A 288,358-nucleotide genomic window follows, 5' to 3' on the forward strand; every position below is an offset into this window, starting at 1 on the left:
TGGCCAGTCTTTGTTTTTAGTTTTTAGTTTCTTCTAGAAGATGATGCTGCCTATGTCAGCAATTAAGTCAGTAGCTTACACTAGAGCAACTAACAACTCAGTGTGTGTGTGTATATATATATATATATATATATATATAGGTGTGTGTAGCATTGCTGTAGGGCTTAATAACGTACTCCCAAAACTGAATAGGATTTGCAGCACAACTCATCCTCTTGAATGTCCCTATACTGTTTTTGTAATTCACTCTTTTTTTCATACATAACCTCAAATTGCTTAATAATTATTTTTCCTACTTATGGCTAAAAGCTAAAGAACACTACTTTTAAAGCATTATTCTAAGTGCTATCCATTATATAGATAATAAAAGACAGCAGAGAAATATATGGGTTATGTATTCAGCCAAAGCCTCGGGGGAAAGCGAGGAACAGTGGTACGTGAGAGTAGCACATGCCTGGAGTTGACCCATCGTGATAAAGTCAGTATCTCTCTACCTTATAATGGCAGGTGCTGAGTAGCAACTAAGTTTGTTTGGTCTCTGCCTCTGTGAGTATATTCTGACTGAACATTTGTTCAGTTTTGAATCCTTAAACTTTTTTTTTGCTGTATCCATCCAAGCTTGCTGGTAATACGTCAGTAGAATAATGGCAAAATTTAGATCACATTGCTTCGTGTTCTTTAGTGGTAAGGACACCATTTTAGCTTCAATGTCATTCTCAAGTTGTGAGCGGATAATTTTTGGAGCAATCGAGTTTACTCAGCAAATTGAATAGTGCCATAACACTTGTGCTGCACACAAGCTGGTCGTATGCAAAGTAGACGGTTATTGATGCTGGTCCTCATGCAATGCTGATTTGGTGTCAGCTTTGCCAAACTGAGCTGTGATGATCCAGCCAGTGTTATGCATTAATCATCTTGCCATTTTGAGGGTGAGAAGCACTCCACCACTGGCCATGCTATTTAAAAGGGTTCTTAATTGCTTCCAAAATTGTTGGTACTGTTGCTGTCATTTCTTTGGAAAGAAATAACTGTGTGCATATTCATTGCATTAGAGATGTATTATGGCATCACTCCAGAAAAGTTCCTGTTGCTCGGATTGAGTGTGGGGTCTTGTGTTATCATTCTAGCGTTTGCCTTCAGCTGGCGTGGCAGAATGCATTTGTGGTTCCAGCACTGGAGGGAGAAGGAGAAGGTAGTCAAGGAAAATAGTGGATCAGGAAAATCTGTCAAACAATTGGAGCACTAGTGAGAGACAACACTAATACAGAACTTCAACAACAACCAATCTGACTGTGACTGAGGATGATCATTCTGGGCTGGTGGGCACATCAGCAAAACTCACTGCCTTAGGAGCAGGAGTTAAATTTAATTCTTGAGCAGTCACTGGGTTCCTATCACTGTCCTTAGGACTACACTTCAGATCCTACAATGGTATCAGAACTGCAAAACATTTTAATCCCTGAAATATCAAAGATTTCAAAATTGTTTCATGCCATTTCCAATACACAAGTGTAAACAAATGAAATAATTGTTACTCCAGACCTATTACTGCACACAAGAAAACACACTAAGATAAATAAGACTGTAGTTGTTGGAGTTTAGAAAAATCAGTGGGCATCTCATTGAAGCCGATTGAAAATTGAAAGGACAAGATAGAGTGGATGTGGAGAGGATGTTTCCTATAGTGGATGAGTCTAGGACCAGAGGTTACAGGCTCAGAATAGAGAAACAACCATTTGGAACAGAGATAAGGAGGAATTTCCTTGGACAAAAGGTGGTGAATGGGGAATTCATTGCCACAGATGACTGTGGAGGCCAAGTCATTGAGTATATTTAAAGTGGAGGTTGATAGGTTCTTGATTAGTCAGGAATTGAAGGGTTTGGGGAGAAGGAAGGAGAATGGGGTGGAGAGAGATAATAAATTAGCCATGATGGATTAGCGGAGTAGACTTAATGGGCCAAGTGGCCTAATTCTGTTCTGATATCTTATGGAATTAACAGAAAAATAATAAAAAAACACAATAACTATACAAAGTTTGTAAATACATAAGATAGCTTATATACATAGACTGATTGTACGTCCATAAAGTGATACTAGGCATAGGTGTGTCTGTACATAAGGTGACTGACAGGAAATGATGAAGTAGTGGTGGTTGGGGTTATGGAGGACAAGTTAGTGGGTGGAGGTTTTGATCAACCTTACTGCTTGGGGAAAGTAACTATTTTTGAGTCTGGTGGTCCTGGCATGGGTGCTATATTGCCTCCTCCTTGATGTCAATGAGAGAAGCAGTTCATGAGCAGAGTGGGTGAGATCCTTCATGATGTTACTGGCCCTTAACCAGGGCCTTTCTGTATATATGTCCTTGATGGCAGGTAGGCTGGTGCTGGTGATGCTTTGGACAATTTTAACTAACCCTTATAGAGCCTTCCTATCAGCAGCAGTGCAGTATCTATACCATACAGTGATGCAGCTTGTTAGGATGCCCTCTATTGGCATCTGTAGAATGACAAGAGTATGGATGTGCAAAGTCCAGCTTTCTTCAGGTTTCTCAGAAAGTAGAGACATTAATAAGCTTTCCTGATAATGTAGGATGTGCTCAGGGATCGTGAGAGGTTGTGAAGATGTGCAATCCCAAGAGTTTGAAACAGCTTGCAGTTTCTACCGTTGTGCTGCCGATGTAAAGAGGGGTGTCAGTGGTGCGAGTTCTCCTGAAGTCAATAATCATCTCCTTTGTCTTGTTGATTATGTATAAGAGGGTGTTTGTTTGGCATCAGGACTTGATCTCTTTCACCTCCTCTCTGTAGGCTGTCTCATCATTATTGGTGATGAGCTCCACCATGACCATGTCATTGGTGAACTTAACAATATGATTACTCAGGTGTTTGGCTGTGCACTCATGTGTGAGAAAAATGTGCAGCAGTGGCTCAGCACACAGCCCTGGGGGGTACCCTTGTTGACAATGATGGGGAGGGAGGTGCATTCTGACTATCCGAGTCCAACACCCCGTTGCACAATGGTGTATTTACACTGAGGAGTAGGAGTTTGTTCACCAAGGTCTGTGTTGAATGCGGAAATGAAATTCAGAAACAGCATTCAGACATAAGTGTCCTGTCTTCCAGGTGCATGACAAGTGCTTTGGCGTCTGTCATGTAGCGGGTTTGTCCATAAGCATATTGGTGTCCGATGTGGCAGGAATGGATGTTTTGATATGTACCATTACCAGTCATTCAAAGCACTTCATGATGAGTGGTGTCAGTGCCAAGTGTTGTTTAGTTCTGAAGGTGTAGAATTCTTTGATACAGAGCTGATGGTGGCTGATTTGAGGCATGTGGGGATAGCAGCCTGGATGGGTGAAATGTTGAAGATGCTTGTGAAGACGTCAGTGAGCTGGTGTGCGCACTCCCTGAGTACTCAGCCTGGGTTGCTGCCTGGCCTGGCCGCCATATGGGGGCTGACTCACATAGCTGGTATTATGCTGCATGCCGCGAAGCACGCATACATTTTTTTAGAGCATCAGGGAAAGAGGTATCACTGGTACAATCGATGCTATTTTTCCTTATGTAATCAGTAACGCTAAGTATTCCAGAGGTATTAGACAGGTGGTGTTAAAGTTTTTGGAGTGCAAGTAGTCTTGCCCTCTTGATGTCTAGGTTGAGGTTCTATCTTGTGGTTCTGTTACCAGTCTTAAAGGCAGCATCCTGACCTTTGCAGAGGTGATATATTGGTGGAATTTAGGTAAAATGTCCTGCAGGTTAACATGATTAAAGTCTCCTGCAATTATGAAAAGACCATCCAGATACTTATTTTCTAGAGAGCTTTTGTGCTTGGTGTTCACACTCTGGGGGACATGGACACCTGAGATGAACATAATAGTAAACTTCCTGAGCAGATAATATGGCCAGCATTTCATTGTAAGAAGTTCAATTGCCCCAGACTGTGACTACTAACTACAGATGAAATTGTGCACCAAGTTATGATCTGCACAGAACAGAGTCATGTTGTCAAGCTGAAATGCCAAGTCAGGCATAATGTTTAGACATGTTTTGGTGAAAACTAGAATGCAGCAGTTTCTCATCTCTTTCTGTGTGTTCATTCATGTCTCGGTGAGTCCATATTAAATTCTAGTGAGTGGACATTGGCCAGAAAAAGTCATGGTTCCGCTGGGTTGGTTGAGTTAGCTTTCAGCCTAACTGGTCTTCTGACTCTTTTGCCACATTTCTGCTTTCTCTAGCACCACTGCATCTTCTGCTAACTCATCTGAAATACTAGGCCAGGTCACTGGTGACCATAGAATCCCTAGTCTGTTAGACACCACTATTAACTCTGCTGCTGGCAGATTAAAAGTAATTTTGTCTAAGAATTCAGAGGTGGTGTATTCACTGAGCATTGGCTGACTGAAATCCCTGACTAGAAACTTTGAAGTACAATCTAAGAATTTAAAACTAGCACCATCTTTGGGAACTGGAGAAGTCACTGTAACTCTATGTGCTGCCATTTTCCAAATAAATAGTGATCACATGCATAAAATCCTATGGTCAATTTCATAGTCCACTATATTTTTCATTACTCTATCTGTGTGTCTGTAGTCTCCGTTGTTTTCCAGATATATCAATGGATGTTTTCTAAGTGACAGGAGCAATATTCTGGGTATTTGGTGCCAATGAGGGCTCCAGATTCAAAACAGAATGCTCTTCCAAGGACAGATACATACTCCTCTGTAATAAGGCCAGCGTCAGCATTGGTATGCAAAAGAAATAATTCTGATGTCCAGATTAATCATGAAGTGCTGTCCAGGATTGTCCAAAGAGCATCTTTATTTTATGATACAACCCTCACAACTTACCTCACCATTTATGCAAATTCAGACCTTGCAAGAGATTGTATTGCTGGTGGAGGTGAAGGAAGATGTAGGAAAATGAGATGCAAGAATAGGAGGAGGGAGAGGGATGGAAAAACTGATAATGAAGACATTTTCTTGTCATGCTATAAGGCAGTGATTCATCCTCTGATAAAAGAACATAGTACAAAGCAGAAACAGGACCTCTAGCCCACAATACCTTTAATCCAGGCAGCACCTTGGTGAACATTTTCTGCACTGAAAACTCCACATTGTTCCTGTACTATCGTGACCAGAACTGGACACAATACTCCAAACATGGCCACGTTTTCCTATTTCCTTTTTCTTACAGTCTGCACTACAACTGATGAAGGAAAGCAGGCCATAAACTTTATTGACCAGCCTACTGACTTGTGTTGCCACTTGCAACGAACAATGGACTTGGACCCAAGATCAAGCGAGAAGTCTGAGGCAGAACAAGTGTTCAGGTGATTAGGGAGTCTATGTCACATTCACAGCAGGACAATATCTGGACTTGGGCTGATACATTACCAGTGACATTTTTGCTACAGAATTGCCAGACAAAGACAATCTTCAACAAAATAAAACCCAGCTGTTTACCCTGGATATTCTGTGGTAATGGCATTGTCAAATCGCTCATTATCAACATTACAGAGCATGCAAAGATGGTCAAGAGGTTCAGTTGTTGTTTAGACCAAACATCAGAAAGGGAAGGAAATGTGATTTTTGACCATAGAATGAGTGTTGGTGCCAGAGGGGGTGGTTTGAGTATCTCAGAAACTGCTGATCTCCTCAGATTTTCATGCATGGCATTCTCTAGTGTTTACAGAGAATGGTGTGAGAAACAAAAATACAACCAGAATACAGTAGTTCTGTGGAAAACACCTTGTGAATGAGAAAGGACAGAGAAGAATGACTGGGTTAGTTCAAGCTGACAGGAAGGTGACAGTAACTCAAATAAATATGTGTTACAAGAGTGGTGTGCAGAAGAACATCTCTGAGCACACAGCACATTCAGCCTTGAAGTGGATGGACTATAGCAGCAGAAGACCACAAACAGGAGGTATCTAATAAAGTGATCATTGAGTATAGGTCAAATACATAATACGTCAGCCTACAGGAAAATACTGAAGATCATGTATTCTACATTGCAAGACATCTGCAGCCTCCCTATAGGATGCATCCCTAGTAGGATGCGCAAATTGGAAGTTCGTTTGAATACTGTCCTTTGGTTTGTGAAAATTCATTTGCAACAACATTCAAGATGTTTAATATTAGTTAAGATCTAGCAACCTAGTTGATTGGCATCCAGTACCCCATGCTGAATGTTCCCTCTCTACCATTGCCACACCATGGCTGTAGCATGTACTGTATGCCAAATGTACAGCTACAACTCAGCAAGACTTTATGACAGCACCAACCAAAAAGCACTACCTCTGTCACCTAGAGAGAGAGAGAGAAGAAATTGACTGGGAATACCGCCACCTACAAGTCTGTCTCTGTGACACACTCCATACTGCCTTTGAAGTATATCTGCACACTTCCACTGTTACCTGTGTGAAAATCCTGGACCTTTCTCCTAACAGCACTGTCAGAAATATAGTTCCTTGCCACTCTTCAAAAGAAGTTAGGAGGCACATTCACTGTTAGTCTGCTGTGATACAAAACCTATCCCAAGGTTCAGGAACACTTATTACCCTACAACATTCAAGCTCCTGAACCAGCAGGAACAACATGAATCACCACAACTCTGAACTGATTCAATGACCGACAGGTTCACTTTCAACAATGTTTTCCATGAAACTCTATTGTATTTCTTCTCTGTATTGTAATTAACTATAAAATTATTCTTTCTTCGCATTCAACATGGATTACTACAATCCATAAATATTTGTGTCCCAGGTGATGCTAAAAGCTATTGATTTACTAAATGCTGCTATGCTCAAACCTGACTGAATTCAGTCAGGTTTGTTTCAAAATACCCTCACAAACTCTCCCATCACATTGTCAGAGAGTCAAGCAAACAACTTTTTTTCATCCTTAGCGTTGACTCAATGTTACATTGCAGATCCAGAAAGTGAAAAGTCCATCTATGTCCAGTCCAAAAGACTTTTTATAAATCTGCAATTTTGATTAGAAATATATTAAAAACATATTTTAAACCTTTTCTTTCCATCAGTTCAATATTTTTGTTTAGCTGTTCATTCGTGTAAAACTTCCTCTTGTTTTCACACCATGGTTTTTCCCCTCCCTCCTACTAGAAAAATACCTGGCCTGCACACATAGCTGCTCTGACAGCTCAGTTGAGATCAGGAACTCGCCATGTGGGAAATCACAGGCGTGAAGCCACATCCCACCATTCAGCTGTGCAGGCAAGAGTAAGCCAATGTGTTGTGGCACTGGTCCACCCTGAAACTGTATATGTATTTTATTTAAACATAATCACAGTGCAGCAGAGTCCTACTATAACCTAGAAGCTAAATGGCCTTTTATACACTTGTGCAACCTATTCTTGTTTCCATCTTTAAATTAAAATGTGTTTTTCCCTATCTTGCCACATTGACACACTACAGATCCTAGAACTAATTCAGTCACATTACTATAAGGAAATGCACAGGAGTGGTCCACAGTGACTGCTTCCCCAATTGCCAACCTTTTCCTGATTTCCACTAAATGTCATTACCTCATAACTGAAGTTAGTAGTTCACACAAGAGGAGTCTATGTCACAGCATTTTCCACTTTATGAAAACTTCAATGAAATGCCTAAGCTTCCCCCACATTCTTATTCTGGATTCTTTCCCCTTCCTTTACAGTCCAGTTGAGGGGTTTCAGCCTGAAATATCGGCTCATCATTCCTCTCCATAGATGCTGCTTGCCCTGCTGAGCTTCTCCAGCATTTTGTGCATGTTATTCCAGGTATTTGATGTACCATTTCCTAAGCTATCTTTACCAAAATGTTTGCGTTCAAAAATTTATACTATTCCAATTAGAACTCCACTTGCACAGGCAGAAGATATTAAACCCAAAGATTATTTCTTGCCTGAATAATTGTGTTTATGGTACAGCCTGTCCGTGATTAGTTGATGATGGCAATTCTCTCACTAGAGTTCCTGTGCTTTATTGTTTTACAGAGTGCTCAGTACAAAGTAAAGAGTAAAGACATAAAAGTTTTCATACTTAGTCAAACTGATATATATATATATATATATACACACACAGACATACATACACTGATTTGATTTGAAACATACATTTAATTGAGGCATTCACCATCATGCTTGAGACATGTAAATTGTTTACTTAAAAAATTTGAATTGTTTTATTGTTTCAGAGGTTATTTGAAAATTACATGCTACTTCAAATGAATTTATTGGGTATATACTATTGCAAATTGTGTAGTACATTTTTGTACCTTTCTTAATAAGGAAGCTGTTTACCATAACATAAATTACAGCAGCACAGATTTTTGTAATTCATTATATTTATATATGATTCATCTGAATGTTTTGATAATTTAAAGAAGATTAAGTGGAGAGCAATAGAGAAACTGGATGAAGGGGTCAAAGGTAAGTTTGAAGTACAGTGGATTTGGTTAATTGACCATCAGTTAATTGGGCCTGTAGATAATTGGCCATCCAGTAATTTGGCCTTCGGTTAACTGGGCCATCAGTTAATCGAAGCAGCCGCTTATTTGGGACTACAATAAAATAGCTGGAATTCCCTTTGTTTATGTGGAACACTGTATTGTCACTTGTGTATGTGTTCAAAAAGCAGATATTTTTGTCGATGATAGTTGGTGTGTAACATGCAGTAAGATAAATAAGAACTTTTTTGCTCAATCCGTATTCCAAACCTTCCCTGGTAGTGCTCCCCAAATCTTTCTATGCAACATTGATGACTGCATTGATGCTGTTTCATGTGCCCGTGCTGAGTTCATCAATTTCATCAACTTTGCTTCCAACTTCCAACCTGCCCTTAAATTCAATTGGTTCATTTTAACATCACTCTTCCCTTTATCGATCTCTCTGCTCTATCACCATCACTGGAGATGAACTATCTACCAATATCTTTTATTATCCCACCATTTTCTGTAGCTATCATGACTATACCTCTTCCCATTCGGTCTCCTGTAAAAATGCCATTCTATGTTCTCACTTCATTCGTTTCCACTGCATCTGTTCCCAGGATGAGGCTTCCCTTTCCAGAACATAGGAGATATCCTCCTCCTTCAAAGAATGGGGTTTCACTTCCTCCACCAGTGATGCTGCCCTCACCCGCCTCTCCTCCACTTCCCGAACATCCATGCTCACTCAATTTTCGCACCGTCATAACTAGGATAGAGTTCCTCTTGTCCTTATCTACAACCCCAAGAGCCTTTGCATTAAACACATCATTCAGGGACCTCTGAAACACATGAAACACATCTTTCCATCCCCCACCCACTCTCTGCTTTCTGCAGGCACCTCAGAGATCTCCTCGCCTAATTGTCCCTCCCCACTAATCTACCTCCTGGCACGTTTTATTTCCTCTTGTCCTCACCTATTGTCACCTCATGAGCCTCCACATCCAAAAGGCTATTTCTGCAATATCTGCTGTCTTCAACAGGATCCTATCAGCAAACACATCTTTACCTGAACCCCACTCTCCACTTTCCACAGAGATCGTTCCCTCAGGGATTCCCTTGACCATTAGTCGCTCCCCACTAATCTCCCACCTGGTACTTGCCCCTGCAAACAACAGAAATGCTACACCTGCCCATTCACCTCCTCCCTCACCCCATTCAGGGCCCCCAACAGTCCTCCCAGATGAGGCAATACTTCACCTGTGAATCTGTTGAGGTCATTGTATCCAGTACTCCCAATGCAGCCTTTTCTGTAGTGGTGCGACCTGACATAAATTAGGGACCGCTTTGTCAAGCACCTCCACGCTATCTGCAAAGGCAGAAGTTTCTGATGGCCAATCATTTTAATTTCTGTTCTGTAATGTTGGTCTGTGGCCACAAAGAGTCTACTCTCAGGGTGGAGGAGCAACACCTCTTATTTTGTTCGGGTAGCCTCCAACCTGATGCCACGGACATTAATTTCTCCTTCCAGTATTATTTCCCACTTTCCCTTTTCTTTGATTCCCCACTCTTGCCTCCTACCTCTAATCCTCACCTACTTATTATCTCCAGCTTGTGCCCCTCCTTCTTCCCTTTTCTCCATGGTCCACTTTTCTCTCCCATCATATTTCTTCTTCTCCAGTCATTTACCTTTCCCACTCACCTTTATCACCTTTTAGCTTGTTTCCCTTACCCTCCTCCCTACTTTTATTCTGGCACCCTCCTCCTTCCTTTCCAGTTCTGAAGAAGGATCTCGTCCTGAAATGTCAACAGTTTATTCAGTTTGTAGATGCTGCAGGACCTGCTGAGATCCTCCAGCTTTTTATGTGCTGCTCTGGATTTCTAGCATCCGTAGAATCTCTTGTGTTCACCTATCACCTTCTAGCTTGTCCTTTTTCCACTGCTTCCAGATGCCAGAAATGGCTAGGAGTGAAAATCAAACTACTTCACTACTTCAGCTAGTTAGAAATTACAAAGAATTTGAAGGTTAAGTCTTGAATGTTGGAATGAAAATGAAGATTTGGAGGATGCAATTGTCAAAGGCAGTGTGTAAAGGTAGTCCATTATCTGCACTAGGTGTCTGTGCCAATCTTGTTCACTTACAGTCAATCAAAGAGAATGCAGCAATGTACACTGGATGAATTCCTCCCTTGATTAGGAACTAATGTATAGTATTATCGCACTATAGTAGAAGATTTATCGTATTGTAGTAGTAGTAATAGTGTTCTAATTTGTCCTGTATTTCATTTAAATACATGGTTTGTTAATCTCTCAGGGTAATACATGTATGCACTTTAATAATAAATTTATTTTGACCCTTTGGGAGTGAGGACCAAGGAGGTATGGACAAGAGAGGCACAGGAGCGCTTACAGGACTGCTTTGAATTGGTGGACTGGACTGTATTCAGGGATTCATCTTCGAGCCTGAATGAGCATGCCATAGCTGTTACTGACTCCATTAAAACCTGTGTGGAAGAGTGTGTACTGATGAGAATTTACTGTACGTACCCAGATCAAAAACCGTGGATGATCTAAGAGGCTCATAGTCTGCTGAGGGCTAGATCTTTGGCATTCAAGTCTGGCATCCCAGGTCTGTACAAGAAAACCACCTACAACTTTCAGGGGACTACCTCATGAGCAAAGAAACAATTCTGGAGGCAGAATAAAATGCCCCTCAACTCTGGCAGGGTTTGTGGGCCATTACTTCCTACAAAGCAAAATCTAACGTCGTGAATGGCAGTGAAGCTTCACTCCTAGATGAGCTCAATGCCTTTTAGGCACACTTTGAAAGGGAGAATAAAACTACAGCAATGAGGATCCGTGCCGCACCCAGTAACCCCGTGGTCTCTGTCTCGGAGGCCAACATCAAGCTTTCTTTCAAGAGGGTGAACCCTTGCAAGGTGACAGGCCCTGATAGAGTACCTGTTTGGGCACTGAAAACCAACTGGCAGGGGTGTTCAAAGACATTTTCAGTCTCTCATCGCTACAGTCGAAAGCTCCCACCTGCTTAAACCAGGCAACAAGAAGAGCAAGGTGAGCTGCCTGAATGACTATCACCCAACAGCACTCAGATCTACAGTGTTGAAGTGCTTTGAGAGGTTGGATATGGCTACAATTAACTCCTGCCTCAGCAAGGACCTGGACTCACTGCAATTTGCTTCTCACCATAATAGATCTACAGTGGATGTGATCTCATTGGCTCTTCACATGACCTTGGATCACCTGGACAATACAAATGCCTATGCCAGGATGCTGTTTATCGACTACAACTCAGTGTTTAACGCAATCATTCCTAGAGTTCTGATTGGAAAGCTCCAGAACCTGGGCGTCTGTACCTCCCCAGCAACTGGATCCTCGACTTCCTAACTAGCTGAGCACCATCTGTGCAGATCAGAAACAACAGCCTCCACCTCACTGACAATCAACACTGGACGCACCTCAGGGATGTGTGCTTAGTCCACTGTTCTACTCTCTCTACACCCATGACTGTGTGGCTAGGCAAAGCTTAAAGGTTAACTATAAATTTGTTGACAATACAACTACTGTTAGCAGAATTTCAGATGGCAATGTGAGGGCGTGCAGGAGCGAGATATACCAGCTAGTTGAGTGGTGTTGCAGCAACAACCTTGCACTCAACGTCAGTAAGACCAAAGAACTGATTGTGGACTTCAGAAAGGATAAGATGAGGGAAAACACACCAGTCCTCATGGAAGGATCAGAAGTGGAAAGAGTGAGCAATTTCAATTTGCTGTGTGTCAGTACCTCTGAGGATCTACCCTGGGCCCAAAATATTAACTGCAGCTATATCTCATTGGGAGTTTGAAGAGATTTGGTATGTCACCAAAGACACTCGCAAATTTCTGCAGATGTACCATGGCGAGCATTATAACTAGCTGCATCACCATCTGGTATAGGGGGACTAATGCACTGGATTGAAATAAGCTGCAGAGAGTTGTAAACTTAGCCCCATCGTGGGCACTAGCCTCAAAAGTATCCAGGACATCAACAAGGAACGATACCTCAAAAAGGTGACAATCATCATTAAGCACACCCACCACTCAGGACATGCCTTGTTCTCATTGAAGGAGGTGCAGAATTAAAAGGCACATACTTAATGATTTAGGATCAGATTCTTCCCCTCTGCTATCCAATTTCTGAATGGATGTTGAATCCATGAACACTACCCTCACTACGTTTTTATTTTTATTTTTGCACTACTTATTTAATTTGACTGTTTTACTATATACTGTATACTTACTATAATTCAGTTTTTTTACTCTATTATTATGTGTACTGCTGCCACAAAGACAATGAATTTCACAACCTATGCCAGTGATATTAAAACTGATTCTGATTCTCATTTAAGTAGTAGTTTGCCTATTTGAACTTTTTTAACTATTTCAATGAAACTTATGCTAATTGGGGCAGTCACTTAATTGGGCCAAAAAGTACTGGTCCCGATATATCCCAATTAATCAGAATCTGCATTATTTAACTTCTGTTTTATATTTCAAAAATAAACTTCATGCCTAATAAAAATATATACATATGAAGCAGTGACACACACCAAAGGCTGGAGGGAATCAGCAGCCCAGGCAGCATCTATGGAAAATAGTACAGTGAATTTTTTGGGCCAAGACTCTTCAATCTGGCCTGCTGAGATCCTCCAGCATTTTCTGCGTGTTGCTTGGATTTCCAGCATCTGCAGATAAGACCATAAGACCAAAAGATATAGGAGCAGAGGTAGGCCATTTGGCCCATGGAGTCTGTTCCACCATACAAACATGGGCTGATCCAATTCTTCCAGTCATCCCCACTCCCCTGCCTTCTTCATGTACCCTTTGATGCCCTGGCTAATCAAGAACCTATCTATTTCTGTCTTAAATAAACCCAATGACTTGGCCTCCATAGCCACTCGTGGCAACAAATTCCACAGATTTACCACTCTCTGACAACAGCAATTTATCCACATCTCTGTTCTAAATGGACGTCCTTCAATCCTGATTCGTGCCCTCTTGTCCTAGGTTCCCCTACCATGGGAAATAACTTTGCCATATAGAAACATAGAAAATAGGTGCAGGAGTAGGCCATTCAGCCCTTTGAGCCTGCACTGCCATTCAGTATGATCATGGCTGATCATCCAATTCAGAACATTGTACCTGCTTTCTCTCCATACCCCCGATCCCTTTAGTCACATCTAACTTCCTCTTAAATATAAGCCAATGAATCAGCCTCAACTGTTTCCTGTGGCAGAGAATTCCACAGATTCATCACTCTCTGTGTGAAGAAGTGTTTCCTCATCTCGGTCCTAAAAAGCTTCCCCTTTATCCTTAAACTGTGACCCTTCATTCTGGACTTCCCCAACATCAGAAACAATCTTCCTGCATCTAGCCTGTCCAATCCCTTTAGAATTTTATACATTTCAATAAGATCCCCCCTTCAATCTTCTAAATTCCAGTGAGTATTATCCTAGCCGATCCAGTCTTTCTTCATATGAAAGTCCTGCCATCCCAGGAATCAATCTGGTGAACCTTCTCTGTACTCCCTCTATGGCAAGAATGTCTTTCCTCAGATTAGGGGACCAAAACTGCACACAATACTCTGGGTGCGGTCTCACCAAGGCCTTGTACAACTGCAGTAGAACCTCCCTGCTCCTGTACTCAAATCCTTTTGCTATGAATGCCAACATACCATTTGCCTTTTTCACCGCCTGCTGTACCTGCATGCCCACCTTCAATGACTGGTGTACAATGACACCCAGGTCTCGTTGCACTTCCCCTTTTCCTAATCGGCCACCATTCAGATAATAATCTGTTTTCCTGTTCTTGCCACCTAAGTGGATAACCTCACATTTATCCACATTAAATTGCATCTGCCATGAATTTGCCTACTCACCTAACCTATCCAAGTCACTCTGCATTCTCTTAGCATCCTCTTCACAGCTAACACCGCCGCCCAGCTTCGTGTCATTCGCAAACTTGGAGATGCTGCATTTAATTCCCTCGTCTAAATCATTAATATATATTGTAAACAACTGGGGTCCCAGCACTGAGCCTTGCGGTACCCCACTAGTCACTGCCTGCCATTCTGAAAAGGTCCCGTTTACTCCCACTCTTTGCTTCCTGTCTGCCAACCAATTCTCTATCCACATCAATACCATACCCCAATACCATGTGCTTTAAGTTTGCACACTAATCTCCTGTGTGGGACCTTGTCAAAAGCCTTTTGAAAATCCAAATATACCACATCCACTGGCTCTCCCCTATCCACTCTACTAGTTACATCTTCAAAAAATTCTATAAGATTCGTCAGACATGATTTTCCATGATATCTAAGCTGTTCAGGCCTTTTAACATTTGGAATGTTTCTATGAGAATCCCCCTGATTCTCCTGAACTCCAGGGAACACAGCCCCAGAGCTGCCAAACGTTCCTCATATGGTAACCATTTCATTCCTGAAATCATTCTCATGATTCTTCTCTGAACCCTCTCCAATGTTAATCTGTCCTTTCTAAAATAAGGAGCCCAAAACTGCACACAATACTCCAAGTGTGGTCTCACAAGTGCCTTATAGAGCCTCAACATCACATCCCAGTCTTATATTCTACACCTCTAGAAATGAATGCCAACATTGCATTTGCCTTCTTCACCACCAACTCAACCTGGAGGTTAACCTTTAGAGTATCCTGCACAAGGACTCCCAAATCCCTTTGCATTTCTGCACTTTGAATTCTCTCCCCATCTAAATAATAGTCTGCCTGTTTATTTCTTCCACTAAAGTGCATCACCATACCCTTTCCAACATTGTATTTAATTTGCCACTTCTTTGCCCATTCCCCTAAACTAACCAAGGCTCTCTGTTTCCTCAACACTACCCGCTCCTCCACCTATCTTTGTATCATTGGTAAATTGAGCCACAAATCCATTAATCACATAATCCAAATTATTGACATATATTGTGAAAAGCAGTGGTCCCAACACTGACCACTGTGAGACTCCACTGGTAACTGGCAGCCAGCCAGAATAGGATCCCTTTATTCCCACTCTCTGTTTTCTGCAAACCAGCCAATGCTCCACCCACGCTTGTAACTTCCCTGTAATTCCATGTGCTCTCATCTTGCTAAGCAGCCTCATGTGCAGCACCTTGTCAAAGACCTTCTGAAAGTCCAAGTACACCACATCACCTGCATCTCCTTTGTCTACCCTTCTTGCAATTTCCTCAAAGAATTGCAGAAGGTAGGTCAGGCAGGATTTTCCTTTCAGGAAACCATGCTGGCTTTGGCCTATTTTGTCATGTGCCTCCAGGTACTCCATAATCTCTTCCCTAACAATCGATACCAACAACTTCCCAACCACTGGTGACAGGCTAACAGGACTATAGTTTCCTTTCTGCTGCCTCCCATCCTTCTTAAATAACAGAGTAACATTTGCAGTTTTCCAGTCATCTGGTGCAATGCCATAATCTATCGATTCTTGAAAGATCATTGTTAATGCCTCCACAATACCTCCAGCTACTTCCTTCAGAACCCGAGGGTGCATTCTATCAGGTCCAGGAGATTTATCCATCCTCAGACCATTAAGCTTCCTGAGCACCTTCTCAGTCGTAATTTTCACTGCAGATTTGTCACTTCCCTGACAATCTTGAATGTCTGGTATACTGCAGATGTCTTCCACTGTGAAGACTGATGCAAAATACGCATTCAGTTCCTCTGCCATCTCTGCATCTCTCATTACCGTATCTCCAGTTTCATTTTCTATTGGTCCTATATCTACTCTCAACTTTCTTTTACCCTTTATATACTTAAAAATCTTTTTGTATCTTATTTGATATTAGTCGCCAGGTTCCTTTCATAATTCATTTTTTCCTTCCTAATGACATTCTTAGTTTCCTTCTGCAATTTTTTGAAAGCTTCTCAATCCTCTATCTTCCCAATAGCTTTGGCTTCCTTGTATGACCTCTCTTTTATTTTTACTTTGGCTCTGACTTCACTTCTCAGCCACAGTAGAGTCCTTCCATTCAAAAATTTCTTCTTATTTAGAATATATCTGTCTTGCACCTCCCTCATTTTTCACAGAAACTCCATCCATTGCTGCCCTGCTGTCCTTCCTGCTAATATCCCTTTCCAGTCAACCTTGGCCAGTTCCCCTCTCATGCCATTGTAATTTCCTTTATTCCACTGAAATTCCGATACATTGGAATTTAGTTTCTCCTTCTCAAATTTCAAAGTGAACTTGATCATATTGTGATCACTGTTCCCTGTGGATTCCTTAACCTGAAGCTCTCTTATCACCTCCGGATCATTGCACAACACCCAATCCAGCACAGCCAATCCCTAGTAGGCTCAACAAGTTGTTCTAAAAAGCCGTCCCTTAGACATTCTACAAATTCTCTTGTTTTTGATATGAAGTAATGGCATCTCTCAACATCCATGGTCATTATTTTTAAAAAAAAAACATTTATCCATTGCCCTTTCATTGTTTAAGAGGATTCTCCACCCAACTTGGTGCCTGTGTGTGTGCAGCAGTCAAAAGAATATTGTCTTTCCCCACAGAGCCTTTGCATTGGCCACGCCAAGTTTTATTACATCCCTCAGCATGTAGACTACATCATGGATGTGCCCATTAGCGACATTCCCCTAAAGGCATCTCACTGTAGTAAAAGACCAACAGTTTCGATCAGACTAAAGGGCATCTGTCACTGAGATGATGACCATTTGATATCTGTCTCGGTGTGTGCCTCTGAGACAGTCTACAGATCAAAGAGCTCTCTGTTATACAACTGCTTAGGATGAACCAAGACAAGGACTCTTGCATCTTTCTTCATGCCCTTTGAGCAAATACAGTCTGCAAAGAGGTTGGTGGCTGTCTCATCCCCACCACAACTATTCCAAAAGTTGCATTCACTGGGGATGGTATTTTAGCTTTACAGGAAGGATCTAACTGTCACTAACACCCAAGTGAGCTCTTGGTGCTTGTTGGTGAGTTCTGGTGATGAGGCATTCTGTCAGATGGTTTGCGGTTGACTATGATTGACTCTGTCCCCTGATGCCAACTCAAACTGTTACATGGATGCTGATCAATTTGTGAACTATTTGTGGAACAAAGCAGAAGATGGTGACATTGCCCGTGTACAGAGAGATTTTTACCTAGGTGCTTCAATTGCCTGGCAATATCACCCCTTTTGCATTCTCATTCTTCTTGTTGGATTTAACAAAGAGTTCAATACAACACATAAATGAGACAAGAGAGTGGATAGCGCTGCCTAATCCAGATTTGATGGGGGTACTATCAATCTTCCACCAATTTGAACTGCACTACAGTATTAGTGCAGAGCAGTTGAAGCCAATATCTGATTTCCCCACAAAACCCACCTTAGAGAGCATGTGTGTGACAACCTGTTGAAGGCCTTTCCGTGGCCCACACAGAGTAAACCAGCACTAGAATAGCAGCAGCTATCAGCTGAGTTGAAAGGATTGTTTAAGATCTGAATGAAGCAAAGTCTTGAGGAGTTTGAAATTTAAGGTAGAGACTTCAAAATCTATGTGCCAGAGAGCAGGAAACCAATGAGCTAGATCAACATTTACCTTGCTGAGGCCCAGTGCCAACTCTCAGACACCTCTCCCACTGACCCCTCTTGAAAAGGACCCTGTTAAGGAACACCAGGTCATCGTCTTCCACACAATCAACAACCTTATTGATCTCTGGGAATCTCCCATCCACTGCCACCAACCTCATAGTCCCCACATCCCACATCTTCCATTTCTACTTCCTACCCAAGATCCACCAACCTGCTTGCCCAGGTAGACCCATTGTTTCAGCTTCTTCCGGCCCCACCGAACTCATATCTACAAACCTCAACTCTGTTTTATCCCCCCTAGTTCAATCCCTTCGCATCTACTTCTGTGACACTTCATATGCTCTGGATCTTATCAATGATATCAGATTCCTTGTGCTCCATCATTTTATTTTTACCATGCATGTCCAGACTTATACACCTCCATCCCCACCAGGAAGGTCTCAAAGTTCTCTTTTTTTTTCTGGACATCAAACCGAACCAGTTCCCCTCCGCTACCACTCTCCTCCACCTGGCAGAATTTGTCCTCACTCTAAATAATTTCTCCATGGCTCCTCCCACTTCCTTCAAACAAATGGTGTAGCCATGAGCACTCACGTGAGTCCCAGCTGTGCTAGCCTGTTGGTCAACTGCGTGGAACAGTCCATGTTCCAAGGTTCCAAGCCTGCACTTTTCCTATGCTACACTGCCGACTGTATTGGAGCTGCTTCCTACACCCATTCTGAACTCGTTGACTTCATCCACTTTGCCTCCAGCTTCCACCCTGCCCTCAAATTTACCTGGTCCATTTCCAGCACCTCCCTCCCCTTTCTCAATCTCACTGTCTCTATCTATGGAGACAGCTTATTCACTGATAACTATTATAAACTTATGGACTCTCACAGCTACCTGGACAATACCTCTTACCACCATGCAATTTGTAAAAACGCCATCCCCTTCTCTCAATTACTCTGTCTCCAGTGTATTTGCTCTCAGGATGAGGCTTTTCATTCTAGGAGATGTCCTCCTTTTTCAAAGAAAGGGACTTCCCTTTCTCCACCATCAATGCTGCCCTCAACCACATTTATCCCATTTCACGCATGTCTGCTCTTACCCCATCTTCCTGCCACCCTCCCAGGGATAGGGTTCTTCTCCTCACCTGCCACCCCTCCAGCCTTCACGTCCAGCATGTAATTCTCCGAAACTGCCACCATTTCCCATGGGAACCCACCACCAGGCACATCTTTTCCTTCCTCCCTTTTTCTGCTTTCTGCAGGGATCGTTCCCTACACGACTCACTTTCATCCCTCCTCACTGATCTCCCTCCTGGCACTTATCCTTGCAAGCGGAACAAGTGTGACAACTGCTCCTACTCCTCCTCCCTCATTACCATTCAGGGCCCTAAACAGTCCTTCCAGGTGAGGTGACACTTCACCTGTCAGTCTGTTGGGGTCATATACTGTGCCCAGTGATCTCGGTGTGGCCTCTTGTATACCGGTGAGACCCTACGTAGATTGGGAGACCGCTTCGCTGAGCACCTACACTCCGTGCGCCAGAAAAAGCAGGATCTCCCAGTGGCCACCCATTTTAATTCCACTTCCCATTCCCATTCCGACATGTCAGTCCATGGCCTCCTGCACTATCATGATGAGGCCACACTTTGGTTGGAGGAACAACACCTTATATTCCATATGGGTAGCCTCCAACCTTATGGTATGAACATCAATTTCTCGAACTTCCGGTAATGCCCCCACCCACCCACCCCTTCACCAGTTCCCAATCCCTTTTCCCTCTCTCACCTTACCTCCTTGCCCACCCATTGCCTTCTTCTGGTGCTCCTCCCCCCTTTTCTTTCTTCCTTGGCCTTCTGTCTCTTTCACCAATCAACTTCCTAGCTCTTTACTTCATCCCCTCCAGGTTTCACTTACCACCTTGTGTTTTTCTCTCCATTCCCCCCACCTTTTAAATCTACTCCTCAGCTTTTTTTTTGTCCAGTCCTGCTGAAGAATTTTGGTCCAAAACGTCAACTGTACCTTTTTCATTTTTTGCAATGTTTATTGAGTGCGTCAGAAATCTGATGGCAGAGGGGAAGAAGCTGTCCTTCAGGTTCCTGTACAACCTTTCCAAATGTAGCATTGAGAAGAGGCATATCCTGGATGGTAAAGGTCCTTAGTGATGGATGCCACACTGTTGAGGCACTGCCTTTCCAAAGTGTTCTCGATGGTGGGGAGGCTATGATGGAGTTGGGTGAGTCTACAGTCCTCTGCACCATTTATCAATCCTATACATTGGAGCCTCCATACTTGTCAGTAATGCAATCAGTCAGAAGGATCTCCACAGTGCATCTGTAGAAATTTGCTGGAGTCTTTGGTGGCATATCAGATCCCCTCTAGCTCTTAATGAAGTAAAGACACTGACATTGGCATATCGCCAAGAGCCCATTTTGCCGTGTCTAATAAATTAATAAATATATCAATAGTCAAAACTGATTTTGAAAGTATCTTAAAAATTAAAAATTCCATCTTAGAAGTTAAAAATAGATTTACATCATATACAGTAGACTACTCATAATTAATCAAAACATAAATATGCAACTTAATAAACAAAACAAAAAAAATTATCTTAAGTTATCCTTTAAGTAAAGATGGACAACTTTAGTTGTTAGAAACACCAAATGTGATTGGCTTTAAACTAGGGAATTGGGCATGAAGTGCTTTTGACTCCATGTTTCATTAACTTATGCAAAGCCCTTAGTTCACTGGGTCAAGGGTGGAAAGAGCAGTCAGGTGCATCCGCGTGACCCACAGAATTCCAAAATGGCCGATATGTCCTTGCTGCAGTCCACAGGCATGAAATTGTGGAATGCATTGATGCTCACACTCCAGCAGACTGATGCTTCCTCACAAAACCATTGGCTAGTCATCAGCATGATCTGGCCGATTTCTATACGTTCAGGGAACATATAGAAACAGAAGTGTAGGACAAAGGATAAGAGATACGCTGCAGTAATCAATGGAGTCAATTTGGTGAAGTACATTTACAAAGGTAGGAGCTACGGTTTTCATCTGTGGAGTTTCGGTCAGGTTTGGGTGATGAGATAAGTAGCTCATGTACCAAAATGACAATGAAAGTTATTTACAAGAGATGGATATAGTTTAGCTTGCTACTCAGCTGGCTTTCTAATAATGCATCTGAACTGTTGACATGGAAAATGAAATAAGATTATAAGAGACAGGAGCAGAATCAGGCCATTTGGCCCATTGAGACTGCACCGCTAATTCATCATTGTTAATCCATTTCCCTCTCAACCCTATTCTCCTGCCTTCTCCATGTAACCTTACACAACTTGCAAATCAAGAATCTAACAATCTCCGCCTTAAATGCAGTCAATGACCTGGCCTCCACAGCTGCCTTTGGCAATGAATTCCACAGATTCAACTCCCTCTGGCTGAAGAAATTCCTACTCCTGACCGTTCTAAATGGGCATTTCTCTATTCTGAGGCTGTGCCCTCTAATCCTATACCCCCACACTATACAATAGGAAACATCCTTTCTACTTTATCTAGGCCTTTCAACATTTAATAGACAATAGACAATAGGTGCAGAAGTAGACCATTCGGCCCATCGAGCCTGCACCGCCATTCTGAGATCATGGCTGATCATCTACTATCAATACCCGGTTCCTGCCTTGTCCCCATATCACTTGATTCCCCTATCCATAAGATACCTATCTAGCTCCTTCTTGAAAGCATCCAGAAAATTGGCCTCCACTGCCTTCTGAGGCAGTGCATTCCAAACCCCCACAACTCTCTGGGAGAAGAAGTTTTTCCTTAACTCTGTCCTAAATGACCTACCCCTTATTCTCAAACCATGCCCTCTGGTACTGTACTCTCCCAGCATCTGGAACATATTTCCTGCCTCTATCTTGTCCAATCCCTTAATAATCTTATATGTTACAATCAGATCCCCTCTCAATCTCCTAAATTACAGTGTGTACAAGCCCAGTCTCTAACCTCTCTGTGTAAGACAGTCCGGACATTCCAGGAATTAACCTTGTGAATCTCCGCTGCACTTCTTCTACAGCCAGGATGTCCTTCCTTAACCCTGGAGACCAAAATTGTACACAATACTCCAGGTGTGGTCTCACCAGGGCCCTGTACAAATGCAAAAGGATTTTCTTGCTCTTGTACTCAATTGCCTTTGTAATAAAGGCCAACATTCCATTAGCCTTCTTCACTGCCTGCTGCACTTGCTCATTCACCTTCAGTGACTGATGAACAAGGACTCCTAGATCTCTTTGTATTTCTCCCTTACCCAACTCTACACCGTTCAGATAATAATCTGCCTTCCTGTTCTTACTCCCAAAGTGGATAACCTCACACTTATTCACATTAAATGTTATCTGCCAAGTATCTGCCCACTCACCCAGCCTATCCAAGTCACCCTGAATTCTCCTAACATCCTCATCACATGTCACACTGCCACCCAGCTTAGTATCATCAGCAAACTTGCTGATGTTATTCTCAATGCCTTCATCTAAATTGTTGATGTAAATTGTAAACAGCTGTGGTCCCAATACCGAGCCCTGTGGCACCCCAGTAGTCACCACCTGCCATTCCGAGAAACACCCATTCACCGTTACCCTTTGCTTTCTATCTGCCAACCAGTTTTCTATCCATGTCAATGTCTTCCCCCCAATGCCATGAGCTCTGATTTTACCCACCAATCTCCTATGTGGGACCTTATCAAATGCCTTCTGAAAATCAAGGTACACTACATCCACTGGATCTCCCTTGTCTAACTTCCTGGTTACATCCTCGAAAAACTCCAATAGATTAGTCAAGCATGATTTGCCCTTGGTAAATCCATGCTGGCTCGGCCCAATCCTATCACCTTCTATCTAGATATGCCACTATTTCATCTTTAATAATGGACTCTATCATCTTCCCCACTACTGATGTTAGGATGACAGGTCGATAGTTCTCTGTTTTCTCCCTCCCTCCTTTCTTAAAAAGTGGGATAACATTAGCCAATCTCCAATCCTCAGGAACTGATCCTGAATCTAAGGAACATTGGAAAATGATTATCAATGCATCCGCAATTTCCGGGGCCAACTCCTTTAGTACCCTAGGATGCAGACCATCTGGACCGGGGAATTTGTCAGCCTTCAGTCCCATCAGTCTACTCATCACCGTTTCCTTCCTAATGTCAATCTGTTTCATTTCCTCTGTTACCCTATGTCCTTGGCCCATCCATACATCTGGGAGATTGCTTGTGTCTTCCCTGGTGAAGACAGATCTAAAGTACTTATTAAATTCTTCTGCCATTTCTGTTTCCCATAACAATTTCACCCAATTTATTCTTCAAGGACCCCCAACATTGTTCTTAACTATCTTCTTTCTCTTCACATACCTAAAAAAGCTTTTGCTATCCTCCTTTATATTCCTGGCTAGCTTGCGTTCGTACCTCATTTTTTCTCCCCGTATTGCCTTTTTAGTTAAGTTCTGTTGTTCCTTAAAAATTTCCCAATCATCTGTCTTCCCACTCACCTTAGCTCTATCATACTTTTTTTTTAATGCTATGCAATCTCTGACTTCCTTTGTCAACCACTGTGGCCCCTTTCCCCCCTTTGAATCCTTCCTTCTCCAGGGGATGAACTGATTTTGCACCTTGTGCATTATTCCCAAGAATACCTGCCATTGCTGTTCCACTGTCTTTTCTGCTTGGATAAATCTCCGGGTTCTGACAGGATATTCCCCAGGACCTTGAGGGAAGTTTGTGTAGAGATAGCAGGAGCTCTGACGGAGATCTTTCAGATGTCATTAGAAACGGGGATTGTGCCGGAGGATTGGCGTATTGCTCATATGGTTCCATTGTTTAAAAAGGGTTCTAGAAGTAAGCCTAGCAATTATAGACCTGTCAGTTTGACATCAGTGGTGGGTAAATTAATGGAAAGTATTCTTAGAGATAGTATTTATAATTATCTGGATAGACAGGATCTGATTAGGAGTAGCCAGCATGGATTTGTGCGTGGAAGGTCATGTTTGACAAACCTTTTTGAATTTTTTGAAGAAGTTACGAGGAATGTTGACGAGGGTAAGGCAGTGGATGTAGTCTATATGGACTTCAGCAAGGCCTTTGACAAAGTTCCACATGGAAGGTTAGTTAAGAAGGTTCAGGCATTAGGTATTAATGCTGGAGTAATAAAATGGATTCAACAGTGGCTAGATGGGAGATGCCAGAGAATAGTGGTGGATAATTGTTTATCGGGATGGATGCCGGTGACTAGCGGGGTGCCTCAGGGATCTGTTTTGGGCCCAATGTTGTTTGTAATATACATAAATGATCTGGATGATGGGGTGGTAAATTGGATTAGTAAGTATGCCGATGATTCTAAGGTAGGAGGTGTTGTGGATAATAAGGTGGGTTTTCAAAGCTTGCAGGGAGATTTATGCCGGTTAGAAGAAAGGGCTGAACGTTGGCTGATGGAGTTTAATGCTGAGAAGTGTGAGGTTCTACATTTTGGCAGGAATAATCCAAATAGAACATACTGGGTAAATGGTAGGGCATTGAGGAATGCAGTGGAACAGAGAGATCTAGGAATAACAGTGCATAGTTCCCTGAAGGTGGAGTCTCATGTAGATAGGGTGGTGAAGAAGGCTTTTGGAATGCTGGCCTTTATAAATCAGAGCATTGAGTACAGAAGTTGGGATGTAATGTTAAAATTGTACAAGGCATTGGTAAGGCCAAATTTGGAATATTGTGTACAGTTCTGGTCACCGAATTATAGGAAAGATATCAATAAATTAGAGAGAGTGCAGAGACGATTTACTAGGATGTTACCCGAGTTTCAGCACTTAAGTTACAGAGAAAGGTTGAACAAGTTAGGTCTCTATTCATTGGAGCGTAGAAGGTTGAGGGGGGATTTGATCAAGGTATTTAAAATGTTGAGAGGGATAGATAGAGTTGACGTGAATAGGCTGTTTCCATTGAGAGTAGGGGAGATTCAAACGAGAGGACATGATTTGAGAGTTAGGGGGCAAAAGTTTAAGGGAAACACGAGGGGGTATTTCTTTACTCAGAGAGTGATAGCTGTGTGGAATGAGCTTCCTGTAGAAGTAGTAGAGGCCAGTTCAGTTGTGTCATTTAAGGTAAAATTGGATAGGTATATGGACAGGAAAGGAGTGGAGGGTTATGGGCTGAGTGCGGGTAGGTGGGACTAGGTGAGATTAAGAGTTCGGCACGGACTAGGAGGGTCAAGATGGCCTGTTTCCGTGCTGTGATTGTTATATGGTTATATATGATATCCGTCCATTTAACTTTGGCCAGCTCCTCCCTCATGGCTCCATAGTCTCCTTTGTTCAACTGCAACACTGACACCTCCGATCTGCCCTTATCCTTCTCAAATTGCAGATAAAAACTTATCATATTATGGTCACTACCTCCTAATGGCTCCTTTACTGCGAGATCGCTTATCAAATCCTGTTCATTACACAACACTAAATCCAGAATAGCCTTGTCCCTGGTCGGCTCTTGTACAAGCTGTTCCAAGAATGCATCCTGTAGGCACTCTACAAACTCCCTATCCTGGGGTCCAGCACCAACTTGATTCTCCCAGTTCACCTGCATGTTGAAATCCCCCATAACTACTGTGACATTACCTTTGCCACATGCCAATGTTAACTCCCTATTCAACTTGCATCCAATATCCATGCTACTGTTTGGTGGCATTAGGGTCTTTTTGCCCTTACTGTTCCTCAGTTCTATCCACACAGACTCCTCCTGATCCTATGTCTGAATCAAAGGACTGAATCTCATTCCTCACCAACGGGGCCACCCCACCCCCTCTGCCCACATTTCTGTCCCTACGATAGCACGTATACCCTTGTACATTCATTTCCCAGCTCTGATCTCCCTGCAGCCATGTCTCCGTTATCCCAACAACATCATAGTTACCCATTCGCACCCGAGCTTCAAGCTCATCCGCCTTATTTCTGACACTTTGTGCATTCAGATATAGAATTTTTAGCCCATTTCTCCTCTCTCTGTTTAAATCACTGCCTATTGTGCTTAACTCAGCTCCCTGAACTCCCATCGGGCTATACGCCCCTTGAATTTTGTTGTCCTTCCTAAATTTACTTATTCTTTCTGCACATTTAACTCCATGTTCCGTCAGACCATTGAAATAGGTTTCAATGAGTCCCTCCTTCAATGAAATTCCAGTGTGTATAGGCCCAGAGCCACCAAACACTCCTCATACAATAAACCTTTCATTCCCAACATCATTTTCATGAACTTCCTCTGAATCCTCTCCAATGCTGGCACATACTTTCTTCAAAAAAGGGGTCCAAAACTGCTCATAATACTTTAAGTGAGGCCTCACCAGTGCCTTATAAAACTTAAAAATTTAATTCTTGCTTTTATATTCTAGTCCTCTCAAAATGAATGCTAACATTGCATTTGCCTTCCTCAACCTACAAGTTCCCCTTTAGGGAATCCCACACAAAGGCTCCCAAGTCCCTTTGCACAATGGATTTTTGAATTATCTGACTGTTTAGAAAATAGTAAACACTTTTGTTACTTCTACCAAAGTTCATGACCATACACTTCCAGACAGCATTCCATCTACACTTTGTCTGTTCTGTTACTCTAAGTCATTAGATAGCTTACCTGGCTCCTCAAAACTACCTGCCCCTCCACCTATCTTCATATCATCTGCAAACTTGGCCACAAAGCCTTCCTTAATATCACCCAAATCATTGACGTTAAACATAAAAAGAATCAGTCCCAACACCGATCCCTGCAGAACACCACTCGTCACTGGCAGCCAACCAGAAAGGGCTCCCTTTATTCTCACTCTTTGCCTCCTGTCATTCAGCCAATCTTCTGTCCATGCTAGTATCTTCCTTGTAACGGCATGGGCTTTTATCTTGCTAAGCAGCCTCGTGTAAAACACTTTGTCAAAGTCCTTCTGAAAATCCATGTTCACAAAATCCATCAAATCTCTTTTGTCTATTCTATTTGTTATTTCATTAAATAATTCCAACACATTTGTCAGGCAAGATTTTCCTTATGGAAACTGTGCTGACTTTGGCCTATCTTATCATGGACCTCCAAGTATGCTGAGACCTTATCCTTAATAATCAGCTCCAACAACATCTTCCTAAAGTTTGAGGTTTGGCTAACTGGCATATAATTTCCTTTCTTCTGCCTCCTTCATTTCTTGAAGAGTGGAATTTGCAATTTTTCAGTCCTCTAGAACCATGCCAGATTCTAGTGATTCTTGAAAGATAAGTACCAATGCCTCCACTATCTCCCCAGCCACCTCTTTCAGAACTGTGGGGTGTTGTCCATCTGGTCCAGGTGACTTAATCTACCTTTCAGCTTCCCAAGCTGCTTCTCTCTAGTAATAGCAACTACACTCATCTCATCAGCTGACACTCTTAAACTTCTGGCATATTGCTCATGTCTTCCACAGTGAATACTTACTTAGTTCATCTGCCATTTCCTTGTCCCCCAATACTACCTCTTCAGAATCATTTTCCAATTATCCGATATCTACTCCTGCCTCTCTTTTACTCTTTAAGTATCTGAAAAAAATGATATTTTCTTTGATATCATTAGCTAGCCTACCTTTATATTTCATCCTTTCCCTCCTTATGGCTTTTCTTTTATTAGCTTCTATTGTTTTTTAAAGGCTTCCTAATTGTCTAACTTCCCATACTTGTTGCTCAATTTTATGCTCTTTCTTTTGCTTTTATGTTGGTTTTGATTTCCTTTGTCAGCCTCAATCGCATCATCGTGCATTTAGAATAACTCTTCTTCTTTGGGATGTATCTATCCTGCGCCTCCTGAATTGGTTCTGGAAATTCCAGCCATTGCTGTTCTGCCGTCATCTCTGCCATCATCCCTTCCAATCAACTTTATCCTGCTCCTCTCTGTAGTTCCCTTTACTCAACTCTAATACTGATACATCTGACTTTAGCTTCTCTCTCTCAAATCAGAAGCCAAGTAAGTTAGTGCAACTTGAATAGGTCAGCTTGTCATTTGGTGTAACATTTTGGCCTGGGTAGTGATAGAATTTGGAAGATATAGGGATGTTCTATATAGACTAAGTTTGAAAGAGACATTGTGGTGAAAGCCACTATTTTCAAGAAAATGAGTTTGAATTATAAGAAAGAAAGTCATTCATTGCTGTATTGCCTCTGATGATGAGGTGTTGGCTCAATGGGTGTGGAAATAATTGAAGAGATTTTTGATCTGATGAACAAAAGAACAGAAGATCATTTGAATTAGGTAATATCCTGCCACATTATTGATCACAATAAGAAGACAGCAAAATTCTATGAATGTATCCCAGCACTTGGCCACAACAGTTCTCTTGACCACCAGAGAAAGATATTTAGACCTGATTTCTCAGGCTGTTTCAAACCTGGCGTCAGCATGGGACAGTAGCTACAGGACAACTGCCGCAATAGTAAATCAGCTCATTGCTACACTTTATAATTTTCAATGTGCTTATTTTACTGACTGGACAGTTCCAACTCTCCAGTCATAGAACTAAGCAAACAAATGTTTGATGGGTTAAGGGGAAATTCTGAGTTGAGGATGAAAAAAAATCCCTGAAAACCAAAGCATAGTTTTAAAAAGTTTAAAGATTCAAAGGTTCATTTTATTATCAAAGTATGTATGCAAAATATCTTGAAGATTTGTCTTCTCCAGATAGCCATAAAATACAGAAACCATAGAATCAGTTGAAAGGAAAACACACAAACCCCAAACAATCGGCAAGAAATCTAATTGAGCATGGACCATCATCTCGTCTCTGAACTTCTCCACATGATAGCTCATGCTCATATTTTTCTTCTGGAGTTTTCATGGGGACAGCAGAGTGCTAGCTCACTTGATTAAACTACAGATTCAAAAATAAAGTTAAGAGAAAAATATTAAGTAGAAAATGTAGAAAAACTGAAATAATCACCCGATGACTCGTTGTTTGCTGGCTTCATCTAGACCATAACTAGTTTTGGAAGAAAAAGCAGTTTAGAAGATTTAATAAAATGGCCATTGGAAGCAGAAATAAACTTTGGAAACTGTCAAAGTATTTTTCCCAGGTTGCTTGATTGTTTAAAATAGGTTGAGGGTAAATTCTTTCTACATAGTTGTGAAGTAAATAATCATTGTGATGAAATGCCCACATAGAATCATGGTGATAATTGAAGTTCTGAGCCCAACCATCTTTCAGTTGAAAACAGGTTCCTGAATTCTTTTCCTTTTTGAAAATGCAGATCTGAAATGGGGCTCAGTTTACAGAAGTAACCGTTTAAAATATTGCTTTAAGAGGTAATTATATTACTCTTGCGTTCAGAAATGGAACCTAAGAAATTCAGAGTTTGCTTTAAGACACTTGGGGAATGACTCTTGAACTTGTAGAGGGGCCTGCACATACTTATTCATGGCTTGCAAGGATGGGATGGATAAATTTGAATAATCTTATTTTGCTCTCCACTCCGGAAGGAGAATAATCAGAGTGTGCGTGGATATAAATCAGGAAAATTGGACTCGATTCTTTTCTTGTTTCAGTGCTTACTACCATGCGCTGAAAATTGAGCTCTAAATCACATCAGTTGCCTAAATCAAAAATGAATAAGGTCTCTGGTTTTGTGCTGAGGCTAATGGAGAGTTCTACTTAGTATTCTGCATCTGCTTAGGCTACTCAATTAAAATGAATCGTACCAGCATTTAGAAAGGTCTCTAACTCAGCCTCTTGTTATTTGTTTCTAGTGCCCACAAAATAAAAATGATTCAGGCATTTTTAAAATCTTTTATCCTGACTTTTATACTGTGATTCATAGATCAGGTAGGTGGGTGCAACTGAGTGGTTGTTGTGACTACTTTTCAGGCAAATGACTCTTGAGAGTTTTAATCCACTGCTGTACTATCTATTATTCCTAAATTCATCGATTTAGCCATTTCAGGTTCCAATGATAAACATTTGCTCAGTGTTTCCATATTTTATCCACCCAATGTTCCTATACCCAAGAATAAAACAAAGAACCAGGCCACGAATTAGATAGTGTGCTGTTTAATAAGTTCCATGCTGGATGTGGTTCTGTGTTTTTAAAATCATGCTGAGAAAATTAGTTTTTTTTAACCACGTGAAGTTTAAGGATTAAATTATTTCCAGTTTTACTAATCAGTAACAATCCTGACCACCTCCAAACATTTCTTCTGTTTTGTCCCTTTTCCGGATTGGGGTAGCAGTAGAGAATGAGGAGAAAGGCACATTTATACAGTTATCCCTCTCCTTTATTTTGACGCTTTATTACCACCAGCCCGTTGATCAGCCAAGAATACAGAATATTCTGGCACTTGGGCATGTCCATTGATATTGCTCGTCACTGGCTAACATGGGATCCACTACAGGCATTTTGAAAAACATGTTTAATGCAGATATTTAGCACTGAAAAGGTTAAAAACTTGTCATGGACTTGGTGTGCACATTAATCTCCAGGGAGGAAGCTTGTAACCCGGAGACAAGCTTGTACTGGTGTCCCACAGTGACAGCTGGTAATGGAAATACTTGCTGCTCCAGAAAGGCCATTAAGTGTGCCACTCATTCAGAGCCTTGTGCTTCAAAAGCTTCAGCTCCACCCATAAGTGTGTGGCAGGCTTTGTCATTCTAATTGACCCGTGTATGTGGAGTGCTGCCATTATTTACTTTTGGCTGGGGGCTTATGTTTACACAGCATGTTGGATTCCTGATGCCATATCACAAGTGTGTGCAAGTTCTGTAGCAATGTCTTCAGGCACTTTTCTTTTCAATGTCTAATCTAGGTCTGTCAAATACATGTGCTTCTAGACTCAGAGCACAGAAGGGATATAAGGCCTACAGGGAGGAATTACTCCTAATTTCTCAAATAATTGCGAGGCTGTTGCCTTGTTAGTCACTGGAAATAATATCCTAGTCCCTGGCTTTTATAGATAGTCTTCTAGGGACATTAGCTGGCAGCACCTTTTTAACTGAGCCCATTCACTCACAAAATCAGAATACTAGAGTCAACAAAATTAATCAACACAGCTTCCATTATATATATATTTTAGATTGTTGTTGCCGTGGCAATAAAGTCAGGGACATTGAATCTCCCCTCTTCAGCCATTGTTATCTTCCCTGGCCATCTGCTGTAGAGGAGTAATATTCTATCTCATTTGCATGATGACTGATATATGGGAAGCTTGGAAGGACATATGCTGCAGCAATCATGTGATGAAAATTAAAGTGAAAGTTTTGGGCCCAGAGCCGCAATCTGTGTGTGAGGCTGTTGATGTGCAAATGTAGAATATTGAGGGCTATGAATAGGGATGTATGACGTAGAAATCCACACAAATGCAGGTGCTTATCTCTATGCAGTCAAAGGCACTGGATATCGCAACTTGGGGACTGCTACAGCTTCAGTACAAGCAGATGAAAAAGTAAGAGGTGTGAAGCATGTGCTGGGTTTAGATTAAACTTTGATTTTGTATTGGTTCGGAGTGAAAATACTAACATGTATACTTTGATTTAATTTTATCAGGAGAAAATAACATTTGTAAAAATTATATTTGCATATATGTGAGAGCAAAGAGGACATACAATTTTACAAATTTAATTTTAAGCCTAGCACATTAATTGTCAGTAATTTACTAGATCTGAGTAGAATGAAAGCTTTGTGAAATGCAGTTGGTAAAACATACTACTCTCATTACTTTAATCGGGTATTAGAAAAAGGAAATGTGAAATTATTGCAACTTTTTTTAAACACTGTTCATTTAGTACTTATGAGCAAACACTGGAATTTTTGATGGTTCTTTTCAGTTATGTTTAAACATTGAGAAAACCTTTGTTTCTCAAGTCAGACTCTGTTTCTGTTGTTGGAAGAGGGGAAATCATACCACAGAATGTTTTTGACTAAGTACTGCATCAATGGATGACCTATTTAGTACATTTCTGAATAGACTTATATGGCTTATCACAGCACCACAATAATGTGAATAAAAAACTAGCCTTAGGTCAAAGAGTAAAAGGAAGAAAAATATACTCTGAAGAAATGCAGCTAAAATTCAGTTGTCTGATTGTCTTTTGGTCAGTAGGGAATCAGTGATTATCATTATTATTAGACAGGAAGTTTGTTTAGTTAACAAATGCTGTAATTCCAACTGTTTGGCTTTAATATATGGCACAGTTTTTCTGAATTTCAAAGTATAGTTCATATTGCTATAAGGTGCATCATATGTACTATATGTTGCAAATGCAGTCTTTTCAAACTTAATGTCCCATTATATGCATGTTTTTCAAAAGATATGAAACATTTAAAATTTTTTATCAAAACACCACAGATTTTAAAAAATAAAATTAAAGCTAATTGGCACAGTTTGTAAATAATGGTATGATAATGTTCAAACTCATTATTTTATGGTTACAAATATAACTCCTATCTAACTAGTCTGAAGAATGGCGAAGTGAAACCAGCTCATACATGAAGAATACATGTTTAGTGACTTAAACTAAAAAAAATTTAATTTTTATATATAGCTGATGAAATCTTTTTTTAATACAAGTTAACCTATAACTCATTGTACCCGAATAAGTTGAATTCACTACTCGTAGTTTTTGCAATGTACGGAGCTTTTGTATTATTTACCATGTAAATGTAAACATTGTTTTGCATTCCATATGGATGCAACATAATTGGTGATTATTTCTTCTTCAACATTTGAATTAAAGATTACATTTCATTTAGCCAGTAAAATAATTTAGACGAAAGTGCAACATTGAACCCCCAGTCAAAGTATACATCTAGTTCTTGTCCTTTTAACATACAAAAGTTCTTGATTATTTAAACATTATACACTGAACTAAAGGATTATACAGGAAAAATAAAACTGGTTTCATGGAAGGCATGTTTTTGAAAGCATTGTAGGTGTTTGAACTTTAAGGGAACTGTCCTTGGTGCCAGTCTTCTGCTTACTGATTGGAAGAGTTTATTAGTTTGTACTCACTGTAACTTCTAATTTGTCTCTTTATATTAGACACAAACTACAATATGTAACAGTCATAACCTTATCCCAAATACATGAAGTAGCGTGATGCACGAAAACACTTTACCTTTGAAGATTTCTTTTTGAATATCAGACGATACAAATTCACTAAATGCTGATTTATTTCTGAGTTTGTGACATCTACTCTCACAACTAAAAGTTAATTCATTGAATGCTTGGCTATTTGTAAAATAAAAATATAATTCCAAATATAAAATTTACCAAAAGAGTTGAACAGAAAATCAAAAAGTTTGGAAGATTATAGAGACAATCTTGTTAGCAGGACAGCTTTACTCAAAATACAAATCCTCTGCCTAAATATATCAGATTTTATCCATAACTTAACAGTAATGATTCTCATATTTGCTGCTGCAAATGTGAATGTATTAGATTGTTAACTTGCATTGGCTCATATTGTTTTACAAAGTTATTGATCTGTTGTTCAATCAAAGATATGGAGAGAATTCTTTGAATTCAGTAGTCACAAGACAAGGAATTACAAAGTGCAAGTTGAAAGATAAAGGGCTGGTCAATACTGTGAATGCAATTTTTCTTTACAATATTAGATTAAACACTTGATCAGTACTGTTTCCTGGAGAAAGATGTCTCTATCCACTTTTACATGTTACAGAGTAAGATTTTATGGAATAAGATGTCTTTTGTGGCTGTTGGCCACACTATTGCATCTAAATCAAAATGCATGGAGTTCTCATCCCTCTCTCATGATTTGTACCTGGGAATCAAGGCTGGCCCATTGAGCATTGTTGGGCGAGAACAGTACTGTTGCATGTATTTCATCTCAAATTGATGCTAAACCAAGACCTTTTCATCACTTTCATCTGGGTGTTAATGGTCCTATAATTTGTTATTTTAAAGATGAGTAGAAATTTTATATCCAGTATCCCAACAAATAATTATCCCCTCAAATGAAATCGTTAATAAAGTAAACTATAAGATTATTTTTCCTTTGCTGTTTGTGAGAGCTTTGTTGCTATATGTAAGTTGATTGAAATGTTTCTTACATTACAGCAAAGATTTCAACAAATTCTTCAATGGTTGTAAAGTGTTTCGGGACAACTTGAGGTTCGCAAAGCTGATACACAATAATAGTGTATCTACATTTCTTTCCCTTTTATTTAAATTATTTCCATAGAACCAAGAACCCTTGACAATCCTCAGTTTCTTGGACCAGCTATTGCACAACTGGTCATTATGCTGCCTAAGATATTGGTCAGAGGCCTCACTGGTGATGTTAACCTGCTGAACAGCTGAGTGCTGAACACACCATAACACGTTGTCAGGGACTATACTATTTGGGTTAATTACCTTCAGTTGAGTTTTATATATAGCTTTCAGTCAAGCAGTACATTAGATTAACAATCCAAATTGATACAGCAAAACAAATCTAACCCACCCCCACCCCCACCCTCGCTCTAGAAGATAGATAAACTCTGTATGTATTGAATCTGGACTAACTTGCTTTCTGTAATATAGATTCTATGCCGGCTTTCATAAGAAGCATCCTGATGCCATAATGCATGAACTATTGCAAATGCACTACATCAATTGCTAAATTTTGATCACACAAAGTAGAAATAGATCTGTTTGGAGAGAGGTCCAGTTGCTTCCATTCCATTGAACATAGGAACATATATTTCATGTAGAGTGTGTGATATAATTTATAATAAACATTTTCATTTTAAAGAAGGATACTTCTGGCTGCATCATGTCCTTCCACAGTAGTAGTGCTAGTTTTAATATTCCTCTGACATTGTTAGTGGGCTCAGTGAGGGTAATCAAAGATTGCCAACTGTCTAGCACATTAGAAGGTATCTTGTGACTGAAAATGGAGCCCTTCATGTAGCAGATGGTGATGTGATCCTTTAGAATGTATTTTGTAATATGTGCATTAATGTATCCACATAAATCAATATAATTTTTTTTAATAATGTGAGAAAAGAGTACATTTCTGATACGATCTTTTCCTACTAAAAATTGTGAATAAGCTAATACTAGATATATTAAGTACATGCTGACCTTATTACAGATATGGAAACTGAACAGTCTGCTAACGCTGATACACAAGAAGTTTAATCTTTATTTGTATATCAAGTGGTGACGAAGAGCACCCTTATGCATGACGTCATGTCTATTTAGTATCGAGTGCCTCCTATGCACCTAAAAGGTATATTAGTTTTCTGAAAAGAATCAAATACCAGAGAACAGTGTTATGGGAGAGGCTGACTTCTATTATAAGAGTTGATAGCACTCTGAGGGACTCAAATGGCTGGTCATATTAAAGTTTCCAACCAAAATCCTTGAATTAAACATCCCAACTTGTGTCCTATTAAGCATTTTATTCATAACCTCTTCCAATTACTTCAAATAGGGTGCCACAGTAGCATAGCAGTTAGTGTGATGTCATTACAGCTTGGGGCATTCTCAGCTTTGCAGTTCAATTCCAGCGCTGTCTAAAAGGAGTATGTATGTTCTCCCTGTGAACACATGGGCTTCCTCCAAGTGCTCCGGTTTCCTCCTACAGTCCAAAGACGTACCGGTTAGTTGGCTAATTGGTCATTGTAAATTTTCCTTTGATTAGGCTAGGGTTAAATAGATGTGTTGCTGGGCAGCATGGCTTATTGGTCCGGAAGGACCTGTTCTAATCTGTATCTCGAAGTAAAATAAATAAGTAAACGGACATCCATTGTTCAGTCTCACCGGAGTCCAAAATAAATAAATTAATAGGAATTAAGGAATTTCTCTGTGTTCTTCTGGAAAAAAGTAGTTGGAAATATTGATTTTTAGTGGCCATAGTGATTGATTAACAAATACTTCCACTTGTATATGTCTTTAAAATATTTACAATCTATTTGTGTTTGTGTTTGTTTAATGTCACTGAAAAGATTTTTCCATGGAAGTATATGATGAGCCAGGTCACATTTTGATATGATACAGAATCTCTGTGTAATGTCGTGTTACTTTAAATCCAATGCTGTCCTTTAACAGTAAATGAAACTTTGGATGGATAATCCTGCAAAAATGAGTTTTATGGATTGAGTTCAACAAGGCTTCAAAATGGATCCATCTGCTGCACAACAGCTGGTGTAGGGATAAATTTAATTCATTAAATCATTTTAAGGGAATAGCCTTTCAAAGAATTCATTGTTTAAAAATTCTCATTTTCTAAATTTGATAAAATTTTGACAGTGCAATAATTGAACGTTCTTTATGGTACATTTTTAGCTCCGCTTTCTTGCAATTTATCTGCTTAATAATAGAAATAAGTTTAAAAACTATCCTCTGTACTACATAAATAAATACAATGAAATGATGATAAATCTGGAGTTATGGTAGTTTGGCTTGTTATTAATACTTGTGAAACTTGGAACATTTAAATAGTATTATGCACATAAAACTGATTTGTTCTTTTTCTAAAAAATTTTGGCTGCACTGAACTTGGTAATGAAAGTGCCTGCCTCTGCTGCATTTTATGGATATCAGAATACATTTTCCACTAGTCTGTTTCTTTCTAATGAGTTGGCTTTAAAAAATCAGGGTTTATGAATTAACCTGTTCTGTTTCATTGTTTGCACAGCTTGGGCTTTTTATCCCTTTTCTTTTGCCTTTGAGGTTGTGGCACAGTGTCAGCTGTTGGCTGATTGTAAAAGAAAGCCATAGTTATGTGAAAGAAAGAGAAATGGTGGTTGGTAAACAGAGATAAGGCCTGAATGGAGTCCAGGCAAGAGGAGATAGTTCTGCAAGAGCCCAGATTGTGCACAGTCTGTTAACGTGATTCAAGCAAACTCTGCCCTTTCACACACCATCGTTGACAGAGAAATCTCCAATGACCAATTGAAACAAACCCCTACCCAACCAGGGGTGATTAGAACAATGAAATTTGCATTTTTCTTATATTATATATATATTACACATTAGGACAGCTGTCAAATTTGGAGTTTCTGACAGTATTTTATTTTATTTAACATTATGAAGTCTTTACATTACTTTTCTTGGAATTACATGAATAGGTCTACTATATTCCTATTAAATTCTTTTTTTGTATCAGAGCCAGTTCCCATCTTATCCAGTCTTTTATGTTTATTAAGAGGATCAAGCCCAAAATGTGAAGTTTGTTTTTTTCCACATTTATAATATTTAATAATCTATTATAATTATTATTTATTACATTTATTTCTTTATTATAATTGTCACATCTATTATATTTTTCCAAAAAAACAATGTTTAAACTGATCATGAACTGGTAAAACAGCACTTAAACTTCAGTTCCTTAAAGTGTTGTCCAGTTCAATTAACACAATGTAAGTCTCCCTCATGGAGAACAAACAGAAAACACAGTTAATGCTCAGTGGAGTTAAGAACTACTATATTTCTGGTTTGTGATTGATCAATTGAAGGTGTGTATGATACAAAAAAAGTGTACGTTTTTTTCCTTTTATCTACTTTACTCATAAAGCAAGAGATCCAGTTATAGCTAAATATGAGACTTGAAGTAAGAAATCAGTTTTACAAGATATTTTGTCTATTTAATGTTGTGAGTAATGTTCTTAAGTATAATCAGCTGCTGTTAGGAAAAAGAGCATTTCATAAATGTGGCAGAAAAGCAAAATCTTTCACCCAAAATTAAATGGATGATTTTAACTGTGTCTCACCCAAAGAGAATGCAGATGGTGGGTGCTTATAATTGCAGTTATTTGCTTTGTTTGACATTTCTGATGCAGCACCACTTTCTGCAATTTTCCTAGACCCATATAAAGGTTACAACACAGAAGAAGGCTATTTGGCCCATTATGTCTGTGCCAGTCAAAATGAGTTAACATACTTTATAAAAGGAGTTACCCTATGATGAGTTACCCTCATCAAACAGATATCCAAGTAGAGTTTAATGTTATGAGTACTTTGACTCTCCCACACATCTAGACATTCTTTGGATGTTTCCTTATCTCCCCTTTGCTCTTCATTCCATTTATTTTAGATATATGGCCCTTAGTTTTTAATCCTCTGCTCTGGGAAATAGATCCTTCCTATTTATCCCATCTATTTTCATGAGGTTCTTGAGTCGTACCGCATGGAAACAAACCGTTGAGCCCAACAGGTCCATGCTGACCAGAGGGCAGTCAACTGTTTTAATCCTATTTTCTCTAACTATTCCATTAAGTGACTGGGCATTCTGCAGGGGAGCTGCAGATAAGTGGGAGCATAATTAGTATTGTGTCTCAGAGTCCTTTGCAGGGATGATGATGCTGGCAATGTTTTTAGTTGAGTAACTTGTGTGTAAATGTGAAATAGGCAGCAATATTATAGAAGTCAGAAAAGTGCTCTACCAACACTAGTATTATTTATATGGACACGTTGTTGAATCTTTCTCCCCACAGATGCTGCCTGACCTGCTGAATATTTCAGAACTTTCTTTTTCTTATTAGACACAGGAATCATTCCTCACCTGTCGGTTTACCACTTATCCTTTCCCAGGAATGATCAACTGGGTCTCTTGTGAGAGTCCCCAGTAATCCAAAATTTTGCTTTTAATCAATTGGCAAAGCAACAATTCCCCATTTATATGAACAGGAGCTCATTTATCACATTCAAATAAGGAGTTAAAATCTCTCTAGGCTGGCCACTAAATCATCATGTTAGCTCATGTTTTGCCCCATCCTCCATGAAATCAAAGACTTAAATATCTGAATTTAGTAACAGCCCATCAGTTGATTTTTCTTTCAGTCACATTTCCAAAGAATGTTGACTTGCTGGTTTTGAAGTCATTTCTACAAAATAATTTGGAGCTGATTTGCTCCCATCTCTAATCCAACTTACTATTGTAGAATGTATTCTCTGGTCATATTTTAGAATTAATTGGTGGACTCCTCAGAGATATTTATAAATCAATCTCTTCCACATTCAGCAAAATATAAACTACAAAATATGAATATGAATATTAATTAGTCTCTTTACTTGAATCAGTTAAAGAAGGAAAATAAATGTGAATCTCACCTAAATACATTGCTGAAGAGACTATGTTTATTTGTGAGTATAGAATATGAGCAAAACCATGACTGTTATAGGCATAAAGTTCACACATAGCAAAAGGAACAGGTTACCAACATAATTCTTTTTGCAGGTATGGAACTTCTTTGGAGTTTGGAGTATAAAACTGCCTTTGAGGAATGAAGTGAAACTGTTTTCTAAGATTTTACTCAGTACATACATATAAATTTATGTTGATTCAATGCAATTCATATTTCCAATGCAGAATTTCTGACTTTGCTTTTGAAGTAGGAAAGATTACTCAATAATTGTTGAAAGCTTTTTGCTGCTTTATTGATTAAAGGGATTTACGCACTGTCACTTTGATGTGTATCTAGAGTTGATATCATCGAATGCTATGCACATTCATAGTCTAGGAAAGCCATGAAATTGCACACACCTCTTGTAACTTAAGCATTTCTTTTTTATTTTACGCTACTCCTCTTTGCCAGATCATCAGAGGCTGGATTTATATGCTATCTTTCAATAACTTTGAAAGATTTGGTTATGTGTCATTTTATTTTAAATTGGTGATGGTTTTTGTTAGAGGAATTGATCAATATATTTTGAATTATTTTGTCAGTTTGAGTAGATACCTAAAGATTTGCATGGTCTCAGTAATTTACAGTAAATATTCATCTCTGAGCAGAGTAAGTACAACCTCAAAGGCCACTGGGTACTGTATTTACAAAGAAAATGCATCGGCCCATTGTACGGAGCAGCTAATGAGATTGGTCGTTAAGTAAATGACACAAAGCCTACAAAAAGCTTAGCAGCTCATTGGAGTATCACAGAGAGTCCCCATACGTTGCACGCGACACATTGGAGTAACCTGGCCCACCCCTGTTTGTACTTCATCATTGGTTCCCTGGTGTCAGTTTTAGAAGCAGAACAAAGGCTAAAAGGGAAATGGTAAGTCAGTCTAACAATTGTACCCTGGAGAACAGAAGAGCAAATCCGCTTTCCCTTTAACTGCAGCTGATACGAGAGCATTGAGGAAAAGTAATAATTTGTCACATGAAGGCAAAGTTACTTTATTCTACAAAAGAACTTAGACTTCAGAAAGAAAAAGAACAATTTCTAATTATCCATAATGCTCTATATGTGCTCTGTCAAGTATTCTTTCAAAAGTGAAATTTTTGACCATTTTATTTTATATATTTATTGATCTATTCTAAATTTATATCTTTTTATTAATGATTAATGTCGCAAGTACTTTCACGTTGCAATTGAAAATGGGAACAAATACTCAGCTCACACTTACAGAATTGAAGTTTTATTTCAAGAAACATTTTATTGTTTCTGAAAGCATCAAAAGAAGTGTCTGCAAAGATTCTGATTTTATTTGGATCTTGCAGTTCTGAATTCCAGACAAATACTATCTTGGTTTTGTATTAGTTGCTTGCTATTCCTTTTAAACTAACCTCCTTTCACATCCCCAGAGTTGTATTCCCTGATTTTTTAATCAATACAAAATATAATTAAATTGCTGAAATGTGTGATATGGTAATTATGGACAAGAAGTAATATTTTAGGTCCTCCCTCTGTGATTGTTGTTAAAATCATAACTTATTAACATCAATAAAACACCTAAGGTTCTAACAGTTAATGAACAAAGTGATGTGTTGACAGGACATTGCACAGATGGCTCTGTTTGCATTACTATGAGTATGTTTCTTTCTCTCCGCTGTAGTTCCACACAGTAGGATGGTGTTTAAACATTGGTTTGGATGGCCTTAGTGGAGAAGAAAAAAATCTATCATTTATTGCTGATAGTAAATATTAACTGGTTGTTATAGATTGTATAATAGAAAAAGAGTTTCAAAATGAAGGTCTGTGATGGTTTAGAGTTTTAGCTAATCTTTAATATGTTGATAATATGAAGTAGATATGTACTTAGTCATTGGTTTTAAAGCAAGGCTTTGATAGACTGTCAGTACACCTTTGTGAGCTAGCTAAGTGTAGTCAGATAGCACTTCTGACAATAATTTGATTCACAATTTTAATGAACTTGTTTTACTAATTGCAACGCAGAAGCACATTTGTTTTATTTATCACTTAGCAAACTGCTCATGATGAATTCTCTGATACATTACTACATCATATTTTCATAATGATAGCAGTGTTATTGTTAGCAAATATGGTCAGCAAAGTAACTCCCACAAGTCTGTTCGTACATTTTAAATAACAGCCTTCAATAAGCTGAGGTTTTACGTTACACACTTTCCCGCTGAATCACTTGTTCTTATCGATTCAGAACAAATTCACATTTTGCACAGCTTATGCATTAGAGTGTTGTTTTTTTTATGCACATAATTATAATCATGAGCCATCTGGTGATTTGGCAGGCTTTTCTAAATTGCAATGGAAAAAAAATCCCAAACTAACCCTTACTGGCAAAATATCAATATTTCTTTCTAATTCTGATGTAGAAATTACTGTCTGCTGCTAGGCAATTTATTTTTCTGGGTTATGTTGCCCAAAAAAAACATTACTTGTTGCCCTTGATTTGAAAGTCTACATTTTCCCAGTCTCCATTTTTACATCTGCCCTGTGCGCTGTCTATTTTTTGTGGTTATGTCAAATACAAGTACATGAATATTATATCTGAAAATTAAAAGCTAAAAATGTTATAAACCCACTGTAGGTCCATCAACACCAGCAAAGAGAAATGGTGATGGTTTAGTGGAAACTTGGTTGTATATTTGTTGATCCCACAGGCAATCCTTCTCTCAGATCTTAAGTCTTGCATATTCCTGGAAAAAAAACCTTTGACTCAACTCTAACTATTTATAAAAGGAATGAAGGAATGTTATAATTTAAAACAACTAATGAAGATTATTATTCTATACATTGCTTTGCAACAATTATAATAGTTGAAAAAAATCACATGGGCCTTTAAAAATTAATTACTCATATTTAGACAAATGCCAGATTCTTACTTAGTCTATGTCAATTATTCTGTCCTTTTTGTCACAAAAATCTTTCCTCACCTTGCGTTTGAAAGTCTGGCAATATTAAAAACAACGTGAAAAATGAAATCTCGTAACTTCTCTTTATCTCTCCATTCCCTTTTTTTGCAAGCCACAATCGCTTGGAGCCACAATATCCCATTGCAGTGGGGAAACAACTTTGTCCAGTAACAGAAAAGGCAGATTAGCTCTCCTTTAATAGAGAAACTAAGGATAAAGTTACAAAATTTTTTGAAATACTGAAGAAGAAAAATGTTTTATGTATGCTTTTGCTATATTTTCAAGGAGCATTAAACTAGTAAATGTGGTTTTCGATTAAGTGTGTAGTTGTCTTTGTTCATGCCTAATATCAGTGCGCAGTGGCCAGAGCCACAGATGAACAAAGTGAAGTTGTGTAATGACTGGAACAGCTGACTCATTAGGAGAGAGCAGCAAAAGGTAATTAACCCTGGGAAAAGTACAGCTGCCATGCGAGCTTCCCGTTTTTGTGAGACCTGATTAGGAATTAGTGTTAAATCAGTGATTCTTCTCCAAAATGGCATTGGTAATTCAGTCTTACCATCAGGTGCACACAGAAAAAAAAAGTAGACTGGTTACATTTACATACAGATCATTACTACTGTACTGATGGGAATTTAGCACTTAAAACCAACCTGTTTCATGTTTCTTTTCATCAAAGTCTTTTTGGGTGTCAACAAACTGCAGTAGTCAACTGTAATAGTGATACGCTGAACAAATGCCATTTTCATTTTATCAGGCGGCTGCACAATTCCATGATATGGTATGCAGTATACTTTATGCATGTAAAACTTGCAAAAGACAAGAAATTCACTGTAGATCTCCAGTACAAAATGTGTCTAAAAATATCTGGTTATGTTCACCATTGCCAAGTTTCATTGAGTCCCAATGGAAAAAATACAGAATAACTTGGAGTTTGGATCTGAACCATTAAATTTATTAATGCAATTTCTAACTCAGTGACAAGAAAAAGTTTGATGCAGCTCCAGATTTCCATTTTGAAAAAAAAATTAATGCATGCAGTAATTTGAAAGCAAAAAAGCTGCAGGTGTTTGAAAAATTTAAAAGTAATTGCAGGAGATAGTCAGGATGTCAGGGGTTGGAATCAGAGTTAAAATCTCAGGTTAATGACCTTTCATTAGAATTGGTAGGGGGACTGCCACTGCCACAGAATATAACCTTCCCTTAGATTCATCTTGGACCATCAAACATGTAGAGTGGCGTTGATTCCTAAGCAAAAGTTGGGGATAAAAGAATTTATATAATATAGTACAGAAATTGTGACCAAGTGCACATTGTCATGACAAACTGTAAAGGATAGCAGATGAAAAATATATGTTGAAATGGCGATGTGTGATATTAACAAGTAAAATATTAGTACCTTCACTGTGTTCTATTTATAATGTTTGAAACTAATAAATATCTCAATTAAAGCAGCAGACAATATAATTCAATGTAACAGATCTGCTATGAACACAATGCAATTTCGCTATTTTTAATAAAATAGAAATAAATTGATAGCATTCATAAGCAAAAATGAACCTCATTCTCAATACTCCACTCCAACATGGTGAAATAAGTATGCTGTTGCTGGTAACAAATGGAAAGTACACTAACAGACTTCTTCAGCAGAATTACAAAATGTTTCTGCTGTTATTACGCCTTACAAAAGTCTTTAGATAAATAGATGCAAACTTGCAAGATATATGGAGGTGAGTGAACAATTGATTCTCGGAAGATTGGAAAATAAGGAAGGCCACAGTTTTGTGGTCATAGAAATATTCACAGCACAAGACTATACAGTGTGGTTTGGTTTCAATGAAGAAACATCGTATTAAATTGAAGAAAATCAAAGGGGTGCTGCCCATTTGGTAAAAAGAGTCAAGGATTTGTCTTGAATAATTAGAGGCTTTAGATTGGAAATTTAGATTGAGGGATGAAGAAGTAGTCTCCCATATGCTTTTTTCACAATGCATGAATTAGTTGAGGAAACTGATTGAAAAGCAAAGTATTTCAAAGACTGTCAACATTCTAAGGTCTTAGACAAATCTGAAAAAGGTTTTGAATCAAGAACTGTGACCCAAAATTCTCAGATCGGTTTGCAGTGTTATGGTACTCAATTATTGTGCATAAATAGTAATATTCTCTGTGTTTTCAAGTAACTTCACAATTTATGGGGTTTTATTCCAAAATATTGATATACATCAATTTCTTTAAAGTTTGCATCACATCCAATTCAGTGGAATGAAATACCTTGTTGCACAGACCCAAAGTTACCAAGATCAGTGTAACTGTAATTTCTGGAACTTGACAGTGATCCTTTTCCTATTTCTAAACTTAACTTTTCTCCCCACTGAACCATGTATTATACTGAACTGAAATGCATACATTCTCAATATAACTAGACTTCTTCTGACCTTGACTCATTCGTAGGAGCCAACTTTCCCAATGTGATTAAACTTCTTTTGTGTAATGACGTAAAAGAAGACCAGAAACAAGAAAAGGAAATGTTCCGATAAACAGAAGCCCACTGATTATTCTGACATTGATGGTGTGATTTTGTTTTAAGCCAGCCTTTATGTTTCAGCAAAGAAAATGAGTTCCACAGGAAGTGCTGGCAAAGTTCCCATTGACAAGTTTGATGTTGAATTAGGAAATTTCAGAATCATATTTAAATATTTCTAGCCATTCCAGACAGGATGTCACATATGTAGAGTTTCTATTTACTTACAATGGTTAAAAGGTGCTATTGGTGTTTAGTCAGCAATAAACCCTGCTGCTTTGTTGCTAGTATTAGCAAATTCTCTACTTGTGAGTTGAAATTATCTTCCAGCTTAAGGGTGCTAGGGTTTATGAACAATTACCTTTTCATAATTAGGTTTATTATCACTGATATATGTTGTGAAATTTATTGTTTTGTGGCAATAGTATAGTGAAAGACATGAAATTACAATGTAATGAAGATAAATGAATAGTATGAAATAGGTCGTGTTCATGGACTGTTCAGAAATCTGATGATGAAGGGGAAGAAGGTGTTTGTGAAACATTAAGTGTGGGTCTTCAGGCTCCTGTACCTCCTCTCCATTGGTGGTAATGAGAAGAGGGTATGTCTTTGACTTTGATCATTCTTAATGATGGATGCTACCTTCTCAAGACAAAACCCCTTGAAGATGTCCTCATTTGCAGGGAGGGCTTTGTCCATGATGGAACTGGACGAGTCTACAAGTCTCTGCACCCTCTTTTGATCCTGTGTATTGGAGCCTCCATACCAGGCAGTGATGCAGTCATAATACTCTCCACCAAGAATCTTTGATGACATACAGAACATTTTTGAACTTCTGTGTGTTAGGCTTCTGTTGATGCCTGGGAACATGAAACTGCTCACCCTTTCCTTTCTTTTAAGTCTTGTTGCACAGAGCCCACACCGATCCCCCTCACCTCCCAAGACCTAAAGTTTCATTATTTGTTTTATGAAAACTACAGTTCAGATTCAGATTCAGATTCAGAACAAATACAATGCAGTTAAAAATGAGACAACATTCTCCGGAATGATATCACAAAAAAGCACAAAACAGACCACACAAAAAAAACCACATTACGTTTGGTAATCCCCAATCCAGAGTCCGGAGAGGCTGCTGCGTATCGATATCGCACTACCGTCTTAGCACGTTCCCCGGAAAGGAAATACAAACCCATCAGACAAAACTAAAGCTACAAGACCTACACAAAACCACATAGTTACATATAGTTATAGTTAACATATAGTTTCAACAGTGCAGACAATACCATAATTGATAAAAGACTAACTGACAAAAGACCACATAATTATAACAGATAGTTTCAACAGTGCAAATCAATATCGTAATCTGATAAAGAGCAGTCCATGGCACGGTTTAAAAGAGAGTCTCAAAGTTCCGACAGCCCATCATCTCACGCAGACAGTAGAAGGAAGAAAAACTCTTCCTGCCATAATATTTCAAGATTTGGAAAGACTTCTGAGTGGTTTCATAATTTGATACAGTTCTGTCAAGGGAAATTTTGAAGATGCAGCCACACACAAGATCAAATATACAGGTTTTAAGAAAACTTATGAAAATATTAACAGCACAGCAAAGTCTTGGGTGACTTGGAAAAATAATTTCCAAAATATGGACAAGATATCAGATATCCTGCTGTTGATAATAGAGTGAAAGAGGAGGAGACAACAATGTAAGTAAAATATATAGAAAAGATAACTGTAGGGTGGGGATACAAGGGAGCATAGGTGCTGGAATCTGGAGCAATGAACAATGTGCTGGAAGAACTGAGTGGTTCAAGAAGCACCTGTGAGAGGAAAGGAATTGCCGATATTTCAGTTCACTTTGAAACTTGATGCAATATGCTTGATATTTAAAATGTCTAATTTAGTAGTGACAGATGAAATTGAATGGTGGTAGAAAAGCAAAGTTATTTATTGTTAAAATGAATGTTAACTCCATAGTAAGATAATGTTAGGAGACATTCACATTTTGGAGTATATTTGAAAATGCAGCAATTGCAGTGAAATAATGAAAAATGGAAACTCACATGAGCAGCAGGGGAGATAGACGAGAGATGAGGAAAAGAATAGCACTGTTGGATGTTCAGAATACTGAGAAAGTACACCATATTGCAATCTCTAGTGAGATTGATGGGAAACAGTTTGAGATACAGATTGAAAAAATATGAGCGATAAAAGCTACTGCAACAAGCAAGAGGTACAAGACAGTGAAGATTGTTTCTCAGTTGGAGAGCTCAATGGTATCAAAAAGGTGCTTTTGTCTAAACTTTGTGGTCAACCATTTTGAAAGGGGTCTGCACAAGAAATAGGCCATTCGTTGCCTCAAATTAACTCCATCTTTACAACAAAGGCATGGTTGATTTTCCACATTATCATTATTTTCCTCTAAAACACAAAAATCTATTCATCTCATTTTTGAATGTAATCAAAGCAACTTCTCAAGATAAAGCATTATATACTTGATACAGCCTTAAAAAAATTCCATTAGATTTCAACACAATTGCTCTTTCACAACCCAATGTTGTCCTTATTTAATCTTACTATCATGTTCCAGGAACATATAGTAGGTGGCATATTCTTGTTTTGAATTCCATTATTTTCCTCACTGCTACATCAGACTAACAGGTAAGTAGAGTCCTCGATGTCTTTATTCTTTTCTGAGGTGATGGATGACATGAAGGTTACTGGATTTGTTGATGGTGAGAATTGATATCTCTTGGCCTTAGGCTGCCAAGAGATATTCATGTGTTGGTGAAATGGACAGAAAAATGGTAGATGGAGTTTAATCCAGACACACATGAAGAGACACATTTTTGTGAGTACTGATTGTGATGGTATTAGGTTTGCTGACTGCGAAGCTCTAAACTCAGACAAAGATCTTAAGCACTATCAAATATAGATAGCTATGGTTACGCTCATAATAGGAGGCCATACTGTAGGCACCTTTTCTTCAAAAGCTGGATCACTTCCTGTTTAGCCTCCGCAGTGAGTTCAGCTGGCAATGCCAATTATTTGAGTGGTTTTCCCCCTCCCTACCAAGTAGGAGATACTTCCAGATAACAGAGTAGTTTAAACACAGTTCATTTACTTATAGTGATACACATTTCAATTTAGGTAAACTTCTTAAAACACATTTAAAACTCACAAAAGATTTCCAAGCTCCAAGTGATTACTAAAACATAAAGGAATTCTAAACCACAAGTACAATTCCTAAAGATAAAAAGATGTACCAACAAGTTGCGGATGAATAAATCATCCATTGCAGAAACTGAAGGCAGAGGGGAAAAAAAGCCTGACTGCTCTCTTACATTTATACTCTATTTTTCTGCTACTTGACTGACTTCACACACATCTGATTTTTTTTTTTTTACATACCTTTTCACACAGACAGTCTAAAAGCTTCTGGGGATTGAGTTTCCAGATACCCACAATTAATGCTGTGAGAGGTGATCCTTTGAGTACACAATCCAACTATTAATAGACCAGCTATTTGATGCACTAAATGATAGTATCTGTCTGATTTGTGAGCTTCCTTGAACTAAATAACTTAGCCAAGTTTGTCTGGTATGAAGCAGGCCAATTAACACAACCCCATTCTCTTACACTGAATATCTTGAACAGGTGGGCCAGCAGTCTGTGCTCTACAGATAGTGCTGTTGGTTTGCAAAGCTGTCCTTTTAGCTTTGGACTGATTATTGCTTGCCATTTACTACAAAGTGAAGCCTAACATCATGAATGGCTCTGATGCTTCACTTCCAGGTGAGCTCAACACGTTTTACGCATGCTTTAAAAGGAAGAATAAAACTGCACCTGTGTAAATCCCTGCAGCATCTGGTGACCCTGTGATCTCTGTGTTGGAGACCGACATCAGAGCTACTTTCAAGAAGGTGAACCCTCACAAGTCGTCAGGCCCTGATGGTATATTTGGTGGAGCGCTGAAAACCTGTGCCAATCAAAAGGTCGGAGTGTTCAAAGACATGTTCCGTCTCTCACTACTGCAGTTGGAGGGTCCCATCTGCTTCAAAAGGGCAACAATCATAGCAGTGCCCAAGAAGAGCGGGGTGAGCTGCTTCAATGACTATTGCCCTGTGGACCTCACATTTACGGTGATGAAGAGCTTTGAGAGGTTGGTCATGGCTAGAATCAACTCCTGGTTAAGCAAGGATCTTGACCAACTGCAATTTGCCCAACACCACAATAGGTCTACAGCAGCTGAAATCTCACTGGCTCCCCACTCAGCCTTGGATCACCTATGTGAAATTGCTTCTTATTGACAGCTCTGCGTTCAACACAATCATGCCCTCAGTTCTAATCAACAAACTCCAAATCCTGGGCCTCTGTACCTCCCTCTAGATCCTTGACTACCTCACTGAGAGAACACAGTCTGTGTGGATTGTAAATAATATCTCCTCCTTGCTGACAATCAACGCTACTGCAGCTCAAGGATGTATGCTTAGCCGATGACACAACTGTTGTTGGCAGAATTTCAGATGATGATGAGGAGTCATACAGGAGCGAGATAGATCAGCTGTTTGAGTGGTGTTGCAGCAACAACTTTACACTCAACTTCAGTAAGACCAAATAATTGATTGTTTACTTCAGGAAGGGGAAGTCGAGGGAAGCCTCAAGGGATCAGAGTCCTCAATGAGGGATCAGAAGTGGAAAGGGTGAGCAGTTTCAGGTTCCTGGATGTCAACATCTCTGAAGATCTAGACTCAGTCCAACATATTGATACAATTGAGGCATAACAGAAGCTATATTTTTTACAAGGAGTCTGAGGAGAATTAGTATATCACCAAAGACTTGCAGATTTCTACAGATGTACCCTGAAGAGTATTCTAGCTGGTTGCATTTGGAGGAGCAACTGCATAGGATTGGAAAACCCTACAGACAACTACAGTAAACTCTACAGTAACCTGACTTACAGTAACCCTACAGTAAACTCTGCCAACACCATCATGGACACCAACCTCCCCAGCATCCAGGACACCTTCAAATGGCAACAACTCAAAAAGGCGGCATCCATCATTAAGAACCCCCATCATCCAGGACATGCCCCTTCTCATTCCTACTGTCAAGAAGGAGGAACACACACAAAATGCTGGAGGACCTCAGCAGGCCAGGCAGCATATATGGAAAAGAGTGCAGTCGACATTTTGGGCCAAGACCCTTCATCAGGACTGGAGAAAAAAAGGTGATTAGATGAAACATCAACTGTACTATTTTCCATAGATGCTGCCTGGCCTGCTGAGTTCCTCCAGCATTTCAGTGTGTTGCTTGGATTTCCAGCATCTGCAGATTTTCTTTTGTTTGTGATCAAGGAGGAGGTTCAGCAGCCTGAAGACACACAATCAATGCTTCAGGAACAGCTTCTTCTGCAATCAGATTTCTAATGGACAATGAACCCATGAACACTACCTCAGTATTATTTTCCTCTCTTTTTGAACTACTTATTTAATTTAATTTTCTTTTTTATATATACTTCTTGTCATTTATAGTTTTTATTATTATGTATTGCAGTGAACTTCTGCCACAAAACAAGAAATTTCACAACAATGCTAGTGATGTTAAACCCGATTCTGATTCTAATAAGAACTGAAGACTAGTTGCTATTTACAACAAGTTAGACAACAAATATCGATTGGAAAGTTAACTTACTCAAATATAATCTTTGATTTCCAGAAGTTTCAGCTGCTGTGTTAGAAAGCTGAGCTTGGCAAAAAAAGAAGGCCCCCCCCCCCCCCCCATAACAGTGAATATCCATGATATGATGAGAGTGGGATGTATATCATGAATGGTTGAGAATATTGAGGAGTAGAAGGACTTTGGATTACAGATCCATAAATCCTTGAAGGTCGCAACACAAGTAGATACTAAAGTTAGGAATATAGATTATATGGGATTCTGGCCTATAATAGTAGGGATTATAGAATAGAGAAGTTTACTCCAACTTCATAAAACCCTGGTTGGACCTAACTGGAGTACTAATCTAGTTAGTATAAATCTGCTAATTAAATTTGCTGATGTTACTACATTGATTGGCCTTATCTCAAATAATAATGAGACAGCCTACAGAGAAGTCATCGCCCTGACACAGTGGTGTCAAGAAGACAACCTCTCCCTCAGAGTCGGGAGAACAAAGGACTTGGTTGTGGGCTACAGGACAAATAGAGACAGACTAACCCATACTGCCATCAATGGATCTGGGGTTGTGAGAGGGAATAGCTTTAAGTTCCTCAGCATACACATCAATGAGGACCTCACTTGGTCTTTACATACCAGCTGTGCGGTGAAAGTGGCACAACAGCCCCTCTTTCACCTCAGACAATTGAAGAAGTTTGGTATGTGTCCTGAAATCCTGAAGACTTTCTACAGTGGCACAGTTGACAGCATCCTGACTGGCTGCATCATTGCCTGATATAGGAACTGTACTTCCCTCAATCACAAGACTCTGCAGAGAGTGGTGTGGACAGCCCAACGCATCTGTAGATGTGAACTTCCCACTATTCAGGACATTTACAGAGAGAGGGGGACCCGAGTCACCCCAACCACAAACTGGTCCAACTGCTACCATCTGGAAAATGGTACCGCAGCATAAAAGCCAGGACCAACAGGCTCCAGGACAGCTTCTTCCACCAGGCCATCAGACTGATACAATTGTATTTCCATGCTACATTGACTGTTGTACAAACTATTTATTACAAGTTACTATGATTGCACATTGCACACTTCGACAGAGACGTAATGTAAAGATTTTCACTCCTCGTGTATGTGAAGGGTATAAGTAATAAAGTCAATTCAATCAGTAAGCAGTGGTATTGGAAGCAGATGAGGTTAAGAGGGTCATGTTGGAGGTATACAAAATTGAGTGGTACAGATAAGGTAGAGCAGCGGAAATGTTTCCTAAATCAGGTAAATAAAACTAGAGGACTTAGATTTACGGTAAGAGGAAAAAGATTTAGAAGTAATACAAGATGCACCTTTCACACACAGAGGGTGGTATGCACCCAAAATGCACTACCTGAGAAAGTGGTTGAAGTTGAATTGCTGATAGCATTTACCTTTGACACTTGAATTAGTTAAGCGCAGAGGGCTATGGACCAATTGCTGAGAGATGGAATTAATACTTACAGTGCCCATTAGCTGCATAGACAAGTTGGACTGAATGTTGTACAACTGTATGACTTCAATGCATGACATTAGAGAATCTTCAGAATTTTGGACCATGACAATCATAGATTATCTCTGTAGCCACTTCTTTCACAACTCTGAGAACAGTTACAGTGACATAAAATATTGAGTTGAAGAAGAAGCTTAAGGGTTCAGGAGCTAAGTCCCATTTCTTGTCAGAGCATGGAGTAGAGTTTACATTAGAGAATTGCTGAATGAGTGCTGAATGGTGAAAATGGGTCAAATCTGTAGTATTCCATAGTTAGATCAAAGTTAATGAAAAACTGAAAGAATGCCCTTATTTTTGGAAATAGAAATAACAACAAGCTCCTTGCAACTAATTCTGGATATGAAAATCAAGAGGTGAAGTAGAACACAAAAAAACTTCAACATTTACTTGAACCTCAGTGAGGAAAGAATGAATTTGAACATAAAATTTCTGATTGTAGTCTGAACTACATAGGATTATTATATCAGTCTTCCATTTAATGAGTGCATTGGTAGTTTACCAACATTTGTTGCCTAACCCTGCTTGTCCTTGAGAAACTGCAAATGAGTAATTCTCATAAAATTTTTCTAGTGAAGATGCACCCACAATGCATTTTAGCAACTGAATCTGGAATTTAGACCTAACAATACTAAAGAACTGGCTGTATAGCTTCAGACCAAAATGTTGGGCAACTTGGAGGGAATCTCTGTTCTCATTCACATGTTGCCTTGTCCTCCCTGTTTCTGGAAGTTTTGGATTTGACAGATGCAGTTGGTGTCACCGAAGGTAGTTAAGATGCATTGCTGACAGAGGGAATAAATGTTTATGTTGATGGTTTGCTTGCCAATCAAGTGGACTCCTTTGTCCTGGCTTTACAATTATGAAAGATCTGCAGAAGGATGAATCTGCATTATTCCATTATTTCTAGTTATGCAACATCACAATGCTGTCACAGAACTCGCATTTATATAACATTATTTATAATCTCAAGCTGTCACAAGTACTTCATTTTCAATCAAATACTGTTGAAGTTAGTCAATGTTATAACGGAGAGGAAGGTAACCCATGTTAAAATATTGCTTATGCTTGCTCACAGCATTGCAATGCAAGTTAGAACACTATTTAGTGAAGCTGTAAAACTTCAGGGCCTGCAACACTGCCACAATTTTAAAATATACAAACATATCTTGTTAATGTTACTTCACTCAGTGAATCATATGAATAATACAAATGCACGGACAACTTAAAGGAACATTCACCTTATCATTGTTACTAAAAATGATATTAATGCCTGTAATTTAAAGTTTGGAATTAGTTAATGAGGAAACTGCCTGGGCTCTGTTCTTTCATCTTAAATCATAAGAGTTGTACTGAATTTTCATCTGAACACTCAACTATTTGCTCAGCAGAATGAAGGAGATTTTTGGAATAGTACTAACAAAATAAATAAACAATAATATGCAACATGAGCAACTCTCCTCTTTTAATATAGCTCAGACCACATTATTTTTGTCATTTGTTGTCATTTGAATCAAAGTACTTGCAAGCATTTATTTATTTTTATTGACCTAACAGAAAAGATCAAGCACTGAAATACAAATTTTGCTATTTTGTGTAATTTCATTTTTATGCAAACTACTTGCCTACTTTTGTAAGAAGGCACCAGGGTGGTTCCTAAATGTGATTTTCTGATCTGTGTGTAGTCTTTGTAGTTCATGCACACAATCATCACTGAATATACTTAACACAAATATTAAATCCAAAAACTAGTTCCGTACAATGAAGACATATTCACAACAAACAGTGATATTTCACTGCTTTGATTTGAACTAGTGCATGTGATGCTAATTCTATTTATTGGAACACAAATACAATAGTGAATTTCTTATCCTCTTTCCTGATCTGTCCCCAATTACTGGCAGGGCAGGATTTGCCACTGTTCCCCTACGGTGAAGCAGGATAGGTAATCTCTCCTTTAATGGAGTGTATCAAATAACTGTTTTTCCTCTCATTTGAGTTCAGCAAAAACAATAAAATATTCTTGGAAGATACTAACACAATACTGCTGTTGCTCTTGTCTTATAATCCTGTTTATTTTCTCAGAAAACTTTACAGGGACCTCTGCCCTACATTGTGCCAGAGTTCCAAACAGCATTCATAGCTCCTTCATTCCAATTATTATATATGATTGCTCATTCTGCACAATAATGCCAGGCATGGCACAGAAACATAGCAGATTTTAAAATTAGGATTTAAATATTAATTCTATGCCATACAATTCTGTATTGTATTATGGAATGAAATATGTCTTTGGCACCATAGATCTAAAAACCATTAGCAAAGTCACCAATGACTTGCATAAGAATGACATTTTGCCAATAGAATTATGAATCATTGTAAATATAATATTTCTAGTAATAACTCATGACTCAAACTTTCCACATTTGTCTTTTCAAAATGTTTCTTGCATTTGCACTGATAAAGTGAACATTGTGCCATAGGGCCTGAGATTATTTAGCTCAGAGAATTATAAGCTAATTGATCTTTACAATACAAAACTGCATTATCATTTACAAATAACTTATAAATCATTTCTGTTTACATGAATTTCCTATTTCTCTTATCCCACTGCAGATGCAGAGCATTGATTGTGCTAATGAGAGTATCTATTTGTTTGATAGACTAAAGGTTAACTCTTGTAAAGTATGCTTACATTACTGCTGTTGTGTAAACTATCCATGACTTTGGACAGTTAATAAAATGAAGTCTACTGAGTAGTGGATCTTTGACTTTTGGTCACATGTTAGTAATGTTGCAACAGACACATAAATTAAGCATTCACTCTGTTTCCGCGTGTGGATTGAACTGTAGCGGAAAGTATGTCACACTGGAGTCATTGCATTTCATTCAACTTACAGATGGTCACTGATGTATTCATTACTATGTAGTGTTGAGATAGATTGTGGCATCTTCTGTTTATTGTTTATTCTATTTGTGTGGAAAACATACAGAATATGAAATGAATATAAAAATTATGCCGGGTATAAACATGTGCAGATTTCCCACTCTTTTTCGTACTCTTTCTTACCTTATGGATCAGAGTGTAATTGTCAGTAATCAGGCCTGTTTGCTGCTGATAAAAAACACTCTGAATGCTAGCAGGCTTCTTTGTGTGATGACTCAATTATGCCAGAAGTGCCTCATCAAATCTCTTCTATCAGCTGGGCTAATAAATGAGGGGACAACTGGCCTGAAGCTTATCATAAATCCATTTGCATTAACCATTGGAGTTCTGAATATCCTTTAGAGCTTGCAAAATGCAAGACATTGTCTGACAAATGCAAAAAATTATATCATTTAAAAACAAATAGATTGCCAAACAGATACATGGCAGCCTGAAATGGATGTCTTTGTTACAACTAATATATGATGCATAGGGAGCAAGGCTGTGGCTCTGGTTGCCTTGAGTTTTGAAGGATAAATAACAAAAAAATACTTATTTTATTTAACATGTTTGTTCTTAAAAGGGCAATAAAATATTAATGAGTTGTTACCTGTAGGAGATTTCTTTACTGGCTTCTGGATTAATTGAAGATCAAACAATGAATTCCTATTATTTATATCTTGATACTCTTTTTGAAGTAATATTTAAAAAGTGACCAAGCAGGAACAAATAAGAATAGTGAAAATAATAAAATTTGCAGAACTTGACAATAAAAATAGAAAGATAAACTGGAAGCAATTAATGGGTCAGAAAACAGAAGCAGAGCTAAGGTTTGAGGTCGAAGTCCCTGTTTGTCAGAAATGGGAAAGTGATATAATAGGTTGTTTTATATTGCAGTGAAAGTGGGCTGGAGAGATTGATAGGATAGAGGGAATATCTGTGATTGCATGAGACTGCAGATGCCATGGGATAAGTTGTAGGACTTATCTGGTCAAATGGGTTAATGGGAGCAGTTAGAAGGTGATAACAGAGACAAAGGAGCATGATATGTTATAAATAGCAGAACAATGGAAAATGCCCAGTAGGTTAGGTTGCATTAATCAAGAGAGAAAAACCGAGGCAATATCAGAGATGGATGACTAACAGCATAAGAAATCTGTTATTATGGCCCTTCTGCTGTTCTGACACTTTCTCTGAAAGTGACTTGCATGAATCTGTGTGTTTACAAGAAGACTACAACATACACAGACGACTGTTGTTCCTCAAACTTGCATTTGGGCATAATTGTGACACTGCAGACAGATCAGAGAGATAGAGGAATGGTGAATCAAAGCAATAGACAACATGAAGTTCAAGAACATTCCTGTTGACTGAAAGGAGGTGCTTCATGAAGAAGTCATCCTATTTGCATTTGGTTTTCCCAATACATTGAAGATTACATTTGTTTTGTCCAGTATAGAAAAGGTCACGGTTTGAACACTGAGTATCTTCCACTGGATTGGAAGTAGTACAAGTAAATTGCAGTTTCTTCAAAATGTAGGAAGAGAAGAGGTAAGAGGACAAGTATTGCCATCTCCTGCATTTGCATGGAAAACTGCCACATGATTTTGGTGCCAATCGAAGAGCAAAACGTGTATTCACTTCAAAAAATTCTGAAAGGGAAAAGGAGGGGAGTATGTGTCAAATAGTGGAATCATGTTGGGTTTCAGGGAAATTGTGAAAGGCAATCTGTTGAATGTGGAGGCCTGGTTAGATGGAGGATATGAATCAAAGAATATCTGTCCAGGTTTGAAATCTGTCTAGGAGGAGAGGGAGTTTGAGCAGGGATGTGGAAAACATCCAGGATGCAATTGAGAACTCCCACAGCCCACGATGTCACTATGATTTCAGTCTGCAAGGTCAATCTGAGAGCATCCTTCAGGAGGGTGCACCCATGGAAGGCATCCGGCCCAGACAGGATACTTGGCCAATTGCAAGACCTGCACTGATCAACTGACTGGAGTGTTCACTAATATCTTTAATGTTGCACTTCAGTAGTCTGAGGTAGCAACCTGCTTAAAACAGGTTTCAATTCAGTCTATGGCCTCTTCTTGTGCCAATATGAGGCCACCTTCATAGTGGCCTATGAGGGTGGAGCAACATCTTATGTTCCGTATGGGTAGCCTTCAACCTGATGGCATGAATATCGATTTCTCCCACTGGTAAAATAATTCCCTCCTGCCTCCCCTTTTCTTCTATTCCCTCCAGTCTCTTAGCCCTTCTCACCTGCCTATCACCTCCCCCTGGGTCCCCCTCCCCTTCCCCTTCTCCTATGGTCCACTCTCCTCTCCTATCCGATCCTTTTCTTCCAGCCCTTTATTTTTCCTACCCGCCTGGCTTTGCCTATCACCTTCCCCCCACATCCCCACCTTTTTATTGTGGTATCTTTCTTCTCCCTTTCCAGTCCTGAAGAAGGCCCTTTGTCCAAAATGTCAACTGGTTATTCATTTCCATAGATGCTGCTTGACCTGCTGAGTTTCTTTAGCATTTTGTATGTGTTGGCTTCAATTATACCAGTGTCTAAGAAGAACATGGAAACCTGCCTCAATGATGATCATCCAGTAGCACTTGCATCCACTGTGATGAAGTGCTTTGAGAGGTTGGTGATGAAACATATCAACTCCTGCTTGAGAAGTGACTTGGATCTGTGACAATTTGCCTACTGTCACAACAGGTCAACGGCAGATGCCATTTCATTGGCTGAGCACTGGAAGCACATCTGCACAGTGAAGATACATACACCAAGATGCTCGTCATTGACGTCAGCTTGGCATTCAATACTATCATCCCCTCAAAACTAATCAATAAACTCCAAGATCTGGGCCTCAATATCTCCCTGTGCAACTGGACTCTCGATTTCCACATTTGCGGACCCTAGTCCGTTTGGATTAGCAATTATGCTCCGTGATCACCATCAGCTCAGGTGCAGACAAGACTGTGTGCTTAGGCCTCTGCTCTGCTTACTTTACACTTATGACTGAGAGGCTAAGCACAGCTCCAATGCCATTTTCAAGTTTGTTGATGACACCAGTGTTTGGCCAAACCAAAGGTGGTGATAATTCAGCATATAGGAGGGAGTTTGAACATCTGGCTGAATGGTGCCACAAAAATAACCTCTTACTCAATGTCAGCAAAAGCAATGATCTAATTATCGACTACAAAAGGAGGAAACCGGAGTTGCATAGCTCAGTCCTCAACAGGGGATCACAGGTATAAAGTGTCAACAACTTTAAATTTCTCTGTGTTATCATTTCAGAGGATCTATCCTGTGTCCAGCACATCAATGCCATTGCAAGGAAATCACTGCAGCACATTTACTTTTTGGATGTAGATTTGGCATGTCGTCTAAAACTTTGAGAAACTTCTGTACATGTGTGGTCATTATGACTGATTGCATCATGGCCTGGTATGGAAATACAATGCCTTTGAAAACCTCCAAAAATTAATAAATAGGGCCCAGTCCATCACGGGTAAAGCCCTCCCCACCATTGAGCAAATCTACACGGAGCACTGTCGCAGGAAAGCAGCATTCGGCATCAATGACCACACGTTCTCTTCATGCTGCTGCCATCAGGATGGGAGTACAGGAGCCTTAGGACCCACTCCACCAGGTTCAGGAACACTAATTATCCCTCAACCAGCAGGCTCTTGAAGCAGAAGGGATAAATTTACTCATTTTCATTCACTCCAATACTGAACTGTTCCCACAACCTATGGACTTACTTTCAAGGACTCTTTGCCTCTGTTCTCAAAATGTGTTGCTCATCTATTTATGATTTGTTTCTTTTTGTCTTTGCACAGTTTGTTGTTCTTTGCACACTGGGTTGTTTGTCTTATTGTGTGCAGCCTTCATTGAATTTGATTGTGTATCTTTGGATTTAATGTGAATGCATGAAAATGAATCTCAGGGTTGTAAAGAGTAATGTATATATACTTTGATAATAAATTTACTTTGAACTTTGAGCTCCGTCCACTAAAGTACGGGGAAACCCAGAGTCTGGGAGGAAGGAAGACATTTCAGAAAGTTTCTCTGTCAGTAAAACTTGCAGAAATGGAGGGAATGGTTCAATATTAATAAACAAAAGCATAGGTTGAGAGACACGCACAAAATGGTGGAGGCACTCAGCAGGTCAGGCAGCATCGATGGAAATAAATAAACAGGGGTGGAGGTAAAGGTGTGTTTGGTGGTAGGATCCTGTTGAGGATGGTGGAAGTTGCAAAGAATGCTGTGTTGGATATGGAGGCTCATGGCTTAGTACGGGAGGACAAGAGAAATTCTACCTCAGTTAAGGTGATGGGAAGATCCAGATGAGGGCAGCATCAATGGTGGAGGAAGGGAAATCCCAATCTTTGAAGGAGGAGGACATCTCTGGTATAGGTTGCAAAACTAGTTTTTTAATAAGATACTTTCATATCCTTCTACTGTTGCTAGTACTAAATGGATGAATTCAAAAAATCAAATTTACAAAATTATTAATTATAATGCTTTCCTGTGGCCAATACCAGATGATGTTTTTTCCAAAATGACCACTAAATTTAAGTATTAATTGTTTCATAGCGAACCCTGTCTTTTAAAACAAAATTCCAAGCTTTGTGTTGTGTTTGAATTAGCTGGAAATGCTTAAGATGAAAGCAAATATGTAGTAGTAATTGGGATTTTGAAAAGAATTTAACATTTATATATTAAATTAATATTGATTCAACCTTTAATATTTATTTCTCCTTTTATGCATAATGGAGATATCCAAAATTCTTTGATCAACAACCTGCATCTCTTAAATGTAATTGGAGTCAATAACAAAATATTTGAAACTTTGTCAATTTGTGTTGCTTATTGCAAGTCAATGGTTGTGTTAATCATTATATTACATCATATACTTGAATTGTTCTTAAAATACAGGATGGGTTAATAACGTAATAGTCAAATGAAGCCAGTGGAAAGGAAAACATCAACATTTTGCACCTTGGTATAGTGGTACAGTCTGCAGAGCTGTTGTCTCACAATGCCAGAAACTCAGGTTCAATCCTAACCTTGGCTACTAATTGTGTGGAGTTTGCACATTTTCCCTGTGACCACCTGATGCTCCTGTTTCTGAAAGACCTGTGGGCTGGCAGGTTAATTGACCTCAGTAAACTGCTCCTTATGTATAGGTGGCTGATACAGTCTGGGGGGGGGGGGGGGGAGTTGATGGAAGTGTGGGAAGAATAAAATATAGATTAATATAGGATTATTGAATTGAATTGACTATTTCTTACATCCTTCATATACATGAGGAGTAAAAATCGTTACGTTACATCTCCATCTAAATGTGCAATTAGTACAAATACTTGATGATTGGCAAAGATTCAGCAGGCCAAAATGCCTGTTTCCATACAGTTCCTCTCTATGACTCTTTGCATTTATGGTACATCCCCACCCCCATATCAAATGTTTAGCTACAATTTGAGTAAAATATTATGACACTTGTCAGTTTGCAATATATTGCTGGAAAGCATCAGTACAGATGGTGCTCAGAAAGAAGTGTGACCTTTTTGTGATATTTTCCTTTCAAAAAGAAGGGAAGGTTGCTGCACAATTTCTGTCCCTTTAAAGCAAGCATTCAGAAAACCATCTAAACAAATGAGTAAGTGTACTTGGGGTCAAATTTCAATTTGCATATGGACAATGCAGTACATGGTTTTGTCGAATTTACCTGTAGAACTGTTTCTGTTTGATATTCTAATGAACGTGGAAGACAAAAATTGATGCTAGATGATGCTACTTTTGAAATACTAATTTAATACATAAGGTGTGTAGATGGCTAAACGGAGCTTCTCCCGTAGGTCCAGAGATACTACCCTAATGTGATGGCATTAAAAAAGGGATTTAAGTCACATTGGCCAAAAGATTGACGTAAGACAGAGAGATGATACAACAGCTGTACGAAATGTGAATCAAGCTGGGTTGTAGGAAGGATATAATGGCACTAGAGAAGGAGCAGGATAGACTCAGGAAGATGTTTACCGGCCTAGAAAGCTGCAGTTAAGTCTAGGGTTATTTCTTTGTAAAAGATATGAAGTGCAGTTTTATTTCAGGAGCACCTCATCTTCTACTTAGGGTGTGTTCCCAGGGATCAGAGCTCTAGTGGGATCACTGTTAGAAAGGGATATTTATAGCACGATGAGAGAGGAATGTATTGAGCGGGAATTTGGCATGAACTCCTACCCTGCTGTTGGTATACACTGTTGTGCTGGGAATTAAATTGTGGCCTCAGCCCCTAGCTTGAAACCCAGCAGCAGCAGAGTGGTTAAACTGATCTTGTTGTCATGTTCCTCAGTATGGGGTGAGCCGTTGATGCAACGTGCAAAGGCAGCCTGTGAGTGCTGGTTATTGCAGTTACTGGCAGACCCAGCTGTGTGTGCTGATAGACCATCCACTGGATACATCGGAAGCTCCTTTCTTTGTTTAGTTCTCCCCAACACCTCAATGTCTCTTGGGTAATAAGCTCCGTGGCAGTCGCCAACCATGCTGTTATAAAGACATCTCTGGGCTGAGGAGAGCCGTGCAAGCAAATAGAAAGAGGGGGAGACGGTAGCTTCCTCTGAGTGAGATCTTAGGATGTCAGCGGCCTGTCAATATGAGGAGCTGAAGCTGCCATTCCTCAGCTGAGCCCACATCTCAGCATTAAGATGTTGCACCTCTTGTCCCAGCTCAGCCAACACCAGTCCTCACAGTGTCCAACATGCTTCTTGGCTGGTTCACTAGACCAGCCATGGAGCAAAGAGCTCGGCATTCCATTACTGTGGAACTGCAGGGTTCTGGGGCCGGTTCCCAACACAGCAACACATTGGCAGGCAGGCACCTCCCATCTCCACCCAACTAGAAGGAGTTACCTGCCACTCATTTCTAACACATCACCAGCAGCCTATTTAAACCTAGCTCTCATCTGCAGCCCTTGTTCACCCTTTGAACCAGCCAGCCTCAACCAGTTGCTCCTAGCCTTCAGTTACCTTGTTGCCTTGTTGTGATAAGTGTGATCCCTCATGGTTTATTATTTTGCAGATGTCGTTAAAGTTATCATTCACTGATAAATGGTCTCTGCTGCTCTGTGATTGGCTCAAGCCTCCTGTACATTTCCTGACAGGACAGATGACACCACCATTGACCCAACAGAGTTTGTTTGCCTAAAAGAAATCATCCATTGACGTGAGTACATGATCCAGAAGCAGCAGGAAACCATCGACCATCTGCTCACCCCTCTCAGCTAACCTGTGCCAGTCAACCTCTGCCCTTGGAGCCCCCCGATTCCGGTGCCTGAACATTTCGCTGGATCCCCAACCCAATGCCACAACTTCCTGTTCCAGTACGTCTTACTCCAAAATCCAGCCATTTCTGTATGTTACAGACCAAGCCAAGATTGCCTTTGTCAGTTCTCTCTTGACCTGGCGAGCTGTGACCTGGGTCATCGCTAACTGGGGCAATAAAAGCACCAGTTGCCATATGCGGAATTCACCACTGAGCTGTGCCAGAATTTTGACCGTCCGGGAAGTTGAAGGGGTGGGGCAGGAGATCAGATACTTGGCCTATGTCAAGGCTCAATCTTGGTGCTGGATTATACCATGGAATTTAGGACCCTCGCGGCACAGCATGACTGGATTGCGGGGTCACTGCTGGCCCATTACATGGCCTCTTGGAACACTTGAAGGGTGTGCTGTCAACCCAGGAGATTCCCACTGGCCTGAAAAGCTTCATCACTCTGGTCCTCTGAATTGACAAGCATGTCATGAAACGATTCTCCAGATCACCAGCCAGGTCCATTTCAGGCTGCAGGACCCTCAACTCCTGCAGAACCCATGCAGTTAGAAAGAGATCCCTTAACCCGAACCCCCCCCCCCTCCACCGCCCAAGAGCATGTGCGTTGGTGGAAAAACAACTTGTGCATTTACTGCTGAGCTGCTGCTCACCCAGACATTAAAAGCCTGCTGCATCAAGGAAAACGGCACCAGCAGGTAGGGAAGAGGGGCCTACTATCTGGTAAGCTCACACTGGCTGCCCATTAAGCACCATAGCCCGACTCAATCTCTTTGATCTCTTCCACACCCCAATGGCTGTACGCAAGCAGGAGGCTCTAGTGGATTCTTAAACAACAGCAACTTTCTCGACCAGACTCTGTATGAAGCTTGGACCCTACCAAACCTATCTCTCACTTCTACTAGATCGCAGCCATTGCGATGTCCCTTGGGCTCTGGAATGATCAGAGTATACCCTTGGCTTGTGCACATAAGCTTCAGCGAGCACCACGATTCTATCCAATTCCTCTTGGATAGAACTGACCTAACGCTCTTCTCATTTCCTTCCTGGGTTATGTTCTCTCAACTCAAGGCATAATCACGGACCCAGAGAAAGCGTGCACCATTGTTGAATGGTACAGACTACAGAACTCAAACAGCTACAGCACTTGTTGAGCTTTTCCAACTTCTACCGCTGTTTCATCAGGACCTACAGCCAAATCAGCACTTCTCTCATCTCCCTCACCAAATCACCTTGCTCATGGCCAATCTGGTCTGCTGCCCCAGACTATGCTTTCAAGGAGCTCAAGAGACACTTTACCATTGGTCCCATTCATTGCCATTTGAACCTCTCTGGATCTTTTGTGGTAAGGTGGAAGTATCTGACGTGGATGCGGGGGCAGTCCTCTCTGTTGAGGGACTGGATGGGAAGTCACACTCTTGTGCCTTCTCACATAAGTTCATCTACCCGGTCAACACCGGAAGGGTAGAGGCCAGTGGAGAGGCCTTAGATGTCATCTTGAATCCATTGCTCATCAATGCGTTCCACAGGACTTTAGTTACCTTGTTTCCTTGTCTTGTTAAGTGTTTGTTCTCTCTTGTTACATGATGCCTTGTGGCTTGTTACTTTGCAGTTTATTATTAAAGATATCTCACATCGCTATGTCATCTCCACTGCTCTGCGTTTGGGTCAAGCCTCCTCTGCATTTCCTGCTGGCCTTGCAGTTGTTATTTAAAAAGCTCTTTAATAGGCACATGGATGTTAGAGAAATAGAAGGCTATGTTGGAGGGAAGGGTTAGATTAATCTTAGAGTGGGTTAAAAGATTGGCACAACATCATGGGCTGAAAGGCCAGTACTGTGCTGTAATGTTCTAAATCTTGTTATAATGAAATGGGGTTATGTGTCGTTGATCATTCAGACTTCAGGACCAAAAGCTGTAAACAAATGTACTCTGTTGAGTATCACTAAGCTGAAAACCAAAATATATAGGTACTGCTTTGGTTCAAGTAAGCGTGAACTGTCAGAGAGGCTGATAACTGAGCAACATATATTTAAATTTATTGGTACAAGGCTCAGAGGGGACCTCACTGAATAAAAAGATGATGAAGCCGTTATTACATTTAACAGAACATCAACATCTACAGCACATTGGCCTACAATGTTGTGCCAACCAGGTAACGTCTAGAAACTGCCTAGAATTTTCCTACCACATAGCCCTCTATTTTTCTAAGCTCCACGTACCTATCTAAGCATCTCTTAAAAGACCCTATTTTATCCACTTCTCCCATCATTGCTGGCAGTTCATTCCATGCACCCACCACTCTCTGTGTGAAATTCTTAGGATGGCCTACTCTGGTGCCTATTTCTTATGTTCTTATGTTCTTACCTCTGACATCTCCTCTGTACCTACTTCCAAGCACCTTAAAACTGTGCTCTCTTGTGTTAGCTATTCCAGTCCTGGGAAAAAGCCTCTGGCTGTCTACATGATCAATGCCTCTCATCATCTTATACCCCTCTATCACGTCACCTCTTATCCTCCATTGCTCCAAGGAGAAAAGACCAAGTTCACTCAACCTATTCTCATAAGGTACACGCTCCAATTCAGGCAACCTCTTTGTAAATTTCCTCTGCTCTTTCTCCATATTAGCCACATCCTTCCTGTAGTGAGGTGACCAGAATTCCAAGTGGGGTCTAACTAATGTCTTATACAGCTTTAACTTTACCTCACGGCTTTTGAACTCAAATCCGTGATTGATGAAGGGCATCACACCATATGCCTACTTAACAACACGTTCAACCTGCACAGCAGCTTTGAGTATCCTATGGACATGAACCCCAAGATCACACTGATTTTCCACACTGCCAAGAATCTTACCATTAATATTATATTTCGTCTTCATATTTGACCTCCTAAAATGAACCACTTCACACTTATTTAAAAAGTACTTCAATAAGCACTTTAGCATCAGTAATGGACAAAGCAATGGACAATGAGTTGACAAATACAAAGAACATAAATAGCTTCAATTCTGGCTGCCAAGGACTGAAAGGCCTTCTTCTATGCTGTAAATTTCTGCAACAGCACTGACAGTGCCAGCACAAAGCCAAGTTGAAAGCATTTTGTATGTTGTCCCCATTGTAAGAGCTCCATTTGTACAGTCAGTTAGAGTGCATATTACATTTACACAATTCAGCCCGGATTGACAGAAACACCAAATAATTATTGCAGCAATAAAAGTAATAATTCTGTCATAGATTTGAAATTAATGTCAGAGGTGTTAATGCAAAACTACTTACACTAATTTTATCAAGTTCTTCTCTCTGCTGTTTAATAGATGTGTTTAAGTTAAAAAGCTAATTTTCTACAAATGCATTAAGTGTTTCTATAAGTTCATCAGAGATATCTTTGATTATCAGTCTTGACTTAATGGCAATTCTCTTGCTTCTGAGTAAAATTATTGTGTTTCACCTCATAAAGTCACTTGAGATCATAATTCTGCTGGGCTCTTTAATGTTATACTGAAAGGGTTTTACAATTGTCTAGTTTGGTCAAGATGTTAAACTGAGATCCTTAGCTGTTCTTCCTGGTACTATTCAAATGTGAAATGCAGAGTTTTTATGATATCCATGCTAACAAGTTTTAGTTAAGTAACATTATTCACATCTCCCCTCTACACTCTCAGCGCTGATATAAAGCCTAAACATAAAGTATCACTACTCTACTCCACTGAAGCTCCTCTACTCTACAATTTTTGACTCAGTTGGTTCCCCCAACAGTCTGGTTTTAACTCCAGATTAGGGCATTTCCAGCCTATGCTGTCAACATTAACAAGAGAATCCTGCTCATGAAATAAGAACCGATTTTGCAAATTGGTCAGCTTTAGTGAAGAGGAGGAAAGTTTTGAGATTTCAGGTTGGTGGGCTTATGAATCTCATTGCTGTTTTTGGATACAGATGCACACTCTGTTTTTCTTCCCTACAATGATACAATGACCACACTTCAAAAGTATTTCATTGCCACATGGATCTGATGAGGTTGTGAAAGATACCAATGAATAGAGATTCTTTTAGCTAATATCTATATGAATTCAGTATGTGCTCAAATAAATAATTGATCTTTATACCTTTTAATACTAGTTCAAGACCTAAAATAAACCCATTCTTTATTTTAAATTTTAAGGGACAGTAAATGGTTAAAAGCTTAAATTGACAATAATTTTCATTTTACATAAAAGAAGTAAAAGTAATCCCAGCTTTTATAAAATTCATAAAACCTGTTCGTTTACCATTCAATAATATCATGTCAGTGAATCCCAGATTATACTCTGAACTTTCCATCCCCAGGGATGGCAGAAACAGCAGATGGGGTTAGGGTAGAGGGCTGATGCGTTTGACAACAAATGCTTTGGTTGCTGTGTAGAACCTATGAGCATCAAGATGCCTCTTTCCCTTGAGAACTGGTGAAGTGCTGAATAAATGGAAAACAATACCGCTGAGAAAAATGCTTATGAAAAAAAGTACCAAGAATTGCATTTTAACAGATGACTTATCTTTTGTTGTTATCTTTATGCTAATTTGTCCACATTGGGAATGTGCATAATAATTATCTAGGCATATTATAGGTTTTCTTTATGACTAAATGTAGTTCACACTATGTAAAATATATGTTAGTGTATATGTTAGCCTCCATTCTACACTTGCTGGCAGGAATAGCTTATGTGGGAATTTGGGCTTGAATCTCTATCAGTGATATTCTTTAAACCAAGCTATTTTGCTATCAGGAAATTGGATTTCTCTCAAAGAAGGAAGGCACTGCTGTTGTCTGAGTAATGATATAAAAATTATCTGGGGAATATTTGTTTATTACATATGTTCATCTCCTTTGATTTGCGGTTGCCTATGAGGAGACAAATCTCAAAGTTGTTTATGGTATACATACTTTAATAATATATGTACTTTGAGGTTTGAACTATGTTTAAGCAAGTTCAGTTCTACTATTTTTGAATTGGTGAAGGAGTTTGAAAAATACTCTTCATAAAAAGGTAACTTCCACCCTGTCTTTGAACTGGAACTCAAGCTAATAATCAAGTCACATTGCTTACACAGTCACATTAGTGGCATATCATATATAGTTAGCATGCATTATGAGCAGCAGATATCATGGTTCAGATTATAGAATGTTGTCACTACACTTGAGCATTGATTTTCAATGGCAAAGTCTTTCGGAATTGGAAGGAATTTGGTAACTTGAGCTGAGCCACGAGAATAGATTTTGCAAATAATAACAGGTCCAAAAGGCAGTTTAATAAGTAATTGAATTTTCGGTTCATCAACCCAACAGCATAGGAATCTATCAGAACAGAAATCATGGATTGTGATGGACAATTATGAATTGACCAGAAGTGGAGAGGCAAATGTTTAATAAGTGATTTGAATTAGTGAGGCAGCAACACTGCAGCTGGTAGAGCTGCTCAGTGACCACAGTTTACATTGACTTCTGGTGCTGTCTGTGTGGAAGTCACACATTCTCCGTGACCACAAAGGTTTTCCCTCGGTGCTCTGGTTTCCTCCCACATCCCAGTTGGCCACTGAAAATTGCCCCTAGAGTGTAGGCAAGTTGTGGAATGTGGAGGAAGCTGAGAAGAATGTTAGAGAAATAAAATCTGATTAGTGTAAGATTAGTGCAAATAGGTGTTCAAAGGTCAGCACAGGCTCATTGGGGTGAAAGCTCTGCTTCTCTGATGTCTGATTCTCTGTGCTCCAATGCACTTTCTTAAAAATTACCAACATTTTCTTGCTATTTTAATTCCTTTCTGTGATCCATAAACTGAAAATGTAAACAAAGAGCTTGTTTCTGTTACTTTTCTACTGCCCTACTTATAGTTTTAGACTATGAATTGAGCAAAAGAGAATGCAGTTTTGAAACTGGAAGCGATCACATTCAACGTCGACTGTACTTTTTCCTATAGATGCTGCCTGGCCTGCTGCGTTCCACCAGCATTTTGTGTGTGTAGATTCAACGCATTCTAGTTTGTTGCTGCAAATATGCCATATTCTGCAGTTTGCTGCTCACTTCTGTATTATAGAGATCACCTAAGGGGAAGACACTTCATCTACACGGGAACAGGTAGAATTAGCATGGGCATTTATTTGCATTGCAAGCTTCAACAAAGTGTAAGTGATCATAGATAGAACAATGCTCTTAAGAGATTTCCCAGACATGTGTCTGTTGCCCTGGGGAAGGGGCAATTGTTTGGGAAATCACATAAGAGAATTGTGGCTCCATGCTCCTCAGTTCCTGAAGAATATGCCTCCTGCAGCTACTGTTCTCCCTGGCCTGCTGAGATCCTCCAGCATTTTATGTGTGTTGCTTTGAATTTCCAGCATCTGCAGATGTTCTTGTGTTTGTATATAAAATGAGAATGTCCAAGACTTTTGCACTATAGTAGTGTACTATAAGTGTAGTACTACAGTAATTCCATGTATTGTACTGCAAATAAGAACAAATTTCATGACATAGGTGAGTGATGATAAACGTGATGCCGATATGAGTTTCTATTGTGAACTGCGAGTGGGAAGGGAACATGGTGAGGAGAATCATGATTAGGAAAAGGGGAAGAGAGAGGACAAGGAGTGTGAAGTACCAGAGAGAATCTGTAATGATCAATAAACCAATTATTTGGAATCAAGTGACTTTGCTTGGTGCCTCAGGGCTGAGTGTGCCTGCATCCATACCACCTCCTGCCCTTGGCACTCCTTCCCTGCCACCTGCCCCACACCCCTCCTGCGGCCCTCCACCCTCACTATTCCCAACATCCTTTGCTCCTGCCAGATTTACCTATTCACTCTCCACTCCACGTTACCAAATACAGTACTGTTGAAAAGTCTTAGGCACCTTGGCTATATATATGTGCCAAAGACTTCAGCATAGTACTGTATATCCCCTTAAAGATTTGTCTGCCGAGATTGTATCCGATATCCTAATGCTGGCAGTTGTGAGAATTTGCAGCACAAGAATTCTCAGCCACTGTGTGTATTCAAGACAGATCAATTGGTTCTTAGTATTAAGGGAATCAAGAAATATGAGTCTGGTGTAAGCAAGTGGACTGAGGTAAAAAAGTCAGTCATATTCCTATTGAGTGGCAGAACAAGCAGACGTAGCCTAGCAATCTTTCCCTGCTTTTATTTCTTACGTTCAATTGTTATGTGATGTATGCTTGCATTAGAGTAACACAGAACACTGCTTTAAAAGCAAATGCTGCCTTTTGGAATCTGCTCATCCACTCTTCAAAACAGGAATATAGCAGTGGCTCTTAGAGATTTCTTGTGCCACCAAAGGAAATGTTGTTTCAAAATCCTTTTCAGGGTAATCTTACAAATTCAGTCATCTCTCAAGAATTTGAAGCACTTATGAACTTAACCTGCTGTGAAAAATCCCATGCAAATACTATGCTTTGTTACATAAGACTTAAGTGAATTGGTCATGTTCTACTGAAACAAAACATTGAGAAGCAGTTCCTTCAACTCCAAAGTGTAATGGTGTAAGTATGAATTATTATTCTTTATATGATATTTATAAAAACATCAGATTCTACAAATCTTGTGTAAATAGTTAATTTAACTTATATTCTGTAGTTACAAAACTTTTACCATTTTAGTTAAATTGTGATTCCACCCAATTGGTTTGTTGTCCGAGTTCTTCAATGAAACTGACTGTTCGAGTAGAATGATAACATGGCTGTTACTGGGTCCTAGAAATTGCTGAGAGCTGATACTTGGCAACTAATATTAAAAGTGGGGACATACAGAACAGAGAAGGCTGCTTTACTGTGAGCAGCTATCCACACAGGTCTGCCACTGATTGTAGAATTTGGCTCCCTCAAGAGCTTATTATCACGCTTCCACTGCCACCCACCCACCATCACCCTCTTGCCAAGAGTCACATAAATGCGCTCTTAAATCTAATGGGTCTATGCTACTTTTGCCATTAAAGCCACTCAGATTGAACACAAAGAGCTCATGTGTTTAAAGTCATGAGCTCAAAATTATTGATTAAGCTCCGGAAAGGGTACATAACCAAATATCGTTAAATCCAACCCGATATTTTTTCTGTCTTTGAGGGAAGGAAGCCTGCCAAACTTAGCCTGCCCAGTTTACGTGTAACTTCGAACCCACTCGTACTGTTCATTAGTTGTTCCATACATGGCTTGGCATGCTCCCTAGTTATTGAAGAATTAGAAATAGGTCATTAATATTAGTCATAACAGTAATATCCACATCCAACAAGTTAATGACTATTAAATGGTAAACATTTCTGAATTTTTGCAACATTTAAATCTCATCTAATACCCATCAAAGAATTCTTCCTCACCACTGGGAAAGCACTGAAGTACCTACAGTGGACCTAGAAAATAGTTTCTCCACAGCCTATCATGGATTTTATTCAAAATAAAAAATATAAATACAAGCAAAAAACAGTGCAAAAAATTTTTACATTCATGATCTTTACATTCAGTAGTGTAAACATTTCTTTGAAGCATTTTGAAGAAAACGAGCAAACATTGCACCAGAATTAGAATTAATCAGTATTGATATCAGTGGCTTTTGTTGTGAACTTTGTTGTTCTGTGGCAGCAGGACATTACAATATATAATGATAAAAATGTATAAATCACAGTAAGTATATACAGTATATTTAAAAAATTAAACTAAATAGATAGTTCAAAAAGAGAGAAATAGTGAGATTCATGGGTTCACTACCCAATCAGAAATCTGATGGCAGAGGGAAAGAAACTGTTCAAGAAATGTTGAGTGTCTGTCTTTCGGCTCCTGTACCTCCTCCTTGATGGTAGCAATGAGAAGAGGGCAAGTCTTGGATGATCGGGACCTTAATTGTCCTGAAAAAACTTTGTCTCATTTTTACTATGTACTGTACCAGCAGTTATGGTCAAAATGACAATAAAAATGACTTGACTTCACTTGACTTGACTTAATGATGGATGCTTCTTTTTTGAGGTATCGACTTTTGAAGGTGCCCTTGATACTAGAGATGTTAGTGCACACATTGCTGAGGAGGACAGTAACAATGATGGAACTGGCTGAGGTTAAAACTTTCTGCATCTTGCGTAGTGGCCCCTCCATACCAGATGGCTATCTCTCCATGGTATGTCTGTAGAAATTTGCAAATATCATTGGTGACATACCAAGCCTCCTCAAACTTCTAATGAAATGAAACCGCTGCCATGCCTCCTTTGTAATTGCATCAGAATGTTGGGCCCAGGATAGATCCTCAGAGATGTTGACACTCAGAAACTTAAAACTGCTCACCCTTTCCATTGCTGATCCCTCGATGAGTACTGGAGACCTGAAGACCACAATCAAATCCTTGGTCTTACTGACAATGAGTGCAAGGGTGTTGTTGCGACACCACTCAACCAACTGAACTATCTCACTCAACTATACTTCCTTATCAACTTCTGAAACTCTGCCAACAATAGCTGTGTCATCGGTAAATTTATAGATGGTGCTTGGGCTGTGCCTAGCCCCATAGTCATGGGTGTAGAGAAGATAGAGCAGTGAGCGAAGACTGCAACCTTGAGGTGCACCAGTTTTGATTGTCTGCAAGGAGATGCTATTTCCTATCCACACAGATGGTGGTCTTCCAGTGAAGAAGTCAAGGATCAATTTGTAGAGGGAGATACAGAGGCCCAGGACCTCAGAGTTTGTTGATTAGAACTGACGGTATGGTGGTGCTGAATGTTGAGCTGCAATCTGACATAGGTATTACTATCAGAATAGGAATTCTCCAGGTGATCCAAGGCCGAGTGGAAAACAAAGTGAGATTGCATCCACCGTAGACCTATTGTGACAATAGGCAAATTGCAGTTGGTCCAGGTTTCTGTTTAGGCAGGAGGTGATTCTAACCATAACTGACTTTTCAAAGCACTTCATTTCTGTAGATGTGAGTGCCACTGGGTGATGGTCACTGTTATGATTGTCCTTTTGAAGCAAGTAGGAGCCCCTGATTGCAACACTCCTGCCAGGTGTTTAGCACAGGTTTTCAGAGCCCTACCAGGTACACCATTAGGATCTGACATCTTTTTGAGGGTTCACCCCCTTGAAAGATGTTCTGACATTGGCCTCTGAGACAAAGATCAGAAGGTCACCAGATGCACAGGAGTAGTTTTATCATCCCATTCAAAGCATGCATAAAATGTGAGCTCATCTAGGAGAGAAGCATCACAGCCATTCATGATGTTAGATTTGGCTTAGTAGGAAGTAATGGCCTGCAAGCCCTGCCAGAGTTGATGTGCATCTGATTCCATCTCTAACCTCAACAGAAATAGTTGTTTTGCTCTTAAAGTAGCCTTCTGTAAGTCACAACTGGATTTCTTGTGTAGTTCTGGATCACAGGTCTTGAATGGCACAGGGCTAGTCTTCAGCTGACTACAAATTTCTTGTTTCATCCACCGTTTCTGGTTTGGGTATGTCTGGCATGTTCTCATCCACACAGGTCTTGATGAAGTTGGTGATGACTGTGGTGTGTTTGTTCAGATTCAAAGATGAAACCCTGAATATTTTACAGTCCACCAACTCAAAGCAGTCCCACTTTATTCGTGTGGTTCAGTGTGGTGTTATTAACTACTTATTCAGTGATGTAAACTTTTCTTTAAAAGAAACATAAACAAACATTGCACCACGCCATTCACATGGACCCCTGGGGTGATACACCCTTTCATTATTTTAGGGACTTACCCATCAAACTCCGCCCCCTTTGTGAGGTAGTGGAAGGACTTTCGACTGTGGTCCTTACTTGTAGAGACTTAGCATTGGTTGTACTGAGTTTCAGTGTATTCTTCAGCAGATACTCCTGCAGTCTGTACGGAGCCAATCTGCAGCATTGTCTTACAGACGTCTCACTGCGCTGGAAGATCAACACATTTCGGGCAGGCAGACTTAGAGGTGTTTTTCACTGAGCTGATGTAGTGTGGAAGAACTGCAAGATAGGCATAGGTGCAGCCTAATTTTAACAAAGTAGAGTCAGGAGGGTGTCCTCTTCCCCTCCTCATTCCGTGAGCCAGAAGAGGAGAGAAGCACAACTTTTGTTGACAGCAAACACGAGAAAATCTGCAGATGCTGGAAATTCAAACAACACACACAAAATGCTGGTGGTCCTGACGAAGGGTCTCGGCTCGAAACGTCGACAGTGCTTCTCCTTATAGATGCTGCCTGGCTTGCTGTGTCCCACCAGCATTTTGTGTTTTGTTGACAGCCTTCAAATTCTCTTGCAGGGTGACTAGATTGGTTGCCAAGGAAGTGACCATTCTATGCCACTCAGGTAAAGCTGCTAATAATGATCTATTTAATTTATTCAATGGTATAGCGATTGAGAATGCTTTTGCTGTGGTCCCTCTTTCACTGTTAAGTTCACTGCAGCACATCTAATATTTCAAGCAAAGTTAACATGCTTTTGCAATAGCTGATTTCTGTAACATTGCTCCAGAAACTGAAAGAGAAATGCTGGAATTACTCAGCATCTTTGTTATCACTTTAGCACATTAACTGCCCACTTATTCTCATCATAATCCTGGCCCCATTTTTCGCAATCATTTCCCATTTGCCCATCTACTCCTCTCCCCAGCTTCCTTACAAACTGAACTGTTTTTTCTCCCTCTTGCAATTCTGATGAGGAGTTTTTGACCTGAAGTGTTAACTGTGTTTCTCTTTTCACAGATGCTGCCTGGCCTGTAGCGTGCCTCCAGAATTTTCTGTTTTAATATCAAATTTCCAGCAATTGCAATTTTTGTTTTGTCCGGAAACATTCACTTATTATTTAAATTATGTATGCTAATCTCAACCATCATCAAGAGAAATAGTTTTTCTGTTTTACCCTGTTATTTTCTCATAATTTATTGAGACCTTCCATCAAAGTTTCCATCAAACCTTCAAAGTTTCAGTAAATACAATTCTTACTTGTCTAATCTCTCATTAATTTATATTTCCCCATATGAAGGTACATTTGCTTCAGAGCCAGTATATCTACCATAAAGTGCAGCACCCAGAATGAAATACAATATTTTAGATAATGAATGCATATTTTGAATAGCTGTAGAATAATACTATCACTGTGTACTTCATTCATAAGTTCATAGACAACACGGAAACAGACCACTAGGCCCATCAAGTCCAGACTGGCCCTCAAATACCTATTTATAGTAATCCCATGAAAATACCATATGTGTAGCATGAGAGATTTTGAATTAATTCAGATTATTGGAGATGTGAAGCTGTACAATTGTGGTGTATGCTGCTAACTTCCAGATACAAAGACTAACAGTCGGTTATTGGTCAGTTCATGTGGGCCCTCAAGCTTTTATAAACCTATAATAAATCCTGTTTTTCACCATTTAAAAGCATCCTGTTCAACCTCTTCTGGATCAAAAACTAAAGTTTTCTCATTAGCCAGCATTGAAGTCCATTGTCCATAATTGAATACCTATGCTTAATCTATGAATAATTATGTATAAGTTTATGCTTCCATTTGCACTGCCTATTAACACATATGGTGTGCATAGATTTTGTCAGACACTAAGAATGGTATCCTGCCAATTAGAAATGCTGTCCACATTCTCAACACAAATTCTTCCAGGACACTGCCATCCTGCCAATTGGCTGCTGAGCTGATTTTCTTTAATTCTGTGATTAATTTGTCTTCAGTTCCTTGAGCTGCAGCTTTGGTTAACAGACTGTTGTGAAGAAATTTACCAAATGCTTTCTGGGAGTCCATATAAATAACATCAATAGTCTTTCCTCTGTTCCTTATTTTAGACACCATTTGAAAAAAGCAATTGGGTTCAATAAGTATTATTTACCCTTTACTGTATAAATTTATGCTGACCAGCTGAATATTTTCAACCTATTCAATCAAACTCCTATTTTTTATATTAACATTTAATGTCAGGATAAAGAAGGAAATTTCAAAAATGAGGGTTTTGTTAGTTTGTCATACAACCTTTTTAACAGGTTATATTTCACTCAAGTTCTGTTGCAATTATATATGTAGTGATCAAAACTTTTTTTTTATTTACGCTGCAGCAATTGTTTCTCAATATATCCTTAAGTCCACAAGTTTAATGTATAGAGCATTAATGTCAAGATGTTTTATATTCCATCTTGATGTTATTAAGGCTGTGTTGACAGAAAACATCTTTTGCTAAGATTCCCTACATTACCAATTAATCTATGTTTTATATAAAAGAAAATGTTAACGAGGCACAATCATGATGTGATTAATGTTAGTGTTTTATGAAAGAGAACTTGTGTTTGATGCAAGAGGATAAATTTTTTTAAATCTGTGGATGTAACTAATTCAATTTTCGAAGTGGATTCTGTTGATGCTGTCCATAAATTAAAGGCTTGTATTTTTGTGGTTAACATGTTAACATGGGGATAGGATTGATAAGAGATGGAAAATTAGAATTAGAATCAAATGCTTCCTTTCTAGATTGGCAAGCTATTATTGGTGGGTGGAAAAGGATTCATATTCTGTCTTCAGCCATTTGTAGTTAATTTTGATGACAAACCTGAAAGGCGTTGTGTATATTAATCAAATTTACTGATGATACAAAGCTAGTTGGAAAAGTGAAGAGGTTTTGAAATCACAAATGTACGCTAGATAATTGGGCAAGAAGGTACCAGCAGAAAATTAGTTGCAAATTATGAGGTTATTCACTTTTCCAACAAGAGAAAACAGAATACTCATAAATAGTGGCACCTAAGGAATGTTGGTGCTCAGAGAATTCATGCAGTTGGAATGGCGAATAGTATTTGGCCTTTATTATAATGGAATTAGACAACAAGAATAAGGAAATTATAAATATCCATAGCCAAATAATTCTGCTATTACCCAGTTATGGAACTTGGAGTTCTGTGCAGTATTTGGCTCCATATCTAAGAGATGATGTATTTGCTTTGGGATAATGCAGCATGGATGGATTCCTAAGCTGAGAGGAGTACTGGAGGAACAGAAATTGAGTAAAACTGGTTTATATTCACTGAGATTCAGCAGAATGACAAGTGATATCACTGGAGCACACAAGAAAAGCACTTACAGGATAAAAGGTCAGAGGTTGTTTCATTGTGCTTGGCTCATTGTGTCAGGAGAAGGTATTGCCCATTTAGAAATGAAACAAAGCAAAAATTATTTACCTGGAAGGTTGCAAGGTATGTTCTGTCCTAAAACAGTCTGTTGATCTTGTAGATCACGTCCATGAATGAGTGTAATGGATTTTTGGAAACTAAGGGAATATATGGGCATGGAAATTGGACAGCAAAGAGCTAAGACAAAGGATTACCCACAAATCAAATAAATGGTGGAGCATATTTGAGAGATAGTATGATCTTCTCCTCATTCCTTGCCTTCTGTCCTTATGAATTCATCATCCCATATGATACTCTAGATTGCCTTAGTAATAAGGAGAATCACAGTACATTTCAGAAAACATGCTGTGATGATTAAGTGTAGATTTCTATTCTCTTTTTTATTGCTAGATGTATACCGAGTGACATTCTGCAAAGACCCATAAACTATCTTCCTGACAAAAGATATATATACACTTCAATCTCACAAAAGCTGTAAAGAACAATTTCCATTTATAGGAAGATGATTTTATTTCATATATGCAATAAACGTTCAACTGGAGAAATTTCCTCATGCCTCAAGAAGCTGAAAAAATAAACAACTGTGATAAATATCATAACAAATATGATAAAAACACATTTTATCAATTTTATCCTGTATTATTAATCCAGCAGGTGATTGGAAGGCTCAGTAAAGTTTCTTATCTCTTAAAGAATTAGCCAATTTTCCATTATTGTAAAACAGACTGTCCATATTACAAGAGAAAGATTTTCCTTATACACAACATATATTATTGTTAACACAGTAATATTGAATGTTTGCTTTGCATAGATATAAGTTGTAAAAAATAGCTCAACTATAAAGAGTGTAAAGTGCATTTTGACTAGCAGAATCACTTATAAGAATGAATAAGATTCCAGTTAATCTCTTCAGATTTCAGAAAGCAATCTTGTACTGAAAGAAAATGTATCTGTATTCATAATGTGGTTTTCAATTAGCATCTCATTATCTCCATCCTGTAATCAATATTGACCAATATACAGTATATACAAAAGCTAAGGTGTCTTAGACTTTTGCATAGTGTTGAATTTGTCAATTTGGAGTGGACAGCAAGTTTGTAAGTCTGGCGGGAGCAAAGGACGTTGGGAATGGCAAGGGTGGAGAGTTGTGGGACAGGTGGCAGAGAAGGAGTGCCAAGGGTGGGGGGAGGGGTGCTTGTGCAAATGCAAACACATTCATCCCTAAGGCACCAGGCAAGATAATTTGATTCTAAATAACTCCCCTCTCCCTTCCCCTTTTCCCAACCATGATTCCACTGTCCCTGCCCCCTTCCTACTCTCAGTCCCCAATAGAGACCCATGTCAGTACCAGTTTCATCATCCTCACATATCTCATGAAATTTGTATTTTTTGGGGGCAGCTGTGCAGTGCAATACATAAAATTACGATCAGTGTGTAAGACTGTGCAAAAGTCTTACACACCTAGCTGTATATACAGTGCCTATAAGAAGTATTCATCCCCTTGGAAGTTTTCATGTTTTATTGTTTTACAACATTCAATCACAATAGATTTAATTTGACTGTTTTTACACTGATCAACAGCAAAGAATCTCTCATGTTAAAGTAAAAAACATTTTTCTACAAATTGGTCTAAATTTATTACAATTATTAGACACAAGATAATTGATTGCATAAGTACTCACCCTGTTTGTGTCAGTATTTAATAGATGCACCTTTGGCAGCAATTACAGACTTGAGTCTGTGTGGATAGGTCTCTATCCACTTTGCACATTAAACACTACAATTTTTCCCCATTCTTCTTTACAAAACTGCTCAAGCTCTGTCAGATTGTATGGGGATCATGAGTGAACAGCCCTTTTCAAGTCCAGCTATAAATTCTCAATTGGATTGAGGTCTGGACTCTGACTTGGTCACCTCAGGACATTAACATTGGTGTTGTTAAGCAATTCCTGTGTTGCTTTGGGTTTATGCTTGCGGTCATTGACTTGCTGGAAAGCAAATCTTCACCCAAGTCGCAGTTCTCTTGCAGATTGCATCAGGTTTTCGTCTAGGATCTCCCTGTATCCTGCTGCATTTACTTTACCCTCTACCTTCACAAGCCTTCGAGGGCCTGCTGCAGTGAAGTATCCCCAAAGCATAATACAGCCACCACCATACTTTGTTGTAGGGATGGTGTGTTTTTGATGATGTGCAGTGTTTGGCTTACGCCAAACATAGCATTTAGTCTGACAGCCAAAAAGCTCAATTTTAGTTTCATGAGACCACAGAACCTTTTTTCAGCCGACTTCAGAACCTCCCACATGCCTTCTGGTAAATTCAAGCTGAGACTTCATGTGAGCTGTTTTCAACAGTGGCTTTCTCTTTGCCATTCTCCCATAAAGCAGTGACTGGGCAACAGTCAATCTCTGCACACCTCAGCCACAGAAGCTTGTAACCCTTCTAGAGTTGTCATAGGCCTCTTGGTGGCCTTCCTCAGTAGTATCCTTCTTACACAGTCACTCAGTTTTTGAGGATGGCTTGCTCTAAGCAGATTTACAGCTATACCATATTCTTCCTATTTCTTGATGATTGACTTAACTGTACTCCAAGGAATATTCAGTGACTTGGAAATGTTCTTGTATCCATCTCCTGACTGGTCTTTTTCGTAGAGTTCCTTAGAGTGCTCTTTTGTCTTCTTGGTGTAATTTTTGACAGGGTACTAACTCACCTGCAGTTGGATCTTCCAGATACAGGTGTGTTATTGCTACCATCAATTGAAACACCTTGACTGCACACAGGTGATCTCCATTGAACAAATTATGTGACTTGTCAAACCAATTTGCTGCACCCCTGATGATTTGGTGTGTCATAGCAAAAGGGGGGGGGGTGAATACTTATGCAGTCAATTATTTTGTGTTTTATATTTGTAATTAATTTAGATCACTTTGTAGAGATCTGTTTTCACTTTGACAGGAAAACGTCTTTATCTGTTGATCAGTGTCAAAAAAGCCGAATTAAATCCACTGTGATTCAATATTGTAAAGCAATAAAACATGAAAACTTCCAAGAGGGTTGAATACTTTTTATAAGCACTGTACGTACTTGAGACATTTGCACCAAACTGTACATGTATTTTATATCAGGACATATGGAAACGGATATGTATTTTGAAAATCAGTGCCAGTCTTAAAAGATTGTTTGCCATGGGGTATTTGTGTAAATACTGTGTTGTAATCCCTTCCCATATGTATACCTTACAGTGCAAATGGTCTTACTGGTAGTTTGTCTCGGCACAATTTATTTGGCAATCTGCCACAGATGAGAGGATGTACATAGTTATTAAGGAGGCACCAAACTTAATTCTGAATTTTGTTCAGTTAGAACAGCTGCCACAACTATCACTGCACATAATAGCCTGCTTCTCAAGGGAATACAGTAGTGCATATGTCCAACTTACTTCATTTGGTTAATTTTTTTTAACTATTTATATGGTCAGAAATTACAAAAGCATTTTTGCCTTTTTTTAACTTCTGAATTCTCTAATCTCCTAAGATATAGACTTTAGTATATACCTGAGACACAGGCTCATAACAGGTCATTCTCTTTACAAGTGTAAAAATCATTGTTGTAATATACGTTTCTACTAGTCTTATGATGAATATAGTTAATGGAAGGAACTAATAAAAAAGTAGAGGGTTACAAATATTAGAAGATGGTGGTTTCAGGTATTGATCTCATCAACAGGGAGAAATAAATTAACTAAATCCTCTAGACTGTCATAGCCTTCTTATGTACCCAAGAAATGTACTGTGAGAAACTTGCAAACAGTGACACACTCATATAGCCCATTTCATTGCCTAAGAATATACCAAAGGACCTTACAGCCAATGCAAAATCTTAGCTTTTGTAATCTAGAACGGGAAATCTATCAGTTCCAAAACTTCCAAGAGGGAAGACATGCTCAAATAATTTTTACTATACAGTAGTATATTTAATTAGAGCTGATTCAACACAGCCCAGTCACCTGAGTTCAATTCTGATCTCTGATACCATCTGTGTGTTGTTTGCATGTTTTCCCTGACGGTGTGGATTTCCTCCCAGGTAGTAACTTCAGATTGTCCCTGTGTGTAGGTGACTTGCAGAATGAGTAAGTAGTTGATGACAACATGGGGAAAATGAAAATGGGATAAATAGCAGATTAGTGTGGATTGGTGCTTGAATGCCAGCGTGGATTCAATAGGCTGATGGATCTGTTTCCATGGTGTAACTCTCTTAGAGCATGATCGATGACTTGAAGCATCTATATGTCAGTAGACCACAGTGATGATGCTGGCTGTTGCTATATAAACAGAAAAAATATAGATGAAATGATATGCATGAGAAAATCTGCAAATGCTTGAAATCCAAAACGATGCTCACAAACTGCTGAAGGAACTCAGCAGTCAAGCTGTAACTATAAAGCCACTCTGGGGGTCTCACCTTTGATTCTCTCTGGTTAGCCTTCAACCTGATGGCATGAATATTGACTTTTCCTTCTGTCAGAAAAAAACTCCTGCCACCACCCCCCCCCCTCTTCTATTCCCCATTCTGAGCTCTACAAGTCATTCCTTGTTTGAAATTAGTATTGAATCTGCCTTCATCACCATATTTAGCAATGCCTCCCATAACAAGCCTGTAAAAACAGTTCCCCTCAGGTAATTTTGCCAATTAACTTCAGTCTGTCTCTTGTAGCTACTTACTTCCTTTCCACTAAAAAAACAGTTCAACATGGAGCAACAGTGCTTTTTATTTCATTTTCAGTACAAGTTAATTTGGATTTTTTTCTTTATTGGGAAGAAACAACTAAAGCTGCAGGTGCATTTAGGAAAGGAATAGAGTTTGCATTCCAGAATATAAAAAAAAGCCTTTGGTACATAATGAATATGAAATTGATGCAGGCCAGCTCATTAATTTTTGGTTATTTGATTGAGCACAGTCTGCTCTGAGGAGCTATGACACTGGTTATAGTATTGTCAATGTCAATCTACCCAAACAAAAAAGATGTTTTTCTTGGAACATCTGTACCACTACACACTACGATCAAAGAAATAATCTGACTTTGGCTTGAGCTTTCTAAAAGTCAAACAAAGGTGTTTATTCTTTTCACCAGAGCTTCGTATTCATATTTTGAAATCTGACAGACATTTCCATAGTTAGTAACTGACATTATTTTGCTCACTGTTGGCTTCATTATATTTATAATTAAAGTAACAGTATTCCAAATATTCAAGTGAAGATAAAAAGAACAAAAAAATTGCTTGCAGGCTAAATGTTAGTGCTCCAGCTCTGGCAATAAGTAGTGTTAGAATGAAATAAGGATTTTGCCCCTTAAAGCTACTCCTGAAAGCCAAATGATTTGGATGCATTTTTCTGAAGCATTTAATACACATCAAGTGACATGTGTAGATTATATCTCGTTATTAACAGGCTGTCATGGCAAGATTTACTCCTACCATGCTAGGAGTACTTGTATGGTATTTTGCCTGAACATGACATTATAACAAATTACTGCTCCAGCATTGTGATTCTTTAATAGTCCATTTTCCTGGTCTTAAAATGCGACTATCGTCCCTGGTATTTTGTAATGATCAATAAGTGGAGTAATTTAGAGTAATATTCAAGTTGATAAGGCTCTTGAAATAGCAAATAGGATCCTTGGCTTTTTACTTAGAGATTAAGGCAAATAAGTGATTATAAACCTTTGTAACACTGCTTTGACTTCAGCAGGAGGCCATGGGTATATTTATCAGTATGTATAAGAGATAAAAGATTTACTTCATTTGAACTATGCAGGCAAAGAAATATCTTGGAGTCATCCTACATAAAATCAGGTCCACCTATTTAACCCCAGCCCTTCTGCTTTTCTCTGGAGATTTTTTTCCCATTTATTCCATTTCATTTTTATACCTTGTGGTTGAGCCATCCTCTTTCAGATAGCCCATTCATGATTATACCAAATTGTTGTATAAAGAAAAAAACTCTTTACACCCTAATTAGTTTGCCTGTTACAGTAAATCTGTACCCAATAGATAAAAGGAAAACAAATCTGCACTTTTCAAACATTTCACCATTTTGAATACCACTGTCTAGTCTCCCTTAATCTTCACTTCCCTGGGAAAGCAATCCCAATTCTTCTGACTAAATTCAGGTTCTAACTATTCCACGACAAGGATAAAGATTTACATTTACTAATATTTGTCGAGGCTCCGAAACATTAGTTCAATATCAACCATTGCTCCACCATAAATGTGATATAATTAGAATGTAATTAAGCAACACATGATTCAAGTAATAGATTAAAGAGGCAAGATTAATGTTATATCACAGAAGTGACTTGCCCTTCTCCCTTGGATTGACACTAAGCAGTAAGGTGGATGTAACTTAAGATCAAGATGAGCATTGCTTTGAATGCCACACTTGCTTCAGATAAGGGAAATATACTGCTGTTGTTACATATCAAATATAAAACAGAATTTCTGTTGAAATCAGGCTGGAGTAATTTTCATGCCATGACAGCAACCCAAGTGCAGGCAAAGCAAAAAATCTTTTGGCTAAATTTGAGTTAAATCTAACAAACATTGTGGGTTTCATTCTGAACAGATTGTTTTATTGTCACTTGAGACTGATAACAAAATAGTGAGACAAAAGTACTCTACAATAAAAAGAAACAAGGGTGAAGTATAATTGAATAGCTCAAAGGTGGTAATACTCAGATTTTAAATCTGTGAATTGGAGTTCTGCATTTGAATTCTGCTGTTTTAATTATGAGAAATAGAAATTGATAACTTTATTTACATGTTCATTTTAAACACATGATTTTTGCTTAATACTATCAGTTTCCAGTGGGGTTTGGATTAAGAGTAATGCTGAACAGCAGGGAGTGCTTCTTTATTTCTTGTTGGTGCCTGTAAGTGCAGCCAGAGCCGTTCTGTTCACTGTTTAACTTAATCACATTCAAAGTGGTTGTACTGACCAAGAGTATTAAAAGATTTAGAAAAATTAGCTAAATTAACATTAAAAGCAGATTTCTGTATTTTATTTTGATTCAAAATCCAAGAGTCTACTATTCATATTTTTTGTCTTGCAGGGAATGAATTTCAAGATTACCTGCTAAAATAAATAGTGTTACAAAAATACAATAAAAACTGTGAAGCATTGGAAAACTACAACAGCCAACTAGGAAAGGTAAGTGTTAATATCCTCACAGAAATTACAGTTGCATGTGTTGTCATTAACACAATAATACCCTGACTTCACCTTTGAACTAGGATTGAAAGTACACTTCCTTCAAGCTGAGACATCTTTACAATTTGCTGTACCACATGTTTAAGATTAGTTATTTGTTTTATTCACAATTCATTCATTTCTATGTTTTGAGATCTGTATAGTGACAACACCTATGCTCTATCTGTTAATTTAAGAGAGGAGTTAAATGTTTGAAATAAATATTCTTTAAAGTATTGTACAAGTGAATATAACATGAAGGCAATGTTAAAAAATTTAAAGTAAGTTAAGAAAGTTAAGTTTATGATAAGATGGACTCTTGGCCTCACAATCTTCCTTATTATGACCTTTCACCTTATTGACGACCTGCACTCCCATTTATCCATGGCTGTTGCACTTCATTCTGCATTCTGTTATTGTCTTACCTTTGCTACCACAATGCAGTATATAACGATTTGATCTCAATGGTATTTAAGACAAGCCTCTCACTGTACCTCAGTACATTCGACATTAATAAACCAATTCTATTTCCAATTCTAAAATATTGTATGTGTTTCTAATAATATATGAAAAGAAACAATAATTTCTTGGCTACAAATCCTTGGCAGATGAACTGTGTGATTAATGTCAAACGGCAAGATATGTCATCAAACTATCAGATTATCTGATCTTAATCTAAAGCGTCATATATATCAAGTGTGTTATTGCAAGCTAATTACATCATATGTAAGATCTTACCTATTTCTCCATTACATTATTTTTTTAAATCAGGATTCCTTCATGATATTTAATGTTTCAATGTGGTCTATTAATAACCCAGTAGAGGAACACAAGGTTATGAATTAGAGAAATCCAACTTTTATGTCAATTCTCATGATTTTTAGAACATTTTCAAGCTAGTAATAAGAATAATCATAATAAAAGTTTAATGGTATTGGTTAATGAATGGATTCAGTATGTATTCTATTAATTTAATTATTGATGGTGTTAGAGTAATTATTCAGTGAAATATAAGAATTAGAACTCGTGTACATAGAAGTGATAAACTAAGGATAGCTACAGAAAATGGGTGTTTCTGAGCTTTAGAGAAATCACCTTATGGGCAGTTCTTAGGAATGGAACTCTTACACAACCCAAAAACTGCTTGTATTATAAAATTATGACTTTTGTTAGCTGGATAAAAACTCTTATTTTTGTTTTAAAAAAGAGTGTTAGGGAAAAGTTTTATGATTCATGGAAGATCCTGACGGAGCCAACAGAAGTTGGTGCAAGAAATCGTAAACAGTAGAAATGACACTGTCCTATTCTCATCTTTTTTTATAACTAATGCTAGCCAGAATTGTTTTTTTTAAATAAACCCATAAATTATGTATTTTATTGCTGTATATTGCAAAGCAATTTTATCCTTTAGTGATTACATCCATATTATGCACACATTTAATACATTGCAGAAATTAGTCTAGTTCAAAATATGTTTCTATCTAAGAGTTTTTATCAATTTAGAATAAAAGTGATTTTGCATAAGAGCTAGTAAAATAGAAAGCTTGGTCAGATTAGTTGAGTGTGATTTATTTTTCACTGACATTACAATTCTACTCCTTTGTCTATTTACCACCATTTTGTGATATTAAAGATGTACTTTTGTTGTATATAGACAAATCAAATGTGGAATAACTTGTGCAATTGAAGTGGTAAGAAAACAGATCACATGTGCTATTTTTACCTACACCGGTTGAATCTTTTTAATTTATGAAGGCTAGATGCTAAAATCACTTTAAGTGCCTCACATGAACTAGTGAAAGAAAATAAATAAATGGCATACATATATTGGTTTAACAGCATATAATATACTGTGTTGGTGAGTTCTTTCTCTCAATAGACCGTAGTAATCAAAAGTAATGAACCTATTATGCACAGGGCCTCAGAGAGCATCGTATTGCCATATGAGTGCAGTGCACAAAAGGTTTATTAAAGGAAATTAAGGTCCATCATAGCCACACCTGCTCCCCTATTATAAATCTAATACAGGTCACTACTTTCAATCACAACACAACATTAGATAAAAGAGTAATGTTTCCCATTTAAACTAAGGTAACAGTACATCCTGTTCACTCACTTCCTTTCTGAGAACGCAAAAATTTAAAAATGACCTTCATACAGCAATGATGCTGATAGGCCTGATGGAAACAATGCAAAAGTCTTTGTTTTATTTACTATTTTTTAAGGTAAGATGAGTGCCAGAAATTAGTGGCAATGATTAGCACTAATATCTCATTCTATGTACAGATGGACTCAGATATTGAGGAAAAGAGACTACGCACTCGCTCAAAAGGATCCAGGGGTAAGTGTTTGAAAAGTTCAAAAATAATTTTGCTCTATGCAGTAAAAGACAGGTTTGTTCCTATGGAGAGCCTTAAATATGCAGTCGTGTTATTTACTTCTTCTTTTTCTATTGTGATACATTCACATATTGAGCAGAGAGAAGGAGTAAGGTACTTTTACCCATAAACACCACAGTCAAGTTTAATAAGGTTGAATAATAGGCAACATAACAGCTTTTTATTGTTGGTGGTCTTTGAAAATGCATACTTAAAGTTATTTTCTCTGTTGAAGCTTAGCTATAAAAATTTTACACATTCTCTTATAAAGAGGTTGACCACCATAATGCAAGAAATGTCTTTTGGTAATGATTATATGCTTTTATTTTGAATAATGTTCCCACAAATTAAGATGGCCACCGGCAGATAAAGTAATATCCCTGCTAAGATTAACATTGAATAACAACAGTTTAGCATTGAGGAGCTAAAGCAGGAAAATTGATGGAGTAGGGTGGTGAAATTATTAACCTGTGTTCCAGCAATGGCAATTGCTAAACTTGTTACTGCATTGCTGAGTAAAAAAATAAATGACTGTTTCTCTTATTCAGTTGCTGCATTTAACCAAATGTTAACCAACAGGGGTAGGGGCCAAACACAGGGAAACAGATGTGAATCTTGGTCGTTGTGGATCATTTGGACCAAAGACCCCATTTCTGTGTTGAATGATATGACTCTATGATTCCAGGTGTAGCAAATGTATCATTCAGTGAGAGTGAGTGAAACATGTCCCATAGTTATTTTATGTTTCACCTTCAGAATCCTCAAAGCCTTCACACCATTGACAGAGTATGTCAAATATGTTCAGTGAAGTTTCCTTAATCAGTACGTAAAAGTCCCAATGAGAGGGTGTGCGATACTTAATCTGCCAGGAGGGAATGGGAAAGGTGACAGAAGTTTGTGTAGGGGAGAAGTTTGCATTTAGTGATCACAATGCTATTAGTTTCAAAGTAAATATGCAAAAAGATAGGTCTAGTCTGCAGGTTGAGATTCTAAATTTGAAAAAGGCCAATTTTGATGGTTTCAGAAAGGATCTGGCAAATTTGGACTGATACAGGCAGTTTTCTGCCACAGGTGTACTTGGTAAGTGGGAGGTCTTCAAGAGTAAAATGTTGGCAGTACTAAGTTTGTATGTGCTTTTCAGAATAAAAGGTAAATGTAACAGGTTTAGGAAACCTTGGTTTTCAAGAGATATTGGGGCCCTGGTTAAGAAAAGGAAATGAGGTGCTTAGCAGGTACAGCCAGATAGGAACAAAATAGGTACTAATGGAGTATAAGAAATACAAGAGAACACTTAAGAAAGAAATCAGGAGGGCTCAAAGAAGGCATGAGGTTGCACTAGCAAACAAGGTAAAGGAGAATCCTAAGGGATTCTACAGATATGTTAAGGCCAAAAGGATTGCAATGGGAAAAGAATGGTCTATACATGGTGCCAAAAGCGATGGGGGAAATCTTAAATGGATTTTTTTGTATTTGTATTTACTTGGGAGATAGATGCAGAGCCAATAGAAAGGAAAAGCAGTATTGACTTCATGGGGCCTATACAAGTTACAGAGGAGGAAGTGTTTGTAGCCGTGAGGTAAATCAGGGTGGATAAATCACTAGGGCCTGACAAGGTGTTCCCTTGGACCCAGTGGGAGGTAAGTGCAGAACTGCAAGGGCCTAGCAGAGATATTTAAGTCATTTTTAGCAACAGGAGATATACTAGAGGATTAGAGGAAAGCTAAATTGCTCCACTGTTTAAGGAAGGCTCTAAAAATAAACCAGGAAATTATAGGCTGGTGAGCCTGACAACAGTAATGGAATAGTTATTGGAAGGTGTTCTAAGGAACCAGATATATGAGTATTCAGATAGACATGGACTGATTAAGGATAGTCAACATGGCTTTGTGCATGATAGGTCGTGTCTAACCAATCATAAAGGGTTTTTCGAGGAAGTTACCAGGAAATTTGATGAAGGCAAGGCAGTGGATGTTGTCCACATGGACTTTAGCAAGGCCTTTGACAAGGTCCCACAAAAAAGGTTGGTTCAGTTGCTCGGCACTCAAGATGAGGAAGTAAATTGGATTAGACATTTACTTGGTGGAAGAAGCCAGAGAGAGTTAGTAGATAGTTGCCTTTCTGACTGCAGGTCGTGACTAGTGGAGTGTCGCAGGGATCGGTGCTGGGTCCACTGTTGTTTGTCATCTTTATCAATGATCTGGATGATAATGTGTATAATTGGATCAACAAATTTGCAGGTGACACAAAGATTGGGGGTGTAGTGGAGAGCGAGGAAGACTATCAGAGTTTGAAGCAAGATCAGGACCAGCTGGAAAAATGGCAAATGACATTTAATGCAGACAAGTACAAGATGCTGCACATTGGTAGGCCCAACCAGAGTAGGTCTTACACTGTGAACAGCAGGGCACTGAGGAGTGTGGAAGAACAAAGGGACCTGGGAATACAGATCCACAATTCATTGAAGGTTGCATCATAGGTCAATAGGGTCTTAAAGAAAGCTTTTGGAACATAGACCAATGTATTGAGAAAATGAAACATCATGGATTAAGGGTGAAGGGTGAAAGGTGAAAGGTTTAAGGGGAAGATGAGGGGAACTACTTCACTCAGAGGATCATGAGAGTGTGGAACAAACTGCCAGCACAAGTGTTGCATGTGAGCTCTATTTCAATGTTTAAGAGGAGTCTGGATCCGTACCTTGATGGTAGTGGTATGGAGGGCTATGGGTTATGGTCTTAGTGCAGGTAGATAGATGTGGCAGTTTAAATGGTTTAGCATGGACTAGATGGGCCAAAGGGCTTGTTTCTGTGCGATACTTTTTTATGACTCCATGACTGAATCTACAAAGGAAAATAGTTAAAAATTTCATGGGATAATCCCCAGTTCCAGCACTTAGAATGAATTTGCTGGCATTCACTCTCTGAAATATTTATTCCCTCCATAGCTAGCAAACAACGGCTGCAAGGTGTACATTCTGCAAAATGTACTGTAGTAACTCTTCAAGAATTTCTTGACAAGAAGTAGTATTTGCCAAACCCACAGCCTCTACCACCCTTGATAACAAGGGCATCAGGCACAGGACAACATCACCACCTACAGGTACTCCTCCAACTCACATAGCATCCTGATTTAGGTAGAAATTACTTATCCTTTGTCATCAATAGATTTAAATTCTGAAAGTCTTCATTCAACAGCATGATAGGAAGAAACATAAAGACAGCTGAAGATGTTGGAAATCTGATACAAAATACAGAAAACATCAGAAGCAAACAGCAACTGAGCAACATCTGTGGGGAGAGATAAGGGGTGAATGTTTCAGGTTGAAGACCTTTCATTCAAAGAGGAAAAGAAGGAAAACAGGGGAAGACTAACTTGCTCTTTTCTTCTTCCTGGTCCTGATAAAGGATATTTAACCTGAAGCTTTAAACCTTTTTCTGTTTCCATGGCTGCTGCCTGACCTGCTTTTCCTAAAGAGTGCAGGAGTTCAAGAAAGCAACACACTTATCTAGCTTAGTTAGTATTAGGTAATAAGTGAGTAAAAGCAATTATTCCAATCTCACTTTAGTTTGGTTGAATTTTTATTTATCTCCATGTTGCCTGTGTAAGACACACAAAATGTTCCCAAGGTATCAAGTTTGAGTTCAAGTTCATCATTGTCATAGGCATACATACAAAGGGGATAAGAGCCATGAAAATTATGCTTCTGCAGCAGCAGCACAGTTATTTTTCAGGTCGAGACTTTTCAGCTTGGATTGGAAAGAAAGCAGGCAGAAGTCAGAGTAAAAGAGTGGAGGGAGAGGGAGATGCATGAGCTGGCAATTGATAGGTGGATTCAGGGAAGTGGTAGGAATATGGGAATTGGGGAGAAAAGGGGAATGATCGGAGAGGCTAGAAGGTGACAGGTGGAAGAGGCGAGGGCTGGAGAAGAAAAAAGAATCCAATTGGAGAGAGCAGTAGACCATTGAATAAAAGGAAGAAGATGGGGAACCATAAGAAGGTGAATGCGATAGGCAGGTTCTGTGAGTAAGAGGTTGGGCAAAGAGAGAGGATTAAAGGGGGCAGTGGGATAAGGGAAAACAAAGTGGGCAACAGTTGGGAATGGTTAAAGGAAGTTAGAGAATTTGATGTTGATGCCTTCAGGTTGGCGACTACCCCAAGACAGAATAAAATGTCTTGGTCCTCCAATCTCTGTCTAGTTTCAATGTGACAATAGGGGTGATGATCATGGATAGACAATCCAGTGTGGGGATGAGGAGTGAAATTAAAACGGCTGGCCACCAGGAGATCCTGGCTATTACAGCAGATGGAACAAAGGTGCTCAACAGATTAATCACCTCATCTACACCAGGTATCTGCATCAGGAACCCCTAAGGTGTTTCAGTACAAAGCCAACAAAAAATCTTTTTGGCTTTGTACTGAAGCATTGATTTGTATTCTGAATATGAAATCAGATTTGTCCTCACATCTGCACCATTTATATTGAGTACCTCTTTACACCGGGACCATAATTATGTTTAGTCTGCTTTATGCCCCTTATTTGTCTCTTATGTCAAACCTGTATTCTACATGGCTTATCCACTTTTATATTTCTGATTTTCCCCTCTATTTTGTTTTTATATGACTACAGCTACAACTAGATCTTCAGGAAAATATATTAACATATTACCTCCACATTCTGAAACCCAAAAGACTTAGGTAATTTTGTGCCCAGTTCCACAAGCATTCATTGCTAGTACCTCACCAATTTCACCATTAATCATTATGAGCCTGTACAATGAGTACTACCTGTCTGGTCATTGGTGGCATCCTTATTTCAGAATCAGGTTTAATATCACCGGCTTATGTCATGAAATTTGTTGACTTTACAGCACCAGTACAATGCAATGCATAATAATAGAGTAAAAACTGAATTACAGTAAGTATACATGTGTATATTAAATAGTTAAATAGTGCAAAAATAGGTATAAAAAAGTAGTGCGGTAGTGTTCATGGGTACAATGTCCATTTAGAGATCTGATGGCAGAGGAGAATCATTGAGTGTGTGCTTTCAGGCTTCTGTGCCTTCTTCCTGGTTGTAGCAATGAAAACAAGGCATGACCTGGGTGATGGCTGTCCTTCGTGATGGACGCCATCTTTTTGAGTCATCGCTCCTTAAAGATGTCCTGGATTCTCGATTTCAACTCTGTGCAGCTTCATGTTTAGAACAAGTCATTGGATAGTAATTAGGAAGGACCTGACATATATAATTTCTCTTACACAGAATGTCTAGACTACAGTGACTACAAAAACTATGATTCATGTAAAGTACTTCAGCTCAGACTAGGATCTCAGGAGGAGACTAATTTGAATACTCCTGATAAGTGCAAGACATATGATGCATGATTAAGCCATTCCATTACAGGCAGCAAATCAACTTCATGCACTTTACTGAATCTGGAGAATTCTACCAGCTTTAAATGTACTGTCCATTGACTGATGTCATCAGTGAGTGCCCATTTCCGTAAGTGGCCAGTAGCAGATATGCGTGAGCCTGTGCTAGTAGGCTCCATCTCTGAGAAACAGGGTGGATGCATACTTTAACATTTCTTGCAAAAAGAAGTGGATCCAAGAGTACAGCATTCCCTCAATACTGCACAGCAGCAAAGAGGCACGTATTAACATTGTGATCTAAAGGGCATGAGGTGAACTATAGCAAGATCAGGTGGAAGGAGCAAAACAAGTGCCACATCCCCAGGTGGCAATGCCACACTCCATTCTACTCCAGGATCAAGACATTGAGAAGGCCAGGAAAGGATGATTGAGATACACATAATGAAATGTTTGGTACATATTTACTGAAATGGCCGTGTACAGAGTTAAGGACCACAGAGATCCATGCAACCTAGAAGTGCACTTTGCCCAGGCATGGAGCCATTCCGTTGCCGAATGAAAATCCTGGCACAGACATGAATGGTTGAATGGGCTTCTTGTCTGCTATCACAATTCAAGATTCAAGATTCAAGATCTTTTATTATCCTTCTTTGGTACAAGAGTGTAGAGGAGAACAAAATGATAATTACTCCAGATACAATAGAGCATAAAATAAACAGAATAAGTGTAAAGAATACAATAAAAGATTCAATGATTCTTCATTCTGCAAAGTAGGGGGAGTTTAATTAGCACTGGTGTGGTGCAACCATATGCAGCATCTGATGGATGAGGTTTCAGCTTTTACTACAGCAGTGCCAGAAGCTACCCGATAGTTCGCGCCACAGCAAAAGTCTGTACAAAAAAGCTGGCTGTGAATATCAGTGGTCAACAAAGCATGTAGGGAAGTATGAAATTTCTCCTCCCTTGGATCGTTGAAGCATTGCTCCTGGAGAGTAACAATGGTTCCAGAATCTGTTGTCCACTTTCAGAATTAAAAGGTTCATGATCCCACCATTCCCAAACAACCATGACCTTGCCGTTGGTTGTGAGCCAGACAGTCTAATCTAATGCCATTCATTCTGAGGAGGTGTAGTCCAAAGCCAAGAGTTTGTTTACTTGGAATCATTCTCTAAAGCAACCTTCAAATTTCTCCACTGGAAGTCAGTGGTCTTCCACCAGATCTGAAGCACTAGTGGAGTATGACTACAACAGACAAAGCCAATGAAGTAAGGCTCTAATGGATGATGCAAGTGATTCCTTTACATTTCTATGCATTTCCATGTTCAAAGTTCATTCTTATCTAAGTGTACATACCTTATACAACCTTGAGATTCATCCCATTACAGGAAGCCACAAAGCAAAGAGACCCAATAAAACCCATTAAAAAAAGAACATTGTGCAGGAATAAAGAACAAATTGTGCAAACAACAAGAAGCAAGCAAATAACATTCAGAACTGAAGTTCACAAAAGTGAGTTCACAGCCACGAAGCCAGTCAACACTACCGCCAATCCATACAGTTGCAGGCCTCTGCCTCAGTTCAGCACAGAGACTAGTAAACTCCACCAAGCAGTGAGCAGAACACTGAACCATCCCTTGCTTCCAGTCCCAACACCCTGACCTTTTCAATTTAGCCCAGCACTTAAATCGGCCAAACATTGGTTTGTTCCTTGCTCTCAGACCTGGGCCCTGCCATGTTGATACATTCTTGAGCCCGGGCTCCACTGCCTCGATTCGGCCGGTACCCAATAAGGCCCAACACCTAAACTGGTCAAACATGGGCTTGTTCCTCACTCTCAGACCCGAACCCGCCAACTCAGTTTGGTCTGTATATGTCACGCTGCACCTTTGAGACTTCAGTTCACACTGCAAAAATGCCAGGGTTTACAGGCGGTTCAAAAGCTAAACTCTGAAGGGGAAGTTACAGGTTGCAGTAATCTTTTTCTAGAAGAAGTGTAATTAATATTAGTTTTGTCTGCTGCGAGTATGCTGTCAATGTGTTTCTCCAGTGTCATCTTAAATCATAAAGAGGTTTTCAATACTGCTTCCATGTGAGTTTCTCAGCACAGTTAGGGCAAACAGCGGCAGGTTAATTAGAAAATAGGGACCATTGGAATAGGCGTCTCTTCCACTCTTTTCTCCTTCTTTTCTCCTTGCTCTGCACCAGTTTTCCATAAAAGTAGTGACAAGATGTAAAGCTTCAAGGCAGTTAACTTGTGCTGGAAAATCAGAAACAATTAATCTGTTTTGCAAGATACTGCAGTGCGCCTCTAGAGTAACACATCCAAAATGATGGAGGAACTCAGCAGTTTAGGCAGCATATATGAAAATGAATAAACAGTTGACGTTTCTACCAAAAATGTTAATTATTTATATAATTCCATAGACGCTGTCTAACCTGCTGAGTTCATCTCACATTTTGTATGTGTTACGCAGGATTTCCAGCATTTGTAGAATTCTGTGTGTTTCTGATTTAGTTCTCCAGAATGGTCCAAGCTGCAGAATTATTGTACCAACTATCTATCATACAGTTGGCAGGGGGAATGGGAAACTGACTGATGAAACTGAAGATAAGGTGACTGGTTTACAAACAGAGGCAATGTGTAGTAAGGAGAGGCTGTTAGAGCAAGATTGTAATCAAGAAGATGAGTTTCAACATAAAACGGACAGAATCGAACTGGGTTAACACAAGACTGAAGGTGTTTTATTTGAATGCATGCAGTATATGGAATAAGGTAGATGAATTTGTAGCTCAGCCACAGATTGGCATGTGTGATGTGGCATGTCACTGAAAGATTATAGCTGACATAATACGTATGTCCAAGGATATGCATTGTTTCGAAAAGAAAGGCAGGAAAGCAGGGATGAGGTTGCTTTATTGGTAAAAACTAAAATCAAATCATTAGCAAGAGTGACATAGGGTCAGAAGGTCTTGAATCATTGTGGATAGAGCAAAGGAACTGCGAGGGTAAAAAGACCCTGGTGGGAGTTGTATACAGACTCCAAACAGTAGTAAGGATGTGGCCTACAAATTACAATCAGAGATAGAAAATGCATGTCAAAAGGGCAATGTTACAATAGTCATGGAGGATTTCAATATGCAGTGAGATTGGGAAAATCAGGTTGGTGCAGAATTACTAGAGGGGGAGTTTCTGGAATGCCTATGAGATAGCTTTTTAGAGCAGCTTGTGGTTGAGCCCACCAGGGGATCAACTATTCTGGATTGGGCGTTGTGCAGTGAACCGGAGTTGATTAGAGAGATTAAGCTAAAAGAACCCATAGGGGAGAGTGATCATAATATGATCGAATTCACACTGAAATTTGAGAAGGAGATTTTAAGTCAGATGTATCAGTATTTCAGCGAAGTAAATGAAATTACAGGGACGTGAGAGAGGAGCTGGCCAGCCATTGATTGGAAATGAGCACTGGCAGGGATGACAGCAGAGTAGCAATGACTGGAAATTCTTGAAGCATTTCAGAATGCACAGGATACATATACCCCAAAGAGGAAGAAGTATTCTAAAGACAGGATGACACAACTGTGGCTAACAAGAGAAGTCAAAGTCAATTGAAAAACGAAAGGGAGGGCATATAATACAGCAAACAATATTTAGAGTATTGGGAAGCTTTTAAAAACCAACAGAAGGCAACTAAAACACTCATTAATAAGGAAAAGATGGAATAAGAAAGTAAGCTAGCCAATAATATCAAAGAGGATACTGAAAGTTTCTTCAGGCACATAAATTGTAAAAGAGGCGAGAGTGGATATCAGACCACTGAAAAACAATGCTGGAGAGGTAGTAATCGGGGACAAGGAAATGTCAGATGAATTGAACAAGTATTTTCTATCAGTCTTCACTGTGGAAGACACTAGTAGTTTGGTGGAAGTTCCAGGTGGCAGGGATCATGAGGTGTGTGAAGTTGCCTTTACCAGAGAGAAGGCTCTTGGGGAAACTGAAAGGTCTGAAGGTAGATTAAGTCACCTGGACCAGGTGGTGTACTCCCCAGTGTTCTGAAAGAGATGGTTGAAGAGACTGTGCAGGCATAAATAATAATCTTTCAAGAACCCCCCCCCCCCCAAGTTCAGGCAGGAACTTGGAAGCATAAATTGGAAACCGATGTTCTCAGGGAAACGTACGGAGGAAATGTGGCAAATGTTCAGGGGATATTTGCGTAGAGTTCTGCATAGGTACATTCCAATGAGACAGGGAAAAGATGGTAGGGTACAGGAACCATGGTGTACAAAGGCTGTTGAAAATCTAGTCAAGAAGAAAAGATGAGCTTACGAAAGGTTCAAAAAACTAGGTAATGATAGAAATCTAGAAGATTATAAGACTAGAAGGAAGGACCTTAAGAAGGAAATTAGGAGAGCCAGAAGGGGCCATGAGAAAGCCTTGTCAGACAGGATAAAGGAAAACCCCAAGGCATTCTACAAGTATGTGAAGAGCAAAAGGATAAGACGTGAGAGAATAGGACCAATCAAAGTGTGACAGTGGAAAAAGTGTGTATGGAACCGTAGGAGACAGAAGAGGTACTTAGTGAATACTTTGCTTCAGTATTCACTACGGAAAAGGATCTTGGCTATTGTAGGGATGACTTGCAGTGGACAGAAAAGCTTAAGCATGTAGATATTAAGGAAGAGGATGTACTGGAGCTTTTGGAAAGCATCAAGTTGTATAAGTCACTGGGACCAGACAAAATGCACCCGAGGCTACTATAGGAGGCAAGGCAGGAGATAGCTGAGCCTCTGGCGATGATCTTTACATCATCAATGGGGATGGGAGAGGTTCCGAAGGATTGGAGGGTTACGGATGTAGTTCCCTTCTTCAAGAAAGGGAGTAGGAATAGACCAGGAAATTATAGACCAGTGAGTCTTACTTCAGTGGTTGGTAAGTTGATGGAAAAGATCCTGAGAGGCAGGATTTATGAACATTTGTAGAGGCATAATATGATTAGGAAGAGTCAGCATGGTTTTGTCAAAGGCGGGTCGTGCCTTACAAGCCTAATTTAATTTTTTGAGGATTTGACTAAACACAATGATGAAAGTAGAGAAGTAGATTTAATGTATATGGATTTCAGCAAGGCATTAAATAAGGTACCCCATGCAAGGCTTATTGAGAATGTAAGGAGGCATGGGATCCAACGGGACATTGCATTGTGGATCCAGAACTGGCTTGCCCATGGAAGGTGAAGACTGGTTGTAGACAGGTCATATTCTGCATGGACATTGGTGACCAGTGGTGTGCCTCAGGGATCTTTTCTGGGACCCCTACTCTTCATGATTTTTATAAATGACCTGGATGAGGAAATGGAGGGATGGGTTAGTAAATTTGTTGATGTCATGTAGGCTGGGGGTGTTGTGGATAGTGTGGAGGGCTGTCAGAGGTTACAGAGTGACGGTGATAGGATGCAAAACTGGCTGCGAAGTGGCAGATGGAGTTCATCCCAAATAAGTGTGAAGTGGTTCATCTTGGTGGGTCAAATATGACGGCAGAATATAGTATTTATGGTAAGACTCTTGGCAGTGTGGAGGATCAGAGGGATCTTGGGTTCCGAGTCCATAGGACACTAAAAACTGCTGCACAGGTTGACTCTGTGGTTAAGAAGGCATATGGTGCATTGGCCTTTGTTAATCATTGGATTGAGTTTAGGAGCCAAGAGGTCATGTTGCAGCTATATAGGACCCCGGACAGACCTCACTTGGAGTACTGTGCTCAGTTCTGGTTGCCTCACTACAGGAAGGATGTGGAAACCATAGAAAGGGTGCAGAGGAGATTTACAAGGATGTTGCCTGGATTGGAGAGCATGCCTTATGAGAATAGGTTGTGTGAACTCGACCTTTTCTCCTTGTAGCGACGGAGGATGAGAGATGACCTGATAGAGGTGTATAAGTTGATGAGAGGCATTGATCACGTGGATAGTCAGTGGCTTTTTCCCAGGGCTGAAGTGGCTAACACGAGAGGGCATAGTTTTAATGTCCTTGGAAGTAGGTACAGAGGAGATGTCGGGGTAAGTTTTTTACGCAGAGAGTGGTGAGTGCTTGGAATGGACTGCCGGTGATGGTAGTGGAGACATATACAATAGGGTCTTTTAAGAGACTCCTGGATAGGTACGTGGAGCTTAGAAAAATAGAGGACTATGGGTAACCCTAGGTAATTTCTAAGGGAAGGACATGTTCAGCACAACTTTGTGGGCCGAAGGACCTGTATTGTGCTGTAGTTTTTCTATGTTGATATGTTCCTAAAGACTGGAAAATTGCAATTGTCACTCCACTCTTCAAAAAGGGAGAGAAGCAGAAAGGAAACCATAGGCCAGTTCGTTTGACTTCAGTGAAGATGTTGGAGTCGATTCGTAAGGATGAGGTCTAAGGGTATTTGGAGGCACGTGATAAAGTAGGTCGTAGTCATCATGGTTTCCTGAATGGAAAATCTTACCTGACAGATCTGTTGGAATTCTTTGAAGAAATAACAAGCAGGATAGACAAAGTAGAATTGGTTAATGTTGTGTATTTGGATTTTCAGAAGGCCTTTGACAAGGTGCCACACGAGCCTGCTTAACAAGCTACAAGTCCATGGTATTACAGGAAAGAATTGTGAATGGAAAAAGCAGCGGCTGATAGGCAGGAAGTAGAGTGGGAATAAATAGAGCCTTTTATGGTTGGCTGCCGGTTGCTAGAGGTATTCCGCAAGGGTCTGTGGGTGAACTAATTCTCTTTACGTTATATGCCAATGGTTGGTGGAGGGGGCAGGTTGTTTTGATGAAGTAGAGAGGCTACAGAAGGATTTAGCTATATTACGAGGATGAGCAAAGAGATAGCAGATGGAATAGAGTGTCGGGAATTGTATGGTCATGCACTTTGTTAGATGAAATGTAAGGGTTGACTATTTTCTAAATGGGGAGAAAATACAAAAAAAAGAGTTACAAAGGGACTTTGGATTCCTTGTGCATGATTTCATCAAGGTTAATTTGCAGGGTGAGTCTGTGGTGAGGAAGGCAAATGTGATGTTAGCATTCATTTCAAGAGAAAAGCAGGGATGTAATGTTGAGACTTTATAAAGCGCTGGTGAGGAGTCACTTGGAGCAGTTTTGGGCTTCTTATTTTAGAAATGATGTGCTGAAACTGAAGAGGGTTCAAAGAAGGTTCACGAAAATGAGTCATGGATTGAGAGAATTGTCATATGAAGAGCGTTGGATGGCCCTGGGCCTGTATTCACTTGAATTCAAAGGAATGAGTGGTGACCTCATTGAAACCTATTGAATGGTGAAAGGCCTTGATAAGGTGGATGTGGAGAGGATGTTTCCTGTGGTGGGAGAATCTAACACCAGAGGACACAGCCTCAGAATAGATGGATGTCTTTTTGAATGGAGATGAGGAGGAATTTCTTTATCCAGAGAGTGGTGAATCTGTGAAATTCCTTACCACAGGCAGTAGTGTGGAAGCCTAGTCTTTATGTATATTTAAGGCAAAAGTTGATAGATTCTTGATTGGTCAGGATATGAAGGAATATGGGGAGAAGACAAGAGATTGGGGCTGAGAGGAAAATCGGATCAGTCATCATAAAATGGAGGAGCAGACTCAATGGGCCAAATGGCCTAATTCTAATCCTATATGTTATGTTCTTATATAATAATTTTGTGTAGCTGCAAGAATACACATTGCTTACATATGTTATTTACCAGCCTCAAGAATCATGTGGTTAATAGATAGCTCTGAAATTGACTTGGATTACTTCCTTGATTCACCTGAGAGTAAATAACAACTTTCATTCCAGCCACCGCGCTCTCCTCCTCCCCCCCCCCCCCCCCACCCCCCCCCCCGACCTTACATCTTCTTCAAAAATTTCAGTTTTGGTCTGTTAAGCATGATGTGCTTGAACAAATTTAGGTTGCTCTCTCTCATCCTTGATCTTCCATCTGAGCTGGCATCCAGTAAGACTCTTTGCCAGAAGCAAAACTTTGCAGAGTGTAGACAGCTGATCTCTGCTGGGACTCGTGACAGAGAGTGTACTCTTTTCACTCAGTCTGATGCCAACACATCTGCCTTCTGAATTCCTCACAGAAACTTAAACCATTGCTTCTCTACTGTCATCCCTGCCAGTGTCCCCCTCCAGTCAACTTTAGCCAGCTCCCCTCTCATGCCTCTGCAATTCCCTTTACTATACTGTAATACTGATTACAGTATTCTTCAGCTCTAGCTTCTCCCTCTCAAATTGCAGGGTGAATTCTATAATATTATGATCATGGGTCCCTAAGGATTCCTTTACCTTAAGCTCGCTAATCAATTCCAGTTCATTATACATCACCCAGTCTAGGATTGCCTGTCCCCTAGTGGGCTCAATGACAAGCTGCTCTAAAAAGCCATTCTGTAGGTATTCTACAAATTTCCTCTCTTGGGATACAGCATCAGCTTGATTTTTCTAATCTACCCGTATATTGAACCCTCCCCCCCCCCCCCCCCCACACCGCATGGCTATTGTAACATTGCCCTTATGAAATGCCTTATCCATTTCCCTCTGGAATTTATATCCCAAATGCTGGTTACTGTTCAGGGGCTTGTATAGAACTCCCATCAGCTGCAGTTTTGTAACTCTAGATAAAAGATTCTACATTTTCCAATCCTATGTCACTTTTTTCTAAGGGATTCGTTTCATTTTTACCAGTAGAGCCACCTCACCCCCTCTGCCTACCTGCCTGGTCTTTCAAAGCGATGTGTATCCTTGGATGTTAAGCTTCCAGCTAGAATCTTCTTTTGGCCGTGATTCTGTAATTAACATCACACCTGCCAATCTGCAACTGCGCTACAAGTTCATCTACATTACTGAGCAAACTGCATGCATTCAAACATAACACCTTCATTCCTGTATTCATCTTCCTTTTTGATCTTGTCCCCCTTTTACATTGCAACTCATCCCATTGACTTCAATTTTGCCCTATGATCTGCCTATGCTTCCTCATAGTCTCACTACACTCTGTTTGTAAACCAACTGCCCCATCTTCAGTCCTATCACTTAGGTTCCCACCCCCACCACCCCCTGCCAAATTAATTTAAATCCCCCTGAACAGCTCTAGCAAACCTGCCTGCAATGATATGGGTCTCCTTTGGGTTTAGATGTAACCCATCCTTTTCCTACAGGTCATCCATTCCCCAGAAGAGATCCCAATGATCCAGAAATCTGAACCCCTGCCCCCTGCACCAGTTACTCGGCTACACATTATTCTGCCAAATGCTCCAATTCTTACCCTCACTGACGCATGGCACAGGCAACAATCGGAGATTACTACCTTGGAGATCCTGTTTTTCAACTTTCTACCTAGCTCCCTAAAATCTCTCTTCAGGATCTCCTTGTGCCTTCTACCTGTGTCATTGATGCCAACATGTGCCAAAACTTCTGGTTGTTCACATTCCCCCTTTAGGATGCCATGGGCTTGATCCGAGACATCCCTGACCCTGGCACTTGGAAGGCTACATACAATCTGGGTGTCTCTATTCCTCTAACTTTGGAATTTCCTATCACTACTGAAGTCCTGTTCATCTCTCTTCTCTTCTGATCCACAGTGCCAAACCCAGTCGCAGCAGACCCCCACCCTTGGCAAGCCATCCCCTGCAATTGTATCCGAAACGGTATGCTAATTGTTAAGGGAAACCGCCAAAGGGGTACTCTGTACCGGCAGCCCATTTCCCCTTTCTTCTCCAGACAGTCACCATGTGACCTGCATCCTGCCACCTAGGGGTGACTACCTCCCTGTACCTCCTGTCTATCACTTCCTCAGTCCCCTGTATGAGTTGTAGGTCACTGATCTGCAGATCCAGTTCCTTAGCGCATTTTCTGAGGAGCTGCAGCTCAGTGCACCTGGTGCAGACGTGGTTGTCTGGGAGGCAGGAGGCCTCCCAGAATTCTCACATCTCATACACAGAGCAGAACGCAGCCCCTGGAGACGTTCTCGCTACACTAACAGTGCTCTTACACAAGAGAACTGAAGAATAAAAAAGAAGAAGGAAAGGAAGCTTATTAGAGTGGTGGTAAGGAAGGCAAATGCAATGTTAGCATTCATTTCAAGAGGATTAGTATGTAAAAGCAAGGATATGATGCTGAGTCTTTATAAGACCTCAGTCAGACTGCACTTGGAGTATGATGAGCAGCTTTTGGCTCCTTATCTAAAAAAGGATTTGCTGGCATTGGAGAGAGTCCAGAGGAGGTTCACAAGAATGATACCAGGAATAAAAGGGTTAATGTATGAGGAACATTTGATAGAACGTTTGTACTCACTGCAATTTAAAAGAATGAGAGGTGATCTCATTGTCTATCAAATCTTGAAAGGCCTAGATTTAGATATGAAGGGGATGCTTACTACAGCTAAGAATAGAGGAACATACATTTAATACAGAGATGAGGAGGATTTCTTTAGCCAGAGGGTGGTGAATCTGTGAGTTCATTGCCATAGGCCAAGTTATTGCTTATATTTAAAGTAGAGATTGATAGGTTCTTGATTAGTCAGGGCATCAAAGGATACGGGGAGAAGGCAGGAAAATGGGGTTGAGAGGGATAATAAATCACCATAATGGAATGACAGAGCATATGATAGGCAGAATGGCCTAATTCTGCTCCTATGTCTTATTGTCTCGTGGATATTATTACCTTGGTGCTTTGATCTATGCTCATAGGTACATGCAGTGACATTTTAATACTTTAAGTTGACAACAGGGAGTTTATAAAATATATAAAAACGTCTCCAGGGGGAAACATTGTGTCAGGCATGATTCATTCCTTTCAGCATAATGCTCTCCTGGTTATATTCAGAGTGTCATATACATTGACACATGCATTCATGCCTGAGAGTATAAGTTTATACTAATCCTTATTTTTTTGGCAATGATGCTTTAGTTCATTCTTCCACTCAATGGGGCTAAATCCACCAGAGACAATGAACAAAGCCACACAGAAAATAAAGTAAACATCCTATTGTAGAACTATTCCCTCAGACATTGATGCAATGTGCCTGTGATGCTTCTGCAAGTAAGTTTTTCATTGCATCTGTGCATACATGCACTTTCACATATGACAGTAAGCTCGATTTTGACTTTGGCTACAGTTGTGTATGCTTGCCATGCTAATATTAAGACATTCAGTTTCATTAAAGTTGACAGAAATGGAATGAAATGTGTAAATGCTTCTCCGTCACACACTTGGCACATAAAATCAAGGACAAACTTCCATTGTCAATGCAAGCTTTCTGATTAGCAGTGATTACTGGATAATCGTGAATATGTTGTCCATGTTTTTCAATTGTTGACTGTATGCACATCCTCATGATTTCCTGATGCTGTCAGCCAGCAGTTGGAAATCTGTTGGAAAAGTAAACCCACCTTTGTTAGACTTACAAACGTTTGTACTTTTCCACATTGACAAATACAAAACTTGTGATACAAGGATGGTAAAAAAATAAAATGTTATTAAAGTTCAATAAAGGCAAAAAAAAACCATTGATGTTAAGTCTTTCTGTCGATTAAACCAGTGGAAGGTATGTTATTTAGTTCTATCTGAGATAGATATGGAATAAACTGTTGTGCATAGACTATCATGAAACATGAGAGAGAATTTGTAATCTCTGCTGGTGTGACACTAATAGCTGAGTGCAACAGAGCATAAAAATCTAATTTTATTCAGTGGTGTGCCATGCGGATCAGCAATGCCATCTGAATACATAGACTGATGCCAGTTTGCCTGGTTCTCTATGGGTTTACTTATTGGCGAATCCAAGCCATTGCCTCCAGAATTTCAAAATGTATGCTTTAAAGCAAAGAATAAAGTCAGTAATGCTTTTTGAAAATTCCATTCTGGCATTTTTATTCTTTGCTTAGTTGACTTTACAGGAGTTATGAAAGACGGCATTCCCTACCTATGCCATAGCTTGACGCCATATTCCTCTTTAAATTAAAAACAAAGTGCTTTTGTCCTGTGATAAGCAGAAGACAAATCAAATTTACTCCCTTTGCCCCATCTATACTTCCAAATTGCATAATTACAGTCACGGCACATAAAATGCACTAATACACTGTATATCACATGGCAGGGCAGAAGTAATCTCTATTCATTGCCTGACTGTTCAGTGTTCAGCCTATCTACCCATGTTAGCTTCATATTCAAACTATGTGAGAAGGAATATGTCTTTCCTTTTGTTATTTTTCACAATAATTCAGCTCATATTTTATCATTTGGTTTTCCAGCAAAATAGTAAAATTTAGAGCAGTTGTTGCACTGACTGCTGAGCGCAGCAGTCAGAATTTGTAGTATCTGGCCAAGGGGAGGCAGAGGGTTATGGTGAGGCGTGTCTGTGAGGGGAGTAGTGTTGATGCAGGATGGTGTGGGTGGTGTGAAGCAGCATTGATTGGCATCAAAGGTCTAACCCGTTACATGGCATCATGCTGAAAGAACACAGCTAGACTCAGCTGAAAGAAAAGTCAAAAATGGTTGTCACATTTGTAATTCTAGACTGAAATTTGCAATTTTTATGCCTATCACAAAATTTAAAGACACAACTTGGGCTGATTATTCTGCACAATACCAAGAGAAGGTTATTTGTCAGAAGTGCAGTCTTTAGGAAGAAGTACATTCATATTAGGATATATACATATATATTGTGTTGTAGTGTTGTAAATATTCAGAGTTGATCTGATATCCTGGTCAGCAATCCTTTAAAGATCATATGAACTTTCCACACATTCAAATGCCATTAGTGGATCATATAGTATGCAAACTGGTTAATGTGTCTGAATCTCATGAGTAACTTAGCATTTTCGGGCGTGTTGAGGATTTGAAATGAAGTTCATGATTGCAAGCAAATTATTTAAGGCAAATTGTTTACAGACGAATCATCGCCATAATCTCTTTATTTGTATGTTCCTTTAAATTAATGAAAATGAAATAGAACAGCCAGACATGGGAATTATGGTGTATGATAATACTTAATACCTTCTTATGAAAATTGGCTTCCAACACTGAAATATTAAATTTATTGAGCATTTTTATGTTTTTATCATACAGTGTAATTTCTAGGGTTTCGTCTCTTCATTAAGATATAAGCATTCGTATGTTGGGTAAAGATGGCTAAGGAACTAAGGAGAGCTGTCCGGAACTTCTTTACAATGAGCAATAAATATTATTTGTATCAGCAAACTCTAATGGGGAAAATGGTTTATTACACATAGTGCACTGCGTAGTGCATTAACATTATTATTGGCAGGATCAAGACTGAAAATTACTAGGGTCAGGAAAATTGTTATATCACCTGGTTTTAAATAGCTTCGATTAATGCACTGTTCTTAGTTAAAGTGAACCTGTAATGGTTTTTCAATTGACGTAGCTGTGAATTTAAGCGCACCTGTAGCTTTACTACTATAGGTGGAGTCATCACAGGGAGACAGGTGCAAACAGCAGAAGCTCTTTTAGTGGAAATGTAAACTTAACTGTTTTTATTCTCTGTTGACAGTTCCAGTGGAGCCTGTGACACAGGAACTGAGGTAAGGAAGCTATGGGCCATATATTCCCCATTACCATTGATAAAAGTTATTGATTGATTGCCACAATGCTTTGTAGAATTTCAATAGATTTATCTACAAACCATCATATATAAGTTTTCAATGATTTAACTCCTTGGTAACAGACAATGAAGAGAATGTACTGATAAACATTTAGAATTGGTTGCAGCAATTTAATCAAGTAATCATTACCATTAAAGGCAAGATACACAAGCACATGCACACTCATTCTTGTAGTAGGATGTACACACACACACACACACACACACACACACACACACACACACACACACACACACACACACACACACACACACACACACACACACACACACACACTACATCCTCTCTACCCCACCTACAAACATATGCAAATTGATAGAAAGACACATATATACATATTTCTCAGAACAATGTCTTAAAATAAGGAATAGATTCAGGGAGTGTATTTTTAAATATTAATTTTTTTTAAAGTTAGCAAACAGAGTTTCATTTGACAAGATAGGAGATCCTGTTAAATCAATCAGGAAAGATGATATCTGCATCTGTGGTAGCGGACAGGACATTTCCTAGCCTAGATTTACTGCTGGTGGGATTTTAACTAATGAAGGCTTTAACTTTCATCCAAAAATAAAAAAAATCTTCTTTGTTTATTAAGTTATTTTAGCAACCCTTGAGAAGCCAGTTAATCTAGGGTAGCAGGTTGTTACCATTTCGCTATGGATAAAAGTTCAACTGAAACTCAATGGAGGGAGCTGTCCAGCATTTCAGATAATGAATGTTATGGATGGCATTGAGCTCAGCATACGAAGATCCTTAGCCTGTGATAAACACAGGGAAGGTTGAAACTTATGCCTTAGTCTTCCTTAAACACACAAAAAATTGTGTTCTTGCTCAGAGCTACTGTCTATCTGCCTTGTATATATAAATGAGATTGAAGTACCACTGGAAGTTTGGCTTCAGTAAAGGAGTACTTAAGATGTCCTCAATGGAAAGCATCATCAGAACGGTTATATAGCAACATTTTAAGTTTCCTTTGAAGTTGAAAATTCCATCTATAAGTTTCAACATTAAGACAAAAAATAGTGTGATCTATTTGTGAAAGTGTACACTAATGTAACAAAAAAATGCCAGGGATGCATTTTGTCATGTTTACATAATTGTTTATGTGGCATATTCTTAGTTGCTACTTCTGTGATGTTTTTCCAAAATAGATTTTCCTTCTTTGTGGCCTTTTGGCATCTGACTGACTTGCTCTTTGCACTTGAACTTTAGACTTGCCCAGTCATACACTTCACATGTATACATACATTTCACACATGTTCATGCATGCAGTCATCCTTGCAGATTAACACACACACACACACTTCTGCATGAGTCACTGGAGAAAGGCTAAAATGGAGGCTATAGGCTTTCCTCCCAGCTCATGGACACACCTTGGAGAGACCTGCACAGTTTCTTGAACACGATCAGTTAGATCACTATTGCTAATTATGCCAAGCAGTTATCCATGAATGAAGTATGTTGAAAAAGATGAAGAATATATCAGTTTTTGGGAACTAAAGTGACCTTGTGTGGCAGCAGCTCAGGTAACCTTTACGTTGCTGAAAGCAACAATACAGTTCATTGTAGCCTCATATAACTCAATAATTAACTACGTGTGAGCTCAAGTCCTTTGATCAATATTCTACAAATATCATTGGATCTGAGACACAGTTTATTTTATTTGAGATTCAGTACAGAGTCAGTTCAGATCCAGTCCTTTGAGCCACGCCACCCAGCAATCCCCCAAATTAATCCTCACCTAATCATGTGATAATTTACCAATTAACCTAGCAACTGGTACATCTTCAGAGTGTGGCAGAAAACCAGAGCGCCCAGAGGAAACCCACATGGTCACGGGGAGAAAGTACAAACTCCTTACAGGTAGCGGTGGGAATTGAACCCAAGTCACCTCTACTGTAAAGCATTGCGCTAAGCAAAATATTTAAATGCCAAAATAAACTGTGCTCCTGCCTCAGGCAGATACCTAGGTCCAATGTTTGGAAAAGCCATAATGACGGTGGGGATGGGGGTCTCACTATCACCTGTTTTGCCTGGCGGATGACTTTAAACAAAGCTGCTTCACTGTGAGAGTAGGCTGATGCTCTGCTTATTGAATTATATGACTTCACTCCGTTACTCATTCTGAGAAGTGTGAAGGCTGCCTGGAGATGACTCATTTTAAAAAAAATGGCTTTTGTTCATTGCTGTCATGCAACAAAGTTCCTAAAAAACAGGAACTAGCCAGGAAAGGAACTTCAAAGTTCAAAATTCAAAATAACATTTGTTATCACAGTTCATACATCCCACCACATATAATCCTGAGATTCTTTTTCCTGCGGGTATACTTAGTGAATTTAGTTCAACTTCGTTTAACTGCCCCAAAATGCTCCAAACTTATTAAGCATTGAGTACAGGAATTGGGGTGTTACTTTAAAGTTGTATAAGACATTGGAGAGGATAAATATGGAGTATCGTGTGTAGCTCTAATTTATTGACAGGAAAAATGTCAATAAACTTGAAAGACTGCAGAAAAATTTACAAGGATGTCGCTGGGACTTAAGGATCTGAGTTATAAGTAAAAGTTAAATATGTTAGGACTTTATTTCCTACAATGTAGAAAAATGAGGGGAGGACTTATAGAAATATTCAAAATTCTGAGGGGCATAGATAAGGTAAATCATGGAGGCCGTTTTTCCGGGGGTTGGGTGAGACTAAAACCAGAGATAATCAAACCATAAACAAGAGAAAATTTGCAGAAGCTGGAAATCCGAGCAACACACTCAAAATGCTGGAGGAACTCAGCAGAGTAGGCAGCATCTATGGAAAAGAGTGCAGTCAATGTTTCAGTCCAAGACCCTTCATCAGCACCCTTCGTTACGCCTGATGAAGGGTCTTCAGCTCGAAACATTGACTGTTTTCCCTTTTCCATAGATGCTGCCTGGCCTGTTGAGTTCCTCCTTCATTTTGTGTGTGTTGCTACAGTACAGTACAGGTGACGCGAGTTCAATTCCCGCCATAGCCTGTAAGGAGTTTTTATGCTCTCCCAAAGACATAGGTTAATTGTTCATTTTAAATTGTTCCATGATTAGGCTAGGATTACATTGGGGGATTGCTGGCCGGTGTGGCTCGAAGAACCGAAATTACCTGCTCTGTGCTGAATCTCAATAAACAATAAATAAGTACAGGTCAGAAAATTTTAAAATCAGGTAATAGGAATTCTTACACAACCCTGAATTACAGTAGAAACAGAGGGGTGTTGAAAGATAATGGGTTGGAGATAATTACTTCTAGGCCCATAAAATATGTAGGATGTGCAGCAATAATGATAAAAAAGAAAATGGTAATAGGAATTAAACAAAGATAGTGTGTTACCCATTAATCTAAGTTTGCAGTTGTGTATTTATGGTTAAATTTAAAGTTACTGATAAAATAATTAAATATCGTTATGTCTAAATGTAGAAGTTTGGAAGAAGCTCAGCAATTTTTATGACTAAAACCATTTATAATATTTAAGTAAGTCTCAATCCTAGACTCCTTTCTTAAGAAAGCAGTGTTTAGCTGGCTGTCAAACAAGGGGTGGGAGTGGGAGAGAGATTTTCACAGACTTGACTGATGAAAACATTCCAAATGTCACAGGGAAAATCTCAGAAAGGCATTCCTGCTCCTTATGCAGCTGATGCCGTACTGAAAGAATTCATATCCTGAAAGGGCAGATATTTGAGCTGATTTTGTGGGGGTTATTCTGGGAGACAAGAGGATAAAGCCATTGAGTTTCATGTTGGCTTGAAGGTTATCACTTTTTCCTTCCGCACAAGAAGTTTTTGGACTCAAGTATTGATTCAGAATTTGAACTCACAAGTTAGGCTGAGACTTTTGTTCACGCTGGTCGGCTGGTACATTGTAAAAGATGACTTCCATCTGATGAACTTCCTAGCAGGGTAATCCAATACAAAAACTGTTCACTATTCATTGGATAAGTAAATGGCTTCCAGTGTTGGAAGAACTATTCTGTGGAAAAAGTGTGCATAAAAACAAATGTTTATATTGGCCCTGACACAGCCATTTGTCAACTGATACACCTTAGATGCTACCAGAATATATTAAAATTATTCTGGGGAATTTTAGGCCCAGGGTATTGCATGTAACTCATTTAAATAATTCCCTATTTTGGCACCTCTGAAATATCTTTCTACTCCAGGCCATTTGGTCTGCCGATTAGCCAAAACTGAGTTTACAGTTATATGGCAATCAGACAGAAATGTGAATTTGGGAGTCTCCAATTAATTGCGGAGGTTAGCTGAATTAGCCATAAAGACTCCCAGAGGGTACTCCCTCCTGCTTATTGCTAGATTATAGAAGAACAACACAAATAGGAAGAGAAGGTGGACACATGATACCTAGAGCCTTCTCTTCCATTCATAAGGTCATTGCTGTTCTTATGTTCACCTCAGTTCCACTGTCATTCTTGTCCCCTATAACACATTTTTTTAAAAAATCTCGGCCTTAGATATATTCAAAGATTCAACCTTCCTATCTGCCTGGGCTCAAGAATTCCAAAAGTTCAAAGTCCTCCAAGAAAAAATAGCTCCCCTTTTTTCCAATTAGGTGTGCACTCCCTTAATGTGAATCTACGTCTCCCAGATCTAGATTTTTTTCCAGAGGGAAAACATGTTCTCAGTATCTTTATTCCTTTTGTGATGAAGATCCAACATTCTATTATCTTCCTTAATGACTTGCTGGACTTAGATGCTGCTCTCTGTGCTTCATCTATGAGTACCAAATCCTTCTGTACAACAGCATCCTGCAGCCTTTCCCACTTAAAGTATTAAACAAAGTGAATATCACCACTGACCACAAAGATTGAGCACACCTGAGACTGACACTAAAATGCTTTCCCTTTTCTCCAAACAAAGTGAATTACTTCACATTTCCCTATAATGTACACCATTCGCTTACCTGTCTATATCCCTTGGCAGACTTTTTCCATCAATGGCAAAACATTTTCCCACCTTTCTTTGCTTCATAAACATAATTGGCCACAAAAACTGAGGGCTTTCATCCAACTCAATTACTATTGCTTACAAATATGTGAAGCTCCTGGGGCTATTGCACCTTAATAATTATATCTTGCCATATTGATAATCTCACCGACTGTATCAATCTTGTTCCTTGTTAATAGAACCATCCCAACTATGTTTCTTTCTATCATTCTGAAATGTCAACTTACCTGCAATATTTAGTTCCCAGCCTTATCTCACTGTAACGGCAATGAGTTCATTCACACTTTATTTCTCTTCAAGCAATCAATTCAGCTATCTTATTCAAGTTGCCTTCATGTATTGAACCTTTAATTTTGTGTTAATACTTTACTATGCTGGCGTCGATAGATGTATGGATAGATATTATGACACTGTTAAAAGTAGAGCAAAGAGTCTTCCTCATGTCCCAGATAGTATTTCTCCTTAACCTAACATTATTGAGGAACAAACTATACCATTGCTCATCTTGCAGAAGAGATTTTGTTGAGCACTATTATCACAAATACAAAATAAAACATTCTCTGTGATATATTTCAGGATTCCTTAGAGTGATTTTTTTTTCACTCATTGTTTCTCCATCTTTTCTTTTTCCTGGGTCCTGTCCTGATACGGATGTTGAATGTCGATGTTTCAAGCTCTTTTGTTCCAGTGAGCCTCCTGTTCAGTGCATTCACAGAAAACACTGTCACTATATAAATTATTCCGTTTATTTTCACTAAGTTACAGAAGAGTCGATTCATATACCAGCTTTCATTAGTTCATTTGATGACCTGCGACCTTTCTAGGATATGTGTCAGTCAGTGCCATGCTGTGCATTTGCTGTTTGCTTGGCTTGCATTTCCTGTGCAGGTTCTAACCTTTAATGTTAGAACTCATTCATGTCACTGCGTCTCTGAGTTCTTGAGCAGAGTTAAGCCCCGTTTCTTCTTCCTGTTCTTCAACAGTAAAAATGCAAACTAGCTCACTGACTGTTTCTGGCACTGTTCCATTCTATGCCTTTTTCAAAAGAGTAAACTGTGATCCAGAACTGAAGTCTGCACTACAGGATTGGTATGGGCACTAATTAAATTGCAGCAAACAGACAACATTGAAAACTCATGCACCAGGTAGTTTCCATGACATTGGACCACATTGTTCGGAGCCCAGTTGTGAAACTGAGATAAATGGAATCCCTATATGTTTGGCTGACACTCATTCCAGCAAGTTTGGATTTGCCACCAGAAATAGAATGCAGGTACTCCTTAATTTACTAAAGGGTTGTTTCACCGTAAAATGTTTCATTAAGCAACAATTCATAACCTGAAAAGACATTTCCCACTAAACTAAACACAAAATTTCTGGTTTCATTCTGTACCGTTCTGAAGAACAACAGATTTCACATCATATAAGACAGTGATAAAAAACCTGATTCTGATTCTCACTTCAAGAACTTTAACATTAAAAAGTATTCAAAAATACATCAATACAAATATCAAAAAGCTTAACATCATATATTATTTTATTAACAATTAAATTATAACATTATGTAAAGATATATAGTTTACACTTTCAGAATACTAAGCAGAAGAATATTTCACCTGAGAACTGGGAGTGTGCCACAGGGTCATAGCGTCATGCTATAGGGAAACAGGTCATTCAGCCTACTGTGTTTAGGGATCAGTGGGCACCAATTGGTAATAATCCTATTTTCCAGCCCTCTCCTTTAACCGTCTATGCCAAAGAGATTCAAGTGCCCATCTAGACACTTCTGAAATGCTGTCACTGACTCTGCTTCCAAATGTTTTGTTTTTGTTTCTCCATTGTCTCTTTTCTTTTTGGCCTTCCATTCATTCATCTGGGCTTTGGTCTTTGCATCCTCTTTTACAAGCAGCTTTTTGTCTCCCAACTGATGTTCATGAAATAACATTAATGCATGCAGAGTCAATTCTGATACGTTATACTCACAGAAGCCAAGTGCTTGCAACTTTCTTGAAGATCCTGGAACTCTGCTCCAGCTAAAAACTAGGAGCTTAATGTCCAAGGATACACATTGTATCAAAACAATAGGCAGGAAGGCAGAGGGGGCGGTGTGGCTCTATTGGTAAAAAATGAAATTAAGTCATTAGAAAAAGGTGACATAGGGTCGGAAGGTGTTGAATCGGTATGGATAGAGATAAGGAACTTCAAGGGCAAAGAGACACTAATGGAAGTTATAGACAGACCCCAAACAGTAGTAAGGCTGTGGTTTAAAAGTTACAAAGAGAGATAGAAAATGCCTGCCAAAAGAGCAATTTTACAATAGTCATGGGGGATTTCAATATGCAGGTAGATTGGGAAAAGCAGGTTGATGCAGAATTACTAGAGGGGGAATTTCTAGAATGCCTATGAGAAGGCTTTTTAGGGCAGCTCCTGGTTGAGCCCACTGGAGAAGCGGCTATTCTGGATTGGGTATTGTGCAATGAGCCAGAATTGATTAGAGAGCTTAAGGTAAAAGAACCCTTTGTGGTAAGTGATCGTAATATGATCGAATTCACCCTGAAATTTGAGAAGAAGAAGCTAAAGTCAATATTACAGTGGAGTAAAGGGAATTACAGATGCATGAGAGAGAAGCTGGCCAGAGTTGATGGGAAATGAACACTGACAGGAATGATGACTAAGTAGCAGTGGCTGGAATTTCTGGAAGCAATTCGGAAGGCATGGAATATATACGTCCCAAAGAGAAGGAAGTATCCTAAAGTCAAGATGATTCAACCATGACCAACAAGGGAAGTTAAAGGCAAAGAGAGGGAATATAATAGAGTAAACATTAGTGGAAAGTTAGGGGATTGGAAAGCTTATAAATACCCAAAAAAAAGCAACTAAATAATCTTAAAGAAGGTAAACCAAACCAGCCAATAATATTAAAGAGGATACCAAAAGATTTTTCAGATACATAAAGTGTGAAATAGAGACAGAAGTGGATATTGGACTACAGAAAACAATGCTGGAGGGATAGTAATGGGGTGCAAGGAAATGGCCAATAAACTGAATAAGTATTTTGTGTCAGTTTTCACTATGGAAGACTTTAGCAGTATGGTGGAAATTCCAGGTGTCAGGGGTCATGAAGTATGTGAAGTTACCACTACTAGAAAGAAGATTCTTGGGAAACTGGAAGGTCTGAAGGTAGATAAGTCACCTAGAGTACATGGTGTACACCCCAGGGTTCTGAAAGAGGAGACTGAAGAGATTGAGAAAACATTATTAATGATCTTTCAAGAATCTCTAGATTCTGGAATACCTCTGGAAGACTGGAAATTGTTAATATCACTTTATTCTTCAAGAAGGAAGAGAGGCGGAAGAAAGGAAATTATAGACCAGTTAGTCTGACCTCAGTAGTTGGGAGGATTTTGATGTCGATTGTTAAGGATGTGATTTTGGGGTACTTGGAGGCACATGATCAAATAAGCTGTAGTCAGCATGATTTCCTCAAGGGAAAATCTTACCTGACAAATCTGTTGGAATTCTATGAAGAAATAACAAGCAGGATAGACAAAGGAGAATCAGTTGATGTTGTGTACTTGGATTTTCAGAAGGCCTTTGATAAGGTGCCACACATGAGGCTGCTTAACAAGCTACGAACCCATGGTATTACAGGAAAGATTCGAGCATGGATAAAGCAATGGCAGATAGACAGGAGCCAAAGAGTGGGAATTAAAAGAGCCTTTTCTGGTTGGTTGCCTGTGACTAGTGGTATTCCACTGGGATCTGTGTTGGGACCGATTCTTTTTACATTATATGTTGATGATTTGGATGATGGAATTGATGGCTTTGTTGTAAAGTTTGCAAAAGATACAAAGATAGGAGGAGGAACAGGTAGTTTTGAGGAAATAGGGAGGCTGCAGAAGGACAGAGACAGATTAGGAGAGTGAGCAAAGAAGTAGCAGATGGAGATTGTGTCAGGAAGTGTATGGTTTCTTCTACTTTGGTAGAAGAAATCAAAGAATTAACTGATTTCTAAATGGTGAGAATATACAAAAAACTTGAGTTGCAAAGGAACTTGGAAGTCCTTGTGTAGGATTCCCTAAAGATTAAGATTCCCTAAAGATGCAGGTTGAGTCTGTGATGAGAAAGGTGAACGTGATGATTGCATTCATTTCAAGAGGACTAGAATATAAAAGTAAGGGTGTCATGTAGAAACTTTATAAAGCACTAGTGAGGCCTCACTTGGTGCAGATTTGGGCCCCTTATCTTAGAAAGGATGTGCTGAACCTGGAGAGGGTTCAAAGCAGGCTCACAAAAATGATTCCAGGATTAAACAGCTTGTCCTGTGAAGAACATTTGATGGTTCTGAGCCTGTATTCACTGGAATTTAGAAGAATGAGCAGTGACCTAATTGAAACCTATTGAATGGTGAAAGGCTTTGATAGAGTGGATGTGGAGAGGAAATTTCCAATGATGAGAATGACTAAGACCAGAGGACACAGCCTCAAAATAGAGTGGTGTCCCTTTAGAATGAAGATGAGACAGAATTTCTCTAGCCAAGGAGTGTAAACCTGTGGAATTATTTGCCACAGGCAGCTGTGGAGGCCAGGTCTTTATGTATATTTAAGGCAGAGGTTCATAGATACTTGATTGGTCAGGACATGAAGGGATACAGGGAAAGGCAGGAGCTGTGGACTGAGAGGAAAAACGGATTAGCCAAGATGAAATGTCGGAGCAGGGTCAATTGATCAAATAGCCTAATTCTACTTCTATATCTTATGGTATTATGGTCCAAAACTAAGCCACATTTCACAAGTAACTGCCTGACTAACATCTCAGAAACTTTCTCAGATATGTTAACTACAAAAATTGTTGTAGCCAGACCACTGCTCTCTCATTTTCATGATTCCTCTGAGCAGCACAGTACTTCCTTAGTCCAATGTGCTTTCCAACCCAAAGCACAGAGGCAGCAACACTTGTTTTTCTTTCTGTTGGAAAGCAGTTCCTGGTGTACAGCATGGAGACAATTGAGTCATCATCCTGTACTTATTTTGCTTCCAGTTGACTCTATTGCAGGGGATGTGGCATGCCAACGGTAGATGGATCTCCAATCAAGTTGTCATTGTCTCAGCCAATCATGCCCCCACTAAGATGGCCCTCATGTTTTTACCACGTACAAGCCCAAAATGTCTTGTTAGTTGTATTTCAGTATTACAAATGTTATTCCTGCAGGAGTTATCCTTACCTCAATATAGGTTCTTTCTTGGATATCTGCAGTCTTCAAGTTCTGTATCATTGAAATGTCATTCAAACTCATTTTGTGGAATGACTGAAACAGCCGAGTCAGTCCAATTCCATTCTAATTAATTTGCTGTTCACTTCTGGTGTAAGGCATATTGATTGTCTATTGTCAATTTTCACATTGTAAATTTCAAGTCTACTCAGTCCTGCATCACTCTGATCATTATCAGACTTTTCATCAACAGCATGCAGGTTAGTGCTCTTTTTGAAACTGCAACTTGACTTTCGATCTTTCTCTCTTTCCTGTGCAGTCCATTTATTTTTGCCTCTTTGACATGCTCTTGGTATGTGACCTACTTTGTTGTATTTTCTGCAAATTTTGGTTTTGATCCAGTGTGAGCCCCTGTGACAAAGGTAGCACAATTTTTTTTTGTCCAGGTTGGTATCTGTTTAGACTCTGCAATTTTGTTCAAGCTCACTTGCGCTCCTGTCTGCCATTTCAATTGATGCAGCAATTTCTTTTAAATAAAACTTGTGCTTCAGATTGCACTTGTTTTGATGCTTTCTTGTAAGATTCCATAAACTAAGTGATCTCTTGGTGCATCATTAAGCCTATCACTGAACTGACAACGCTCAGACAATTTCTTCAATCCAGCCATGTATGCTGAAATGGACTTCTCTTCCTTTTGATTCCCCTTATGAAGCTAAAAATGTTCTGCAATCATCAATGATTTCAGATCTAAATGTTCCAGTATTACTTTCACAATAGCAGCAAAGTTCATATTGGCTAGTTTGGTTGGAACAGTTGAACTCCTAAGCACACAGTATGCTTTTAAATCCAATGCTCTCAGCAAAATTGGCACTCACTTATCGTCAACCATTCTGTTTACTATAAAATACTGACTAATCTGCTCAGTATATAATATCCAGTTATCTGTTATGTAATCAAAAGTGCCAATCTTTCCGATAGAGCCAGCCATTTCTGCTCATTTTATTTTATGATTATTATCATCTGGTACTCACTGCTTATGAACAGTGTTCCTTCTAAGGTTTGTGCATGTGCACATGCACACATCCTTTGCTAACAGTGCATAAAGGAATTTAAACTGCGCACAGAAGTTTATCACCCACTACCTCGTTGGTATGTTAAGTATATTTCACAATTGTACACAATCACATATTTTTTCAGCTTCTGATGTGGACGGTGTTGACAGCGTGGAGTTTGCAATGAAGATTTTAGAACAGGCTTTATACAGTCTTTATTAAAGAGATTATCGATTCACTATGTCAAATTCCAAAGACACAAAAGAACTGCTAGATCATTTAAAACACAATGACTTAATGAAAGCTTATGAGGTCAGGAGCGTGCAGCTATGAGAAATATTTATGTACAATACAGAAATTGGTGTTACCCTCGTGTATTGTCTGGAGAAGAAGAAGAAGAAGAAAGCCCTTAACTCTGAGTGGAATCATCAGGACGCTGTCGTGACGGCATTTTTTTTTAGCAGGCTTTCTTATTTTTACGAGACTGAGATGCGAGCTCAATGCTCAACCCAGCACGGATGGAAAGTGTGCAAGGGAGCCGGCTGGATTTGAACTCAGGAGCCTTTGCTCCAAAGTCTGGCGCTGATGCCACTATGCCACCAGCTGGCCCAGTGGGAAGAAGTGGAGTGATATTTGGAAACTTGAATTTTTAAAGTGTCATTTAACAAGCCAATCACATATGAACAATGTGCAAAAACTCCAGCAAGAAAATCCTTCGTTACACGCTACAGGGCTGCTACGTATGTTTTGTGAGAGTGCAGATGAACAAGATCGAAAATGATCAAACCCAGAGAAGATCACGGTTCTTATTGACAGTGTTTTGCTAGCTGTTAAAATGAATACCCTATATATGAAATTCAATATGCAAATATCATTACCACTGGGAAAAAAATTGCACAACACAAGATTTTTGCATGCACTGGCCATTACAAATTAGAGGGAACATTGTTTATGAACCTTTGAATTCGACCATTTTATGCTTTTTTAACTCTATCGTCTTTCCTGTTGTGGAGAAAATCTGTTGCTTCAAAGGAAATGAAAAGTGCTGCACCTTTTTAAAAACTCAACCATTTTTTGCAGTGCTTTTTTTAACGAGCGTCTCACTGAGCTTCAACATACCTCATTGCCACTGTCATGTTTTGTAACTTCTAAACATTAAACTAATTAAAAGCAAAAAAGACGGGAGCCAAAGAGAACTTGTTCAGATGTAACTCTCGCTTCGGCGAGCGGCTTAATATAGGGGATGATAACAATAGACAATAGGTGCAGAAGTAGACCATTCGGCCCTTCGAGCCTGCACCGCCATTTTGAGATCATGGCTGATCAATTACTATCAATACCCGGTTCCTGCCTTGTCCCCATATCCCTTGATTCCCCTATCCATAAGATACCTATCGAGCTCCTTCTTGAAAGCATCCAGAGAATTGGCCTCCACTACCTTCCGAGGCAGTGCATTCCAGACCCCCACAACTCTCTGGGAGAAGAAGTTTTTCCTTAACTCTGTCCTAAATGACCTACCCCTTATTCTCAAACCATGCCCTCTGGTACTGGACTCTCCCAGCATCTGGAACATATTTCCTGCCTCTATCTTGTCCAATCCCTTAATAATCTTATATGTTTCAATCAGATCCCCTCTCAATCTCCTTAATTCCAGAATGTACAAGCCCAGTCTCTCTAACCTCTCTGCGTAAGACAGTCCAGACATCCCAGGAATTAACCTCGTGAATCTACGCTGCACTTCCTCTACAGCCAGGATGTCCTTCCTTAACCCTGGAGACCAAAACTGTACACAATACTCCAGGTGTGGGCTCACCAGGGCTCTGTACAAATGCAAGAGGATTTCCTTGCTCTTGTACTCAATTGCCTTTGTAATAAAGGCCAACATTCCATTAGCCTTCTTCACTGCCTGCTGCACTTGCTCATTCACCTTCAGTGACTGATGAACAAGGACTCCGAGATCTCTTTGTATTACTCCCTTACCTAACTCTACACCGTTCAGATAATAATCTGCCTTCCTGTTCTTACTCCCAAAGTGGATAACCTCACACTTATTCACATTAAACGTCATCTGCCAAGTATCTGCCCACTCACCCAGCCTATCCAAGTCACCCTGAATTCTCCTAATATCCTTATCACATCACACTGCCACCCAGCTTAGTATCATCAGCAAATTTGCTGATGTTATTTTCTATGCCTTCATCCAAATCGTTAACGTAAATGGTAAACAGCTGTGGTCTCAATACCGAGCCCTGTGGCACCCCACTAGTCACCACCTGCCATTCCGAGAAACACCCATTCACCGCTACCCTTTGCTTTCTATCTGCCAACCAGTTTTCTATCCATGTCAATGCCTTCCCCCCGATGCCCTGAGCTTTGATTTTCCCCACCAATCTTCTCTGTGGGACCTTATGAAAATCGAGGTACAATACCCGGTTCAATGCGAGGTACAATAACCGTCTAACTTCCTGGTTACATCCTCGAAAAACTCCAACAGATTAGTCAACCTCCTCAGCCCGGCCAAACTTAAGAAATCTCATTTGGGTGGATACTGCGTGATGTGCCCCCTGTTACAAATCAGTACCACGAAATAACGAACAGTATACAATATGCGATTAAACAATTGAGCTTTATAATTCTTAATTTGACTATATTGTTAGTAAAGAAAACAAAAAAAAGAAAAAGGGCCCATTCTCATGAAACAATCTAATGCGCAACATTGAAGCTGACTGATAAGGCCGTTCGTGCACCATCGACCTCCTTCGATCATCGCTGACCTTTGGACCCTCGCTCCAATCCACTCTGTCCGAAGTCTACCAACTCTCTCCATTCGCGTCTTCTCTCCCTGCTCTCCATGGCAAAAGACCGTGAATTCCCAGCTCCCAGACACACAAGAAAGAACAACATCCCGCTCATTGGCTAGCATGTCCCGTTATCTCTAGTCATAACCCAAACATTACCGCTACAGAGAAACCATTACCTCAGCAGTGGAACATTACAGAGAAGCCATTACATTAGCAGTGTAACCTTACAGCATGTTACATAGTTTTTGTTATTTTTAAGTGAGATGTGCACATATCACGTGGTGGTGTGATGATGTATACAATTAACATACATACAGATAACACACAATGCATTACATAAACAACAAAGAATACTTAATCAACAACAGATATTCAAGTTTGCTCAAATATTACTGAAATATTAAATACACAACAATGCAAGATTTAACAAATGTCTGGTGCTCACTTCACACTCGTCTTTTCCACTTGGGTTCATTACAACCAACGTAGTATTAATGCTCACACTCTGCCATGATTTGATAGAGGAGGTGTAACCTTTAGAACTGCAAGGCATTTCTAGAATACATTTTGATTAATGCTAACAAAATGCAGATCATTGTCATCACAGTGGGGACAAATTGCTAAAGGAGAAAGAAGGCTTCAAAGATAGAGAAGATCACAATTTTCATTATAGCAAAAAGTTCATTGCAAAATGGACAATATGTACTCTAAAGACTCAATGGTATTGTAATGAAAATTTGTAAATTGGATGTGTGTAAATTATGGAATACCTGTATTACCATAATATAAATACAAATTCTCAAAAACAGAAAATTTGATTAAGTAGAAACCCAAAATCTCCCACAGTTTCTACAACTGCCAAGTACTTCCATTTTCAATTTATTTCCTTAGAATGACAATTTTGCTTTCATAACAGTTTAGCATCATTACTATTTGATCATTTATTATAACTACATAGCTCATCGTATTTTCAAAAGGACACCTGCACAATATCATTTGCAGCAGACCAACATGGAAGACAATGAACTTTAAGCATGTACTTTGATTTTATGTGGAGACTGTCATGATATTCTTCCACAATTGGTGGAAGATTGGCAGAGCCTTCAGATAAACAGTGTAAGAAGCTAGAAACAAGAAGTTCTGCAGCAACTCTGCTTTACTTCCTCACAAAGTAATTAGTGATGATCAGAACCTCTCATCCCTTTGTGTGCGGTAAGTCAAGTCTAACCAATCCTTAGTTACCAGGAATGCTAATGAAGGCAAAACCACGAATGTTGTCGACATGAACTTTCACAAGGTTCCACATGGGAGATTGGTCAAGATGGCTTAATTATTTGGTATTCAAACTGCAGTAGTAAATTGGATTAGATATTGGCTTCACAGATATTGGTTATAGATGGCTGCCTCTCTGACTGGAGGCCTGTGACTAGAAGTGTGCCGCAAGGATCAGCGCTGGGTCTGCTCTTGTTGGTCATCTAGATCAATGATCTAGATGATAATGTGGTTAACGGAAACAGGAAATATGCGGATGACACCAAGATGGGAGGAAGACCATCAAATCTTGCAGCAGGATATGGACCAGCTGGTGAAGTGGGCTGGAAAATGGCAGATGGAGTTTAATGCAGACACAAGTGTAAGGTGTTGCACTTCAGGAGGATCACCCAGGGTAGGTCTTTCACAGTGAGCAGTAGGGCACTGACCAGTGCAGTAGAACAAAGGGATCTGGGAGTACAGATCCATAATTCATTGAAAGTTACATCACCGGTAGGCAGGGTATAATGAAAGGTTATGGCACATTGGCCTTCATAAATCAATGTATTTTTATAGGGGTTGGGATGTCATGTTGAAATTGTATAAGACCTTGGTAAGGCCTAATTTGGAATATTACGTGCAGTTTTGGTACCTATATACAGGAAATGTGTAAATAAGAATGAAAGAGTGCAGAGAAAATTTACAAGGTTGTTGCTGAGACTTGAGGATCTGAGTTATAAGGAAAGACTGAATACATCAGGAATCTATTCCCTAGAATGTAAAAGACTGAGGGGAAATTTCATAAAAGTATACAAAATTATGAGGTGTATAGAATGGGTAAATGCAAGTAGGCTTTTTCCACTGAGGTTGGATGAGACTAAGATGTCATGGCTTAAGGCTGAAAGGTTCAAAAGTTCAAAGTAAATTTATTATCGTGTGCACATATGTCACCATATACAACCCTGAGATCTACTTTCTTGTGGGCAAACTCAATAAATACATAATAGAATAATAACCATAATAGAATCAATGAAAGACCACATCAACTTGGATATTCAACCAGTGTGCAAAAGAGAACAAACTGCACAAACACAAAAAGAAAGGAATAATAATAAATTAACAAGCAATAAATATCAAGAACATGAGGTGATGGATCCAGTCAATATACTCTCCACTACACATCTGTTGAAGCTTACCAAAGTTTTACAAGTCGTGCCAAATCGTCTCAATCTCCTAAGGAAGTAGCGGTGCTGTGTAATTGCCTATACAAAGGTGAAATGTTTAAGGGGGAGCCTCTTCACTCAGAGGGTGGTGAGAGTGTGGAATGAGGTGCCAATGTAAGTGGTGGATCCACGGTCAATTTCAACATTTAAGAAACATTTTGGTAGGTACCTAGATGACAGGGTTATGGAAGGTTTGATCCTGGGTGCAGGTCGATGGGACTAAGAAGATTAATGGTTCTGTGTTGTCATTTTCAATGACTCTAAGACTCCAAAGTAATAATAAATCAGAATATTAATCCCCAACACCAACTTACGAAACCCATGAAACTCCACCCCAAAATTTAAATATACATCTGTTCCATCTCCGCATGAATTGATGTATTTTAATGACTTATCTTTGTTATCTTGAACAAAACCAAGTGCATTTTCAGCAAGAGTAAGGGAGAAAAGGAAATAGTAACAGCTGTCTTTGTAAAAGGTCTATGACTGAAACCAAATGTGATCCCCTTCCCTGATTAAGGCTTGCTGTCTTCCTTTTCTCCCATCGTTTGTATCAGCCACATTCACACTACCTCTGTAAGTGAGAGAGATTATATTTCTCTTGCAGTTCTGGCTTGATATTTCAGTTTAGCTGGCTGATCTGTGCCAAGTTCTTTCAACAACAAATGCATCATTGCAAAACAGTCTTCTGTTTGACTGGCAGGCACACCCATCTTTTTGCTCTGTTTGCATTAACAATGACAGTGCATCATGTGAATTCTGATAACATTTATAGGGGAAATACAAGCAAATATTCCACTGGCTGTCAGAAGTCGTTGTGCTGTGGAATGGCAAGTTATTTTGTTGTTAGGCATGAGAAATATATGCTTTTATATAAATTCCTATCTTCCAATTTCACTTGAAAAGCTCGCCAAGAAATATTAGAAAGGGAAATATTAGATCTAGAGTTAACTGGTAAAAAATAAAATCTTTGCTCTTCAAAACCAAGCCTGAAGTAATATCAATATTTTGTCATTGATAGACACTAAAACAATAGCATTTCCTATATTAATAAAACATCGAACTAGAACTGACTAATTCCCCACTGATCACTTGGTGAAAAAGAAGGGAGAACACCAGAATGAATAATTGTGAGGCAGGAAATTGTGGGATGGATTTCCTTTTATTCATTCAAAGTTGGTGTCTGTAAAAAGACTGTCTTTGAACAATTTCACAAATGTGAGATCACAAAACAATTCATTGTGGTTAAAATGATGATGGAGTTCATTTCAGTTGGACCAGTGTCCAAGATGTCACTGGTGAACTCTGAATATACTGTACCTCCTCTGAATTACTCTCACTGTAGCCTGCAACCTGTAATTTCACTCAGACTTTTCCCTTTTGAACTGTCTTAAGGAATTAGCTATTTCATGATCTTCAGCAGACTTAACTCTCAAGCATGCAGGTATGGCATTTGCAGCGGCCAAAGGTACATCAGCATGACTGGAAGAGAGTGAGGAAGAGAGAACTCCAAGCCAGACTGAGATGTAGGGGAATAAAAATCTACCAAATGTATAGTCCCTGGAGAACAAGATTGAGGATCTATGGTAAGATTGCTGTATCGGTAGGACTTGAGGAAGTGCTGTGATCTGTGTTTCATGAAGACATGGCTTACTCTAGACATGCTGAATACGTTAGTAAGACCCAAACGCTTTTTGATAGACTAGACGGACTGGACAGGACCGCTGATTTAGTAAAGGCTGAAGGTAGGGGTCTCTGTTTCATGATAAACTCGCACCATCCACTGATGACCATGAGATTGCTGTGTCTGAGGTTGACATCAGAGCATCCTTCAGGAGAGTGAACCTACGGAAAGCATCCAACCCAAATGGAGTACCTGCTTGAGAAGTGATTTGGATCCGTTCCATTTGTCTGCCATCACAACAGGTCAACAGCCAGATGACATTTAATTGGCTCTTCGCTCAGTATCTAGACAGTAAAGATGCATACATCAGTATGGTCTTCGTTGACTACAGCATGGCATTCAATACTATCAAACCCTTAAAACTAATCAATAAGCTTCACATCCTTAGGCTTAATACCTCCTTGTGCAACTAGAACTGTGATTAATACATAGGCAGTGCTGGAGGAATTCAGCAGGTCAGGCAGCATCTATGGAAAAGAGTACAGTCAACATTTCAGGCTAAAACCCTTCGACAGGATTTGGAAAAGAGTACAGTCGATTTTTTGGGCTGAAACCCTTCAGCAGAATCTGTCCTGGGTCCAGGACGTGAGTGTCATTACAAAGAAAGCATGGCAGCGCCTCAACTTTCTTAGAAGTTTACATTCATTCAGAAAGTCATCTAAACTTTGACAAACTTCTATCGATGTACAATATGGTGGAGAGTATATTGACTGGTGGTATCATAGCCTGGTATGGAAGCACTAAAGCCCTTGTAAGGAAAAGCCTACTAATAATAATAAGCCTTCCGCACCATGGAGCACATCTACATGGAAAACTGTCGCAGTAAAGAAGCATCTATCGTCAAGGACTCCCATCATCCAGGCCATATTCTCTTCTTGCTTCTGCCATCAAGAAGGTGGTACAGGAGCCTCAGAACCCACACCACCAGGTTCAGGATCAGTTTTTACCATCAGGCACTTGAACCTGAGAGGATTACTTCACTCAACTTTAATTGCCCCATCACCGATCAGGACTTGCTTTCAAGGACTCTTCATCTCATGTCCTTGATGGTTATTGATTATTTATTCATTATTATTATTATTATTATTATTATTATTATTATTATTATTATTATTATTATTGTTGTTGTTATTGTTATTATTATTGTTCTCTTTCTTTTTGTAGTTTCGGTTTTATTGTAATCTACCTTGTTCCTGTAATTTTGAGTGAGAATAGTGATTTCCCACTGTTTTCTGGGAGTGGCATGCAGTGAGATTGCCAGTGGGAAGGGTTATAATTTCTGTGTCCTCTTGTTGGTTGCGTAAGTCAGATAAACTACTTATATGGCATCATTTAAATTAGTGCACCACAGTAGACTGAATATCATGAAGAGGACTGTTTATTTCTGGCTTGTATACAACATCTGCAGAGACATTATGAAATCAAATGAAGGTCACTGTTGGAGTGAATGATGTTTGCTAAAAATGTTTTACATAACAGAAATAAGCAATTAGAGTAAGATCATTGAGCTAGCTTAATGAAATTAATTATTAAAATATGGTAATATCTTTTATTGCTGATTATGAAATTTAAGTTGTCTGAATTGGATTTTGTGCATTTACAAGAGTTTTGAGGTGCATTCAGGATATAATGTTATTTTATTGCTAATGTTATGGCTAAATATGAATGTATCACAAGAAATGCAGAAAGCATATTTAAGACACTAAGAATGTATAATGCTACTGCTGTAGTCATATTGATTGATAGCTTACAGTCCTAAACTTCCCCACTCATATATTCACACAATGGAGTAGAGAGTCTATATCTTTGTCCAAGGGTTAAAATGTCAAATATTAGAGTACATGGATTTAAAGAAGAGGGTGGAAGTTTAAAGGAGATGTGTGGGGCAAGTTTTTCAAGACAGAGTGTGATGTGTGTTTGAACTGTGTTGCCAGGAGTGGTGGTGGAGATAGATATGATAGTGGCACTTTAGATAAGCATGTGAATAAGTGCAGAATAGAAGGATATCAACCATGTGCAGGCAGAAGGGTTTGGTATATTTAGGCATTAATAGTTTAATTAGTTTGGCACAACCTCATGGGCCAAGGGGCCTGTTCCTGGTCGATACTACATTCTATGGTTTATGTTCCAGCTGATGTGGTTTGAACGGCTGAATCATGCTGAACCCAGCCTACTGCTGGGATTCCCACCCAGGGTACAGGGGGCCAATCTCAGTGAACCTTCTCTGCCCGTCGGTTGGACTGCTAGGTGCAGCAAGCCCATAGCAATGATTAATCCTCAAATTGTTGCCTTGGTCAAAGCATGTGAGGCTTAATTCAATAGTTTTGAAATATCCCCAGAAATAAGACATTAAGGAACTATTAATTGAATAAAATAAATAAAATAATTTAAAGAGTTAAAGTATGTAAATTTGTAAATCAATAAGAGCAGAAACTTTAAAATAAAGTAAAATGCAGCAACTGAAATGAATGGGCCTTTTGCCCTCACCAAATCTGACTGAATACTGTATATTCAGGGAGATAGATTCTCAAATATAATGCTAGGGAATTCTAGTAAGACTGACCTCTTCTTTGGCTTCTATATGGAGTCTACAAATGAAGCAGTCTGACAAATCTGGTGGCTTCAGTCACTAGGTAGGCCATGATGTAACAGGAGGTCAGTTTTTCCAGGATTCTGGCATTTAGTCCAGGAGCTAGTTGCATGACTAACTGGCAGTGATTCCCATTATCAATTCCACCTGCTAGCAGCAAGCTACAGACTCGTATTTCTGTGTTTTCATTACGAAAACAAAATTATTGTTTTTTTTTTAAATAGTCCATAAAATTGAAACTGATGTTTTAAAAGCAATCTCGATATATTAGAACATTTATGCCATCACATTCAGCAATATTGATGTTTTATTTGCTTTTATACAAATATCTCGATTTATTTTTACTTACTGTTCAGTAAACAATATAATAAAAATTCAATAATATTTTGTTATTAGCTGTTGTACAGAAAATTATAAAATTTGTATTTAAACATATAGATAACGATTAAATTGTATTCTTTCAACATTTACCTTGATAACAGCAAAACAGCTGAAAAGGTAATGAAATTTGATGTGGAAATTCTGAATAACACATATTGAATTTCCGCAGTTACTGAACTGATTGCATCACAACCTAGCAACAGAGTTGGTCATTAAGAATATAACAAAAAATAGCAGGTGTAGAGCGCTCGCATCAGCGTTCCATTATCATTGACTAACCTCACTTCAATTTCTCAACCACATCTTTTCCTCATGGTTTCTGCAAAACGGTGTGTCTGTCTCAGCTTGATTATATCAATGAAAAAGCATTCTGAGGAAGTGAATAACAAAAGTTCACCATCCTCTTAGTGAAGAAATGTCTTCTAATTTCTTATCCTGAAACATTTCTTTTTGACTTTCCAACCAAGGGGCACAAACTTTCAGAATTGACCCTGTATAGCTTTTTCAAGGTGTTAAGTTTCGATAAGACTACCTTTCAGTCATTAGTGCTGCAGGGAATTTATGCAGTAGTTACCTTGAAACAGAGTTTTCACTTCATCCCCGAAGTCAATCGAGTGAAGCTTTGTTGAATTGTCATCAATGCTAGGACATCCTTAAATAAATAAGGGCATGACATTGTACACATTACCCAAGGTGTGACCCTACTAACGTCCTTTGTAATTGTAAGAAAACTTCCTTATTCTTGTACTTTAATATTTTTCTATAGGGGTGACCAGGTCATTGGTCATTGGAAGTGAAAGATATTGAAAATTGTTTTTGGTACGGTATAAGCTCTTTGATCATAGGCAGTTATTCAGATTCTATAGGTTAAACTACATTTTGGGGGTGGGGTAAGTACACTAGTATATACAATAGGAAAGTTTTACACTGTTTTTAAGTTTACTCTATAAAATAATTTTGCCTATATAAATGTCATTGTCAGTACTGTAAAATTAAAGGATTGACACTAAGGTTTAAAATTAATATTTGGGGTTATTATATTTCCAGCTCCATTAATAAACTTTTATCACTATACCACTAAAATACACAATGGAATATTTCAAAATACTTTTTTTTAATATAACATTGCCAAATTGTGTTGGGTTATGATGAAATTTCTGTTTAGCAACAGACAACTGATTTGAACAGAAACATGTTCAAAAATAGGTTAATTTTATCAGAGCCATACAGTACAAAAACTATGAATCAGTTCATTGAATTTGCACTGATTATCAACCACCCATTTACACTAATCCTGTTCTTTTAATTTTCTCCACATGCTCATCAGTCACCCCTTCCCTAATTCTACCATGAACATGTACTCTAGTGGAAATTTGTGGTGGCCAATTAACGTATCAACCTGGTCAATCTGTTTGTCTTTAGGATGTTGGAGGAAACAGAGCACCCAGAAAAATGTTGCACAGTCACAGGAGAAAGTGCAAACTCCACACAGATGCCATCTGTGATCGGGATTGAACCCAGATCTGTAGTTTCATAAAGCAGCAGTGCTATTAGTTGTACAACTGTGCCACCTTAAATTTTGTATACAATTAAAGATGTATCTTTTGTTTTGTCTCTTAAGTACGAACTCAACCAGAATATCTTAGAAATTATAAATTGTAATTGTATAAGAAATAAAGACACATGACTAATAAACTGCAATAGCTTATATTGATATGAAAGTAAAATCAATTTATTCAATTATGTCCATTATGCCTCTTTGCATTACCAAATTAGGAAGAGCATATTACATTTCATAGTATTCATTGCACTTGTAAGCAACAATTTCCACATCATCAACAATTTAAATTCATTATCACATTGATAAAACATTACAAGTATGGACTTACTTAATTATCATAAATAATTGCTGTCCTGTTTAAATATAGGTCATTTGAAATTATTAATAATTTGCCAAAAAGCCACCAACATATTTATTAGCTTTTTTTAAAGCTACCAAGCCACAAACAGCCACAAAACCAAACTAATCAATTAGCTTGAATAAATTCTTCCAGGATTTTTAAGGGTTGTATAGACTCTGAGGGATCCAGTTAAAAAAAAAAGTTGTTTATAACAATGCAATCCAAAAGAACTAAATAGGTCACCATTAAAATGTAATAAGCAATGTTTTTCAAAAATGCCAAACATATTACCAAAGGACAATTTCTTAGCTATATTATTAGTATTATATTCCATCTGCATTTTTATATAAAGGAGCATTATACTCAGGGACTTACTTCAATGATTGGTAATTTGATGGGGAAGATCCTAAGAAGCAGGATTATGAACATTTGGAGAGGCATAAAATTATTAGGAATAGACAACATGGCTTAGTCAAAGGCAGCTCTTGCCTTACGAGCCTGATTGAATTTTTTGAGGATGTGTCTAAGCACATTGATGAAGGTAGAGCAGTAGATGTAGTGTATATGGATTCCAGCAAAGCATTTGATAAGGGGCCCCATGCAAGGCTTATTGAGAAAGTAAGGAGGCATGGAATCCAAGGGGATCTTGCTTTGTGGATCCAGAACTGGCTTGCCCACAGAAGGCAAAGAGTGTTTGTATATGGTCACTGGTTGGTGACCAGTGGGATGCCTCAGGGATCTGTTCTGGGACCCCTTCTCTTCGTGATTTTTATAAAATAACCTGGATGAGGAAGTGGAGGGATGGGTTAGTAAAATTACTGATGACACAAAGGTTGGGGGTGTTGTGAATAGTGTGGAGGGCTGTCAGAGGTTACAGCGGGACAATAGGATGTAAAACTGGGCAGAGAAGTGGCAGATGGAGTTCAACCCAGGTAAGTGTGAGGTGGTTCATTTTGGTAGGTCAAATATGATGATAGAGTATAGTATTAATGGTATCACTCTTGGTAGTGTGGAAAATCAGAGGGATCTTGAGGTCCAAGTCCATAGGACACTCAAAGCTGCTGCACAGATTGACTGTGTGATAAAGCATACGGTGTATTGGCCTTCATCAACCATGGGATTGAGTTCAAGAGTCGACAGATAATGTTACAGTTATATAGGACCCTGGTCAGACCTGACTTGGAGTACTGTGCTCAATTCTGGTCACCTCACTACAGGAAGGATGTGGAAACTATAGAAAAGGTTCAGAGGAGTTTTACAAGGATGTTGCCTGGATTGGGGACTTGGTCTTTTCTCCTTGGAGCGACGGAGGATGAGAATTGACCTGATAGAGATATATAAGACAATGAGAGGCATTGATCATGTGGATAGTCAGAGGCTTTTTTCCCCAGGGCTGAAGTGGCTAACATGAGAGGGCACAGTTTTAAGGTGCTTGGAAGGAGGTACGGAGGAGATGTCAGGGATAAGTTTTTTTATGCAGAGAGTGGTGTATGCGTGGAATGGCCTGCCGGCCACATTGGTGGAGGCAGTTATGATAGGATCTTTTAAGAGACTCCTGGATAGGTACATGGAACTTAGAAAAACAGAGGGTTATGCGTAACCCTAGGTAATTTCTAAAGTAAGTACATGTTCGGCGCAGCATTGTGGGCCGAAGGGCCTGTATTGGGCTGTAGGTTTTCTATTTCTCTATGTTTCTATGACAGTCACAGCATCGCAAGTAAAACAGGTCTTGTGTGGAAGGAGGATGCCTTACTGACAAAATACAAAATCAGTACAATCTCAGGGGGTGTTACACTGATAGCAGTGTGAAATTTTGATTAGAAATTAAATCTACTTCCTTCTACCTTCTAAGATTGGCCAGAGAGATCCTGTGATACTGTTCTAAGAAGAGTGCAGTGGTATTTTGGCCAATACTTATCTCTCATCCAATATTTGGCACAATTATCTAAAAAAAACCTTTCACTTATATATTTATGTAGCACCTCTCAAAGCCTTATCAGAAACATCCAGTCAAAGATGCACTTCTGAACTGCAGCTAAGGTTGTAATATTCAATTATGATGGCAATTTGAGCAAAGCAAAATACCGTAGAGGATAATATGAGAAAGACCAAATATTCAGTAGTACAAATCTTGAGTGAGATTTAACTAGGAGAAGACCAGAGGGGTGGGGGTGAAGCTAACAGCTGGAAAGGTGATTAGCAAAAGTGATACAGAGCTGGAGAAGGGAAAGGATCATGGGACGGGAGGCCTCAGGAGAAAGAAAGGGGGAGGGGGGGAGCACCAGAGGGAGATGGAGAACAGGCAGAGTGATGGGCAGAGAGAAAGAAAAAAAACAAACAACTAAATATGTCAGGGATGGGGTAAGAAGGGGAGGAGGGGCATTAACGGAAGTTAGAGAAGTCAATGTTCATGCCATCAGGATGGAGGCTACCCAGCCGGTATATAAGGTGTTGTTCCTCCAACCTGAGTGTGGCTTCATCTTGACAGTAGAGGAGGCCATGGATAGACATATCAGAATGGGAATGGGACGTGGAATTAAAATGTGTGGCCACTGGGAGATCCTGCTTTCTCTGGCGGACCGAGCATAGGTGTTCAACCTAATTTGTCGCAAAGATTACTTGTTTGCCTTTAACTGGGTAATAACTTGGCAGAGGGGACAGAGGGTAAAGTCCAGGTTTACTGATGACACACAGGTAGATGGGAGAGCATGCTGCAGCGTGGATATTTAGACATTGCAACAAGAAAGTATTTGTTGAGTAAGAGAGAAAAAAAACTTGGCAAGCGCAGTGTAATGCAGGAAACCACACTTCAATGGAAGGAATCTAAAGACACACTATTATCTAACAATAAAGGGTAGATAGGGATCAAGGCATTCTAATGGATAGAAAAACATTAGCATGCAGGTGAAAAACAAAATAGCAAAGCAAATAGCAAGTCGTTCTCTTACAAAGGGTACGTGTTCAGAAATATAACATTTTGTTACTGCTCTGCGATGTATAGCTGAGGCTGTACCTGAACTACTATGAAAAGTTATATTTTCACTTCTTTACAGAAGGATGTACTAGCACTGCTGATTGTCCAGCAGATCCACTGGGCTAATTTCTGAGATGAGAACATTGTGACAGAATGAATGGCTAAAAAAGTTATAGTTATAGGATGAGTGATGATTTTATTGAAACATATAAGATCCTTATAATGACATGATGGGGTAGATGTTGAGGTGTTTTCATAACTGAGCCTCAAACAATAGGACATAGTTATAAAATTAGGGAGGTATTTTAAACTGAGGTGTCTGGGAATTTCTTCTCACAGAGAGTAGTGAACAATTGAAATGCTCTAATGGATATAGGAATGTCAGATCACCCATGATCCCTTTGAATGACAGACCAGGATTGAGGGGCTGAATAGCCTACCTCTAATGGTCTTAAAGTTTAGCTTGTTGGCATGGATTCAAAAGCAGCCATATTGCTACACCTTCCTCCATAGGTCTCCTGAAGTTTGCTGATGGTCTGTGACTGTGAAAAACCACAGATATCAAAGCAGACGTGCTGAGCAGCGACTTCCATTACTAGTTGTGCTGGGATATGCAGGAATAGCCTAATTTTCGTAGTGATGGATACGGGCTGCATCTCCAGTACCACCTAACTCTTGTGATCAAGGAAACAGACTTTAGTCAATGCAGCCCAGATTTTTTCTTCCCCTGATAAGTACCAGGCACACGTGAGGGTGCAGAGGGACTCAGATCAGAAATCATAGACTTAGCATCAATCTTAAAATTAGGCTGGAAATTGAAGAATGGGGGTATAGCAACAATATGTCACAGAATGAATGGGCCCAACAGTGTTCATCTGCAAATTCCAATAAAATCTTCATTTATCTAGTAAAACTTAAACACCCTTCTTAATAATAGCTGTTACTTCAAGCTTAGACAGACCTAAATGATAATTTAGGAAGTGTCAGGAGACTGGCCAAGATCTGCATCAAATTCTATTAGAGGAAATATGTGCAATCTGCTGATGCACATTAATTTGCATGTAATTTAAATTCCAACAATCCCTTCAAATTCAATCAGGTGCAGATACTGAAACAGTATGGGGGGTTTTGGCCACCCAATATTACCCTGTGGTACAGTTCATGTTTAGGAATGATAACTAACAGGGAGGAAGGAAATCTGTCATCTGTCCCACGACATCACACAATTCATGTTGGTCACATTTACCTTCTCAGTGCACGTGGAATGAAGGGTGTGACAAAATAGTGTGTACTCAGTAGCCAGTTTATTAGCTACTGTCTCTCCTGCTACTGTTACCCATCTGCCTCAAAGTTCTTAAACGTTGCGAGATCAGAGATGCCTCTCTGCACACCACTGTTGTAATGCATGGTTATTTGGGTTACTGTCACTTTCCTGTCAACTTGAACCAGTCTGGCCATTCCCCCTTGACCTCTCTCATTAACAAGGTGTCTTGGCCCACAGAACTGCTGTTCACTGGATTCTTTTTGGTAACCTGTAGAGTCTGTTGTGTGTGAAAATCAGTGTTTCGCCTGTATCTGTTACACCACTTGCGATGGGTACCACTTGTGCAGTTTCTGAGATACCCAACCCACCCTGTCTGGCATCAACAATTATGTCACCGTCACATATCTTGCCCATTCTGATGTTTGGTCTGTTCAACAACTCAAACTCTTGGCCATGTCTGCATGCTTTTATGCATTGAGTTGCTATCTCATAATTGGCTGATTAGATATTTGCATTAACGAGCAGCTGCACAGGTGTACCTAATAAAGTGGCCACTGAATATATATAGAGTGATAAGGATAAAACTAAAGACTAAAATGGCACTTGTAAGAAGTACTTACAAAGTCCTTTGCCCTCTGAGTATTACTTTGGTCTTGTCAGCAATATTAATTTATTAAGTGAGTGAATTCAGGAGCTAATTATATAGTCTAGTTTGAATCAATTATCTAATAGTTAAACTAAATGTGTTAAAGCACTTTAATAGAGAACAAGCATCAGGAAAGTGTTCTCAGAAAGCACAGTCTCAAACTAATGGTAGCAAATGGATTATTGATGATTATTATGTCCATTGTTAAAAACTGGTATATACCGAGTGTTTCAGAACTGATACAGTGCATGCAACTTCACCACAAGGACTACAATGGGTCAAGATATCAGTTCTCCATCTATTTCTCAAGGGTGTTGACAAATAGCTGAGAAATACTGGCCCTGCCAACACACCCGCAAACACACACGTTTAGAAAGATCAAAATCAAGTAGCGACAAGGAGGCAATTTTGCTTATAACAGCTGAGAATTCTGCTATAGTGATGATCGCGCAGGATATGGAGCCCTTCAAGACTTCACATTATTTGTCACTATCAAATGTGAAAATGGATATGTTAAACTGCTGAGAAACTCAACAAATTGTATTCCTGCTAATTATTCTGTTAAAATGATAAATGATGACATTTTGCCCAAAAGAAGAGTCATTTTCTAATGAATGCTTTCTCTCCTTCCCACTGGTTGTGTGAGCATTCCAATTTCCATGTGGATCTTCAGTTAAGCAATAGTGTTTCACCTGTATCTGTGACACCACTTGTGAAGGGTACAGTTCAGCAAATGACACCCACCTGTCAGCTGCTACTTTCAATATGGCAGACATTAGCATCTGAACAACTACAGTACTTCAATAAGCTGTAATCTAATTAAAGCACAAATAAAGATGTAGGTCTATAAACTGCAAACATCAAAACATCAACTTACATGTATTAGTTACTAGTTGTGTTGCGATATGCAAGGTTAACAGGATTATGCTGAAGTTTGCTTGAACATTAAATTAATGCCTAATTCAATGCTATACTGCTTTTGCTGTCAATTTTTATTACTATTCGAGTTTTATTTCTGAGAAAAATTATCACAGTACAGATATTTGAAAAATTGTTTCTTAAATTCCATTGAATACCTTTGTGGTTCTCATAATTAAGTAAAATGTTTGAAGAATTTCTCAAAAATTCTCCACAGATTTCCACAGTCATGATGTTTTCAGTAAATGGGAACATGAGACAGGACAAAGTAAGCTTTAATTTGTCAATTGGGAAATATGACTAAAAGGTAATATTCAGTATACCCCAGTTTAATTAATTTAGTTTCCAAAAACTATGGAATAGGCAATAATGCTGGCATTGTTACTGATGTACAGATCCCTCATAAAGAATAAATAAAACAAAATTTGTGTAAAGTCATTCGGCATGGAAACAGGCCCTGCAGCACAACTGATCCAGGCTGACCAAAATGCCCATCTAAGCTCATTCCAATTGTCTGTGTTTGGCCCACAATCTTCTAAACCATTCCTATGCTTGCACCAGTCCAACTGCCTTTTAAGATCACAGTTCAGTCCCCTTTGTTTCAAGAAAAAAGTGCTTGCCCGTCCACCCTCTTCCAATAACGCAGTCTCAGAAACAGAATCAGATTTAATATTACTGGCTTATGTCATGAAGTTTGTTGTTTTGCAGCCACAGTACTGCAATACATAATAATAAAAATTGAATAAAAACTTATCAAGTACAATAAGAAATATGTATATATATAATGAAATCAATGCAAAAAAATGACAAAACAGTGAGCTAGTGCACATGGGTTTATTTTCCATTCAGAAATCTGAAGGCGGAGAGGAAGAAGCGGTTTTGTGACTGCTGATCACGGTGCTCTGCTTGCCTGATGTTGGTCAGAGGTAGAATGTACACTGCTAACAGGTTGATGGTGAACAATTCCCTAGGCAGATAAAATGGCAAACACTTGACCATTAGGTGTTCCAGGTCAGGTGAGCAGGATTGTGACAGAACTGCCATATCTGTGCACCACAGTGAGTTCTCATACAGCTCCTCCACCTTTAAAAGACTCAGTTGTCCTGTCTTTGAGGAGAATGGTGAAGCCATTGTGCTGAAGTGCAGCATCCAAAATGATAAGGGAGAGCCATATTTCCAAGAAGCAAAGTACACAGCAGTCCCTAATGTCTCTCTGGTACTGCAATATTTTTCTGAGTTCTTCAATTATCAAGTCCTGGCAACATTCTTGTAAATAATTTTGGCACTCTTGCCAGTTAAATGACATCTTTCCTGTAGCATTATGACCAGTGCTTACCAGCATCTTGTAACCCACACCATATCCTCTTAACTTCTTTACTCAGTGCCCTGAATGGTGAAGGCCAGCATGCCGAAAGCCTTCTTAACCACGCTGATTATCTGTGACTCCATTATCAGGGGCACGTACCCGAGCTCCAAGGGACCTTTGTTCTATAGCACTCCCCATAACTTTGTCATTCATTGTGGAAGCCCTTCGTTGACTTGATTATCCAAAATGCTACTCCTTGCACCTATCGAAATTAAACTCTAGTTACTATTTCTCAGTCCACGTATTCAGCTTCTTAAGATCACTTTGTAGAAATATAATCTGGAAAGAAGAATTTATATAGATTTGCAAATTGTAATTAATTTCTTGAAATATGTGAATTTTTCATCTTGTTAAACCCATCACCCCTACCGGAGTATAGGCTGCCAACAGCATAGAGTCCTCTGTCCTGAGCAGATGCAAGATTGATTGGCCCTGTGACTTCTGCATTTACCACATAACCTCATATGTCTTCTAGGTGAAGAACCTTCCTGTCCCAGGGATGAGGTCCTTGAAGCCTATGCTGGCATTTCTGTAGCTCTGGGTTTTTACAGAATGGGGTTGCTAGTCCCATACCCAACTCTCCTCCTTTCGCAGCCGGCCGTGGGATTGTACATGGCAGAGATTATGTGAAATTTTAATTTGCTGATTCCTACAATAAAGCCTTTAAACTTGACACAGTGGCACTGCAGGTAGTGCTGCTGCCTCAAAGCTCCAGTGAACTAGGTTCTATTCTGACCACTGGCAACGTCCTTGTAAATCTTTTCTGCACTATTTCCAGTTTAACAACATCTTTCCTGTAGCTTTGGTTTTAATTGAGTGCAGCTTGCACACTTTCCTGTGCCCATGAAGGTTTACCCCAGATGCCCCAGTTTCCTAAGGAGGATATGCTGCTTGTCAGGTTATTGGTCACTGTGAATTGCTGATAATGTACAGTAGGTGATTGGTGAAAGAATCAGGATTCTCAATGGCCTTGTGTAAGAGAAAAGTAACAGGTAAATAAGTGGGGAAATCAGATTGATGATTGCTCTGTTAGCTAGAAAATCTTTGATGTGTCAAATGGGCTTGTTCTATGTTATAAGGAAATAGGAACATGAATACCTACCCATTTTCAAAGTAGGCAATCATATTGAAGTATCAAGTGAATACATTCCAGGTACAATATATTTACCATGCCTTAGCAATAGTGAACATGTCAACAGTCACATGCAACCACCTACAACGATGCACAGTTTGAACAAGTAGAATTTTAATATGGTGACATCTACTGCCTTTGTACTGTTGCTCCCAAACTTCATGTGTTTCTGCTATCATGCATTGGTCTTTATTGGCTGGAATCGAATCCATTCTGGCAGTAATATTCAAAGTTTGTGTTGCTTCCAAAAATAAAATTTATGTAATTGTTCTGTTTTCCCTCCCTTAAATGTTCCATAGCTGTTCTCTGGCAAAGAGGAGAAAGATACAAGAAATGGAACTGGGAGCATCAGTGAACAAAAGAAAATCCCTTCTGATGAAACCACGTCACTACAGTCCCAGCAAGGACTGTGAAGAAGAAAGTAAAGATGGTAAAGACTGTGATGAGATTATGGCAAAGGCAGATAATATGGAAAACCACCGGCATTTGTTAGGTAATGCTAAAAAGATAATCCATGTCAGATTGAAGTCCAGTAGCTTTTTTGGAACTATTCTTTAAATAGATAGAAAGTCCAAATAGGCGTTTCAGTACATCATTATAATTATAACAATATTCCAATGACGTATACTCCTTTCAATGATGTTTTTCAGCATGGCATAAAAAAGACATTGTTAGGTAACCTTGCATTTTCACCATGTCCAGTAATCACCATGTGGCTAATTGGGATATATCAGAACTGTGTAACTTAGCAACAGTAGTCATTGTTGCTTTCTAGTGCTTTTATTAGGTACAATCATTCCATTAGTAATGAACAGAAGTGGCCAAAGTAGTGGATTGAGAAACAATTCAACAAATCATACACCACCAAACATAATTCTGTTTTTTTCATTATTGTACCGTTACATTTTTGTGCTGATTTTTTGGTTACACTGATATTTTTGCAGTGTTTGCCTGATTCCACATAATTACAGTTGCATTTTGTCCTCAATGCCAATATTTAAAAACACTAAAGCTTTTTTTAAAGATAAATCAATAATAATTACCTGCTATTTGGGCTTTAAATTCCTATAATGTGTCATAACACAAAAATTTATCATTATTTACTTCCAACCACAATCAAAATCACTTTCCTAGAAGGCTGGTCCAAAAGATCAAAGCACATGAGATGAATGGAGATCTGGTAGATTCAAAATAGGTTTGGTCAAAGAAGGCAGAGGGTAGTTCTGGTGGTGGAAGGCTATTATTCTTACTGCAGGTCTGTTTCTATTGGTCATCTACAAAGATTTGTACTGGGATTTTGTTGTTTGTGATATATATAAGCTACACAAACAAAACTTTTGATGGTTTTATTCATAAGTTTCAGATAATGTAAAAATTGGCAGGATTGTAGATATTGAGGAAGAATTCAATGCAATACAGACCAGTTGGAAATGTGGGCAAAGAAATGTCAGATGGAGACGAATCCACACAAGTGTGAGAGGTTATAATTTAGGTGACTAAATGCAAGAGGAAAATATACAGCAACTGTCAACATGTACTGGGGATCTTGGGGTCCAGGTTCAAAGCTCCCCAAAAGCAGCAACACAAGTAGGTTGGATGGTAAAGAGGTTAAACAGCACACTTGCCTTCATTAGTCAAGCTGTTCATTATAAAAGTTGGGAAGTCATGTTGCATTTGAATGAAGCACTGGTTAGACCACACTTGTGTGAAGTCTTAGCTGCCACATTACAGGAAGAAAGTGAAAGCTTTGGAAAAGGTGCAGAAGAAATTCACCAAGATGTCTCCTGAATTGGAGAATATTAGTTATAAGAAGAGATTGGTCAAACTCGGATTGCTTTCTCTGGTGTGTTGAAGGCTGAGGAGTGATATGATAATAGTATGTAAACATATGTGGAGCATAGATAGGGTAGACAGAGTCTTTTTCCTAGAAGGAAACGGAAGATTGTCAAATACCAGTGCACATAGATTTAAGGTGAGAGAGGGAAAGTTTAAAGGAGATTTTTAAGGCAACAAGGCTTTTACACAGAGGTTGTAGTGCCCGGAACTTGCTGTCAGGGAAGATGATAAATGCTGGTACCATAACAAAACTTAAGAATAAGTTAGACAGGGACATCAGTAGGCAAAGCACGGAGCAACACAAACCATGTGCAGATGGATAGGACTTGCATCATGGTTGGTACAGACATTGTAGGCTGAATGGCCTGTTCCTGTACTGTATAATATGTATCTACTATCTCAGCTCTATTTCACCGATCCTCTTCCTACTCCCTGACCTTTCTCCTCTATCATATTTTGAACCTCCTGTGCAGCAAAGTTGTCCTTTGTGGGAGTGTGGGGTCCCTGAAAAAATACTGTCTCTGGTAAACTAACTGCTTAATATGGCTTTAAAGCACTGTCAGTTCCTAAACAACTGTGCCCATATTAATTTATTAGGCTCTCATTGCACCACTCCAGCAGGAGAACTGCTTTCATACTTTAGTTGCACATCACTCAGCTGCCCAACTAAGGAGAAATGTCAAGTTCTCACCAACATTACTTCCCAAATATGTTTCATTGAATTACTCCTAAAATATCAGATGTTTCTTCACCTGAAACTGATAAATTAAGAGAAAATTCTATCTTTGGTAACTGTCCATGAGTATTGGACATCGGCTTTCCTCATTGCCACGTATTCAGAATGGGACAATATATGGATAAGGCAGATCTTGTGCACACTTTAAGTGGCAGCAAGTACAGATGTGTTTCTCCCTTTTAGTGTTCACTTCCAATTTGCAATGCTCCGGGAGTTTGACCTTATTTTTAGTAAATACTTTAACATTTAATTGTAAAAGTGAGTTGCATTCTTGCTTCAAAATGGCAGCAATGACCCCTTGTATAAAGATATTCTCTTTGCCTGTGGCATCTGTGTTCCAATCAATATAATGGCCAGTAGAAAATGATCATTCAAGATTTACCTGAACATCAAAATTTTTACAGCTCCAATAAATGTCCCTTTTCATTTTTTTCCTATTGAATTACCAATCATTTGAAAATGATTCTCCAATGAATTTATTACGTAGCACCTTGAGCAAACCTTCCCTCCCCAGAATCTGAGTTGCCTTTATCACAGCCACAATGGCAGCTGCAGTGCTAAAATTTTTCTCAAAGCCCTCTGCCTAAGGTTAGAAAAAGATCAACCCTGGACCTTATTCTTGATAACTAACCATGTGTACGCATTTTGGGCAAAGATAGATTGGGATTTGGCCGTGGTCTCCCCAGTGGTAAGATTGCAGGATGGCACTCACTGCCAAGACCAATTTATGAAGGATGTGAATGGTGCCAGGAGCCTGAAGAGCTATTCCCCATCAAGAATTAGTGTCTTTAGGAGATGAAATAACAAAATGAAAAGAGAAACCTCATGTGCTTTAATGATTTGTTTGTTGCCTAGAAAACAGAATTCTGTATTCAACACACGAAGACTCTCAAATGGACCTACCAGCGAAAGACACTAACAATAATAGTGATGATTTCAACAGCTATCAGGAGCTGGTAGCTAAATCACTTCAAGATCTGGGAAAAATAGCTGAAGATGCAGGAATACAGAGGTGTATCGAAAACAATTTAAATGACAGTGGGGTACAGTCTTTGGAGGGAGAAAGTGATGGAGATGAAAGAAATACTTCTGAAATCCCAACTAAAGATAAGGCAAGTGTATGTGAGAAAGAAATAGTACCACACTATTCCTATGCAGAAAATACTCAAGTTCCTTCCGAGAATATTTACGACAACTGTGACCAACCTCAAGATTTATCCAAACCATCTAACAAGAACGAATTAAAGCCCCTCGCAGTTCAGGTGTATGGCCTGGGCAGTAAACCTAAAGACATTTTAAGGGCAAAATGCAAGGAATCTGAGATAACAGAAATTGTTTCACAGGAGCCAACCTATCAGAGCAGAGTGAACAATATTGGTGAAGCACCAGATTCAAAGCCAGGCCTTCCTGTAGGTGACATGCAGTCTCCAATGACTGATGATGACTGCACTTCTCAGCTATCCACAACTACAGAGGATTCAGAAGACTTTAGCACTGCAAAGGGGAACCTAAGTCTCCTGGAACAGGCTATAGCTCTACAGGCAGAGCGGGGTTACATCATAAAGGAAACACACAAGGAAAATGAAAGGATTTTACTGGAGAAGTTAACAGCAGGAAGGCAACTTTGCAAGACTATTGACATTGGCTTCCGGAAAAGTTTCTCCAGCAGAGGTAAAGTGCCTTTTTAATTATTCCAGGAGCAATTTTAATATTGCCCATAAAAATAATATTTATCCTCTAGAGCTGTTCCCCCATTCATAATGGCATATCCATGACCTGGATGTGACTGAGTCTGAGCGTGATTCTGTTCTGGACTTGGATCTCATAAATGACAGCAACTCAACACCATGTAGTGCTCCAGTTAGGAGCTTGTATTTGATGAAAATTCCCAAGTCAGGTCAGATGAGTTTTAACGCTTGAAATGACCATGGTTTAAATCTGCAGTTCAGTTACTAAATGCTTCCAGAAAAACTTTGCATGTGCTGCCATGCATCTGGTGAGGAAAGTGAATTCTTTCTGCAGTTCTCCCAATTGTCCATCAGCTTTTTAGTAAAAGAACCAAAGATACACCAGCCATATGCTATTTTCTCTGGTTTTCCACAGCTCCTTTGCCAGTGTTACACTGAACAATAGGGAAAACCCACTACAGGTTTTTCAGCCATTTGAACTGCTGTGGATATTTTAAAAATCCTTGTCAACAGATGTTACTAGCTTCATCAAAGGACATAAAAATTGTGGTGTATTATTCATTCTGTTCAGCCAGTTCGTTCAATTCCCATATGGAAAATTTTAGGGTGAACAAGGTATGAAACTTATTGCACAGAAACAGTCCATCCAATCTAAAGCCACCTTGATGCTTCAGCCTCAAGTAATCTCCACTACCTCATTTCAATCTAGCAGCCAAAATTTCAATTACTCTATCCCTTGCTTGCATACCTGGTTTATTATTAAATCTGTTCACTACTGGGTTCAAATTAGAAATAGTGAAGTGGTGATGGCAGCTACATCATTGTCCACTGAGTTTATATAAGTGATTTAATGCTCAGGGCCTATTTTTTTAAAAGCCGCAAGGAAGGAGGGGGAATTAAACTAATGAATAGAAATGTGAAAAATGGAAACCTGGAATTTAAATGGAAGGTTTTGTATCCTTAAACCAGCAAAACTTGAATGTTTAGTTCAGAGAAACAGAAAATCAATCACAGTATATGCAATGCATCCAGGTAATTTTTCTTTCTTCATAGCACAATCCAATTAACAACAAAATTAGTGGATTCAAGTGGTACCTTCACTGTAGTAAAACACCTCAAGATATTGGAAGTGTAATCAAAACAATCTTGACACTAAGTTATATAAAGAGATATTAAGGTACATGACCAACAACTTAGTCATAGATAGAGGTCTTAAGAAGTAATTTTCAGAGTTAAGAAAATTAGAAAAGTAAAAGAAAATCAAATCCTAGATCTTATGGGCAATAAAAAACAACCTACTGAAGGAACTCAGGATCAATGAAGGGTTTCAATTCAAAATGTTGTCTATCCCCTTACCATCCACAGATGGTGCCTGATCCCTTAAGTTTCTCGAGCAGCTTGAGTTTTTAATCCAGATCTCAGTATTTGTATTCTCTTATATCTCCAGAGTTTAGGGCCTTGGCAACATAATACAAGGCTGCCAATAGTCATAGAGTCATAAAATAATATAGCATGGACACAGGCCCTGAAGCCTAACTGATCCATGCCAACTACGGTATCCTCCCTGCTAGTCCCAGTTGCCCAAGTTCAGCCTACAAATCTGTCCTCTCCATGTACCTATCCAAATGCCTCAAATATTGCAAATGTGTCCACCCCAACCAGTTCCTCTGACAACTCATTCCAGGTACGGTACTTACTATCCTCTGTATAAAGAAGTTACCTCTCAGGTCTCTTCAACTTCTCCTGTGCTCCAGGTAATAAAGATCCATCATAGCCAGCCTCTCCCTATAACCTGGCTCTCTAGTCCAGACAACATCTGCATAAAACTCTGCTGCACCCTCTCCAGTTTAACGATCTCTTTCCTATAACAGGATGCCCAAAGCAGTGCACAATACTTCAAGTGCAGCCTTGCCAACTTGTATAACTGCAACATAATGTCTTTACTTCTAAACTTGATTCTCTGGCTGATGATGGCCAGCATGCTAAATGTCTTCTTTGCCACCCTCTCTCTTTGCACGGCCACTTGCAGTGAACTGTGCACTTGTACTCCTAGAACCGTCTGTTCCACAACACTAGTCAGTGCCTTCCCATTTACTGTATAAGCCCTGCCCTGGTTTGTCTGTCTAAAGTGTGTCACCTCACACTTCTCTAAGTTGAAATTCATTTGCCATTCTGCAGCTTGCCACTCTCTTTGCAATGCATTGTAACCCACTTCCTTAAAAACGGGAGCCCCTATTTAGTATCATCAACAACTGGCTAATCGTGCCATGTACATTCACAGTCACTTCATTTACATAAATAATGGATAACAGAGATCCCAACAACGACACCGGGGCACTCCACTGGTCACAGGCCTACAGCTGAAAAACCAACATCTAACCGTCATCTTTTGCTTCCTGCGATTGAACCAATACTGAATCCACCTCACTAGCTCCTTCTGAATCCCATGTGACCTTACCTTCCAGATCAACCTGCCATGTGGGACATTGTCAGAGGCTTTGTTCTAGTCCGCGTAGACAATATTCACTGCCCTACCCTTACCTACCTCCATTATGGAGTGGAATCAGGTCAAGAGGATATCAGGAATAACAGATTTGGAGGATGACTAGGGCAGGAAAAACTTTCCTAGAGCATTCTTGTAGGTAGTGTCCTATGATGTTGCAGAAGTAGAAAAAGAAAATCTTAGTTATGACAACGCTGCAAGGACAGAACTTCATCTGAAGGATTCAATATATATGCAAACATCTATATTGGTGGCGAGTGATAGAGTCAGTGGCTAAGAGTGTGAGTTTCTGAAGAAACTTAAGACAATATTGAACATACAAATACATAAAAACATAGAATTCTACAGCACGTTACAGACCCTTCGACCCACAATGCTGCACCAACTATGTAACCCACTCTAGAAACTGCCTAGAATTTTCCTACCGCATAGCCCTCTATTTTTCTAAGCTCCATGTACTTATCTAAGAGTCTCTTAAAAGATCCTGTTGTATCTGCCTCTACCATGTTCACTGGCAGTGCATTCCATACATCCACCACTCTCTATGTAAAGAACTTACCTCTGACATCCCCCTTGTACCTACTTCCAAGCACTTTAAAACTATGCCCCCTCGAGTTAGCAATTTCAGCCCTAGGAAAAAGCCTCTGGCTATCCGCACACTCAATGCCTTTTACACTTCTGTCAAGTCATCTCTAATCCTCTGTCAGTCCAGGTGGAAAAGGCCAAGTTCACTCAAACTATTCTCAAAAGGCATGCTCTCCAATCGAGGCAATGTTCTTGTAAATCTCCTCTGCACTCACTCTATAGTATCCACATCCTTCCTGTAATGAGGTGACCAGAATGAAACACAGTACTCCAAGAAGGGTCTAACTATGGTCTTATATAGCTGTAACATTACCATATAGTTGTAACATTTCATAACTTTGTCAATTGTTTCATTTCATTATTCAAACCTACTTGTATTCTTTCTAAATATTTCTAATTATTGGAGAAATTTAAAAACAATTCAAATGTTATTGACAGAAAAATACTGATGAAAGTATATAAGCCCTCCTGGAAATGGAGGTCTGAGGCAGAGTTGCCATGGGACAACAGTGGAAATACATCTCTCTTATCATAAAACTGTGAAATTATATTAAAGTTCAAAGTAAATCTATTTTCAAACTACATATACGTCACCATATACAAACCTGAGATTCATTTTCTTGCAGGCATACTCAATAAATCCATAATAGAATAATGATCATAATATCACCAATGAAAGACTACACCAAACTGGGCTTTCAACCAGTGTGCAAAAGACAACAAACAGTGCAAGTAAAAAAATAATTAAATAATATGAGTCAATAAATAAGCAATCAATATTGAAGAACTAAGATGAAGAGACTTTGAAAGTGAGTCCATAGATTGTGGGAACATTTCAGTGATGGGGCAAGTGAAGTTGAGTGAGATTATCCCTTTTGGTCAAGAGGCTGATGGTTGAGGGGTAATACCTGTTCCTGAATCTGCTGGTGTGAGTCTTGAGGCTCCTGTACCTTCTTCCTGATGGCAGCAGTGAGAAGAGAGCATGGCCTGGGTGGTGAGTCTCACTGATAGATGGTGCTTTCCTTAACAATGCTCTATGAAGATGTGCTCAGTGGTAGGGAGGCTTTACCTATGATGGACTGGGCCATATCCACTACTCTTTGTAAGATTCTCCATTCAATGACTTTGGCATTGCCATACTAAGCTATGATTCAGCTGGTCAATATTCTCTCTACCACACATCTGTAGAAGTCATCTATGTATTTATCTCATTATATATATAAATTAGGAAAACTATGGAGGAAACACAGTGCATGCATTTGAACTGTGAATATCTAGTAATCCATCCTTTGCTCAGACTAAGACTATCTACCTTTATACAGCATACACAAAGTGCTGGAGGAACTCAACAGGTCAGGCAGTATCTCTGGAGACCAAGAAACAAGTTTCTTTGTTTAGCTCTGGTCATAAATAGGAGTTAGTCTTCATTCCTTAAAATGTAAATGGATGGCAAGCAGTAATCAGCTTGAAGTTAAAAAAGCACTCGCAAGAAGAGCTTTACAAACAATATCTGTATATAACAGATGCTCTCTCTATGGGAAGTAAGGTGTAGTTCACTACACCTGATTTATTGCTGTTCAAGTGTGCAGTATAAAACAATGGATTATTTATTTGGTTTGTTTCAAAACAGGTGACACTGACTACATTGTTTTATTTCAGGGAAACTTGCAGACCAGATTGATAATAAAATTTAGTATATCAAATAACTGATCTATTAATGTTGGAAGTTTTATGTACTCAGTGAACTTAGTATTGCAGCATTAATTGGGGATAACTGGTAACTTGTATTTCAAAAAGTTTTTAGACCGTTTGTGTAAAAGGGTTCCCGAGGAAAAATATGTGTTTGAAGTCACCCAACTGAACATGCAGAGAGCAGTTCAGGCTTATTAGGAATGGGATAAAGAACATCAAGAAGCTATGAAAGAAACATGGATTGAACTAGAATCCATTCCTGTGGCTTCAACTTCTGCAATGGATTATTCATTCATCTGTATTGTTAGTTTGTATGTCTTTTTAATCTATTGTACTTGCAAATTGTATATTGTATAATTGTAACTGTTTTGAAATCTTTCGTCCTTCGTGTTTTGGAAATGTTTTGTGCTTTAGAAACAGTTTATACTTTGGACTTGAAATAGCTTGGATTTAAACATATATCATTGAAAATAAATTAGCTGTGTTTTAAACTACTTTGTTAGCTGGAAGTATCTTCTCCTTGGTAAGGAGAGGGGACCCAGTGCTGGAATAAATTAGAGAGGTGAATTAGTCTTTGAATATTGGGTAGTTACAGTATAATTTCCCGTTAGTGAGAGTACTCGTGGATATTTATATCTGATAGGGCTAAAGGTCTTGTTTGAATTTAGAGGTTAGAGACCCCAGTAGTGGAACAGGCGGATGAAGTTACTTCAAACTCAATGGCTGTGAAAGCGGATGAAAGCTGTAACAAATCCATCAGCTCCAATCATCACGGTTTCCATGCCATTGGAATCAGTTGGTTGATTTGTGAAGTATCGTGTGCTTCTTGGAGTGCAACATCAAGTACATGTTAAATAAATACACGTACAGGCATCTTCACTCTGTGGGCCACATCTTCAAGTGATCAACGAAATGGAGACCATCATCCTCGACCTCGAGGGATAGCCACGACAATGGCAGCATTAGTAGGTGCAGTACTATCACAATCCCAGTTAAAAATAAAACCACTTTGCCCTGCTTTGGAACAGTTTTGCAAACATAGCTGTTGCGATACTTATGACCCAAATGTTTCTTTAACATATTATTACAAGAACTTTTTAATTTTTTATATTATGATTCTTTTGTGCATCAATTTTGAATGATTTAAATAAAATATAAATACAAGTTGGGTGCATGCTTAACTCATTGGAAAATATTCCATATAAAGTAATAATGGAATATTCAAAAAGGGAGGAGCATAGTGGCTAGCTGGACTTTATTGCAGCTCATGGCATTGGCGTTCAGAATTCTGTTCTGGCATCCTCTGTAGGATTGTTTGTACATTCCTTCCCGTGTATGAATGGGTTTTCTCCGGGTGCTTTGGTTTCTGTCCACAGTCCAAAGACATAACAATTGTAGGTTAATAGATCATTGTAAATTGTCCCGTGATTAGGCTAGGGTTAAATCTGGAATTGCTGGCAGGTGCAGCTCGAAGGGATGTAAGAACCTATTCCATGCTGTATCTCTAAACAAATAAAATAAAATATTTGAAGCACAATTATCATTTTTTAGAGGGGAAGCTTGAGATTATAGACAAGGAGTTAGTATAGATATAATAGGTTAACGTATAAACTCACCACATGAGTATCTAGGGTATCGTTTCTGAAAGGTCGCAACAATATAATCATATGCCCGCAATGGATTTAATCACCAAGTGAATTATATCTATATGTCATGCTTTAAAAAACCTGGTAAAAATTAACCTACATGAGAGACAGGGACATTAATACACAATCTCTAAAAGCATTTTTGCTAGAAATTTATTAAGAAATTGACTCTAGTACATCAATAAAGCTGGCAAGTAGTTCTGATCCCCTTGAGTTATCTAAAAACAGAATGCTATACAGCTTCACTTTAAGTATTACAAATATTTTTTGTGGATACTCAGTTTTCAGCTGCCAGCGTCACAGAGTCATGGAGAGCCACAGGAGAGAAACAGACAATTCAGCCCATCTAGTCCACGCCAAACTATTAATCATGTGAAAATATGTTAAAGAATTGTTTTTATTGCAAGAAAGGAAATGCCATTTTGAAACACCACATGTTTTTGCTGGGTTCTCAATTATTTTAGATTGTGATATCGGAAATAAGCTTAAATGGAATATACAACAGGAATACTATCTTCATAGTTAAATGTAGGACACTCAGATGGCACTGAGTCTGGCTCTGTGGCTCAGAGGTAAAGGGGGGAGAAGAGGGTTGCAGTAGTGATATGGGATTCCATAGTTATCGAAGCAGGCAGGAGAATATGTGGACGTGAAAAAGAACCCGTATGATATTTTGCCTCCCAGGTGCTGGGATCAGGGGTGTCTCAGGTTGGGTCCACACTATTCTAAAGGGGGAGGGGAAGCAGCCAGAACTTGTAGTACAAACAACATAGATAGAAAATGGGAGGAGGTCCTGAAGAGAAAATACAAGGAGTTAGGTAGGAAGCTGACAAGAAGGACCTCCAGGGTAGTAATCTAGAGCTGTTGGGGAGAGTTTAAACAAATTTGGCAGTGGAATGGGAACCAGAAGGATAGGGCTAAGAATGGGGCAGTTGGTATACAGGTAGAAGCAGTGTGTAGTGAGAATGTGAGAAAGGCCAGACAGATAATAGAGCAAAATTGCAGTAGGTGGGATGAGTTGAAATGTAACATGGGGGAAAAATTGAAAAGAGTGATGGATGCAGAACTGTAAGTATTATACTTGCATGCATGCAGATTCCAAAATAAGGAAGATGACCTTGTAGCGGATTTAGAGATTGGCAGATATGATGTGGTAGAGATCACTGAGTCATGGCTGAAAGGAGAATATAGTTGGAAACTTAATGTCCAAGGATACATCTTGTATTAAAAGAATAGGCAGGTAGGCAAAGGAACTAGGATGAATTTGTTGGTAAAATAAGAAATCACATCCTTAGATAGAGGTGACATTGGATCGGAAGATGGAGAATCTTTGTGGGTAGAATTAGCAAACTGAATGGGTAAACAGACTCCGATGGGATTATATACAGGACTCCAAATAGTAGCCAGGATGTGGCATACAAATTAGAATGGGAGACAGCCAAGCAAAGTAAAAAGGGTAATGTTATGATAATAATGGTGGATTTCAATATGCATCTGGATTAGGAAGATTAGGTTGCTGCAGGATCCCAAGAAAAGGAATTTGTAGGATGCCTAGAAGATGACATTTTAGAGAAGGTTGTTGTTGTGCCCACTAAAGAAAAGGCAATTCTAGATTTGGGGTTTTATAATGAAACAGATTTAATTAGAGAGTTTAAGAGCTTAAGGTAAAGGAATCGTTAGGAGGCAGTGATCATAATATGATCAAATTCACCCTGCATTTTGAGAGGGAGAAGGTAAAATCAGATGTATCAGTATTACAGTGGAGCAGTGGGAATTACAGAGGCATGAGAGAGGAGCTGGTATTTTTGTGCCTACATTATTTTTAGTTGGATATTAATCAGCTTTAAGTTGATGTCTGCTTTTATGAGAAACAATAGATCACATGGCTGTATTTGAGTTATCTGGTTGCTAATATTCTACTGATTTTTACAGATTCTATAAGATCTGACAAAAAAGAGTCCAAATGTCCAACTCCAGGGTGTGATGGCAGTGGTCACATCACAGGACTGTATCCACACCACCGCAGCTTCTCAGGATGTCCACATAAAATGAGGGTGCCCCCAGACAGTGAGTATTCAACAGTGACAAACTTGTTCCATAACACAAACTTTACATATAAGTGCTGCCTATAATTCTAAAGCTCCTATGGCATATTACAAGCATTTGAAATGTCTTGAAATAAAAAAAGTGTACACGCAATATTTAGATTCAAAGAATAAAACAATCTGGATCTGAGATCTGGCTGCACTTCAGTTGAACATATGGGGTTTAAACAGACCAAATGTTCTGCTTGGCAATTCCCATATATTGATTTGATTATAGCTCAAAGCTCCACCCAGTTACCTAATGATTCCAAGGTCAGCACATGGTAAAAGTGAAAAGCGGACGCTTGCTCTTACCTGCTTGCTCCAAACATGGTAACAGATCATTTCATGGGCTCATTCTTTCCTATATTTATTTTTATTATGGTTTAAAATGAATTTAATGTGAAATAGGAGAATTTTTAGTAGATTACACTTAAGCCATGCTAACTGTTTATAAATGTTTATAATAAATAACGGAGTTTATATCAGATGATTTTGTTGAACAATAAGATTAATAAAGATCATTATATAATCACAATAGCAACAACAATATGTGGGCATCTGTTTCATTGAACTGGCAAAGGAAGTAGAAGCACTTGCAGGGAATACAAAGCCCAATTTAAAATAATTCACCCCCCTACCCCGTACTCCTATTGGAATTACTCCCAGATCTGCTACTCCTCAGACCCAACTAGAACTGCAGAGAAAACAAGAATACCTAATTGAACAGAAAGGCAAAAAAAAAGAAAGAAAAATCATTAATTTATGATTAAATAATGCTTTTTAAATCATGATTAAAGAACATAGCATTGAAGGCTCACAAGTTGATCCATTTTATTCTGTTGTGGTTTTCTGAATGAAGTTGCCAAACAGTCCCTACTCTTTCCCAGTAAGTTTTATTGTTATCAAAGGATATTACTCACAGGTTTTAAAATTACAAATAATTAATCTTGCAGTAATAAATACATCCAGCATCATATAACTGAGGTAAAACCTGAAAATCTGACTTTGGATGACTTTCACCTCAGGAAGAGAAGCCAATAAAGCACCAGCCTGGAAGAGATCAACTAACGTAGAAAAGACCTCTAGAGTCTGAGGGATTACTGACTCACATAGCTCACCTTTTCAAAAGACAAGCTCTTTGAATCATCAGTAATACTTCATTTTTGTAATTACTCTTTTACCATTCTGATTCATTCTTCATTAAAATGAATTTGTCACTTTTAATAATGCTGGTAAATTTCTTAAAATACTTTTCAATTTTAAGGACTATATTGCAATCTATCAAAATCCCAGATCATCTTGGATGGGACAATCTTACAAAAGTCCAATGCAAATAAATGTATTTTCCCCAAGACATCTAGAAGGTTAAAGCCATTTCCCTGATGTTTTACAGATCATCCGCCTAGGGTAGTGATCAGATGAAAACTCAGACAATCCTCAACATTCAATTTAACCTGTCAGGGAAAAACTAACTAGTTTTATAAACTAACTAACTAACTAACACACCAGAAAATCAAAGCATTAGAGTTGAGGTATGTGAGGTATTTCATCCTCACTGGGCTCTCTAATCAAGTGGTATGGAGATAAGAAGGATTTATGAGCAGCAGAGCAAGGTTGTGTTTTCTTCAGGAATAACAAAACACTCTCCAGGGCCTTTTTATAAATACCAAAAATGACTGCTCCATCTTCATCTCTCACTGCACTTTTCATCCACCATCCACTGGCATTAATTGATTTTATTTATCTTCCAATTTTGTTCACCTAACCCAAGACCCGAACCTTAGACATTGCCGCTGAGCCAACACTCCCTTTGTATTTTCTCATCGAAATGTCATTCATCAGCAATCGACATCACTTATTCTAATACTGGGTGATTGTTTTGCTATCCAGGCTTTGACTTAAACTGGATCTATGCCTGTCCCTCCCTCACTAACATGATTTGTTATTTGGTGCCACTCAGCAAATAACAAATCATCTTCCACCCACTCCACCCCCCATATTCTCTGTCAAGCACCTCCTGTTGTTGTACCTTTCTTGCTTTCCTTTTATCATTAAACAGCTTCCATTAGCCACTAAGGTAGCCTCCAGTCTTGTCAATCCAACCCCACTGCCAAGCCTTTAGGCTGAGCTGCTCTCCATCCTCAGTAATATTAGCCTTCATTTCAGTTACCTGTTGAAGCTATGCTCTGTTCCTCTTAAACTCATGATCACCAGTGTACACCAATGAAGACTATTTCTGATCATCTTCCTGCATGCTTCTCCAGCCCTTTTCCTTACAATCTATTCTTCCTGTAATATCGTAACCGATTATAAATTTTCAATCATTCACTTTTCAAAGTGAAAACTATCTACCTTTGCCCTACGCTGTCCATGACTTTTCTGCACCCATTGGTCAGCAGAATTAATCTTATATCAAAACTTTATTTTCTGAAGTCTTGATTATACCAGAATAGCCCCACCTACATTCCCTCAATCTAGAGAGAACTAGTTTGCAATATAGGATTAGCCATCCACCACCAGAATTGTCTGTACTTCATAAAGCATATTCAGGCTTTCTCTCCTTTACCAAAGCATACCATGCTCAAGCATAATCCATAAGAGTAATGATAATTCTACTTAATACCTTTAATTCTTCTCCCCCGCTTCATCATATCATCAATGTGTAAGGATCCCACGTTATTAGAATTGAAGTCAATCAGGCAGCTACTTTCTGCCAATGTTCCATTCCCCTTTATTTTTCAAGCCATATTTACCTTAATGCATTTATCATCCAGGTCAAAGACCAAGCCAATCTCCAGGTATTCCTTTCCCTCTCTCCTGCATTGAAGTACCCCATTAGTTACTAACTGCCAACCTGAAACTGATCCACAATTTTGAGTCCCTGGTGTTGCTAGATGGCCACTTCTCTATCCTATTAATATATTATCCCCAACCTCATGCCCTCTGATCTTACAGAGTAACCTTTTTTGTTGGCAAAATGTATCCAAATGCACTTTGTTAACTAGTCCACTTTATTTTGCTGTTCATGGCAAATTGATCAGATTTTCAGCATACAGTAGTAGTTAACAAATTCAGTATGAAGTTACACTAATACAACAAAAGTTGACAGCTTTGTTGAAAATGATGACTTCTTATATTTACTTATGCTTATACGTTTAATAAATTTATATGAACAACCTGTTCATATACTTAATATGCAAACATGTTTGGATGCACAGATAGACAGACAGACTCTACACTGAAGGATAAGTAAGGAATGTGTATATTAATCCAGTTTCATTGATGACCGGATATATTTTATTGCATCTTTTCAGTTCTTGCCATGCATGAGAATGTTCTCAGGTGCCCAACCCCAGGCTGCACAGGAAGAGGCCATGTAAACAGCAACCGCAATTCACACCGAAGGTAAGCTGCATTAATTACAGTATATATTTTACACTGCTAAAGTTAGGCAATCAATAATTTGCCTAAACTAATGTGTTTTACCACTTCTTTCATTTCAGAGTTCTATCGATCTGAGTGAGATAGAATTTAAAGCTGTATTATTTTTGACAAAGTTGTTTTGGGCACACAAAGTTCTTCTCAGTATCATTTCAATTGATTTATTCTCTTTGGATTCCAGAAAGGTTATGAAGAAAAGTGATAAAAGGAAAAATCATAGTAAAAGAATAGTATAGCTTTTGTGATTATACAGCTTAGATAAGAAATGAACATTGGAGTAGGTCATTTTACCTCTGAAGCCTGCTGCACAATTTTTATAAGATCATGCTGATTATCTATTTACTTATTTTATTATTTATTTATTACATCCAAGGGAGTAAAAATCTTTATGTTGCGTCTCCGTCATTATGTTCAAGCAATAAAGAGGGAAAATGTTGGAGGATAATGCCCAAACACCAATATTGTTTATGTTATTGTTTTGTATGCATGTATGTACAGTCAAATACACAATCAGATCAATGTGTATTGATAAATCTGATGGCTTGGTGAAAGAAGCTGTGCCGGAGCCTGTTGGTCCAGGCCTTAATACTGAGGTACCATTTGCTAGACGGAAGAAGCTGAAATAGTGTATGGTTGGGGTGGCTGAGTCCCTGATGATCCTCCGGGCCCTTTTTACACACCTCCTGCTGTAAATGTCCTGAATAGTGGGAGGTCCACATCCACAGGTGTGCTGGGCTGTCCGCAACACTGAAGTGCCCTGCGATTGAGGGTAGTACAGTCCCCATACCAGGCAGTGATGCAGCCCGTCAGGGTGATGTTGATGCTGTCTCATAGAAAGTCCTGAGGATTTAAGGACTCATGCCGAGCTTCATCAGCTGTCTGAATTGAAAAAGGTGCTGTTGTGCTTTCTTCATCACACAGCTGGTATGTACACTCGAGGTGAGATCCTCGGTAATGTGTATACCGAGGAACTTGAAACTACTCACCCTCTCAGCTACAGTCTCGTTGATGTCAATAGGGCTAGCCTGTCTCTGTCTCTCCTGTAATCCACGATCTTTCAACTCCCTCATTTTTTGACATTAAGGAGAGGTTGTTTTCTTGCCACCTCTATGTCAGTGCCTTGACTTCTCCTCTGTAGGCTATCTCATCATTCTTGGAAATAAGGCCGATCAATGTTGTGTCATCTGAAAATTTGATCCGTAGATTGGAGCTGTGTGTGGCAACACAGTACTGAGTGTATAGGGAGTAGAGGAGGGGGCTCAGGACACTGCCCTGGAGGGGCTCCAGTGTTGAGGGTCAGAGGGGTAGAGGTGAAGGAGCCTATCCTTACTACCTACTGGCGATCCGACAGGAAGTCCAGAATCCAGCTGCCCAAGGTGGTTTGCAGGCCCAGGTTCCTGAGCTTCTTGTTGAGCCTGTGGGGAATTGTGGTGTTGAATGCTGAACTGTAGTCCAAAAACAGCATTCTAACTTAAGCATCCCTCTTCTGGAGGTGAGTGAGGACGGTGTGTAGTGCTGTGACTATGGTATTATCTGCTGATCAGTTGTGTCAGTAGGCAAATTGTAGGATGGTTCTACATCATCCACTTTGCAGCTGATCCCATTTTTATCAGTTAATTTCTGACCCTGTTGATTTTTTCTCTTGAAGATACACAACAATTGAACATCCAATGCCCTCTGGGATTGAGTGCTCCACCTTCTCATAGCCCTATATGTGACGAAATACAATGCCAATGTTAAATAATTGATTTCATCCTCAGAGACTGGCACCTCCAGTTCCAGATCTGTTAAGAATTTTATATTTTAAATGATATCACTTGTCATTCTTCTAAATCTTGATGAATATGTGCTGATTTCAATCTAAATACATAGGATTAGGTTTTCATCCAGGGATAACAGCAATAATCCTTCTTAAACTTAGGTCAGTTATCGGGGGGAATATAGAGGTGATTTGTAACATATCTCAAAAGCCATTGGGAAAATAAGTGCAAATGGTAATCTTTTGTAAAATATAAGTACTTTTTGTTTTCTTTATATCCTTCGAGTACCATGTTATGAAATTAAATACCCAGTGAGGTAACGGAGTTTTTTTTATGACAAGCCAAACCAATTCTGCTAGGTATCAATAACCTTTGGGAATAACCATTGAAACAGATCTTTTCCAAATGATTCTAAAGGTGGGCAGAAAGTGAAATGTTAAGTCATTAACATGTGCTAAAATGACAATCACAGCAAATTTCTTAGGGAATTTCCAAATTGACCACTAGAAGATGAATGTTGTCAGAATCACACATTACATAATGTATCCAAATGCATAACCTGCATCGCCACCAATGTATTTATTAAAGTTGTCTTGGCCAAGTAGGAGAATCTCTGAAGAATGAACTGTGAATCCTATTCCCATATACAATGGTGCATCTACAAAACTAAATTTCTCTCCATAGTTATTGCCTGACTTGTTGATTTCCTACAGCACAATATGTGTGTTGCACAAGATTTCTAACATCTTCAGAATCTATTGTGTAAATGATTAGATGCTGACTGAGAATTGATTCCACTTTAGTCTAGGTATAGTATGTACAATGTGGGAATTTGCTAAGAATTGATAAAGAATGTAGCAACTCGGTCAACCACCTCAGGGAAGACATGGAATAGATCAAGCTTGCAACTTGTCAAGCTCATTCCTTTCTTCTTGGCCTTCCACATGTAATTCCCCCACCCTTTCAGTTTTAGTAACACAAACAATGAGCTAAAGTCCTGCTTAAAGCTTTCCTAGACCTTCTTGAATAGTAATCTCCATGTCATAGTGCACTTTAATTCTTTAAAAATACATAGCTTTAGAGCAATCTAAGTTTATACTTGGCTTTATGACTAATTGTGTAAGTGAGTTCAGATATGGAATTTAAATGTTATTGGTATTTGAGATACAACTTTCAAAACAATAGAAAGCGAATTAGTTAATAATACTAATAAAGATATTACAGATTTATAGAATGATTACAGCCCCGGAAAAAAGCTATTCTGCTCATCCTGTCCATGCCTGTTCTCAGCCAGAGCAACTAATTATTTCCATCCCACAGTTCAAAGCAAAGTACAAAGTTCAAAGTAAATTTATTACCAAAGTACATTAATGCCACCGGGTCCTACCCTGAGATTCATCTTTTGTGGGCATTCAGGGTAAATACAAAGAAACACTATAGAATCAATGAAGAGTCATACATGCAAAGACAGACAAACAAGCAATGTACAAAAGACAACAAACTGAGAATACAAAAAGTAAAGATAATAAATAAATAAACAATAAATATCGAGAACATGAGTTGTGGAGTCCTTGAAAGTGTATCCATAGGTTATGGAATCAGTTCAGTGTTGTAGTGAGTGACGTTGAGTTAAGTTATCTCCTCTGTTTCAACGGCCTGATGGTTGATGTGTAATAACTGTACCTGAAGCTGTTGGAGTGGGACCTGTGGCTCCTGTACCTCCTTCCTGGTGGCACCAGTGAAAAGAGTTCATGACCTGGATAATGGGGGTCCTTTATGACTGATGCTGCATTCCTGCAACAACACTCTTTGTAGATGTGCTCAATGGTGGGGAGGGCTTTACCATTTACAACCCCTTCTTTTTGGCATTGTAATTTTTTTCCCCATATATGTCTTACATAATTCATTCTTGAAGGCACAGTGGATCCTATATCCACCATATCTGCAGGCAGAGCACTGCAGATTCCAAGCATATGTCGTGTAAAAAGAAAATTACTTTATTTCTCCAATTTCATTGTTAATCCTCTTCTTCTTTTATTCCTGTAATCAAGTCATCTTTGGCCCCTCCACTACTCGGAATGTCCTTTCACTCTGCACTTGTTTAGGACAGCCCAGTGTTTAATTTATTGGCTTTAGATGACGTTCTGCTTCTCTGGTCCAAAGAAAACACCACTCGTCACCTTCCTGAAAGAATATTCAGGAACCAAGCCTCTCTGTTGCTTTTTACAATACAATAATATAGTGGAAATATATTGTCCCTCCGTTGTTACTGAATCTAAATATTGGAAATCCTTAACCAACAACACTGTGGAAACTCCTTTACCACAAGAATTAGAGCAGTTCACTACCATCACCATACAATTTGTCAAGGGTAATTAAGGACAGGCAATAAATAGTGGCTTCACTATTAATTCCTGCATCCCATCAATGGGTGACTATGCTGATCAGTTTAACGCTGTTATTCAGATGCTAAAGATATTTTCACACTCCCTTTAGCATTTGTTCTTTAACAGTTGAATTTAGTGGTTCACCTGTAAATCTCACTTTATATGCTACTGTGAATCTCCAATATGTGCTTCAGACAAAGGATGCTGCATTTGTCATTACGAGTGAATTTCGGATGCAGGTTAAGCTTATGTTTTATGAAATTTATGTCCAAATAAATTTGATTCAAGACATTGAGCATTTTAAAATGCAACAGAGAGCATTCCCTTTGCCAAACTGCAAAGTCCATGGCCAAGCTGTGGGAAGAATTTGTGATAAAAAGGAGCAAATTGTAAAAGGACTGCAGCCTACACAAATGTGTTGTTCAGCACCCTGGAGAGGGAAACAGACTCACAGTGGGCAAGCATCACTGGCAAGATCCCTTAAATGAGAACCTGGATTTTGCAGTTGGTGATGAGTAATTATTGGATGCCTACAACATCAATATAGTTAACACAATAAAAATAAGGGTGTGTTCTCTATGCCAGGCGACAGAAGCTGTCTGTGTGCATGGAATTTTATGTAGAGTTGTTTGTAGATTCTGCTCCTGACAATAGGAGTGAAATTAGCTCCACTAAATGTTTTGCTTGGTTAATAATATGTCCATTCATGCAGCAACACCAAACATTTCATACAATAAGTCATTTTGAAAACAAATATATCAACTATTTGACTTCACAAATTCTTGGCTAGTTGACCCAGCTGCCACAAATACTGTGCCCTTATTGCATAACATTTCCAATCTGTATCTGAGAGCAATAATAGGATATTTAAAATATTTAAATACCCCAATTGTAAAATTATACACTTACACATATGGGCATTTAAAGGCAGGCAGTGGTCCACTCAGCTTCACCCATATAATGTCTTGCTTTGTGTGGCACACAATTAGCATTCTCGACTGAATTCAAACAGAAAAGCAAGTTATCTGTTGGATAAGATAAAGAAACAGCTAAAAGTGGTAGGCTTGATATTAATTGTAAAGTATAGAAAGATGTCATTTTAAGATAGGGCAACTAAACATAAGATGCCCAATCTTACAATATTGCAATATAATTTTCTCCCACATCACTTTGGATGTATAACTATTGTTCATCAGACCCCCGAGCCTCTTTGTTGGAAAGATTGTACAGCTCTGTCAATCGTAAACACAAGAGATTCTGCAGAATGAGATGTAGCTCAGTCAAATTTGCTGGTAGAATTCGTACTGATTCATTGATCAGCAAACCGTGATGTTTAGGCTGAATACTCTTAAGACTGTAATGCAAATCCCTGGTTTTGAGATGTGAATAATTTCCAGTCAAAGCACCTGCAATGAAATTTTAGACCAAAGTCTTCATAGGACAGGATGGAAGGGAGGCTTGAACTTCAATTAGGTGGATCCACTAAGCTTTCATCTTCATTATTTTTTTCCATTATTACAACAAAGGAAACACCAGTCAACCTAAAACCCAAGCCAGGTCTTTTTTCATATTTTTTGTTAAATTGTTTACAGATTCAAAATGGGAGTGTTATGGTCCGGTCCGGAACCCGCATTCCAGGTCTTGATCCGGTCCGCAGACTTCGGACTCCGGACTCCGGGTCTTGTAGCCATCCCTCCTTTCACCCTTAAGCCCAAATAGGATCATTTTGGCTTAATGAGGTGCACCTGATGCCTATCGGCTGGGAGGTGTATATAAGGGGCTCTGGGACTGGGTTTAGTTGGGGGATTGTTTTATCTGGTTTGACTTGTTCACACTGCTGTTTGCTTGTCTATTCTATTTTGACCTGGTTGTCCTGTTTACCCTGTTCTGACCTGTTAAGCATGTTTGCCCTGCTTGTGTTGTTTGCCTGGTTTTGTTCTGTTTGCCCTGGCTTGGAGTACCCACTGTTAATCAACTAGTTCTGTAAGTCTGTTCTTGTAGTCACCCTGGACTGAGCTCCCTTCTGATCCCTTGCCTCTGTTGGGTAAGCAGGCTGGACTGCTGTTGCCTAGTGGGGGACCCTTTCCTACCCTTCTCTCCTGATGGGTTGTGCCCTGTACCTGCCCAGGTGCCCTGTGACTTGCCCAGGCCCCTGTGTTCCTGCCTGGGAGGCTGAGCCCTGCCCAGAAGTTATGTGGCCTGCCCAGGGGGCTATCCTCCCAGTATTCCTTGTCCCATATGTGCATCCTCTAGCCTAGCCAGGGTCCTGCCTTGCCATAAACTATCTCTGAACCCCAGGATCACCTTTGAATGCCACGTCCCTCATGCATGCCATGGTCTCCCCACCTTGTTCTATCCTTTAGTTGTTCCTGTCCTGCCCCTAGTACTTCAGTGCCTGTGTCCTGCATTTGGGTCTAGTCTCATGTCCCCTTGTGACAGGGAGAGTACTTGAGGTGAAGAGATTAAGGTGAAGACAGTTGCAAGAAACATAATGTTGTGATAAGAGGTGATTTTACCTTTCTGTGTATTGACCAGGACTCCCAAACTGTAAAAGGTTGGATAAGATAGTTTATCAAAAGTGTTCAGGGAAAGTTTCTTTAATCAATATAAGGAGGTTGCAACTAGAGAGTGCAATACCAGATCTCCTATTATCAGACAACAGGTTTAGGGAACCTTTCTTTTACACAGATTTAAGGAATCTTAATCAGTGGCAGGTTACATCGGAAAGTTCAATTTGGAAGTTACTGTGATTAAACACTATACTACTGGGACAAAATGGAAAACACAACTAATTGCTGAGGTTCATGCATTACTTAGACACTGTCGTGAGTTGGGGGACAGGATGACTTGAAGGTCAGCAAGATGCCATATCTCTTAACTCACAATCTATTCAGAAGATTTTCCCTTTGCTAATAAGTTTAAGTCCCATTGACTGTGGGATGTTGCATAATATAATACCATTCACATTTTCATCCCTTTATTATTTCTCAGTTCTGCCCATTTAGCCTCAGTAGAGGATCTCTCCAGTCAGTCTATTCTGAGCAAAGCAGTGACATTTTCCCTGACTAGTAATGCCACCCTTCCCCCCCTTTAATCCACTCTACCACATCTAAAACAACAGAACTCCAGAACATTGAGCTGGTGGTCCTGCCCCTCCTGCAATCAAATATCACTAATGACTACAATATCATAATTCCATGTGCTAATCCATGCCCTAAACTCATCTGCCTTTCCTACAACACTCCTTGCATTGAAATATACACAACTCAGAAAATCAGTCCCACCATGCTCAATTTTTTGATTCCTGATTTAATATGTAGCTTTAACAACATCTTTCCCCAGAACCACTCCACTATCTTCAACACAAGAAATACTGCAGGCCACATACACAAAATGCTGGAGGAACTCAGCAGGTCAGGCTGCATTCATGTACAAACTGGAAGGGAAGGGGGAAGATGCCAGAATACAAAGATGGGGGAGGGTAAGAAGGATAGCTAGAAGGTGGTAGGTGAAGCTAGGTGGGTGGGAAAGGTAAATGGTTGGAAATGAAGGAATTGATAGGAGAGGAGAGTGGGTCATAGCAGATAGGGAAGGAGCAGGGACACCAGGGGGAGGTGATAGGCAGGTGAAAAGAAGTGAGAGGCCAGAGCATTAGAGGAATATAAGAAGAGGGGAGGGGGAGTGAAATTTTGTCTATTGGAAGGAGAAATCAACTTTCATGGCACCAGGTTGGAGGCTACCCAGATGGAAATGAGGTGTTGCCCCTCTGCCCAGAGGGTGGTCTCATCATGGCACAAGAGGAGGCCATGGACTGACATGTCGGAATGGGAATGGGAACGTTGGGCCACCAGGAAGATCTGATTTTTGTGGATGAAGTAGAATAGTTGTGGCAACAAAGCCACATCTTGGGCATTAGATAGAATAGTCAGTAGATTTACGGGTGAAGTGTTGCCTCACCTGGAAGGACTGTTTGGAGCCCTGAATGGATATTTACAGAAGTTTATCACCCTTCATCCTTGTCTACAGAACTGTTTGTTCTCCTAACAAATGAATTCCTTATCACTACAGCTCACCTCTCCCTCCTTTTCCCTCCTGAGCCGCAGAGGCAGACTCAGTGCCAGAGACCTGACCACTGCTTCCTTCCTCGTCCAGGTTATTCTCCACAACAGCACCCAAAGCAGTGTATCTATTATAGTGAGAAAGAGCCGGAGTGGTACTCTGCACTGGCTGCCTATCCCCTTGCCCCCTCCTCACGTCACCTGTATCCTGCACCTTGAGTATCCCTGTATCGCCTGTCTATCAACCACTCAGCCTCCTGTCTGATTCGGAGTTCATCCAATTCCTTAACATGGTCTAAAAGAAGTTGCAGCTAGATCCCCTTCTTACAAGTGTAGTTATCAGAGACACTGGAGGTCTCCCTGGCCTCTCACATCCCACAAGAGGAGCATTCCATTATCCTGCCTGGCATCCCCATGGCTCTAACTCTTCAATAAGAAAGAAAGAAAATTAAGTGAAAAAGTCTATCTACAGCCTCTGCTTCTCCTTACCGAAGCCTCTATGAGCCACACCTCAACTTCCCACTCTAACACTGATCCACTCACACAATGGCTGCTCCACTTAAACCTAATGTCTTTTTATTGGCCCTTGACCAAATACCTAGTTACGCACAATCGAACATATCCAAGGGAACCAAGGGAAATCAGGTAGGCTAAGTAAAGGCATGATGTTGCTCTAGGAGACAAGGTGAAGGAGAATTCCAAGGGCTTTTACAGATATATTAAGAGCAAAAGCAAAGTAAGGGTCATAATTGGTCCTCTGGAAGATCAGAGTGCTCATCTATGCATGGACCGAAAAGAGATTGGGGGAACCTTAAATGGATTTTTTGAATCTGTATTTACTTATGATACAGACACAGAATCTTTAGAAGTGAGGCAAGACAGCAGTGAAGTCATGAAACATATACAGATCAAAGAGGTGGGGGTATTTGCAGTCTTAAGGGAAATCAGTGTGGATAAATCCTCAGGACCTGATCAGATGATCTCTTAGACTCAGTGGGAGGCAATTGTAGAAAGTTCAGGGGCCCTAGTAGAGACACTTAAAATGTTCTTAGCCTCTGGTGAGGTGACAGGGGATTGAAGGATAGATAATGTTGTTCCTTTGTTTAGGAGAGGCTCTAAGAATGCGTTAGAAAATTATAGACTTGTGATCCTGAAATAAGTAGTGGGTAAATTATTTGAAGGTATTCTAAAGGACCGGATGTATAAGTATTTGGATAGACAGGGAATAATTAGGGATAGTCAACATGGCTTTTTGTGTAGTAGGTTGTGTCTAAACAATCTCAAAAAAAAATCAAGAAAATTGCCAGGAAAGTTGATGAAGGTAAGGCAATAGATGTTGTCTACATGGACTTTAGCAAATCCAGCATGGATTTGTAAAAAGGTTTATCGCTTGGCACATTTCCCTGCAAGCAAACAAAACGCTACACCTGCCCATTTACCTCCTTCCTTACCTTCATTCAGGCTCCAAACAGTCTTTTCAGAGGTGGCAATACTTCACCTGCAATTATGTTGGGGTCCTCTACATTGGCAAAATCATTCATTGGGGGGGCCACCTTTGTTGAGCACCTCCACTCCATCAGCTAACTGCAGAATTTTCTGGTGCCCAACCATTTCAATTCTATCCCCATTTCCTTTCAACATGCTAGTCCATGGCCTCCTCTTTTGCTAAGATGAGAACACTCTCCGGGTAAAGGGGCAACACATCATATTCCATCTATTTGGCCTCCAGCATGATGACATGAACATCAATTTCTTCTTCTACTAAAAATTTCCCTCCACTTCACTTTTCTTCTATTCCCCACTCTGCCCTATACCTTTTCCACCCACCTGGGTTCACCAGTCATCTTCTAGCTAGATAACACAAACATCTGCAGATGCCGGAAATCCAAAGCAACACACAAAATGCTGGAGGAACTCAGCAGGTCAGGCAGCATCTATGGAAAACAGTAAACAGTCAATGTTTCGGGCCAAAACCCTGGAAGGATTTTGGCCTGAAACATCAACTGTTTACTCTTCCAGCTAATCCTCCTTCCACTGCCCCCATCTTTTTATTCTGGAATCTTCCCCCTTCTTTTCCAGTCCTGAAAAAGGGTCTTGGCCCAAAACAGCGACTGTTTATTCAAAGTTCAAAGCAAATTTATTTTCAATGTACACATATGTCACAATATACAACGTTGGAATTCATTTTCTTGTGGACATGCTCAGTAAATCCAAGAAACATAATTGAGTCAATGAAAGACCACAACCAACGTGCAAAAGACAACAAAATATACAAACAGGAACAAAGAAGTAATAATAATAAATAAATAAACAATAAATATCAATAACGTGAGTTGAAGAGTCCTTGAAAGTGAGTCTATAGGTTGTGGTAACACCTTAGAGGTGGGACGAGTGAGGTTGAGGGAAGTTATCTCCAGTGGTTCAAGAGTCTGATGGTTGAGGGGTACTATCTGTTCCTGAACCTCATGATGAGGGTACTGTGGCTCCTGATGGCAGCAGTGAGAAGAGAGCAAGCCCTGGGTGGTGGGAGTTCATGATGTTGAATACTTCTTCCTGTGACAGCGCACTGTGTAGGTGTGCTCAGTGGTGGAAAAGGCTTGACCCATGATGGACTGGTCTGCTCCATTACATTTTATAGGACTTTCTGTTCAAGGGCATTGATGTTTCCATATGAAGTGATGCAATATTCCGTTCCGTGATGCATCAGTCAATATACTGTCCACCGCACAGGTATAGCAGTTTGTCAACATTTTAGAGGTCATGCTGAATCTTCTCAAACTTCTAAATATGTAGACATGCTGTCATGCAGGTCAATATGACGAGATGGATAAATAGTTCGGCACAGACTAGATGGGACAATGGACCTGTTTCTGTTCTGTAATGTTCTATGATTCTTTGCTGCTTGTAAGTTGCATTCATCTTGTTGATCTTTGTGACTCCTTAACTAATTTACACTTAAGTATTTTATTTGTTTCATAGTCTCTCAGGTTGCCCTATTGCTGCAGCAGAGAAACTGGCCAAATCACAGGACAAGCAGAATGATCTTACAAGGATTGGAGAAATCTCAGACCAAATGTTCAGGTAGTCACATTTTTCTCCATTTCCTTGGAGTCATCAATACTGCTCATATGATCCAGTCAATTGTAAAAGCATGGTGGATAATTTCAACTGCACTGCCTGGATAACATTTCATAAAAGAAAATCTCAATTTGTTTTACCTGATTATGACAACATTGATATTAAAAAAGACACAGAACCATTTAATATATAATGTTTTATATTTTTGGATATTTACTATGGAAGCCTTATTATTTAGAACAGTTAAAAGACTGTCATATAATTCAAAAAATAGAACTTGAGTCAGATAGTGTTCAATGTGTCAAGGAAAATTAGATGATTTATTGATATAACCAGGAAGTTTATTTGCATATATTTTGGGTCAATTTTACAACTTGTGCATCAAACATCTTCTTAGATTCCATTCTGGAACGTCCACTTGCAATGGACACATTTGCACTTTGGGTTCTGTCAGATTGGTACTCGAGGAGCCAAGGGGGACCTACCGCCAACTCTGTCTCCTGAGCAGAACAACCCAGCCCACCTCGGTGAAGCCCCAGAAAATCACATGAAGTGTAAAGGAGACAAGGGCCAAAAATGAAACCTTACTTATTTCTTTCTCTGGGCTGAGCATCAGGAAATAGATGCAAAGCAGAGGATAATTGTGGTGCTAACAAGTTCAAAAAGAGAGAAGGAAGTGAGTCAGCAGCACTGCAAACCACAGAAATTCTGCTCTTTTTTGGGTAGGAATCCAGTTGCAGTTGAGACAGTGACACTGTCACCTGCAGCAGATTCTACTACTGTGTGCTGTCTTAGATTTCCTATTAGTCTCAAAATAAATGATCAATACTAAGACCATCAGACCATAAAAGACATAGCAGCATAATTAAGCCACTCAGCTGATCGAGTCTGCTCTACTATTCCATGATCTATTATCTCTCTCAGCTCCCTTCTCCTGACTTCTCCCTATAACCTTTGACGCCCCTAGTAATCAAGAACCTCTCAGCCTCTGCTTCAGATATACCCAATGATTTGACCTCCACAGCCGTTGTGGCAATGAATTCGGCAAATTCACCACCCTCTGGCTAAAGAAAAAATTTCTCATCTCTGTTCTAGAGGAACATTCTTGTATTCTGAAGGGTTGCCCATCATCAGTTGATTAAGGTATCAATACTGCTTTTAGTTTTTACCCAATTTAAGCCTATTGTGTTCTGCAAAGTGACGGTTCATCCTTTGCCTATTCTGACTATTCATGTTGATTGGTTAAGCTGTTACTGGCAAGGGCACTTCTGTTACCATATTCTCCTCTGTCATGTTTGGCTGTCAGCCAATGTGAACTGATGGGTTACACATGTACTTCCCAAAATTTCATACAAGGTTGGAATAAAATTCCTGTTTTGAATAGTTTTCAAATGTTGGCTTATCACAGGCAAAATATAACCAGTTTTTGTTGCTCCAGTGTGCCACCTGCTGGGACATGTAAGGAGTGACACAGTGACAACAGCTGAGAAGGGCTGGAGTGCCTCACTGAAAAACATGCAGCTTTGGCAGGAAAGGAAATAAACAAATAAACTTAGTTTATGGTGTTTCTGTCCTTTGCATAGGCCTATGTGTCTGGTGAAACAAATGGAGATTACACAATTGAGCTATGCATCCTCTCAGCCAATCAGCACATGCCATACCAACATATCTAAAGAGCTAGACAAATACACCAAGGCTCCGTTTGATTATGCCAGCTTCGATGCACAAGTATTTGGAAAACACACTGTAACATCAAAAGTGCAAGAATGGGAAGCTGTTCAATTTTGTGAAGGTAAGTATTGAAGAACAAATTGAAGCCAGTAAAGAATAATAATGGAATGCTAGAAATCATTAATGGATAATAGAGCGGTTTATTTCCCCTTATCTCCCAGAATTACTCTGTCCTGCATTAAAATTCCAGGAAATCCGTAGCAGTCTCATGTTATTTTTCCGGGAGATTTCTCAATTCCTTGTAAGAGTTGATCTTCCAACGAAGTCCCCTCTCACCCATCCACCAACCAGGTGAACACTAGGAAATGGAATCTACGTATCACCTCCCAGCTTCTCAATTTATCCATGACCCCCACCCCCACCTCCCCCCCATCTTGCTTCTCCTACAACCTTCTAGCTTATACTCCTTCCCCTCTCATCAACCCCCTTCCTTTCTGGTCCTGATGAAGCATCTCAGCCTGAAATATCAACTGTTTATTCCTCTCCATAGATGCAACCTGACCTGCTGAATTCCCTCAATATTTTGTGTGTTGCTCTGGGTTTCTAGCATCTGCAGAATATCTTGTATTTATGGGCTAATAGATTCATTGGCTTCTCACTGTCAGGGAAAAAATGGCCATTCTGCTGAAGACTAATATGTATCTTACACATTGAATGGGATTAAGATATAATCCCAAGACTTTTTTGTCACAAATACAGTTAAGAAATCTGCATTTTAAACTAAAATTTAAAGTATAGACACTTCTAATCATATAATCTCCTGTTTCTTCTCATCTTTCCCTGTCTATTTTAACTATTCTAGTTTTACTTTTATCTTTGTACCTGTTAATTCAATCGGAGAAGAAAATAGTTTAAAAGTTGAATAATAGATTGAATTGTATAATGCAGTCAAGTTACTGCATAAATGTTAACATAAATTTCACCTGTATCTACTGCCAGCTAAACAGTTTACAAGTCCAGTGACTTCTTCCAGCCGACTGCCTAGAGCCTCTGTTCAAAGTCCATGCCATTCCAGTATCTACACTTATACTCACGATACTGAAGCCACTCATATAGCAGCTGCAGCTATCCTCAACCTATCCACTCGCTGTAGAGAAATGCCGCAGAACCTCTCCACAAAGCCTCAGGATTTGTCAGCTAAGGTGAGACAATTCATCTTAAACCATGGGTTCAAACAATGAAAGATGTAAGCAGAGAAAATGGTTGAAGGAGGCAATGAACTCCAAATGTTATAGCAATTCTCATACCAATTTCTTCATTTATACATATTGAACTTAAATTCTTCCTGATGGCAGCACTGAGAAGAGAGCACTGTGTGGTGGGGGTCCATCCCAAGTGAAGCCCTCCCCACCATTGAGCACATCTACATGGACCATTGTCGCAAGAAGTCAAAGTCCATCGTCAAGGATCCCAACCACTCAGGTCATTCTCTCTTTTCACTGTTGCCTTCATGAAGAAGGTACAGGAGCCTAAGGACTAAAACCACCAGGTTCAGGAAAAGATTTTGCTCCTCAACCATTAGGCTCTTGAACCAGAGGGGATAACTTCACTCAACCTCCCTTGCCAATCACTGATCTGTTCCCATAACCTATGGACTCATTTTCAAGAACTCCTCATCTCTCACTTAATATTTATTGCTATTTATTTTTTTTTTCTTTCTTTTTGTATTTGCACAGTTTGTTGTCTTTTGTACACTGGTTGTCCATCCTGTTGGTGTGATCTTTCATTGATTCTATTATGGTTATTGGATTTATTGAGTATAGCCATAAAAAATTAATCTCAAGGTTGGTAATAAATTTACTTTGAACTTTGAATTCTGAAGTTCAAGTAGGAGTTTGAAAAAAAATATTAGAATCTGAAACTACAACATTACTGGAACTACATTTATGAAACATTCTTAGAAAATGGCTTATAAATCTCATGGGTTGTATTTGGCTCATCAGCCATGAATTTTTCCATGCAAAAAGTTGAAAAGGTTTTAAGACATAATGGTTCATTCAGGCAAGGAAAAGAATGCATGGAAGGCTGGAATTTCTCAAAATGGATGTTTCTTTTGATTGTCTTGAAAGAAGAATCCTTGACACATTTATACAGCATGTTATTCTCACAATTTTTTATTTTAATGAATGGCTTAATTCTTCTGACTGCAATAACATGTATGTGCCTAATTCCTTTAATAGCGTACAATAAAAATGGCATTTGAATGTTGACATATTAATTTCTAATTATGCCAACATTCACCTTTCGGCTATTGAGATTAATTCCATTCTCTTTAAGTTTGAATAAAGCTTATGTTCAACATGATGTCTGACGTACAATGGCACTGCTGAGGCAGGTGCTTCCCCACAGCTCTGCAAACCCAGGTCTGATCCTGATCACTAGAGCTGTCTGTGTGGAGTCTGCACATTCTCCCTGTGACTACAGGGTTTCCTGATTTCCTCCCACATTCTGAACTTTTGGTTAGTCTGTAGGTGAGTGTTAGGATCAAGAAGGGCAAATCAAATAGGATTAGTATATATGTAGTATTCTTGCTCATTTTCATAGACTTAGTTATAATTCTGTCTTTCTTGATAGAAGTTATAAATTTGGATTACTATATGTGACCTATGAAAATGGAAGGCTTCCAGGATTATGGTTTGGTTGACACCTCTATAGCCGCATTAAACAGTTAGTATGGTTAATTGTTAATTGTTAATTGACCTGCTGCATCCAACTTCCTATAACATTAACTATTCTATAAGCCATGTACAACAGAAAAAATGCCTCACAGATGAAGAACGTGCCTATGCTGCACTCTGAGATATCTGTTCACTAGTCCTTGGACAGGAGATGGTTTGACAAAGGAAGGACTCGGCTGTGAATGCCATTCCAATTGATACAGTGCCATATTATCCAACTTTCATTGCCCACCATATTCTCTGACTAAAAATCAAAATTGGCAATATTTTATGTTTCCTTTGAGGGAGCCATGATCATCCCCCAAGTCTAATATTTCCATCAGCTGCTAAATAACAGCAGTGGGTCACTTTGCTATCACTGACAAAATGGCTTAATGTGAGAGAAAAAACATCCTATAGACACTCATCCCTGTTTGTATCGTGTGGTGTGATGGGAACAGGAGGTTTGTGTTACAGGAAATCACAATATGAATGGTTTCCAGGAAATACAACCACATCATGGGGCCTTAGAGAATACAGAGAAACAGAAAGACCTTTTTGTAAAGGTCCAATGATCCCTGAAGATGCCAGCCCAAGGCAAAGAATTTAAGACCAGAGGGTTGTGAAAAAGCATTCTAAATCATTGGTAATAACTCTATTATGGGTTCTGGTCAGCACACTACAGGAAGAATATAATTGCATCAAAGAGGGTGCAGAAAAGATTCACCAGCATGTGACATGAGCTGGAACATTTCACTCATGAGGAGTGGGTTTGCTTTCCTTGGATCAGAGGAGACCCGTGATGCAGACGCCACAGTAATTTACAAGTATAGAATTCAGTAATGAATCTAACCGTAAACCATAATTACCAAGTTTCTGTTTTCATGCTTTGAAAAGTGAAAACAAATCTTTTTTTCAATATTTGAAAATGCATTTACAGTACAACCTGCATCAAATCTGTGAGAACAGGACAATGGAAGTTCACCAAGAGCCCCAATACCAGAAAGCATTGGAGGGGCATGAATTGGGTAGTTTTTAGAAAAGGTTTTTCGTGTATTGGAACCTTCTAAAACTGAACACCATAGGTTTAAGATGGGTGGGGGACGGTGGTTGGGCTGGAGGTGGGGAAAGTCTAGAGAGGATGCAAGAAAATATTTTTCAGTAAGAAGGTGGTTAGAATCTGGAATGTACTGCCTGAATAAGTGAGGAAATCAGATACTTTCAAAGCACTTAGGTATCCGACGAGCACTGAAGTTGCCAATGTATTTGAAGGCCATTGTGGTGGAGGATTGGTTAGTATAGATGGGTACTTGATAGTTGTCATGGTCAAAGAGCCTTTTTTTGCACTACATGATTCTATGTTCTTGCCACCACTAGGAGACGTTTGCATTAGTGAAGTACTTTAAATTCTCAACAAGATGCAGATGGACAATTCCATTTTACTTTTTTATAATTATTTTATTAGAACATTGACTAGAATCTGGGAATTATGTCATTTTAAATGAATTAACGCTTATGGACAACAGACTGAATTTTGCTAGAGGTCTGTTAAGTGTCTCACATGGTAACATTGCAAACAGTTCAGATGCCATCCAACTAAAACAAAGCTAATGGTAAAGCATAGTAACAGTCTTTTCAAATCATGCTTTGAAAACCCAAAAGCAAATCTTTTTCTTAGTATTAGTTATACGTCTTAGTCATCAGGTCAAGAAGTGCCTTAATGCCACAAAATTCTACAAAAAATAGTTACTGTTAAATCCCTGTTGAAGGATCAGAGTTTTTTGTTGGAAACTTTGAGTTCTGACTGATGATGAATTTTCTTATTGAATCACTGGATTAAATTTCCATTTAAAGAAACGTGAAAACTGTATATCCGCATTGCTGATTGATCTTCTGAAATGTATCATCAAAGTAATGTAACCTCTCTAATATAGCACAGTAGATCCCCCTTTAATAGAGTACTGTTGATCACATACAATGGCAAATAATAATAGTTATGGGAATTTCTTAATACAGAACACAGACATAGAAGTGGATGAAAATGGAACTCTTGACCTAAGCCTGAACAAAAATAGAAACCGGGACAAGGTCACCACTTGCAGTTCTGCGGTAACCACACCAGAATCTCCCCCACCATACCTAAACAGTATCTTGATAACTCCTCAGTACTACCAAGCACTGTGCGAACAAGAAGGATGGGATGCACCTGTTAACTACACTAAAGCACAAATACAAAAGGAAGAGGATAAAGAGGTAACTCAAAGGGCTTTCTTTCTGATAATTCATGAAGTCTGCGTAGACTTGCGAGTTGCTGTTGCCAGGCACTCTGGTGTAGATTAAATGTTAATTTTATTATGGAATCATTTGTGAAAGCAAGCTCTTGTGGGGATTTTGTTATCCATTGTTTCCATCGGAGCAGAGGTTACAGAAGTCCAAGTCTGGAAAGCACAGCTGCAATCCATTACTTCCAATGTATTCATTTTCATTATTTCTCTACAACCACAACTTTCCACTTGAATTTTACATTAAAATACATGATTTAAACCTTTACATTACAGATTAAGTTGTGGTCTATGGGGTCGCAATTTATTGTAAGAATAATAGGAAGGCTACTGGCGTTCACTATTATTTTACAGAAGCTGACTCGTAGCATTAGCAAGCATACATAAACATGACAATCTAGTTGCAGTCTGAGATGTATCATTCTTCCATCATCTGCCCACTTTGAAGCATGTACTATTCATGACTGCATAGTGTCAAGACATAGTGTTAAGACATAACACATAGTGTTATGTTGGCCTGCAGTTTTCAACTGCTTGCACTTTCCTTGGCACAATTTCCCTGACATTACACAAAACATTGTCGAATTTGAACTGCAAATTACAGTTGCTTCAACTGGAGGTTTAGTAATCTTCTCCGCTAGTATTAAAAACTTTATACCAAATGCAGATTCCACCCACAAACCTAGCAATGGCCCTGGGGAGATAAACCATGACTAGGGCTTCTTGCTAATTTCATTTGGGTGGCATTGGATTTTTTTTTAGTCTTTCAATGACACCACAATGATAAAACTGGATCTTTTAAGCAAGAATAATTGGTAGCTATTTTTGAACATTTGACTGACCAGAACTGAATTAGAAAATAATTCTGTACCTTTTATAAAAAAAAAAGCTCATTGTTAGAGAGTTAGTCATAGCGGTGAATTAATGCCGTGTTTCAATGATGTGATTGATGCTGTCCCTTAAGTGACAGAATTCCCTGTTTATCATTACATTTATGGCCACTGACATTTGGCAACAGTTTAACAAAGCTGCACTTTTTAAATTCTCAACCCCCCCCCCCCCCCCACCCCCTGCCATGGTCTCACAGATCAGCGTTGACTTTTAATTCATGAAGCTCCTGTAACGTGGGATAAGTTATTACATTATGGACAGGTAAAAGCAAATAATTGCTGTCACCAATTGAGAAGTTTTCATTGAAGAAATTATATTAATTAATTTTATATTTTAAATTGAGGTCCAAAAGTGCTGTTCTTTGTCAGATTTTGCAATCAAGTGTATAGATTTGTGTGTGAACTAATAGCACATACAGCAGTGTTTTCCCTGAAAGGAATGTCACTTTGTGTGCTGGAATGGCTGACAACACCCAGACACTTCACCACCTTGTTGTCTCATTTATTGTACTTACAGAAAGAAGACATTGGTCCAGAGGAAGAGAGGAGATATCCTGGTGAGGTTACGATCCCTAGTCCTCAGTCCAAAGTTCCAAACAAAGACTCAAAGAAGGAGCTAATTACGTGAGTTGCAATGCACCATTTATTCTCTATGTGTATGATGTAGCACTAAGCTAATAAAATCACAAACACTCAGGATGTTTACAGCATGGAAGGTAGCCCTGAGGCTTGCTGTCGTGAAAGTGCAATCCAGCTAGCTCCATATCCCTTCTCTCTCCCACAAGTTCTTCTTAGAACCATAGAACATTACAGCACAGAAACAGGCCTTTTGGCCCATTCTTGGCTGTGCTGAACCATTTTTCTCGCTAGTCCCACTGACCTGCACCCGGGCCATATCCCTCCAAACCCCTCTCATCCATATACCTGTCCAAGTTTTTCTTAAATGTCAAAAGTGAGCCAGCATTCACCACTTCATCTGGCAGCTCATTCCACACTCCCACCACTCACTGTGTGAAGAAGCCCCACCCCCCCAATGTTCCCTTTAAACTTTTCCCTCTTCACCCTTAACCCATAACCTCTGGTTTTTTTCTCCCCTGGCCTCAGTGGCCTCTTCTTCTGACTAACAATTACCCAACTCAACATTATGAGTCTGCCTCTATTATTGCCTTGCTAATAAATTTCAGTCTCTATCACTCATTGTGTAAAAACATTTTGCCTTATGTGATCTTTTGCTTCATTTGTCTACTGCCTTACTCTATGCCCCTGGCTCTTAACTCACCCTCAGTAGAAGCAGCTTCTCTCTATCTAATGGCATTCTAATTGGTTGCATCACTGCCTGGTATGGAGGGGCAACTGCACAGGATCAGAAAAATCTGCAGAGGGTTGTAAACTCAGCTAGCTCCATCATGGGCATTAGTCTAGCTGCCATTGAGGATATCTTTAAAAGGTGATGCGTCAAAAATGTGGCATCCATCAATAGGAGCCCTCATCACCCAGGACATATACTCTTCTCATTACTGCCATCAAAGAGGAGGTTCAGGAGCCTGAAGACACATGCTTAATATTGTAGGAACAGCTTCATTCCCTCTGCCATCAGATTTCTGACCAGATAAGAAATCTACCTCATCATAATTTTGCTCTCCTTTTACACTACATATATATATATATAGCTTATTACAATTAATAGTATATTTTATGCATTGCACTCTACTGCTGCCTGAAAACAAATTTCACAACATATGTCAGTGATATTATACCTGATTCTACTCTATCTACACTCTTCATGATCTTAAAAATGCTATCAACCTCTGTTGTTCCAAAGAGAACATCATCAGCTTTTTCCAGTTTTTCCAAGTAGGTATAATCCCTCATCACTGGAATAATTTTCATAAATCTCTAAAATTTGAATCTGGACATTAGCTAAACCTTTAAGCTTATAGTTTTAATGATAATATTATCCTTTAACTTCTACCTTCCACTGAAATACACAGAGAAGGTTCCTTGAGAGTTTTGTCCAGGCTTGTTGGAGAGTTTAATGCAAGTGAGCATAATGCGCATAAGCATTATTGCACTGTTGTACATGTTGACACACATATTGCCTTCAGTTATGCCTGATCTACTGTTATGCCAAGCCTGCACAGTATCCAATCTGAGCTGCTTCACCTCATCTGGAAGTGTGGTGCTTCGGAAGTGCTGTCATGAGCATTACTAGGAAGTGAGCAGAGGTCTAGCAATTCTGATATTGCACTGGAATTCATGGAGTCAGAACAAGACAACCAGAAAGATAATCAAAGCTCTTGAATCCCAAGCAACTCTCTCAAAAAATAAGTAGATTATCTCATCTGAATAATGAACTGAAATTTGACCTATTTGATACATTGGAGGTGAAACTGTTAGTGTCTTTTGTCATGGATTCCCTGACAATTACTGTACACTGGTAAAAACTTCCCATTTTATAAATGCACCAGCACATACCTCTCCTTTTTGAATCTGCACTTGAATTAATGGTTGATGCCTGCTTGTCCCTTATTTGCTGTCTGTTGTTGCAGTAGTAATATCAAGTGTGTTTTGTACTATGATTGCCATTACCAATGCATTCGTGATGGGCTTCAAATGTTTGATGGGTGCTTGTGATCCATAGATATATTTCATGGCTGACGTACTCAACAGCATTCACCAATCCATCCTACAAACAGCGGAGGCACAAGAGACTGCAGGTGCTGGAATCTGGAGTAACAATCTGCTGGGGGAATTCAACAAATCAAGCAGTGCTTTAGGTCAAAATCTTGCATCAGGTCTTAATACAGGATTTTCACCCAATACTTTGACAATTTCTTTCTTCCCACAGATCCTGCTCAACCTACGGAGTTTGTTAATCCTCCAACTCAATTCAGTCTCAGAATACATAAAACATTTTCATAAAGCTGAATTTAAAGACCATCAGTTCTTCATTTTTATCCATCTACCATTAGAACTTTTGTTCTGTTAATTCTTCACTTATAACCTCAAAGTTAATATGACATCACAAAGTCTCTAGCCATCTCAAGGAAAATAACATACATATACAGTATGTCAATTTCTCTTTTCACTTCAACCACCCATAACATTCTAAAAAATCCTATTTTGTCCATATGTCCTGGGAGTTAATTGGGAGAATTTGGAAGAAACTTCCAAAAGAATGCTCAAGTAATTTGAATTATGTCATGAACATGTATACACACCAAACAACCAGCAGAAAGGTGTTGTAAATATTTCTAACTCAGATCTACAATGCTACTGTTTCAACATGATGTCATTGCAATCCAGTTAAATCAGGACTTTGGAAATTGAAGAGAATTCTGGAAGCAACATGTGTTTAATATACCGATCATTTAACTTAAATTCCACTTCTATTCTGGAACAAATTTATGTTCACCATTTCATTAACAAATTGGCACCTATTTCTTCAGTTAAGTGTGCTTTGTAGTGTTCTGAAACTGTAAATGACGTGTTAAAGCCCATCTTACTGTGCAAGAATTGCTGATCTGACATTTTATGTTCCGTAGTTGCCCTACACCAGGATGTGATGGTAGTGGCCACGTAACTGGAAATTATGCATCACATCGCAGGTATGTGAAAAGACTCATCTTCATGTTCACCGCCCATGGAAGATGATGAGTTAATAGAGTAAAATCCCCTGATACTTAAACAGGTTTTATCATAATGACATTGTTATATGTTGACTTTCCTCCTGTATTTTGTTTATTAAAATGATAGGAGTGGCTAATTTGCGCTGTAATCCTTTTGCCTATGTAAATGTGTTAGGTTTGGTGATCGGTTTGCTGTGCTCAAGTTGCAAATGGAGTTCCCCATCTGCAAGGAAGCAAAAATAGTCTCATACTTGCAGTGTTGAGTCTTAAACTCCTGCAAATGTCCGCAAGTTCATTTGTATTTCCTAGAACTTGTGTAAAGATACTGCATATTTTTGTTTTAATTTGGAAGGATGAGAGGGGATCTGATTGAAACATATAAGATTATTAAGGGATTGGACACACTGGAGGCAGGAAGCATGTTCCCGCTGATGGATGAGTCCAGAACTAGAGGCCACAGTTTAAGAATAAGGGGTAGGCCATTTAGAACAGAGATGTGGAAAAACTTTTTCACCTAGAGAGTGGTGGATATGTGGAATGCTCTGCCCCAGAAGGCAGTGGAGGCCAAGTCTGTGGATGCATTCAAGAGTGAGTTAGATAGAGCTCTTATAGATAGTGGGGTTAAGGGATATGGGGAGAGGGCAGGAACGGGGTACTGATTGTGTATGATCAGCCATGATCACAGTGAATGGCGGTGCTGGCTAGAAGGGCCGAATGGCCTACTCCTGCACCTACTGTCTATTGTCTATTGTCTTAAGGAAGTGAACATGTTCATATTTATTGGGCAGGAGTGCAGTTCAGGTATGTATATGGGTTGTGTGGTTCTAAGCTGTGGTACTGATGAACAAAGTGCAAGTTTACAACTTGCTTTCTCTTGGTTTCTGCTGCTACTGCTCTCAGTCAGTAATGTGGTTAACTACAGCCTGAGTTACTTTGCAAAAATATTACACAAATAAGCGTAATTTCTCATTATGCAATCTGCGGGCAACAGTATCATTTAAAGTATCAGAAAAGTAGCTTGCAGTTGGTAGCTAAATTAAACACCTCTCCCTTGTAGCTGTGTATTCGTCCTTAAAATAACTAAACTGCTTGCTGTGCTCATTTAACTGAACACACTATGAAGATATTTGGGAACCAGAGTTCCAGAGCAAATACTGGAGTGGTTGTGGGGAAAGATATTGTTAAGCCTACACACAAAGACAGGAATCAAAAGGTTGAGCACGGTGGAACTAATATTCTGAGATGTATACTGTATATTTCAATGTAAGTATTGTAGGAAAGGCAGATAAGCTTAGGGCATGGATCAGCATGTAGATTTATGACACTGCAGCCATTAGTGAAACTTGACAGCAGGAGGAGCAGGACTGGCTGCTCAATGTACTGGGGTTCCCTTATTTTAGATGTGATATAGCAAGAGGGATTATAGGGAGAATGTCAGCAGTGCACAAGGCTGGAAAGCTCGTCTACTCGGGCTGTATGGGTGGAACTGACGAATAAAAAAAGTGTGACCATGTTAATGCGATTATATTATAAACCACAAACAGTTCGTGGGTTTGAGGAGCAAGTCTGCAGAAAGATCGCAGATTGTTGCAAGAAATTGTTGGAAGAAAACATATGTTGTTATAATATGTGAATTTAACTTTACACATATTAACTGGGATTCCCATGTTGTAAAAGGGCTGGATGAGATAGAGTTTGTCAAATATGAACTGGAAAGTTTCCTTAATGAATATATGGATGTCCCAACTACGGAGCTGTGATATGAGATCTCCTTTTAGGGAATAAGACAGTGCAGGTGACAGTTTGCATCTAGTGATCATACTGCCATTAATTTTAATATAATTATGGGGAAGGCTAGGTCTGGTCCTTGGTATGAGATTTTAAATTGGAGAAAGGCCAACTTTAACGGTATCAGAAAGGATTTGGCAAGTGTGGATTGGGGCAATTTGCTTTCTAACAAAGGTGCATTTGGTAAGTGGGGGGCCTTCAAAAGTGAAATTTTGAGAGTATAGAGTTTGTGTGTTCCTGTCAGAATAAAATGCAAGGGTAAAAGATATAGGGAACTTGGGTTTTCCAGAGATATTGAGAAGAAGGAGGCACATAGCAGGTGTAGGCAGGAAGGAGCTGGCTTTTACCACTGAGGTTCTTTGAGACTAGAACTGGAAGTTATGGGTTAAAAGGTGAAAGGTGAAATGTTTAAGGAAAAACTTTTTCACTCAGAGGGTGGTGAGAGTGTGGAATGAGCTACCAATAGAAGTGGTGGATTTGGGTCAATTTCAATAATGGAGAGAAATGTGAATAGGTACATGGGTGAGAGGGGTATGGATGGCTATGGTCTGGGTGCAGGTCAAGGGGACTAGGCAAATTAATAGTTCTGCATGGACTAGATGGGCCGAATGTCCCGTTTCTGAGCTGTAGTGTTCATTGACAGTATGACTCTATGTAACATGTTTGTGATTTTCAGTTTTAGTCAGACAGTGTTTTATTTTTATCCCCTCACATGATCTTATGACTCCATGATTATCAAAACAAAAGGCAAGGGCATAAATCTGCTTTTTCTTACATCAAATGTGCATATTTAATATAGAAATCAATGGGATTTAAAATAGCAGAATACAGCTCATTGCTGCTACAATTCATGCTGGTCTAGCCAAAGAACTGAAGACAAATATCTCCCTTCGAAGTCTCATAATGATGACTCTAAGGCAAAGGCATTAAGACTGGGCTACTTCTAAGCAAACAGGGCAAAAGTCTGAAGAAATCCAGGGTTCTTGATCTTATCGCCCCACTAATTAACAAGAAAAGCAGACGATATTCTGATTACACACACAAAATGCTGATGGAACAAAGCAGGCCAGGCAGCACCTATAAGGAGAAGCACTGTCGACATTTCGGGCCGAGACCCTTCATCAGGACTGATTATTTATTATGTGATTTCTTTACATATATATTTGGTCATGGGAAAAGTAAAATTTATGTAGGATTGACAAACATTACTGATTGTTCTGGTGAAACTGGAACTGCCTATCTTCCAGTACACACTCAGTAGCTACTTTTCTCGATAACACCTGTACACCTGGTTTTAATACAAATATCTAGTCAGCCAATTATGTGGCAGCAACTCAATGCATAAAAGTATGCAGACATGTTCAAGAGGTTTAGATGTTGTTTAGAACAAACGCCAGGATGGGGAAGAAATATGATCTAAGCCACTTGACTATGTCTGCATGCTTTTATGCCACTCGGTGGAATGATTGTTGGTGCCAGATGGGGTGATTTGTGTCATTCAGGACCTGCTGATCTCCTGGATTTTCATGCATGGTCTCCAGAGTTTACTGTGAATGGAGCAAAAAAGCAAACAAAACAACATCCAGTGAGCTGCAGTTCTGTGGGCAAAAACACCCTGTCAATGAGAGAGGTCAGAGGAGAATGGCCAGACTGATTCAAGCTGACAGGAGGGCAACAGAAACTCAACTAACTACATGTTCCCATTGTGATGAGCAGCAAAGCATCTCTAAATGCACAACATATTGAACGTAGAGGTGGATGGACTAAGCAGAAGAAGGCCATGAATGTACACTTATTCGCCAATTTATTAGGTACAGAGATACTTAATAAAGTAGCCACTGAGTGTTTTAATATTGCAAAGTTGCCCTTCCCCACAGCACAAAATTACATTACACTCAGAAATTTCCAAACATATCTTTTGCCTTTGATTTAATATTTTAATTTTACTTTCTTTTAAAATTTAAACTTAAAGTATTCAGGGGAAGTTAAATAATGCTGTATATTCTCATGATATGCACTCTGTGGCCACTTTTTGATTGAATTTACTGTATAAAATGTATATACCCAATGAAATAAGGAAAACCTAATATCCAGTTATCTAATTAGATAGTGAGAATCTGAAAGCATGGTTCATTTGTGGCAGGTAAAAGTATTGTGTTTCTCTATCATATATTTTTTCTTGTTTATAAATTTGTAGTAGTATTAGAGAGCTAGAATAAATTAATATTTTCTTTCTTTTGCAGTGTATCTGGTTGTCCTTTGGCAGACAAAAGTCTCAAGAGTTTAATGGCAGCAAGCTCCCAGGAACTGAAGTATGCTCATTTGTATAAATCTCTGGTATTTTTCCATTACTATTTTCACTGGCAGTCTTGAATGATTGGAAGGCAGCATTCTTCAATCATTTGCAACCAAGAGTGTTTGAAGAATAATTCCTCTGCTCTGGACTTCACCAGGAGTTGAGCCATTTAGCCTTAGATGGGACAACAAATCATTGGTTTTGTTCCCATGCTCTATGGAGGGAGAATGTTGGCCAGGTTCGCACCTGGTTACTTGCGAGTGATGGTTTTGTTCCATGTGCTGCGTCTGGAAAGATAACGGGATCAGATTCAGTTTCAGAATCTTCATTATCAATTTGCCTGGAGTTGTGCACAATAGGGACTTGTGAGCTTAGAACAGTATATCCCACTACAGGTTACTCACTTCAGGGGAACTGTTGAAGAAATAAACTGATCTATTGAGAATGTATTTTGTTATCCACATCAGTGGTCTAAAAACATGTTACATTGAGAATCCGCAAGTGCCTGGTTGTCTACATTTCTGTACATTTTATATTTGTAACCTTGACAAGATTTCTGGGGAGTTATAGTACAATCACAGTGGAAGAAGACAAATGGGTAACAATTAACCTAAGATCAGAATGTGCTTTTTTTATAACAGTAAACAAGAGTAGGAGGAGAAATTGTTCAAAGTATCCATCAGATTAGATGACATCAGTGAAACATGGACTGTAGGAGTAATGCTTTTGGTTGAAAACCTGTCACCAGAAACATGTCTCATTACAGACGCTGCTTGCTTTGTTGGTTCAGGATGTGATATATCAGCTTACAATCTATCATAACTCAACAGGTGGATGCATCAGACACCAATCAAATGCAGTCATAGGTGCAGTGGTATGAATTTTTCACATAAATAGAAAAAAAGCTTTACATTACATTAAGATATAATTTAGTTAACAATTAGCAACGAAGAAAATATCTTTCAGACTCTGCCTAGACATTAGTTCTCTCTACTGTAAAACCTTTATTGAAAATCTAAGGAGGTATGTTTTCAAGATATGAATAATATTTTTGTGTTTAATAGTGATGCCGGCTATGGTGACTGTATTCCTGGTTCTTACTATAATTGCCATTTCCAATTCCTCCATCCTGTAAAATAGCCTTAATTTTCATGTCTAGTATTGCTGTTCCTAATTGCCAAAATATCAGAATGAAATTAAGTAAACACAGTTCCTTGAAACTTCCTCATACATTTTCTCCCACAATGCTTGCAGCACTCCCTAGAAAGTTAATCTCGAATTCCTGGAGTCTCCAGGACAATTCAGCAAAATTGCCAACTTTAGAGTTTGGCATGGAGCTGACAGCTGTGCAAAATGTACCAGAGCTGCAGGTTTCTTCAAGACCAGCTGAAACCAGGCTATGCAACAATTTACACTAATTTCTAATTTGGCAAACACGAGGAAGTCTGCAGATGCTAGAAATTCAAGCAACACATACAAAATGCTGGTGGAACGCAGCAGGTCAGGCAGCATCTATAGGGAGAAGCGCTATCAACGTTTGAGCCCAAGACCCTTCGTCAGGACTAACTGAAAGGAAAGATAGGAAGAGATTTGAAAGTAGGAGGTTGAGGGGAAAATGAGAAATGATAGGAGAAGACCGGAGGAGGTGCAGTGAAGCTGAGAGCCAGAAAGGTGATTGGCAAAAGGGATACAGAGCTAGAGAAGGGAAAGGATCATGGGACGGGAGGCCTAGGGAGAAAGTATAAGGAGAAGGTGGGAGTGGAGGATGCTATCACGTATTTGCTGCACAAATCACTCTCTCACCTAGATGGGGTCAGTTGTGCTGTGAGGATTACATTCCTTGACTTCTCTAGTGCCTTTAACACCATCCAGCCCAAGATCTTAAAGCACAAACTAACGGAGATGGGAGTAGACTCTCACATGGTGGATTGGATAGTGGACTATTTGACAGATAGACCTCAGTATGTGCGGTTGGGAGACTGTAGGTCTGACACAGTGGTCAGCAGCACAGGGGCGCCACAGGGAACTGTACTCTCTCCGGTCCTGTTCACCCTGTACACATCTGACTTCCAATATAACTCGGAGTCCTGCCATGTGCAGAAGTTCGCTGATGACACGGCCATAGTGGGGTGTGTCAGGAATGGACAGGAGGAGGAGTATAGGAAACTGATACAGGACTTTGTGATATGGTGCAACTCAAACTACCTGCGTCTCAATGTCACCAAGACCAAGGAGATGGTGGTGGACTTTAGGAGATCTAGGCCTCATATGGAGCCAGTGATCATTAATGGAGAATGTGTGGAGCAGGTTAAGACCTACAAGTATCTGGGAGTACAGTTGGACGAGAAGCTAGACTGGACTGCCAACACAGATGCCTTGTGCAGGAAGGCACAGAGTCGACTGTACTTCCTTAGAAGGTTGGCGTCATTCAATGTCTGCAGTGAGATGCTGAAGATGTTCTATAGGTCAGTTGTTGAGAGCGCCCTCTTCTTTGTGGTGGCGTGTTGGGGAGGAAGCATTAAGAAGAAGGACGCCTCACGTCTTAATAAGCTGATAAGGAAGGCGGGCTCTGTCGTGGGCAAAGTACTGGAGAGTTTAACATCGGTAGCTGAGCGAAGGGCGCTGAGTAGGCTACGGTCAATTATGGAAAACCCTGAACATCCTCTACATAGCACCATCCAGAGACAGAGAAGCAGTTTCAGCGACAGGTTACTGTCGATGCAATGCTCCTCAGACAGGATGAAGAGGTCAATACTCCCCAATGCCATTAGGCTTTACAATTCAACTGCCAGGACTTAAGAACTTTTTTTAAAGCTATTATTAATGCTTTTTGAGTTAGTGATTTAGATGCATATCATATTATTACTGAGTTAAGTATTGTATGTAATGAGTTTTTGCTACAACAAGTGTATGGGACATTGGAAAAAATGTTGAATTTCCCCATGGGGATGAATAAAGTATCTATCTATCTATCTATCTATCTAAAGAAAGGGGGAGGGGAGCACCAGAGGGAGATGGAGAACAGGCAGAGTGATTGGCAGAGAGAGAGAGAAAAAAAAGGAGGGGAAAAAAGCGAAATAAATCAGGATGAGGTAAGAATGGGAGGAGGGGCATTAACTGAAGTTAGAGAAGTCAATGTTCATGCCATTAGGTTGGAGGCTACTCAGCCGGTATATAAGGTGTTGTTCCTTCAACCTGAATGTGGCTTCATCTTGACAGTAGAGGATGCCATGGATAGACATATCAGAATGGGAATGGAATGTGGAATTAAAATGTGTGGCCACTGGGAGATCCTGCTTTCTCTGGTGGACAGAGCGTAGGTGTTCAACGAAACGGTCTCCCAGTCTGCGTCAGGTGTCACCAATATATAAAAGGCAACACCGGGAGCACCGGACACAGTATACCACACCAGCCAACTCACAGGTTAAGTGTCGCCTCACCTGGAAGGACTGTCTGGAGCCCTGAATGGTGATGAGGGAGGAAGTGTAAGGGTAGGTGTAGCACTTGTTCCGCTTGCAAGGATAAATGCCAGGAGGGAGATCGGTGGGAAGGGAAGGGTGGGGGGGGGGGGGGTGATGAGTGGACAAGGGAGTTGCATAGGGAGCGATCCCTGCGGAAAGCAGAAAGAGGGAAAGATGTGCTTGGTAGTGGGATCCTGTTGGAGATGGCGGAAGTTAAGGAGAACTATACGTTGGACCTGGAGGCTGGTGGGGTGGTAGGTGAGGACAAGGGGAACCCTATTCCGAGTGGGGTGGTGGGCGGATGGGGTGAGGGCAGATGTGCGGAAAATGGGAGAGATGTGTTTGAGAGCAGAATTGATGGTGGAAGAAGGGAAGCCCCTTTGTTTAAAAAAGGAAGACATCTCCTTCATCCTCCCCTTCTTACCCTGTCCCTGATATACTTAGTCTTTTCCCCCTCCTTTTTTTTCTTTCTTTCTGCCCATCACTCTGTCTGTTCTACATTTCCCTCTACATTTCACATTTCCCCTCACCCTCCTACTTTCAAATCTCTTACTATCTTTCCTTTCAGTTAGTCCTGACGAAGGGTCTCAGCCCGAAACGTCGACAGCACTTCTCCCTATAGATGCTGCCTGGCCTGCTGCGTTCCACCAACATTTTGTATGTGTTTCTAATTTGGCTTCTCTTTGTTGAGGAGAAGTCCATATGATTTTTATGAAATGTGATTTGCCCACTGTTGTTGATGGTTTGCTATGATTTTAGTAGTTCACTGGAAAATGGTTTATTGTTAGATGGCCATCAACAAATACACTAAAAATCTGATTAAGTTTATTGCACAGTACAGTTTTCTCAACATATTTTTCCTTTATTACATGAGGTGTCCAACGCCTGGTTGTGATGGCTCTGGGCATGTGACTGGAAACTATGCTTCACACAGAAGGTGAGTTTGGTAATAAGCTGAAAGAAATGAGGGCAGTAATTTAAAGGCCTGTTACTTCATTCTGAGTGTATGATCAATTTTATCTTCTAGCCTTTCCGGATGCCCAAGAGCTAAGAAAGGTGGAATTAAGTTAACACCCAGCAATGATGACAAGGAAGACTCAGAGTTAGTGAGGTAGGATGAAAAGCTACATACTGTTATTTAAAAATTCTTCCACTAGGTAATGACTTTTTTATACAGTATATAGTGATGTAAAGTCTATAAACTTTAGGCATTGCATAAATGATCTTGCTAGTTCATATTAATTCAGTGGATGTTCTTGCATTTGTGTCTGTAGGTTTTGAATGTTCATATAGTCTTACAGCATAAAAAGAGGCTATTAGACTAATCAAGCCTGGAATATAGCCTTCAGATCAACCCCCACCCCCTTCCAATTCCTGAAATATTCCCTCGTGCTTTCCTCTCACACGTAGCTTTTACTGACCCTCTGATCATCCCACCTTAACTTTCATATCCATTAGGGCTAATTTACAGCAGCTAATTAATCTAACAAACAGCACATGTTTGAGATTTGAGAGGAAATTGGAACACCGGGGGAAAACAACATTGACTACAGGGAGGAAAATTCCACATGTTGTGGATTCAAGTTCCACCTTAGAGGGTTGCCTCCAACACCTGTACTGATGGACTCAGCTGTGAGAGGGCAGCCTTTAAATTTGACCTCCTTACATCCCAATCTGAAAGTACAAACAGCAAAGTGCAATTTCATCACCAAGGAATTCTATAGTCCCTTCAGAGTTGCTATTGAAAATGAAGATAGAGAATGAGGAGTTGTACCTTGTGTAGAAACGGAGGCCAAGGTGGCTTTATGCTCCTGTATGATTCTGAAGCAGCAGACGGTTTTGGCTGTGAGAGTATGGCATGGTAAGTCGAGCTGTGTTTGAGACAGATTTGGCAATGAATGAAATGAATGTGCCATGTGTTCTTGGCAGACTAAAATTCAATTATAAGTGATTATTTCTCTTGCACCTATTAGCAATACATACAAAGCGTTCCATGGCAACTTAACATTTAGTACAATGTTATTTAAACCATATCTATCACAAAAAGGAGAACGAGTTTCTGCACGTAACCTGACTATGTTATTGAACTCTTCATTGATAACATGGTTTACAACACTGTGTTTTTGTCTTTCTAAGGTGTCCAGTGATAGGTTGTGATGGGCAGGGTCACATATCTGGCAAATACTCATCACATCGGAGTGCATCAGGGTGCCCCTTAGCGGCAAAAAGACAAAAGGAGGCTTCATTGAATGGACCCCAGTTTCCATGGAAATCTGGCAAAGCGGAAGGTACAACGTGCCCCACACCTGGCTGTGATGGATCCGGTCACATTAATGGCAGTTTTGTCACCCACAGAAGGTTAGTATAGGGGCATCCTTCTTCTTACCACTGTAATACAAATTTTCTAACATTATAACCATATTAGTGATGAAAAAACCCAGACTGAAGGACTTGTCCTGCACTTTACTATGCTGTACACTATCATCTAAACCAACTGAGCCCAGCTTATTTAACTTTCAAAAAATTGATTGTTATTTATAATATTGTTACCAATGACCACAATTTTAATTAGCACATTTTATTTGTTTAGCATCTAAGATATGTGTTAAAATACAGATCAAAAGGAAAGGGGCAATGATAACAAGAGGTAAACTATTGTAATCCAAAAGGAGATATGTTTTATGACTAATATTATTTTCTTGACATGTTAAATCCTTCATTTACCTTTTTAAATATTTACTTTAACCTGTTTGCATAAATAAATTAGCCAAAACATGGTCCATTTTAGATTAACTAAAATATACTTTTTTTTAGTCCTGTTGAAAGGGCTCAACACAAACACCTCCACAGATGCTGCCTCATTTACTGAGTTACTCCAGCATTTTTTGTGCATTGCTCTGATTTTCCAGCATCTGCAGAATCTCTTGTTTATACATTTTCCTTACTTTCTCTTTGTTCTATAATAACAGAATAGAAATCACTGATGCTGATGATGATAGATGAATCCTTAATGTATTTCTATGACTTTCTTACTGTAGGTCAGTTACTTCAATCCATCAAACCAGAATAAAACAGAATATCATCCAGTTGCATCAGCCAATTGACATTTGTTTATCTGAATGGTAATTTCTAGCTTGAAGTGACTTTAAATAGATTTATATTTGGCATCATTGGCACCTTCTGATTAAAAAGCATGTGTGTTTTGTTGAAACCCCTGCTTGATTCAAAGTTACCTGTGTGTCTGTGCCTCAGGGTACAGACACACTTCAACATACATTTACACACTTCCTTTAAGTTGCTACCCCAAACTAAATTTGCTTCATGAAATATGAATAGAAAATGCTGATTCTTCTCATATTTTTGTATTTCCAGTTTGTCAGGTTGCCCCCGAGCTTCCCTAGCACTGAAGAGAAGCAAACTCTCGTGTGATGAAATGATGACCATCAAGCTCAGGGCAAGTAGCGGTAAGAACACAATCAAATGACATACAATAATACAATTCAAATCAATTTGTTTATACTAGATTAATTCCTTCTTCATACTGTTTACATATATTGGGTCCTATTGCAATCTAGAACTTTAATAAATAAATTATTTGTCTTCCAACTTCCTGTGGGTTCATTCTGTGGGATAAAATTTGGTTATTGAATTTTGCTGCACTTTTATATCTTATTGAAAATGATTATTCATTATTGCCTCAATTGGCTTTGAGTCATATGGAGTCATGTAGCATGGAAATAACCCTTTTGACCTACCACGTCCATGTCAACCATTAAGCATCCCTAATCGTACATTTTTCCCATTTCAATCTCCCCACATTCCATCAACTTCAAAGATTCGAAGTGTATTTACTATCAAAGGATGCTTGCAGTGTACATCTGTGGAGATTTATCTGCCCCACAGACAGCCATGAAGCAAAGAAAATCATCAGACCCTTACCACTCAATAAAAAACAAATCGCTCAAATGGCAACAAAATAAAAACAAGCAAAAAACCCTGAATGTAAAACACAAGATAAAAACAATCAGGCATATTCGGTTCATTACCTCCAAGCTGCCCTGATCAAAGTCGCCCAAAACAACAAAAACAAAAAAGGAGTGACCAGAAACCAGAAACACATCATAACATGAACTACGGAGTCCAATCTACAAACTTACCGAAGTTCTACTTTTTGCCACATATTCACAGGAATTACCTAACCGCCCTGTACATATTCTGGGATGTGGAAGAAAACTGGAACAGCTGGTGAAGCCCACATGGTCACAAGTAGAACATGCAAATTCCACACAAACACTAGCAGAAGCCATTATCAAGCACAATCGCTAGAACTGTGGGACAGGTGCTCTATGAGCAATTGTATCATCCGAGATTCCTTATGCTGTGTTCCTCCCCCACAATAGAGTGTTGGGTAATAAGACCATAAGACATGGGAGTAGATTTAGGCCATTCAGTCCATCAAGTCTGCTCTGCCATTCCATCATGGCTGATACCGCATCCCACTCAACCCCATACACCTGTCTTCTCACCATAACCTTTGATGCCCTGACCTATCAGGAAACTATCAATTTACGCGTTAAGTATACCCACAGTCTTAGCCTCCACAGCTGTATATGGCAGAGCATTCCATAGATTCACTACTCTTCTCCTTACCTCTGTTCTAAAGGGTCACCCCACAGTTTTAAGCCTGTGCCCTCTAGTTCTGGATGCCCCCACCAGTGGAAGCATCCTCTCCACATCCACCCTATTTAGTCCTTTCAACACTTGGTAAGGTTCAATGAGATCCCCATGCATTCATCTAAACTACAGTGAGTACAGGACCAAAGCTGCCAAACACTCCTCATATGTTAACCCCTTCATTCCTAGAATCATCCTCGTGAACTTCCTCCGGACCCTCTCCAAAGACAATGCATTCTTTCTGAGATATGCCACCCAAAACTGTTGACAATATTCCAAGTATGGCCTGACTAGTATCTTAAAAAGCCTCAGCATTATTTTCTTGTTTTTATATTCTATTCCCCTCAAAATGAATGCCAACATAGCATTTGCCTTCTTTACCACAGTCTCAAACCTTCTGGGAGTTTTGCACAAGGACTCCTAAGTCCTTTTGAACCTCTGATGTTTGAATTTTCTCCATTTAGATAATAGTCTGCATTTTTGCACCTTTCCCATCTGCCACTTTTTGCCCATTCTTCTGCAATCGCATTGTTTCCTCAGCACTACCTACCACTCCAACTGTCTTTGTATCATCTGCAAACCTTGCCTCAAAGCCATCAATTCCATTTGCCAAATCATTGACAAACAATGTGAAAAGTAGTGGTCCCAATACTGACCCCTGAGGAACACCACTAGTCACTGGCAGCCAACCAGAAAGGGCCCCCTTTATTCCCACTCACTGCCTCCTGTCTGCAAGCCATTCCTCTAGCCATGCCAGTATCTTTCCTGAAATGCCATGGTATTTTATCTTGTTAAGCAGCCTCATGTGTGGCACCTTATCAAATGCCTTCTGAAAATCCAAGTAAAAGGCATTCACTGCCCCTCCTTTGTCCACCCTGCTTGTTACTTCCTCGAAGAACTCTAACAGATTTTTCAGGCAAGATTTCCCTTTACAGAAACCAAACTGAATTTGACTGATTTTATCATTAATGTCCAGTATCCCAAAACCTCACCCTTAATAATGGACTCCAACACGTTCCCAGCTACAGAGGGTAGGCTAACTGGCCTATAATTATTTTTCTTTTCCACTCCTCCCTTCATAAAGAGTGGAGTGAAATTTGCAATTTTCCAGTCCTAAGGAACCATGCCAGAATCAAGTGATTATTGAAAGATCATAACCAATTCAGCTGCTATCTTTTCAGCAACCTCGCTCAGGACTCTGGGATGTAGTCCATCTGGTCCAGGTGACATATTCAGCTTAAGACCTTTCAGTTTGCCTCGCACTTTTTCCTCTGTAATAGCAATGGCACTCACTCCTGCTCCCTGATGTTCACAGACCTCTGGCACACCGCTAGTGTCTTACACAGTGAAGACAGATGCAGAGTACTGATTAAGTTCATCCGCCATTTCATTGTCCTCTATTACCACATCACCAGCATGATTTTCCAGTGGTCCAATATCAATTCTCAACCCCTTTTCACTCTTTATTTAACTAAAAAAAATTTAGTATCCTGCTTTATATTATTGCCCTCATATTTCATCTTTTCCCTTCTTATAACTTTTTCAGTTGTTTTTTGTTAGATTTTAAAAACTTCCTAATCATCCAATTTCCCACTCACTTTTGCTACATTATATGCTCTTTCCTTGGCTTTTATGCTGTCTGTTACCTCCCTTGTCAGCTACAGTTGCCCATCCTGGTCATTTGAGAACTTCTTTTTCGGTGGGAGATGTCTATTCTGCGCCTTGTGAACTATTCCCAGAAACTTCTGCTGTGCTGTCATACCCACCAGTATCTCCCTCCAATCCATCTGGACAAGCTCCTCTCTCATGCCTCTGTAATTCCCTTTATTCCATTGTGATACTAATACTTCTAACTTATGCTTCTCCCACTCAAATTGCTGTATGAATTCAATCGTATTATGATCACTGCCTCCTAAAGGTTTCTTTACATTAAGCTCCCTAATAAGATCTTGGTTATTACACAATACCCAATCTAAGATAGCCTTTCCTCAAGTAGGCTCAAGCACAAGCTGCTCTAAAAAGCCATCTTGTAGTCATTCAAAAAATTCCCTCTGTTGTGATCCAACACTAACCTGATTTTCTCAATCTCCTTGAAAATTGATGTCCCCAATTACCACTGTGACACTATTCTTACTACATTCCCTTTCCTGCTCTCTTTACAATCTCAACCCCACGTCTAGGCTATAACTCCCATAATAGTTTTTTAAGCTCTTGCAGTTTCTTAACTCCACCCACAAAGATTTGACCCTATGTCATCTCCTTCTAAAGATGCAATTCCATCTCCTACCAATGAAGCCACACTTCCACCTATGTCTTCCTACCTGTCCTTTCAATACAAAGTGTATCCCTTTTAAGCTCCCAACTATGACCTTCTTTTAGCCACGACTCAGTGATGCCCACAACACCATACCAGACAATCTCTATTTGCACCATGAGTTCATCCACCTTATTCCAAATGCTAGGCACATTCAAACACAGCACCTTCAGTCCTGCATTCTTCCCCCTTCTGAATTTTGCCTCTGTGGTACAATTTAACTCTTTGCACTGCCATCATTTGTACCCAATCATTGGCTTGTCCTTCCTCATATTCATATTGCACCCATCACTACTTGTAAACCTGTTGGCTCATCCTCAGCTCTATCATACTGGTTCCCATTCCTCTGCCATACTGGTTTAAACCACTGCTAACAGCTCTAGCAAACCTGCTGGCAAGGATATTTATTGCCCTCAGATTCAAGTGCAGCCCATCCCCTTTGTACAGATTACACCTGCCCCAGAAGAGGTCCCAATGATCCAGAAATCTGAATCCCTGACCCCTGCTCCAATTCTTCAGCTGTGCATTTATCTGCCACCTCATTCTATTCCTACCCTCACTGCCACACGGCATGTTGCTGAAGTCTGTTGATTGAAAGCCTTAATACTTTGATTCAGACCACTCCAACAATGACTTCTCTGCTGGATGGTACGTCTCTTTTATGGAGACTGGGTTTTTGAAGCTTTGCTCCAGACCTGTGTGGGAATGCTTCTACTCTGCCTGTGCTGTGGTCCAGTCAAAGACTCGGCTAAAAACTGGCAGCTTTCTCTTGCTCCACTCTGGACCAGTGCAGGAACACTTCTACTGCATCTGTGCTCCTGTCTAATCAAAAAGTATTAATGAGGGGAATCAATAAATGCAACAACAGATTTATTCATGAAGATCTTTAAAGGAATTTTTTGAAATGCATTTGGAAAGCAATTTGACCTCGAGTGTCATCAAAGACCTAAGTTGCCTGTCAACAAAGATAGGAACTAACGGACAGACTTCAGTGCAGTTTCTGAATGAAGAAGACAGGTCAATGCTAGAGCTCCATTGCTTTGCTTTTTGTTTGATCTCATGGTTTTCAGTTTCCCTCCAGATTTTGAAATGCACAATCATGTTCTTATTGACATCAATAACTCTGTCCAAGAAAGGCACGTGTGCCTTAATTGAAATTATTGCCAAGTGTAAATTGCACCATCCAGCAAATTGATTATGCAGTGACACATGAAGTGGTTGAACACGTTGAATATATTCAGATTAGACATTTCATGACATCAGTCCTCATGCAACATTGATTTTACATCAGTCAAGATGTTCTGTGACAGACCTGCTAACACAATATGTTAGTCACTCACAGGGAGTCAAGCATTCAGCAACAGCAAGAATATTACCCCTGCCAATCTCATTGTGTTTTCGAAAGAGGACCTTTGTTGACTTGTCCATTTGTGTGTGCTGAGGAGAGCTGGTACTGCACATATTTTTCACTTCTATTGCTGGAAACTTTTAATATTCCAAAGTAGTAAGAGGATGCAGTGAACAATATAAAGTTTCACTAGAGCTATGGTTGCCCCATCAAAAGAGAGGAATTTGGATCTTAGAGTTCTGGACCTGCAGAATAAGAGAGTAGAGAAGGAAAGGAACTATGGGCCAGAGTGGCACAATGAAAGAAGGAGAGATAAAGTAAGGGAGAGAAGAAGACCTTAACATATGGGTTCTCTAGAAACATTTTCTCCACATCAAAGATAGAAGAGCAACAGTTGTGGACTTCTTTCTTCTCCAGGGAGATCTTTAATCACACCTTCAGCTATATAGTAGGCTAATGCTCCATTGTTCATAACAACCTAAAGTAATAAGAGTTGCGATAAATTTCTGTGCCTCTAGCTTTCTCCAGGTTGGTGCTGGACACACAAGTTGCATCACGTAGATTATAGTCCACCATGCATGAGGGAGATCACGAAAGCTCCAGACTCAAGGAGAAAGCAGCAGGGAAAGGATTTTCTAAGAAATCAGTATTCCCAGAAACAAGGAACTATTGGCCTTAACTAAAAACCCTTAAGGAATCCCGAAGTACTTGAGAACTGAACAGGATATGACTCCCTCATGGGCAGAACATAATGATGACCAACACCTAAAAACCCAGAGAGTGCTCATGATAATTGCCATAAAAGAATGGTCCATTCTGTATGTTTTTATTTTTTCAGTGAACAAGTCAGTGTTGAGAACAAATTACACAATATTCTTTCAAAAACCACCTGAAGCTGTCACTCAAGAAGTGAACATTCATAAAATCCCAGAGAATGGTCATGATAATTGCCATATAAGAATAAAAGGTTATGCTGCCTTTCACAGTGTCATTGAGTAGACTATTGCTATTTTCAAACAGCCTGAGTTATTCTTCTATTGCCTGGGTCACTCAGAAATCATCTTTCACTGCAACCTGGATTTAATCACTACTGGAAAGATTCAGCTGGAGTTGGCCATTCCCTGAATTGTGTTCCATCAAAATACATTAAGAAAATAGAGTCAAAAGAGTCATAAGTTTAGTATGTATGTCTTCGTTAGGTCAAAATATAAGCAACTTAATCACTGAAGGCAATCACTTCACATGGTGGAATACACATGCAGATGAAAGGACCTTCAAACTACCATGCACATTCAGAGATTTCCACACAGTAAAGTCTATAAGTTGCCTTACCAATAACAATTCATCCTTGGTCAAGAGTACTCATCATATAAACACATTATATGGTAATAAGTGTGCATTCAGAAGCTGAGGAGGTCGATCGCACAGCTGTTGCTTTATATAATGTGTTTAATGCGACTGAACAGGGATGAATTTCTAAACAACATTTGCCATAGAAATTGTACGCCATCTGCAGGCACCGACCACATAGATAAATGTACTGCCTTTATTTTCTGTAGGAGCTGAAAACAATGAGGAGATCAATCATTTGGATGATGAAATTAAGGAGCTGAATGAATCAAATTTAAAAATGGAAGCAGATATGATAAAACTTCAGACACAGGTAAACATCAGCCAGTACATGAGCTGCATTTTGCAGGAACAATGGAAGTATTTCATCTGAAGACATGGATATGCTATACTTCACTACATTTTCAGCCACCTTATGCAGTGCTGTGACATTGATTGTCTTCTTATAATGGCTGACTTTTATTTTTCCAGTTATGTTTCCACAGTGTTGACTAAATAATACAGCTTTATGGTTTAGCTGATACTCACATTAACATAGTCAACGTCTAGTTCTGTAGTTTACCAACTGCAAAATTCTTAGTGCTACATTGTCAATAATAAATCAAAGCTGTATTTCTGTGAAATTTGTAAAGCGCCCATTATGTAATTAAAGAAAAATTATTTCTAAATTTTAGATTACTTCCATGGAGAGCAATTTGAAAACAATTGAGGAGGAGAATAAACTAATTGAGCAGCACAATGAGAGTTTGTTAAAGGAATTAGCTGGTCTGAGTCAGGCCCTTATTAACAGCCTCGCTGACATCCAACTCCCACAAATGGTAAGCTATCAAACAAGTAACTGAAACTAAAACATTTCTGCACAGCAAAATTATTATGAATATGTGAGTATTTCTGACCCCTTAAATCAATTTTCTAATGGATACACTTTGTAATGTCTTTGAAGCATTTCAAACATTTTAGAGTACACATCCCCCATTTATATTTCCCTGCAGTGATTTTTAAAAAGTACACAAGTTAAACTAAAATAAATGACAGTTCTCTCCTATACTTACGACTGGTGAATGGTATTGATAGAATAGAATTAAGCAACAATGTATGTAACTTGCTATTTTAAGGCTTTAGTTATATTGAGAATTTTCAGAATGGAAAGGCATATCTGGGACCACTAATGAATGAAGAACAAAGGCATATTTACTCATTTTGGTGGAATTCCTTCTATGCCCCAAGTGGGAAGTGAATGACACTTTAGACTCACCTGGTATCCCTACTAAAATCGTGGGGAAAGAAACATTTATTTCATTGTTCCACCCACCACTGCCCTCCACTACCGTCCCCACTTAACCATCAAAAACACTAAGATATAACTATACTGTTAAGCAGGAGTTTCCATAAGCCCCAGGAAATTCAATCAGTGAACATTATCTCAAGTTTGAAGTCCATGCAGAACAGAACAAATTTGTGGCATAGCATTTGTGGCTGGGTGGCAGGGTGGAGATAAGTTTCTACCAAAGGAGGTGCAAAGTGCACCTTCCCTCCACAAGACTCCAGGTCACTCTTGGGCAAGGTGTCCCCTGAACAGGGACACGTGAAGCCATGGGAACGGGTGGTGGCTGGTCATTTGAGCAGTTCATGCATATCACAAGTCCTGGTTATGCGACCACGGATGCCAGATGGACAATCTCTGAAGACTATTGATAGTGGCTGGGGTCACCCGTCTAGTAAAAGCACTGCCCAGATGAAGGCAATGGCAAAGAAATTCTGTAGAAAAATTTGCCAGGAACAATCATGGTCATAGGACCGTGATTACCAATGTCATGCAACACGGCACATAATGATGATGGTGACGAACATTTGTGGAAACTTCCTTCTATTCCTAACATTTTTTACTTCTTTTCTCACATTTAATAGGGTTAGCATTAAAGTAGGCACTAGTATTAAAAGAGCTGTCACAAAGATTCAGCTATCTCCACACAGGGCGGACTTACCCTTTTTTATATGTTGCTTGCTATCAAGCTTCACTTCAAGAGATTTTGTGGGACAGATAAGCTATCAATCAGGCTGAGAAGCCTGTCTCGTTAAATATCACTCATGGAACAGGAAGAAAACAACTATTTAGCCATATTACAAAAAAGTTTTGGAAAGCACAAAATAAAGCTTCAATTTGTGCAAATGATATAAATAGAAGCTGAATTATCATGAGAAAAGTTGTTTGTTAAAAAAATAATTATGTTCATTTATATACATTATAATTTGAGATGCTCAACCAAGATTAGTTTCCTAGTGCTAGAGATTTGCTTAAGTATTAATTATGGCTCAGTACAGTACTGAAAGTTTCAGTGCACTTTATGAAACAACTTTCAAGCACTTTCAAGGATTTTTACCATGAGGATAGCTTAAAAAGACCTTTTTTGTCAAATCGATTTGCAACCTTGATTACTTTGGAGAAAACTGCAAAACTCTGTAGCACGTGAAGAAACTGTGAGACATTTTTTAGGATTTTTATGTAAAATGCACTCCCCAAGTTGCAATCGGTTTCACATGTGGTGATAGTGAATGCTGCAATTATTGTAACCACAAAATCCAGGTCACAATATTGGCTGGTTATAGTAATCAATTGTTTGGCAAATCAATGGGTGCAAATAATGTACAGGATCATATGGCATAAATGCAGTTAATTTAGAATAGATAATCTGTTCGAGTGATGTTTTATTGTCAGTTTTAACCACTGGTAACCAACTGGAAATGAAGCAAATAACTAAATTTACAAAAATAATCACTACGTATTTAAAGCAATTAAAAAGCCTATTTGATATTAATATTTTATTACAGCATACTTGCAGTCTCTCCCATAATTAAGTACTAAAGTATGTAAGTGCTGTGCAACATTAGTTATTTCATGCATCATTTTTGATTGCTTAAAAACACATGAACCATAAATCTTACTTTAGCTTTTGACGGTAGATGGCATGTATCAACTGCCATTTTACATGACTAGCAATATTGCTACGAAGGTAGATGATCAAGATTTTCCACAAACTAATAGCATTTATCATTTTGAAGAATAACATTGCTTTTAAGTAAATGCCATCAACTTTAGGATTTCAATGTATATGTGGAAAAACCAAAGTTGCAGTCAGCCACTCAAGAGCACAAGAAAACGATGCAAAAAAATAGGAGCAGGAAAAGTCACCAGACCTCATGGCCTTGTCCTGCTGGGCAACATGATCGTGGTTGATTTATACAGGCCTCAGTTCTTCTCCGGTGACTGTTCCCCTTCAGATTCAAACTTCAAATTCCTCAGCCTTTTAAATATAATCTTTTTTCTCACTTCTTATCTACAGTACTGTACAAAAGTCTTAGGCACCCTAGAATTTTTATATGGTTTCAGATGGTACGGCCTCCACAGGTCCTTGATCTCAACATCATCGAGGCTGTCTGGGATTACCTGGAGAGACAGAAACAAGTGAAATAGTCAAAGTCTGCAGAAGAACTGTGGCAAGTTCTCCAAGGTGCTGGGAAAAACCTTCCCCTGATTTTCTTATAAAACTGCATGGCATTGTACCTAAGAGAATTGATGCAATTTTAAAGGCAAAGGGTAGTCACGCCAACTCTTGATTTGATTTAGATTTTTACTGCTCACTGCCCTTTATAGTGTATTTTTTTTTTGAAATTTAGAAACTTTTCATTTCAATATTTTTGAAACAATCTTCACCTAACATGTGCCCAAGACTTCCACATATTCTCATATTCTGATCTCCCACATCCTTGGAGACAAAGAATTCCAGGTTCACTACTTCCTAAGAAAGAAACTTCTATGTACATTGGTTTAAAATGACTGGCACTTTTTTTTGGAAGCTATGTCTCTTTGTTAGTGGCTCCAACTCATGAAAACATCTCAACATCAGGCCTCCTTAGAAGCTTAAGTGTTTGAATAAGGTCTCCCCAGATTTTTCTAGATTTCAAGGAATACAGATTCAAACTTTCTAGCTTCATTGCCTTTTTTCCCTGAGTACACTTGGATACAGGACTTCCATAGAATTCAACATGAGAGTGAGAAGGTGAGGCAATTTCCAATACATATGGTGGGGAATCTAACACCTTTCATTCGGCTAGACCATAAGCAGTAGTGCTCTACTATTCAATTCAATGGAGGGGAAATGACTCCCAGAAGCAAAGGTAAATATTAGGTAAATGCATTTATTTTAAGTTGCTTTGAACAAATTTAAATATTTATAATTGCTTTACATGTGATTAAAATGTTTTAGATGTTTTTAATATTTTCAGATTTTATAAAGTGATTTATTTTACAAATTATTTATACAGTATTTCTGAATTTTCTGAAAATCTAGAGCATTCAAAAACTTGCAAAGTGTTTCTAAGCATTTCATAAATTAGACAGTACAGAACTTTGGGGTTTATTTGACTGTCAAAGTATCTTCCATCAATCTAGTGGGTTTGACTTTTCCTGCCACTTTATCCCACCTTCTCTTTCAGCTGTTGCCCACATTATGGAAAGACTTTGCTGTGAGGGCTGTAGCTGGTTCTGAACCACATTCCCATGAGAACAACTGTTATGGATTAATGCAGTGGCCAGTGTGCATTCAGGAGGCTGCTTACTAATTTCATATTTACCTTCAAGTGCATTTGATACTAGGGAGGAGAAGGCGAAGGCATTGTCTTTGATAATTTGTGGAAAATGTTTTATGCCACACAAGAAAGCTCAGGGATCCTGAAAAGATTAGCCTTGGAGGATTGCAGGTGTAGATTGCAGATAGTGAATTCCACACACCGAAGTTCCTGATGAGCTATTGGATTGTGCAGTGGGACAGAGAGTAGCAAAGAAGGGAGCAGGGGCAGTCAGGATATTCTGTGTGCCACAGTTCTCAAGGTGACATGTATTATATATAATTAGGTACCTGGCAGGGTTCAAAAAAATGAAGTTAGGTTTAAGTGGAGCAGCCATTGTAGGAGCAGGCCAGTGTTAGAGTGGGGAGATTCAGGTTGTGGCTCTTAGAGGCTTTGGCGAAGAGAGGTGGAGTCTGTAGGTAGATTTTTTCAGGTAATTTTTCTTTCTTTCTTATAGAGCATTGGGGATGCCAGGCAGGAAATCCGTATGCTCCTCTTGCAGAACGTGCGAAGGCAGGGAGACCTCCAGTGTCCCTGACAACTACACCTGCAAGAAGTGCATCCAGGTGCAGCCTCTTTCTGACCATGATAAAGCATTGGAGCTGGAACTGAATGAACTCAAGCTCATTTGGAGGCTGAGGGGTTGACTGGCAGAATTTACAGAGAGGTAGTTACATCTAAGGTGCAGAACACAAGTAACGGGGTACCTGTTAGGAGGGTGAAAAAGGATATGCGGCCAATGCAGAGTACTGTGGGGCCTTTCCCCTAGGTATGACCCATTCCATCAAGAATAAAGCTCTCCTGACCATTGAGGACATCTACATGGAACGTTGTCGCAGGAAAGCAGCATCCCTCATCAAGGACCCCCACCGCTCAGGCCATGCTCTCCTCTCACTGCTGCCATCAGGAAAGTGACATGGGAACCTCTAGACTCACACGGACAGGTTATTACCCGTCAACTATCAGGCTCTTGAAACAGAGGGAATAACTTCATTCAGCTCACTCAGTCCATCACCGAACTGTTCCCACAACCTATGGGCTCACTTTCAAGGATTCTTCATCTCATGTTCTTGATAGTTATTGCTTACTCAATTTATTATTGTTACTTATTTTTTTCTTCTGTGTTTGCATGGTTTGTTGTCTTTTGCATATTTGTTGTTCATTCATCCTGCCGGGTGCAAACGGAGTTCAGGCAGTTAGGTGCTATGTTAAAGGACAGGGATGTGATCACAGAATTGCTACCCATGCCACATGCTAGCGAGGCCAGAAGCTGGAAGAGTATACAGTTCAACATGTGACTAAGAAGATGGTGCCAGAAAGCGGTCTTCAGATGTTGTGGATCATTGGACTCTCTTCCAGAGAATGTGGTACCTGTACAGAAGGGAAATTTGCTTCTGAATTAGAGGGGGAACTAATATCCTTGCCAAAGGTTTGCTACTGCAGCAACTAGAGTTAAACTAGAGTTGCAGGTGGATGGGAACCAGAGTGCCAGAGTAGATGGTGGAGTAGTTGAGAGGAAAGATGTTAAGGCTACATGCCAAGTTAGGAATCGGAAGATTGAGCAAGGTGGAACTAATGTTCTGAGTTGTGTGTATTTCAGTACAAGGAGTATCGTCAGAAAGGTGGATGAGCTCAGGGTATGGATCAACACATGGAACTATGTTAACGTAGCCATTAGTGAAACTTGGTTTCAGGAGGGATAGGGCTGGTAGTTCAATGTTCCAGGGTTGCATTGTTTTAGATGTGATAGAGTGGGAGAGATTAAAGGAGGAGGGGTGGCAGGGAAAATGTCATGGTAATATTCAGACAGGACAGAATGGAGAGCTCGTCTTCTGAGTCTATATGAATGGTATTGAGGAATAAAACAGGGATGACAATGTTAATGAGATTATATATCACCCAACAGCCCACGGGATTTAGAGGAGTAAATTTGTAAAGATATCGCAGACTGTTGCCAGAATCATAAGGTTGTGATAGTAGTTGTTTTGAACTTTCCACATATTGACTGGGACTCCCATACTGTAAAAGGGCTGGATAGGAAAGAGTTTGTCAAATGGGTTCAAGAAATTTTCCTTAATCAGTACATAAAGTGCGGTACTAGGTCACCTATTAAGAAATGAAACAGGCAGGTGGCTGAATTTTGTATAGGGGAACGCTTTGCATCTAGTGATCATTATGCCATTAGTTTCAACATAATTATGGAGAAGGAGAGGTCTCGTTCTTGGAAATGTTTGTCCTCTGCCTGATCTCACCAGCAAAAGGGCTTTGCTTTTGTTTGTTGGACAATGATTTTAGGAACTGCAGATCTAACAATGATACACTTACATGTATATAATTGTGCCTGGACAAGAATTGGATCGTTGATTGCCATGAAGGATCAAATAGATCAATGTTATTATCAAAACAGAAACAGCTGTTGAAACATATGTTGAAACAAAACTGTATTTATGTCTCAACAACAAAGGATTTGGTTACAGTTGAGGCATTAAATATGGTCAAAATAAGCTATAGAATTTAATAAAGTAGGTCAAAGATGATGGCAGAATATAATATTAATGGTAAGACTCTTGGCAGTGCGGAGGATCAGAGGGATCTTGGGGTCCTACTCCTTAGGACACTCAAAGCTGTTGCACAGGTTGACTCTGTGGTTAAGAAGGCATAGGGTGCATTGGTCTTCATCAGTCATGGGAATGAATTTAAGAGCCGAGAGATAATATTACAGTTATATAGGACTCTGGTCAGACCCAACTTGGAGTCCTGCATTCAGTTCTGGTCACCTCACTACAGGAAGGATGTGGATACTATAGAAAGAGTGCAGAGCAGATTTATAAGGATGTTGCCTGGGTTGGGGAACATGCCTGATGAGAATAGGTTGAGTGAACTCGGCCTTCTCTCCTTGGATCGACAGAGGATGAAATGTGACCTGATAGAAGTGCATGAGGTGATGAGAGACATTGATCATGGAGATAGCTAGAGGCTTTTTCCCAAGGCTAAAATGGCTAACATGAGGGGGCACAGTTTTATGGTGCTTGGAAATAGGTACAGAAGAGATGTCAGGGGTAAGTTTTTTTACACAGAGAGTGGTGAGTGCGTGGAATGCACTGCCAGCAGCAGTGGTGAAACCGGATACAATAGGGTCTTTTAAGAGACTCTTAGATAGGTACATGAAGCTTAGAAAACTAGAGGGCCATGTGGCAGAATAATTTTAGGCAGTTTCTAAAGTAGGTTACATGTTCAGCACAACATTGTGCTGTAAATGTCTATGTTCTATGATCTATGTAATGCTACTTTCCAGTTATATATACATTAGCACAATAAAAAGTCATATCTAAAATGTGGCATCTGTCACAATACGATCCTATGTTACACTACGTAAAACTGTCATGATAATAGATCTGGGATGTATATTTCTTCCTTCACAATTTTAAGGAAGTGTTATTATAACTTCAGAATAATTCTTTATCTTTATTTTCTGTGTGATGCGGTCTATAATTGCAGGATGGCTGCAGTGTGGCGTGTACAAGCAGAATTGAGGCAGTAGGGCCTGGGCGGATTGAGCTTATGTTTTACTGATTTTAGTGCCGGGTCAGATTGGAAAGTTGGGTACAGGTGACGGTGGTTAAGGCGGATATCATAGGATCTTTTAAGAGTCTCCCGGACAGGTACATGGAGCTCAGAAAAACAGAGGCCTATGGGTAACCCTAGGTAATTTCTAAAGTAAGTACATGTTCGGCACAGCATTGTGGGCCGAAGGGCCTGTATTGTAGGTTTTCTATGCTCCTATGTTTCTAAAGTAGAATGCTTTTCTTTACAATTCATTAATATTCTTTTCTTTAAGACACTCTGTGGCTTCTGTCACTGTAAACCAATTATGGTTATAAACTGGTCTATAACAGTAGAAGTCACAGTGAGTTACTTGTATTCCTACATTCCCTAATAATAAGGAAAATGATAGCATGGCCGTAATAGGTTGAAATACAGGAATAAGAGCTATATGCCATTAAGGGTGGTTTTGTTCATGTGCATGGGTCTTATATTCAACCTCCTACAATGAGGATTTCCCAGATGGATAGATTGCTGTGGCTACAAATACTGGAATCTGGAGCAACAAACATCATGGTAGAGGAACTCAGTGGGTCAGGACACAGCTGTGGAAGGTGGTTTCAGATTGAGACTGAAAGATAGAGGGAAGGGAGCCAGGATAAAAAGGAGGAAGGAAAGGTTGGGGCAAGACTTGATAGGTGATAGTCGAATCTGGATGAGGAGGCAGTGAGAAACAGGCAGAGGAGGGAAGAGCGGGAATAATAACAGGGCCGGAATGTCCCACACCAACAGGTTTAGGAAAAGTTCAGTCATTAAGCTGGATAATCTTACTCACCACAACAGTGAACTGATTCCACAACCTACTGACTCACTTTCAAGGACTCCACAACTTGTGTTCTTGTATCATTTAGTTACTATTTATTATTATTATTATTATTATTATTATTATTATATTTGCACAGTTTGTCTTCCTTTGTCAGTCTTCTTGCTTGTTTTTCCTTGATTCTATTGTATTTCTTTGTTCTACAAGAAAATTAATCTCAGGGTTGTGTATGGTGACATAATGTGCACTTATAATAATGAATTTACTTTGAACTTTGAACTTCCATAGGTGAAGGCAGCAGTGATGGAATCTGATTGCAGGGGGAAAGAAGCATTGAATCAGATCAGGGAGATGGGAACAGTGATGGGGAGGAGACTCAGTGTGGGTGATAGATGGATGAAGTGGGTAGATGAGAGGGGAAGAAAAGGTGAAGGGGTGCATAGGATGGGTATGGGATGAACTGGGTAGATCAGGAAGAGGGAGAAAGGGGGAAAACATGAGATTGGAGAATTTAATGTTTAGGCCAGGCTGAGTATGAGGTTATATTCCTTGGCTGCATTTAACCTCACCCTGGCAATGGAGGACTCTGAGGACAGACATGAGGGAATAAAGAGGAGAATTCAGATGCTTGCTACTAGGTGTTCTAGAAGGCCATTTTTTTACAGAGTTCAGATTCTCAGCAAAGAGGTAGCCTTGTCCATCCCTCTTCCATCCATTCCATCTGTCCATCACCCACACACTTCTTCCACTGGTTCTCTTCCTCCACATCAGTCCTATCAGTCCTCCACACTTCCCTGATTTGCTCACATGCTCCACTTTCCTCTGATCAAATTCCATCATCTGCAGTGTTTGATGCAAACAGGGATCATCAGATACAGGTCTATACTCACTGAAAGACGCCACAGAAGTTAACAGACTGATAAATACAGTGTGTAGCCTGCTTAACCTTCTTGGTTGAGGCAATGGTTTCACAAATCAGGAAGTTATGTTGCCAAATTATAAAACTCTGGTTAGGCTGTATCTGGAATATTGCACTCACTTTTGGTCATCCCATTATGGAAATAGAGAACCTTGGTTTTAAAGAGATATTGAAGCCTTGGTTAAGAATAAAAAGCTGGTGCATAGCAGGTATAGGCAGGTAGGAACAAATGAGATACTAATGGAGTATAAGAAATGCAAGAGAACACTTCAGAAAGAAATCAGGAGTGCTAGAAGAAAGCATGAGGTTGCCCTAGCAGACAAGCTGAAGGAAAATCCTAAGGGACATTACAGATATGTTAAGAGCAAAAAGATTGCAAGGGTTCAAAATTGTTCCTCTGGAAAATAAAATGTTAAGCTGTGTGTGTAGTCAAAAGAGATTGGGGGGGAATCTTAAATGGATTTTTTGTCTCTGTAGTTACTCAGGAGACAGACAGAGAGTTGATGGAAGGGAGGTAGTTCAGTGGCAAAGTCAAGAACCCTATACAGATTACAGAAGATGAGGAGTTTTGTTGCCTTGGGGCAAATTAGGGTGGCTAAATCCTCTGGGCTTAACAAGGTGTTCACTTGGACCCTGTGGGAGGCAAGTGCAGAAGTCACAGGGGTCCTATCAGAAAAATGTAAATCATCCTTGCAACAAGGATCAGGGAGGGTTGGAAATAGCCAATTTTGTTCCACTGTTTAAGAAAGGCTCTAAAAATAAAGCAGGAAATTATAGGCTGGTGAGCCTGACATCATTAATGGAAAAGTTATTGGAAGGTATTCCAAGGGATCGGACATATAAATATTTGGATAGACAGAGACTATTTAGGGATAGTTAACATGGCTGTGCATGATAGGTCATGTCTAATCAATTTTATACAATTCTTTAGAGGAAGTTACCAGGAAATTTGATGAAGGCAAGGCAGTGGATATTGTCCACATAGAAGGCATTTGACAAGGTCCTGTGTGGGAGGTTGGTCAGGAAGATTCAGTCGCTTGGCATTCAAGACAAGATAGTAATTGGATTAGATATTGGCTTTGTGTGAGAAGCCACAGAATGGTAGGAGATGGTTGCCTCTCTGACTGGAGGCCTGGGACTAGTGGAGTGTCATAAGGATCAGTATTGGGTTGTTTTTCATCTGTATCAATGATCTGAATGATAATTTTAGTTAACTGGATCATCAAATTTGCACATGACGTCAAGATTAAGAGTGCAGTGAAGAGCGAGTAAGACTATCAGAGCTTGCAGTGGGATCTGGACCAACTGGAAAAATGTGCTGAGAAATGACAGATGGGATTTAACGCAGACCAGTGCGAAGTGTTGCACTTCAGTACGACAAATCAGGTTAGATCTCACACGGTGAACAATAGGGTACTGAAAAGTGTGGTAGAACAAAGGGATCTTGGAATACAACTCAATAATTTAACGAAAGTGGCAGCACAGGTAGCTAGAGTCTTTAAAAAAAAAGCTTTTGGCACATTGGCCTTCATAATTGAGTACAGGAGATGGGATATATGTTGAAATCGTATAAGACAAATTTGGTGAGGACTAATTTGAAGTGTTGTGGGTGTGCAGTTTTGGTCAGCTACCTACAGGAAAGATTGAACAAGTACAGAGAAAATTTACAAGGATGTTGCTGGAACTCAAAGACCTGAGTCATGAGGAAAGATGGAATAGGTTAGGACTTCATTTCTTAGAACGTAGAAGATCGAAGGAAGATTCATAGAATTATGAGGGGCATAGATAGGGTAAATGCAAGCAGGCTTTCTCCACTGAGGTTGGGTGGAAATACAACCAGAGATCATGGGTTAAGGTTGAAAGGTGAAAAATTTAAGGGGAACATGAGGGGAAACTTCTTCATTCAGAGGACCATGAGAGTGTGGGATGAGCTGCCAGCACAAGCGATGCGTGCAAGCTTGGTTTCAGCATTTAAGAGAAGTTTAGACAGGTACAAGGATAGGAGTGGTATGGATGGCTATGGTCTGGGCACAGGTCAATGGGACTAGGCAGTTTAAATAGTTCAGCACTGACTAAATAGGCCAAAGGGCCTGTTTCTGCTCTGTTCTTTCCTTTGACTCTATGACTCTGTGAAAGGATGTGGAGGGTGCAGAAGTGGATTATCAGGATACTACTAAGAAACAAACCAGGTGAATACAAAAAGAAAAGAATTGTAGAGTCCTTAAAAGTGAATCCATAGGTTGTGGAATCAGTTTAGTGTTGGTGTGTCAGTGTTAAAAATTCTGTAAAGTGAAGATGCTTTCAAAAATAATGAAATGAGAAGTTTCAACAAAAAAAAATTACTATGAAGACCAATAAACAGTAAAAAAAAATTAAATCAAATCAATATTTGGTATGACCGCACTTTGCCTTTAAAACTCTTAGGTAAAACTGTCATCGACTGATATGTTATTCCAATAATCTTGGAGAATTTGCCACAGTTCTTCTATAGAGTTTCACTGTCTTGCTTGCTCCTGTCTCTCCAGGTGATCCCAGACAGCCTCGATATTTTGAGATCAGGGCTCTGTGGATGCCATACATCTATTGCAGAACTCCTTGTCCCTCTCTTCACTGAAGGTAGTTCTTTATGACCTTGGTCATGTGTTTAGGGTCATTGTCCTGCTGCCAAATGAACTTGGGACCAATCAGACACCTCCCTGAAGTATTGCGTAATGGATGAGAATCTGATTGTACTTCTCAGCATTGAGGATTCCATTAATTCTGACCAGATCACCAACTCCAGTTGTGGAAATAAGTCCCTAGCCTACAGGTAACCTCTGCCATGCTTCAATGTTGGCTGCAGATTCTCATTCAGGTAGCTCTCCAGCTCTTCTACGAATAAACAGCAATAATTTCAAATTTTGTGTCTTGTCAGTTCAGAACATTCATTGCCATTACTCAGTGCCCCAGTCCTTGTATATTTGTGCATAGGTAACTTTGTTTTCACTTGGGTGAAAGGCTTTTTGGCAGCAACTCTTCCATGAAATCCTCTGCTGTCAAGACTTCTCTGAACCGTTGAAGGGTGTACTTGGGTTCCAGTGGTTTCTGTGAGTTCAGAGCTGAACAGAGTGATGGACTTCTTCTGATTTAGAAGGGGCATCAGTCTGATGTATCTCTCATTTGCTGCACTCAGTTTCCATGGCCAACCACTGTGTTTCTGGTCCTCAATTTCTTTTTATTCCTTCAGAAGAGCTTGGACAGCAAATCTTGAAACTTCTGTCTGCCACAAAATTTCTGCTTGGGAGCAACCTTGCTGATGCAGTATGACCACCTTGAGTCTTGTTGCTGTGCTCACTCTTGCCCTGGTGTAATAATTGATCATTTGAAGGTTAAAATGTCACATCTGCCACACCCTCATCTTTTAGTTTGTTTGTCCTTTGCCCAGTTTGATTCCTTCTACATCATTTCTGTTTCAGTTAATCAGTTTAGTTCATTCAGTCCTTGATCATTATCACCTGTCTGTTGTCTTTGTTTAATCGTGCATTGGGCCATATGCTTACAAAGTAATCAAATTTTTATTCGCAAAGTGGACCTGCTGAATGGTCTCGGCCTGAAACATCAACTGTACTCTTTTCCATAGATGCTGCCTGGCCTGCTGAGTTCCTCCAGCATTTTGTGTGTGTTGTTTGGATTTCCAGCATCTGCAGATTTTCCCTTGTTTGTGATTGGACTTTTACTTTATATGTTACTTTATTTAATGAAATGCTAAAACGTCTCTGAAACATTTAATATTTTGGAAAATAAATATTTGGAAAGCTAAATTTTGCTTTTTACCTACTGACAAAATGCAGAACACAAAAAATAAACATTTAAAAGAAAAGGTACAGGGTGGATAAGACTTTTGCATAGTAATGTATCCAACAGCTATAAAGACATCCACAGCATTGTAAATTTTAAATAGTCTCATTCAGGCCTAAAGATTTAAGCACTGTGAGGTATTTGAAATGCTGTTCAAACTTATTTTGTGTAATGACTGAAACAGCCGAGGTTGTGTCAAATTCCATTTTAATTAATTTGCTGTTCACTTCTAGAGTAAGCCATATTGCTTGTCCCTTGTTAGTTTTCACATCATAAATCTCAAGACTACTCAGTTCTGTGTCACTCTCATCATTATCAGATTTTCATCAACAGCATTCTGATTAGTGCTCTTGTTAAAACTGCAACTTGACTTTTTATCTTTTTCTATCCCCTGTGCAGTCCATTTATTTTTTATGCCCAACATGTTCTTACTATGTATCCTACTTTGTTGCAATTTCTGTAAATTTCAGCTTTAAGTCAGCATTGGTCTCGTGTATGTGGGCCCCTGCCACAATATTTTCACAATTTGTTCAGCCAGGCAGGACTCTGCTTAGATATTGCAATTTCATTCATGCTCTTTTTCATTCCTGACTGCATCTCAATTGCACCTCTGGCTGCTGTTTCCATTAATATAGCTATTTTCAATTGATCATTTAAATGTGCGCTCTGCTTTAGTCAGGAGCTGTTTTTGAATTGTTTCTTGCAAGATTCCACAAACTATACGATCTCTCAGTGCATCATTAAACCCATCTCTGAACCGACAATGCTTGGACAATTTCTTCCATTCAGCCACATAAGCTGAAATGGACTTCCCCTCCTTTTGATTGCAATTATGAAACCTAAAGCATTCTACAATCATCAATGGTCTCAGTTCTACATGTTCCTGCATCAAGTTCACGATATCAGCAAAGTTCATTTTGGCTGGTTTGGTTGGAGCTGTTAAACTTCTAAGCAAACTGTATGTTTTTCCATCTATTGCACTTCACAACACTGGCAGTCATTTCTCATTGACTATTTCACTTCCTTCAAAATACTGCCGAGTTCATTCACTACACATCCAGTTAACTGTTATCTTTTTGATGCAGCCAGCCATTTCTTCTTTTTTGTTAATTTATTATTATCACTTGGTACAACTTATTTGATTTTTTTCCATTTTGTGCCATTTTTAACTCAACCGTCTCTCTCTCTCTTTCTCTCCTTCCGAAGAAAAAATGTGCTGCACTTCAACAGGTAGGCAGTAGCCTCAGGTTCATTTTTTAACTTCATCATTGCCACTGTTATGTTTTGTGACTCCAAAACTCATTGAAAGAAACACGTAGGAGCACTGAATACTTGTGTACTTCGTTCCTTTTCTTTTGTGAGGCACTCAGATGTGGCATGGTGGTGAAATTAAATATACCATTCACATACTTTTGCATTTAAACCGTAAGGAATTATGTGAACAAACAAAGAATGCTTAATCAAACAATATAGTCACAATATTACTGAAATATTAAACACACTACAGTAATAACTATTCCTGAACCTGGTGGTGTGAAACTTGAAGATCATGTACATCCTTCCTGATAGCAGCAGTGAGAAGAGAGCATTGCATGGAGGTCCTTGATGATGGATGCTGCTTCCAAAGTGACAATGCTCCTTGTAAACATGCTCAATGGTTGTAGTGGGGGGCTATCTATAATGGACTAGACTGTATCAACTACTTTGTTTCTGGATCAGTGAAGGCTGAGGGGCAACCAGATAGTAATTTATAAAATTAACAGATGTACATAGGGAGTAGAGAGCACATATCTTTATCTAGGGTCAATACGTTTAATAGCCGAGGGTATGCATTGAAGGGGAGTTTGAAAATTCATGGTTGAAATTTCAAAGGTGATGCGTGAGGGATTCTTTTATACACAGAGAATGGAATTGCAATGATGACAAATGTGATAATAGTGTTTAAAAGGCTCTCAGTTAGCACATGATATGAAGAGAATGGAGGGATGTGAATCATGTGCATGCAGAAGGTGTTAGTTTAATTAGGCATCATTAGATCAATTGGTTGGGCACAACATTATGGGCCACAAGGCCTGCTCCTGCGCTGTTTTCATTGTTTATATTGTTTGTTGCCTCTGCCGCTGACCTCCCAGTCTTTGCCACTATTTCCACTCTCTTCTCCATTTGCCGATCTACCTACCACTTGCCAGCTCTTGTTACACAACTTCCTATCACCTTTTTCTGCTGGCTATCTACCCTCTATCTTTCAGTTCAGATGAAGGGTCTGGACCCAAGCCATCAACTGCCCATTTTCATCCACAGATGCTGCCCGAACCCCTGAGTTCCACCAGCATCTTGTTTGTTGCTCCATATAGCTGACTGATGTTGGGACATAAAGTGGGGCTACTATGGGTTTGCTGGTCAGTACTCAGTGGCTGTACTGCAGTTATTAGCACCGAGGTAACGGTGAGAAATCCTCATTCAGTGAAGCAAGAATCAAATGCTCCTTCAAATGTTGCTTTATGTTGTGAAAAATCTTGTTGCATTGAATTTGAACTATATTTATATTCATTGTGCTAAATGTGAATTTTTCACTTAGGAACCAATCAGCGAACAGAATTTTGATTTGTATGTGAACACTCTGACTGACATGTACAGCAGCTTGGAAAGGAATTACACTCCTGAAAGCAAAGCCCTTCTGGAGAGCATAAAACAAGCAGTGAAGGGTATCCAGGTGTGAAACTTGTCCCTGCCAGTTTACTGGTGCTGCTTCTGTAAATGCTAATGACATTTTTTACTTATAGGCAGTACACTTCAGCTTCAAGTGTTTGTCGCACATGTAATAGTGGCATGTCTTAGAAAATGCAAACTCCATATTTACAACAGCCACATAGCAAGACAGAATAATAACCCTAATGGGCTGTAACTTGAAGTAATCATAAAGAAAAGCTAAGTAACATGCATTGAAGCATCAGAAAACATTGCAGTTTGTCAATACTCTGAGATGATGTCGCAGAGTTGCAGCCCCGTATGAAATCAACTTAGAAGCAGAGTTTGGAAGTACAACCATCACGCTACTTACAAAAAGAAACAGCCTTGGAATTATGTAGTGTTTGCATTTGAAGCACAATATATTCACCTAAAATGGCCTTCACTGCAGCTTCAGCAGAGATGATAACCTATTTAGATAAACGGTTTTACACCCTTGCTAAAATAGCAGAGGGTCAAATTGCAGACACACTAAATGTATATACCTTAAGATCCAATTGCATGATTTCAGGGCTGCTTATTTAAAATATCTTCAACCACATGCACCATGTGCAATAAGTAAGGAAGAATGTTGTGTAGTGCTAATTTTTAATAGTTTTCATAGCCAGTTCATGTAGGTCTATAATAGGGCATTGACTTTTTAAACAGAAATTGGAAGGGATGACAGCATTGAAAACACTGCACTTACTTAAGAAATTTTATGTTTGCACCAATTTTCAGTTTTTTATATAATTTGTTGTAAAAGTGAGTGATTAGGTTATTTTTATAATACATTATTATTTATTCTTTTTAATTTAATAATTTGTTAATTTTAATTATGCAAACAATGCTATTTAATGAAATGGTTTTCTGGGGAAAAATGTAAAATTATTCTGCTTATCTGGATTATGGAACAAAAGAAATATACATTTTCTTTTAATAAATGACAATTCCCTTTGGGCTCTAAATGCAAATAACAGACAGAAATTATTTATGTTTTCCTTCTGAATTTCCAAGCAGATTTTATTTTGTTCTAGTCTCTTGTGTTCCGATAAATTTATTTTCTTATTACTGTGTTTTGTGGATATATATATTCTTTACTTTTTATATTGCATTTTTTATGACCAACAAAGCAATCAATTATAAGAATCATGCAAATAGAAGTGTAATGTAAAACACTGCCCTCTTGTGGTAACATGAATTTGGTACATCTGTTTTGCAAAAATTGCTCACCCTGGCTACAGTTCAGGTACAGGCTATATATCAGGGACCACTGTACAGTAACAGAGAAGCTATGGACAAGAAGAATCACAAAAATCACTTGTATGAAAATGTTTTTATGGATTTTTTTAAACTGTAAAATCTCAAAATTCTTGTACACTATATTAGATCATAAATTTGCTACAATCTGCCTTTGTGTGTGAATGGCTTGTGTATATACCCATATGTATCACATGCACATCTATGCCTGCATATGTCCTCATGCATGCATATGCTTGAATAGGTCTAAATGTGCACATATATTTGTGCTTGTGACAGGACAGTAGCTGATGGTTAAAAGTGACTAGAAATACTTGCCTGTTAATTTTGCATATTTATTTCAGTTGATGAAACACATTTTGTAAAACAAATTTTAAACACTCAGTGGTGTTAGGTATAATGTTTGTTCTTTGTGAGTTAGAATATGTCCTGTGGTATATTTGTTTTCTAAATTTATTAATCAAAGGGCTCCTGTGATTTATTTCCCATGAACTGTTGATTAGGATACTCCCACATGTTCTATTCATAGGTTGTCTCATTTGACTCTGTATTACTTCATAATTCAACGTGAATGTCATTTGAGGCATCACTTGAAGGTTATCATACAAGCTGCAGAACCTAATTCAGATCAAAGTTATTCCATTTTTACTAGTGTAGAACTTCAGTTCTTTTGTCAAGATTCTTTTAGCATTATTTACAAGTGACAATTCAGAATGAAATGAAAGTTCTAGAAATTCTTCAGAAATAGCCTCTCGTGTGTTATCTTATAATGGCAATACCAATTTAACAACTTTGCAATAAATGATATTAAATTTACTATAATTTAATATTATTAGCTTGCCAGCGGCAATAACAAACATCTCCCTGCCAGTGGCAATAGGGTATGTTTATTAGCATACCATTTGTCTGTAGCACTGTTGGCATTGCAAACACCTCCTCAATCTTAGGCATTGAAAGCAAATCTTCTGTAAAGTTTGTCAAAAGAAATCCCAATATTTGCCTTGTTCCTGATCTATTCTATATCTATGCTATTTTGAAACATTTAACTGTATACCATATCCTTATGATATTGTTCAAGACGTTCCTTTATGTCTTTTGTACCAAAATAGTTTCTCAGTAGTGGATCAGATGTTGACTACAGGAATTAAATAGTCACCTGTAAGCATTGAAAATAAACAAAATACATCCACAGTTTGCATCAATATGAACCAGTTTCACTTCTCTACTACCCGTGCTTAGTATAAGAGTAAGTTCAGTTTAACCAGGTAAGCAAGAAAGCCAAAAGATGGAGAGAAATGCTAGTGAAGTTGGTGATTGGTGTTGTTTTTATTGACTGCAACCAATTATTCATCCAGGGAGGGTGTCAGTCAGAATTGCCCTGATCTGCTCAGTCTCTCAAAGGACTGGTCTGGTTAAAATTATCCCTATAAATAAGCTTTTTTAAAATGTAATTGTTGCCATCCAATACTTAGACGAATGCTGCTTTGGGATAGTTGATTTCTATTGAATTATGAACAATTTAACACTAGAACACGATCACCATCTAAATATCAACAAGTAGAATTTAGCCCCTATGTTTTGAGAAGAAAGCACCAATATTTAAGAGGAATGGAAAAGTTGCACAGATGCTGAAGGCCTGCTGGAAGTGTGTCAAGGCCACAGATACAGGTCTTCTTATGGCCTCATTTATATATTTTCTCCCACATCCTGGAGAGATGATAGACAAACCATGAAATGTGTGAGAAACCAGGGCAGAAAACCACAGCCTGCGATTTTTTGAGAAATAGGCCAGTGTCCACATAAGAGTGAAGGTCTACTGGAAACCGCCAATAAAGGCGCTTATTTTACAGTCCCATTGCCCTGTGCTGCTAGAACCCTTGATGAAGGATAAGATATGTAGGAGAGTGGGAATTATGTTCTTTTGAGCATCAATGCACGCTGGTAGAGGTACAGAGAGACAGAGTGCAAGCTCCATTGCTGCCTCAATGTCCAGCCCATTTGCTGGGAAGCTAGGACTTCTGCACGACAATACACTATGACATGTATTGATGGAAGTTCAAGTCAAAATGTAGAGGTCACTGTAGTTCAGGTTATTGTTTTTGTTTGATCATTGAATATTTTATGCCACTTAGTGCTTTTCCTGATCAAGTAAATGTTGTTGGGTAGGTGTACTATTAGGTTTCACATTAAGTTTAGAAGACTGTCTGCACTATATAAGCACAAAAAAAGTAAAAATAGAGAATAAAATATATGCCACAATATATTTCAGAGTTTCCTTCTAAAGTTAGCTAACAACACTTCACTACAGCAAATATAAGCATGGTTAAAACAAATAGATTATTTTTTAGAGAAAGGCACTTAATAAAAAGTCATTTTAAAAAAATTGGATAAGTATATGGACAGGAATGGAATGGAGGGTTATGGGCTGAGGGCAGGTCGGTGGGACTAGGTGAGAGTAAGCGTTCGGCACGGACTAGGAGGGCCAAGATGGCCTGTTTCTGTGCTGTAATTGTTATATGGTTAATAACCATATTAAACAGTACTGTTGGCATTATATTTTTCCTTTTAGAAAACTTAAAAATTTAAAGTATCTGAAATTAAAAATAGGTTTTTATGATTTTATGGACATAATTTGGAATTGAAATACATATTCATGACATGTCAATTTGAGGCAACAAAAATCTTACATGGGGCCATGTGAAGGGACGAGGAGTGCTACTGGAACAAGCTCGAGGAAGTGAAGGGCCAAAGCACTCCTTGTTTAAACAGCAAAACTTTAGTTCTTTTTTTTACCCTATTTTTGGGATTAGCGTTTTGAAAATTTAAAAAATGATTGAAATGCCACTGCTTGATACTTTGCATTAACGTTGTGACAACTCTTCAACAAAATTGCCTAAACAATGTTTTTTTACGTGGATGTCTAAATGAAATATATATTCTTACAATTCTTAACAATTTCTCAGCAATATATAGTGGGGAAAATTGTCACATTGACGTGGTTGCAAAGCAAAGACCAAGCAGCACAATATCCTATTCACATTTTTTATCGTAAAGACTAAAGGGACTATGGCCTATAGATGTCTCAATTTATGAAAAATATACTAATTTTGTTGATTTTATGGATTCAAATCAAAATGCTGTGGGCATGCTATTTACTTCAGATGGTGTGTGCACGACAGATTAGTTAAAGAGAATAAAAATCAGTCAGCCGGAACCACTCTTTTAAAAATGTTCCATTCCAAAGTTGCTAATCTTTTCATTGGTGTTCAAAACTATGAATGAGCTCTATAAAATTTATGAAAAGAAGCAAAACTACAAAATGGGTATTCTACTTTACAATAATTTCTCAGTACTATATAGTGAGAGAATTGCCACATCTACTTGGCTGCAAAGCGGAGACAAATGAGCACAATTTGCTTGTACACATCTCTTACAGTAATCTAAACTGATTGTGGCCCATAGCTTTCTCCCTTTATGAAAAAAATATACTAATTTTGTTGATTTAATGGTTTCAAAATTTTTGAGAATACAGAACATAGAACAGTGAGAAATATAAGTAAGTTTTAGGTTAATTGGATGGGTTAGCAGTGGTCTCAAACTTCCAACTGATGCACAAAAATCAAACTTCCCTTTTGCTGTGCCTGCGGAAGGCTCTGATCCACTTCATCAGATTGGCTTCCTCACTAAAACCCCTCTTTAAGATTTGCTAAGTATCTATCAATGGGTGGTAATGATTGGAAGGCAGAGGAACACCAGAAGTATTTTGTAAAATGCTGTCCGCGCACTGGGAACAATTAGCATAAGAATAGAGGAGCAGGTCAACCAGCTCCTCGGTGTGACACACTCTCTCAATATCCTTTAATTCTTAAAAAGTTCAAACACTGTCAGTCTTTACCTTTACAATGTAAATCATCCTCTCTCTTTTCCCTTTGGGTTGTGAATTCCAAAGATTCACAACCTTCTGTAAGAAGACATTCCTCCTCACCTGTGTTTTAAATGGATATTTCCTTATTCTTAAACAATGTCCTGTAATTCTGAATACCCTATGAGCAAAAACATTTTCTCTGCAACCATCCTGAGAAATCTCCACCGAAACTCGAAAATCAAAAGATCTACAGTTGCTGGAAATCTGAAATGAAAATAGAAAATGCTGGAAGTACTCTGCAGGTCAGGTAGCCTCCTTTGAAGTAGAAGCAAAATTGAAGGTTGAAGTCACTTTGTTAAAACCAGAAAAGTAAAGAAAAACAAAGTTATTTTAAGTTGCAGTGAAAATGGAGAGTTTGCATAGCACAAAGGAGTATTTCTAATGAGGTGAAACGAGGGTTGGCATGGTGAAAGGTTGTTTATGAACCAACGCATTGATGGATTATTGAGGGTAGTCAAACAGAGAAAACAAACAAAGAGATATGTAACAGTTGTGACAGAATTCACCAAGACAAAAGATGAAGTGCGGTTCCTCAGTTTTACTTTAGGCCACATTGGAACACAGAGAAGTCAGAGTAGGAATGGGATGAATAATTAAAGTTACAGGCAACTGTAAACTCTCCCCTTAGACTAGGAAACTTGTATTAATGTGGATACATAGATATGAAGTTCATCTATGGATAAAGAATATGAAAGTAGTTAGTTCATAGATATGAGAGCTATTATTATTTTCTATATTTTTGATGTTATCATACAAAATTATTGAAAACATTGCATTAAGAAATGAAATAATACTTATTCAGCAAGATGGTGCACAGTTTATCACACCATAAGTTATAGGAGCAGAATGTGGCCTTCTGGCTTATCCATTCTGCTCTGCCTGCTATGGCTGATCCAACTTCTGTCTCATCCCCAGTCTTTTGCCTTCTCCTGTATCCCTTCACGCCCTGACCAATCAAGAATCTATCAACTTTTGCCTTAAATATAGCCAGGAAGTTGGTCTCCACAGCTGCCTGTGGCAATGAACTCCACAGATTCACCTCTGTCCGGTTAATGGAGTTCCTCCTCATATCTATCCTAAAAGGATGCCCCTCTATTCTGAGGCTGTGTCCTCTGGTCCTAGACGCCCCCACCATTGGAAACATCTTCTCCACATCCACTCTATGGAGTCTGTTCAACATTCAATGGGTTTCAAAGAATTGATTCAGAAAAAAAATCCCTTCATTCTTATGAATTCTGGTGAACACTTAGCAATCTGTAACTCTGGTGGATGTTTATGTCTCCATCTTATGTTTGTATCTGTATTGCTGTTATGTGGAAAGGTCAAGTTATCAAATACCAGAAGCACAATATATTTGTAGGCAGAGCAATTTCACAAGTCTCTTTAAGTGGTTGTCAGCATTGGAAGGGAAGAGTATGCTGCAGGAAATTAAAGGGATTCATGGAGCACTTGTGAATTCCATCTTAATCATGTTCTGTAATTTATACCACATACAGTATCATAGAGACATACTCATTCAGCAAGCAAACAGGCCCTCTGGATTAACATGTGCATGCTCTCTATCAGATAACCATCTATGCTTATCTCATTTACTTGCACATGGTCTGTAGCTTTCAGTGTGTTCGATATTCGAGTGCTTAACTGGATATTAATTAAATGTTGTGATACCTGCCTCCACTACTCCTCAGGGAGCGTGCTTCAAATTCCAACCACTTGCTTGCTAAAAAAAATTCCTCTTCCGATCCTGTCTGAACTGTCGTACTCCTTATGCCCCTTAGTAAAAACAACTTTACTGAGGGAATACGTTTCCTACTACCCACCCAGTCTGTGCCCCTCATAATTTTGTCTTCTGCAATCAGGACCTCCGTTAATCTTTTCCACTCCAAATAAAACAAACCCCATCCGATCCAGTCCGAAATCTCCACCTCAGGTAAAATCCTAGTCAATCTCCCCACTACTTTCTCCACTGCCTTCCTATAGTGCGGCTACCAGAACTGCACTCACCACCTCAGCTGAGGCCTAACCAGATGCACCATAACCTCTTGCCCCTGTATTAATGCAAGTATCCCATGAAAATGCAGAAAGGGAACTCAAGCAGCAAGCTGTTACGGGAGTCTTAATAGTAATCACATGACTTCATGATCAAGAAAATATATTTGTTTCCATTACAGAACATAGTTTGCTGAATTTGTACCTAAAATCTTCAGGCTACCTTTTCCTGCCTCATCAAGCATAGGAATCATTCTGTTGATCCTGACTTCAAATGTCTTTTCCCCTGAGCGGCCCATATTCATACAGACAAGAATCTCACTCAGAGCCTGCCTTAAAGCTGTAACATAGCCTGCCCTTGGGAAATCTCCCAGTGATGTTCCTTTCAGCAGAGTGACAGGTCCAATCTAGCACATTCATTTCACCATGAAGGCAACAACTCAGCAGTCGCGGTGAAACCATTCTTTCTGCTGCTCCCTCTCCATGTTCAGAGCTGTTTGTATTTTATACCGGGGGGAATTCAGGCAGATTGTCCAAATTGCTTCTGGATAATTAATTTTGTGGCTGTTTTGCCTGCTGAATTTAATAATTCACAGCTCAAATTATTTCCTGCCAGCTGTTCTTGATGATATATTTGCATTTAGGAAGTGTTACTGAAAACTTGACCACTTCCATAAAAATAGCTTTGATAAAACATTTCTTCATGTATTTAGTTTCATGCAGCAGTAACGCAGTGTGCACTCACCATCAGTTCTATCTGCCAGAAGTGGTGAAATTACTCATAATACACTGGGCAAAAAAGATTTGGCAGGTAATTTTTCATAACAGGATGGGGTTTGGTTTGGGGTCTTTTAAAATATAAAATACAGCCTACTAATTCAAAGTTACAATTTGATAAATAAAAAAGGCTCAGGGTAGAAATCAGTTTTTGTTGTATTTCTTTATTGAGTGGAAAACTGAAGAGGGAAAGCCCTTTTCTGGGGGCAATTCGCTGCATCAGCTTAACAGTTAAAGAAGCATCAAAAGAGATGGTTTCAGAGGAGCCCAAGGTGGTTTCCTAAATCAACCACTTTGCATGTGTAAATGTGTGGTCTAACCTTTGACAGTAGGAGCCAAATTGGGCTGACCCAAGTTGAGCATAATATCTAACAATGAGCCATTTTCCAGGCAGTAAATTATCTCAAGTGTCTTCATATGGATTCCAGATTATCCACTGTCATCCAGGGAATTACACAAGGGTTACTGCTAATAGAAAATTTTCCAACAATCTGAGCTTGTTAAAATGAGCGTTCTTCCTTATGAGCCACAAGGGGCTCAGTAGCTTAGTTTTAAGTAAGGCATCAGTCCTAATGTCAAGTGAGCTTCAGGTCACTCAGCAATACTCAACACCACAGGTAGTTATAGAGTCAAACATTGACCTAAATTAATTTCTGCCCAGCAAAAGATCTAAAAAATTTAACAATTTTAAAGAAGCAACATATCATGGTCCCGTATTCAGTCTGAATTCTCCCGATCTCCATCAACTGATTAATCAGTAGATCAGTAGAAACCTTGGCAAAGTAGTTTACATGGCCCTTTGTGATAACTTGTTGGTGTCACAAACTAACCGTTGACACGTATGCAATGTAAACCTGAGCTCTGTACAAACTGCAAAGCTCACTCACTTTTGCAAAATACTCAAGACTGTGGTTTGGCTTCCTGTCAACAGCAAGTTAATCCACAAAGTCTTTTGCACAGAGATAAAAATGGCATCAGGACTCTCAGTTTATGTATAAATCCTCTACCTGTGAGTGGTGCAGAAATTCTGGGGGATTCTGGTAGCTCTACCTTGATCTGTTTAGTGCTCTGTTTTCATTTTGGCTCTCAACGTGTTTTTACCAGTAATAGCTGTGTGCTCTCATACAGGTCAGCTCTTCCTTCTCAGGTAGCATGCAAAAGACCTCGGCCCCCCTTTCAAACCTCACCTCTGCTGGCAGTGATCCTAGAGAACCTGTGAGCTAGAAAGCAAATGGTGAAAGCAAGAGATCCTAAACCGGTCAAGGACAGCTGCAGGTGGAATGGATTTACAGACCCAGAAGTAGCTGCAAAGGATTCTGCTTTTAGATGCATGTTTTCAGTCACTCTTCTAAAGTATCGAGCCCAGTTTATTCATTTTTTAGCAGTGGAGTTGATCTGTCCAATCTTTTTGTCACACAACCCTGTTAACGTGTGTACAGTGGAAGACATAAAGTGATGTGCTGGGAGATGCAATTCCCAGTCACTTGTAGTTTGCTCTTTTTCCTTCTCCCCAGCCTATTTCTTTTCACCTTGTGACATTTGTGCAGCAATGGCTCACTACAGCCATTTCCTGCTTGGCTTTTTTTTTCCAGACAGAAAACCTTATGTTGCTTTACCTTCATAGTCTGCCTGGGAGCTGGTTGCAAAACTACCCATAACTCACCCATAGAGTGTTGCAGGGCTAGCACTGACTTACTATTTCCTAAATTGTTAATCCTGTGTTCCATTCTGGCTGTTTTCATTGGGAGCAGTTGTTTTCAGGCCTCAGGTAAGAACCTGGATTTAATTAGGTGATGGGATATTTTTCTAGTCAATTCACAGTAAGGGAGTAAATTCCAAATTCTTAAGCAAGTTCATTTGCTTTTCCCAATAAGTTGTGATCCAGCATTACAGAACACCTGATTGTTCTTTATTGTGTGAATTTGGTTGTATCCAAATGGATCAGCAGATAAAACCAGAGAAGGTCGATGTGAATGGAAGCTAAAACTGGAATGAGCTAATGACCTTCAATATATTTCAATGAACAAAATGTTTTTGGCATAATTTCAATTGGTAGGTAATTAAAGCAAGCACATCTGAATTGAAACAAATATATGATTTGAAGACAGTTATCATAAACTTGTTCTTTGTAGGATAGATTATTAAAAGGGGAAACTTTGCCTAGTACATAAACTGCTAAACCTATTTCAGCAATACATTTATTAATATACTTTCATGAGCTTTCACCAGTAGAATTCTTGCTGGTTCTTAAAACTTTTTGTTATTTGTCCTATTAGGTTTTATTCTGTTGTTTTTGGATTTTTAAATCAATAACCAAATCTCTAAATTTCAGTTTCATAAGTTTAAAAATGTTCATTCTACTTTGAAAGCGAATTGTAATTAGTGCTGCCGTTACAATGCAGAGTAGCTCATTCCCACTTCCTGCTCATTTCCGCTTGCAGTTGCTTTTGGTATTTGTGCTAACGTGCAAGTAACCACCACTGCATCTTTTCAAGTTACTCAAGTCATTCCTGCTGTGACCATTAAAATAAAGCAACTCACAAAAAGTACAGCTTGAAGCAAAAAAGTCCCAATTCATATGGAACTTCAAGGCAAATCTATAAATGATGGGAAGATGTGTCATGCATTGGATTGTTTCTGTTGGATAATGTATATAATACAACACATAGTTTTCCTATGATCTTGCCTTAATATTTGGATAGGTTGGTCCTGGTGAGAATTGTCTGTCATTTTTTAAATTCCCCCAAAAAATAGACTAGCACAGAGCCCCGTTTAAAAAGCACAGAGCCCAAAATACCTACTATTAGATTGTAACTGCTGTCATACTGTATTTGCTGAATAGAGTGAGAATCAAAGAAAAAAATGCTACCACACATGAAAATATTACAGTTTTATAGACATAATATTGTGGTAATATACTGAAACTTAAAGCAAAGCATTGCTTTTAAAGAAATCTTTTAATTTCAGCTTTATATATAAAATATAATTATTTTGTAATTGTCCAGACTTTTGTGTACTCATTCATGACAATTATTTGTAATTGCTTGAAGCTAATTTGAATGTGCTGTTCAATGTCTTGGCTCAGGTATTTCTGTGTAGTATAAATATTAATATTTATTGTTTCCAACTGGTTCATACTTGATGTGTTTTGTAATGTGCACTGAATTGTTGTTTGTGTCAAACTGCATTAATAATACTAGACTTTATTGTAAAATTTGCATTTCTCAGCCCTGATGAAATGTACATTTTTTATGTTTGTGAGGGTTGTACATTGATGGTTCTTCATGTAATTGCTATTTCTTACACAAGAAGACAGACACGTGTATTGAATACTATACAGTTTTTTTTTGTATGGTAGCAAATAAAAATGACAACCAAATATTCTTATTGTATTCATTATATAGCCTTAATAATTCAGGGCTTTAGTGACTGTGACGAGGTAAAGATCATGCAAAATGATCCTAAAAGACAGCCTAGATAACAGAAAAAGACAAGTTGGAGAAATATTTAAAATGTTATCATTGTTGTATAAAAGGACATTAATAATTCATTAACTTTGTGTCTATTTCTTTGAAAAATCTCTTATGAAGATAGATAAATTTACTATGATTCCACAGAACACTTCTTAACCTTGCTCAAAAGACTAGACAGTAAGTGTTGATGGGCTATTTTCTCTACTATTTTAAAGGATTCTGCAAGAGATTTCCACCAGAGAATAAAAGTTCAAAAATATGCTCTTAATTATTGGACTGTTTCTGAAACCACGAAGTCATCTTGCAACCTATTGCCATTAATAGATATTCAACATCTGCAGCGAAAGGGTGGAGTAAAGTCAGTATTTAGTATGGGCAATAATGGGAGACAGAAAGGTGGCTCATGAAAACAACAGTAGCTTCTTCGGTGCAGTGTCTAAGTACCGTCTGTGTCATCGTTGCAAAGATAGGGTATAAGAAGTCATAAACTCCACAAGCTTTGGCTTCAATAGGAACTATCCACACAATTTTCCTCAATGAGGGAAACCTGAATGGACCTATACTCTTCTTCAATTCTTGGCTTCCATCTGGCTATTGATCTTAAGGATAATTCATAGCAAAAAGAATAAAAGCATTTTGATATATCAGGGAGAAGCCAAAGTACCTGCAGTCCTAACTTGCGTGCAGTGCAGATGTCTATGTAAATAAAGATAGCTACAGTAAGGGGTTTAGGAGATACTGAAGATGAAAGAATTACTAGTAAGGCAATATTTTAGAGGGGATACTGAGAAAGGAGAGAATAGCATGGATGGCGATAGCAGCAGTTATTCTGGGACTGGAGTGGGAAATTCACTATGGAGACAATGAGATGTGGGTCTAGGGTAGGATCAAGCAGACAATAGTGTGATTGGGAAGACAATTGGAGCGTGTCTGGAGGAGGGGTAAATTACATAGCTGGGGGTGGGCTGGGAGTGGGGGGAGGCCCTGAGGTGATAAACCACCTTCTTGAACCATCACAGTCCTTCTGGTAAAGATGCACCGACAATACAATTGAGTAGGGAGTGCAGACTTCAGACGGAAAGAAGATGGAAGAAGAGCAATATATTTTTACTTTAGAATAGTGTGTGGCTCAGAAGCAAAATCCTGTCATACATGAGGCCCAAGGTAATGTGTGGATAGAATAAGCCTTTCAAGATAATAGAGGGAAGACTGAAGGAAGAGAGGGTCATGGGAGATGTGTGGTGTGGGGAGGGAAATTCACTTATGGATACAAGGTAGGGGAGGGATATGAAGTGGGTTGGTTGTGTAAATCCATGGTAGGATTGACAAAGACAGTTAAGGTGAGAGATGGGGTACATGTAGAAGATATTGGTAATGTGATAGTGTTAATCTTCACAGAAAATCTACCATATAAATTCTATACCTTTTCCTCATGATTTTGTTTTAAATTACAATAGCTAGGCTGAGTTATTTTGATCAATGAGACAGGGAAATTTTGTACAGCTTGGAAAACAAGACAGAAAATCAATACCTTGTGAACTCCAACTGCAGACAAGTAAGATCAGGCAGTTAAATAACTTGACCCTTCAAGTATTATGTATTTCTGTGGATGAAGACAACATCATGTGTGGTTTTATCTGTGGTATAACTTTGTGTTAGAGACTTCAAAACCAGCTTTGCACATTGTGCAATAATACAGCAAATGCTAAGCAGTCTCCAAGAAGAAGAAGCAGAAAGCCCTTACCTCAAAGTGCAGTCATCAGGACGCCGTGATGGCGTTTTTTTAGCAGGCTTTCTTGTTTTTATGAGGCCGAGTTTCTAGCTCGACACTCAACCCAGCACGGATGGAAAGCGTGCGAGGGAGCTGGCTGGATTCGAACTCAGGAGCCTTTGCTCTGAAGTCCGGCACTGATGTCACTACGCTGCCAGCCGGCTAGTCTCCATATATACTGTATGCGTATTGTAAACACAAAGTATATTGCAGATGCTAGGGTCAAAGCAGCACGCACAACACACTGGAGGAACTCAGCAGGTCGGGTAGCATCCGTGGAAACGAACATTCAACATTTCGGGCCGAGTCCCTTCATCAGGACTGAAGAGGGAGGGGGCAAGGGCCCTATAAAGAAGGTGGGGAGGAGGGTGGGAAGGAGAAAGCTGGTAGGTGCCAGGTGAAAAACCAGTAAGGGGAAAGATGAAGGGGAAGCAGGGAGGGGATAGGCAGGAAAGGTGAAGAAGGAATGTAAGGGGAAAGCACTATGGGTAGTAGAAGAAGGCAGAACCATGAGAGAGGTGATAGGCAGCTGGAGGAGGAGGCAGAGTGAAACTGGGATGGGGGTAGGGAGGGGGAGGGAATTACTGGAAGTTGGAGAATTCAATGTTCATGCCAAGGGGCTGGAGACTACCCAGATGGTATATGAGGTGTTGCTCCTTCAACCTGAGTTTGGCCTCATCATGGCAGTAGAGGAGGCCATGTATGGACATATCCGAAAGGGAATGTAAAGCAGAGTTGAAGTGGGTGGCAACCGGGAGATCCTGTCTGTTGTGGCGGACGGAGCGGAGGTGCTCGACGAAGCGGTCCCCCAATCTGCATCCGGTCTCGCCACTGTAGTGGAGGCCATACCGGGAGCACCAGATGCAATAGATGACCCCAACAGACTCACAAGTGAAGTGTTGCCTCACCTGGAAGGACTGTTTGGGGCCCTGACTGGTGGTAAGAGAGGCTGTGTAGGAACAGGTGTAGCACTTGTGCTTGCAGGGATAAGTGCCAGGTGGGAAATCTGCGGGGAGTGACATGTGGACCAGGGAGTCGCAGAGGGAACGACCCCTGCAGAAAGTGGGGAGGGGTAGAGAGGGAAAGATGTGCTTAGTGGTGGGGTTCTGCTGAAGTTGGCAGAGGTTGCAGAGGATAATATGCTGGGTCCAGACCGGGCTGGTGGGGTGATAGGTGAAGACAAGGGGAGCTCGGTCCCTGTTGTGGTGACGGGAGGATGGGGTGAGGGCTGAAGTGTGTGAAATGGAGAAGATGAGGGCATTATTGATGACGGCAGAAGGGAAACCATGATCCTTAAAGAAAGAGGACATTTGAGATGACCTGGAAACAGAAAGCCTCATCCTGGTAGCAGATGCGGCAGAGACAGAGGAACTGGGAATAGGGAATAGCATTTTTGCACGTGGAAGAGTGGTAAGAGGTATAGTCCAGGCTTTCCGTTCCAGGACATCTCAATTGTCCTCTTTCTTTAAGGATTGTGGTTTCTCTTCTGCTGTCATCAAAGATGCCCTCACCTGCATCTCCTCCATTTCCCACACTGCGGCCCTCACCCCATCCTCCCGTCACCACAACAGGGACCGATTTCCCCTTGTCCTCACCTACCAGCCCACCAGCCTCCGGGTCCAGCACATTATCCTCCGCAACCTCTGCTACCTTCAACAGGATACTGAAAACATAAGTTGTAAAGAGTCCTTCAATCTGTAGGTCACAGGTACATGCACAACAATGGCTGCCTTCACTACACTTTCTGCATTAATAGCAACTCAAATGGGGAAACTATGTGCAGACTCTATGCATCAATGACTTTAATCGTTAAGGGAAGAGAGAGATTTTTCAATGGCGCAGAGTTTGCCTACCTGATGCTGAGACCACAAATATCACAGCACTTCCAGGGGTTTTCAAGAAAGGAGCACAGGGGTTAGAAGGTGAACAACAGAGATAGTGGTCTATACTTGTAGTAGGATTGATGTGGTTTTAGATATTGATTTTTAAGAGCAGGGAAAGATATAACGGTGCCACTCAGTAGTGAACAACCAAAACCAGAGAAGTGCAGATGAATGGGCCGTTGGAAGATGTGGCAGGAAGGAGAACCTTCATTTCTTGTGGTATTTTACCAGTTAAGTGTCAGGCCATGATGACCTCTAACAAAACGAAGCAGAAAATGCTGAAAATACTCCACGAGTCAAATAGCATCAGCAGAGAAAAGAGGGAGATCTGATGGTTCAGGCCTCTCAATTTTATAGTCTATTATGATCATGGAAAATTTTGATTTGAGATGTTATTTGTTCTCACTGCCAGATACCAATAGTATTGTGGTTTTGTTTTAAATTGCAGATGCTAGAAATCTGAAATAAAACCAGAAAATCCTAGGAACACCCTGCACGTCAACAGCACCTGTGGAAAGAGAAGTATCTATTGGTCTTCGTTCCACAGATTCTGTCTTTCCTGCTGAATGCACCCATCATTTTCCATTTGGTCATTAGTACTAACACAGGGTAATTTGTATGAAAATGATCATTCATAAATATTCCCTCCAGTTACTGGTTTTATAACCTGAGGTTAGTACTGGTTGATTCATGAGGAAGAAGAATGAACTACCTCAAGAGGAATGCTAGCTCAGACTGAAAACAGAATGATGAAACTATGATGGGATTTTCCAAGATATCTAGTAACACCATTGGGCAGAAGAATGGTGCAGCTAGTAGAGACACTGCCCAACAGCACCAAAGAGCTGGGTTCAATCCTGACTTCAGATACTGCATGTGTAGATTTTGCATACTTTCCTTCTAGAAGCTCCAGTTTCCATCGATGTTCCAAAAATGTGTGACTTGACAAGTTCACTCAGAATTTCTCTGTGTCAAGTTAGTGATAGAGCCTCAGGGAAGCTGGTGGAAATGTGGTGAGAATGGGCTACAGGGTAAATTACTCAGAAAATAGGATGACTCTGTGATTGACATATTGAATATGAAAGTAGGGTAAGCTCCTCTTCCCTCCACCTGCCACAGATGGCTGTAAAGTGGATCAAACGGCCTCAGTAAATTGCCTCTAGTGCACAGATAGACGGTACAACCTGGCAGGGGGTGAAATCCATGAGCAAGTGGAATTAATGTAAGATTAGTGTCAATTGCCGGTTGATGATCAGTGTGGACTCAGTGAGCCAAAGAGCCTGTATCTGTGCTGTACTTCTCTATGACTCAGTATTGTCAGGTTACTGAAATCAAAATTACCAGCTACCTTAAATTGTGTAACGGGTTTCACTTTGCATTCTCCTAAACACGGGGAGGATAATAAAAAGTGGCTTTGAGAACATAACAAGCAGGAGCAGGAGCAGGCCAACTGGTTCTTTGAGCCCGCTCTACCATGCAAAGTCAAAGTCAAAGTCGAGTTCATTGTCAAATGCACAAATACATGCAAGCAGAGGTGACGAGCAGCAGCATCCCAAGTACGTAGCTTCAGATAAGCAGCAGTCACAAGAAAACCATAAATTAATTATCCACACTGTTTACACGAAAGAACCTAATCACAACAAACAAAAATTCCATAGTAGCACAAAATAGTCATAGTGTTGCTATACCGAAGTAGCAATTAGGGCTGAGCAGGTTGGTTCAAGAACTGAACAGCTGAAGCCGGTGGTTTTGAACCGGATGGTGTAGAAATTCAGACTTCTGTATCTCCTTATTGATGGTAGCTGCAAGGAAATAGCATGGCCTGGATGACGGGAATCTTCTTCAGGCAGAGCATTATGTAGATATTGGTGGGGAGAGATGAAGTTCAGCATGTTCATTACCGATCATTTACCTAGTTCCATATTCCTGCACAGTAACTGTATCCCTTTATTTGCTCAACATCCAGAAATCCAATATTCCCTGGTTCGAATGAACTCAGTTCAACATTCCTCCAGGGCGGAGAATTTATCCTCTGGATGGAGAAATTAATACCCCTCTCAGTTCTAAATAGCCTCGGAGCACGCTTGCGTAACGCTTTTACAGCTCAGGGTGCTGGAGTTCAGAGTTCACTTCCGGCATCCGCTGTAAGCAAGTTTGTATGTCCCTTCCCGTGTGCATGTGGGTTTCCTCCAGGCGCTCCAGTTTCCTTCCACAATCAAAAGATGTACCACTTAGTAGGTTAATCGGTCATTGTAAGTTGTCCTGTGATTAAACTAGGGTAAAATCAGTGGGTTGCTGGACAGTGCAGCTAAATAAAAATTTTAAAAAATAAACAAATACTCTTTATTCTCTGGACCTCCATCCAGGAAAACATCCACCCTGCATCCACCATGGAAACTTGAACAAATTTGTAAAATTCATATTCAAAATGAATAAACAGTCGATGGTTCAAGCTGAGTCCCTTCTTCAGAACTGGAACGAAAGGAGGAAGACGCCAGGATAAAAAGATGGGGGAGACAAAGGAGGAGAGCTAGAAAGCAATATGTGACGCCAGAGGGGTAGACTCTCCCACAGAGAAGTACAGAGCGGCAGATATTGTCTGCATAGTCTTTGGCAAGGTCTTTGACACAAAACATAGAACATAGAAATCTACAGCACATTACAGGCCCTTCAGCCCACAATGTTGTGCTGACCATGTAACCTACTCTAGAAACTGTCTAGAATTACCCTACTGCATAGCCCTCTATTTTTCTAAGCTCTCTGAACTTATCTAAGAGTCTCTTAAAAGACCCTACTGTATCAGCCTCCACCACCATCGCCAGCAGGTCACCCACCACTCTCTGTGTGGAAAACATAACCCTGACATCCCCTCTATACCTACTTCCAAGCCCTTATGTTAGCTATTTTAGCCCTGGGAAAAAGTCTCTCGCTATCCACACAATCAATGCCTCTCATCATCTTATACACCTCCATCATGTCACCTCTCATCCTCCATCACTCCAAAGAAAAAAAAAACAAGTTCATGCAAACTATTCTCATAATGCATGCTCTCCAATTCAGGCAACATCCGTGTAAAACTCCTCTGCAGTCTCTCTACAGTATCCACATCCTTCCTGTAGTGAGGTGGGCTCTGCATGGTAGTCTGGTCTAAAAGGTTAGTAAACAGCTAGTCAGTTGGATATAAAGTTTGTTTGCTGGTAGAATTAGAGAGTGGTTATGAGGGTTGTTTTCCAAATTGTAGTCCTATGACCAGCAGTACACCATAGGAACTGAGACTGGGTTTCTTATATATGTGTTAATGATGTGGATAAGAATGTAGGTGGCAGGGCTAGTAAGTTAGCAGATGACATGAGGATTGGTAATATAGTGGATAGTGAAGTAAGTTAAGATTACAAGGGAATATAGATCAAGTGGGAAGGTTGGAAAGGAAATAGCAGACAAAATTTAAATGGGAAAAGTGTGATCAGATGGATTTTGGGAAATTAAACCAGGCCAAGACATAACACAGTAAATGGCAGGGCTCTGGGGAGTTCTGTTGAACAGCAGGACGTAGAGGTACAATTAATTCTCTGAAAGTGTCAACACGGGTAGACAGGGTGCTGAAATAGGCATGTCGTGTACCTGCTCCATCAACTGAGTACGAGAGTGGTGACATCATGTTACATTTGTATTAAAACACAATAGATTCTGAAGATGCCAGAAATCTTGAACAACACACACACAAAAGTGCTGGAAGAACTCAGCAGGTCAGCAAGCATCTTCATGGTGGGGATAAATAAGCAGTCTACATATCCACCTAAGACTCTTCTTCAGGACTGGAAGGAAAGGAGGCAGAATCCAGGAAAAGAAGGTGGGGGAAGGGAGGGGGATGAGAAAGAGGAAAAGTGCAAGCTGACAGGTGATAGGTAAGGGGGGGTAGGTAGGGGAAGGGGATGATGTAAGAAGCTGGGAGGTGATATGTGGAAGAGGTAAAGAGCTGAAGAAGAAGAAATCTAATGGGTGAGGACAGTGGACCATGGAAGAAAGAGAAGGAGATGGAGGGAAACCAGAATGATGTGATGGACAGGTCATAAGGCCAGGGAAGAGAAGAGAAGGAGTGAGAGGAGACTCAGAATAGGGAACGGAAAATTGCGGGGACTGGTGGTAGGAAACGGATGGAAGTGATTGCTGGAAGTAAGAAATCCATGTCTTCAGTTTGGAGGCTAACAAGATGGAATGAAGTAGAATAGGTATAAACAATGATTTGCAAGGATGGTTAGGGTGTTTGAGTCATAAGAAGTAGTTGGATACCCTAGATCTGGTTTTCCTGGAACAAAGGTGAATAAGAGGAAGCATAATGGGGTTATAGAAAACGATGAGTGACAGAGATACAGTAAATAAACAGAATCTGTTTCCTGTAGTTGTGGTGTCTAAAACTAGATGGGCGAGGTTTAAGGTGAGAGGGAGGAGGATATGAGGGTTACATTTGTCACACAGTGTTTTTGGTATTGGAATGAACTACCAACATAGGTGATGGAGGTATGAACCATAACATCAAAGAGGCATCTGAACAGTTCATGACTCTTCACACTCATCTGTATTGAAATCCATTTGTCACTCCTTGACCCACTTCCCTAACTGATCAAGATTCCACTATAATCTTATTCACTATCAACAACTCCTCCTCCTGTCCAGAATCCAGAATTGCCTTTCCCCAGTGGGCTCAAACAAAAGCTGCTCTAAAAAGCCATCCCATCAGCATTCTACAAATTCCATCTCTTAGTATCCAGCACCAATCTTATATTCCCAATCTATCTGCATATTGAAATACCCCGTGACTAACATAACATTGCCTTTTTTAGCATGCATTTTCTGTCTTCTGTTATAATTTGTAGCCCACGTCCTGGTTATTGTTTGGAGCCCTGTGTTTAACTCCAATCAGGGGTTTTTTAACCTTGTAGTTCCTTAATTCTACCCACAAGGTTTCTACATCTTCTGATCCTCTGTCACCACTTTCAAAGGATTTGATTTCATTTTTTTTAACCAACAAGCCATCCCACCTTCTCTGCCAATCTGCCTGTCCTTTTATTATGATGTGTATCTTTAGATGTTAAACTCCCAATTTTTATTTCCTTTCAGCCACGACTCGGTGATGCCAACGTCATACCTGCCAATCTCTAACTGCACTACAAGATCATCAGCATTATTCCATATACTGTGTGTATTAAAATGCAAAATATTCAGTCCTGTATTCAGCACCCTCTTCAAGTTTGCCTCCATGTTACACTTCAATTCATCCCACTGACTGCAGTTTTGCTCCATCATCTGCCTGTCCTTCCTGACAGTTTCACTACACACTGCATCCACTTGATAACCAACTGCCTCAACTTCAGTCCTATTACTCTGGTTCCCATTCCCCTGCCATCTTAGTTTAAACCCTTCTGAACAGCTCTGGCAAACCTGCCCACAAGGATATTGGACATCCTTGGGTTCAGGTATGACCTGTCCTTTTCGTACAGGTCACACATTCCACAGTGGAGATCTCAATGATCCAGAAATCTGAAACTCTGCCCCCCTGCACCATACCCTCAGCCACTTATTCATCTTTGCTATCATCCTGTTTCTTTCCTGACAAGGACATAGTACTGGGAGTAATCAAGAGATTACTATCTTAGAGGTCCTGCTCTTCAACATCTTCCCTAACTCCCTACACTCACTGCGCAGTACCCCTTCCCTCTTTCCTCTCATGTTATCGGTGTCAACATGCGCCGCAACCTCTGGACATTCACCCTCCCTCTTGAGAATCTTCTGCAGCTGCTCTGAGACATCCTGGGCCCTTGCACCTGGGAGGCAACACACTATCCTACCTTCTCTTTCCCAGCCACAGAACCTATTGCCCGTCCCTCTAGCTATCGAGACTCCTATCACTATCACAATGCCGGACTTCTCTCTTCCCTGTTAAGCGACAGTACCACCAGCCTGGCTGCTGCTGCTATGCCCCGATAGGTCAGCATACCCCCTCCAGCACTAACCTGATGCTGAGGGAAATGGCCACAGGGGAACCTGCAATGACTGCTTACTCCAGTTACTTCTCCTGGAGCTCACACATTTACTATCTGAAGTCTGCACCTCAGAATAAGTATCATCTATAAGGTTTTCAGTCTCCCAGATGGTCTTGAGTGCATCCAGCTCCAGCTCCAATTCCTAGACCTTGTCAGTCAGGAGCTGAAGTTAGGTGCACATGTTTCAGCAACTTAAAAATCATCTTTGATTTTGCATTTGAATGTTTTCCAGTGGAGGATAAAGGAAGTAATGATGAATACACTAGGAATTTATAAGTTTGTATATTTTCAGGATGGGACAGCAGAATCACCAATTGCTTCCTGACATCTTGCTACAAGGCCCTGGTGTGTCATCCCTCATTTCACTTCTTATACAAAACCTTATTCATCTGTTGATTACTGCTACTGCTGTAACTAAAATCTAGTGAAGTTCAATATGGAACAAACAGCAACATAGCAAGAGGAGGAAATTACAGCCCAAACATCACTCTAAGGATCCCAGCAGCAGCATTGTATTATTCATAACTGTTCCATGCAGACTTGGTGGGGTTACTAAGTGATATCTTCCAACTCCTTTGCCGTGGTTTTGAAGAGTGAGGTTAGTAGTGGTAGAACCCTTGGTAGTTTACATGCATTTTCTGGATGTTACTTCAGTAAGCGAACACTTTGTTTCTGTTGATCAGGGCTTCCTTTTTTCAATGCTCCCTTTCCCTAATAGTGTGTAAAGCTAATTATATGACATCTTGTATTCAACTACTACCAGAAAAACTTTGAGTTCTTTCTTGTAGCAGGTCAGGGCAGAAGGTAGCAAATGACATGATGCTGACAAGAAAAACATTAACACTCTGCTTTTTATGTTTAGAATAGAAACATAGAAAACCTACAGCACAATACAGGCCCTGCAGCCCACAAAGCTGTGCCGAACATGTACTTACCATGGAACTACCTAGGCTTACCCATAGCCCTCTATTTTTCTAAGCTCCATTTTCCTATCCAGAAGACTCTTAAAAGACCCTATCGTATCCGCCTCCATCACCGTTGCCGGCAGCCCATTCCACGCACTCATCACTCTTTCAGTAAAAAACTTACCCCTGACCTCTGTACTGTAGTTACTTTCAAGCACCTTAAAACTGTGCCCTCTTGTGTTAGCCATTTCAGCCCTGGGAAAAAGCCTCTGACTATCCACACGATCAATGCCCCTCATTACCTTGTACACCTCCATCAAGTCACCTCTCATCCTCCAAATCAGAAACAGAATAATTAGAATTAGTTTTAATGTCACTAGCATATGTGTGAAATTTGCTTTGCAACAGCATTTCATTGCAATACATAATAATAATAATAAACTATAAATTACAATAATAAGCATATATTAAAAGGAAAATAAAATTAAATAAGTACGCAGTAAAAAAGAGAAGAAAGTAAAAAAATAGTGAAGTAGTGTTCATGGGTTCATTGCCCATTCAGAAACCTGATGGCAAAGGGGAAGAAGCTGTTCCTGAAATGTTGAGTGTGTGTCCTCAGGCTCCTGCACCTCCTCCTTGATGCTAGCAATGATAAGAGGGCATGTCCTGGGTGATGTGTGTCCTTAATGATGGACGTTGCCTTTTTGAGACATCACCTTTTGAAGACGTCCTGGATGCTGGAGAGGCTAGTGGCCATGATGGAGTTGGCTGAATTTAAATCTTCCTGCAGCTTTTTTTTGATCCTGCCTCCATATCATGAGGTGATGCAGCCAATTAGAATGCTCTCCACAGTACATCTGTTGAAATTTCTGAGAGCTTTTGGTGAACAGCACACTACAAAACATGGTGAAGCTTTCTGTTTCAAACCAAAATAATCCAATGTGGTCCAATTTCCAGACTGGCAAGGCAGACCTCCTGGTTTTTGAATAAACAGACTGCATTGCAAGAGGTTGCAGAGGTCTATTTGTTGTCAAAGCATTAGCAGCTGATACACTACTCTCCAAAGTACATCAAAGAACCTCAGGCTTGGCTTGTGTACTTCATATACTAGAGATAATCTTTCATTGTCTATCCATTTAAAGATAAAGATTTGCTTTTCCTCCTCCACAAACTTTTAATTCAGGCATCATCCCCCTTCCCTCTCAGTCCCAATGAAGGGTCACAGCCCGAAATGTTGACCGTTTACTCTTTTCCATAGATCCTGCCTTACCCCCTAAATTCCTCCAGTATTTTGCATAAATTGCTTCAGAGTTATTTGTCACATGTACATCGAACCATACAGAAAATAGCATTCTTTGTGTCAATGAACAGCTTAGTCTGAGGATTGTGCTGGGGTAGCCCACAAGTGTCACCATGCTTCTGGCTCTAATGTAAAATGCCTGCAACTTACCCTAACCATATGTCAATGGAATGTGGGAGGAAACCAGAGCACCTGGAAGAAAATTATGTGGTCTCAGTGAGAACATACAGCCAGAACTGAACTGTACAGTTTCATGCTAACCATTCTGCTAACTGGTTTCTGCTGTCTTCTGGTACTCATATTGCCACTTCAAAGTATACAACCCTGAGATTCATCTTCTCCATAGACAGCCATGAAACAAAGAAAACAATGGAACCCATTCAAAAAAAAATCAAGCTCCCTCCTTCGCGCAAAAAAAAGCAAATCAAAACACTTTGGCATTATTGCCATGTCTGTTGGTAGATACTTCCAAATACTTTAAGTTAATTTTGTCACATTTTTATTCCAGTATGCATGGCCTTCATTATTCTATCAAATTCCAGAAGAATCACTGTTTTACATTTTTACTAGCTTTAACACAATTAAATCTACACAAAGTGCTCTAAGTTTTGTTTTACTATTAAGTCCAAACTCACCATTAATCCTTTTTCTTAACATTCTTATAATTCAAAATGTTGTGTTAGGAATGTGAGTGCATACATATCTTTTACCACATGATGGTGCAACAGACTAAATTTGCTTAAGTTAAAATAACATTAGAGAGTAGGATAATGGCTAGAGATGCAGAGGGATAGAGGAGGTGATGTTGTAACCAGGTGCTCCTAGTCGGGAAATAGAATTCACAGGCAAAACATTCCAGAAATCTTGAGCAAACATAATTCAAGTGATAGAAGTTTCTTTAGGGAACTTGTTTGCAGCAGGCCCTATAAACATCTTGATCAGCACACTTTGCAGTCTGGCAAATGTTTTTAACCCTTGGTTGAGGTGTACTCATGCAAGATGAATCCAAAAGAAGCAGTGAAGTACAGGGAGCTGCCAGCAGGTTTCTCTTTAATTTTTAATCTGTACTTCTAGGTCAGTCAGTTGTACATCCAAAACTTAATCCTGAATTAATATGAATTGAATAATAAGCTGTCAGTAATCTTTAATATAATAATTTAAAAAAGAAAGAAAATGCTGGAAACAGTCAAGAGTCAGACAGAATCTAAGAAATGAGGAACTAATTGTTCCAATCCAAGATTCTTAGTCAGAACAGGATCTTCTGACAAATCTGTAGAGGCAGGTTAGTTTTAAGATAGGATAAGTAGGATGGCAAAAGGACGGATAAGGGGATAATCTCTGACAGGGTACAGTTGTAGGGTCAAAGGTCAGCCAGTTGAAGGGCTAATTGGGGCAATTGTAGAGAGAGAGAGAGAATGAACAAAAGCTATGAGGTGAGGATACTAACAGCGTGAGACAAAAAGAAATTACTTTGAAAATTGCAGACTTCAGATTTCAATTCAATCAGGTCAGACAGTGTTAATAGATAACAAACTGAGCCAAGGCTGGAGACGGATAACTTATATCAGAAATGCCACATCTAACACAGCCAAAGATTCAGTGCTAAGTCTGGAAGCCTGTAAAATGCCCTGAAGTAGATGAGGTGGTTACTGGTGCTGCTGTTCATGTTCACATCGGGCGTCAAAATAACACTGCATGTGGCCACAGACAAATAGGTTAGAATGGAAGTGAGATGGAGAATTAAAGTGGCAGGCAATAGGGAGCCCTGTCACCTTTGCAGAGTGAACTCAGGTGTTTTGGATAATCTACAATTGATTTCTCCATTGCGCAGGAAATCACATTAGACCATCAAATGTAGTGCATTTCATTAGATGGAAATCAAATGAATTACTTTTTTACCTCAAAGGATTGTATAAGTTCCTGGATAGCTGAACGAGATAAAAGGGCGGGTTTTGTATTTCCTGCGGTTTCATGGGAAAGTGCAATAGGTTTAAATTCAAATTTATGGTTGTCATATGCGTACATGCACAAGGTACAAATGTTGTGAAAATTAGCTTTGTTCAGCAGGAGCACAGTACATTCCAAGATGAGAAAAGACATAGTTAACATAAACTGAAGTGAACATGAATTAACATAAGAAGCAAAATTGTTGGTAGAGGCAAAAGAGTGGGACAAGGAAAATGTCCCTTTGAAATGCAGAAAGTGGAGGACAGAGGAAGGTGAGTCTGCTGGTGGAATCCTACCGTATCTGGTGAAAATTGCAGGTGATCCATTGTAGCAGCCAGAAGGATGTCAAGTGTCTCAGTAGGTTTGTGATGACACTCTTGCTTAGAAAGAAGTGTTGGAAACTAAAGAGTAAAGAGTGAAACGAGGTTGTGTAATCAATGCCTGGTCAGTGCCAGCTGAGAATAAGGATGGGCCAGTTTTACAGTCCTGTGCACAACCTTGACATAAACTTGCCATTGTCAGGGCATGTGGGTCGAGGCATTTGAGACCTGACAACCTCTGGAAAAGAATCTTTGACAAATCACAAAGTGTCATATAAGCATTCTGATAACTTAACAAATTGAGTACAACAGATGGAATGTTATGATAAGTTGTATAAGACATTGGTGAGACTTAATTTGGAATATTGGGTGCAGTTTTGGTTACCTACCTACAAGAAAAATGTAAATAAGTTTAAAAGAGTACAAACAAAATTTACAAGGATATTGCCAAGTCTGGAGGACCTGAATTATATGGAAAGATTGAATAGGTTAGGACTTTATTTGAATGTAGAAGATTGAGAAGAGATTTGATAGAGCTATACAGCACTATAATGGGTATAGTTAGGGTAAATGCAAGTAGGCTTTTTCCACTGAGGTTGGGTGGGACTACAACGGTCATTGGTTAAGGGTGAAAGGTGCAAAGTTCAAGTGGAACATTAGGGGAATCTTCTTCACTCAGAGGGTTGCAGAGAGTTTTGAATGAGGTTCCAGTGCAATTGATGCATGCACGCTCGATTTCAACATCTAAGAGAAGGCTCAATAGGCAGATGGGGGTCAGGGGTATGGGGAGCTATGGTCCCAGTACATGTTGATGGGAGTAGGCAGTTTAAATGGTGTGGCATGAACTAGATGGGCCAAAGGGCCTATTTCTGGGCTGTACTTGTCCACAACTCTATGACTCTAAGTGTAGAATAGAATCTACAGCAACTTAAAGAAGTTAAGGAAACATACTCACATGGATAAGCATCAGAATTAAGGATGTTTTAAGGCAATTAAGAACTATGCAATGTCTGGGAGATAAGCAATGAAATGTATAAAAAGGTTCCTCATGAGATGATGGGCAGCAGTAACTCCAGAGATCAGCACATGCAGTTGATACTCAGTTAGCAACTCATAGCAGGACTCACAGAGATGAACACCAACCATCAAGAGTGAGTAATATCAGAATTAGCAGAAGTAGATTTTCAAAGTTGTGAAATTGATAGAGTTTTCTCGCATTAGTTAATTGATTAAAACTACATAGTCAATCTTTCATTTGAATGCACTTATCGTGATTAATACAGAAGTATAGTTGTCTAGTGTGCTTTTTATGTGTGCTATATCAAATTGGCAATACCGCTGAATGTAAAAGCTGCAATAACACAGCAGGAGAAGGGGTGTGAACAGAGGGCTGAACAAACAGCTAGGGTGCTTCATCAACTATAGTGGAAAGTGAGTCACTGTTCAACAAAGTGGAAGACATCTCAGAATTTCCTATAGACAGAATAGATATGACAGAGGTGGAGAAATTTGGAAAATTAATTCCCACTAAGGAAAGGGCAATTCTGGATTGGGTGTTGTGCAATGAACCAAATTTGATAAGCAAACTTCAGATAAAGGAGTCCTTAAGGGGGAGTGATCATAATATGACAGAATTCACCCTGCAGTTAAAGAAGCTAGTCTGCAGTACTACAGTGCAGTAAAGGGAATTACGGATGCATGAGAGAGGAGCTGGCTAAAGTTGATTGGAAGGAGATACTAACAGAGATGGTGGCAGAACAGCAATGGCCAGAGTTTCATGGAGCAAGACGGAATGTGTAGGAGAGAAACGTCCCAAGGAAGAAGTATTCGAAAGAAAGGATGCAGCAACCATGGCTGACAAGGGAAGTCAAAGACAGAACAAAAGCAAAAAGGAAGGCATGGACTATAGCAAAAAATAGTGGGAAATGAGAGCATTGCAAAGTTTTTAAAAACCAGCAGAAGGCAACTAAAAAGCCACAAGGAGACAAAAGATGAAATATGAATGTAAGATAGCTAATAATATAAAAGAGGATACAAAAAGTTTTTCAAATATATAAAGAGCAAAAGGGAGGAAGGGCTGGATATGAGACCACTGGAAAATGACACTGGAGAGATAGTAATGGGGTCAAAGAAATGGCAGACAAAATTAATAAATATTTTATGTCAGTCTTCAAAGTGGAATTCACTAGCAGTAGGCCAGTAATTCAAGTGTCAGGGAGCAGAAGTGAGTGTAGTTGCTATTACTGAAGAGGAGGTGCTTGGGAAGCTGAAAGGTCTAAAGTTAGATAAGTCACCTGGACCAGATGGACTACACAACAGGATTCTGAAAGAGGTAGCTGGAAAGATACCAGTGATCATTCAAGAATCACTAGATTCTGGGATGTTTCCAGAGGACTGGCAAATTGCAAATGTCATTCCACTCTTTAAGAAGGGTGGGCCAATTAGTTTGACTCTATTAAAACAGCTGTGGATGAGTGTGTCCCTATGAATTTGTTCCGGGTTTTTCCCAATTAGTAGCCCTGGATGAACAATGAAATTTGGAATTTGGGGAGAGTCTGATCAGAGGCATTCTTGATCTCCAGATTTGAATACCTCTTATCAGACTCTCCCCAAATTCAAGATTTCATTGTTCATACAGAAAGCCATTTTTCAAGCGAAGTGGAGATTGGAATCAATGAGGGATGCTCAACAGCTATGTCAGGATTTGAAAGCCATAACCTCCTACAAAGTTAAATCTGGTGACATAGGAGACAGCAGAGCTTTGCTTCCAATAAGCTCAATGACAACTATGCTCGCTTTGATCAGCAGAACAGGGAGGAACCATTGTGCAATCCCATACCACCTGATGATCCATTGGCCTCAGTTTCTAAAGATGACGTGCAGGCTGTGTTCAAGACAGTGAATCCGAGGAAAGCCTCCAGTCTGAATGGAGTACCTCACTGAGCACTGAAGACCTGTGTCGACCAATTGGCTAGTGTATTCACAGATATCTTCAACCTCTCGCTCCCGCAATGTGTGGGACCCACTTGCTTCAAGCAAGCTTCAACCCTACCGGTGCCCAAGAAGAGCGTGACAACCTGTCTAAATGACTGTCGCCCAGTGGCACTTACATTCACTGTGATGAAGTGCTTTGAGAGGCTGTGAAGCACATCAGCTCCTATCTGAATGGTGACTTGGATCTGCTCCAATTCACCTACCGAAGCAACAGGTCAATAGCAGATGTTATTTCATTGGCTCCACACAACTCTAAGACACCTGGACAGCAAAGATGCATACATCAGGATGCTCTTTATCAATTACAGGCTGGCATTTAACACCATCATCCCCTCTAAGCTAATCAGTAAACTCCAAGACCTGAGCCTCAATACACCCCTGTGCAATTGGATCGTGGATTTCCTCACTTGCAGACCCCATTTAGTTTGGATTGGCAAAAACCATCTCCTCCACAATTTCAATCAGCACGGGAGCACCACAGGCACCTGTACTTACCCACCTGATCTGCTTGCTTTACACCCATGACTGTGTGGCTAAGTACAGCTCCAACACCATATACGAGTTTGCTGATGACACCACTGTTGTGGGCTGCAACAAATGTTGTGATGAATCAGCATACAGGAGGGAGATTGAAAACTTGTCTGAGTGTTGTAATAACAACCACCTCACACTCAACGTCAATAAGACCAAGGAACTGATTGTAGAGTGTAGGAGAGGGAAACCAGAGGTCCATGAGCCAGTAATCATCAGAGGATCAGAGGTGGAGAGGATCAGTAGCTTTAAATTCCTGGCTGTCACAGTCTCAGAGGACCTGTGACAGAAAACACAACAGCACATTTACTTCCTCAGGAGTCTGTGGAGTTCAGCTTGTCAATAAAAACCTTGGCAATCTCCTATAGGAAATGTGGGGACTAGCTGCATGGTGGCCTGGTATGGGTACATCAATGCCTTTGAGCAGAAAATCCTACAAAAGGTAGTGGATTTGGCCCAGTACATTGGGGTAAAACCCTCCCAACCACTGAGCCCATCTACATGAAACATTGTCATAGAAAAGTAGCATCCATCATCAAAGATCCTCACCACCTAGGCCATGCTCTTTTCTCACCGTTGCCACCAGGTAGAAAGTACACATACCTCAGGACTCGCACCACTAGGTTCCAGAACAATTATTACCCCTCAGTGATTATGCTCTTGAACAAGAGATAACTACATTTATTTAAGGACTCTTTTGTCTTGTTATTTATCTTGTTATTATTGTGTTAGGGGTAACATGAGGGGGAACTTCTTTACTCAGAGAGTAGTAGCTGTGTGGAACGAGCTTCTAGTAGAAGTGGTAGAGGCAGGTTCAATTTTGTCATTTAAAAAAAATTGGATAGGTATATGGACAGGAAGGGAATGGAGGGTTATGGGCTGAGTGCAGGTAGGTGGGACTAGGTGAGAGTAAGCATTCGGCACGGACTAGAAGGGCCGAGATGGCTTGTTTCCATGCTGTAATTGTTATATGGTTATATGGTTATATTTCATGCTCATTATTTATTGCTATTTCTTTATATCTGCATTTGCATAGCATCATTTGAGGGCATCAAAGGTTACATGGAGATATTTGGAAAATGGGATTGTGAGAGGTAAAAGATCAGCCATGGTGGAATAGCTGAGCATACATGATGGGCTCAATGGCCTAATCCTGCTCCTAAGTCTATGTTCATATGGTCTCATGAAGCCAAAAATGTAAGAATGTGTTCAACCATATGAATAAATGTGTTTATATTCCAAAGCCATGCTCGGTAAATTCTCACAGGGATTTGTTCTGTCACACTCATTGATGTGGGATGGAAAGACCTCATTGTTTCAATCTACCTAGCAGCAATTTTACTCTTTTAAATCAAAGATCTATTAACCATATTTTTCCACAAATCATGTAATTTTAATGATTTACATCAATGCTTTGAATTGTAATATTTTAAAGAAATAAACATTTCTCTTGGGCAGAGAATATGGAGCATTGGTAGCGGTGATGAGGAAACTACGCAATGAATGAGAATTTTTCATTGGTATGTTGACGTCTGGTATCGTTAGTCAGTGAAGGATCCTTGAAGTTACTGCTCTCCTACTATTCCATTTCTTGTTCTTTTATTTTCAAAGCAGTTGTACGAACCACCCTAGAATCTCCATATTCAATGTTTTCTGAATGTCTGAAGTTCTGTAAGTACAAAATAAAGTTACAACTCTCTACAACACATAAACAGGGCCTCTTCATAAACAAAGAATGTTGAAGTGCTGTTTCAGTTAACGTAATTCAATTAAAACAGTGGAGACATTTGCAGCACTCACCAGCTGCTATTCTAATCGCTTACAAAGGGATCATTATTTGTGACTCAAGCTGCACAATCACTTGCCTATTTTCCATGAAGATTGGGGCACTAGATTCCTGAGGAAGACAATGCCCTGGCCATTTCAGCAAGTCAGATGTGCCTGTGAGATTCTCTGCTTCTAATAACAAACAATACAAATATCCCTTATGTACCACTTTATGTTGAGAAATTATACTCATGAACTCTTCAGACTAGTGAGGGTCGCTGGGTAGCAGCAAGTCCACATGCATTTGAAGACCATTTATTTGAGTTTATTAGAGTTGTTTAATGACAACTTTTATCAGTGAGCTGTCACTGTTTTTTTGTGACACTCATTATGTGTCTTCTTGTGCTTCTCGTTCTTAAGAGATTAGTTATTGATTTCAACCAGCACAGGTTTCCTGTGTTTTATGTTCTACATAGGGGAATTCTGGACTGGTGCTCATAGCTGAGTCCTGGATTCGAGTTCTTTGTGCTCAAGTTCTAAGTAAATGAGCTTTTAGTTATGTCATTAATTTCGACAGTTGAGTCCCGAGTTTGCTCCACACCTGGGTCTGCTTGTCTGACGATCATTACACGATAAGGCCACTCTCAGGGTGGAGGCCCAACACCTCATATTCCATTTAGGTAGCCTCCAAACTGATGGCATAAAGATCGATTTCATTCTCCGGTAAAAAAGATTTCCCTCCCCCTGCTCTCCTATTCCCCACTCTGGCCTCTTAACTCTTCTCATCACCTATCTATCACCTCCCGCTGGTGACCCTCCTTCTTCCCTTTCTCCCATGGTCCGCTCTCCTCTGCTATCAGATGCCTTCTTCTCCGGTCCTTTATCTTCACCTGGCTTCACCTATCACCTTCTAGCTCTACTTCCTTCCCTTCCTCCCACTTTTTATTCCGGCATTTTCCCGCTTCCTTTCCAGTCCTGAGAAAAATATCCTTCCCTATTCTTTGAACAGTGCATGTGATCCCTAATGTGCACAACAATAGGACAGATTCAAAGTTACTTTTATGCCAATTTCAATGCAATCATTTCAAAGATAAAAATGAGTTTTATTTGTCACATGTACATCAAATTCGTAGCTTGCATCAAATCAAATCAGCGAGGATTGTTCTAGGCAGCCTGCAAACTTCAGCCAGAGGACATCCACAATGTACTAACCCCTAACCCATACATCCTTTTGGAATGTGGGAGGGAACCAGAGCTCCCAGAGAAAATTCACACGGGCATGGGGAGAACATACAAACAGCAGAGAGAACTGAACCTCAATCTTCCAACCGCTGGCGCTGTAAAAGCGTTACACTAACCACTAGGCTACCAGAATTGATTCTCACTATTGTTCTTATTTTTATCATTTTACAGGTATAGTAGGTTCCTAAGGTCATCACAGCCAGGGGATAAGCTCGCATTACCTATAAAGTGCTCCAAAAGGCATGCGTCTCTAACAGCCTCTGACAACCGTCCAACTCTTGGCCTTCATGTGTGGCTTAGCTACGAGACCTGGCAGAACTGTTTCTACTGAGAAGAGAAACAGGCAAAGGCGGATCACTGGTGCCTCAATATCAGCTGCTTCAGGCAGGTGGGGGCTGTCAGCCTTTGTCGACAGCCTGCCTAGGAGAAGGAAAGCTCTGATTTTAAATCTCCGCTGCCTTACGGCCATAACCACCCCCCCCCCCCCCCCACCCCATGGGAACGGCTTCAGAAGTAAACCCTGAGGAAGAAATCTGGAGCCGGGGTCCCTGAGGCAGTTTGATGTTGTTTACAACTTCACTCTGGCAACCTCTGTGACAGCACTGGTGCCAAGCTGTATCAGCACTTGCCCTTCCCTTGGACTACATCAGTGACATGGAGAGGGAAACCCACTGCATGGGCAACAGTCAATTCTTCAAATCTTCCCGATCAAAATTGCGTCCTGGAGAGGACACTACAGCAGTATGAATAAAATCTGCAGTTCACCAGGAGCTTAAATTTTGGTTACTTCGGGAAATTGCTATGATATTTTCGTTCAGGTCCCTATTTGCTTCCTGCCGTTGCCTGTAAGGAGTTTGTACATTCTTCCTGTGACCACGTGGGTTTCCTCCAGGTGCTCGGGTTTCCTCCCACAGTCCAAAGATGCACCAGTTAGTAGGTTAATTGGTCATTGTAAATTGTCCTGTGATTAGGATAGCATTATATCTGGGGTTGCTGGGTGGCACGACTCGAAGGGTGGAAGGGCCTACTCCGTGCTCTCATTCAATAAATAAAACAAACGGCAAGCAATATAAAGCAGACTGGAGAAGTTGACACAAATTAATTATATGTGCCAAAGTGAAAAATGGTACTCAAAGAAAACCTTACTTTTATAGAGGACCTTTAAGACCACAGATTGGGCCAATTGATTTTTACAGTACATTTTTGAATTTTAGTTGCTGTTTTAATGTATATAAATCTACCAGGACAGTAAAGGAAAAGCTTTTGTTGGACTAAGCTGGAAAATTAACAATTAAATGCAAAAGGAGATAGACTATTTAACAAAGCAAAAATGAAATGCCTCTGATACAGAAGTTTAAACTGCATACAGAAAAATGTGGAAAATCTCAGCAAGTCTGGAGGCATCATTGAGGAGACAAGGGTTAACATTAATGATCTCTCTTCATCACTATACTTCACCTTGAATCATTAGCTATGTTCCTCTATCTGATCTGCTGACTGATTCCAGTGTCTTGGATGTGTCAATTAGCTTTGGTAGCATAATTAAAAAACAAGTAGAAGTGTTTACCAATGAAGTAGCGCTCTGATGATGGTTAAAGTAGCTGTAAATAGTCAGTGATATTTTCCATCAACATTTATAAACATAGATGGAGGTAAGACTGTGGGTGTGATGGACAGTGTAGGTTAATTGTAGAGAATTTGTGATAACTAATAGCCCTACAAGTGGAAAAGTCACTGAGTTCTGATGGCTTATGTCAAAGATAACAGAGTATGTCATTATTGTTCCGCACTCTTTAGATTAGGGACACCTGCCAGGCATCTGAAGAATAAACAATGTAACACCACGCTAAATAAAATGAAAACGATAAGCCCCATAATAATAGATTCTTGAATCCAGTAGCCTCTAAAGCTTTGTAACTGTGTAACCCAAATAATGATCCTTGTGAAATGTATATGTTTGATGCACCCATTGATTGGTTTAAAGGCATCTATAAATAAATGAAGTATATAAACTGAGGATTGAAAGTTCTAGACATCATAAAAGCCCACTTCTAGTTTCTCTTTAACTGCTGTGGACTCCTCAGCACTGGCTTAGGTTATCCACATTCCAAATTATGTTAATAGTAATTTGAGACTTTTCAGAATTCCTAACTTCTGTAAGGATTTTAGTTATTCACTTCATGGTAGTGTTTAATGCAAACTAAGGACAAATGAGTTACAACTGTCAAATCATTCATAACTTGAACCCACTCCTACAATATGATTGTGCAACACATTCAAATCCTGAAGTTGTTAAATCTTATTGTTATCACAATATTGATGTAATAGGAAAGGAATCCAAGTACTTGAAAGTGGAACCCGTACAAGCTTTTGATGCCTGCTCCGTCAATGCCATTCCACTGCATTATCTCTATTTCTCTCGAACGTTCTCTGACCAGCAATCTATCAATTTTTATTTTCAATGAATTCACTATCTGAGCTCCAGTGTAGAGAATTCACCAATTTACTACACTCTAAGTGAATATGCTTTTTTCATTACTCACAGCTCATTAACACACAGCTCATTATTCTGACATTGTCATCCTTGGTGCCAGAGGAAACCTTCTCCCTGCACCCAGTCTGTCAAATCCTGTGAAAATGTTTCAATGAGATCTTTAAGTAAAGGCCTAGTGTACTTACAGCAAGCCTATCATACCTTGAATTAGTGTAGTGAGTCATCACTACACTCCCTACATCCTTGTTTTTGCATAAAGAGACCAAAACTCTACACAGTACATCAGTTGCAGTTTTGCTAAGGCCTTATGTCATTGCATTAAGACACCCGTACTACTTACATCTACTGTAATGAAGTAATTTGAGAAGTTGGTCATGAAATATATCAACTCCTGCCAATTTACCTACCATCAACAGCAGATGCCATTTCATTGGATCTTCAGTCAACCCTGAAACATCCATACTATGAAGATGCATACAACAGAATGTTCTCCATTAACTACAGCTCTACATTCAACACTATCATCCCCTCAGAACTAATCAATAAGCTCCAAGGCAAGGCCTCAATGCCTCCTTGTGCAACATGATCCTCGGTTTCCTCACCATCAAACCTTTTTCAGTTCAGATTAGCAACAGTATCTCCCCTACAACAACCATCAGCACAAAAGCACTTGCCCCCTGCTCTACTTGTTTTATATTTATGACTCTGAGGCTAAATACAGCTCCAATGCCATACTTAAGTTTGTTGATGACATCACTGTTATTGGCTGAGTCGAAGGTGATGACCTCTCCCTCAAATTCATCAAGACCATGGAGCTGACTATTGACCAGGAAGATCTTCAGATTCCTCAGCTTTATCATTTCAGAGGATCTGTCCTGGGTGCAGCACTTAAGCGGCATTACAAAGAAGGCACAGCAGTGCCTCTACTTTATTAGAAGTTTGTGAAAATTCAGCATGCCATCTAAAACTTACGTAGTGGATACAGCCCAGTCCATCACAGGAAAAAGCCCTCCCCACCATCGAGCACATTGACAAGGAGCAGCATTATAGGAAAGCAGCATTCATCAAGAACCCTGCCATCCAGACCATGCTCTTATCTTGGACATCCAGGAGCCCCAGGACTCACACCAAAGGTTTCAGAAACATTAACAAATGTTAACAACCCCTCAACCATCAGGTTCCGGAACCAGAGTTGCTACCTTCTCTCACCCCAACACTGAACTAATTCCATAGCCTATGGACTCACTTTCAAGGACTCTACAACTCATGTGCTCAGTAGGTATTCATTATTGATTTATTTATTATGATTAGTTATTTTTTATTTTTGTCTTTTGGACATTGGGTGTTCATCCATCTTTGTGTGCAGGTTTTCATTGATGCCATTGTGTCTTTTTGTATTTATTGTGAATATCCACAAGAAAATGAATCCCAGAGTAGTATATGGTGATATATGTACTTCGATAATATATTTACTTTGAACTTTGAACTTAAAGACTAACATATCATTTGCCTTCACAAAGAAGAGAACATCTGCCGATGCTCGAAATCCAAGCAACGCATGCAAAATGCTGGAGGAACTCAGCAGGCCAGATAGCATCTATGAAAATGCATTCTGATGAAAGGTCTCAGACTAATTGTACTCTTTTTCTATAGATGCTGCATGCTGCAAATCATTTGTGTTGTTGCATCTACATGTTTGCTTTAAGTGGCTTGTGTAAAATGACACTTTGAACATCAATATTATCCCGGGTGTGTCATTTTTTAAATAATATTTTGAATGAATATTTTACTGCTGCTGCAAAAAAGCTAGTTTTCATAGCATTTATGCACTGTGTATGTATGCATATGACAACAATAAATTTGAACCTGAAACTAGAACTTGAGCATTACTCTACATTAAATGCCATCTGCCATGTTCTCACACATTCAATTTGCACGTCCATGTCCCCTGAAGTCTCTTCACATTATCTTCCATACTTAAAATTCTGCCTGGTTTTATGTCATGAACAAACTAGGAAAGAAGATATTTGATCCCTTCCTCCGATGATTGATATGGATTGTGTTTCGCTTACAATCACTCTAGGTCACAGCTTCATTCTGTTTATTCCTATATCTTTTACTTTTTACAACATTTTTTGGCTATTTTAGAAAAGACTAACAGTCCTGATTTATCTTCTCGCTGATATTTGGTTTCATTATTAGTTCTACCACCCTCTTTGTGTTGCATCCGGTAACAGTTTTTTGAAGAGATCAATAGACAATGTTGTTTCAGAATGAACACCTCTTTATGCCAGATTGTTTGAATCTCAAAAGTACCTATTACAGGGCCATCTGTACTTGGACATTGGATATACATTAAGAGTTAAATTTTGTTAACATCCTACTGAATTTCACACATAATTATCATAGGTTCTAGATCTGTTGTCTATCTCTTTTTTGTATTTTTCTACTTCAGAATTTTTTAACTCATTGATATCTATAGTATACAATGAAATATCCATGAATGTCTGTTTAATAATCCAGAGGTAAATCACTTTTGTGCAAATGAATTTAATATAATTGTAATCATACTGCCTTGTATTTATCAATTTAATTTATAAGCACAACTAGGTGGGTTCTACCATAATCATTAGCAAAGAACCATATGATCAAATCTCTTCAAATGACCTTAAGATAACTGCAACATTATTGTTTTAGTCCTGTTAGAACAATTGCACAACACTTTGCTCTCTGGCCTGATGTGAATTTTGCAAGCCAGTTTATTTGAGTGCTTAATATTGCGCAACAGGGGTTTAAGTGATTGAATACAACAGTTAACGTGTTGTAATATAATTAGACTGATGAACAGAATGAGGCATTCATGAATTAAAACAATTAAGAAGCTGAAACTTCAACATCTAACATGCTGCTGGTGAAAAGAGGTTTAAAGTAAATTTTGCAACAATAATTATTGTTTTCTCCTAACCACATGAGGACAACTTTATATTAAACAATTATAGTTACTGTAATCAAAGCAGAAAATCGGTCTGAAATTTTTAGATTTTATTGCCACCATCAAAAGTTAATTCCTGAAACTGCTTTGGAATAAATATTGTTTCTAAATTTTTTGTTTCAGATATATCCTTTTATTCAAGTCTTTTCAATATTCCCAATAACTGCATGTAGCACAGGCTTGATAAAACATTTGGCTTTTCCCTGCCCATTATTTTCAAGCTCAGAATCCCACTTAATAATTTTTTTGACACAGTCTCATCAACATGTATTTCAATAACTACCTTTGCAATTGCTTTCAAAATGAGCCTTGAAAACTATAGTAGTTGGTTCAATAAAATTCTGAAGGACTTGTATGAGCTTAGTGGATTTGGAAACAACATTGTACTGTGTTTCACATGGCAATAACTGGGCAATTCTAATTCTAATTAGTGAATATCAATGAGCCATTGATCACTCAGTACCCTCGACACATGGGCCTAGAAAATGGTTAACTTGTAAAATGGATATCAAAACAGCTGGCCTAGCTGGTTAGATTGTTATAATATTTTTACACCTGAAGTGTGCATATTTGTAGGGAAACTGCAACTGCATAGAATTAAATCAAATCAAATTGAATAATAATTAATGAATATATGTTGATACATTCAATAAAATTAATCATACTTATCATATTTTCTTTTTACATCTGCATTTGAGCAATGATGCTCAGGAAAATATATCTAATTTCACATCACAAAATCTCAACAAAACACAGAAAATGCTGGAAGGACTCAGCAGGCCAGGCAGTATCTATAGAATAGAGTTAACAGCCGATGAATCGGGCCAAGACCCTTCATCAGGCCTGCTGAGTTCCTCCAGCATTTTGTGTGTGTTGCTTGGATTTCCAGCATTTGCTGACAGTTACACCTGCCAAACCCTGATGCGGGCTCTTTGGTCTCACTTAAATGATACTCAAATACTAAAGTGTAGTCTGACTTTAGTTTACTCGTTCATGACCACTGATGATACTTCCTTATGAAATTCATCTTGCGCCTTCTTTATTTGGGGCCTCCTCATAGACCGAATTTACCATTTCTTCAATAGGTTTCAATAGGTACATTTAATATCAGAGAAATGTATAGAATATACATCCTGAAATTCTTTTTCTTCACAGACTTCCACAAAAACAGAGGAGTGCTCCAAAGAATGAAAGACAAGATGTTAGAACCCCAGAGCTCCCCACAGCCCTCCCCACCCACGCACAAGCGGCAACTAGGCAATGACCCCACCCCCACCCCCACCAGCAAAAAAGCATCAGCACCCTCCACCGAACACTCAAGCATGCAGCAAATCATCAATAAAGACACAGACTTGAAGTACCCCAAAGACTACTCGTTCATCCGGTATTCGACACACTACAGGCTCTCCCTCTCCCTACTAAGGGAAAAAGAGGTGTCCCCGTTTCACAGGGAGAGCGGAGACATAACAAACAACTTGCTGATTTACAATGCTAAAAGTCCGTTGCGCTACTTTTTCCAAGCTTCGCACCCAGAGAGCCGGCACCGGACAGGTGAGGCTGTCCGGACACGCAACCCCCAGCAGCTAACCCGCTGCTCCCGGTGTTCCATGTTCTCCTGCAACGCTTCAGTCAGGGGCACCGGCCTAGAATCAGCACATCCCCAGAGCCATGAAAATCCAGAACCCTCAAGGCCTGCTCGTCTTCCAAGCTGTGTCCTTGGGATATCAAAAAGTGGCTGGTCAGAAGACCCTGAGAGCGGGTCTCATTCCCGCAAAGAAATTAAGTCAGGGTCTAACTCCAGGTCAGGTCTTCAAAAGAAACCCCCACACCCTGAAAAGGTAAAAAAGAGGCACAAACTTTCCCAAGTGATTTTACATTTTGGCTGATCAAATGTGGTGGATTCCAAATTCCTGTTCTACAGGTGTTCTGCCAATGCCTTTAAATGCCATGGAAACTTTCCGACTAACTTATCTGTCAACTTTACCAAAGGTATTATTGCAGTTAGTTATATGACACAACCAAGCAACAATTATTGCTCACACCCAACATTACATATGCTATAATTATCTCAGAACCAGAAATGGGGAGGTCTCAACAGTGTTCTGACTTGTATTTCACTTACAAGTATTGTGTCTTGACTGTTTGTGGGAGCTGGTCATGTGCAAACTGGTATCATATTAAAAGTATGATGTCACTTCAGAGCTCTTTTATTGAGAAGAAAATACTTGTCCCCAGGAAAGGAGAACTTTCCGGTGGTCCAACATTTTAATTCCCATTCCAACATGTCAGTCCATAGCCTCCACTTGTGCCACAATGAGGCCACCCTCAGAGTGGAGGAGCAACATCTTATATTTTGTCTGGATAGCCTCCAACCTGATGGTATGAACATCAGTTTCTCCTTTTGTTAAAAAGAGATAAATTTTACCTCCTCCTCCCTGCTTCTTCTATTCCCCACTCTTCTTCTTAGTTCTTCTCACCTACCTATCACTTCCCCAACGTCCCCTCCTCCTTTCCTTTTTCCTATGATCCACTCTCTTCTCCTGTAAGATTCTTTCATCTCCAGCTCTTTACCTTTCCTACCCACCTGGCTTCACCTATCACCTTCTAGCTATCCTTCTCCCCCCCAACACCTTTTTATTCTGGCATCTTCCCCCTTCCTTTCTGGTCCTGAAGAAGGGTCTTGGCCCGAAACATCGACTGTTAATTTATTTCCATAGCGGTGCCTGATCTGGCATTTTGTGTATGCTGCTTTATCAGTGTTTGTTTCTGTGGAGCTATATCCTCCTGTACGAGGCAAGTATAATTCATTTTATGTACTAACTATTTTTGTGACATTGATTTATCCACTATAGTCTCGGTGACTTCTTCATTTTCCCTCTCCTTCTACTACCATGAAACAGTCCCCAAAAATAGAAAGGAGTTCCTGCTTTTTCACCAAGACCATGGTACATTAAAGTTTAATGATTAAACAAAAAGGTTGATCCACAGCAGTGCCCAGAAAAGGTTGAGCGTGTTACCAAGATGCAAGATATATAAAAAACAAGATCATTCTTCAAACACATAGTTCAACTGTGAACTTGCGAGCTTAAGGTACACAATGAAAATGAACATATGCATGTAACTACATGAAGGAGCTTTGTGAATGTAGCAACATGACCTGAGGTTGAAATGTTACATAAAGCAAGAAGACTTAACCGTTAAGCATAACATGCACTTTATTTAATAAAGCATAGTCTACGCCACCAAACAAATCAGAGCTAGTCATTGTATGTGAACTAACCACCTCCAAAGCAAACAGCCCACTGAAGTGTCCTCTCAGAGACAGCTCACTTTCTCGGCTTTGAATAAGATGTTTAGAAATGGTAGATTAACTCCAGAGTAGCACTCAATACTTTCTTCATTGTACCAGGGGCACCTAGGCTGTAAATAGGAACAATATGATGGAAAGGAAATGTGGGCAATGGTTAACAGATTGCCCCATAATGAATATGGGAGTCTTACACAGGGGCTCGTCAGTTGGAGGAAACATGCCTGCTCCGAGTACCAAGACTTTAACCAAACTAAAGTATATTCCATGCATGAGGCACTGGATCTCTGATCAAAGTAAGTCTGCAAAACACATAAAAATCTGCAGGGAGCATGAAGTCAGAAGTAACTACTGATTTGCTTCCTCATTTAGCATTAATCAAGAAGAGATAACTAAAGATTTATACATCTTTCTCCAGAGAGTGGTGAATCTGTGTAAGTCAGTGCCACAGGTGGCTGTGGAGGCCAAGTTATTGGGTATATTTAAGGCAGTGGTTGATAGATTCTTGATGTGTCAGGGCATGAAGGGATACGGGGAGAAGGCAGGGGACTGGGGCCAAGAGGGAAAATGGATCAACCACGATGAAATGGCGGAGCAGACTCGATGAGCCAAATGGCCTAATTCTGCTCCTATAGCTTGTGGTCTTATGGTCTTACACATTGGTAAGGATCCCGTACTCTATCGATAAATATGTTTTATCCTGTTTAAGAGAGTTTTTGTGAATCCCAAGCTGAATGGGCCTCTTTGCCCCTCTTCAGGTGAAATATTGATCAAACAAATACATTCTCTAAGATCTAAGAACAAATTCTCCTGCTCCACAATGTATGGTTTATTGACAGGAACATTAAATGAACACGTGGCAGACCCAGATCATTGCCTGGGAGAGGAAACTTTTAAATACATCCTCTGTGAGCTTTAAAAAGTCAAAAATAATGTAAAAGAATGAACGTATTGTCATAGACTCACATTCCATTGCTTGGGAGTGTGCATGTGTTCAGGAAGTTAACCCTAACAGTTTAATTGACAAACAGGGATGAACTTTGACAAAACCAGCCAGTCACATGATAGGGTTTATTTTTAGTTCCGAAAAGGTGATAGAACAAATTCAAAATACTTGATGATAAATTGGGATGCTTCTGGGATTAATTGCCTCAATAGACATTAGACCATAAAATCTGAGTTTGACTTGCCCTGAATGGTACGGCCGTGTCACAGTTGGTGTGCTGATGTGATGATTGCAAACGGGGCAGTAGGTTTTGGGCTTGAACTGAGACCTGCAGAGCTGCTTAAATATAAGTATTTCAGTGTGAACAGTAGAAAACTGAGAAAAGTTAATTTTTTACACCTTTGAGCTAGTGGTGTTTAAAACAAGGCATGGGGTCTCTTCAGAATCAGAATCAGGTTTAATATCAGTGGCATAATTGTGCAATTTGTTGTTCTGTGGCAGCAGTACATTGCAATACATAACAATAAAAAATGCAAATTACAGAAAGAAATATGTATATTATATATATATATTTTTTTAAACTAAATTAAATAAGGAGAGCAAAAAGAGAGGAAAAAAGTAAGAGAGGTAGTGTTCATGGGTTCAACGTCCATTCAGGAATCCTTCCGGATGTTAGCAATGAGAAGAGGGCATGTCCAGGGTGATGGGGGGTCCTTAATGATTGATGTCACCTTTTTGAGGCATTGCTCCTTGAAGATGTCCTGGGTGCTGGGGAGCCTTGTGCCCATGATGGAGCTGACTGAGTTTACAACTTTCTGCAGCTTATTTCAATCTAGTGCGGTGCCCACTGTAGGTTTTCACAAATAAAATGGCAGAGGTGTTTTGTGTTTAAGAAAAATCGTAACAACTCATTTATTGTACTCCTAACACTGAACACGAAAAGCATGGTAGCCGAACTTTAGGTAATGCATCGCACGTCAGACCATCCTCTTAAAGTGAACCCCAGTTCAATGTCGGTGGTTGTGAATTACTGTACCGGTATATACTTTTTTACCAATTACATGACCCTACACAGGCCTCCCCAGAATTAATTAAAACCGGCATTGTGAGCCTGTCAGAACTCGGATAAGCCACTCAGCTGGCATCTTATGGGTGGAGGAACAGCGGGTGCATCTGTCTCATCTAGAGATGTGCTGACACGTTCATGGACATGTAGTGATGGCAAGGACATGGCAGTGGAACCCTCCAAATCTTGGTGGGCCAGTTTAAGGTGATCTACCAAAATACATTTAGGTTAACCCCTCTTATCTATGACAAAAGTCTTTCTTTCTCTTCTAAAATGCAGAATGGGCCATCGTAAGGGGGACGAAGGGTATGTTGTGCATTATGGCAGACAAAAACAAACAAGGTGGAATGTAGATCAACAGGAACCCAAGAGTGCTGTTCTCTGTGACGGGAGGTAGGAATGGTGCAAAGAAATTTAATTTACTGGGGAGGGTGGAATACTTTTGTGAGGCTGACCAGGCAGTCGTGGCGTCAGGAATGAAATCACCTGGAAATTGGAACAGCTGCCCATATACCAACTCAGCCTCGGACGACTGCAGGTCCTCTTTTGGAGCTGTTCTGAGCCCAAGCAGGGCCCACGAGAGATGATCATGCCAACAATTGTCCATCAGGGAAGACCTCAATGCAGCCTTTAAGGAGTGGTGAAACCGCTTGTGTAGGCCATTGGACTGCGGATGATACGCAACAGTGCAATGTAGCCTAATGCTGAGGTTCTGCATCATCACAGCCCAGAGGTCTGATATGAATTGGGGACAGCAGTCTGAGGAAATATCAGATGGGGTGCCAAACCAAGAAAACCAGGTGCTGATGAACACCCGAGCCTTGTCTGTGGCCGTATTCAGTGCTAGACGGATAATCTCTGGCGACTTGGTGGTACAGTCCACAATGGTAAGGAGGTGCGTGAAACTAAGGGAGGGGGGAAGGGGACTGTCAAGGTCCACCTTGACATGGTCAAATCATCACTCAGCGACCTCAAAAGGTGCCAATGGTACCTGAACATGAGGGTTAATTTTTGCCCACTGGTACTCCACATAGGCTGCAGTCCAAAAACACACATCATTTCTAAGGCTATGCCACACAAATTTTAGTGCAACCAGTTTTGTGAGGCCTTCCGGTCTGGGTGCAAGAGGCCATGTATAGAGTCAAAAACAGTCTGCCTCCAGTTTGCGGGCACTAAGGGGCGAGAACGACCAGTTGTGACATCGCATAGGAGAGAAATCCCAGGTTACCTGAACTTAATGTCAGCCAACCATAGGCCCATGACAGCTGTTCGGTAAGCCAGGACCTCTGGGTCAGTAACTTGGTCGGCTGCCATGCCTACATAGTCAACCCCTATGTGTATGACCTCAATGGCTGGCAAGGACAGGCAATCACCCACGGCATTATTGTTCCCCTTGCTATGTTGTATATCAGTGGTGAACTCAGATATGTGGGCTAGGTAACGTGGCTGCTGTGCAGACCAAGATTCCAAAATTTTGGCCGTTCCGTGCATGAGGGGTTTGTGGTCAACAAACGCTGTGAAATGGCGACCCTCTAGAAGTAAACAAAAATAGCTGACATCCAGAGAGAGACCGAGAAGTTCACGGTCAAACATGCTATACTTCCTTTCTGGGGGCCAAACTTGTTGGCTGCAGAAGGTGAGTGGCTGCCATACGTCTCCTACCATCTGTTCATGTGCAGCACCCACAGCATAGTCTGAAGCATCAGTAGTAATGGCTTTGGGTGCAGTGGGGAGCGGGTGCACCAGTAGGGTTGTGTTAGAAAGAGCTTGTTTGGTATCATCAATGCCCTGGTCTTGTCCACTGACCAGTCAAGCACCTGATTAGGGGTATAACCTTTAAGTGCAGTATTCACTTAATATGCTACCACATAGAAAAATTGGTGGTGTTGGCGGTGATTTCTCACTGCATGAATTTGGCCTCAGCCTGTACAAACCAAGCAATGTCAGCAGCCTGACATATTAGTATTGTCCAGGTGATGCAAGGCCAGGTGAAGAGCCAAAGAGATTGTGTCCACTGTAGACCTATTGTGGTGATAGACAAATACTGAGATAGGAGTTAATTCTAACCATAGCCACCATCTCAAAGCATTTAATCACTGTGGGTGTGAGTGCTAGTGGACAATAGTTATTAAGGCAGCTCACCCTGCCCTTCTTGGCACTGGTATGATTGTTGTCCTCTCGAAGCAGGTAGGAACTTCTTACTGTAACAATAAGAGATTGAAAATGTCTTTGAACACACCCGCCAGTTGTTTGGCACAGATTTTCAGAAACCTACCAGGTTACACCACTAAGGCCATTTGCCTTGCAGGGAGAGTTCATCCATTCAAAAGATGCTCTGAAGTCAGTCTCTGAGACTGAGACCACAGGATCATCGGATGCTGCAGGCATCTTCACAGCTGTAGTTTTATTCTTCCTTTCAAAGTGAGCATAAAAGGCATATGCCGTATTAATATCAATTTCTGCCACGTATTGTTTATAGTACTTAATTTAAAAATTAAAGAAGTCAACATATGAATCAGAAAACTTGAATCTGATTCCACTCCATGCTGAAGTAACAAAGGGGATTTGATATGATATATGATATGATATTTGATATCAGTGATATGAGAATTAATGTATAAGCTGTGAAAGTGACACTCCAAGGGGGAGTCCTGAGCCAGACAGACTTGGTCCAAGGGGCTCCGTTTACAGGTAAAATCAGTAAGACTTTGTATAAATCAGTGCAGTTAAGCAGAAATTCCACATTCCCTACCACGTCTGAATTCAGGAATGTTGGAAAGAAAGAACTAGATTTTAAAAGCAATCCAAGAAACAGGCAAGTTGTGGGCAAAAGTAATCCGAATGATTCTAATAGGACTGAAGTCAATCTCCTTATGTTAGGACAAGAAATGGGACAGCCAGTGGCGATTGGACAGGAGTGGAAATGTAAGACCTTGATAGAAATAAAGCATCAAAGAACTGGTCACCAATAAGTTCACAGATTTCCTCCAAGGAATCCCTCGGTCTCTCATATTCTTTTGTAGGTCAGTGAGAAGCAGACAAATACTTCATTTCTACTGATGATGATCTCAATAATCATTATGACTTTCCAGTAGGGGCCAGTAGATGTGAGAACATATTACATTGAAGAAGTCCACGAGCAGGACCAGAGCTGCAACCCCACTGCAGCTGCTGGCACTCAAGTATAGAGACTTCAGGAAGTGAAAATGGACTTGCAGGATGATGGTATGCTGTCTTCTCAATGAAACCTTTAGAGTTCTAGTGATGATGACAAGGAAGGATGGAATCTAACTGTATCCAATGTATTGTGACTGTGCACCCCCTAACAGATGCTGGAAATCTTGAGCAAAACACACAAAATTCTGGAGGAACTCAGCAAGTCAGACATTTTGTGTGTGCTGCACTATGGTAACCAACATCTTAACTGAACAAAAGAATAATTCAGGCATGAAGCCATAAGGTCAGTGGACTACAAACATAATAGAGATACAAAGGACTATAGATCCTGGAATCTGGAACAAAAACAAAACACACTGTTGAAGGAACTCAGCAAGTTAGGCAGCAACTATGGAGGGAAATAAATGTTCAACATGGTGGGATGTCAAGAATAAATAATCATGCATCATTTCATCTTGGGTTACTGAAGTAGTGATATCTCTTGGAGAAAATTATTTTCAGTTCCGTGTACAATTGGAGAGAATTTATAAGGTGAAAGAGCCTCTCTTTCCCTCCTTGAGGTGAAAGAATGATCCAATAAATATGTTTTTGTTTAATCCATAAACAAACACAGGGATGTTTCTCTTGTTCCACAAGTTGCCTAGTGACAATTGTAAATGTGTTTTGCTTATTACTAATGTGGAATCCCATAAGCAAGCCAGCCATCATCCTACAACCTTTCACTGGTTTATAACATGAAGATAAGGAGAGCATTAAAAAAAAATGTTCTTATGTCCCTATTGGAACCCTACCCAGAATCACAAAAGTGCAGATCGATTTAGGTGAAAGGAGCCATTCAGCCATTAGAGACCATACATGCTTGCTCCTTCACTCCAACTTCTCCGCATAGCTCTGTAAAGTCTTGCCTTTCAGATAGAAATATAAACACATCAATTTGGAGCAGGAACAGGCCACTCAGCACCTTGTGATCCAACAAATTCATCACTGGTCTAACTGTAATTCCACATTCCTGTCTATTGGTTTGATTTTAGATTTCAGTCTCTGCAGTTTTTTGATTTTCAACAGCTGAGATTCTGGTTGTCAATCTATTGTAGAGGACAATTTAGATATTCAAGCTGATGATTTAGCTACAGCCAAGGCTGAGAGTAGGTTCATCTCAGATGCCAGCTCCTCAACTGTGAGGCCACACATGATTTTTGCTCCAAGCAGCCCATGTTGCATGGGTTGCCCAGGGCATTGTGTGCAGCCTGGAGACCATCCTTTTCAACACAGTAGTGTCCTTCACGCTATCCCCTGGCATGGATTTCATGTTCCTGATTGTCTACAAAGAAGGCCTCTCTCTTCCCCTCCATCTCAGCCTTCATCAGCTGTGGCTGGCAGCAGATCCAACTTCTGACACAGTTGCTGGCACTGAGCACTCCTCTTTAACTGGTTCTAGTTATCAGCCTCTCCCATTCTGGATGTGCACTAATGCATTAAACAATGTTGTTTGTGCACACTGAACAATACAGCCATGACAAAGTTGAAGAACAGATTCTGTCTGTGCCCTTCAGGCAGCAATTATGCATCACAGTCTCTGTGCACATTTCCCAGGACTATTTAGTTTAACCCTTATCTACCATTACATTTTGTGCAATGGTTCAAATGGAATTAAATTTAGAAACAGTTCTCAAGAATGTGTTCAATTTCAGCTTTCAATCCATGAACTTTAAATATCTAAACATGGTATCAATTATTTGAAATTGAACGTGAAGCAAAATCATGATAAATTATAAAACACTTCTGTAGTGAGAATCAACTACAAGATGCCCCCAGGTCATTATCAGAGTGCAAGAAGTCAACAAATACAATTTTTCCTTCCTCACTGTAAAAAAAACCCTGACCCCCATCAACTCCAACAACTGAAACTTTCCTATCTTTTACACCAGCTCCACAAACAAGAGAACTGAACTCCAGAGGTGAATTGAGAGTAACTTGCCCTTGACATCAAGGCCATAATTGATTGAGTATGGCATCTAGAAGCCCTAGCTAAACAAGATTCAATAAGAGTCAGGGGGAAAGCTGTCAGCTGGTGGGAATCATTCCTAGCACACGGATAGCAAGGGACAAAACTGGTCCGCTTGAAGATCAGAGTGGTAATCTATGCATGGAGCCAAAAGAGATGGGGGTGGGGGGGTGGGGGGAGATCTGTAAAGAAGAAGGTTGTTCACAGGTTTGATGAGTGAGACAGAAGACACTGATTACAAACTTGCATATTAATCATTTATTTAGAAACATAAAAGATTTGACCAAACATCTAAGTTCCCCCATTTAAGTTGTTTACTGTCTTGAGGCAAATTACATTGGAGAAATGCCCAAGGCCTGACAAATTGTTCCCTCAGACCTTGTGGGAGGCTGGTGTAGAGATTGCAGGAGCCTGAGTGAAGATATTTAAAATGCTCTTAACAACAGGTAAGGTGCCAGATGATTGGACAATAGCAAATGCTGTTCTGTTGTTTAAGAAATTTTCTAAGAATATGAGCCTGACATCAGCAGCAGGTAAGTTATTGCAAGGTATTCTATGGGACTGGATGTATATGTATTTGGATAGACAGGGACTGATAATGGATAGTTAACATGACTTTGAGTATGGTAGATCATGTCTAACTAATCTTACAGTATTTTACTAGTTGTGTGCCTCAGGGATCTGTATCAGGTCCAATGTTGTTTGTCATATACATTAATGATCTGGATGATGGGGTGGTAAATTGGATTAGTAAGTATGCAGATGATACTAAGGTAGGAGGCGTTGTGGATAATGAAGTAGGTTTTCAAAGCTTGCAGAGAGATTTAGGCCAGTAAGAAGAGTGGACTGAATGATGGCAGATGGAGTTTAATGCTGATAAGCGTGAGGTGCTACATTTTGGTAGGAATAATCCAAATAGGACATACATGGTAAATGGTAGGGCATTGAAGAACGCAGTAGAACAGAGTGATCTAGGAATAATGGTGCATAGTCCCCTGAAGGTGGAATCTCATGTGGATAGGGTGGTGAAGAAAGCTTTTGGTATGCTGGCCTTTATAAATCAGAGCATTGAGTATAGGAGTTGGGATGTAATGTTAAAATTGTACAAAGCGTTGGTAAGGCTGAATTTGGAGTATTGTGTACAGTCTGGTCACCGAATTATAGGAAAGATGTCAACAAAATAGAGAGAGTACAGAGAAGATTTACTAGAATGTTACCTGGGTTTCAGCACCTAAGTTACAGGGAAAGGTTGAACAAGTTAGGTCTTTATTCTTTGGAGCATAGAAGGTTGAGGGGGGACTTGATAGAGGTATTTAAAATAATGAGGGGGATAGATCGAGTTGACGTGAATAGGCTTTTTCCATTGAGAGTAGGGGAGATTCAAACAAGAGGACATGAGTTGAGAGTTAGGGGGCAAAAGTTTAAGGGTAACACGAGGGGGAATTTCTTTACTCAGAGAGTGGTAGCTGTGTGGAATGAGCTTCCTGTAGAAGTGGTAGAGGCAGGTTCGGTATTGTCATTTAAAGTAAAATTGGATAGGTATATGGACAGGAAAGGAATAGAGGGTTATGGGCTGAGTGTAAGTGCGGTTATGGGTGAGTGTAAGCGTCAGCACGGACTAGAAGGACCGAGATGTAATTTCCGTGCTGTAATTTTTATAGGGTTTATATGGTTTTCAAGGAAGCTACCAGGAAAGTTGATGAAGGCAAGGCAGTGGATGTTGTGGATAATGGCCTTTGACAAGGACCCACGTGGGAAGTTGATCAAGGGGCTTAATCATTTGACATTCAGGATGAGGTAGTAAATTGCATGAGGCATTCACTTCACATAGTAAGACGGATAGTAGTAGTAGATGGTTGTCTCTCGGACTGGAAGCCTCTGTTAAGCGGTGTGCTGCAGCGATTGGTGCTGGGTTCATTGTTGTCTGCCATCTATATCAATGATCTGAATGATAATATAGTATGCCTGAGGAGTAACTTGGATCTGCTCCAGTTTGTCTACCAATACAACCAGTCCAAAGCAGATGTCATTTCACTGGCTGTTCATTCAACCCTGGAACATCTGGACAGCAAAGATGCATACATCCACCACAGCTCGGTATTCGATACTATTCTCCCCTCAAAACTAATCAATAAGCTCCAAGACCTTCACCTCAATACTTCCTTGTGCTATTGGATCCTGGGTTTCCTAACTTGCAGAGCTGACCCCAGTCAGTTCAGATTGGCAACAATATCTCCTCCACACTCTCCATCAGCACAGGTACACCACAAGTCTTTGTGCTTAGCCCCCTGCTCTACTCACTTCACACATATGACTGTGTGGCTAAGAACAACTCCAATGCCATATTTAAGTTTGCTGACACTCCCACTGCCGTAGGCCAAATCAAAGGTTGTGATAAATCAACATATAGGAAGGAAAGTGAAAATCTGGCTGAGTGGTGCCACAACAAAAACTCTCTTACTCAATGTCAGCCAAAGTAAGGATCTGATTGTTGACTTCAAGGGGAGGAAACCTAAGGTCCTTGAGATAGTCCTTATCAGGGGATCAGAGGTGGAGAGGATCAGCTTTACATTTCTCAGTGTTATCATTTCAGAGGACTTCTCTGGGCCCAACATGTGAGTGCAATTACACGAAAGCACAGCCGTGCACATACTTACTTAGAAGTTTGCGCAGGTTCAGCATGATATCTAAAACTTCAACAAACTTCTATAGATGTGTGGCAGGGAGTATATTGACTGGCTGCATCACAGCCTGTTATGGCAACACCAATGCCTTTAAACAGCAAATCCTGCAAAAGATATAGTCCTCCCCAGCATTGTGCACATCTACACTGAGTAAAGCAGCATCCATCATCAGAGGCCCCCTGACACCCAGGACATGCTCTCTTCTCACTGCTACCATCAGGAAGAAGGTACAGGAGCCTCAGGACTCACACCACCAGGTTCAGGATCAGTTATTACCCCTCAACTATCAAGCTCCTGAACCAGTGGGGATAACTTCATTCAACTTCAGTTGCCAAATCAATGAACAGTTCCCACAACCTATGACTCACTTTCAAGGACATTTCATCTCATGTTCTTGATTTTTATTGCTTACTTATTACTGTTATGATTTTTTAAATTATTATTTCTTTTTTTCCTTCCTTTTGTATTTGCACTGTTTGTTGTCTTTTGCACACTGGTCGTCCGCCCTGTTGGTGCGATATTTCATTGATTCTGTTATGGTTATTGGATTTACTGAGTATGACTTCAATAATAAATCTCAGGGTTGTATATAGTGACATATATGTACTTCGATAATAAAGTTACTCTACTTTGAACTTTAAGCTTGATCAGCAAATTTTCAGATGGCACCAAGATTGGGAGCATAGTGGACAGCAAGGAAGGCTATCAAAATTGCAATGAGATCTAGACCACCTGGAAAAATGGGCTGAAAAATGGCAGATGGAATTTAATGCAGGCAAGAGTGAAGTGTTGCAAGACTTACACAGTGAACGGTGTAAGAAGAGAGAGCTTGGAATACAGATCTATACTTCCTTGAAAGTGGTGTAACAGGTAGATAAAGTTGTGGGCCCATATGTCCAAAGATAAATTGGCGCATATTTTTCCTAATATAAACCCTATTTGTGACAGATGTAACGCAGAAGTAGCTACTCTAACTCATATGTTTTGGTCATGTGTAAGTTTAAATAATTTTTGGAGGGATGTGTTTGGAATATTATCTAAAGTTATAGATATGGATGTTCAACCTAATTCACTTACAGCAATTTTTGGGATTATTCCAGAGGAAGCAAGCAAAGTGTTTGCTTCCGCCCAACATGTGATAGCTTTTTCAACTTTACTGGCTAGGAGAGCTATTTTGCTACACTGGAAAGAATCTAACCCACCTACTGTTTTCTATTGGCTCTCCTCCATTATGTCATGTCTAAGCTTGGAGAAAATTAGAAGCCAGACATTTGATACATCCTTTAATTTTGAACAAGTCTGGCGACCCTTTATTCAATATTTTCACATGATTTAATTTATTTTTATTTGTTTATTTTTCTTTATTCTCTTTGGGGAAAATCCTTATCCATGGAGGTTCGGAGATGACTGGAAGGATGTGTTTTTTTCTCTCTCTCTTTTTTTTCTAATTTTATCCTCAATTGGACTGCCCAATCTTTCTTTTTCTTTCCTTTTTTTTCTTTCTTCTTTTTTTTGTTTCAGTTTAGTTAGTGGGTTTTTTTCTTTATCAATAAAATTTACAATTTTTTTTATGATTGTTATGAGGAGTTGTAACTTTTTTTGACCATTGTATATATAACAGCATAATATTTTACCTATTTGATTTTGACATTATATATTTTTTGTTTTTATTTTTGCTGTTTATATGTCTTTTATATTATCTATTTGCTAAACTCCTCCTCCAATTTGTATATTCTTTATTTGAAAATCAATAAAAAGATTGAAAAATGAAATGAGATAAGGTTGTAAAAAGAGCTTTTGGCACATTGGCCCTCATAAATCAAAGTACTGAGTACAGTTGTTGGGATGTTATATTGAATATGTATAAGACATTAGTGAAGCCTTATATGAAGTACTATGTACAATTCTGGTCACCTACTTTCAAGAAAGATATACAGTAAATAAGATTGAAAGAGTACAGAGAAAATTTACAAGGATGTTGCCAGATTTGATAGAGGTATTCAAAATTGTGAAGGGTAAAGATAGGGTAAATGTAAGTAGGCATTTTCCATTGAGGTGGGGTGAGACTAGAACTGTAGGTCGTGGGTTAAGGGTGAAAGGGAAATGGTTAAGGGGAACATGAAGGGGAACTTCTTTACTCATTGGGTGGTGAGAAGGTGGAACAAGCTGCCAGTGGCTGTGGTGGATGCAGGTTTGATTTCAACATTTAAGGGAAATTTGGATAGGTACATGGATTGAAGGGCTAAGTTCTGGGTGCAAATTGATGGGACTAAGCAGATTAATAGTTTGGCACAGACTAGATGGGCTGAAGGGCCTGTTTCTGTGCCATTGTGTTCTATAGCTCTATGATTCCTAGAGAAGATGGTTGTGGTGGCTGGAGTTCAATCAGCTCAGCACAGGTCATCTCCACAGGAGTTCCTCCAATAATGAAACAGTTCACATCCTCATTCGGCAAGACCTGGACAAAACTCAAGGCTGGGCTGATAGGTAATAACTAACATGCATAACACACAATTGTTTGGCAATGACAAAATCCAACAAGGGAAAGTCTGGCTCTCGCCCTTTGATATTACCAACAGTTACAATATTCGGGAGTGTGTTTACCATTGACCAGAAAACTGAACTAGTGTAGCCACAAACAATATGTGGCTACAAAAGCAGATCAGAAGCTAGGAATCATATGGCAAGTAACGCATCCCCTAACTCCCCAAATAATACCCACCATCTACAAGGCTCTTTGGGTGTGTGACAGAATATTCTCCTCTAGCCTGGATGAGCGCAGCAACAACGCCATACAGGACATAGCAGCCTGCTTGTTAGGCACCTCATCCACAGCCATTCACACATTTCGCTTCTGACACAGCAGCAGAAGTGTTTACCTTTTGCAGGATACGCTTCAGCAACTCACCAAGACTCCACAGGCAACATCCTTGAGGCCCACAACCCCTGCCAACTAGATGGACAAGGACAAGAAAAGCATGAGGCCACCATCCCCTGATAGCTGTTCCACAAGCCACATAGAACGCTGGTTTTGAAATTTATCACTGTTCCCTCACTCTCCCTGGGTCAAAATTCTGGAACCCTTGGCAGCAGTTCACTAGGTTCACCATGTCTTTCGCAAGGGTAATTAGGGATGGGATTGGCAAACTAGTGCTGGTTTAGTGTGCAAAGCCCACATCTCCTGAATAAATTTTAAAAGTCCCTGGTTTGAACAATGTAAAGTCCTAAAATCTAAGGGAGCTGCTAATTTATGAACAGTTACCACATTCCATAATCATTTCAACTCATACACCTTGATATGGTTAAAGAATTTAAAAATTCCTGATTTAATGGGTGTCATGTTTGAAGTAAAAAACTTCACATGCATGACAAATTAAATGTTGTACATAGTCATACTTGAAATGTGTTTTCATGATTTAACAGGGTAGTTAACCTCAATGAGGATAATTTAATTCAGACTGATTTCATAAAGTGAACAGAACACAGCTTTAAAAGAAAAGGGGCGGAAGTCATTAAGTCATTGTTTTTAAAGAAACAATATCCTGTAATTTGCAACAGTAAAAATGAAACAAAATCTTCCCTTTCCTCCATTATTTACTTGGATCCACTCCAATTCTCCTACCAAAGTAACAGGTTTACAGCAAATGCTATCTCGTTGGCATTTCACACTACTCTGAAACATCCGGACAGCAAATGTGCATACATCAGGATGCTTTTTATCAATTACAGCTCAGCATTTAACACCATCATCACATCTAAACTAATCAGTAAGCTCCAAGACCTGGGCCTCAATACCACCTTGTGCAATTGGATCTTGGATTTCCTCACCTTTAAACTTCAGTCAATTCAGATTGGCAAAAATATCTCCACAATCTCCATCAGCACAAGAGTTCCACAGGCTGTGTACTTAGTCCCCTGCTCTACTATGACTGTATGGCGAAGTACTGCTCCAACACCATATACAAGTTTGCTGGTGACACCACTGTTGTGGGCTGTATCAAAGGTGGTGATGAATTAGCAAACAGAAGGGAGATCAAAAATTTGGCTGAGTGCTGTAAAAACAACAACTTCTCACTCAATGTCAATAAGACTAAGGAACTGATTGTAGACTTCAGGAGAGGGAAACCAGAAGTCCATGGGCGAGTAATCAAAGGATCAGAAGTGGAAAGGGTCAGTAACTTTAAATTCCTGAGTATCACCATCTCAGAGGACCTGTCCTGGACTCATCATATAAATATAATTGTGAAGAAAGCACGACAGCACCTCTACTTCCTCAGGACCTCAGTCTGTGGAGGTTCGGTATGTCATCGAAAACCTTGGCAAACTTCTTTGGCCCACTTCATCATGCGTAAATCCCTCCCAACCACTGAGCACATCTACATGAAATCTTGCCATAGAAATAGCGTCCATCATCAAAGACCCTCACCACCCAGGGCATGCTCTTTTCTTGCTGCTGCCATCAGGTAGAAGATCCATGTGCCTCAGGACTCGCATCTTACAACTTGACTGGTAATGGAAATGGGGATAGTTCTTGTTTAAATAACTTAGTATATCTTACAAATATTATATTTCCTTAGAAGTTGGATCAATCTTTAAATTGTCACAATTCAAGTCAGCTTGGATTGAAACAATCACAAACCTCTTTACTGTTAGTAACCTTACAACAAATGGAGTTTCCTGCTTCTTCAGGCAGGTGCAAACTCTTGTCACCTGAGGTTATTTAGCACCTTTTTGCTCAGTAATTACTCTGATCTTGACAACCTTTCAACACTGGGAGTAATTTGCACTGATCCTAGTGATGGTGCTAAACCATGAATGGCACTTGTGAGACAACTTCCTCATCTACTTCTTCCACATACTGATGAAAGCCAAATGTTTGAGCGGTTGTCAATGATATAAGACCTGACTGTGTAAACCACATAATTGCCTTTTCATTGTTGCATCTATGCACTCGCCTTGACACGAATGACAACATCCTAGACTGAGGGGGATTGGTTTTAATTTCCCAAAATAACTTTTATTTGCAAATGATTTCATTATATTAGAAAATAACAGTCTTTTATTGCAGAAGTGGATGGAAACAGAAAGCAAGACCAGTTAGCTTAAAATCTGTCATAATGAAAACATTACAAGTAGAGAGGAATATTTTGTTTGAACAATATACTGGAACTCTTTGAAGAAGCATGTACTCAGGATAAAAGTAAACTGATAATTTTTACTCTCGACTTTATTCCTCTGAATCTCTGAATGAGAATATTTCTGTTGATCATTTTTTAAATAATCTGAATATTCCTTTGCTTTCATCTGATTTTAAAGCCAAACTTAATGCGCCTATATCATCAGAAGAAATATCTTTTGCAATTTCTGCATTGTCTTCAGGGAAATCTCCTGGATCTGATGGGTTCCCCGTAGAATTTTATAAATCATTCTCTTCACTTCTTTCTCCTCAGTTACTCTCAGTACTATCTGATTCGTTTAATTATGGTAAATTGCCACTGTCTTTTAATGAGGCATCTATTATTCTTTTATTAAAAAAGGGTAAAGACCCAACAGAGTGATCCTCGTATAGGCCGATTTCTTTGCTTAATGTTGATGTTAAAATCTTGGCCAAAGTTTTGGCTTATAGATTAGAAACTGTTATTCCCTCTATTATTTCTGATGATCAAACTGTTTTTATTAAAAACCGTCTTCCTTTTTTTAATATTCGGCATTTATTTAACATTTTATATTCACCTTCAACTGGGATTCCTGAATGTGTTATTTCCCTCGATGCGGAGAAAGCATTTGATCGTATAGAGTGGAACTACCTTTCTGCAGTTTTGGAAAAATTTGACTTTGGTCAACGTTTTATCTCTTGGATCAAATTGCTGTATTTGTGTCCTACTGCCTCTGTTTTGACTAATTTTCAGAAATCCCAGTTATTTAACCTCAAATGTGGCACCCGTCAGGGATGCCCTTTAAGTCCCTTTCTCTTTGATTTGGCTATAGAACCTTTGGCGATAGCATTTCGAAGCTGTCCTGAATTGACCGGGATTTGGAGGGGGGGGTGTTGAGCATAAGGTTTCTCTTTATGCTGATGACTTATTACTTTTTCTTTCAAATCCATCTACATCCTTACCTCCAATGTTCTCACTTCTTGATCAGTTTAGCCAGTTTTCTGGCTATAAACTTAATTTACATAAGAGTGAACTTTTCCCAATTAATAAAAAAGCACAAGAATTAACATTTCGTGACCTCCCTTTTAAAGTAGTTCATAATCAATTTACTTATCTTGGGATTACAGTCACAAGGAAGTTTAAAGATCTTTTTCATGAAAATTTTGCCAATCTTTTATATACTACAAAACAGAGTCTGTCACAATGGTCACCTCTATCTATGTCTTTGGTAGGTCATATTAATGTTGTTAAAATGTATGTTCTCCCTAAATTTTTATATTTATTTCAATCAATCCCAATTTTTATTCCTAAATCTTTTTTTGATTCCTTAGACTCTATTATTTTGTCATATCTGTGGAAGAATAAGTGTTCTAGAATTAATAAAGTTTATCTCCAAAAATCTAAAAAAGAGGGTGGCATGGCTTTACCTAACTTTTGTTTATATTATTGGGCAGCCAATATACGTTGTGCTACCTTTTGGTCTTTTTTCCATGGCCAACCCGAGTGCCCTAATTTGGTGGCAATGGAGTTGAGTTCCACTAAAGATTTATCTATTTCTGCACTTCTTGGCTCTGTACTCCCTAGTAGTTTGTCCAGATTAATTGTTAATCCTCTTGTTAGACACACTTTGCGAATATGGTCTCAGTTTAGGAAATTTTATGGTTTCTATGGTTTTTCCTTTTCTAGTCCTATCTTACATAATCACCTTTTTTTACCTACTATGTATGATTCAACATTCCATGATTGGTATAGGAAGGGCATTAGACATTTTGAAGATCTTTTTATTGATAATTGCTTCGCATCTTTTCAACAGCACTCTGTTAAGTTCAATCTGCCTAATGCTCATTTTTTTTAGATATCTCCAAATTAGACACTTTATTAATCCTTTAATTCCTAACTTCCCTGAAATGCCTGAGAAAAATGTTATGGATTTATTCCTTTCTATTAATCCACTGGGTAAAGGTTTAATATCATTTATTCATGATAAATTAGCATTCTTACGGCGTGCCCCTGTGGATAAAATTAGAATGGCTTGGGAGCATGATTTAAATATCTCTTTATCTGATGAGACTTGGGACTCGATTCTCAAATTGGTTCATTCAACCTCTCTTTGTGCTCGCCATTGCCTTTTACAGTTTAAGATTGTTCATAGAGCTCATATGTCTAAATCTAAATTATCTCGATTTTACCCTAATATTAGTCCTCTTTGTGATAAATGCAAAAGGGGCGAGGCCTCTCTTATTCATATGTACTGGTTCTGTCCTAGCTTGGAGAAATTTTGGAAAGATGTCTTCATAACTTTATCTTATATTCTGAATCACCACTTAGAACCTAACCCTTTAATTGCTTTGTTTGGTTTTTTGGGTGAGACAGATTTACGTTTGAGTTCGACTAAGTGTCAAATATTATCTTTTGCCTCTCTTTTGGCTAGACGTTTAATCCTCCTTAGATGGAGAGATGTTGCCCCGCCCACGCATGCTCAATGGCTTAATGATATTATGTCCTGCTTAGACCTTGAAAAAATTCATTATTCAGTTCTTAATTTGGATATAAAGTTCCATAAGGTCTGGGGACCTTTTATTGAGTACTTTCATAACCTTCCTCTTAACTAAGGTTTTTTTTTTTCAGTCCCTTGCTTTCAGCTCTTTTTTTTTGGTAGTAGGCATTATTATCTTCTGTTTTTAAGTGTATTTACAGTTTTGGGGTTTTGAATGTCCTGATTTATATTCTCTACATTGTGTTGTGGTTGGTCTGGAGTTTTTTTTTGTTGTGGGGCTTGGGGAGGATACCAATTTTATATGTCTTCAATTTGGGTGCTTTCTCAATTATCTTTTTTGTATTATATTATTATTGTATGTTTATTTTTGCACTGTATTAATTTTCTTCATTTTGATTTGGGGTTTTTTTTAATTAAAAAAAAGTAAACTGATGGATGTACTATACCTAGATTTCAAAAAGGAATTTGAGGAAGTCCTACTTCGAAGGTCAAAGGAGAAAATAAAGGCAAACACTGAAGGAATTAACATATTGGTGGAGACAGAAAGTTGGCTAGCTAAGGAAAAGCAGAGTGGACATGAATAAGTATTTTTCTGTTTGGGAAACTAGTGACACAAAGAAGTGAAGATCTGCAGATGCTGCAAATCTAAACAGCATACATAAAATACTGGAGGAACACAGCACGTCAGGCAGCATCTACGGAAACAAGTACAGTTGACGTTTTGGGCCAACACCCTTTGGTAGGACTAGGGAAAAAAAGATGAGGAGTAGATTTAAAAGTTGGGGAGGAGGGGAGAGGGAAACACAAGGTGATAGGTGAAACAAAGAGGGGGAGGGATGAAGTAAAATGCTGGGAAGTTGATTGGTGAAAGAGATACAGGGCTGGAGAAGGGGGAGTCTGATAGGAAAGGACAGAAGGCCATGAAAAAAAGAAAAGGGGAGAGGGGCACCAGAGGGAGGAAAAGGGCAGGAAAAGAGCTAAGGTAAGAGAGGGAAACGGGGATGGGGAATGGTGAAAGTGGGGGAAGCCATTACTGTTTAGCAGTGGCGCAGAAGTGTAGCAGTTGGCGTAATGCTATCAGAGAGTGACAAAGCCCTGGGTCCAGTTCCACCATTGTCTGTAAAAAGTTTGTATGTTCTCCCCATATTGTGTGGGTTTTCCCCAGGTACTCTGGTTTCCTCCCACATTCCAAAGCTATGGTTTGTAAATCAATTGGTCACAAGGTTTTAATTAGGTGGCATGGACTCAGTGAGCCAGAAAGACATATTACTGTGCTGTATACCTAAACACATAACTAAATAATACGTGAGTTGCCTTCAGGATCAATGCTATGGCTTCAGTGTTTTGTAACAGTGGTCCCCAACCACCGGGCCGCGATGAAACAGTATGATTTGGCGATATGAAACGATATGAGTCAGCTGCACCTTTCCTCATTCCCTGTCACACCCACTGTTGAACTTGAACGCACACGAGGTCATCAATCGGTATGAGTAAAAAACAAACGTCGCTTGAGAGTTTCTTTGGAAGAGGTGGTAGGAGACATAAAAGGCCTAACGATGATGATAACGCGGAGACAGCTGAGGCTGAGACTACAAAAAAAAAAGAAAGCTTCCTTCAACAGAAAACACGATGAGTTGTACATAAAATATGGTTTTAATGCGACCGGTGACTCACACGCTCCAAGCCCCCTGTGAGTGATATGTGGAGACAAGCTGTCTAATGAGGCAAAGAAGCCCTCAAAACTGCTTCAGCACCTTGAGTCCAAGCACCCTGCACTTAAAGACAAACCTGTTGAGTTTTTTGAGCAGAAGAAACACGAGCAAGCGGGACAGAAGCAAGTGCTGAGAGCCACCACCTCCACAAATGCTGCTGCTCTGAGAGCGTCGTACTTGGTGACTAGCCGTATTGCTAAGACTAAGAAGCCTTTCACTGTTGGTGAAGAGTTTGATTCTGCCTGCTGCCAAGGACGTGTGCCGTGAACTGTTGGGAGAAGCTGCAGCTAACAAGATGGCACAGGTTTCTCTTTCAGCTACCACAGTTTCAAGGAGAATCGATGACATAGCGGAGGTCATTGAAGCACAGCTGTTCGAATGGATTAACGAGTCACCATGGTATGCTATCCAGGTCGACAAGTCTACCGATGTCGACAACAAGGCAATACTGCTGGTTTATGTGCGATATATATTTCAAGACGATGTGCACAAGGATATGTTGTGTGCACTGTCGCTGCCAACTAACACACTGGGGCAGAACTATTCAAGTCTTTGAATGACTACATGTCGGGCAAACTGGACTGGTCATTCTGTGTTGGAATATGCACAGACGGGGCTGCAGCTATGACTGGACAACCGTCTGGTTTCACTACCCGAGTCAAAGAGGTTGCTCCTGAATGCCAGTCTACACACTGTGTCATACACAGGGAAATGCTGGCGAGCCGAAAAATGTCACCTGATCTTACAGCGTATTGAGTGACATTGTTGAAGTTATCAGTCACATCAAAGCAAAAACCCTTAACTCACGCCTGTTTGAGCAGCTTTGTGAGGAAATGGGTGCAGAGCTCAAACGCCTTCACTTACACACTGACGTCAGGTGGCTATCAAGGGGGAGAGCCCTGGCCAGGGTTTTTGAGTTAAGAGAGCAGCTACAGAGATTTCTCTCAGGAAAAAGTCATCACTGGCAGCACACTTCAGTGATGAGGAGTGGATAGCAAAACTCGCTTATCTATGTGACATCTTCAACCTGCTCAGTAAACTCAATTTGTCACTTCAGGAGAGAATGACAACTGTCTTCAAGTTGTCAGATAACCATATAACCATATAACAATCACAGCACGGAAACAGGCCATTCCGGCCCTCCTAGTCCATGCCGAACTCTTAATCTCACCTAGTCCCACCTACCCGCACTCAGCCCATAACCCTCCACTCCTTTCCTGTCCATATACCTATCCAATTTTACCTTAAATGACACAACTGAACTGGCCTCTACTACTTCTACAGGAAGCTCATTCCACACAGCTATCACTCTCTGAGTAAAGAAATACCCCCTCGTGTTTCCCTTAAACTTTTGCCCCCTAACTCTCAAATCATGTCCTCTCGTTTGAATCTCCCCTACTCTCAATGGAAACAGCCTATTCACGTCAACTCTATCTATCCCTCTCAACATTTTAAATACCTCGATCAAATCCCCCCTCAACCTTCTACGCTCCAATGAATAGAGACCTAACTTGTTCAACCTTTCTCTGTAACTTAAGTGCTGAAACCCAGGTAACATCCTAGTAAATCGTCTCTGCACTCTCTCTAATTTATTGATATCTTTCCTATAATTCGGTGACCAGAACTGTACACAATATTCCAAATTTGGCCTTACCAATGCCTTGTACAATTTTAACATTACATCCCAACTTCTGTACTCAATGCTCTGATTTATAAAGGCCAGCGTTCCAAAAGCCTTCTTCACCACCCTATCTACATGAGACTCCACCTTCAGGGAACTATGTACTGTTATTCCTAGATCTCTCTGTTCCACTGCATTCCTCAATGCCCTACCATTTACCCTGTATGTTCTATTTGGATTATTCCTGCCAAAATGTAGAACCTCACACTTCTCAGCATTAAACTCCATCTGCCAACGTTCAGCCCATTCTTCTAACCGGCATAAATCTCCCTGCAAGCTTTGAAAACCCACCTCATTATCCACAACACCTCCTACCTTAGTATCATCAGCATACTTACTAATCCAATTTACCACCCCATCATCCAGATCATTTATGTATATTACAAACAACATTGGGCCCAAAACAGATCCCTGAGGCACCCCGCTAGTCACCGGCCTCCATCCCGATAAACAATTATCCACCACTACTCTCTGGCATCTCCCATCTAGCCACTGTTGAATCCATTTTATTACTCCAGCATTAATACCTAATGACTGAACCTTCTTAACTAACCTTCCATGTGGAACTTTGTCAAAGGCCTTGCTGAAGTCCATATAGACTACATCCACTGCCTTACCCTCGTCAACATTCCTCGTAACTACTTCAAAAAATTCAATAAGGTTTGTCAAACATGACCTTCCACGCACAAATCCATGCTGGCTACTCCTAATCAGATCCTGTCCAGCCAGATAATTATAAATACTATCTCTAAGAATACTTTCCATTAATTTACCCACCACTGATGTCAAACTGACAGGTCTATAATTGCCAGGCTTACTTCTAGAACCCTTTTTAAACAATGGAACCACATGAGCAATACGCCAATCCTCCGGCACAATCCCCGTTTCTAATGACATCTGAAAGATCTCCGTCAGAGCTCCTGCTATCTCTACACAAACTTCCCTCAAGGTCCTGGGGAATATCCGGTCAGGACCCGGAGATTTATCCACTTTTAAATTTCTTAAAAGCGCCAGTACTTCCACCTCTTTAATTGTCATAGGTTCCATAACTTCCTTACTTGTTTCCCACACCTTACACCATTCAATATCCTTCTCCTTAGTGAATACCGAAGAGAAGAAGTGTCTGCTTTCAAAGCCAAACTGGAACTGTGGGGACGGCGAGTGGACAGGGATATATTTGACATGTTCTCAACATTATCTGGGATTTTGGGAGAGACTGAGGCTGCACCGTCCTTCTCACAGCTGGTGCGCGATCACCTATCTTCGCTGTCGACAGAATTAAAGCGATACTTTCCAACCGCAAATGACCCAAGACGTACAAAGGAATGGGTCAGTGACCTATGTGTGAATGCCCCCGGTGAATCATCCGTGTCAGCGCGGGAAGAAGATCAACTCCTCGAGCTTGCAAATGACGGTGGGCTGAGAAGTATGTTTGACATAACATCTCTGCCGGCATTCTGGATCAAAGTCAAGGCTGAATATCCTGAGATAGCCAAGAAAGCACTGAAAACGTTGCTTCCATTTCCAATATCGTATCTCTGTGAAGCGTGGTTTTCTGCAATGAATACAACAAAAACTAAATTGCGGAATGGACTGGATATAAGGAACCCCCTTTGAGTATCGCTGTCTTCCCATCACCCCTGGATGGGACGGACTGTCTTGTTGCAGGGAAACAAGCCCAGGGCTCCCACTGATTCACTGATATTGGTGTGTTGTAATGATTTTATATGTTCATATGAGGAAAATATGTGCTATGTGTTTAATATCCAAACATTACTTAAAATGTTATGATGCTATTGACTTATAAGTGACTTATAATTGACTTATCACTATGTTCATGCGAGGAAAATATGCGCGGTGTGTTTAATATTAAATTCATTTGATAAACCCTTTTAGAAACAAAATTGATTGTATTAATTAGCCATTTATGAGTGACTTATAATTTCACCTATATTCCGGTCATGATTAACACTCCCCCCCCCCCCCTGCCCCGGTCAGCTAGTCCGCAAGAATATTGTCAATATTAAACCAGTCCGCGGTGCAAAAAAGGTTGGGGACCCCTGCTTTATAATTTGTGGAAGTAACTGGGAAGAAGGGATTAGGAAATGACAATAATGCAGACATAGGTAGAAGAATAAATTGCTAAACTGTTGGAGACATAAAAGTACATTGATGATTTAAATCACTGGACAAATGGTGAATAATGTGGGAAAAATAGGAAATTGTCCATTTTGGCAGGAAAGGTTAAAAAGGAACATCTATACATTTGAGAGACTGCAGAGCTCCGAGATGCAAATAAAACTGTGTGTTCTAGTGCATGATTTGAATACTGCTAGCATGCATGTACTGCAAATAATTAGGAATGCCAACAGAATGCTATTGTCTATTGAATACAAAAGTAGGCAGACAAAAACAGGGAGTCTGTGCTTCAGTTATATAAGAGCCCGTGAGATCACATCCGAATTATAGTGAGCATTATTGACCTCCTTATTTAAGGACAGTTGTTAAAGTGCTGCAAGCAGTTTACGAAAGATTTACTGGATTAATAGTTGGAATGGGTCACCTGTCATATGAGAAGGATTTGGATCATTCAGGCTTGTTTCCAGTGGAGTTTAGAAGCATGAGGTGGTTCTGAATGAAATGGGTAAGAACCTGAATATTCTTGCCAGGATGGCTAGGGTGAGGACACTTTCTCCTCGGGGAAAATCTGGCAAAGGTTTCAAAGCAAAGGTTTGCCCTCTTAAGGGACTTGAGAAACTGAGTTGCTGAGAAAGGTTGAATAGGTTAGGACTTTATTCCCTGGAGCATAGGAGAATGAGGGGTGATTTGATAAAGGTGTATAAAACTATGATGAGTATAGATAGAGTGAATGCAAGCAGGCTTTTTCCACTGAGGCTAGGGGAGAAAAAAACCAGAGGTCATTGGTTAAGGGCATATATGTCAAACTCAAGGCCCGCGGGCCAAATCCGGCCCGTGGTGGAATTATCTTTGGCCCGCGAGATAATATCTAATTACTATTAAAGCTGGCCCCAGTAATCGAAGCGCCTATGGCGTATGATATGGCTAATGCTGAGTTTATTCAGGTACCAGGTTTTCAGGGTTTTTAGTGTTTATTCGGCAGTCTTCTTCATAAGAAACGGAATTTGTAAAGTGAAACACTTTGTAGTTATAGCAGAGAATGAGACACATGAGAGCAGGCTGAAAAAACGGAGGCAACGAAAGCTGCGTTCGCACGCGTCCGACTGATCCGGCCCGCATGAAGCTGCATTTTGCTCAATCCGGCCCGTGACCTAAAATGAGTTTGACACCCCTGGGTTAAGGGTGAAGGGGGAAAAGTTTAAAGGGAACATTAAAGGGAACGCAGAGAGTGGTGGGAGTGTGGAATGAGCTGCCAGATGAAGTGGTGAATGCCGGCTCACTTTTGACATTTAAGAAAAACTTATATGGACAGGTATATGGATGAGAGGGGTTTGGAGGGAAATGGCCCAGGTGCAGGTCAATGGGACTAGGCAGAAAAATGGTTCGGCACAGCCAAGAAGGAGCAAAAGGCCTGTTTCTGTGCTGTGATGTTCTATGGTTATATGGTTCTAAGGCAGAGATGGCATGACTTTTCCCCCTCAGAGGGTATTTGGAACTCTCTTCATCAAAGTAGAAGTAGATAAATAATTGATGAGCAAGGAGTCGACAGGAATATAGCGAACTCTAAGCAGCATTTCAGGAGGTGCAATAATGCAATATTTAAAATGTTGGAAGATATCAAAAAATCTTGGAGTGCAAGTCCACAGACCCTTATGGTGATTATAAAGGCATATGGAATTATTTACATTATCAACCAAAGCACTGAATATAAGAGCAAGGAATATATTATGGAAATGCATGTGATTGTCATGCCACAAATGAGTATTGCATCCTGTTCTAGTCACTGTATTACAGGAAACATGGTTCTTCTGGGTGAGGTGAAGAGGTGATGAATGAGGAAGATGGCAGGGCTGAGGAATGGATGGATGGATTGCGCATTGTTAGTAGAAAGTGCAGAGATGAAACTAAAATGAGGTGTATGAAGTGCAGGAGCCCGAAGACCCACACTCAACATTTTAAGAATAACTTCTTCCTCCCTCCTTCCCCTCCCCCCACCTCCTCTCTGCCATCAGATTTCTGAAGGATCCATGGACACTACCTCACTATTCATGTTTTGCACTATTTATTTATTTTTGCAATTTAGCAATTATTATGCCTTGCACTGTCATGCTGCTGCGAAACAAATTTTATGAGATATGCCAGTGATTATAAACCTGATTCTGAGCAATTAGGACATTTTTTTAAGAAGATAAATCAAAACCTACAGTAATAGAGAGTAGATTGAGAGGGGAGATGAAGAATTTTGTTTCCACCCAGATGGTGTCAAGGAACTGGAATTCGAGGATGATAGAGCCAAAAATCTGCAGCAAATTTAGAATGTTCCTGGATATAGATTTGTCAGACCATAACCAGAATGGCAATGGATCATATACCAAAATGCTGGATTTGATTAGAAGAATTTTATGTCAAATAGAATAGGCTGAATGGCATCTATGAATATTTTTAGGATTGTTTATTTTAAAATCTGGACCCCATCTCTTAGCTTGATGCTGATGATCTCAGCAGTACAGTTCTGAAGAAGTGCAGGGGAGTGTTTGCACTAATATTTCACATTAAACAACAAACGTGTGGATCATTAGGTCACTATCAGAGCTGCCAGTTTCTTGAGACAAACTGACTGTTGTGTTTTTAACTTTGCAATAGTAACCACGTGTTGAATTCACCTGTACCACTGTGTTCCCCTCCCCCTCTCAACCAGGAAGGTAAGGTGGCCTTTTAATAATGCATCTTAGCTTTACGTGATGGTGGTGGTTAGAAAATACCAGGTCCCATACTGAACTAATATAAGCTTCTGAACAGCAAAATTATCATTGCATCAAACATGTGGATAAGCAGCCAGTACAAAGTTAGCATGATGTCGACTGAAAAAGCAACAGATTTATTTTGTAAAGTAATATGTATGTTTCTTTATCTCAATAAAACATTTAAAATAAATGCACCAAGATTTGAAGCACTTTGTATAGTACCAAATGAAGCACAATTGACAAAAAAAGGCTTATTATTTATAAATTTACAATCAAAATGCACCTGATTTCGAGTCCACTGTGTAAAGAATGTCACTAATACCTGAAATATTGTTAATTCCTCATTAAACTCCCCAAATGAGAACATTAAGTACAGTTCTGGTACACCATCCAAATGCATCATGTGGAAAATGATTGCAAAATTGATACCAATACAATGGTAGCATTCTGTTTCCTGTCAGGCTGGATGTGACCTATGTGGCTCATTGCTTTTGGATTGGCAGAATAAAACTGACTTGTTACCAGGTTGAATCAGCAGATTGTCACAGGTTCCAACATTTCACAACAGCTTCTGATTGAACCTCTTTTTAATTCAGAGGAGCAGACACAAATCAGGAAAAGTTCAGCAGATCAGACTGCATCTATGGAAATGAATAAGCTGTCAATGTTTCAGGCCAAGCCCCTTCATCAAGATTGGAAAGGAAGGAGGAATGTGCCAGAATAAGAAGGTGGGTGGGAAGAGGAAGAGGACTTGCTAGAAGGTGAATCCAGGTGGTGGGGGAGAGGGGTGAGGTGAGAAGCTGGAGGGTGATGTGGAAAAGGCAAAGGGTGGGAGAAGAAGGAATCTGATAGGAGAGGAGAGTGGATCTTGGAAGAAAGGGAATGAGGAGGAGCATCAGAGTGAACTGATAGGCAGGTGAGGAGAAGAGTTAAGCGGCCAGAGTGGGGAATGAAGAAGAGGGAAGGGGAGGAGAATCATACTGGAAGTTGGAGAAATCAAGTTGGAAGCTACCTAGACCGAATGACATGTTGCTCACCCAGCTTGAGTGTGGCAGGAGGCCATGGGCCAATATGTCAGAATGAGAGTGGAGATAAAAATTGAAGTGGTTGGCCACCATGAAATTCCACATTTTGTGGATGGAGCTGAGGTGCTCAACAAAGCGGTCTCCGAGTCTACGTAAGGGCGCACCTGTGTAGAGGAGACTGCATTGGCAGAACCAGATACAGTAGGAGACACCAACAGATCTGCCTCAACTGGTAGGTTGGCTTGGGGCCCTGAATGGAGGTGAGGGAGGAGGTGAATGGGCAGGTGTAGTACTTCTGGTGTTGGCAAGCATAAGAGTCCGGAGGGAGATTAGAAGGGAGGGGCAAATGGACAAGGAAATCATGGGGGGATTAATCCTTGCAGTAAGTGGAGAGTGGGTAGTAGGAAAGATGTGTTTGGTGGTAGTATCCCATTGAGGATGGTAGAAGTTGCAGAGAATGATGTGTTGGATGAAAGATTCATGGAATGTTAAGTGAGGACGAGAGGAGCTCTATCCCTGTAAAGGTGGCAAGAAGATGTGGAGAGCACAGATGCCTGGGAAATGAAGATGTGGATGAGGGCAGTACCACTTTAGTTCAGTTGCTTCCACAGTATGTGACATGTTCATTGCACTCAGGTAACTGGAGTAAAGGAATAGATCATATAGTAAATCTAGAAATATGTAACATTTGCCGGAACTGTCAAGCTTACAGGAACCGTCAAGTCAGGAAGTGCTACTAATGTGTTATCTCCAAGTAATATTTGACTCTGGGTTGTAGGCCGGAGTATTCAGAAATGAAAAAAATGCTAATCTAATTGAAAGAATATGAAGGATGTGTTTCAACAGTAAAAGCAAAAGAAGCATTTATTAATCTGCACATCTTTGAATCGGCTCATATACTTGAAATAGATTAACAGTCAGAAACAGAACAATTTTATTTATGTTTGATACAAAAATTGTTCACATTCTCAACCCTTCTCCTTCATTGTTCCATGCAGGCCAAGGCCACAGCTTCAAAGATCAGCATTCAGGTAACAAGCTCGCTATCCAGTTTTTTTGTCATGTATACTGTTGCGTCCAATTGAAGGATACACATTGTATACCATAAATGTAAACCCATGTATTTGAGTTCTCAACATCTCGTTGTCTTAGCGAATCCTGTACTTTCCAAGCTCTGGTTGTGATATCAGAAACTTCTTCATGCAAAAAGTTACGGAAATATAGAACTTGTTCTTAAAAAAAATAAACCAGCCAAAAATTTAAGGAGTGATCCTGAAAATATTCTCTTTGGCAATCATATATAGCGATAGTGCAGATAAATGATTTTAGAGTAGTTCATTGATTCTCTGAAGTTATCGAAGCACATAATCCTGTTCCTCATATCCTTATCATTTTCATCACTGTACTCTGTTTTCATTACTTTTATATCCTTTAATCAATTGCTGTAGATTAGCATTTTTGTTGGTATGATATTAAAGCTGCAACGGAGGTTGCTTTACATTTCTGGAAACTGAAAAGAAAGTCTGTCTAATATGTGATTTTCCAACTTTCAGAAAGTAGTCAAAATGAATTAACCCTTAAAGAACAGAGTGAACACTTCAACAAAAGCAATTTTATATGTTGCCACAAAATATGGTTAGATTTCAAACGGTGGTAACAGCAGTAAGTTACCCATGGCAATTGCTTGTGGAGCAAGGACTGGAGAACAAGCTAGCTTGCTATCCATTTATTGGGGCCCTACTACATACATTCCAGGAGACCAGCAAATATCTTAGGACTCCTGATACTATAACAAGAGCAACTCATTCAGCAGATATAAGAAAGTGGCAGGAAACAGCCTGCAAAAGGCCTTATTCTGATGGAAGATGATTGTTCTTTAATTACTATTAATTCATTTCCCCAGGGCTACGTGCTAGGGAAATTCTAGGCAGTTTCTAGAGTAGGTTACATGGTCAGTACAACATTGTGGGCCGAAGGGCCTGTAATGCGCTATTTTAGATATAATGTATCATTATATTATTATGTATATTTATTATAAACTATATTAATATGAAATATTAACATCAACGTGCTCTGTTTTGCCTAGTGTTGCCGGCAGGCCCAGCTGAAGTTCACTTATGTTTTAAACAGGAAATATAGAATCACTAATTTGTCATTCTCATTAACCACCATTACACTTTATTTTCAAAAACTAACGCTTTTTATTTAGACAGTGGCTCAGCAAGACGTGGATGATTCAGGCAAAAGGGCATGTTCCTGTGCTGTATAACTCCGACTCCATATTGACTCTGGTTAAGGTTCTTCACAAAGCAAGGAAGTGTCAAGAAAAGAAATTGCCAGCAGGTTAGCAGTGTGTTCTCGTTGTAGGCGCGGCAGCGTTTCTGTCACATGAGTGAAACAAAGCACAAAAACTGGTGCCAATTTACTATTCAATCTCTAAACAATGATATTGAAGAATGGCATTTGATTTCAATATTGTGCTGAGTTTTTATTTGTCTATTGATATAAATTAAGAGCACAGATTAGGATGACAATGAGTAGTATTAGCAGGACACAGCACACAAAAGACATGTCTTTGACTTTTTACTTTGCTAATGTAGTTTCAGCTTTATAAACTTATGCAACTATGGAATCAATGAAAAAAGACATGAGCTAGTTTACCAACAGAGCTTTATCAACTGTTTGTCTTTCCCTGCTTTCGAATTAAAAAATAGCATAGGTTAGTTCATTAAAATGGAATCATCAAGAAAGTTTCTTAAGAAAGAATAATTTGCTACAATGCTTGAACTAACATAACAAATAACCACAGAATAAAGAGTATTTATTTTTGTTTCCATAAGACACAACCTTGTAAGCATTACTTTTAATAGTAACATAACCATGAAACCAATTGTTTCCTGGAAGGCTTATGATTCAGTAAAATTATGTTGCTGTCTTTTATTGCTGCTCTTGGCCAAGAGGGAGTGTGATGAATATATCAACAGACATTCAGCTGACCTACGCTGAAGATGCCTACAGTACATGCCAAAAGGAGTCTGGCCTATAAAGCCGAGGGTGACATTAATGATTGCAAACAGATGTTAAATATTATCTGAAGCTCTCCGTGGCAGTAGTAGCAATCAGAAAGAAAGTTCTAATTAAACTGAACAAAATTAGAATGAAGTCAAAATGAATGAAACTAAACAATAGTCCCTAGATTCTCATAATATTTCTTCTAACACTCTTTAGATGCATCTCCTTGGACAATCCCATAAATCTATACTTAGTGTGCTACATTTTCTGCACTTTTAAGAAGATAATCTTATGATACAACCGCTATGCATAAGCAGCTCTTTCTCACTTTTTTCTGGTTTTTGTCAATTAAACCTTTTGCCTGTGGATTATGAAATGTAAGAAGACAGAAGTTTCGACTAAACATGAAGCAGCGATTTCATGTGTTGTTTTACAGCAGCAAAGACAGAAGATTATTACGTAACAAAAATAAATAAATATGAGTAATGTGAGGATAGCATGTCTTTAATGATGGATGCTGCCTTCTTCAGGAACCACCTCTTGAATATGTCCTCGGTGGAGAAAAGGGTTGCGCCCCTGATGGAACTGTATGAGTCTATAACAATGCAATCTTGCACATTGGAGCCTCACGTCTACTCAAACTCCTAACAAAGTGGAGCTTCTTCAAGCTGAATCATTATGCGAACTGCAAATTATAATTTTTGCCAAGGTCAGAAAACTGTGGTTTCACAGTCCAATCCATGAATAATCTAGGCTGAGACTCAGCTGAGTGAACATTTCACTACTGGTGATGATAGCATTAACTAAGACCCACCTGTTCCTTCTTAGAGGGGTGATCTAATTATAATAAGCAAGAGAAAATCTGCAGATGCTGGAAATCCAAGCAACGCACACAAAATGCTGGAGGAACTCAGCAGGCCAGGCAGCATTTATGCAAAAGAGTGCAATCAACATTTTAGGCCAAGACCCTTCATTAGGACCAATGAAAGTAAATATATCCTTTTCTGAAGGTTCTGGTAACAGATCTGGGTGACAAGTTATTTGTGCACCATTTTAAGGATTTTTTTTAGTTCAGAATAATTCTTCTTCTCTTATCCTTAAAGGCCTGTAATCCATTTATTTTAATAAGTGGGTTACCAAGCATCAGGCCATTAACCAAATTAAGTACAATAGAGTTATAGGATTCAGTCAAAGATACAAAGAGTTCTGATACAGTAGGAAGGGAAAATATCAGATGCTACAGTTACGTGATCTATTGTGAACACATTTGAATGCAGAACAATATTCTATATATCCTCCCTGTATTTTCTGAACTCATGAGGTTCTCAAAATACATTAATATATTTTGACTATTTTGCTTTGAATGTGTACAAATAATCATTGAATAATTGTGTATCCACACATCAGTATATGTGTGGTGCAGCTCATTATATTGGTGTGGGAAAAATATTTTCTATTTATGAGTTTTCAAATTAGCTACCTGAATGTTCCAGTTCATTGATATAAATTGACAAGACAACTCTGACTTGACTTGTACAGATTATTGGCCCAAAAGCCATTAGCTCCAATTGGTCTGCTGGATTGCATCACTTTTGAGCAGATAGAGAAAGAATTAAGGTAAATTTATAAAACATGTTTGATGTCCTTCAACGTGCCTTAATACTAAGATCCCCCTTCCTTTGGAAATGTTATTATGAAGATAAATGCAGCAATCAAGTTGGTCATAGGGAGTTCCTACTGTTGCAAATGAGGTAAGTTTTAACCTAATCTGCTTTTATTCATGCTGATAGGAGAAAAACCTGGCATAGTGTTGTTAAGAAGACGTATGGAGTGTTGGTATTCATCAACGATGGAATTGAGTTCAGGAGCTCTGAGGTAATGTTAGAGCTATACAAGACCTTGGTCAGACCCCACTTGGAGTACTGTGTTCAATTCTGGCCACTTCACTACAGGAAGGATGTGGATACTATAGAAGGAGTACAGAGGAGATCAAAGGTTCAAAGGTTCAAAGGTCAAATTTAATGTCAGAGAAATCCTGAAATGCTTTTTCTTCGCAAATATCCACGAAAACAGAGAAGTGCTCCAAAGAATGAACTACAGTTAAATGTGAGAACCCCAGAGTCCCCACCAGCTACCTCCTCCCGCACGTAAGCGGCAGCGATCAATGATCCCACCTCCCCCCACCAGCAAAAAAAACGCATCAGTACCATCCCCGAGCCCAAGCGTGTGCTAAGCAATAGCAAAGACACAGATCAAAGTTACCCCAAAAGCTTTGCATTTCATCCAACATTCGACAAACCACAGGTTCTGTCTCTCTCTGGCAAGGGAGAGGGAGGTGTCCCCCATTTCCACAGCGAGCAGGAGAGATAACAACCTGCTGGCTTACAATGTTAAAAGTCCGTTTCATCACTTTTTTGAGCTCTGTGTCTGAAGATCACAAAAACTTCAGGTCGTTGGGCCACAGCAAAAGATTTTCCAGCCTCTCTGACGACACACGAGTCTCCTACCATGACACCGAACCTCGATCTGCCCAACTGCAGAGCCCTGAGATCTTAGGCTTCTGAACACGATTGAGATTCGCAGGCCAAACCCTTGGCGTGTCGAATAACTGCCAGTCGTGGAACCCCGAGAAAGGGTCCCATTCCCACAAAGAACCGAAACCTGCGTGTAACTCCAGGTCAGGGTCTTCAAAAGAACCCTGAATGATATTAAAGGTAGATATAGCGCTGTTTCCAAAGATGCAAGCAAAGGAGTCTCCGATTTACAAGGATGTTGCCTGGGTTAGAGAGTGTGCCTTCTGAGAATAGGTTGAGTGAACTTGGCCTTTTCTCCTTGGATCGACGGAGGATGAGAGGTGACCTGATAGAGGTGTATAAGATGATGGGAAGCATTGATCATGGGGATAGCCAGCTGCTTTTTCCCAAGACTGAAATGGCTAACACAAGGGGCACAGTTTTAAGGTGCTTGGAAATAGGTACAGAAGAGGTGTCAGGGGTAAGTTTTTTACGCAGAGAATGGTGGGAGCGTGAAATGCACTTCCGGCAGCAGTGGTGGAGGCGGATACGATAGGGTCTTTTAAGAGCCTCTTGGATAGGTACATGGAGCTTAGAAAGCTAGAGGGCTATGTGGCCAGATAATTCTAGGCAGTTTCTAGAGTAGATTACATGGTTGGCACAACATTGTGGGCCAAAGGGCCTGTAATGTGCTGTAAATTTCTATGTTCTATGTTCTATGTAATGCTACTTTCCAGTTATATATACATTAGCACAATAAAAAGTCATATCTAAAATGTGGCATCTGTCACAATACAATCCTATGTTACACTACGTAAAACTGTCATGATAATAGATCTGGGATGTATATTTCTTCCTTCACAATTTTAAGGAAGTACTTTTATAACCAGAATAATTCTAAACCTTTCTTTTCTGTGTGATGAAATCTATAATTGGCTGCTACTGCAGGACGGCGGCAGTGTGACGTGCAGAAGCTGAATTGAGGCAGAAGGGCCTGAGACTGGGGACAAGGATTGAGCTGATGTTTTACTGATTTAAGTGCCGGGTAAAAGTGGAAAGGTCATGTACAGCCAGAACCCACATGGCAGAACCCAGGTCTGAGAGTATATCAAAGTGGCAGGGCTCAGGCCAGCAAGGAACGAGCCATTATTTGGCCGATTTAAAGCTGGGCTAGATTGAAAAGTACAGGTGGTGTTCAGCTTGCTGCTCAGTGAGTTTTACTCATCTCTGCACTGAAGTGAGACTGTGGCCTGCAACTAATGAGCTCCAGGACCAACTGCAGTGATGACTGGCTTCGTGGCTGTGAACTAACTTTCTTGAACTTTAGTTCTGAATGTAATTTGCTTTCTTTTCATTGTTTGCATGATTCTTCCTTTTTTTGCACAGTACCTATTTGACAGTTTTCATTTTAATGGGTTCCATTGAGTTTTACTTTCTTTATGACTGTAAGGAGACAAACCTCAGGGTTGTATATGATATAGATACAGTACTTCAATAATAAAGGTACTTTGAAATTTGAACTTAGAGCTTTGAACTATTGTGTTTTACTCATGAAGAGTATTGTACTTCAGTTGAATAATACTGAATATACCATGGCAAAACTGAATTTCAGAGCAAAGGTTTTCTGAATCAATGTGAAAATACTGATACATGTCATTGTGCACCTGTCACATCCGTAGAATTTTCACTCCTTCTGCCAAAAGTGGAATTTATCGGTTGCGAACCATTTTAATTCCTAATCCCAATCCCATTCCAACATATGGGTCCATGGCCTCCTTTTTGGTCACAATGAGGCCACTCTCAGGGTGGAGAAGCAACGTCTCATATTCCATCTGGTTAGCCTCCAACCTGATGGCATCAATATCAACTTCTCCTTCTGGTAAAAATTTTTCCTTCCCCCATCCCTCTTCTTCTTCTTTTCCCCACTCTGCCCTGTTACCTCTTCTCTCAACTGCCTGCCATTTCCTCTGGTGCCCCCCCCCCCTTCCCTTTCTCCTATGGTCCACTTTGCACTCATATCAGATTCCTTCCTCTCCAGCCCTTTACCTTTCTGACCCACCTGGATTCACCTATCACCTTCTAGCTATCTTCTTTCCCCTGCTGCCCATCTTTTTATTCTGGTGTCTTCCCCTTTCTGTTCCAATCCTAAAGAAGGGTCTCAGCCAAAATATCAACTGTTTATTCATTTGCATAGATGCTGTCTGATCTGCTGAATTACTCCAGCATTTTCTGTGTGTTGCTTCAGAAATTATCCAGTTTGGTAAAAACAACTTTCAGTTGTCCCTTTATAGTTACTGTCCTATGGCTTTACTCAATAATTTCAACCTGTATCTGAAGACCAGGTGTGCAGAGCATCTTTGAAACCCATTTGGAAATGCAAAAGAAAGGGCAGAACTATTTTTATTTGTGTTCATGCCAAGTAATAATGATAAGTAATAACTTATCAATTTAAAGAAAACTTCATAATCCATGTTAATTTATCTGTTTACCTTATTGTTTCTAATACCTGTTAAAGACATAGAGCTCAATTCCTAAATGCAGATGTGAAAGTTTGGCTGATCACCAAGCTTAGTAAAATGTTTGCAGATGTTTTGGCTCCAATCAAGAAGCCATCATCAATGTGCAGCTGAGGGTGTTGTCTCCTCAGAATGCCGGTTTATATTCTCCTCCGGGATCCGAATGGATATTGATTAGATGTCAATAATCAACAAATCACCGGTAATCTCAGGATCTAGAGAATAAAACAACAACTTCAAATGGACCTCCCTCCAAGCTAGTCAATCAGAATTTTCTACTGCTAAAGTGTTCACAGTGTTTTGAACCAGCCACCCAGATCACGAGGTCTAATCAATATTCATTCGGACCCCGGAGGAGAATATAAGTAGGTAGTCTGAGGAGACAATCCCCTCAACTGCTCACTGATGATGGCTTCTCCATTGGAGCCAAAATGTCTGCAAACAGTTTACCAAGTTTGGCAATCAGCCAAATTTCCTAATAGCCAACCAGGCTACCAACATTCTGCAATATTTCAAATGCAAATGTATTGTGTGGATAGTTTTATTAAAGCTGAGTTAAAATAATTTTATACTGGTCAACAGCTTATTGACATTTACCATACTGTTTAAGAACAAATTATTATGTTTAAATGTATAATTTGACTAGATTTCCACCTCAAACAAATCATCCTTATTGTCTCAACCAGCAATCCTCCTGGGTGGTTGGTATAGGCTTATCATGTGATATTTTCCAAATGCTAGGCAGAAGGTCCTTAGGGGAAAGTTTGCTTTAATAACTTTCTGTAGAATGTGTAAATCTGTGGAAATTTGCTGGGGGAGAGAAGAAGTGAATTTGTTTTGTTAACTTGCTTCACTTTTTGCAGTGAAATTTCATTGCATTTAAAAGAATACGTTTACATTCTTGACACAAGCAAAAAATAGAGAAAATCAGTTGCAATGTCAAATATGACACAAAAGGGAAGTTGTTCTGCATCTGGAATTACTTAAATCTCAAGCTAAGGCAAACCTATGAGCAGATAATTTTGCCAGCTCCTTATTCAAATGAAATAAATACATCAAATGTATTCCAGCTGATTTAACGCAGCAGGCCAGGTTCTGATGAAGGGTCTCAGCCCAAAACGTCGACAGTGCTTCTCCTTATGGATGCTGCCTGGCCTGCTGCGTTCCACCAGCATTTTGTGTGTGTTGCTTGAATTTCCAGCATCTGCAGATTTCCTCGTGTTTCGAGCTGATTTTCTCTTCTTCATGTATAAACACATTGCCAGGAGTTTACTCTCTGTGAGGACATCACCTGGTGTGCCTCATTACATTTGCTGCCAAAGATCAGCGTGGCTGTAAACTTTCCTTACTGTCCCAAATTACCTCACTGGCAGCTCAGCAAATGTTGCTCTGCACAATCAGTGTGAGTAATGACAACAGATGGCTCCTTTAAACTCCAGGTCATCTGTGGACTTGAAGCTGCACAGCATGCAATTACCTGCACCTATTGTTCTTTCTGTGGTGAGGATTTCTTTTCCTGAGCATTGGGATTACCATCCTGAGGAATCTTGGATCATGTTTACAGTCACTCGGAAAGCTTCACTGTATGTTGTAGGTCAATGCAGCTCAAAATGTGATTTCTGAGCACTGAAAAAGAAAGAGAAATATATAAAAGGCAATTGTGTTTTATCACCTAGCACCTAGTTTATGCGTTGTCAATGTTAAATGAGGAAGGTTCCTTTGGCAAATGTAGCAACTGAAGTGCATGTCAGATGCTTGAGGTTGACATTGTGTGGTTTAGGCATAGATGTATAAAATTATGTTGCATAGAAACTGGCCATAAGCCCAACTCATCCATGCTGCAAGATGCCTGTATGAGCTAATCCCTTTTGCCTATGCTTGGCCCATATCGCACTAAACATTTTCTATCCATGTACCTATCCAAATATTGTTTCAATGTTTTAATTGTACTCCTCATAATTTTACAATGTCACTTCTCAACCTCTTTTGCTCCAAAGAAAACAATCCCAGCCTATCTAATTACCCTTATAATTCAATCCTTCTAGGCCAGGCAACAATCTTATGAATCTTTTTGCACAATCTTCAGTTTAATCACATTCTTCTTATAACATGGCATCCAAAATTGCACACACTTCTCCTATTGCAGTCCAATCAATGTTTTGTACAACAGTAATGTGAGATCCCAGCTCTTATGCACACCATCTTGCCTGATAAAGGCAAGTGTGCCATATGCTTTATTCAGCATCCTGTCTAACTGAGCAGCCACTTTCATGGATCTGTGTATGTGTATCCAAAGCTCTTTCTGTTCAACAACAGGCCCTGCCAATCACTGTAATATGTCCTGCTCTGGTATAACTTAGAAAATGCTTTATTTTGCACTTAAGGTTAAACTTCATCTGCCGTTCCTCAGTCAACTATCCCAGTTGATCAATATCCTGTCCACAATTCTCTGTCAGGACCCCTGTTGTTTTCTTCCCTGGCTTCCCACAACATTCTACTATGTATCTGGTCAACCCTGGAAATTCACTCTGTGGGAAATCCTCCTTTTTCCAAGCTATATCATTAGAGTCAATGACCCCTGGCTGCTTGCCCATTTCCTTGACAAGTTTCTACAACCACCTGACTTTGGCACCAGTAACACAACACATCCTGAGTCTTGTCCATAACCACAGAATTTCCTGTCTTTTTTTCGGGGTTTTTTTTCTGTTATATAAAGAGCAAAAGGGAGGTGAGAGACGATGTTGGACCACTGAAAAATGATGCTGGTAGTAGTGCGGGACAAAGAAATGGCAGATGAACTTAACGGGTACTTGCATTAGTCTTCATTATGGGAGGCACTAGCACTGTGCCAGAGGTCACTGAGTGTCACAGAGCGGGAGTGAATGCCGTAGGAAAAAGTGCTAGGCAAACCAAAAGGTCTTAAAGGTGGATAAGACATCTGGATCAGATGGACTACATCCCAGCATTCTGAGAGAAGTTGCTGAAGAGCTGACAGATGCATTGGTCATGATCTTTCAAGAATCACTTGATTCTGGCATGGCCTAGAAGATTGCAAATGTCGCTTTACTCTTTAAGAAATGAGGAAGTCAAAAGAAAGGAAAATATAGGCCAGTTAGCCTAACCTCTGGGATTGGGAAAGAGTTGGAGTCTATTATTAAGGATGAGATTCTTGGGTACTTGGAGACTAATGATACAATAAGTCAAAGTCAGCATGGTTTCTGTAAAGAGCAGTCTTGCCTGACAAATCTGTTAGAGTTCTTTAAGGAATTAACAAGAAGGGTGGACAAAGCAGAGGTAGTGGATGTCATTTACTTAGATTTTCAGAAGGGATTTGATAAGGTGCCACCCATGAGGCTGCTTAACAAGATAAAATCCTATGGTGATACTGATAGGAGCTGACAGGCAGGAGTCAGCATGTGGGAATAAAGGGGGTCTATTCTGGTTGGCTGCCAGTGACTAGTAGAGTTCCTCAGTGGTCAGTATAGAGACCACTACTTTTCACATTGTTTGTCAGTCATTTGGATAAGGAATTGATGGCTTTGTGGCAAAGTTTGCACATGATACAAGGATAGGTTGAGGGGGAGGTAGTGCTGAGGAAGCAATGCGATTGCAGCAGGATTTAGACAAATTGGAAGAATGGGCAAAAAAATGGCATACAGTGTTGGGAAATGTATGATAATGCATTTTGGTTAAAGGAGCAATAGTGCAGACTACTATCTAAATGGGGAGAAGGCTGAAGCATCAGAGGTGCAGAGAGACTTAGCAGTTTTAGTGCAAAACTCCCAGAAGGTTAATTTAAAGGTTGAGTCTGTGGTAAAGAAAGCAAATGCGATGTTGGCATTCATTTAAAGGGGAATATAATATATAAAGAAGGAGATAATGCTGCGGCTTTCTTTATTAGACACTTGGAAGTATTATCAACAGGTTTGGGCCCCATAT

The 288,358-nt window shown here is 39.6% G+C and overlaps 1 protein-coding gene across 2 annotated transcripts; it reads left to right on the top strand.

The window, feature by feature from the left end:
- The first annotated feature begins 31,409 nt into the window (after window positions 1-31,409).
- On the top strand, window positions 31,410-220,013 carry st18 (ST18 C2H2C-type zinc finger transcription factor). 2 transcript variants are annotated; one of them, XM_073042528.1, is made up of 22 exons: window positions 31,410-31,486; window positions 83,340-83,437; window positions 85,763-85,817; window positions 104,748-104,778; window positions 136,536-136,729; window positions 139,664-140,479; window positions 148,855-148,989; window positions 152,324-152,414; window positions 163,635-163,736; window positions 165,317-165,525; window positions 166,404-166,606; window positions 170,138-170,374; window positions 171,811-171,917; window positions 174,839-174,901; window positions 178,954-179,022; window positions 183,342-183,404; window positions 183,495-183,578; window positions 184,604-184,825; window positions 185,840-185,931; window positions 192,363-192,466; window positions 192,828-192,971; window positions 208,480-220,013. In XM_073042528.1, exons 3-22 carry the CDS (start codon window positions 85,763-85,765, stop codon window positions 208,618-208,620), a joined length of 3,162 nt encoding a protein of 1,053 aa, XP_072898629.1. In that variant the 5' UTR covers window positions 31,410-31,486; window positions 83,340-83,437; the 3' UTR covers window positions 208,621-220,013. The 2 variants fall into 2 exon arrangements, with proteins under 2 accessions (XP_072898629.1, XP_072898640.1); XM_073042539.1 differs by lacking the exon at window positions 192,828-192,971.
- Window positions 220,014-288,358: the final 68,345 nt, after the last annotated feature.

This window comes from Hemitrygon akajei, chromosome 1 (genome assembly GCF_048418815.1).
Source record: "Hemitrygon akajei chromosome 1, sHemAka1.3, whole genome shotgun sequence".
NCBI classification, from domain to species: Eukaryota; Metazoa; Chordata; class Chondrichthyes; order Myliobatiformes; family Dasyatidae; genus Hemitrygon; species Hemitrygon akajei.

Excerpts from the sequence above, each read along its gene's own strand:
- st18 (XM_073042528.1), top strand. The coding sequence starts at position 85,763 with ATGGACTCAGATATTGAGGAAAAGAGACTACGCACTCGCTCAAAAGGA. Across the intron at positions 179,023-183,341 it reads GCAAGCTCCCAGGAACTGAA|GTGTCCAACGCCTGGTTGTG; the intron begins GTATGCTCATTT and ends TTATTACATGAG. Across the intron at positions 192,467-192,827 it reads TGATAAAACTTCAGACACAG|ATTACTTCCATGGAGAGCAA; the intron begins GTAAACATCAGC and ends TCTAAATTTTAG.